The sequence below is a fragment of the Schistocerca americana genome, chromosome X (genome assembly GCF_021461395.2).
Source record: "Schistocerca americana isolate TAMUIC-IGC-003095 chromosome X, iqSchAmer2.1, whole genome shotgun sequence".
Classification (NCBI taxonomy): Eukaryota; Metazoa; Arthropoda; class Insecta; order Orthoptera; family Acrididae; genus Schistocerca; species Schistocerca americana.
This window is the reverse complement of record NC_060130.1, coordinates 308,185,333-308,473,690: the sequence shown is the minus strand read 5'-3', so window position 1 is coordinate 308,473,690 and position 288,358 is coordinate 308,185,333.

Here is a 288,358-nt window from a genome sequence, read left to right as displayed (position 1 = left end):
CCCTTAGAAAATGCGTCAGATCTACTCAAGAGACTGCTTACACTACACTTGTCCGCCGTCTTTTGGAGAAGGCCCTATTGCTATGTAATGTGGCATCCACATTAGATAAGACTGATGGAAACCATCGAAAAAGTTCAAAGAAGGACTGTGCGTTTTGTGTTATCGCGAAATAGGGGATAAAGTGTCACGGATATGCTGAGCGAATTGGGGTGGCAATCATTACAATAAAGGCGTTTTTCATTAGACAGTGTCTTCTCAATAAGTTCCAATCACCTACTTTCTCTTCAGAGCAGTGGTGGCTCGTGTGTATACATTCTGGGTGTTCAGAAATTTTTAGATTCAGATGAATATGAGAGTATGAAATTAATAGCGTCTTCTGTATAACAGTTTTGCTTATCAACATATTATACAACTACAGTCACTGCAAATAATAATAATAATAATAATAATAATAATGGGAATTTGGTTGTTTTTACATAATTAAGTACTGTTTAGGGCAAGAGCGAAATAACGTTTAATCTTTCGGTACTCTCCATTCCGCATTTTTTGTGTAAGGGGCGTTTTTGTGCTTTTTTTATTTTTTTCGGACAAATGTACAACATCCCTAACAAATATATTACTTAACGAATTGACTTTGGGGCTTAATATCAGATTTTCTTACGCTGCTTTGTTCGCTTGTAGTCACGCTTACTTCATTTTGTCACTTTTTCAGTCAACGGATCTGGTCTTGGAGGCCTTAGTTTCTTCGTGGCTAAGTTTTCCCGGTAATTTTCTTTTCTGTTAGTACTTAAAACAAATTCAACAGAGTTCATGTTGACACTTCACATGAAAGCTAATTACTGCACAGCAAATAACCAACCCCAAACACAAACTGCCATTTCTGGAAATGATCAAATTGAAGTAGTACTGTCTACCAACATGATCATTCCACTAGAATTGAAATGAGACACTTAGAATCATAAGGGCCAAAAGCACACCATTGTCGATCCAACATCAAAGCGAATATCCAAGAAATGCATGAGATTGCTTTTTGTGAATGTTCATATATACAATGTAGGCCTACATCACAGAGTTTTAAAGCAAACACCGGCAGAAGTATTTCCACCAAAAATACTAAAAGCATCAGAAACAATCACAGCAACAGCAACTAAAGCAGCAGCAGTTACATCAACAGCAGTCACCTCTGATACCAGCTGCGGCAGCAGAATCAACGGTAGCAGAACCAACTCCTGCAGCAATCTCTCCACCAAAAGTAGTAAAAACATCAAGAACAGTTACAGCAACAACAACGAATGCAGTAACAGCTCCATCAACTACAGAGCCAGCCCTAATATCAGCAGCAAGATCAACAGCAAGAGCAACAGAACTATCATTAGCAACAGCAGAACCATCCATAACAGCGGCAGAACCAACTCCCAACATTAGCAGAACCAGCACCGTCATCTAAAAAAACTAACTAAAATTAATTACTGTGGAAATCACTTCGCCGTTTCAATTCACAACTAACGAGTAACGAGATGTCTATGTTGACACTATCTGTACATCATCTCCAGACAACATATAGTTGTTTCCATTACTTTTGCTATCATACATATTCACTTACCTGGCTTAGCATCGTCCTCTTCTTCTGCAGTCTTCAGCTTATTTTTATGCGTTATTTCATCTGTGTTACATCTAATAGCCCACGTCTTGCTTTCCTATTGTTAAAATATTTTCAGAGATATAGGTTTATGTATCGTTGTTGTAAATATTTAAAAATTGTTCCACAACATATTTATAATATTTTTTGTGTGCATTAACATACTCCTGGTGTCTTGTTGTAACTGTATACTGTGTTCTCTGCCTCCGTACGCAAGATTTAAAGAGCACAGCAGGTAACGCTGGCTAGCGGCGTTTATTGCAGCCTCAAGATTATGGATTCACGACCTACGTGCTTTCTTGTGTGCATGGGACAACAACTGCAGAAGACTGCAGGTTGGTGAACACCGATTAGAGCTTACGTATTCCACTCAGGGCGATGGAAGCAAATAAGCACGTTGCGTGTACTGCAATCTTAGTACAAATGAGATCAGTGACGCGTGATCTGTGATAACACAGAGGAGGTATGAAGGAGAGAAAAATCTTCGAAGGATGATGATTATCATACACACTTATATATCTCCCGCTCTCCCCCTTTCGCTCTTTTTCGACTTGCCGTAATATGTACAGATTCCGCTCAAACTTCACTCCTCTCTGGAGTTGTGGCGGATGTTTACCGCTTTTCCAACCGGATACCGCTTCCCCTCTAGCAGACCAGCTCATAGTTCCCGTCACTGTCACGAAATGTCACTCCAAACGCCAATTAAATATGGAACAGATAGCAATACAGACATTACACATTCATCATTACTGTAATAATAAATTACACATGGTCTATCGTAATTAATGGCGTAAATGCATAATGTTGAAAGTACACGATACTGGAGGCAAAACTATCTATTAAACATGCGCTCTAAAATGCATATCTGAAGAGGTATGGGCACTTTCTCATCTTCGATACTGTGAAAGGTGGAAGGAGTATATAGAGGGTCTATACAAGGGCGATGTACTTGAGGACGGTATTATGGAAATGGAAGAGGATGTAGATGAAGATGAAATGGGAGATATGATACTGCGTGAAGAGTTTGATGGAGCACTGAAAGACTTAAGTCGAAACAAGGCCCCGGGAGTAGACAATATTCCATTAGAACTACTGATAGCCTTGGGAGGGCCAGTCCTGACAAAACTCTACCATCTGGTGAGAAAGATGTATGAGACAGGCGAAATACCCTCAGACTTCAAGAAGAATATAATAATTACAATCCAAAAGAAAGCAGGTGTTGACAGATGCGAAAATTACCGAACTGTCAGCTTAATAAGCCACGGCTGCAAAATACTAACACGAATTCTTTACAGACGAATGGAAAAACTGGTAGAAGCTTACGTTGGGGAAGATCAGTTTGGATTCGGTCGAAATGTTGAAACACGTGAGGCAATTCTGCCCCTACGACTTATCTTAGAAGATAGATAAGGAAAGGTAAACCTACGTTTCTAGCATGTAGAGACTTAGAGAGAGCTTTTGACAATGTTGACTGGAATACTCTCTTTCAAATTCTGAATGTAGCAGGGGTAAAATATAGGGAGAGAAAGGCTATTTGCAATTTGTACAGAAAGCAGATGGCAGTTATAAGAGTCGAGGGACATGAAAGGGAAGCAGTGGTTGGGAAGGGAGTGAGACAGGGTTGTAGCCTCTCCCCAATTCTATTCAATCTGTATATTGAGCAAGCAGTAAAGGAAATAAAAGAAAAATTCGGAGTAGGTATTAAAATCCATGGAGAAAAAATAAAAACTTTGAGGTTCGCCGATGACATTGTAATTCTGTCAGAGACAGCAAAGGACTTGGAAGAGCAGTTGAACGGAATGGACAGTGTCTTGAAAGGAGGGTATAAGATGAACATCAACAAAAGCAAAACGAGGATAATGGAATGTAGTCGAATTAAGTCGGGTGATACTGAGGGGATTAGATTAGGAAATGAGACACCTAAAGTAGTAATGGTGTTTTGATATTTGGGGAGCAAAATAACAGATGATGGTCCAAGTAGAGAGGATATAAAATGTAGACTAGCAATGGGAAGGAAAGCGTTTCTGAAAAAAGATAAAATTTGTTAACATCGAGTATAGATTTAAGTGTCAGGAAGTCGTTTCTGAAAGTATTTGTATGGAGTGTAGCCATGTATGGAAGTGAAACATGGACGATAAATAGTTTGGACAAGAAGAGAATAGAAGCTTTCGAAATGTGGTGCTACAGAAGAATGCTGAAGATTAGATGGGTAGATCACATAACTAATGTGGAGGTGTTGAATAGAATTGGGGAGGAGTTTGTGGCACAACTTGACTAGAAGAAGGGATCGGTTGGTAGGACACGTTCTGAGGCATCAAGGGATCACCAATTCTAAATCTGCATCTCCATTTATACTCCGCAAGCCACCCAACGGTGTGTGACGGCGGGCGCTTTACGTGCCACTGTCATTACCTCCCTTTCCTGTTCCAGTCGCGCATGGTTCGCGGGAAGAATGACTGCCGGAAAGCCTCTGTGCGCGCTCGAATCTCTCTAATTTTACATTCGTGATCTCCTCGGGAGGTATAAGTAGGGGGGAGCAATATATTCGATACCTCATCCAGAAACGCACCCTCTCGAAACCTGGACAGCAAGCTACACCGTGATGCACAGCGCCTCGCTTGCAGAGTCTGCCACTTGAGTTTTCTAAACATCTCCGTAACGCTATCACGCTTACCAAATAACCCTGTGACGAAACGCGCCGCTCTTCTTTGGATCTTCTCTATCTCCTCTGACAACCTGACCTGGTACGGATCCCACACTGATGAGCAATACTCAAGTATAGGTCGAACGAGTGTTTTGTAAGCCACCTCCCTTGTTGATGGACTACATTTTCTAAGGACTCTCCCAATGAATCTCAACCTGGCATCCGCCTTACCAACAATTAATTTTATACGATCATTCCACTTCAAATCGTTCCGTACGCATACTCTCAGATATTTTACAGAAGTAACTGCTACCAGTGTTTGTTCCGCTATCATATAATCATAAAATAAAGGGTCCTTCTTTCTATGTATTCGCAATACATTACATTTGTCTATGTTAAGGATGAGTTGCCACTCCCTGCACCAAGTGCCTATCCGCTGCAACTTCTCTGTATACTACAGCATCATCCGCGAAAAGCCTCATGGAACTTCCGACACTATCTACTAGGTCATTTATATATATTGTGTGAAGCAATAGTCCCATAACACTCCCGTGTGGCACGCCAGATGTTACTTTAACGTCTGTAGACGTCTCTCCATTGAGAACAACATGCTGTGTTCTATTAGCTAAAAACTCTTCAATCCAGCCACACAGCCGGTCTGGAGTTTCGTAGTCTCTTTCTTTGTTTATCAGGTGACAGTGCGGAACTGTATGGAACGCCTTCCGGAAGTCAAAGAAAATGGCATCTACGTGGGAGCCTGTATCTAATATTTCTTTGGTCTCATGAACAAATAAAGCGAGTTGGGTCTCACACGATCGCTGTTTTCGGAATCCATGTTGATTCCTACAGAGGAGATTCAATTTAGTATTGGAGGACAGTGTGGAGAGTAAAAATCGTAGAGGGAGACAAAGAGATAAATACACTAAGCAGATTCAGAAGGATGTAGGTTGCAGTAGGTACAGGTAGATGAAGAAGCTTGCACAGGATACAGTAGCATGGAGAGATGCAGCAAACTAGTCTCAGGACTGAAGACCACCACAATAACAACAACTGTGAAAGAAATCTTTTCTACTGCAAGCTCTTTATTTTCCGTAGTTTATGAGGAGCTAATATGGACCAAAACAAGAAAAAAATGTCTAGTAAACTTGGGCTCTAAAATGCACACGTGAAGCGCTATGTGCCCTTGTGCAGTGAATAGTTGTGTTTCACGGTAGCGAAGATGAACAAATGCTCATTGCTCTTAAGATATGCACTATAGATCTCATTTTACTTGACTTTTTTTGTTTTGGTCCATGCTAGAGCTTGCAGCAGAAGAGATTTGTTTCACAATATCGAATATGAAGAAGTACCCATAGGCCTACGGGTATGCGTTTCAGAGCTCATGTTTACTAGACTTTCTTTGCTTCGAGTACTGTATTCTTTCAACTACATGCGTTTACGCTGCTTAACTGTGACACACCCCATGTACACAGACTTTCCTCGCGAATCACTATGTCTGTTAGTGTAAACCGTATCAAACACCCTGCAGTAGTTCCTGACATTAGCGCTCACATATAGACAGAAAAAATGCGGCGAGGAGACGTTAATTTATAATTTACTAGCTGACTATCAGGCGTTGCCCGAATATGTCTTTATTCCAGTCTTATATTAGCCCATCTGCTCCTTCCCCCTCTCTCTGTCCATCTCCTCCTTTACCTCCTCTCTGTCCATGTCCTCCACCCCCTCTATCTCTGTGCACCTCCTCCCCACCCCCACTCTCTGCCAATCTTCTCCTCCACCCCTCTTTGTCAATCTCCCCCTGTCCTCTCTCAGCCCATCTCCTCTTCCACCTCTCCCTGTAGACATCCCCCTTTCCTTTTTCCCCCATCCCCTCCTCTTCCCTCTCTTTGTCCATCTCCTCCTCTCACCTTTGTCTGTCCATTTCCTCCTCCCCTTAGTCTCTTCACTTCCTCCATCCCCTTTTCTCTGTCTGTCTCTTTCTCCTCCTGTCTCTGTCCACCTCCTTCTCTTTCCTTTCTCTGTCCACCTCCTCCTCTCCCCTCTCCCTGTCCAGGCAAATGCTGCGATGGTTCCTTTGAAAGGGCATGGCCGACTTCCTTCCCCATCCTTCCCTAATCATTTGGGACTGATGATCTCGCTGTTGGCTTCCCTACCCAAACCAATCACTCAATCTCTCTGTCCATTTGCTGCTCCACTATCTCTGACCATTTCCCCCACCTCCTGTATGTTCCTATCTCCTCCTTCCCCCTCGCTTCTGTCCATCTGCTCCTCCTCCCTCCTCTCTCTTCTCTCTCCACTCTCCACTCTTATCACGCTAACCCCAATACTAGGATGGTAGTTCATACCACAAAAGGATTTTTTTTTCAGGTAATAACTAATACGTGTATCAGATTATATTGAAATTGAAACTTCCTGGCAGATTAAAACTGTGTGCCAGACTGAGACTCGAACTCGGGACCTTTGCCTTTCGCGGGCAAGAGCTGTACCAACTGAGCTACCTAAGCACGACTCACGCCCCGTCCTCACAGCTTTACTTCTGCCAGTACCTCGTCTCCTACCTTCCAAACTTTACAGAAGCTCTCCTGCGAACCTTGCAGAACTAGCACTCCTGACAGAAAGGATATTGCAGACACATGGCTTAGCCATAGCCTGGGGGATGTTTCCAGAATGAGATTTTCACTCTGCAGTGGAGTGTGCGCTGAAATGAAACTTCCTGGCAGATTAAAACTGTGTGCCGGAAAGGCAAAGGTCGCGAGTTCGAGTCTCGGTCCCGCACACAGTTTTAATCTGCCAGGAAGTTTCGTTTCAGCGCACACTCCGGTGCAGAGTGAAAATCTCAAAATTGGTTCAAATGGCTCTGAGCACTATGGGACTTAACTTCTAAGGGACATCATACACATCCATGCCCGAGGCAGGATTCGAACCTGCGACCGTAGCGGTCGCGCGGTTCCAGACTGTAGAGCCTAGAACCGCTCGGCCACTCCGGCCGGCTGAAAATCTCATTCTGGAAACATCCCCCAGGCTGTGGCTAAGCCATGTCTCCGCAATATCCTTTCTTTCAGGAGTGCTAGTTCTGCAAGGTTCGCTGGAGAGCATCTGTCAAAGTTTGGAAGGTAGGAGACGAGGTACTGGCAGAAGTAAAGCTGTGAGGACGGGGCGTGAGTCGTGCTTACGTAGCTCAGTTGGTACAGCACTTGCCCGCGAAAGGCAAAGGTTCCCGAGTTCGAGTATCGGTCCGGCACACAGTTTTAATCTGACAGGAAATTTCATTTCAGCGCACACTCCGCTGCAGAGTGAAAATCTCATTCTATATTGAAATTGTTCCAGTAGTTAAGGTCGCGCTTTTTACCAGTGACTTTGCTCGCATACTCATATGTCAAATACATTTCACATATAATTAGCATATTTCACAAGTATTTGTACACATATTTCACTTGTATGTCTAGCAAACTTCAACCTGCAGTTTCATTTTCACGCAGCTCAATGTTTATCACGCTCTATCTCCTGCGTTGCGTTGCGTTGTTTTGAGGGAAGAGACCAAACAGCGAGGTCATCGGTCTCATCGGACTAGGGAAGGACAGGAAAGGAAGTCGGCCGTGCCCTTTCAAAGGAATCATCGCAGCATTTGCCTGGAGCGATTTAGGGAAATCACGGAAAACCTAAATCAGGATGGCCGGACGCGGGATTGAACCGTCGTCCTCCCGAATGCGAGTCCAGTGTGCTAACCACTGCGCCACCTCGCTCGGTCTATCTCCTGAACTATGTGCTGTGCAGTGATGCAATTTTGCTGGTGCATCCAGTGTTATATAGAGTTAGTAGTAAAGTAGTAATAAATTAAAACGTTATGCTTTATGCGGCTGTTTTACTGCATGAACAGCGAAAATGTAGTAAGTGATAAAATTCTTTCCTTTCATAATTTTGTGCGGGTCGTCAGCGAGAGAATGTTTCATAAAGGTTTGAAATTATGTCTAAAGTTTGTTCTAAGTCTCTAAGTGCTCTCATTCTCAAATACTGGAGAGTAAATTATGGGTCGTTCGCACGTCGTGGACTACACTGCTGTTTCACCCGCCACCAACCCCCTCCCCACACCCCTTTGTTAAATAGGACGTTGTTACCCCCACAGTGATTCTTTCCAGACAGTAAGCTGTATGTTTACCAAGTTTGACTGAAATCGGTGAAGTAGTTTAGGAGGAGATGTGGAACGGCGCCGTTTGCTAGCTTAATAAAGCCGCCATTGTTCCACTGAATGCCAGGGATGTTTGCAGTCTTTACCGTTGCCCACCAGCCACTCCTGCTGCCTCTCTTCCTGGTCACGCTTGGCCGCTGGTGCGAGTGAAACCTGGTTAATAGCTCTGGTCAACCGGCGAGTAAAGCGCAGCTTCCGACTAGTGCGCTCCCTCCGATTATCTACTATGCTATCACAGGAGGTGATGAAAGGGTTGAGTAGGTCATCTGACGATACACCGCGGCCGGCCGGACATTGGCGCTGTGTGTTCTAATATACAGGGTGATCGAAGAGGTCAGTATAAATTTGAAAACTTAATAAACCAGGGAATAATGTAGATAGAGAGGTAAAAATTGACACACGTTCTTGTATTGACATAGTGTTTTATTACAACCAAAGAAAAACAAAATTCACAAAATGTCCGACAGATGGCGCTGGACAGCAAAACGTCAGTGACTGCGCATATCAATCGTGTATAAAAGGAGCTGTTATGAGAGAGAATCAGATGCGCCAGCAGTCGCAGCATGTTGACGTTACCTGAGAAAGCGCTTTTAGTGAAGCTGTGTTATCAGAATGGGGAATGTGCTAGTTCAGCGTTACGATCCTATCGCCATAGGAAGGGGATTCGACGGGTAAAGGTCCGTTAACAAATGCAGCTGTGGCGAGAATGATTTCGAAGTTCGAAGCCACGGGTTGTTTAGACGATAGACCCCGTAGTGGCCGACCGAGCACAAGGCGTAATGCTGCTGAGACAGTTCAGGAAGAAATGGAGACTGTAGCGGGTTCGTCTATGCACGGGGAAGTCGGCGCTCGTGCAGTCACACGTCGCACCGGCATTCCAAAGACTACTGTTTGGTTGGTACTTAGGCGTACCCTCCGATGCTATCCGTACAAAATCCATCGGCATCATGAACTGTTACCTTGTGATTTAGTGAAACGGAGGGCATTTGCGGTGTGGGCGTTTCAAAAGACGGCGGAAGATGACGATTGGTTGAGTAACGTGTTGTGGACCGACGAAGCTCATTTCACGCTCCGAGGGTCTGTCAACGCCCACAATTGCAGAATTTGGGCTACCGAAAATCCTAGAACTATCGTGGAAACTCCATTGCACGACGAGAAAGTCATGGTATGAGTTGGATTTACCACATCTACCGTTATCGGGCCTTTTTTCTTCGAGGAAATGTGTGATTATAGTTTTGTAACTGCTACCGTGACGGGTGAGAGGTACGCCGATATGTTACAGAATCACATCATCCCCAGCCTGGCTGATAAACACCTGCTGGAACGTACGATGTTTATGCAGGATGGCGCTCCACCCCATATTGCTAGACGCGTGAAATATCTCTTGCGCGCGTCGTTTGGTGATGATCGTGTGCCCAGCCGCCACTTTCGTGATGCTTGGCCTCCCAGGTCCCCAGACCTCAGTCCGTGCGATTATTGGCTTTGGGGTTACCTGAAGTCGCAAGTGTATCGTGATCGACCGACATCTGTGGGGATGCTGAAAGACAACATCCGACGCCAATGCCTCACCATAACTCCGGACATGCTTTACAGTGCTGTTCACAACATTATTCCTCGACTACAGCTATTGTTGGGGAATGATGGTGGACATATTGAGCATTTCCTGTAAAGAACATCATCTTTGCTTTGTCTTACTTTGTTATGCTAATTATTGCTATTCTGATCAAATGAAGCGCCATCTGTCGGACATTTTTTGAACTTTTGTATTTTTTTGGTTCTAATAAAACCCCATGTCATTTCAAGCATGTGTGTCAATTTGTACCTCTCTATCTACATTATTCCGTGATTTATTCAGTTTTCAAATTTATACTGACTTTTTGATCACCCTGTACTTTACGTATCGTACTGAGGAGCAGATAAGTTGAGGATTACGTAGATTCGCTATTTATTCTAGCAGAAGAGCTTTATCTAAGAATATTATTGCATCTGCAATCGAAAAAAAAATCATATTGTTTTTTAAAAAATATGTGTGGCTTATAAGGCGCTTGTTCGTCCGATTCTTGAGTGTTGTTCATCTATCTCGGATCCCAATCAGGTAGGAATGATAGAGGAGATAGAGAAGATCCAACGAAGAGCGGCGCGTTTCGTCAGCTGACGAGAGAGCGTTACGGAGACGCTAAACAAACTCCACTGGCAGACGTTACAAGAGGGGCGTTGTGCATCACAGGGAGATTCACTATTGAAATTTCGGGACAGCACTTTTCAGGAGGAGTCGGACAACATATTACTTCCCCCCACATACATCTCGCGTATTGACCACAAGGAGAAAATTCGAGGAATTAGAGCCAATACAGAGGCTTTGCGACAATCATTCTTCCCACGCACTATTCGCGGGTGGAACAGGGTTGGAGGAAGCAGATCGTGGTACCGAACGTACCCTCCGCGACACACCATTAGGTGGCTTGCGGAGTATGATGTAGATGGAGAAGATATTTGTAACACCTACACCACAGGGGGAAGACAGTCTAACCTCCACGATATTTAAAACGATGAAACAAAGTTAAGGTGAGTCAGCTAAATTTTTCACCATAAATTACTTTTAACCCGTTAAAGCCACCTGTAAGCCACTTTCACCTAGACGAACAGCAGGGGCTCACGTAACTAATAGAAATGCGTCCCCGCAACTTTATTAACATTCGAGATACAGGCATCAGCTACAAAGCATTTATATGTAACCGAACTTCTCTCATCGATATTCGCTATTCTGGCAGAGAAAAGTAGCATAGCTAGATTTAAAAATAATTGTTGACTGCTGTATTTCGGTTATTAATGAAGTTGGGAAAATGCATCACTGTTTATTTCATGAGCCCCTGGTCACTGTTCGACTAGGTGCAAGCAGATTACAGATAGGTTTAACGATTCAAAATGAGATAAAAAATCCTGGCATCTCACCGTGTATGTACTTACATTTATGAACCTAAACAGCCCACTGCCCGACCGAATGCTGCCTGGTCACGTTGCGGGCGCGTGACACACTAAGGAAAGTATACACTTAGGAGACGGAAGTCTTGGGATGGTGATATGCACATATAAGGAGGGCGGCAGTATCACGTGAACAAGGTATAGAAGGGCAGTGCACTGGCGGAACTGAGCGAGGTTGCGCAGTGGTAGCACACTGGACTCGCATTCGGGAGGACGACGGTTCAATCCCGCGTCCGGCCATCCCGATTTAGGTTTTCCGTGATTTCCCTAAATCGCTCCGGGCAAATTCTGGGATGGTTCCTTTGAAAGGGTACGGCCGACTTCCTTCCCCATCCTTCTCTAATCCGATGAGACCGATGACCTCGCTGTTTGGTCTCTTCCCCTAAACAATCCAATCCAATCCACTGGCGGAACTGTCGTTTTATTCAGGTGATTCGTGTGAAAAGTTTGCCGACGTGATTATGGCCGCACGAGGGAATTAACAGACTTTGAACACGGAATGGCAGTCGGAACTGAATGCATGCGACATACCATTTCAGAAATTGTTAGGGAAGTCATTATTCCGAGATCCACAGTGTCAAGAATATGCGGAGAATACCAGATTTAAAGTTTTACCTCTCACCACAGACGATGTAGTGGCCGACGGCCTTCACTTAACGACTGAGAGCGGTGGCATTTCCGTGGAGTTATCAGTACTAACAGACAAGGAACACTGCGTTAAATAACAACAGAAATCCATGTGGGACGTACGGCGAACGTATCTTTTAGGAGAGTGCGGCGAAATTTTGCGTTAATGGGCTATGACGGTAGACGACTGACGCGAGTGCCTTTCCTAACAGCACGACATCGACTGCAGCACCTCTCCTGGGCTGGTGACCGTACTGGTTGGACCCAAGACAGATGGAAAACAGTGGCCTGATCAGATGAGTCCCGATTTCAGTTAGTAAGAGCTGACGGTATAGTTCGGGTGTCACGGGGCCCCACGAAGCCGTGGACCCAAGTTGTCGACAAGGCGCTGTGCAATTTGGTAGTGCCTCCATAATGGTGTGGGCTGTGTTTACATGGGACAGACCGAGTCCTCTGGCCCAAATGAAACGATCATTGGCTGGGAACGGTTATATTCGGCTACTTGGAGGCCATTTGCTGTCATTCATGGACTTCCTGCACCCAGACAACGATGGAATTTTTATGGGTGACAATACGCCATGTCACGGGGCCACAAACGCTCACGAATGTTTTGAAGAACCTTCTGGATAATTCGCGTGAATGACTTGGCCACCCAGATAGTCCGACATGAATCCCATCGATCATTTATGGTACATAATTGAGAGGTCATTTTGTGCACAAAATCCTGCTCTGGCAACACTTTTGCAATTATGGGTTGTTATAGAGGCAGCATGGCTCAGTATGTTTGTAGGGGACTTACAGCGACCTATTGAGTCCATTCCACGTCGAGGTGCTGCACTGCGCCGGGAAAACGAGGTCTGACACGATATTAGGTGATATCCTATGGCTTTCGTCACCTCAGTGTATAATGGTAGCAGCGACGTATGAGGAATCATTGTGGCGATGGTACGGGTCGCAGATGGCGAACCTCACTGACCTAAATGACCTGATCGAAAGACAGATATCTTCGACCTGACGAATGGGAATGAGCATCTCGGAAACAGCGATGCTGGTTGCATATTCGGGAGGTATTTTTGCGCTTAAAGGACGGTAAACGATGAGTAGGTGATGAAGTGTTGGACGTCCAACTCTCATCACAGAACGTGGAGCTCGGAGGTTCGCTGCTCTGTAAACCAGGATAGGCGGCCCCATCTGGCAGAAATGACGGCAGAATACAATTCTGGTGCAGGCACAAGTGTTTTGAAGATCACTGTTCGGACCACATTGTTGATGAACATGGGGCTCTGCAACAAACGACCCCAGAGTGATCCCACATTGACCCAACAACGTTACCATTAGCTACTGCAGTGGCAAGGGATCGCCGAGACTGAACTGTGGTTCAATAGAAACGTGTCACCTGGCCGGATGAATCCCTTTTCTTGTTACGCCTGATCAGTGGTCGTGTCCCTGTATGCTGTTATCCAGGGGAACGACTGCTCGAAACTTGCATCCCGCAACGGACGCAGGCTGGTGGTGGCAATGTTGTGCTGTGTGGGACATTCACCAGGCTTCCATGGATCTGTGGTAGTAAATGAAGGCACCAAGACTGCTGTGGATCACGTGAACATTACCGCGGATTACCTCCATCCCTCCATGCTTGATGCCATCCTGACGGCGATGGCATCTTCTAGCAAGAAAAATTCCATCTCACAAAGCCAGAATTACGCAATAGTAATTTGAGGAGCATAATTGTGAACTCATATTGATGTCTTGGTTACGAAAGTACGGAGTTGGATTATCCTGGGCCGTATATTGGATCAGCTTGCACTTCCGATCCACTGCAATTTATTGCAGCTAAGTAAACTATTTTTACGTAACAGTTGATGTGTCTTTCATTTTCTGTTTTCTGACATAGACCCCACGAATCATTACAGGGTACAAAAACGTAGGTGACGCGTCTCGTTCTTCATTTGGGTGTTCTTTGGAGCATTTGTGCTGCAACGACAACATTGCAGCAACAAAGTGTTTGGTTCTTGCAGATTCGTGGCCAAAAACCGTGCCTGCATTGCTTTTGTACTGACTTTGTTTGTGTTCCCAACACTTCGAACCTGCCACTTGCTGTTTACCTTGTTTTCCGTTTACAGAGGTTGACATTTCTTTGCGTATTCTTTACTGTGACTTGTAATCGAGACTTTCTTTCAGCACCAGACGCCATATTTGTTTACAAATGTGGCAGTATACACGTGATGTGTTAACGACAGCAAAAGGAACCTGTGACCACTGGAGGCAGTGCCTCAAGTTCCTCCAAAAATCGTAACACAACACACACACAAATGCAATACTAACTAATGTAAATACACCCGATGATGGAGGTTTAAACCTTCGAAACGCGTCGTGGAAAAAATAAAACGGTCACTGGTAACAGTAAACTTGTTGTTTCATTTAATGTCCGTAACAGTCACGGTAAAGCCTAACCTAAAAATGTTCGCACTTGAAGTTAACCAGTGTTTACATTCGGTTTCTATTCAGTGTGTATTGAATCATGGTCAGTGTACCTCAAGAACTGTCTCTAAGCCAAGTTATTAAGTTGCAAGTTCAGAAAATTCAACAACTTATAGAAGGAATGATGAAATTGCTGCAGTTTCGAACAATTACACTACTGGCCATTAAAATTGCTACACCACGAAGATGACGTGCTACAGACACGAAATTTAACCGGCAGGAAGATGCTGTGATGTGCAAATGATTAGCTTTTCAGAGCATTCACACAAGGTTGGCGCAGGTGGCAACACCTACAACGTGCTGACATGAGGAAAGTTTCCAACCGATTTCTCATACACAAACAGCAGTTGACCGGCGTTGCCTGGTGAAACATTGTTGTGATGCCTCGTGTAAGGAGGAGAAATGCGTACCATCACGTTTCCGACATTGATAAAGGTCGGATTGTAGCCCATCGCGTTTGCGGTTGCGGTTTGTCGTATCGCGACATTGCTGCTCGCGTTGGTCGAGATCCAATGACTGTTAGTAAAATATGGAATCGGTGGGTTCAAGAGTGTAATACGGAACACCGTGCTGGATCCCAACGGCCTCGTATCACTAGCAGTAGCCGGCCGCGGTGGCCAAGCGGTTCTAGGCGCTTCAGTCCGGAACCGCGCGACTGCTAAAGTCGCAGGTTCGAATCCTGCCTCGGGCATGGATGTGTGTGATGTCCTTAGGTTAGTCAGGTTTAAGTAGTTCTAAGTTCTAGGGGACTGATGACCTCAGATGTTAAGTCCCATAGTGCTCAGAGCCATTTGAACCATTTGAATCACTAGCAGTCGAATGACAGGCATCTTATCCGCATGGCTGTAACGAAGCGTGAAGCCACGTCTCGATCCCTGAGTCAACAGATGGGGGCGTTTGCAAGACAACAACCATCTGCACGAACAGTTCGACGACGTTTGCAGCAGCATGGGCTATCAGCTCGGAGACCATGGCTGCGGTTACCCTTGACGCTGCATCACAGACAGGAGCGCCTGCGATGGTGTACTCAGTGACGAACCTGGGTGCACGAATGGCAAAACGTCATTTTTTTCGGATGAATCCAGGTTCTGTTTACAGCATCATGATGGTCGCATCCGCGTTTGGCGACATCGCGGTGAACGCACATTGGAAGCGCGTATTCGTCATCGCCGACCGCGGTGGCCGTGCGGTTCTAGGCGCTCCAGTCCGGAGCCGCGCTGCTGCTACGGTCGCAAGTTCGAATCCTGCCTCGGGTATGGGTGTGTGTGATGTCCTTAGTTTAGTTAGGTTTAATTAGTTCTAAGTTCTAGGGGACTGATGACCACAGCAGTTGAGTCCCATAGTGCTCAAAGCCATTTTTTGTATTCGTCATCGCCATACTGGCGTATGACCTGCCGTGATGGTATGGGGTGCCATTGGTTACACGTCTCGGTCACCTCTTGTTCGCATTGACGGCAGTTTGAACAGTGGACGTTACATTTCAGATGTGTTACGACCCGTGGCTCTAGCCTTCATTCGATCCCTGCAAAACCCTACATTTCAGCAGGATAATGCACAACCGCATGTTGCAGGTCCTGTAGGGCCTTTCTGGATACAGAAAATGTTCGAATGCTGCCCTGACCGGCACATTCTCCAGATCTCTCACCAACTGAAAACGTCTGGTCAATGGTGGCCGAGCAACTGGCTCGTCACAATACGTAAGTCACTACTTTTGATGAACTGTGGTATCGTGTTGAAGCTGCATGGGCAGCTGTACCTCTACACTCCATCCAAGCTCGGTTTGACTCAATGCCCAGGAGTATCAAGGCCGCTATTACGGCCAGAGGTGGTTGTTCTGGGTACTGATTTCTCAGGATCTATGCACCCAAATTGCGTGAGAATGTAATCACATGTCACTTTTAGTATAATATATTTGTCCAATGAATACCCGTTTATCATCTGCATTTCTTCTTGGTGTAGCAACTTTAATGGCCAGTGGTGTATATCGGCTGCACTTTCACCGCCCAAAGCAGCAACAAACAAGCAACGCCTTCGATGCACAGCAGTAAGACTAGTTCCAAAAATACCGTGCTTAGCACGGCGCCCACTTCTGTGCCCATCATATTCAAGGTATGGATAGGAAACCACATTTTTTGGAAACGGTAGGCATTGCAGTATACAGACTGACATGTAAGCTTTTTCCCCTTGGACGACCTGAAAGTGCAGACTATGACTTGATTGCAGAGTTAGACAAGTACTTTGATGCGAAAGTGAACGTAAGTTTACATGTAAAGCCTTATCAAACTAACAAATAGTGGGTAGTTGAGCTTTAGGGCCTGACCGGGCACGGAAAGTTTGAGTGTGAGTATGGTAAACATTACCGTGAAGCCATGATTCGAGACACTGTCAACCAAAATGTGTCTGCATCTAGAATCAGGTAACAAATACTAAAATATCCAGACACAAGTCTGAAGGAAGTGTTACAGTTACTTGAGTCGCAGGAATCTTATGATAGTGCTGCGATTGACTTTAACTCTCCTCACATTCCTGTGGTGCAAAAGTAGAGATGATAAAGAAACATATCGCACACCTGGTGAGTAGATGTGTAAACACTGTTGACGAGCAAAGTAAGTCACTGATGAGTTCATCGATAACGCCATGGATGGCGTCATCGATGAGTCATGGGTTTTTCCGCAACCTTTCCCCAGTCTGACAAAGGCCAATTGCCACATGTATAAAAAAGCGGGAAATTTAAATTTTAGTAGAAAATTCAAAATTCTAGAGGGACATTAAAAATAGCCCAATTGGGCTAGTGTGTTTCCTATGGGAGGAGGATTGTTGTCCTAAGTATAAATTAGTGAGGAATCCAAGATAACACATTGTCAAGCTGGCTGACTTGGAATACTGACCATAGCTCTATGAGGTCACTGCCCAAGACTTGGAATGCGAAAACCAGCCTGACTAGGTCAACAGAATCCGAGACAGGAGATTGTGGGGCATACTGACCCAGAACTGGAATACCGGCACTAGCTCAATGATGTCACAATGCGGCTCAGACACGCTGGGCTGTTTTTATAACAGTTGTAATAGGATGACCAGAGCTGGTGACGTGGTCAGGGCTGTAGGGCGTGGCTGGGTAGAAGGTGGCTGTTTTTAGCAATCATCCTCTTTATTGTTGATTCTTCAATACATTTTCCGGTAGCTCAGCCCCACCACTCGTGTCATGGTGGAGACGAGCTGATGCGCGCAGTCCAGGGAATGCGACGCTGCGCTCGGTCAGCGGCTGCACAGGTGGTAGGAGATTAGCGGCACGAGGCCCCTCCTGCAGACACGGCAGCTCGTGATGACGCCGGGAGTCGCCGGTGCAGCAGCGGGCAATGCCCTCCGCCGGCCGGTCCTCGGGGACAGCGTCACTGATGACGACGACGTGACAGGGACCGAACGCCCAATCGGTCGAACCGAATGCCGACGCCCACCTCTTATGCCCTTAAATAGTGCAGGCCGCTGCTGAATCCGCCGGTTACGCTGCGGCGTGTTTATTAGAAGGTTCTCGATGAGTAGGTTAACACAACCGCGCCACACGCGGCCCGCGCCTGCGTAATTCTGCTAATGCTGCATTCTGATGGCTGCTGCGCACGTACACACATACTGATGCTCGTTGGAAAACTGTGTCACCTGCATAACGCGCTGGCTGGCCTTCGTCTACCATTTGCCGTGAGGCTGGCGCGTTGCGCACTGAAACACATTAAATCACAATTTCGCACCGTATTTCCTAAAAATAACCCGTTGTCCTCTACACAGTGTAGAATCTGAGATACTGGTTCAGACTTGAGATATTGGCTCAGTCCTACTATAAGCTGCTATTCACTGCTTCTCCTATTTCTAATCGTAGGTAGCAAAGCAGCCTCCCCACCTGGGCTTCCACCATTGCTGGGCAACAGCCCTGACTTATTGCCCTAAATTAAAGCCCAAACTGTGCACTGTGTATTAGGAACACTTGCGTCATTATTTAAACAAATAACTTGCAAGTAACAGCTCCCTATTCCACTTACACCAAGTTCAAAGTGATGCGAAGTCAGTCAGCTGTCAAATTATAAGGCATTCATCTTAACTTTAAAATTGCATTCACCCTGTATGGCTGTCAAACACTTGTCACTGTCGTGTATAGCTGGGAGGAAAGGAATAACACAGGTATTCACTTGTATCTTTATTTGAACACTGTTGGCACCTATATTGCACTGTGCTGATTGTCGATTGACTTGCAGATTCTGGCTCGCATCAAGTCCACCGCACCTCATTGTGCAGTGCCGTGCCATGGTACGCCAGGCCAGGCCACTTTCTGTGGCGGAGACGTCCTCTAAGGTTGACAGACCACTCGTAACTAAGCACCAATGTTGCTCAGAGCGCAAAGCATGACGTCACACAGCCTCTGAATCCATTGCCACAGAGGGGCTGCTTTCAGCTGCAGTAGGCATGTATGCGAAACAGCCAGTAATAGGCTTATTGTTTGCTAAGTCAGTGTTCCACACCACAATCCACAAGCTTTCTGATGTATTCATAAGACTACATCGGACCACATAATCCCACCAACACGCTTAGGTGCAGCGCTAGACTATACTGCCCTGCAATTGCACTGAAATGCGCTGTACCATCCCATTCGAAACCATGTCCATGTGCACCGCTATACCATCCATCTGAGGCGCTGTACGAATCCGAAACTGCATTTGAATACAGCAGCATGATTTACCATCCGGCTATTGTGTTGTACTACCCATATGCAAGGGTAATGTTTGCGAGGGCAGTTTCCCTCCCTGTCACAAACAACAAACATCTTGTGTGGTCCTCTTGTTCCAGTCTTTTTGATACAGCTACAAATGATGGTTCTGCTCTAAAGTGTATAGCAGACTTGAACTTCTTGGCAGGATAATGAGTCCAGCCGACAAACAATTCGAAAGTGTGTTTGTGTGTGTGGTACATTTAACAGCTATGTGCGTGGTAAATTTCTCAAGATCATCTCTGTCTAGGCTGCAAACAATTTCTCCTACATGGGGATGACATTGTGGTAACAGGAGCGAAACTGGGTAAAATCAGGTGGAGTTGGCTGACGTTAAAATTGGTCTTCTGATGGAGTAAATTTCTGGAATATCACTGTAGTTCTCGGTTCTTCTTCGATGTGCATGACCAACTGTAGGTTAGGTGGGCTGTAACTTTATCTTACCACTTGTCAGTCCAATCATCTCACTCTTGAACTGGCATTCCAATAGTTTCTTCCACATGTTGTTTATTAGAATACTTTCCCCTATAGCCTATGTTTATTTTGCTTAGAATTTCAAACATCTATTCACTCCCTCGTCAGAAATTTACCCTCCTGACAGTCGAATGTGTAGCAGAATCTACCCACTACTGCAGCAACGTGATAGGAAGATATCAGGTAGTGGTCATATGATGAAGGAAACTGCGCCAAGCTGTACCAGAAAATCGAACTCTTAGATATTTCGTTTTATAACAATACATAGACCTTGACGGTCTCTGGTATCATTTATAAAAATACTTAAATAATTGGTTTACAAAATTACAAGGTACACAAGTGAGATCTGCCGACCTAATTTACAAGTTAAAGTGCGCTTGTCGGTGACTGGTCTATGCTGTTACTATAGTGGAAGCTATAAGACACTTGGATGGAACTGATCTCTGCATGTTAGCACCCTGCCATGTGTTTTACTATTACTTTCCAGGCAGGTGAGAAACGTGCTTATAGACTTGAAACAGTATTAGGGGTGAAGTAGGGCAACTATAAATAGTTGATGGAATATGCTTCTGGGTTAAACATGGTCATGCTGGTTATTACCTTCAGGGTCATGACCTCTGGGTAGACTAGAAATAGCATACGTCGTCAAAACACAGTCTGGAGGTCATTATGAGTGTCCTTATCCGATGTATCATGGAGCTATGTATGTTGCCGCAACACTAGATCCTAATAGTATATTGTGACGTTTAACTCCCATTTTGCCCTTGTTGAAGTCTGTCACTTCTGATACCACAGATTATTAACGGCAGCAGACACACTGACAGCTGCAGGAACAAATGTGTGCCTAACTGGTGATCTGAAATTACACTCCGGAGAAGATCTAGAGTATTAATTAAATGTTTCTCAAGTAAAGACATAGAGGGTTTACGCTAGTTCAGAATACGGGTAACTCCTTCTGTGCACTGCACACGAAGTTTTTGGGTATTTCAGACCACATCTAAAGATTTCCTTCAGCTTCGTGTAAGATTTACCGGCTTAAGACTCAATTCTCTGGCGTGTATGGCAACCGTTCTCGCGTGTGTAATGCGTTATGTTCTTCCAGAGAGAGAAGACGTCTCCATCAACAGCTTTCAGCCGTAAGTGATGACTTTGACTTCTGACACCACGCAGTACCACTCACTCTGGAGTTTTCAGTTTTATGTGTAACGTAATACACTTAAAATTTAGGTGTGGACTCACTTGAAATAGAAATATTGGCGCTTAACATGTAAACGGACATTTTGCTCCAGAGAAGAGGTCGACTGTTATCATCTGTTGGATGAAACTATTGGAAGCTGTACCAGAAAATCTATCTTCCACACATATCGATTCATGACCATGCATATACATACTGATAATAGTCAGTTTTGAGACTTCTCTACATAATGCTGTACAATAGCGCTGCAATTACCGAGGAAAAAATAACATTGCGTTAATTACGTAGAAAAATTCACTGTATGGACTATACTGTGTACGAGCATTTAATTTTAGGTTAAGTCACTCCTGCTTTTCGTGTCTTTTTCAATTCTGATATTCACATCCCTTTACCCAAAATGGTTTTACAAGAACTACATTGTCGTTCTTCCGTGGAATTCCGTTTAAATTCCCAGAGAATGTATCTCACACTGTGCTTTAGAGCCTTGTTATAGCCATTATCACTCATTTTATCCTTGGTTTTCTGCAATTTCTTAGACTCTTCCTACGACTGTAATTCTCTCCACACAGCGTCATTCTCACTGAACCCCGTGTTTTAACAAAAAAAGCAAAATTAAACCTATTAGCAACAAAAATGTAGCCGTTTCTTGTAACTGATGATGAAATATTTAACAATTTAGCCAAAAATAAATTGTCACTTCTGTTGCAATTTCCAGGGAATCCTGTAATCCATTGTACCTTTAATAACGAACATCTTGGACTGAAACTTACTAAAGGATTTTCTTTCTAAACATTAGTTGTGTTTGTCATGTGAAAAAGTACAGCAAATGGTGTACCATCTTTCTGTTTATTGTACAGAGTGAGGGGTGAAACGTCTTACTAGAAATATGTTTTAATTCATCAGTGATATTGTCTTTCACGAATAGTTAGCAAGGTTCGGCAAGTCGTCACTGAGTTCACGTCTTCAGAGTTACGAAAGAGTCAGTTCTACTTTCTAGAAGAAATGTAGCATTGATATATAGTAGAAATAACATATTTAGTATCTGTGGTTAACAAGATTACAAAAACATGGTAGTCATGACATTTTGAATTGCTTCTGTCAAAACATGTTATAAATATATGTACCCTATCTTTAATACATCAAAAGACGATTAAGGTGAAGAACGTCACTGAATGGGTACAGGAACAAAAAGATGGTATATTATTTGTTTAGAATTCTTTCCATATTTCTCAGATGAAGAACCGGGACAAAGTTCTTTGGTAACTTTTCATTCTAGTTGTTCAATACTAAAAAAATGAAGGGTTGTGGGATTCTGTTAAAATTTCACCAGAATTGGTGAGTTATTTTTGTTTGAGTTTCAAATCTTTTCTCATCTGAAGAAGCATAATCAGTTATTAGTAACAGCTACGTTTGTCTTGTTGATAGGTTTAATTTTGCTTCTTTTGCCAAAACATAGTATAATTTGGACAAACTCACCTTGCAGTAGCAATTGAAACATAATTCTGAAAGAGTGTCATATTAAACAAGCAACTAGCAACCAGACGCGTCAACAGCTAACAATAAACCTCATCTTTTCGGCATGCAGTGACATAAGAGAAGAAATATCATGTTTATTTTCATACTAGCAATTTCTCTTTTCAGTAGCTGTTGTAGGCTTAAAAATTACAGCACTGGATTGAAAAATAAAATAAAAACCAAAACTTTTGTTATGTAGCCTCAGATCTTCGACCATAAATACTGTATAATAGACTGGCCCTGACGTCATTTTCGTGGCTCCAACATCTCTGGGCTAAAGTCACGTGAATGATGTCAAAACACGGTTGTTTCGTGTTGCGCTTATGGCTGTACTCAGCGTTTTGTCGGGGGAAATGCCATTACATTTCACGTGCAAGTGTTTCTATGATAGTGCAGATGCGTTTATTGAAATCTGCTGAAGTGAGTTTGATATGTTTTTTACACTTGAAATAGAGTATCACGTAAATTAAAGTGTTGAAAGTGATGCCTGTAAAGTCAGACTCATATTACATTTTGGAAAGTATCTGTGATAATTCGGTTGCAGAAGTAAGTATAACTGTTTCTCGTTCCTACACATAGGTTCCCTAAGGATGAAAACCGAAGGCAGCTTTGGATACAGGCCCTGAAACGGAAAAACTTTAAGTCATCTACACATACGCGCCTTTTTGTATATACAAGTGAGATTATAATAAGGTAAGAGCACCTATAGTCGACACATGAAGAGAATTTTTTTCTACCTTCTAATACTATTAAATAAATCTAGGCTCCAAAATTATTTACTGAAACTTCAAAGTCTCACCTTTCATCTAAAATATCATTTTTTTTAAACTGATAGTTTAAACTTTGTAAGAATAGTAGGAACTGAACCTTTGAAGTTCGCCTAAAATTGATACTCTAAAATGGACCTGCTGCTAAAGTCGACAATTTTGGCACCTATAGTTGACATAATTCCCATATTCCATTTTTTTTTAATAAGTGACTAGAGCTCAAAACGCGGCGAATCCAGTGTTTAAAGTTTTGACATGAGCCAACTCTTACTGTATAAAAGAATTTTAACGACATTTTACTTTAATAGTTTATAGTAATTTCGTCCCGCTGCCTACCAGAGGGGCGTTCGATGTATTTGTTAGATTTTATAAATGGTGCTGTGAACGAATCCAGGTCAAATGTAGTTCTGACATAATTTTTCGCAAATAAAAAAGTAATTATTGTTGGAAGCGTTTGGCAATCAATTGAGAAACGTGGGTAAAATACGATACAAACATAGGATGGCAGACCGCTGATTTGAAATCCCGCCACGTTTTGCCAACAGTCACGTGGTTTATGTTGGAGCCACACCAGCCCTATAGCTTTTGCACAGCAAGGCCAGTCTACTAGAATCTATGGTCGAAGCCTCAGATAAGAAATTTCGGGGTACTAACCATACAGCAAAATACTTTCCTCTTTGCGTGCTATCACTTTTCATACACTTGAATCGATATCTCAAACCGTTTAGGATACATGAGGGATGTTATTAATGTATCATTTTCGCGCGTGTTGAGGCGTAGCACCTTCGCATCGCTCCTGTCACTTGTTAGGACGATATCGTTATAGGCATGAGTCATCGACAGATGCTACCAGCTGACATGGACCTGAGTTATAGGCTTCACAGGTTCAAATGGGACCGCGCAAACTGCGACGCGACGCGACCTGGACGCGACACGCGCCTGCGCCAGGTCGCGCGGCGTTGTGGATGTGGCACAGTTTCTCGCGCCGCGCGTCGCGCGTGCCTCGCTAGCACCGTGGGAAATTTGAGGCGGGGAGCGGAAAAGTAGCCCGGCCATGTGCTCACATCGGATCGGTGCATATGAGCAGTGGTAGTATTGCCCATACGATAAATTTTGCCTTACTGTGTACTAAATTTCATTGCCTTTGGGTAGTGTTTCGTTTTTCGCCATCTAAACGCTCCATCTTTCTTGTTAGTACATTATACTTTTCTGTTATTTATATCTGTATAGTTTTGTTTTGTTTCTCTTCTGTCAAGAAAAATGCATACTTCAGTAACTGATGAGCCATTGGCCACTGGAATTGTAGCATATGCCTCCGCGATGTTTTCAGATCACAAGAAGGGACAGAGGGTAGTGAATAAGAAAGCAAGGAATATTATAAAATCATGTGATTAAGAATCAAGGTAGGAAAGTAAAGCAAGGTTATCTTCTCGCTGCCTAGTATGCTGGCGTATATGTACGATCTGTTACAAAAATTTTGAAAGGGATAATCTCGACAGGTGTGATCCCTTTGTGCTCCTGGTAAAAAGCGTCCAAGATCTGAAGTATAGAAGTTTCACTGTAATTACTCTGAAAGGGATGTAATACTGTAATACGACACACTGTACTACATGCATGTGAACATCACATTTCCACTGCAAGCTAGAAACAGTCGAAAAGCAGTCACAAATAACAATGTTTTAATTGGCTCACCGTGATGAGAAAAGGCATTTCAATTGGTGCGAGCACATTATCAGCCTTAATAAACTAATTATACAACAGGCTACACAAATGAAGAAAATGGTCGGCATTATTACGAAAGTAGGAATATCCTAAAAGGGTGTTATGATTAGATATATTTAATTTGTTGAAATGTACTGCTGACAAAGGCAGATCTACTTTCATGACAATGTTTTTCGAACTCCAACTCACAAGGCACACATGGCTAGCTTGTGCATTCCTGTCGCGCGCATTATCCTCCGCTGCTGAACATATACTGACCATTGGGTTGTGCGACAGATCAGTTGTTTATTTTTCTCAATAACAACTATTTTATCCGCGATCACGCATTGTCAGTTTGGCACGCCCTAGGTGAGTAAACAGTATCTGGCATGTGCCTATCATTCCGCCTGAAGGAACGCTCGTCATTATTTTAATACTGCTCAGATCAAGAGAAGGAATAAAATCCCTTGGTAAGTTTCCATTCCAGTCGCTCAGTGCTAAAAATACGATGGGTTACGGGGATTCCACCAAAATTCCAACAGAATTGCCAATCTGTTTTTGTGTGAGTTGTTAACCTTTTCTCATTCGAAGAAGCATCACCATTTATGAGTAAGGGCCACATTTCTCTTGGTGACTGGTTTAATTGTACTTCCTTTGTCACAGTGTAATTCACCAAACTCATCTCACATCAGCTATTGAGACAGAATTCCGAAACGGAGGGCCTCATTAAACAAGTAATTGGCAATCACAGAGCTCAATAGCTTACGAAAAACCTCGTAGTATCGGTTTGTAGTAAAATAAAAGAAGAAATTTCATGTTTATATTCATACTAGGAAGCTCTTGTTTCGCTAGCTGTCGATAACTCTTAAAAAATTACAGTCACTGGAGTGAAATAAATAAAAAAGAAGTATAAGTAGTGACATATCGCCATAGATAAGAAGGTTCCGTGTGTTTAATAATTGGCAAAACACTCTCCTCCTTGTGTGCTATCATTCGCCAAACTTTCGTGCTGGAGGGAACTGACACCATGGCTCCTGCAGCGCTGTCCGTAAATCTGTAAGATTACGGAGGGGTGGATATCTCTTTTAAACAGCACGTTACGAGATATCCCAGATATGCTAAATAATGTTCATGTCTGGCAAGTTTGGTGGCCAGCGGAAGTGTTTAAACTCAAAAGCTTGAACAGTCCCCTGCTGAAATTCAGTATGCATGGATTCATGAGGCTGTCTCCATACTCGTACACGTCCATCCGCTCGATACAATTTCAAACGAGACTCGCCTGACCAGGCAACATGTTTCCAGTCATCAGTAGTCCAATGTCGGTGTCGACGGGCCCAGGAGAGACGAAAGCTTTGTGTCGCGCAGTCGTCAATGGTACACACGTGGGCCTTCGGCACCGAAAGCCCAAATCGATTATGTTTCGTTGAATGTTTTGCACGCTGACACTTGTTGATGGCCCAGCATTGAAATTTGCAGCAATTTGCGGAAGAGTTGCACTTCTGTCACTTTGTACGATTCTCTTCAGTCGTCTTTGGTCCCATTCTTGCAGGATCTTTCTCCGGCCGCAGCGATGTCAGAGATTTGATGTTTTACTGGCAGACTCGTGAAATGGTCGTACGGGGAAATCCCTACTTCATCGCTACCTCGGAGATGCTGTGTCCCATCGCTCATGTGCCGACTATAACACCACTTGCAATCTCACTTAAATCTTGATAACCTGCCAGTGTAGCAGCGGTAACCGATCTAACAACTGCGCTAGATACTTGTCTTATATTGAGGTTGCTGACCGCAGCGCCGTATTCTGCCTGCTTACATATCTCTGATTTGAATACGCATGCCTATACCAGTTTCTTTGGCGCTTCAGTGTATAAAGCTATAATTGATGCGAAAATTAATTTTTTAACAATCAGTTTGTGTAAAACTGTCCGAGAAATATTGTAGGACGTCCGCCTCGACTCTGTCAGCACAGAGCATGGCGTACGCCGTGCCGAAGCTGGAGAAAGTATGTCTGGTTCATTCCAGCACGCCGGCAGGCGCGGGGCAACGCTTGTCGGCGCCACAACCGGGCTGCCATTGTGTGATGCCTCGTTAGATAACAAGGTGATATTTTCTGTGCTAGGTCCCCTGTGCTGGTGGGCCGCTTTCTATCTGTGCGCATCGTAATGCAGGGAAACGGCCGTGTGAATAAATCATTAACCGACAGCTGTTTGTATTTTTATTCAGGTTCAATTTAACAGCAGTTTATTTTGTTTTGTCAGTGTGAAATTTGTAATGCTAACATTTAACGTTATTGTAATAGAACTTTTGGACTAGATAATAAATATTTTCATCCTTTGCGCAGACTGCTACTAGTGCTCTCAGGCACTGGCACTTGGTAACTGCTAGTGTCTTCCAGCATCAGTTCTTTTCGTACTATTCACTGTAACTTGCCTACTGTAGGTGAAACTATCAACGTTTCCATTTGAATTGTCTGTTATGGCTGTTCCAAAGATGCATACTTGACTGTGTCCAGTTACATTAATGCAACCACCTGTGAAGAGCCTGAATAGCTACCTTTTGCTGTGCGAGACGTGTAGGGAGTCAGTCAGTAAGGTTCTAAACTGTACCGTCAGGAATGTGGATCCATGCTGACTCAAGTGCTGTGACCAGCTGTGCTAAGTTTTTCTGCTGAGGATCCGTAGCGCGAACAGCTTAACGTAGGTGGTCGAACAGGTCCTTGATTGAGTTTAAATCCTGAGTGTCTGGTGGGCAGGGGAGTACGAGAAACTCATCTTGGTGTTCTTTGAACCATGCACATACCCTGCAAGCTGGGTGACATGTTGCATTGTTCTGCTGGTAGATGCCATCATACCAAGGCAAAACAAAGGGCATGTATGAGTGGGGTGGACATGGTCCCCAAGGATACTAATGTTGATCCACTTTGATTTCCAGAATGACGAGATCATCCAAGGAATGCCACGAAAACTTTCTCCAGATCATAACGCTCCTTCCTCTGGCAGTTGTTGAATGATGTTTTCTTTTACACATGTCATGCCTTGCATGCTAACAGCCATGTGCCACCCATCGCCACTCAGTGGGCATCCAGTTACGGTATAGGCGTGCAAATTCCAGCCTTCATCACCAACGAACAGCAGTCAGTATGGGCGTGTGAATGAGGCGGCCGCTGTGGAGGCCCATACGCAGCAACGTTTGCTGAATGGTCGTTGGGGAGACACTGTTGGTAGCCCTTTGGTTCATCTGGGCGGCCGGTTGCTCAAGAGTTGCACGTCTTTTCACCTGTATACATCTCCACAGCCGTCATTCACCTCTGTCATTTATGGCCCATGGTGCACCACAGTCCCTCAGGGAAGTTCATTCAAGGTATACTTTAATCACGGTAGCACGCAAACATAAGCTTAGCTGATTCTGAAATGCTTCCACCCTTGGCCCGAAAGCCAATGATAATTCAGATAAATCGCTCCGTTTTCTTATTACGACAATGACTGCACTGATATCCACTTCCCCCCAACACGTTTTATGTACCCTCCACTGCTAGCACTGCCACCTCGTGTCTGTGATTGGTTGTTGCACGTTAACGTCGAACATAGGAATTACTGCCAATATTCATGCCTCATTGGTATAATTATTATAACATCTGCTGTAACTTTGTATTTATAGGATAGTTTGAGAATGGACAAAAGGTCCGAAGCTAGTCAACGACAATAAATAAAGGATACTTCTTAATGCAACTTACGACGGAATTCGAACAGTTTATTTCACATACAGAAATAATGCCAATTAAAGCAAATGAGAAAAAACAAACCGAACCAAATGAAACAATTGAGAAACAGGTGAAATCACAAAAATCGAACGAAACTTCAGGGCCTGATGGTATCCCTGTCAGACTGAATACAAAATTTGGGTCAGAGTTAGCCCTTCTTTTACCCGTAACATAGGGAAACCTGGGACAGAAACGAAGCAGCGTTTTATGTTGGCTGCAAAGTGGTGGACTCGCAGAAACTTTTACCAAGTCATGCAATTATCCAATCGACTAACATGGCAAAAAGCTACTTTAGAAGAGTTTATCTTTGAATTTTGTGCCAGTAACGTATTCGTGCTTGTTTTTCACGAATATATAAGGGGTCAGTTAAATGAAAACCGAATGGGACAATGGAATGGTTCCATTCAGAAGCAAACATTACAGGCGTTACGACATTCATCCCACTAGGAGACGAGATGATCAATTCCTGTGTCGTAGAACGCAGTCGGTCGCTGACGGATCTACACTGAAGAGTCAAAGACACTGGTAAACCTGCCTAATATCGTGTAGGGCCCGCGCGAGCACTCAGAAGTGTGTGTGTGAAATCTTACGGGACTTAACTGCTAAGGTCATCAGTCCCTAAGCTTACACACTACTTAACCTAAATTATCCTAAGGACAAACAAACACACCCATGCCCGAGGGAGGACTCGAATCTCCGCCGGGAGCAGCTGCACAGTCCATGACTGCAGCGCCCTAGACCGCTCGGCTAATCCCGCGCGGCCACACAGAAGTGCCACAACACGACGTGGCATGGACTCAATTAATGTCTAAAGTAGTGCTGGAGAGAAGTGACACTATAAATCCTGCGGGGCTGTCCATTAATCCGTAAGAGTAGGAGGAGGTGGAGATCTCTTCTGAGCTGCGCGTTGTAAGGTATCCCAGATAGGCTCAATAATGTTCATGTCTGGGGAGTTTGGTGGCCTGTGGAAGTGTTTACCCTCAGAAGAGTGTTCCTGGAGCCACTCTATAGTAATTCTGGACGTGTCGGGTGCCGCATTGTCCTGCTGTAATTGCCCAAGTCCGTCGGAACGCACAATGGACATAATGGATGCAAGTGATCAGACAGAATTCTTACGTACGTGTCACCTGTCAGAGTCGTATCTAGACGTATCAGCGGTCCCATATCACTCCAACTGCACACTCCTCACGCCATTACAGGACCTCCATCAGCTTGAACAGTCCCCTGCTGACATACAGGGTTCATGGGTCTGTCTCTGTAACCGTAAACGTCCATCCGCTCGATACAGTTTCAAACGAGACTCGTCCGACCAGGCAGCATGTTTCCAGTCATCAACAGTCCATTTTCAGTGTTGACGGGCCCATGCTAGACGTAAAACTATGTGTTGTGCAGTCACCAAGCGTACACGAGTGGGTATTTGGCATCAAACGCCCATTCCGATAATAGTTCCTCGAATAGTTCCCACGCTGACACTTATTGATGGCCCAGCATTGAAATCTCCAGCAATTCGAGGAAGTGTTTCACTTCTGTCACGCTGAACGATTCTCTTCAGTCGTCATTGGTCCCACTCTAGCAGGATTTTTTTCCTGCCGCAGCGATGTCGGAGATTTGACGTTTTACCTGATTCCTGATGTTCTCGGTACACTCTTGAAATGGTCGTAGGGAAAAATCCCCACTTCATCGCTACCTCGGAGATGCTGTCTCCCATCGCTCGTGCGCCGAGTATAACACCACTTTCAAATTCACTTAAATCTTGATAACCGGTCACTGCTGCAGCAGTTACCGATCTAACAACTGCTCCAGACAGTTGTTGTCTTACATAGGCGTTGCTGACCGCAGCGACGTCTTCTGCATGTTTACATACCTCTGTATTTGAATATGCATGTCTACATCAGTTTCTTTGACGCTTCAGTGTACAGTTAGCCTTCTGCTGCCGAGCAGTGTGTCAGTAGTGCGCAAGTAGCAGCGTTACTGCATTTACTAGGCAGTCTTGTACTTTAATAACAGTTTAAATTTTGTGTCGAATTGTTTGTGCTCTTTGTAGATTAGTTCAGGCGTACTTGGCACAACAGTATTTAGCATGGATAGGGACTGCGACAGCTTTGTTCAGATGTGGGCTGAGGTGGCATCCCTTCGCTCCCAGCTTCGGGCAGTGCTGGCTTCGATCACACAGCTTGAGGCTGTTGCCAATGGGCATCACTGTGGGGGTCCGGACGGGGGTTTGTCGGGGATGGCCAGCTCGACCCACGCATCCCCTGATCGGACTACGGCTGTGGCTGCCCGGGATACTGACCACATTGAGGCTGACCCTTCACCTGTGGTAGAGTGGTAGGTCGTCTCGCCGGCCAGTGTGGCCGAGCGGTTCTAGGCGCTTCAGTCTGGAACCGCGCGACCGCTCCGGTCGCAGGTTCGAATCCTGCCTCGGGCATGGATGTGTGTGATGTCCTTAGGTTAGTTAGGTTTAAGCAGTTCTAAGTTCTAGGGGACTGATGACCTCAGATGTTAAGTCGCATAGTGCTCAGAGCCATTTGAACCATTTTTTGAGGTCGTCTCGAAGTGTGGCAGGGGGCGAAAGACACTCCGGAGGGCTGAACGGAATGCCTCTCCAGTTTGTCTGACGAACCGGTTTCAGGCTCTGTCTCCGGCTGATACTGATTTTCAGCCAGACATGGCTGCTTGTTCTGTTCCAGAGGTTGCCCCTCGGTCTGCAAGATCCGGGCGGTCGCAGAGGGTGGGATTACTGGTAGTTGGGAGCTCCAACGTCAGGCACGTAATGGGCCCTCTTAGGGATATGGCTGCAAGGGAGGGGAAGAAAACCAATGTGAACTCCATGTGCATACCGTGAGGAGTTATTCCAGATGCGCAAAGGGTCCTTCTGGATGCCATGAAGGGTACAAGGTGCACCCATCTGCAGGTGGTCGCTCATGTCGGCACCAATGATGTGTGTCGCTATGAATCGGAGGAAATCCTCTCTGGCTTCCGGCGGCTATCTGATTTGGTGAAGACTGCCAGTCTCGCTAGCTCACCATCTGCAGCATCGTCGACAGGACTGACTGCGGACCTTTGCTACAGAGCCGAGTGGAGGGTCTGAATCACAGGCTGAAACGGTTCTGCGACCGTGTGGGCTGCAGATTCCTCGACTTGCTCCATAGGGTGGTGGGGTTTCGGGTTCTGCTGGATAGGTCAGGAGTCCACTACACACAGCAGGCGGCTACACGGGTAGCAGGGGTTGTGTGGCGTGGACTGGGCGGTTTTTTTAGGTTAGATGGCCTTGGGCAAGTACAGAAAGGGCAACAGCCTCAAAGGGTGTGGGGCCAAATCAGGATATGCCGGGACCAAGCAGCAATCGGTATTGTAATTGTAAACTGTCGAAGCTGCGATGGTAAAGTACCGGAACTTCAAGCGCTGATTGGAAGCACCGAAGCTGAAATCGTTATAGGTACGGAAAGCTGGCTGAAGCCAGAGATAAATTCTGTCGAAATTTTTACAAAGGCACAGACGGTGTTTAGAAAGGATAGGTTGCAAGCAACCGGTGGTGGCGTGTTTGTCGCTGTTAGTAGTAGTTTATCCTGTAGTGAAGTAGAAGTGGATAGTTCCTGCGAATTATTATGGGTGGAGGTTATACTCAACAACCGAGCCAGGTTAATAATTGGCTCCTTTTACCGACCTCCCGACTCAGCAGCATTAGCGGAAGAACAACTGAGAGAAAAATCTGGAACACAGTTCACATAAATTTCCTCAGCATGTTATAGTTTTAAGTGGAGATTTCAATTTACCATATATAGACTGGGACACTCGGATGTTTAGGATGGGTTGTAGGGACACAGCATCAAATGGCTCTGAGCACTATGAGACTCAACTACTGAGGTCATTAGTCGCCTAGAACTTAGAACTAGTTAAACCTAACTAACCTAAGGACATCACAAACATCCATGCCCGAGGCAGGATTCGAACCTGCGACCGTAGCGGTCTTGCGGTTCCAGACTGCAGCGCCCTTAACCGCACGGCCACTTCGGCCGGCGACACAGCATCGAGTGACATTATACTGAGTGCACTATCCGAAAATTACCTCGAGCAACTAAACAGAGAACCACACGGGATTAGGCGAGCGGTCTAAGGCGCTGCAGTCAGGGACGGTGCGGCTAGTCCCGGTGGAGGTTCGAGTCCTCCCTCGGGCATGGGTGTGTGTGTTTGTCCGTAGGATAATTTAGGTCAAGTAGTGTGTAAGCTTAGGGACTGATAACCTTAGTAGTTAAGTCGCATAGGATTTCACACATTTTTGAACACAATTAAACAGAGACCCGACTCGTGGGGATAACATCTTGGATCTACTGATAACAAACAGATCCGAACTTTTCGACTCTGTAAGCGCAGAACAGGGAATCAGTGATCATAAGGCCGTTACAGCATCCCTGAATATGGAAGTAAATAGGAATATAAAAAAGGGAGGAAGGTTTATCTGTTTAGCAAGAGTAATAGGGAGGAAGGTTTATCTGTTTAGCAAGAGTAATAGGAGGCAGATTTCAGACTACCTGACAGATCAAAACGGAAATTTCTGTTCCGACACGGACAATGTTGAGTGTTTATGGAAAAAGTTCAAGGCAATCGTAAAATGCGTTTTAGACAGGTACGTGCCGAGTAAAACTGTGAGGGACGGGAAAAACCCACCGTGGTTCAAGAACAACGTTAGGAAACTACTGCGAAAGCAAGGAGAGCTTCACTGCAAATTTAAACGCAGTCAAAACCTCTCAGACAAACAGAAGCTAAACGATGTCAAAGCTAGCGAAAGGGGGGCTATGCGTGATGCGTTCAGTGAATTCGAAAGTAAAATTCTATGTACTGACTTGACAGAAAATCCTAGGAAGTTCTGGTCTTACGTTAAATCAGTAAGTGGCTCGAAACAGCATATCCAGACACTCTGGGATGATAATGGCATTGAAACACAGGATGACACGCGTAAAGCTGAAATACTAAACACCTTTTTCCAAAGCTGTTTCACAGAGGAAGACCGCATTGCGGTTCCTTCTCTAAATCTTCGCACGAACGAAAAAACGGCTGGCATCGAAATAAGTGTCCAAGGAATAGAAAAGCAACTGAAATCACTCAACAGAGGAAAGTCCACTGGACCTGACGGGGTACCAGTTCGATTCTACACAGAGTACGCGAAAGAACTTGCCCCTTCTAACAGCCGTGTACCGCAAGTCTCTAGAGGAACGGAAGGTTCCAAATGATTGGAGTTTTCAAGAAGGGTCGTCGAGCAGATGCGCAAAACTATAGGCCTGTATCTCTGACATCGATCTGTTGTAGGATTTCAGAACATGTTTTTTGCTCGCGTATCATGTCTTTTCTGGAAATCCAGAATCTACTCTGTAGGAATCAACATGGATTCCGGAACCAGCGATCGTGTGGGACCCATCTCGCTTTATTTGTTCATGAGACCCGGAAAATATTAGATACAGGCTCCTATGTAGATGCCATTTTCCTTGACTTCCGGAAGGCGTTCGATACAGTTCCGCACTGTCGCCAGATAAACAAAGTAAGAGCCTACGGAATATCAGACCAGCTGTGTGTTTGGATTGAAGAGTTTTTAGCAATCAGAACACATCATGTTGTTCTCAATGGAGAGACGTCTACAGACGTTAAAGTAGTCTCTGGCGTGCCACGGGGGAGTGTTATGGGACCACTGCTTTTCACAAAATATATATATATATATATATATATATATATATATATATGACCTAGTAAATAGTGTCGGAAGTTCCATGCGGCTTTTCGCGGATGATGCTGTAGTATACAGAGAAGTTGCAGCTTTAGAGTATTGCAGCGAAATGCAGGAATATCTGCAGCGGATAGGCACTTGGTGCAGGGAGTGGCAACTGACCCTTAACATCGACAAATGTAATGTATTGCGAATACATAGAAAGAATGATCCTTTATTGTATGATTATATGATAGCAGAACAAACACTGGTAGCAGTTACTTCTGTAAAATATCTGGGAGTATGCGTACGGTACAATTTGAAGTGGAATGATCATATAAAATTAATTGTTGGTAAGGCGGGTGCCAGGTTGAGATTCATTGGGAGAGTCCTTAGAAAATGTAGTCCACCAACAAAGGAGGTGGCTTACAAAACACTCGTTCGACCTATACTTGAGTATTGCTCATCAGTGTGGGATCCGTACCAGGTCGGGTTGACAGAGGAGATAGAGAAGATCCAAAGAAGAGCGGCGCGTTTCGTCACAGGGTTATTTGGTAAGCGTGATAGCGTTACGGAGATGTTTAGCAAACTCGAGTGGCAGACTCTGCAAGAGAGGCGCTCTGCGTCGCGGTATAGCTTGCTGTCCAGGTTTCGAGAGGGTGTGTTTCTGGATGAGGTATCGAATATATTGCTTCCCCCTACTTATACCTCCCGAGGAGAGCACGAATGTAAAATTAGAGAGATTCGAGCGGGCACGGAGGCTTTCCGGCAGTCGTTCTTCCCGCGTACCATACGCGACTGGAACAGGAAAGGGAGGTAATGACAGGGGCACGTAAAGTGCCTCCGCCATACACCGTTGGGTGGCTTGCGGAGTATAAATGTAGATGTAGAACCGCATCTACTCCTGCGCTTCCTCATCCGACTGAAAGCGACGTCCACGCATCTCATTCTTCAAGTCGCCAAAGATGAAAATCGCACGGTGAACGATTCGGACTGTATGGAGGATGTTGCAATGATTTCCAACTAAATCGCTGAGGCGTAGCCTTCGTGATCGACAGTGTGTGCGTGTGTGTGTGTGTGTGTGGGGGGGGGGACGTTATTATGCAACATTATGATTTAATCCGTTTGTATTCCTGGGCGTTCTGACTTTATGGCACGTCGCATTTTCTGCAAAATCTCTTCATAGCGATGCGCGTTGACTGCGGATCCACGTCCGAGAAACTCGACGAGCAGAGGACCCCTGCAATCGAAGAAGGAGGTCATCATGATCTTACCAGGACTTGTACGCAGCAAGGGAAGGTAACGACGAAGCGGGCTCACTTCATGTGGAGAAGCTGCTCACACGCTGTCCCAGGTCGCCTCAAGCTTCAGGGGCGATGTGAATCGAGCGTCTGAGTTACTGATCTTCCAGCAACGAGACGCTGGGGGCTTTATTGCTTCGTCGATCAAGTCAAAACGCTCAGCAATGCTGTCGGATAGAATCATCTTGTTGTACTATAATTTCCGACACTGCCAATCCGACGAAGGCTACACTTCAGCGATTCGATCGGGAAGAACTGCAGCATCCTCCGTACAGCCAAGATCTTTCATTGTGTGATTTTCACATCTTTGGCGACCTGAAGAAATCCGTGGACGTCGATTTCAATCGGACGAAGAAGTGGAAGAATGGTTGCGGTTGTGGACCCGTCAGCAGCAGACAGCGTTCGCCAAAACAGGAATTGATCGTTTAGTCTCCCAGTGGGATAAATGGCTTAATGCGTGTGTTGATTACTTTTGAATGGAACAATTCCATGAGCTCGTTGCAGCGTGTGTTCGGTTTTATTTGACAACCCCTCATTTTCCAGTATTAGCAACTTTTATTTATAAGGAAAGGGAAAATATTTACTTACTAGTTTTCTCTTTTTTGTAATCTGTAAATACATGCTAGGTCCCACGTTTTTGTGCATTTAGATGAGTTATTTTTCAAAGGGCTATGTGAGTTTTCAACTTTAACTTGCCTCACAGGTCCGGTGGAACATGTAGCCCTAAGTTTCCAAACTGGATGCATGGACCAACTGCCCTCCTCTCTCCAAAAATGTAAATGGTAGTGGGTAAAAATGGTAAAATGTTTTGTTGTATTCTACTTGCATCATTTTAACTTAGCCTCAGGCAGTGGCGTGAGCTGTTACGTAAACTAGTCCTCAGTACTTGTGGCTGTCTCCCACGCTATTACTCTGAGCTAGGGACGCCACCACGTTATTGCTGAGTGAGAGACGCCAACTTTCTGCCACAAATCCACCAATGGAAGGACCGGATGCCGTCACGTGAGGTACGCGAGGGGTCGGTGAGGTAGCGCTCTCTTGCCTGCCAGCTTCCTTAGCCTCTGGACCTGTCCGCCAGTCTTTCCTATTGAGGACGAAATGCTCATTCCGTACCATGTTCATTTCACTCCACGGACGTAGCCAGTTTTCATGAGCACTGTATCCCTTAGCGGTAGTTTTTGGGAATAAAACCCACTTTTTTCATGAATCCTGGCATTTATCATTTTATGAGTAGGAAAAACACCCCAGATGCCCACCTGCTACCATCCTGACATGCACAAAAACACATATTGTAAATGTGCAAATTAGTAGGATGCTGCCAAGTGAAGGAATGAATAGGTGGCGTACAGTGATTCCTTCCATGTGAAATTATTAATTTAAAAAGGCTTACCATAGGTGTACCAAAATTTATCGACCAATTTAACGTTGTTGCTGTTGTGGTCTTGAGTCCGAAGACTGGTTCGATGCAGCTCTCCATGCTACTCTATCCTGTGCAAGTCTCTTAATCTCCGAGTAACTACTGCAACCTGCATCAATCTGCTTACTTTATTCATCTCTTGGTCTCGCTCTACGATTTTTACCCCCCCCCCCCCCCTCCTACGCTTCCCTCCAGCACTAAATTAGTGATCCCCTAATGTCTCAGAATGTGTGCTACCAACCGATCCCTTCTTCTGGTCGGGTTGTGCCACAAATTCCTTTTGTCCCCAACTGTATTCAGCACTTCCTCGTTAGTTACGTGATCTACCCATCCGATCTTAAGCAGTCTTCTGTAGCATCACATTTCTAAAGCTTCTGTTCTCTTCTTGTCTAAACTATTTATCGAGCATGTTTCACTTCATACATGGCTACACTCCAGACAAATACTTTCAGAATGGATTTCCTGACACCTAAATCTATACTAGATGTTAACAAATTTTTCTTCTTCAGAAACGCTTTTCTTGACTATGCCAGTCTACATTTTATATCCTCTCTACTTCGACCGTCATCAGGAATTTTGCTGCCCAAATATCAAAACTCATCTACTACTGTACTTTAAGTGTCTCAATTCTCAATGTAAGTCCTTCAGCTTCGCCCGATTTAATTAAACTACATTTCATTCTCCTTGTTTTGTTTTTGTTGATGTTCATTTTATACCCTCCCGTTGAACTGCTGTTCCAAGTCCTTTGCCGTCTCTGACAGAAGTACAATGTCATCGGAAACCTCAGAGTTTTTATTTCTTCTCCCTGGACATTAACTCCTATTCCAGTATTTTCTTTGGTTTTCTTTACTGCCTGTTCAATGTAAATATTGAATAACATTAGGGATAGGCTACAACCCTGTCTCACTCCCTTCTCAACCACTGATTCCCTTTCATGCTCCTAGACTCTTATAACTGCCACCTGGTTTCTGTACTAGTTGTAAATAGCCTTTCGCTCCCTGTATTTTACCCTGTCACTTTTAGAATTTGAAAGAGAGTATTCCAGTCAACATCGTTGAAAGCTTTCTCCACGTCAACAAACATCATAAAGTAGGTTTGCCTTTCCTTAACCTATCTTCTAGGAGAAGTCCTTAAACGTAATAACTATAAATTGCGAGAACAGCTAGTCACCTCGCTAAACTATGATCCACGTTTACTTTCGTCCCATTAAGTGCAACATTGATGGCGTATTCGTCTGATTCGACAGTTATGTCGTAAAAATGTGCAAGAAAGCTGCTATGAAAATTTGGGCAAAGAAGGTCGCCAATAATGACAGTTATGCGTAGGGATACGAGGTTAGGTGATTGCTCAGCACCAAGGATAAAGCACATAAGGAGCCCGTGTTGGTTCCGGCACCTGCCAATTGCGGGAGGTGCTTGCCCTTGGCTTCGGCAAGGCAGCAGTCGGATGTTCTTCCTTCTGGTTAATCCCGCTTGAGTTGCTATCCTGAGCCAGTTGGCTGAATAGTCGTTGAACGGAAAAATTTGATCGGCGAAGCAGTAAAGCCCCCAGCGTCTCGTTGCTGAAAGATCAGTATCTCAGACGCTCGTAGTCTACCTCGATCGACACCGCCCCTGAAGGTATGTGATGTCTTTAGGTTAGTTAGGTTTAAGTAGTTCTATGTCTAGGGGACTGATGACCTCAGATGTTAAGTCCCAAAGTGCTTGGAGCCATTTGCATTTTTTTCGCCCCTGAAGTTTGATGCCACGTGTGAGCAGCTTCTCCACATGAAGTGAGCCCACTTCGTTATTACCATCCCTTGCTGCGTACTCCATCCTCTCAACTCTCTTTGGGCGCTTGATGTATTACTTCTTGGGGCGACTAGGTGTAGAAGTCCAGGGTGTTCTTTCTGCAAGAGTAAACAAAAAGTGTCCGTTTGAGGGGGCTGCAACGTATATGTAATGTAACGCGACCCATATGTGGGTATGTGGCATTCGTGTCTTTCAGACGTGCGTGCGGTGAATGTGGAAACGTTAACTATGACGACATTATTTCCAAATGCGTCCGAACACGACCAACATGCTCTTGTTCTTTACGTGGCTGCCGAAGGATAAACAGCGGAGAATGGAGAACGGGTAATGGGCAGCGTGTCTGTCGAAAACCACTGCTGTGTAATGGTGCGCCGAGTTTCGCCCTATAACAGAAATAAGTAAACTAACAGCTGTATTTTCATCTTTGCTTCACTCCAAGTACAACCGGTTTCGACATTGCATTAAGCTATCATCAGACCCTTCTACTCACTGAGCTTATATTGTCAGACAAAGTATCATGCAAAAACGAACCAGTATCAACATGGTATGCAACACGGCTATACACTCGTAAGAAATCTGAGCGCAACTCACGAGTGTGTAGCCGTGTTACATACGCTGGTGTGGATACTTGTTCGCTTTTGCACGATATTTTGCGAGGTGCCGGGGCTAGCAGTATATTTAACACTAAATTCTTCTAGAATCTTCATATGGAAATGATGCTCTAAGACCCCCTTTTCTAACTCCGACTTGTGCTGTTGCACATGGATTAAGAAGAAACGTTTACTGACTGTAATCGACCCTGCAAGTGTAGTAGAAAAGAGTTTGACACTTGCAATAATTTAATTTGATAGAAATTAATTTGATAAAGGAAAATTTCACTAACGCAGTGAGAAATGAAAGGGTTGCTCTACCGATCAACAGAATGAAAGTTCTGTCCAAAATAACAATTTAATTCATTATGACTGAACTCAAAATAATAAACAAAATACATGAAACATTTACAATACGTCAAATTGGATACTCAAATAAATGCTGTGAAGGTGAAGTAGTCCATAAACCAGATTGTGACATTTATGACCAAGTGGTATGTGGAGCCAATTCCTTGCAACTCAAATCTTAAGAGAAACACCCAGCCAACCCAACATTAATTGCTGCTACAGTAGTGAGAACTCAGACAATGAACACCCAAGACAGAACCACGTTAGAAAAGACGGGAACAGGCGCGCTCTGCTGAGCTCTGGTTGTCACATAGCAAAATTCCCTAATCTGCCGGTGCTGCGGACGTACATTACCAAGCTGTCTTCTTAACTGCAAGGACACGATCTGCCATACCGGAGGCGATGGCTGGTTGCTTCGACGTCCCGTCGTGGCGATGATAATGTCGCGAGTATAGCCCGAAACAAATGATCCTGGTCTGGTTGTTCCAGACTAAAGACTTCCTAGCAACACAAATACGTCTCTGAGGGAGACGAAGAAGGCTCGCACCGCAATTGATTTTAACAAGCGAAGTCACTCAGTAACTCCGATACAGTCAACTTTAGCTAAAACTGCTCAAGACGGACAACATAGGCCGCTTGTACGCAGAACGCTCAATTGCCAACTTACTCGAAAAGTTACGTTGAAGTAGAAACTTCAGCAACTTCGTCAAACAGTTACAATTAAATGAAAGTATATTAGACAGCCAACGCAAGGCAGACTGCTCAGAGCAGCGAGAGCTCAGTCTTGTAACCTACTCTGACCGAAAGGCGAGAGCCGACTCCCTCAAGAGCACCTGTACAAGCCGAACACAGAGCATACCCGCCCACACGACTGTGGCCGTGGTTAAACGTTCCAATCAGCAACTAGAAAACCGGCGGAAAATTCCACTCTATTGCCGAAGCACTACTATTCCACCAATGGAGATACTTGGCGCCAATTTCTGCGCCGCTTTTGCTACGTCACGGAGCTATCCCCTGAGCAAGCCAATCACAGTTACGGTTTTGCAGAAAACGCGGGAATTTCCCCTCCAAGACTGGCTGGGAACACAAGTCATTCCCATACCTCGCTCGCAGCCCTTCAGAAAGTGTTTTCGCCAAGTTTCTGCGAAGTAACGGAATCTCTAGCCCCAGCCGCTCCTTCAGGCCCCTGTGGGCGTGTCGCCCCCGCTCTTATGACAATGTCGGCGTCTGGACAGCATCCACTCGACTCCCTAACACCCATCGGCATAACCCTTTCAAGATCAGCAGAACCTGCCTGTCACCGGACCACCCGGGTGACGAGAGACGCTGTGTGGGAAGTCCGCGTGTGAAGCAATAGCAACTTTTCACCACATGCAATTAGAGAGGAAAATAATCATATTTTCTGAGTTCTCAATACTAACCTTGTAATGACAATACTCGGCCATACTTCCTCAAATCGAATTACTCAGAGTAAGATATAAATATGAGAGGGGGCAAGTCAGTGTGTGCATCTTAAAGGCATGCCACCTCTCAATTTTTTCTGGAAATATTAGATCAGCCACTATATAACCATAAAGGACCTGTCTCAATTAAATCAGAGATTAAAATACAGCTGTTGGTTTATTTATTACTGGTTTATAAATCGGCTGTCGTCCTATCATTCCTCCAAGCAAGGATGGATGAAGCAAAAGTTCCGTGCTGGTCGCGATTCGACACAAGACAGGAAAATACCTGAGTCCATTTTTGGAGGCAACGAAAGCTGGTGCGACAAGAGTACTGCCCCTTCATGATAACGCACCTACCCATATCGCAAATTTCGTAACGGAAAAATTACGCCAGCTCAAGTGAACTACAGTCGAGCACCCACCCTACAGTTCTGATCTTTCCCAATGCTGTTATCACACATTCGGTCCCTTATAAAAGGTCTTGAACGGCAGACGATTCCTGTCGGACTAGCACGTGCAGTTTGCAGTTACGGTATCCTTCACACAACAGGACACAGTGTTTTACCAAATGCATATCTTCAACCTGGTACGTGAGTGGGATGACTGCCTCAATGCTCATGGCGATTTTGCCTGATTGTCTTACCGATTCTGGACTGCGCGGCCATCAAACAGAAACTTTTGGATCGTCCATTGTATCTTTATATCTATGTTTTCTGTAGAATGAATAAGGGTAGGCGCATGACATGCATGTGTTTGTGTGTGTGTGTGTGTGTGTGTGTGTGTGTGTGTGTGTGTGTGTATGAGTATGATTGTGTGCCTCAAGGTACATGAACACGGTTGTGGTAGGCCAGTTTTAAATCTCTCTGCGTAAGGTATCAATAAATTACTTTTATTAGTTATACTTTTACAAATATGATTTTTTTTTGTGTTGAGTGATTGTGGAAGAAGGAGATAAGCTAGCCTTCACAAGTCATGACAAATACGTAATACACTATCACAAAAAGTACAGTACAAAAACGCTCCTGCAGGGCCAAATTAGATTCGTTGTCATTGTTTGTGGAGCTGTTTCAGCTCTTAGCTACGCCTTCCAGGAATTTAACTCATGCCCCAGTGCCACCACCGCCTCTTCTCACCCTAGCGTTGCCACAAACGGACATGGCTTGCGCTCTGCCCCATGTACCATATCATTCTTTCCTACTCTTTACTTTTTTCGTGTTTGTATCTGTTCAGACACTTCTAATATACACGGTGTTCCATTTATCTGTTGACCGCTTGCCCGGGGCATTGCAGGCCGGACGCGGAAGCCGCGCCTGCCAGTCGAATGGGTCCAGCGTGACCTTACTATGCCACCCTTTTTTTGTGGGTTTTAGCCTGAAGGCCATACAGATACACGCACCTTGTCGGCCAGTGTCATTCGAGCAGTTAAACAGACATCACGAGTGTAACAGTGAAGTTTGCTAACGCAACAATGGCTAGAGCGAATTATTCAATTCCACAATGAGTGTTTATTTACGATTCCTCGTAGTCTGTTCATACTTTTCGGAGATGGTTTGAACAGAAGCTTCCAGGTGCTCGAATTATGAGTCGCGATGCTGTTCACAAATTAGTGAATAAATTTCGTGAAACGCGAAGTGTTCAAAACAAGAAGCGTAAATGACGACGTACAGTCCTCACAGGAGCTCGTCTCGATGACATTGTATACCACCTGGAAAATTCCCCTAAAAAGTCTCTTAGACGTCTTTCGCAGCAAACACAAATATCGTGCACTTCTGAACAAAGAGGTGCTACGCTGCTTGGGCCAAGGCCCTATAAAGTATCAGTAGTACAAGAACTTCGACCTGGTGATCCTGCGCACAGCGTTAAGTTTTGGGAATGGGTTTTAAAACGTTAATGGAACCCTGCCTCATTCTGTTTTCAGACATTGGAACGCAGACAGACCTCTTGTGCTTCATGAGCAACCTCTTCATGATCAGATAATAGGGGTGTGCGGCGCAGTTAGTGGTGACAGAATAATAGGTCCATTATTTTTTATGGACACAGTTACAAGTGAAAGATATGTACAAAACATTTTGAAAGCGTTTTTTAATGAGCTGATTGAAAGAGAACGAAGCTTCGGATTTTTTCAACAGGATTCGTCAAGGGCTCATATGGGCAATGTTGCTTCTCACGCAATTCATGATGTGTTCGATGAAAGAGTGATTAGTAACATTATCTGGCCCACAAGAAGTCCTGATTTAACTCCGTGCGATTTTTGTTTGTGGGGTGCACTGGAGGACAATGTGTACACAACAAATCCTCACATGATAGAGGAGCTCAAGGATAATATCTGTGAATCAATTAATTCAGTATCTCAGTGAATTACATCGTGTGATTAATAACTGCTTGAGTAGATGTCAGAAATGCGTGGAAAATAATGGCAGGCAGTTCCAGCATCTCCTTGCATGACATGGGCGAGTACAAAATTTATTCGCTTATGTTTTAAATGTAGTCATTTCCTACAGAGCACTCGTTGCCCTGCATCCACTGCGCCGCACAGTAAGTCATCAGATAAATGGAACACCCTGTATATTATTATGTTTCAGCAAATATGAAGCCAGACATTTAACGATGAAATCAATAACCCATGCGTATTATAAAAATGGATTTATGTATGTGTGTATGAGTAGGAATACAGGAACGTATCTCACATAAGATAAGAAGGTGTCATGCTACACATCTGGTGTCAGGTTACACACCTGGTCTCTTTGCTTCCTCCCACTCCTTCTACCCTCGGGAACCGTCTAGAATTGAACAAGCTCACACAGGGAAATCACCAGACTGTCCTGTCTTCCCCCTCACCACCTCCCCACCCCATTCCTTGGGACCATTGGGGGGTCATGCACCCTCTCCACACCATTATCTTTTGTAACTGAGACCTTTGTGTGAGAGGGGTAACTCTGCAGCTAGACAGCATAGAGAGGGGATCAGGCTGTGACTATTTGTTAATAACATATTACGTTAAGGCATCACTTGAGTTCTCTTTGTTAATGCCAATATTATGTGACACCAGCAGAGACATTGCCTAGGTAGATATACAAGTACTCTTAGTTTTACGTATTTCTCCTCAGTTTTACCTATTTTTAATTCATTTTCGTATTTACCATAATTTTACATATTTTGTCCAATTACTCAAAACTGTTCCCAATGTCGTGTCAATGTCTTGATGCCCTCAGGCATCACAATGCAGAATTAGATATCACTGATACTTAGGCACCCCCCCCCCCCCCAACTCCATCTTTTATAACTGGCGGCACAATGGAGCGTAGGGAGAGGTTGTATTCTATTTGTTCTCAACGAATTACCTCACTTTAGGTGTATTCAATATCTAGAGGCACCAGCAGATGCTACACCCAGAAAGACTCTCAGTTTTAAGTACTTTCCACAATTTTGCACATTGCTCTAACATCTAACATAAGTGAGTTATGTGTCAACATCCTGTTGTGTCACGACATTATGTCACAGTGTCGTGTTGCAACACTTTATGTCACAAAGTCACATAACTTCACGCTGACGACATGACGTTGTCAGCTTTGGTCCTGATTTATGTATCATTCCTCCATTACTAGCATGTTATCTCATAGTGTTAGAGACGAACATATTGGAAGAAATTGTAATGTCATGGAGAATTCTATAAGCAAAAGGTATTGTATAAGAAATACCTCACTACAGTACTACCTTATGTGAAGTCATAGTAAAATTATGATGCTTCCAACCAAAGATACTGCATTTTTTAAAAACCTCTGGGAACAATCGTCTAGTATCTGCGAAAACCCCAGCGAAAACCATGTCACCTGCTGGAGGGTAGACCACCTTCTCTCAGATTCTTGACATGTGGGTGTGTAGCTGAGAACGCCAATGATCACCGACACAGTGCACAGCATTTGCTGAGAAAGTTGTGGCTGGCTCCAAACTTTGCTGCTATATCAGATCTGGCCGAGAAATCTCGCACTCATGGCAATAACGGGAAATAGAACCTAAGTCATAGGTGGAAATATCAAAGAGTGGTACACACGTAGAGTGCGGGGAACTCCTCACTTGTAATCACTGGATAGTGACAATAAGGTATGGAGCTCCTCATATGATCACAGCCACCAGGTCGTGAACAGGAGAGACCCACACATCTGTCTTGCACTACGCCAGACCATCTCCCAAAGCTTGGTAGAGAAATTTTCACACTGCATTGGTAATAACTTCTGACCCAGTCGCTGACAAAAACGGCTCTCAATCGTCCAAGTAGATGGCGTCCTGTGACAGTAAAACCTGTCGTAACTTCTGAATGCATTTGCAGATAAACACTGCTAAAATTTTAAGTGCCAAACACTCCTCTCTCCACCTCTCTATAATTTTTCTATTGAACACCTAGACAAACCAGTCGTAACTCGCAGACTCCTTTGCAGAGAAATGTTATTAACAGTTTAAGCGCCAAGTGCATTACTCCCCATCGCCCTTTCTCTTTGGAAAAGGAAGGACGATTGGGTTTAACGTCCCATCGAGATTGGGGTCGAGATGGAGCATAAGCTCAGATTGTGTCAAGGATGGGGAAGGAAATCAGCCGTGCCCATTCAAAGGAACCATGTCGGTATTTGACTGGCGTGACTTAGAGAAATCACAGGAAACCTAAATCTGGATGGCCGGATGTGGGTTTGAACCACCGTCATTCCAGATGAGAGTCCAGTGTGCTACCCATTTTGCCACCTCACTTTGTCCATTCTCTCTCCCTTTGGACCAATGAGAAATGTGCACCCCTCAGTGCTGGAATAAAGGCAGAGTCAGGACAGTCTGTATTGTTGCCAACTTTATTCAAGATAGCGGCTCTTCTTGCATGGTCCCCCCACCTTCTCACTGTAGGGCGGGTAGATGTGGCAGTGTTGCTTGTGTATGTCACCATCCTCACTCCTTTCCCTGCCCACTTCCTCTCCTCTCCCTCACTCCCTTTCTCCAATTCTCCACTTCCCCTCCCCTCTCCCACTTGTGAATTGGCAGGAAAAAGTTTCAGTCTGTGCTGAGCTGCTGCGGAGGAAGGATGTAACGTACTGTCTTTATTTATTTACGTTATTTATTTTTGAGGGTGTTATGCTGCTGGAAGAATTTTCTAAACTTTTGCAGGGCAACCGAACTGACAATTACCCTACAGCTTTGTTGCTTGAAATTAAAAAAAAGCTCTACTGCATAAAATTGGTGCTATGATAGAAAAAGCCTTTCGTGAGAAAACGGATCCCATGACACAAAGTGAGCAGTAAATTCGAGCAATGCGTTGCTTATTTATTTAAACATTAATGAAATTAATTAATTAAATTGTTGAGAAATATGTTTTATTGATGAGATGTTGGATAAAGATGAGAAAATAAATGTATTACCTGTAAGCATACACCTGAGGAATGGGTCCATATCCTCCTACATGAGAAAGGGAAGAATATGATACGGATAACTGTAGGGAAAATACTTTTCAGCAAATGATAGTGATTCGGTGGGATGGAGTGAGGATGCATTTCGCAACTCATAGAAACTACTGCTTGTGCTGGAGCTGTTTGTGTTTTTTGAAATGGCCATTCAAAGCACAATTAAAAAAGAGAGAACTTCGTCCTACTCCACTACCCCTGACGGAATGAACCAGAGATGCTCGCCATGGTGTATGGGACTTGACTGAGGACGCCTGAAATGGGTTTTGTCTCACTTTCGAATGGCGTGTGTGTGTATATGTTGAACTTGCTGTGTGCCCTTGTCCACAATACCACTCGAAATACCCGGGAAACTGTTCTACAGCTGCTGCCAAAAGAAATGCCTCCCACCGATATACAACGGCTCATAATGCAACATATGCACTGGTAATTGAGAAAAATCGTTCTATAACATAATTACCACAAAACCGAACCCAAAAGATCTCGCCAGGAGAGAGTGGTGGCAGCTGCATGTGTGTTCACCTTGATGTGTTGCTACAGAAAAAGCAGTTTAGAACCGGTTTTACCTCCCCTCCTCCCTTCTTCTCCTCCCCTGCCGGTATGGATACTGGTTTTCCAAGCCTTTTCTAACCTGTTGCTGATGGTACACAAGAAGATCCATCTTCTGGCAGTTATATATTGTTTCTGGTCAACAGAAATCAGTCACAGATGGGCAAAAGACTCAAGAACAGAACGCTTTCTGCAAGGCATTAAACATATTTCTCGGAAACACTGCCCCCCTGGAACAATAGAAATATACCGAAATATTCGTCACGGATGAAGAACTCAACGGTCAACAGGAGTTGCTTTCAAACGTTCACACACACACACACACATATATATATATATATATATATATATATATATATATATATATATATATATATGCGTTTTTAAAACGAATTCTGTTATGGCAACAGAGTAAATAACGGATATAGTACTAAATTCAACGAAATCTCCAGCTAAATAAGAGTAAGACCACACTACTGATATGAATTTATCCTTGCTACAATGAATATTGAACTTCGGAAAATGAATCTTGTATTGAATATACACTACTGGCCATTAAAATTGCTACACCAAGAAGAAATGCAGATAATAAACGGGTATTCATTGGACAAATATATTATGCTAGTACTAATATGTGATTACATTTTCACACACTTTGGGTGCATAGAGCCTGAGAAATCAGTACCCAGAACAACCACCTCTGGCCGTAATAACGGCCTTGATACGCCTGGGTATTGAGTCAAACAGAGCTTGGATGGCGTGTACAGGTACAGCTTCCCATGCAGCTTCAACACGATACCACAGTTCATCAAGAGTATTGTGACGAGCCAGTTGCTCGGCCACCATTGACCAGACGCTTCCAACTGGTGAGAGATCTAGAGAATGTGCTGGCCAGGGCAGCAGTCGAACATTTTCTGTATCCAGAAAGGTCCGTACAGGACCTGCAACATGCGGTCGTGCATTATCCTGCTGAAATGTAGGGTTTTGCAGGGATCGAATGAAGGGTAGAGCCATGGGTGGTAACACATGTGAAATGTAACGTCCACTGTTCAAAGTGCCATCAATGCGAACAAGAGGTGACCGAGACGTGTAACCAATGGCACCCCATGCCATCACGCCGGGTGGTACGCCAGTATGGCGATGACGAATACACGCTTCCAATGTGTGTTCATCACGATGACGCCGAACACGGATGCGACCATCATGATGCTGTAAACAGAACCTGGATTCATCCGAAAAAGTGACGTTTTGCCATTCGTGCACCCAGGTTCGGCGTTGAGTACACCATCGCAGGCGCTCCTGTCTGTGATGCAGCGTCAAGGGTAACTGCAGCCATGGTCTCCGAGCTGATCGTCCATGCTGCTGCAAACGTCGTCGATCTGTTCGTGCAGATGGTTGTTGTGTTGCAAACGTCCCCATCTGTTGACTCAGGCATTGAGACGTGGCTGCACGATCCGTTACAGCCATGCGCATAAGATGCTTGTCATCTCGACTGCTAGTGATACGAGGACTTTGGGATCCAGCACAGCATTCCGTATTACCCTCCCGAACCCACCGATTCCATATTCTGCTAACAGTCATTGGATCTCGACCAACGCGAGCAGCAATGTCGCGATACGATAAACCGCAATCGCGATAGGCTACAATCCAACCTTTATCAAAGTCGGAAACGTGGTGGTACCCATTTCTCCTCCTTACACAAGGCGTCACAACAACGTTTCACCAGGCAACACCGGTCAACTGCTGTTTGTGTATGAGAAATCGGTTGTAAACTTTCCTCATGTCAGCACGTTGTAGGTATCGCCACCTGCGCCAACCTTGTGTGAATGCTCTGGAAAGCTAATCATTTGCATATCACAGCATCTTCTTCCTGTCGCTTAAATTTCGCATCTGTAGCATGTCATCTTCGTGGTGTTGCAATTTTAATGGCCAGTAGTGTACTACAAAGTAAACACTTAACACCACCCAACAGTCCTTAAACATACATTCAGCTAGCAAGCCTTCCACACACTATAGTGAGTAGAAGTCTTCACCAATAACATAATGCTGGTAGGGCCAAACAACAGCATGATAATCAATATTGTGCAAACAGTCCAGGATAGATGAATGTGCTTTTGTTGTGAGTGGTAGCAGTGTGTCTTAGGAGGAAAGAGACGTAATCCTCTTATAAGCGAGTAACATGAAAAAATCAGTAGTAACGATTATGCTACACTACGAGTACACCCCGCCTTGGTTCTGCAGGAAGACGAAACACTGTAAGAACATCACACAAGTATCAGAAAAAAAAACTTCCACCAGAATAGTGAATGTGTCTTCACCTCCAAATGTGGATACAACCTTAAGGTGGCAAAAAATAATGTAACTGATAGAAATAGAGTGACCAACTTTTCTAAACGAAAATAAGGGAGATTCTTATATCCTTGACAAAAAATAAGGGAGATTAATAGCACGGCAAAATTTCGCCAAAAATCAAAGCAGTATTTGTAAAAGTAGACTATTTATTTACACATCGCAATTACTTATACATATTTAGCAACAGATTTTGCCTCAGCCAGTAGTTTTACATCACTTCTAGCAAATTCAAAGAATTCACTACATGAATAAGGAAAATTCATGCCAACTTGTAGTTCAGATTCGATTAAGTTTGTGCTACTTCTTTTCCTTGCATCAGTCCACTTATTATTCATAAGAGAAAATACTCTTTCAGTGTGAGCATTACTTCCTGGTATACTCATAACAAAACAAACCAGCTTACCCAAGTTTTCAAAGTTGTAAAAACCTGTATCCATTTCTGGCTAACTTTACGATCTGAAGAGACAGCACATTTAATTGCGTCATTAGGACTACAAAACTCATCACATAATTCATCTTCTTTAATACAATCCAGCTTAAGATATTCTACAACTTCATGCATGTTATTGAATGTCAATTCCCCTTTTAGACATTGTGGGATTAAACTCTTTAAACTACACTCCTGGAAATGGAAAAAAGAACACATTGACACCGGTGTGTCAGACCCACCATACTTGCTCCGGACACTGAGAGAGGGCTGTACAAGCAATGATCACACGCACGGCACAGCGGACACACCAGGAACCGCGGTGTTGGCCGTCGAATGGTGCTAGCTGCGCAGCATTTGTGCACCGCCGCCGTCAGTGTCAGCCAGTTTGCCGTGGCATACGGAGCTCCATCGCAGTCTTTAACACTGGTAGCATGCCGCGACAGCGTGGACGTGAACCGTATGTGCAGTTGACGGACTTTGAGCGAGGGCGTATAGTGGGCATGCGGGAGGCCGGGTGGACGTACCGCCGAATTGCTCAACACGTGGGGCGTGAGGTCTCCACAGTACATCGATGTTGTCACCAGTGGTCGGCGGAAGGTGCACGTGCCCGTCGACCTGGGACCGGACCGCAGCGACGCACGGATGCACGCCAAGACCGTAGGATCCTACGCAGTGCCGTAGGGGACCGCACTGCCACTTCCCAGCAAATTAGGGACACTGTTGCTCCTGGGGTATCGGTGAGGACCATTCACAACCGTCTCCATGAAGCTGGGCTACGGTCCCGCACACCGTTAGGCCGTCTTCCGCTCACGCCCCAACATTGTGCAGCCCGCCTCCAGTGGTGTCGCGACAGGCGTGAATGGAGGGACGAATGGAGACGTGTCGTCTTCAGCGATGAGAGTCGCTTCTGCCTTGGTGCCAATGATGGTCGTATGCGTGTTTGACGCCGTGCAGGTGAGCGCCACAATCAGGACTGCATACGACCGAGGCACACAGGGCCAACACCCGGCATCATGGTGTGGGGAGCGATCTCCTACACTGGCCGTACACCACTGGTGATCGTCGAGGGGACACTGAATAGTGCACGGTACATCCAAACCGTCATCGAACCCGTCGTTCTACCATTCCTAGACCGGCAAGAGAACTTGCTGTTCCAACAGGACAATGCACGTCCGCATGTATCCCGTGCCACCCAACGTGCTCTAGAAGGTGTAAGTCAACTACCCTGGCCAGCAAGATCTCCGGATCTGTCCCCCATTGAGCATGTTTGGGACTGGATGAAGCGTCGTCTCACGCGGTCTGCACGTCCAGCACGAACGCTGGTCCAACTGAGGCGCCAGGTGGAAATGGCATGGCAAGCCGTTCCACAGGACTACATCCAGCATCTCTACGATCGTCTCCATGGGAGAATAGCAGCCTGCATTGCTGCGAAAGGTGGATATACACTGTACTAGTGCCGACATTGTGCATGCTCTGTTGCCTGTGTCTATGTGCCTGTGGTTCTGTCAGTGTGATCATGTGATGTATCTGACCCCAGGAATGTGTCAATAAAGTTTCCCCTTCCTGGGACAATGAATTCACGGTGTTCTTATTTCAATTTCCAGGAGTGTATTATCAAATTTACTACTTAAGTAAGAATATAAACAATCATAGAATTCAATGAAGTTGTTCTCACTACTAGATTTCAAATTTAAATCAAGAACAGAGGCTAATAATTTATGAGTACCACTACCAAAAAACCTATCTTCCTTTCTCTATCTAATTTTACTAATTACTAAGTTTACAGCTTTATGAGATTCCATAATACTAAGGTCGGAATTCTCCAAATACTTTGCTTTTTGAATGAAAACATTTCCAATATTCACAAAAAACTAATATAAGCTTGAACAATTGTTTCTACTTCTGCGTTTTCATTGCAGAAATACTTTTTCAGAACTTTAGGACAGTTTGATTCATCTATGCTTTTAAAATAGCTTTTTATAGGCTCCAAATTTTTAAAAGCCTTTCTACAGCAGGTGTGAGAGATAACTATCTAGTATTCACATGTCTCAAGATTTCAGCCCATTCCACATCAACAAATTCAAAAAATGATTTTAATGTTTCCCTTCGTTTGGCAGAACAGGAAAAGTGACTGTATATTTTTAACACCAACACTTCAACATCTACATATTGTAAACAGTTGCAAGCACATTTCATTGCATCATGAAGTTCATGGTTAAATTAACTTGCTTTAAGGATTTTTTCATTTTTGTTAGTTAATAGTTTCATGACTGAATTATGCTTGCCATAATTCATATTGGCACCATGAGCACAGTACGACGATATATTACTGATATTCAAATTATTTGATTTCAGTGAGTTTTTTAACAACCTATGGACATCAATTGCACTTTCATCTACCTGTTGTACGAAATCCAACAATTTGTTGTGAATTCCGCTAAAGGGGGTATTACTGTTCAGTGTGTAGTAATTAGTAATCCGCAATTTTCTGAGTTAACCTCTTGTATTTGATTGTAGGTCACAAAAGCAAGGCAAATGATGTAACTACTTCATCCAAAATAACTACATTCTTCATCCCTTCTCACCTGAGCAAAGGTTTAACAAACGAAGATGTGAAAACCATTGCTGGTGAACTTTCATTAGTCTACCACACAGTGCAACACAATCTAAGCACTGAACAGTAATATATATATATATATATATATAATTTATTACCGTACCTGAAGTATTCATGTACTGTAAACAATCGTTCTTGCTACCATGCGCTGTGCTACACTCCCGTTTGCAAATTGCGCATTTTGCTTTATAAGGATTTGACCGTGCTGGTCCAATCCAGGAATATAAAGCTTCCCATTTCGTAAGATACGTACACATATACTTTGTTTTCTTTTTTGGTGGCGTTTTAGCTTCGTCTTCGCTGCCCATCATAAAATCTTGAACAAGTTAACGACGATTCACAGTAAGCACTGGCACAGAAACAGTCACATGTAACCGCCAAGCGTCGGTCGATCATTCCAAAGTCATTCGATCGACATAATGTCAACATCTGTGGTCGAAGGTCGATATAGAATCAGTTGTCTCTGCTGTCTACGAACGAATCCTGACAGTGCGTGCAAAATTTAAATGACTGAAAAATATTTTTACATATCGGTACGTGATAAGAAAAATAAACTTCAAAACAGGAGATAAACGGCCATGTTTTCATATGTTATTAACATGCTGTAGCTGGAGAAATCGAGCAGTTTTCCAAATCTCACATAAAACTTGGATTAGCGTACTCACACTTTCCCCAATAGGACTATCTTGTACAGGACAGGAGTAAACGAATCAGGCACATTACGTATATTTTTTGTTCTATTACAAGGTTGTACACTTATTCTATTAAGTGAGCAGCACAAGAAATTAAGCTTCGAATTTAACCTACAGTACATCTACATCTACATCCATACTCCGCAAGCCACCTGACGGTGTGTGGCGGAGGGTACTTTGAGTACCTTTATCGGTTCTCCCTTCTATTTCAGTCTCGTATTGTTCGTGGAAAGAAAGATTGCCGGTATGCCTCTGTGTGGGCTGTAATATCTCTGATTTTATCCTCATGGTCTCTTCGCGAGATATACGTAGGAGGGAGCAATATACTGTTTGACTCCTCGGTGAAGGTATGTTCTCGAAACTTCAACAAAAGCCCGTACCGAGCTACTGAGCGTCTCTCCTGCAAAGTCTTCCACTGGAGTTTGTCTGTCATCACCGTAACGCTTTCGCGATTACTAAATGGTCCTGTAACGAAGCGCGCTGCTCTCCGTTGGATCTTCTCTATCTCTTCTGTCAACCCTATCTGGTACGGATCCCACACTGGTGAGCAATATTCAAGCAGTGGACGAACAAGTGTACTGTAACCTACTTCCTTTGTTTTCAGATTGCATTTCCTTAGGATTCTTCCAACGAATCTCAGTCTGGCATATGCTTTACCAACGATCAACTTTATGTGATCATTCCATTTTACATCCCTCCTAATGCCTACTCCCAGATAATTTATGGATTGAATTGCTTCCAGTTGCTGACCTGCTATATTGTAGCTAAATGATAAAGGATCTTTCTTTCTATGTATTCGCAGCACATTACACTTGTCTACATTGAGATTCAATTGCCATTCCATTCACCATGCGTCAATTCGTTGCAGATCCTCCTGCATTTCAGTACAATTTTCCATTGTTACAGCCTCTCGATATACCACAGCATCATCCGCAAAAAGCCTCAGTGAACTTCCGATGTTATCCACAAGGTCATTTATGTATATTGTGAATAGCAACGGTCCTACGACACTCCCCTGCGGCACACCTGAAATCACTCTTACTTTGGAAGACTTCTCACCATTGAGAATGACATGCTGCGTTCTGTTATCTAGGAACTCTTCAATCCAATCACACAATTGGTCTGATAGTCCATATGCTCTCACTTTGTTCATTAAACGACTGTGGGGAACTGTATCGAACGCCTTGCGGAAGTCAAGAAACACGGCATCTACCTGGGAACGCGTGTATATGGCCCTCTGAGTCTCGTGGACGAATAGCGCGAGCTGGGTTTCACACGATCGTCTTTTTCGAAACCCATGATGGTTCCTACAGAGTAGATTTCTAGTCTCCAGAAAAGTCATTGTACTCAAACATAATACGTGTTTCACAATTCTACAACTTATCGACGTTAGAGATATACGTCTATAGTTCTGCACATCTGCTCGACGTCCATTCTTGGAAACGGGGATGACCTGTGCCCTTTTCCAATCCTTTGGAACGCTACGCTCTTCTAGAGACCTACGGTACACCGCTGCAAGAAGGGGGGTAAGTTCCTTCGCGTACTCTGTGTAAAATCGAACTGGTATCCCATCAGGTCCAGCGGCCTTTCCACTTTTGAGCGATTTTAATTGTTTCTCTATCCCTCTGTCGTCTATTTCGATATCTACCATTTTGTCATCTGTGCGACAATCTAGAGAGGGAATTACAGTGCAGTCTTCCTCTGTGAAACTGCTTTGGAAAAAGACATTTAGTATTTCGGCCTTTAGTCTGTCATCCTCTGTTTCAGTACCATTTTGGTCACAGAGTGTCTCGACGTTTTGTTTTGATCCACCTACCGCTTTGACATAAGACCAAAATTTCTTAGGATTTTCTGCCAAGTCAGCTTTACTTTCGAATTCATTGAACGCCTCTCTCATAGCCCTCCTCACACTAGATTTCGCTTCGCGTAATTTTTGTTTGTCTGCAAGGCTTTGGCTATGTTTATGTTTGCTGTAAATTTCCCTTTGCTTCCGCAGCAGTTTTCTAACTCGGTTGTTGTACCACTGTGGCTCTTTTCCATCTCTTACGATCTTGCTTGGCACATACTCATCTAACGCGTATTGTAAGATTGTTTTGAACTTTGTCCACTGATCCTCAACACTATCTGTACTTGAGACAAAACTTTTGTGTTGAGCCGTCAAGTACTCTGAAATCTGCTTTTTGTCACTTTTGCTAAACAGAAAAATCTTCCTACCTCTTTTAATATTTCTATTTACGGCTGAAATCATCGATGCAGTAACCGCTTTATGATCGCTGATTCCCTGTTCTGCGTTAACTGTTTCAAATAGTTTGGGTCTGTTTGTCACCAGAAGGTCTAATATGTTATTGCCACGAGTCGGTTCTCTGTTTAACTGCTCAAGGTAATTTTCAGATAATGCACTTAAAAAAAATTCACAGGAGTCTTTGTCTCTGCCACCGGTTATAAACGTTTGAGTCTCCCAGTCTATATCCGGCAATTTAAAATCTCCACCCAGAACTATAATATGGTCGGGAAATCTACTTGCAATATTTTCCAAATTATCCTTCAGGTGCTCTGCCACAACAGCTGCTGTGTCCAGGGGGCCTATAGAGACGTCCAATTATCATGTTTGAGCCTGCTTTAACCGTGACCTTCACCCAAATTATTTCACATTTCGGATCTCCGTCAATTTCCTTCGATACTATTGCACTTTTTATCGCTATAAACACGCCTCCTCCTTCACTGTCCAGCCTGTCTCTGCGGTATACATTCCGGTCTGACTTTAGAATTTCATTACTGTTTGCATATGGTTTCAGCCAGCTTTCTGTCCCTAGTAATATGTGGGCATTGTGACCGTTTATTAATGAGAGCAGTTCTAGGACCTTTCTATAGACGCTCCTGCAGTTTACTATTAGCACATTAATATTGTTATTCCCTGTTGCGTTTTGCCTACTACTACCTTGTCGCGTCTCAAGAGGCGTCTTGTCGGGCCTAGGGAGGGAATTCTTTAACCTAAAAACCCACATGTGCACTCCACATGTACTCCGCTACCCTTGTAGCCGCTTCCTGCGTGTAGTGCACGCCTGACCTATTCAGGGGGGCCGTACATTTATCCACCCAATAGCGGAGGTCGAAAAATTTGCACCCCAGATCTCCGCAGAATCGTCTGAGCCTCTGGTTTAAGCCTTCCACTCGGCTCCAAACCAGAGGACCGCGATCGGTTCTGGGACGATACTACAAATAGTCAGCTCAGATTCCACCCCGCGAGCGAGGCTTTCCGCCTTCACCAACTCCGCCAACCGCCTGTACGAACTGAGGATGACCTCTGAACTCAGACGGCAGGAGTCATTGGTGCCGACATGAGAAACAATATGCAGTCGGTTGCACCCAGTGCTCTCTATCGCCGCCGGCAGGGCCTCCTCCACATCTCAGATGAGACTCCCCGGCAAGCAGACAGAGTGAACACTGGCCTTCTTTCCCGACCTTTCCGCTATCTCCCTAAGGGGCTCCATCACCCGCCTAACGTTGGAGCTCCCAATCACTAATAAACCCCTCCCCCCGTGTGCCTGCTCGGACCTTGCTGAAGGAGCAGCCACAAGTCCACTAACAGGCAGAGCAGGCGATGCCACACGGCCAGCCTCCACATTGACCCTCCACCTCGTGCGCCGCGAACGCCGCTGAACCCGTCATTCCCCTTGGGGAGAGGGTGGCCCAACCGCGCCCGGTACCCGCGAAGATGTATCGACAGCAGGGACCGTGGGCGAAGCGTGTAACACCTGGGGTGTACCATGCGACGCACTAGACTCCCCACTGCTGCTACACAACGAGGCAGCAGCCTGAAGACGGCTGACCGCTGCCATCAACACGTTCAGCTGTTCGCGAGCAGTGGCCAGCTCCTCCTGCGTCCGTACACAGCAGTCACACATCCTGTCCATCCTAAGAAATAAATTTATTGTAGAGAGTTAATCAAGTAGACTGCTAATTCACCAAAGGCGGCTGATAGCTGACTAAACTGTAGTTACTAGACACTTCTTGTTGAAAACAATTCAGTTTACATGTTACTTCATACTTAAAAACGCACGTTGTTAATATTTTACTTAAACAGTGCTGTGGCGAAGTTCCGCGTACTTTCTGTTGGAGCTGCGAAGATAATACTTCTAATAGCGACCGATAACCTAAATACATATAATGTGAAACACTAATAATCGTTCTAACATCAACTAAAATATACCCAGAGTTAATTAGCTAAGGTTATGACACGATTCATACGACATTCCTGCCATTTCACACTACTCGCAGTTACACTGATAACTAAACTGATGGATTCCAACTATGTCGTTATTTAACTGTAACCCCGTCGGAGTATTCGGTAGCGAAAAATAACTTGGTAGTTATTGTTGTTGTTGTTGTTGTGGTCTTCAGTCCTGAGACTGCTTTGATGCAGCTCTCCATGCTATTCTATCTTGTGCAAGTTTCTTCATCTCCCAGTACCTACTGCAACCTACATCCTTCGGAATCTGCTTAGTGTATTCACCTCTTGGTCTCCCTCTACGATTTTTACCCTCCACGCTGTCGTCCAATACTGAATTGGTAATCCCTTGATGCCTCAGAACATGTCCTACCAACTGATCCCTATTTCTAGTCAAATTGTGCCACAAACTCCTCTTCTCCCCAATTCTATTCAACACCTCCTCATTAGTTATATGATCTACCCATCTAATCTTCAGCATTCTTCTGTAGCACCACATTTCGAAAGATTCTATTCTCTTCTTATCCAAACTATTTATCGTCCATGTTTCACTTCCATACATGGCTACACTCCATACAAATACTTTCAGAAACGACTTCCTGACATTTAAATCAATACTCGATGTTAACAAATTTTATCTTTTTCAGAAACGCTTTCCCTCCCATTGCTAGTCTACATTTTATATCCTCTCTACTTGGACCATCATCTGTTATTTTGCTCCCCAAATATCAAAACACCATTACTACTTTAGGTGTCTCATTTCCTAATCTAATCCCCTCAGTATCACCCGACTTAATTCGACTACATTCCATTATCCTCATTTTGCTTTTGTTGATGTTCATCTTATACCCTCCTTTCAAGACACTGACCATTCCGTTCAACTGCTCTTCCAAGTCCTTTGCTGTCTCTGACAGAATTACAATGTCATCGGCGAACCTCAAAGTTTTTATTTTTTCTCCATGGATTTTAATACCTACTCCGAATTTTCCTTTTATTTCCTTTACTGCTTGCTCAATATACAGATTGAATAGCATCGAGGAGAGGCTACAACCCTGTCTCACTCCTTTCCAATCCACTGCTTCACTTTCATGTCCCTCGACTCTTATAACTGCCATCTGGTTTCTGTACAAATTGTAAATAGCCTTTCGCTCCCTGTATTTTACCCCTGCCACCTTCAGAATTCCAGTTAACATCGTCAAAAGCTTTCTCTAAGTCTACAAATGCTAGAAACGTAGGTTTGCCTTTCCTTAATCTTTCTTCTAAGGTAAGTCGTAGGGTCAGTATTGCCTCACGTGTTCCAACATTTCTATAGAATCCAAACTGATCTCCCCCGAGGTCAGCTTCTACCAGTTTTTCCATTCGTCTGTAAAGAATTCGCGTTAGTATTTTGCATCTGTGACTTATTAAACTGATAGTTCGCTAATTTTCACATCTGTCAACACCTGCTTTCTTTGGGATTGGAATTATTATATTCTTCTTGAAGTCTGAGAGAATTTCGCCTGTCTCATACATCTTGATCACCAGATGGTAGAGTTTTGTCAGGACTGGCTCTCCCACGGCTGTCAGTAGTTCTAATGGAATGTTGTCTACTCCCGGGGCCTTGTTTCGACTGTCCTGCTTTGGTCTGGGCTGGGCTGACAATGATATACTGTTTTTCAGGTCTGCAGAAATTAAACGCATTTCTAGGAAATGCCGACCCCTGGAACAATAGCGAAATATTTGACTATTCGTCACGGAACGGTCAACAGCATGCTATGGCCATCGGCTACTTCTCGCAGTGGAAAGAGCAGCTTCAGCGGCAGCACATCACCAGAGGTGTGGACGCCTTTACCGGGCGAGCCCCGTGGCCGTCGAGATTGCTGCGGGCACGCTATTCAATACGCTGGCGCCGGCCAACCTCAAGCTGCCGCCTGCCGATTCCACCAGCAGCCTTCCGTAGCGCGCGCGCTCCAAGTTAGTGTGTGTGGAGTTTGTAAATAAACTGCCATACATGTGGATATTCCATACGTTTCAGACGCACAAATATCGATACAGAACATCGGCTTTGACGCTGTCTGTTCACATGTCAGAGACAAAACATTGTCATTTACACACCCAACAGAAAGTTACGATTCACATCGTATCCTCCTCGTTATTTGGTAACATCCAGCTGAGTAAAACTACGAACACGGTCTACGACACTGATGTCGATGACCTATGAGTAAACAGCCAAGTGTCGTATTTTCAAAAAATGGTTCAAATGGCTCTGGGCACTATGCGACTTAACTTCTGAGGTCATCAGTCGCCTAGAACTTAGAACTAATTAAATATAACTAACCTAAGGACATTACACACATCCATGCCCGAGGCAGGATTCGAACCTGCGACCGTAGCAGTCGCTCGGCTACAGACTGCAGCGCCTACAACCGCACGGCCACACCGGCCGGCTGTCGTATTTTCATCAATTTAATGTACACTACTGGCCATTAAAATTGCTACGCCAAGAAGAAATGCAAATGATAAACGGGTATTCATTGGACAGATATTTTATACTAGAACTGACATGTGATTACATTTTCACGCAATTTGGGTGTATAGATCCTGAGAAATCAGTACCCAGAACAACCACCTCTGGGCGTAATAACGGCCTTGATACGCCTGGGCATTGAGTCAAAAAAAGCTTGGATGGCGTGTACAGGTACAGCTTCCCATGCAGATTCAACACGATACCACATTCATCAAGAGTTGTGACTGGCGTATTGTGACGAATCAGTTGCTCGGCTACCATTGACCAGACGTTTTCAATTGGTGAGAGATCTGTAGAATGTGCTGGCCAGGGCAGCAGTCGAACATTTTCTGTATCCAGAAAGGCCCGTACAGGACCTGCAACATGCGGTCGTGCATTATCCTGCTGAAATGTAGGGTTTTGCAGGGATCGAATGAAGGCTAGAGCCACGGGTCGTAACACATGTGAAATGTAACGTCCACTGTTCAAAGTGCCGTCAATGCGAACAAGAGGTGGCCGAGCGTGTAACCAATGGCACCCCATACCATCACGCCGGGTGATACGCCAGCATGGCGATGACGAATACACACTTCCAATGTGCGTTCACCGCGATGTCGCCAGACCCGGGTGCGATCATCATGATGCTGTAAACATAAGCTGGATTCAACCGAAACATGACGTTTTGCCATTCGTCCACCCAGGTTCGTCGTTGAGTACGGTATCGCAGGCGCCCCTGTCTGTGATGCAGCGTCAAGGGTAACCACAGCCACGGTCTCCGAGCTGATAGTTCATGCTGCTGCAAACGTCGTCGATCTGTTCGTGCATGTGGTTTTTGTCCTACAAACGTCCCCATCTGGTGACTCAGGGATCGAAACGTGGCTGCACGACCCCTTACAGCCATTCGGATAAGATGCTTGTCATCTCGACTGCTAGTGATACGAGGCCGTTGGGATCCAGCACGGCGTTCCGTATTACCCTCCTGAACCCACCGATTCCATATTCTGCTAACAGTCATTGGATCTCGACCAACTCGAGCAGCAATGTCGCGATACGATAAACAGCAATCGTGATAGGCTACAATCCGACCTTTATCAAAGTCGAAAACGTGATGGTACGCATTTCTCGTCATTACACGTGGCATCACAACAACGTTTCACCAGGCAACGCCGGTCAACTGCTGTTTGTGTATGAGAAATCGGTTGTAAACTTTCCTCATGTCAGCACGTTGTAGGTGTCGCCACCGGCACCAACCTCGTGTGAATGCTCTGAAAAGCTAATCATTTGCATATTACAGCATCTTCTTCCTGTCGGTTAAATTTCGCGTCTGTAGCACGTCATCTTCGTGGTGTAGCAATTTTAATGGCCAGTAGTGTACATTGCAGCATGGTTCCCTGTTCCTGTATGATTGCTAAGCCACCCTCTCCATTACTTTGCGAGTGCTGTGTACATGTGGACATATCGTGAACCCCGTTACACTGCCTACATCACATGACACAAATACTGTTTTTTAGTGTGGGAAATAGCCAGCAGTAGAGAAGAGATGCGAAATTTTCGTTCCTTAGCCGAAACACTTTATATATTTTGTATGATTTTACTACGACTAGCCATCTCTCCCTCTGTGGTTGAGAGTCACAACTATTCTCCAATTCGTAGGATAAAGTTGGACATTGAAAGATCTCACGAACACCTTTGATGACCACCACCCCAACAAACGAATCATATTCGTAGTAACAGCCCTGCCCCTTCGTTGAACCTGTCAGCTATGGATACTGGGAAAAACTCTAGATGGTTTCTTTCTAATAACTCTTCCTCTATCTTTAACCAACACTTTTTGTTTCAAATGAGTGATTCATATTTAGGCAATACATTACATGCTACTTGGCAGGAGTGCCAATGAATGATTACATCGATTATTGATATATCAGTTTTGTAGAAGGGCAAAAGAAAGGAAAGGAACCCGATATTGAATTCAAAGGGAGAATTAATGTTAGGGAAGTGGTACGACTGAATAAGCTATGTTGTTTATCTGATTTGCAATTAGCAACACAGAATAACGGAAAGGGAGACTGGGAAACATTACGTAAGAAGCATTGCAGCTTGGAAGGTAAGGCAGACACAGGAGATCTTGCCATTGCGGTTGAGCAGAATTTCAAGTACCTACCTAGTACGGCGAAACTGGGCGGTAATGGAAGATCTGTTCGAGATCCAGAGAAGGTATGAGCAGATTTTCTCGTTCGAGCCAGGGGTGATAAAAATGGCAGAATGTAAGCTACAGGTGAGAGAACATAGACAATTTTTTGTGCAGCCATACGCTATTCGCTGTCCCACAATCAAAACGTGTGACAGTGGAGGAGGAAATTCGGAAGATGCAAAGGATGAGAACTATCGAATGGTCGATCACACAGTGTAATAACCCATTATTTGTGGTAGAAAAACGAAGTGGCGTAATAATAGTTCCTCAAAGGTAAAAAGCCAAAAATGTAGAGGAATTACTCCGGAAGTTGCGTGGGGAAAAAGTATTTAGTAGCATCAATCTGAGTCCAGGATACTGGCAGGTTCCCTTGCACAATAATCCCAGGCAGTACACAGCATTCTCGTATTAAGGAAGGAGCCACCAATACTGTGTACTATCGTTCGATTTGAATATTTATACATTAGTTTCCGTAAGACAATTGGACAAAGTTCCCAGTGACCATTTAATTGAAAGGGTGAGCATGTATGTAGACGATATTTTAATTGTAACTCAGACTTGGGAAAAACATGTGAACATAAGGTGGGTGTAAAGGTAAATTTAGAAAAAGAATCAAGTTAAATTTCTGGGACATTTTTTTAATTCACAGGGAATTAGACCTGATGACGCAAAATTAAAATAAGTTATGGATTTCCGCACCTCATTGTAAAGGAGCATCTTAGAGGATTTCTCAGGCTATGTGGAGGGTATAGTAAGTTTATTAATGGCCAGTCACTTAAAAATCTGCATCTGTTGAAGTGACTAAAAAACAAGGTGTGGCAATGGACTGAGGAATGCCAACAAGTATTTGAAGAGATTAAGCGACAGCTGTGGAATCCGCAATTACTTTCACATCCCGACTTGAATAATGAATTTTACTTGGCCTGTAACAGTCCTGATATTGTATTGGGCGTGCATGTGTACCAAGTGGATGAGGCTTATCCCGGCATCATAAAAATCATCACATTCGCGAGCAGGGTGTAACTAAACGGCAGTTTCAGAATGCCGTAACAGAGATAGAAGCGGTTGCAGTCCTATGGGGATTAACAAAGTTTAGATCTTATTTAGCAGGCAGAATCACTAAAGATGTAACGGACGATAAGGCATCGTTCTATCTGGTCGAAAGCAAATTTCAACACTGCCGGTACACTAGATAGACACTCGCCTTGCAAGAATACCGGGTAAGTGTTATTTAGCGACCTGGAAGACAAACCATCATACGTCATGCACTTTCGAGGATGCCACTGGGTATAGAAGATGTCAATGTAAATACTCCACAGGAAAAGGACTTGAGCACTAATTTGATAAAAGGAATACAATTCGAATCATGTGTGACGAAGTTACAAAAGAAAATTCTAAGGGAACAAAACGACGCTCCGACGTTGAAGAGTGTTAAGTTGAAGTATGGTTCTGAAGGGGAAGAGAGACTCAGAAAGCACTATTTGATTCATCAGAACATTGTTTATTAGTGTGTCAATGAGTGATCACAAGACTGGATTCTGTTTATTCAGGAACACACAAATGAAGGCTGGTATGGTATAAGCGCCTAAGTAGTGCCGATTTTGGTACAGACAAATGTTTATAGAAGCTCAAGGAGTGTATATTCTTTGGAATGAATAGGAAAATTCGCAAGATACTGTACAAATGTGACTTATGTCAGGTGGCGAAGATACAGTAACTACTGTTAGACACTAAGGACCTATGCATCCTATTATACAAAAAGGCATCAACGACATCGTGATGTTCTCTTAGAACATCCTGTGGTAATTCACCTTATTCATAGTGGTACTAGAAGTGTGTTCGAAGCACGTGAAGTTCTACTCACTGTGAAGAACAAACAGCAAGGTTGCGTCAGCAAAACAAGAGAACCACTATTTCATAAGCGTATACAAGCCTAAACAGTTTCTGAAAATGTTGCACAATTTATTTCTAGAGAGTGGAAAGAACTGTTGTGGGGAACAGCCTGAACATATCTTAATAGCTAAATATCGACCCGCCTCTAATCCATCAGGGAGAATTATGAAGGAAGTGATTCACATGTGGTGATCGTATTGCTGCAACAAAAACAATAGATGGAGGGAACTTATTGAGGGCTTTGAAGGAGTAATCAACGGCTTGCCACATGCTACAACAGGATACTCACCATGCGAAATTCTGCTTAACCAGGCGCCTGAAAGCATGTTTTCAGAGAGTTTGAGTAATTTTCCAGCCATAGATGGAATGTGCGATGAAAAGGTAGAGTTGGCCATGGAACGGTTAAGTGAGAAGTCTCAGCAGAGAAAGGAATGTCATAATAGGATAGTGGAGCCACGTAAGTATGAAATAGGGGTCCTCGTTTTAATTAAGACACATGTACGTCCAAGCAAGATGAACCAAAGGATACAATAACTCCATCATGAGTAAAAGGGTCCATATTGTATCATAGACATCGAGTGTTAAAATAATGTCGAATTGGAAGCCGTAAGAACTAGTAAACATGAGGGCAAACACCATGTGGAGAACATCAAACAGTCTTAGAGACTAGTCTATTCGTGGTTCCTAGCCACTACATAAAGTGCAATGTGTATGTCTTAGAGGATAACCAATAGTGTATATTGCAATTTCTGAATAGCATGTAAGAGTACATTAAAATTTTGTGTGAACAGTTTAGTAAGAATTTCCTTTGCGTGTTTAGAGCTGTGGAATGAGGACGCTCAGAGTGATACTTAATGTTGTATTGAGAAGTCTTGTCATTCAAAGTAAACTGATATAATGTACATACTTGGTATATATGTACTAAGGTTTGTTTGAGGTATGTGAAGGAGCCATATCGCTGGAGTTTCACTTCGCAAACATGATTCATTTGTTGGTACCTTGGGTAGTTTTCCCTAACAAGGAGGCTAATTACTACTCTGTTTAGGCATAATAATGCATGTTAACGATGAGCACAAAATCTGCGATGGGTACGTCTCATTGAAAGATTTTCAGATTCATTTTAAGTTCGTTTGTTCTCGTTTAGCATTAGTTGAGTACATTGTAGGGTATACGACTTCTAGACGTAAGCTAAGTGTGTGATGAGTATTGTAGGAGGAGGTCAGCACTGATAAGGCGCAGTTACGCTTCTTTCATGTATGCCATGGACGGATTACCTCGAGGCAGAGGTGCGGATCTTATGAGTGGGAGTTGTGACTTCCGTGTGCTGCATTGGCGGTCGTTTAAACTGCATCTGCGGACGGGTGGGCCATAACGGACATTTTTCAGCTGTCCCCATCGAGGTATATCAACAACACCTGTCGGCAGCTGAGGGTTTCAATTAATTATTATTTATTCTAGAGAAGCTGCACGGTCATCAATGGTATCTGTTCTTTCGAGAACAGTTACTATCTTCATTTTTTTAGCTATTGATGGCGATATATAAAATGAATTCATCTTTTGTAGTGATAATGCATCTGTACCTTCTTTTTCAGGGACTTAAATGATACTACATTGGTTGTATTTCCTTTCTTTGTCTGGTCATGTAAACAACTGAGTAATATTATATTATTTTCCTTGTAATGGGCTGCACAGTAGGTAGATTTGTATATGTATCTGATCTCTGCACATGGATTGAAATCCTACGTTTGATTGATCCTAGCTTCATGGTATGATGACCACTTACGTGTGGTCATCATTTGTATCAATGGGGCGGAATACACTCCCCTTCATCCCCCCCCCTCCCCCCCTTCTTCCCGCACCGCCACGTCACCACTACCGGAAGGACATTATTTCTAATTTTTCGTAATTCTCTTCCAGTATTCGGAAAGATTTCTGAGTGGGAATGTAATCATATTGTAATACATATTGTAATGTTGCTACCTATTCCGCATGTGGATATCGATAGTTGCCTCTCTGGTGAGCGCGGGCCGGTATTGTGGAAAGTCGTGCCTTAGCTTCCGTGACGCGTGTGCCATGCCGTGACGGTGCTGTCGTTGCAGAAAGCAATTTACGCTATGTGTGTAAGATTCATGCTTACCTATGAATTTCATACCAGTGTTGATGGTTCAGTAATGATGATTTAATTGAGAAAGGAAGCTACAAAATTATGTGTCGTGTCAGGAGAACAACGTGCAGCCGCGTCGGATGGTTAACGGACAAATAACGTGTACTGGAAGATCATCAATGTGAGCATTAAAAGTGAAAGAGAGACATATAATTGGCCTCACTAAATATCACGATCGTAGATTCTTTTCGTCTGCATATCGTACGGCCAAGTCATGAAATAGTCACATTGCGATCGGCCAAGCGTATGATTTTGAACATAGCTAGGAAGACGATTAAAACGAATTGTTGGTGATTACAAGAACTGTGGTACCTGTCTAAATTCATGGCAGCGTAACTGAACAGTGGATTTTATGTGGTTGCACTCCAAGTGTTTGAAATGAGTGATACTTATTTCGACAATATAATACATTCCGTTTGACTACTTGCCTGAAATGCCATTGAATGATTACATCTATTATTGATATATTAGTTGTGAACAATGCAGCCTACAATTTAAGGTGTCTGACTATCGGAATATATTTCGGTCTTGTCAGTTAAACTTTAATTTTATTGTGAGTTTTTTCCCAACCTGCCACAACTAATTAACTTAACAGGACCAGATGTTGAGCTGGCAGTGAAAGAAGCAAGAAGAGAGCCGCAGTGAAACCAGGTACGTAAGGTTCACGCAGGCAGTCGTTAACTAACATCCCTCGACCCTGTGTTTATGTGGTTTGTGCAGTGCGCGAAGAGAGCAAGGCCGGTTATATTACAATGTTTTATATCCAGGCGTCTTACAAACCTTTCCAACTAGATGGCTGAATCTGTTTTTCAGGGTCTCCCAGCCATTCTTACCATTTGCTTAACTAATTTAAACTGTTTGTATGAATCACAGTTGTGAAATGGTTCAAGTTTTCACTATCTTTTTCAACTGCTAGACGTCATATTCACATCTGCACCAGTTGACCTCAATGAAATCAGCCACATTTGTCACAAAGATGGCTGCCATAAGATTACGTACCAAAGGACAATATATCTGCCATTACAAAGAAAAAGTAACTGCAAAACCATCTTACCCAAACATCAGGAAGCAATAATATACTGCACAATTCTGGTATGTGCAGTCAGGTGTCATATACAGGTAGCATTTCAGGATCCTCTATGTGATGTGAAACATCATGGTGGAAGTGAAAGTATAAGGAAAATCGATATAGGAATCATTAGATATCACATAGTAATCGAAATGTGTATTCACAATGAAAACGTACCTGTTCTGATGCAGATACAAACGCTACTCAGTGTGTTCATTGCTTCCATAACGTTTATCTCGGGGATGATTCCATGAATGAGGAAAAAACGCAAATCACTGCCACTAATGATCCGTTCAGATCTTTTCAGAGCCTGTCTTGTGAAGGAACGGACACTTCTGGCTACTCCTACAAGGTACTGAGTCGATGTCGCTCTGGCCGTTAGCAGATCGAATAAAGAAAACTGGAAAAAACTTACAAACCGCAGCTTTTCTCCAGCGAGATTCAAACCGGTATTTAAGTCAGCGAGCGATTTTGAAGGGAACTGCATTTACCGGTAAGCCAGTAATACATTGTTACAGTACTCCTTCTCTCCTTACTCCCATGTTGCCCAGGGTAGATTGCTAGGAACGTGAAAGAAGAGAACCGTCGTAGCTGAGGCGTCCATTCTGGGTTCAAACAATGAATTTTACTTACTCAGTGTCACACCTTAAAGGGAACCATTCAGAGTAGTTCATTGTGATGACAACAAAGTATCAATTGAATACAGCCGGATAGTTCAGCGCACACCCGGAAGTAAGTTGAAGATCACAGGGTTGTCATACCTTTCCTGCGATGTTGTCAATTCCCGTCTACACTAGTTTCATTATTTAAACCATTCGAATGGCTCCTAAAGCTCAGCGTACTGCAGAGAAGAGCACGTCAGCCATTAATTAAATGGTTCAAATGGCTCTGAGCACTATGGGGCTTAACATCTGTGGTCATAAGACCCATAGAACTTAGAACTACTTAAACCTAACTAACCTAAGGACACCACACACATCAATGCCCGAGGCAGGATTCGAACCTGCGACCGTAGCGGTCACGCGGTTCCAGACTGAAGCGCCTAGAACCGCCATTAATTAATTTGATGGAGTGCCTAGAGAGTGCAAAACAGCTGTGCGAGTCTCCCATTGAAATTTATTCCCATTTCTGTAACTATTGTCCATTTCATAATGATTGACCCCTGACATTTAGCTCATATTTTGGTCACGTCGCATGACGAACATCGATACGTTATACCTTGCCGGAATTGTGGAAATCACCGTTTTTATTTGGAGTATGACTATTACATTTTGGTTGAAAAGGGGGCGGCAAACGCGGTAATATTTAAGAGAAAGCGTGGTTTTTCAACTATTTTTTGGCTAGTGTCCAATTCAGGAGTCATAAAAGTCAGACCGCAATTAGGAGAAGAATTTTCTTTGCACAGTTTAAAGATACAACCATACTCATCTTCCTGACGAATGGTCGTTGCTTTCCAATTAGTCATTTTGGCCTAATAATAGTGGCCACAGATTGCTGCAGTTCGCCTAGTGGCCATACATATCAATAAGACGAAAAGTGTAAATGGAAGCTCTGTTGTTGCCTTTCACAGTTGTTATGTACTTATGCACGTAAAGCTACATAAAGCGCTAATATCACATCTTTCGTCCATTTTCTTTTGCGTTTCTACGCGCCGTGTGCTTACGTGTGCTATGTTGCCGGACCAGATAGGAAACAATCGTGCTCCAATTCGTTGTCGTGTATTCGTGTGAGGCAGTGCTCGTAACATAATTAGTTGCCTTGTACTTGTGTGAAACCACGCATCATTTACGGGGTAATGAAAAGTCTATGGTGTTCAGTGCGCGTGCTTAGTCTGAGGCCGAAAAAGAACAGGGCGCGAGCAGCTCCGTATCTCAACCACAAAAGAGAACTTCTGAATGTCTCGATATTAGTTCAAATAGTTAACTTAACATCTGAGGTCATCAGTCCCCTAGCACTTAGAACTACTTAAATCTAACTAACCTAAGGACATCACACACATCCATGCCCGAGGCAGGATTCGAACCTGCGACCGTAGCGGTCGCGCGGTTCCAGACTGAGGCGCCTAGAACCGCTCGGCCACACCGGCCGGCTTCGGTATTAGCGAAAGTACAGTGAAGCGATTTCTAGAGAGTACAGAGAAACTTCATGTCTTGTATCACCAAATAAGAGATCTGGCAGGAAACAGCAGATTGTACTGGACAAGTTTACACAGGGAGTGATAAGAAGAAAAATCCAAGAAAGCAGTTTGAAACAGTAGCAGCTGTGTTCGAAAATGAAACGGAATATTTTCCTGATATGAATGAAACAACCGTTTGGCGTGCTATTCGAAAATAGGGCTTCAGATACAAACAGTTCAATAAAAATCCTGTGCTGATGGAAAATAACCAAGTAGCAGGGAAAAGAGACGAGTTCTTACAGGGAATAGTGTTCAAGAGTGGTATGACTGGAAAGGAGGAGTTGAAACAGAGTCCGGTTCTGGAAAAAGGGTTATAAAGTGCCACACTGAGAACGAAGATTGGTTTTTGCAAAATGCTGGCTTATGCTTAAATGGGCAAAACGGAGATGCAGATTATCATTCTGAAATGAATACCAGAACCCACGAGGAGTGGTTTAGGAGCCTTCTCTAAAAATTACCAAACAGATCTGTGATAGTCTTGCAACAGTCTCCACATCAGACGATGATAAATCCAGTATCACGAAATCCATCTACGAAATGGAGAAAGGATTATATTATTGAATGGATGGAAAGTAATAATGTAGAGCTTCCACATAATGCCACTTCATATGAAGAATTTACTTGAACTTGACTACCGGAACACTAACGACTGCAGTTCAGGGCGTAGGTGTACCTTTCGGAAAGTATATTGGTATCTGTGGACAAGGAAATTAAACTTCTGTGGTTGCCTGTAGCGCACTGCGATTTGAACGCCATTGAACTTATTTCGGCATTTCTCAAGGACAAGGTAGCAAAGGAGAACAAGAATTTTACAATAAATGATACTTTACAGTTGGGTCGCTCCTCTTCAGAAAGTGTTCGCCAAAGTGTCTGGAGGAATTCAGTGAGTCATGTACACAGACTTGAAAACAGTAATGCACAAAGAGCCCACTCTCTTGACATGGCTATAGAACCGTCGCTGATCCAAGTAGACGACTGCAATAGCAGCAGCGAGACCTCAGCCACAAGTGAAAGCGATTAAGATAGGTTTTGTTTCAGTCATCATAATGTCGTGCAAAATTTATTCGAGCTAATCGACTGCTTCATTTACTGTTGACATGTGCTATACAAATGTTCATCTATCGTGAGTACGCATTAAAACAGTGGTGGCGCGCTGGTGTGACGACTACGCTCCACCACAGCCTCGCACATGTTGCAAACATTAACACAAGTGTCTTACAAGCTCTTAACTAACAAACATGAGGAATATTCACTAGTAAAGAAATATGATCCAACCAACAGAAGTTATACATCTACATCTACATAAATACTCTGCAAATCACATTTAAGTGCCTGGCAGAGGGTTCATCGAACCACCTTCACAATTCTCTATTATTCCAATCTCGTATAGCGCGCGTAAAGAATGAACACCTATATCTTTCCGTACGAGCTCTGATTTCCCTTATTTTATTGTGGTGATCGTTCCTCCCTATGTAGGTCGGTGTCAACAAAATATTTTCGCATTCGGAGGAGAAAGTTGGAGATTGGAATTTCGTGAGAAGATTCCGTCGCAACGAAAAACGCCTTTCTTTTAACGATTTCCAGCCCAAATCCTGTATCATTTCTGTGACACTCTCTCCCATATTTTGCGATAATACAAAACGTGCTGCCTTTCTTTTAACTTAATCGATGTACTCAGTCAGTCCTATCTGGTAAGGATCCCACTCCGCGCAGCAGTATTCTGAAAGCGGACGGACAAGCGTAGTGTAGGCAGTCTCCTTAGTAAGTCTAAGTGTCCTGCCAATAAAACGCAGTCTTTGGTTAGCCTTCCCCACAACATTTTCTATCTGTTTCTTCCAATTTAAGTTGTTCGTAATTATAATACCTAGGTATTTAGTTGAATTTACGGCTTTTAGATTAGACTGATTTATCGTGTAACCGAAGTTTAACGAGTTCCTTTTAGCACTCATGTGGATGACCTTACACTTTTCGTTATTCAGGGTTAACTGCCACTTTTCGCACCATTTAGATATTTTTTCTAAATCGTTTTGCAGTTTGTTTTGATCTTCTGATGACTTTATTAGTCGATAAACGACAGCGTCATCTACACACAACCGAAGACGGCTGCTCAGATTGTCTCCCAAATCGTTTATATAGATAAGAAGCAGCAAAGGGCCTATAGCACTACCTTGAGGAACGCAAGAAATCACTTCTGTTTTACTCGAGGACTTTCCGTCAGTTACTATGAACTGTGACCTCTCTGACAGGAAATCACAAATCCAGTCACATAACTGAGACGATATTCCATAAGCACGCAATTCAACTACGAGCTGCTTGTGTGGTACAGTGTGAAAAGCCTTCCGGAAATCCAGAAATACGGAATCGATCTGAAATCCCTTGTCAATAGCACTCAATACTTCATGTGAATAAAGAGCTAGTTGTGTTTCACAGGAACTATGTTTTCTAAACCCATGTTGACTGTGTGTCAATAGACCATTTTCTTCGAGGTAATTCATAATGTTCGAACACAATATATGTTCTAAAATCCTGCTACATATCGACGTTAACGATATCAGCCTGTAATTTAGTGGATTACTCATACTACCTTTCTTGAATATTGGTGTGACCTGTGCAACTTTCCAGTCTTTGGGTACGGATCTTTCGTCGAGTATAGGATTGTTAGGTATGGAGCTAATGCATCAGCGTACTCCGAAAATAACTTAATTGGTATACTGTCTGGACCAGAAGACTTGCTTTTATTAAGTGATTTAAGTTGTTTCACTACTCCGAGGATATTTACTTCTACGTTACTCATGTCGGCAGCTGTTCTTGTTTCGAATTCTGGAATATTTACTTCGTCTTTTTTGTGAAGGCATTTCGGAAGACTATGTTTAGTAACTCTGCTTTGGCAGCACTGTCTTCGATAGTATCTCCATTGCTATCGCGCAGAGAAGGCTTTGATTGTTTCTTTCCGCTAACATACTTCACATACGACCAGAATCTCTTTGGATTTTCTGCCAGGTTTCGAGACAACGTTTCGTTGTGGAAACTGTTATAGGCTTCTCGCATTGAAGCTCGTGCCAAATTTCGAGCTTATGTAAAAGATCGCCAATCTTGGGGATTTTGCGTCTGTTAAAATTTGTCATGTTTATTTCGTTGTTTTTGCAACAGTGTTCTAACCTGTTTTGTGTTCCAAGGAGGATCAGCTCCGTCGTTTGTTAATTTATTTGGTATAAATCTCTCAACTGGTGCCGATACTATTTCTTTGAATTCTGGTCTACACATATATTATTAATTTGGAATGAGTGGAGATTGTCTCTCAGGAAGGCGTCAAGTGAATTTTTATCTGATTTTTTGAATAGGTATATTTTTCGGTTATTTTTCGGGGATTTGGGAATTACAATATTCAGTCTCACTACGACAACCCTGTGTTCACTAATCCCTGAATCGGGTTTTGATGCTCGTTATTAACTCAGGATTATTTGTTGCTAAGAGGTCATGTGTGTTTTCACAACCGTTTACTATTCACGTGGGCTCATGAACTAACGGCTCGAAATAATTTTCAGAGAATGCTTACAGAGAAAGCTTACACCGCCGTAGTAGCTATTACAGTAAGCTCAATCGCGGCGTCTTGCGTTTGACATTTATAGCGATGAAACGAGTAATCAGAAAATAATGAAAATCCTCCTGTGAATAGAACAAGGTTATATCTGTGAACTGTTCAGGGGAAATTTATCTCCTAATTACGCTCTGATTTTAATGCGTTCATAAACTTGACACTAGCCAAAAAAACCTATAGAAAGCACGGTTTCTCTTAAAAATTACCGCGCATGTCGCCCCCATTTCTGCTAATACGTAATATTCATATACTAAATAAAACTAGATGATTCCGGAAAGGTACAACATATCGATGTTCGCAACGCAGTGTGACCAGAATATGACCTCAAAGTCAGGGGTCAATCACGAAATGCATAATAAGTTAAGAGGCTGAATTGCAGACAGGAATATCGTTCTCGACCACTATGGCAATCAACTAAACGACTGAAGAACTGGAGAGTTTTTTAGGTAGGCCTCCTATATAGCAGTGATTACAATTGTTATCTTCCGGCTTAAGAGTACTAAAAATTGAAATGCTCATTCAGCAGCCATCTTTCGACTTTTCGACTAATGACCCTCAGTTGTTATGCCTAAAAGCCGTCGTTAGCGTGAATCTATCAGAATATTCATACGGGAATAATGGAGGTGCAGTTATTAGCCTGGTATGTAAAGAAGTGCTTAGTCGGAGATGCTAATGTTGATTTGTCTATCTGCCGAAGACACACTGAATTAATTGCGAACTATTCTCACTGCTGTCTGCAACAATGGATTTCACGAAGTGTTGTGTCGCCCGATATCCGTAACTGTATACAGACATACTCAAGGCTCTTTACTCTTCTAATCATGAGGACCGACTCGTTTTAGCTACATGTTAGCTGCTTCAGTAAGCATTAGTTAAATAAATAAGGCTCATTCAGTGCGTGACCGACACCATGTATTCAGTGAAGAGATGATAGATGTGTCTCGGACGAGATACGTATCAGTGTCTTCTTCATTTATCATGGTTAGAGGCAAAAGCCGGTTTTTGCAAGAAACTTGAGAAGTATATCGAAAGGCAATTAATTTTACCTTCGGAGAACTGCTTTATGCAGTGTTCGTTTGACTACCCATAGGATGATCGATGACACGTGTTTAGCCGAAATGTGTGTGAGCTGTGTCTAACTCGACTCATCTTTATTTTGTCGTTTAGGGCAAGACATTCTGTCAGTATGCAGGACCTGTGACACAATAAATGTGGTCGTCAATGGAGAAGTTTATCGTAATATGTTGGAGTCGACAATGAAACCGAGTGTTGAGATGCTGTTCGCTGCAGAGTGGCTTCTTTTCTGCAGGTATCAATAGCAAAATGCATTAATCGATTAATTTCAATTTTCAGATGTTCATTCAACTATTTGCCAAAGCCTGTCCTTTCTCTAAGAACCAGTCTTCTGTATGATTCGTTCGTACGCCCTCTCCCACCTCCCGCCACCTGCCCCCATTCATCTCCACGTAATTGTTTCATCTTGATCTGTTATTGTTGTTGTTATGGTCGTCACACCGAAGCGTGGTTCGACGTAGCTGTCCACGATAGTCCATCCTTCGAAAGCCTCTTTATCTCTGCATAACAGCCGCAACCTTCATCCATTTAAATCTGCTTAACGTACTCAAACGCTGGTCTCCTTCTACAATTCTCATCACTCCTTCCTTTACCAAATGGGCCATCCGTTGATGCTTAGGTTGTCCTGTCAACCGATCCCTTCTTTTAGTCTAATTAAGCCACCAATTTTTCCCCCAAATCGATTCAGTACCTCGTCGTTAGTTATTCGATATACTCATCTAATTTTTAATATTCTTCTATAACACCACATTTCAAAAGCATTCGTTCTCTTCTTGTCTGAAGTGCTTATCATTCATGTTTTACTTCCATACAAGGTTACACATTAGACAAATACATTCAGAAAATATTTATTAACACTTAAATTTATATTCGGTGTTAACCTTTCGTTTTCAGAAACGCTTTCCTTGATACTATCTGTCTGCATTTTATGGCCTCTCTACCTCAGTCATCGTCACTTATGTTGCCGATCAAATAGGAGAAGTCATCTACAACTTTTAGTGCCTCATATCCTACTCTACTTGGAAATTTGTGGTAAGTTCTATGGGACCAAACTGCTGAGGTCATCGTCCCTAGACTTACACACTACTTAATCTGACTTAAACTAACTTACACTAAGGACAACACGCGCACCCATGCCCAAGGGAGGACTCGAACCTCCGACGGGGGGAGCCGCGCGAACCGTGGCGAGGCGCCCCAGACCGAACGGTTACCCCGCGCGGCTATCCTACTCTAATTCCCTCAATATCATATGATTTAATTCGACTACATTTCGTTACCATTATCTTACTTTTATTGGTCATCATCTTTTAGTCTCGTTTCAAGACACTATCTATTCCGTTCAACTAATGTTCGAATTCCTTTGCCATCTCTGACAGAATTACAATGTCATGGGGAAACCGCAAAGTTTTCACTTCTTCTCGCTGAGCTTTAATTCCCTTTCCAAACGTCTCCTTGGTTTTCTTTACTGCCTGTTCAATATACAGGTTGAATAACATCGGGGACAGTCTACCCCCTGTCTCTCTCCCTTCTCAGTTACTGCTCCTGTTTCATACTTGTCTCCGGTTAACTTCAGAATTTTAAAGAGTGGGTTCCGCTCAACATCTTAAAAAGCGTTCTCTAAGTCTGCATATGATATAATCGTTGATTTGATTCTTTAGTCTTTTTCTGGTATAAATTGCGGAGTTAATAGAGACTCGCGTGCTCCGACTTTTCTCCGTTACCCAAACTGATATTTCCAAAGATCCACCTATACACATGTTTCAGTTCTTCTGTAAACAATTTGTGCCAGCATTTTGTGACCATAACTTCTTGAAGTCTGAGAGTATGTAACCTGTCAGATAAATCTTGTATACAAGGTGGAATAGTTTTGTCCTAGTGCCGTAATGTTTTCTCAGTACAGAGTTCTCTGGCTTCAGATTTGTATCTTGCCTAATACAAGGTCTTCAAATATATTTCTGCGAAAAACGATGTGTCCAAGGTTTTGTCCAGTAAATTTTATTTTCCTTCTTTCTATTTATATTTTCTGCTATGAGGCTTCTGGCCTCTTTTATATCTAGCAGGAGTTGAAGATATTTTTTCTTCCATCCAGCTGGTACTGGAGAGATTTTCATTACATCAAAATTTACATGGAATTCAGCCGATCTTCACTTGGGTTCGTAGAAGTCATCTTTTATAACAATTTATTCGCTAAAACCGTTCCTCATCTCGCATCTGTTGGGTATTACCGTCCGTAATTGTATTGCAGAGATAGTCAGCTACTTATTTTTTTTAAATTTAGCACTATCAGTATCTATTTTGGAGGTCAATAGTTAATTTACTTCTTTTATATAGCAAGATTCTGCTCTATCAATCACAATCAAGACTTTAATAAAAATGCCAAAGGTAATGTTAATCAGAACACTGGGAGGAGTTGTGGAGTAAATAACAATGTATTTATTCATTCTTAACAGGCACACAAATATTTGTTATTGGACAGATGCTTTCAATGATTTGCGATCTATGGTGAACAAAGTAATCAGCTGGGGATCAGCACACAACACTAACCAGAACTAATTTCTTTACTTGACTTCATACATGTGGATCCGTGGTATGGCCCAAAACCTACGCTACTGTCAAGCATCTATGCTCTACTATGCCATAAAGCCATAAAGAAAAATATGGTCCCAAAGAACAGGGGCGGGGGCTGAGAAGCATAAATTGGAACCCTACGCCGTAGCAGCGAATATTTTACCCTCCTACTGGTCAGGGTGGCACACCACGATGTGTTTGCCAACTGGCGTCTTGGACGGCAGCAATCTGTTATTAATGTCGCACGCCTGAAAAAATGCAAGTACGCGGTCTAGTGTTCGGCTAATTCGGAATGCAGGTACTTCCCTATGAGCCTCTGAAACCCCGGTGGATTCCAGTGTGCAGGTGGACCCATTTGCTCGTCTGCCAAACCAATTTGACTCCATGTCACGACTATGCGTGACGGAATATGTCAAATGTTTAGAAGGCCGACGCAAAACAAATAAGTACACCCACGCATCACTCGTGTGAGTGATGCTAGAAGCAGTACCTCTGACAGTTCAGATGGTGACTGGCACAGGCTCTAAGTGGCACACTAGCAAAGGACACAAGTCTCACCGTTTAGGTAAATACCTGCAGTTCTGTACTAGTGAAGTGCCAGTACAAGAGTGTCTTCTTCTCTTTCTCTTAGCTTTCCTCGCCAGCTCGGTAGCATAGCACATTTACATCTTAGAATACTCCCACCTTAGCACAAGCCAATCACGGGCTGGAACACCGCATTCGAAGCTGGGAGACCGCCCGTTACTTTGCATACACAGATTTTACTAACCAGCGACTTTAAAAATTAATTGGGAGAAAAGGAAAACAGATTCAGCTTCGTGGCCTCTTTACCACATGTGTCTTTTGCTAAAAGCATGACCTGATTGGAACGACAGCCCTCCATAAAAAAGATCGTTATGTCCCCTGCTGTGTCCAGTTCGAACTTTCCAAAGAATGGCCATAAACTCGCTAAAAGCCTCGTGCCTTCACAAATATATTTTTGTAGCAGAGCCGGCCGAAGTGGCCGTGCGGTTAAAGGCGCTGCAGTCTGGAACCGCAAGATCGCTACGGTCGCAGGTTCGAATCCTGCCTCGGGCATGGATGTTTGTGATGTCCTTAGGTTAGTTAGGTTTAACTAGTTCTAAGTTCTAGGGGACTAATGACCTCAGCAGTTGAGTCCCATAGTGCTCAGAGCCATTTGAACCATTTTTTTTTTTTTGTAGCAGAGTCTGGACACCTGGGCGCCACTGATCTGTCCCACGGAAATTCGTAGAAACTCACTGTTGTCATATCGGCTTTCTGCCTAACAAGGGCCCATCCTCTGCTTTATTGCCAGTCATCAGTGCTCTGTCCAGAGCAGCAGCAACTCCTCGGCGCTAGTCACCCTACCAGGACGCGACCGCCGACCGACTGGCGCCATCCAACGTGTCTGCACAATGAGACCGAGGAACTGGGCAGTCTGCAAACATTTTCACCCAGGTTCTTCAGAAAAAACGCTCTCCTCGACTCTCAGCTGATTTACGCTTTTACTGCAGTTGTTTAATCGGTACCCTTTTCCTTTGAACGCAGGTAAAGCTTACCGCTATTCATTCACTACAGCACACAAGCAGAGTGTTAACTACTGCCAACCATTTCACCATATGAATGATGTCAGATAGTATCCAGTATAGCAACCAAGTAATAAAGATCATCTTCCCTAAGAACATTAAGCGGCATGACACCGTATCAGAAATGAGAGTGCCCTGCAATCTGTCAATATTTCTGAATTCCTCCTTTAATGCATCAGGTAAACACCTACAGTTCATTAGTTTCCCTTTTCTGAAATTTCATCAGTAAATACACTATGTGACCAAAAGTACCCAGACACCCCCAAAACATACTTTTAGGTGCATTGTGCTGCCACCTACTGCCAGATACTCCATATAGCGACCTCAGTACTCATTAGACATCGTGAGAGAGCAGAATGTGGCGCTCCACAGAACTTACGGACTTCTAACATGGTCACTTGTGTCATATGTCTGTACGTGAGATTTCCATACTCCTAAGCATCCCTATGTCCACTGTTTATGATATGATAGTGAAGTGGAAACGTGAAGGACAGTACAGCACAAAAACGTACAGGCCGACCTCATCTGTTGACTGACAGAGACCGCCAACAGTTGAAGAGGGTCGTAATGTGTCATAGGCAGACATCTATCCAGACCATCACACAGGAATTCCAAACTGCATCAGGATCCACTGCAAGCACTACGATAGTTTGGCGGGAGGTGAGAAAACTTGGATTTCATGGTCGAGCGGCTGCTCGTAAGCCACACATCGCCCCAGTAAATGCCAGACGACGCCTCGCTTGGTGTCACATTGGACGACTGAACAGTGGAAAAACGTTGTGTGGAGTGGCGACTCACGGTACACAATGTGGCGATCCGATGGCAGGGTGTGAGTAAAGCGAATGCCCGGTGAACATCATCTGCCAGCGTGTATAGTGCCAATAGCAGAATTTGAAGGCGGAGGTATTATGGTGTGGTCGTGTTTTTTTTTGGAGGATGCATGCACCCCTTGTTGTTTTGCGTGGCACTATCACATCACAGGCCTACACTGATGATTTAAGCACCTTCTTGCATCCCACTGTTGAAGAGCAATTCGGGGATTGTGAATGCATCTTTCACACGATCGAGTACCTGTTCATAATGCACGGACTGTGGCGGAGTGGTTACACGACAATAACATCCCTGTAATGGACTGGCCTGCACAGAGTCCTGGCCTGAATCCTATAGAACATCTTTGGGATGTTTTTGAACGCCGACTTCGTGCCTCACCGACCGACATCGATACCTCTCCTCAGTGCTGCACTGCGTGAAGATGGGCTGCAATTCCCCAAAAAACCTTCAAGCACCTGATTAAACAGCCGGCCGAAGTGGCCGTGCGGTTCTGGGCGCTACAGTCTGGAACCGAGCGACCGCTACGGTCGCAGGTTCGAATCCTGCCTCGGGCATGGATGTGTGTGACGTCCTTAGGTTAGTTAGGTTTAATTAGTTCTACGTTCTCGGCGACTGATGACCTAAGAAGTTAAGTCGCATAGTGCTCAGAGCCATTTGAACCATTTGAACCTGATTAAACATATGGCTGCGAGAGTGGAAGCAGTCATCAAGGCTAAGGATGGGCCAACACCATACTGAATTCCAGCATTACCGATGGAGGTTGCCATGAACTTGTAATTATCATCCAGGTGTCCGGACATGGAAGAACCCTGGAGATACTAAAAGGTTCTAAGCAAAGAAGGGAAATCAGAAAGGTGGAAGGAGTATATAGAGGGTCTATACAAGGGCGATGTACTTGAGGGCAATATGATGGAAAGGGAAGAGGATGTAGATGAAGATGAAATGGGAGATATGATACTGCGTGAAGAGTTTGACAGAGCACTGAAAGACCCAAGTCGAAACAAGGCCCCCGGTGTAGACAACATTCCATTAGAACTACTGACAGTCTGTGGAGAGCCAGTGCTGAAAAAACTCTACCATCTGGTGAGCAGGATGTATGAGACAGGCGAAATACCCTCAGACTTCAGGAAGAATATAATAATTCCAATCCCAAAGAAGGCGGGTGTTGACAGATGTGAAAATTACCGAACTATCAGTTTAATAAGTCACAGCTGCAAAATACTAACGCGACTTCTTTACAGAGGAATGGAAAAACTGATAGAAGCCGACCTCGGGGAAGATCAGTTTGCATTCCGTAGAAATGTTGGAACACGTGAGGCAATACTGACCCTACGACTTATCTTAGAAGAAAGATTAAAGAAAGGTAAACCTACGTTCCTAGCATTTGTAGACTTAGAGAAAGCTTTTGACAATGTTGATTAGAATACTCTCTTTCAAATTCTGAAGTTGGCAGGGGTAAAATATAGGGAGCGAAAGGCTATTTACAATTTGTACAGAAAGCAGATAGCAGTTATAAGAGTCGAGGGGTATGAAAGGGAAGCAGTGGTTGGGAAAGGAGTGAGACAGGGTTGTAGCCTATCCCCGATGTTATTCAATCTGTATATTGAGCAAGCAATGAAGGCAACAAAAGAAAAGTTCGGGGTAGGTATTAAAATCCATGGAGAAGAAATAAAAACTTTGAGGTTCACCGATGACGTTGTAATTCTGTCAGAGACAGTAAATGACTTGGAAGAGCAGCTGAACGGATGGACAGCGTCTTGAAAGGAGGGTATAAGATGAACATCGACAAAAGCAAAACGAGGATAATGGAATGTAGTCGAATTAAGTCGGGTGATGCTGAGGGAATTAGATTAGGAAGTGAAACACTTAAAGTAGTAAAGGAGTTTTGCTATTTGGGGAGCAAAATAACTGATGATGGTCGAAGTAGAGAGGATATAAAATGTAGAATGGAAATGGCAAGGAGAGCGTTTCTGAAGGAGTATAATTTGTTAACGTCGAGTATAGATTTAAATGTCAGGAAGTCGTTTCTGAAAATATTTGTATGGAGTGTAGCCACGTATGGAAGTGAAACGTGGACGATAAATAGTTTAGACAAGAAGAGAATAGAAGCTTCCGAAATGTGGTGCTACAGAAGAATGCTGAAGATTAGATGGGTAGATCACATAACTAATGAGGATGTATTGAATAGAATTGGGGAGAAGAGGAGCTTGTGGCACAACTTGACTAGGAGTAGGGATCGGTTGGTAGGACATGTTCTGAGACATCGAGGGATCACCAATTTAGTATTGGAGAGCAGCGTGGAGGGTAAAAATCGTAGAGGGAGACCAAGAGATGAATACACTAAGCAGATTCAGAAGGATGTAGGCTGCAGTAGGTACTGGGAGATGAAGAAGCTTGCACAAGATAGAATAGCATGGAGAGCTGCATCAAACCAGTCTCAGGACTGAAGGCCACAACAACAACACGTCCGGATACTTTTGATCACATAGTGTATGACCCAGTTATCTCTTTACCAACGTTTAATTTCTCTTGTTTGCGTCTCTCAGGATTTGCTCGGCTTCTGCAGTGTATTTATTCAACAATTACGGGGCAAAGAACATCCTTGCGTACCTCCTTTCCTGTTCTCTTATATTTACAGTATTTCTCGTGGTCTGATTTTTGTGTAATTCATAAGTTTCCGACACAGGGGAAGCGTTTTCCAGTTATTAAATACACGTATCTCATAGTGCTAATTCATTGATGGGAACTGAAAACATCACAGGAAAAGTATGGCAATCCTATGATCTTCCACTTACTTCCATATTTTGCACTGAACTATCTGTCTACATTCACTTGATACTTTGTTGTCACCTCAATGAAATATTCTGAACGGTTACCTTTTAAGGTATGACAATGTGTAAGTGAAGTTCATTGTTTGAACCGAGAATGAATGTTCGGCGCCTAAGCTACGACAGCTCTCTTCTTTCACATTCCGAGCTATCTGCCTTCGGCAACATGGGAGTGAGAAGAGAAAAGGGTGCTGTAACATTGTTTAATGACTTACCGGTAACGCGGTCGACTTCTGATACACAGCCTGCCTTAGACACCTGTTCAGATCTCGCTGGAGGAACTCTGCGGTTTATAAGTTTTTTTTCAGGTTTCTTTATTCGATATGAAAACTGCCAGAACGAAATTTAGTAACGAAATCTTAAGAGAAGCTCGGAATCTTAAGCCATCTTACGGCCTCAGTTTAATACCTTCTAGGAGTATCCAGAAGTGGCGGGTTCGGGAATGCCGAGTTCCTTCACAAGACATGCTCTGAAGAGACTAGAAGGGATCATTAATCACAGTGATTTGTTCCCCAGACAAGAGTTACAGATACAATGAACACACTGATTAGCATTTGTATCTGCATTAAGTCAAAAACATTTTCTTGTGTACACACTTTTTGAGTTCTGCGCGATTTCGGAGGATCTATCAATTGACTTTTCCTTATGTTTATACTTCCACCACCATGTTTTCGCCGGCCGGAGTGGCCGAGCGGTTCTAGGCGCTACAGTCTGGAACCGCGCGACCGCTACGGTCTCAGGTTCGAATCCTGCCTCGGGCATGGATGTGTGTGATGTCCTTAGGTTAGTTAGGTTTAAGTAGTTCTAAGCTCTAGGGGACTTATGACCTCAGAAGTTAAGTCCCATAGTGCTCAGAGCCATTTGAACCATTTGAACCACCACGTTTTCACATTATGGCGGAGCCCTGAAATGCTGCCTGGGTATGACACTTGTCTGTACACATCAAAATTGCGCAGTACAATATCACTTCCTGCTGTTGGGGTAAGTTGGTTTTGCAGTTACTTTCCCTTTCTAATGGCAGATATATTGCACTTTCGTATTTTAAAATTGTGGCAGCCATCTCGGTGACAAATGTAACTGATTCCATTGAAACCAATTACCTACAAGTACAGATGTGACTATGGTCTCAAGCAGCCGAAAACGATCGTGACCCTATGAAGCTTTTCACATCTGTGACTAAAACAAACAGCTTATCTTCTTTCTCTCTGACAAAAACAATTTTTTCGTTGTAATATAGATATGATAAGCGTATAATTCCATTGCATTTTTGGATACATTTTAATCATGGTGGTAGATTACGTGCTTCAAAGATTCCCACGCCATTTGTTGCACGAGCAACTGCCACATGAGTAACTTTGCTATCCCTGTGTCGAAATTTTATGACACTTACGTTAGCAGCCATTAAGTTCTCACACCATCCCAAACTCGACATTTCCAGACCAAACAGTTCTGATGAAATCTAGTAGAATACCTATTGTGTCAGTCCGCTTACCTTTTTCATAACTCCGTTCGTGGAATTGAAAGTCAGACGCCCTGTCTGCGTTTCCATCGAAGACACACTGCGTCGCTTTCACGGGGTATATCATAGTCTTTTTCCGTGGAAACTGACACAGCAACTACGAATAGTATTATACTAGTAAAAACGAGAGCAGCAGCACACGTCATAGATAACAAGCATTTACTGCGACACACAGGGAACACCTAGGTAGCTTGGGAACTAGCACCCATAGCCAGCACTCGTGCCCGCTGCCTTGGGGGCGGACCCTGGAGCACGAAAGCGCTCAGAAGTGGACAACCAACATAGGATTCTGTCATGAAAATGTTTTTCACTAGACTGCCTCAGTAGCGTGTCCATATACACTGCTGGAAAAAAATGCAACATCCTCCAAGCCTGTGGTCAGTGGCACCTGGCTTATGTGCTCACTGAGGGGCTGTAGTGTTTGTGATTCATTTATCAAGATCATCGGCGATTAGATGGTGATGGCGCTCATGAGTCTTGTCTATGTGCCTTTTGTTTTGACTCGGCAGACAGTAACTGCTGAATTTAGTGGTGAACGATGATTGCAACTCTTAATCTAGGGTACAACCATATTCTTCTGATTGTGGACCAGTATGAAGCTAGTTTGATGATCGATAAACTGCTGCACATTTTGGGCACAATGTGGCAGTGGTGTGTTACTGATTTCAGCAGTGGTCTGTAGAAAAATCTCACACCTGTAGAACAGGTTATGGACGCCCGCGTGATACAGATACATGTCAAGATTGATGCATAGTGTGAACAGCAGTATCGGACCACATGTCGTGCAGGGAAGAAATCCGGGCTCATGTTGTACTTGCTGTGTCACCGAGGGCCGTTGGGAACCATCTTCTTGCAGCAGTACTAAGCTCACGTGTGCCTGTGGTCAGGCTATGACTGTCACAGTGGCACTTCCAAGCACAGCTACTATGGTGTCGTGATAGAGTGTGGAAGGGCGCTCTGTTGTCTTCAGCGATGAGAGCAGGTTGTGTCTGTATATGGGTGATGGACGTACACGTGTACAGAGTGGACATGGTGAGTGGCCTATTCCGGAGGGCATTCTCCCACGACACACAGGTCGCACCCCAGATTCTATGGCTTCGGTGCCATCAGTTACAACTCACGGTCGTATCTGGAGTTTCTGTAGGGTACAGTAACCATTGCCTACTACATTGCACATGTTGTTATTCCCGCGCTACTGGCATTTCTTCGACAGGAAGGTGATGCGGTTTTTCAGCATAATAATCCATCTCCGCAGAAGTGTGCTCTATGTTGGTTGCAATAAATGTCCTGGTCAGAAAGAACACCCGACCTCTCGCCAACTGAACATGTGTGGGACCTTGGGACTTATTCGTTCTCCAGAGCCTGCAAGTACCATTGCTGAATTGCAATAAAAAGTGCAAGATGCTTGGGAGAATCTAAGACAGGATTCAATGTGGCACCTAGATGATCGTTTTCATGCTAGAATACACGCCTGCGTTGATGCCAGACACAGTAATATTGTGTACAAGGGAGTACCAAAACGCCGGCCTTGGTGGCCGAGCGGTTCTAGGCGCTAGTCTGGAACCACGCGACCGCTACGGTCGCAGGTTCGAATCCTGCCTCGGGCATGGATGTGTGTGATGTCCTTAGGTTAGTTAGGCTTAAGTAGTTCTAAGTTCTAGGGGACTGATGACCTCAGAAGTTAAGTCCCATAGTGCTCAGAGCCATTTGAACCAGTGCCAAAAAAAAAACAGAAATTATTTTTAAGAGCTATATATTTTCAAACTGTTTACTAAACAATCTTTTCCCCTTCAAAATACTCTCCATTATAACTAACACATTTGTCCCACCAGTGCTTCCACTGTTCGAAACATTTTTTGCAGCCATATTTAGAAATGCCTGACACCTCCTCCTGTGTTTTTTATTGACTTCTACAATGTTGTCAAATCGATGTCCTTTCATACCGGTCTTCGTGTGTAGAAATCAGAAAAAGTCGCTTGGGGCAGGTCAGGAGTGGGACAGCGGAACAATGCCATTTTTAGCCAAAATCTGTGTAACAGAGATGGCTGTGAGTGCAGGTGCGTCGTCGTGAGGAAGAACCAGTGTCCTGTCTGCCACAAATCTTCCGTTAAAATTCGCTGAACCGAGATCCAAAATAACTCACTAATCTCTGACAGTTGATCAACTGTCCGTCGATGGTCTGTGAGCACAAGCTCTCGAATTTTTTCAATATTTTCGTCGATTCGGGTACTTGATGGACGTCTAGAACGAGGTTTGTCATCAATCGACATGTCGCCATTTTTAAATCCAGCAAACCACCCTTACGCTTGGGTTTTTCCCATAGTGTCATCTTGGTAAGCTGTTTTCAACATTAAAACACTTCAGCAGCATTTTTACCAAATAGAAAACAAAATTTCACAGCTGCACGTTGTTCACTTAAACTTACCATCATATAAAACGAAAAAAAGAACAAAAAGCGCTAGCAAAAACAGTCACTGCAGATGAGCAGGTCGACAACACAGAGGGCACTAAGCTGGCAACAAGTTGCGTTATACACGCCTAGCGGCAGAAATGAGTACTACACAAGCTCCGCCCACGGCAATGTTATTCCATTTTTTTTTTTTTTTTTTGTATTGATGCGACTGTTTGGGCATCGTTTACTATGACATACGTGTTTCGTTTGCCCTGTGTTTGTTATCATACAGATTGTAAATAATATTTTGAACTGAAACCCATGTCCAGTGTACTAAAGCCATTTGAAAACATGCTTGCTAGCTAGGTATGCAACAGGGTCGTCACGGTGTGCGAGGGGAGGGGGGGGGGGGGAATGATATCCGATCGGCTGATGTCATTTAACGTCTATCTTACCTTTCTGACCTGGTTCGATCCTCACTCAAGTGTCTGTGAGTATTAGAGCAACATCGTTGAGTGCATGTTTGCAGAATACACTAACACGATCCTCCTGAATGGCGAAGCTCACTATAATGGAAGATCTGCTTGTCGCCTTTATCAAGATCGTTTTCTACAACGTCCGACTCCATCGCATATCCTTTTCGCCACAGTTACGCAACGGATTCGAGAAATGGCGCCTTCACCGTCAGCAGGCATGGTTGTGGTGCTCCAAGAAGATGCTGCACTCCCGAATTGAAATAGGTCATACTGCATCACGTGGAATAGAACCCGTCAACGAGTACACGAGAAATTTCTTTGGTTATTAGTGAGTGGAACTGTAAAATAAGTGAATTACTGGGTCCAGCCTAATCAATTAGTTGTAAATATGGTCGCGTTACCAACAAATTTTTAAACGGTTGCAGCACGGAAACGGTACCTTTCCGGACGTGGGTCCCATTTAAGATGTTATCTACTTACTCGCCTCTACAGGTTCTAGAAGTTCGTAACGGGAATTTCCGAGCACCCTGTATACTCTTACAGTGATGATTATAATGAAGAACTACCTGACACATTAGTTGTCCATAAAATGACCTCGTTCTTGAGGGTGTTGCATTTTTTTCTGGCAGTGTATGAAATTATGATTCTGCTTCCACAAGACATATAATGCTAGTATACAATCGAAGTGCAATCTAACGAGTAGAATTCAACGCGCTTCTAAGTGCCGTTTACCGCCAAACCACTAGCAGATGCGGCATGGGAACGCTCTATGAGATGATAACATTTCATCTACCAACTTCCTCACATTACGCTATGGCCAGTTTGTGCAGACTACCAGATATAGAGCTCCAAGGACTGTCATGTTTATTGCCACCTAATGAATCAATCTTTGTTAGCCGCTGCGGTGGCTGGTGGCGACCTTGTGATTTATCAAAGACTGTACTTTTTCAAATGCTTTCAAAGTGGCATCTTTAGAAGTGAAATTCAGATTCACGTAATGATTGATCCAATGTTTCTCTTGCCATCCAGTGTTTAAGCAAAGGTGTGATCTCACATACCATATCTTACCGTCTGCGAGTAATGTGGACTGGTGGAATGGCGTTGTGTTTAAGTAGGTAAATTTCTGATCTACAGGTAGTGGATCCGAAACCTGTCATTTCCTTAAAACATAATTCTACATCTACATCTACATCTACATTTATACTCCGCAAGCCACCCAACGGTGTGTGGCGGAGGGCACTTCACGTGCCACTGTCATTACCTCCCTTTCCTGTTCCAGTCGCGTATGGTTCGCGGGAAGAACGACTGTCTGAAAGCCTCCGTGCGCGCTCTAATCTCTCTAATTTTACATTCGTGATCTCCTCGGGAGGTATAAGTAGGGGGAAGCAATATATTCGATACCTCATCCAAAAACGCACCCTCTCGAAACCTGGCGAGCAAGCTACACCGCGATGCAGAGCGCCTCTCTTGCAGAGTCTGCCACTTGAGTATATTAAACATCTCCGTAACGCTATCACGGTTACCAAATAACCCTGTGACGAAACGCGCCGCTCTAGGCAAGATTTAGTACTTTAGGAGGGCAAAGACAACTGTAGCGTTTAAACCACTCAGAATAACGGACTGAGGAAGTAGTAGACTCAAAAGTTCGGCTTTGCGTCCACACCGCAGGACTTTCACCACATTTTCTCTCATTTATTATACTTTCTGCTCGGCATTAAAAGTAAACGACCTCTCTTTTATGCTTTCTTCGGTTTTGACATCCTGCCTACATCTAAATAAAGAGTACACAAATGAATATGATGCATTATTCTTGACGTAAAAAAACTAATTAGTTTCTCTTTGCTGGCTTCATCGGCACTGGCGGCATACACTATCTGAAGAAAATATATTTTCAGGTTGGGTACAAATGGCTCTGAGTACTATGTGACTCAACATCTGAGGTCATCAGTCCCCTAGAACTTAGAACTACTTAAACATAACTAACCTAAGGACACCACACACATCCATGCTCGAGGCAGGATTCGAAATTGCGACCGTAGCGACCGCGCGGTTCCAGACTGAAGTGCCTAAAACCGCTCGGCCTCAGAGGCCGGCTTTTCAGGTTGGTCTTGGTCTTCTTGATCTATAGTCGTGAAATAATCTCAAGTGCACAGACAAGTGAACGACTGAAAAAGGTGAAATAGAGTGACTCTGATTGATGTGCATACCCTAAAAAAGAAAAAAAAGAAAAAAACGAAGCCCCACAACGAAACAATTATCCGAATGGAATGGAAATCAGTGTAAATCGGTAGGTGTTATGTACATGTACAGACAAACAAATAATTACAGTGTTAGAAAAATTGGATGTTTTATTCAAGAGAAACAGCTTTACAAACTGAGCAAGTCAATAACGATTTGGTGAACACCTGGCACTTATACATGCAATTATTCGGCATAGTAATGACTTACAGGGTTGTTGGGTGTCCTCTTGAGAGATACCGTCCAAATTATGTCCAATTGGAGCTTTAGATCGTCAAAATCCTGAGCTGGTTGGAGGGCTCTGCCCATAGCTCTCCAAACGTTCTCATTTGGAGAGAGATCCGACGACCTTGCTGGCCAAGTTAGGGGATCTCAAGTACGAAGACGAGCAGTCGAAACATTCGCCCTGAGTGGGTGGACTTAATCTTGCTGAAATGTAAGCCCAGGATGGCTTGCAGTGGAGGGCAACAAAACGGACGTAGAATTTCGAAAGAAATGGAAACCCAGATCATCACTCCCTGTTCTCGGGCCGTACGGTGGGCGACAGTCACGTTGGTATCCCACTGGTTTCCGAGGTAGATCCACACCCGTCTTCGCTTGTAATCGGGGCTTAGTTCGAAGCGGAACTCATTACTGAGGACAATTCTACTCCAGTCAATGAGATTTGTGCCTGGAGACACCCCGGACAGTAGTGGGATACCAACCTGACTGTCCGCAGACGTCAGGAGCGATAGTCTTCGGCGTCATTTCTTTTCGTAGCAGGACCCCATTGGTTGTCATCTGCGGCACCCTAACAGCTCCCTGGGCTTACAGTTCAACAAAATAATACCCGCCCACACACGACAAGAGTTCCTTGACTAGCAAGGTCGTCGGATCTCTCCCCAATTGAGAACGTTTGGAGCATTATATGCATGACCCTCCAACCAGCTCGGGATTTTGACAATCTAATGTGCCAAATTGAAATAATTTGGTTCAGTATCTCTCAAGAGGACATCCAACAACTCTATGAGTCAAGGCCATGCCGGATAATTGCTTGCATAAGCGCCAGAGGTGGACCAACGCGTTATTGACTTTGCTCAATTTGTGAAGCTCTTTCTCTTGAATAAATCATCTAATTTTTCTGAAATTTGTTCAAAATGGTTCAAATGGCTCTGAGCACTACGAGACTTAACATCTGAGGTCATCAGTACCCTAGAACTTGGAACTGCTTAAACCTAACTAGCTCAAGGACATCACTCACATCCATGCCCGAGGCAGGATTCGAACCTGCGACCGTAGCGGTCGCACGGTTCCAGACTGAAGCGCCTAGAACCGCTCGACCACATCGGCCGGCTGGAAATTTGTAGTCATTTGTTTGTCTGAACACTTACATCACGTCTGTCGATTTCCGTGCCATTCGGATAATCTTTCGTGGTGCAGCTTTTTTTGTCTTAGCGTGTATATTCTGCTCCTCTTTTCTAAAATAAATTTCTTAACCATTGTTGCATAACCATTTGTGATTTTGTTACACTATACCTTTATTAAAAAGATTAAGACAAAAGAATATTCTTTTGGTTCGTAGTAACGTAAATCTTCAAGAAATGTAATCGAAGGAAAACAACACATTCGTTTGTTTTAACAAAGTTTTCTGCATAATAGCACAATAGATTCAGTATCGTTTCTAGTTGCCCCCCCCCCCTCCTCTACAACTGCTCTTAGGCGCCGAAGAACAGCGGTAACAAGTTTCCGGATGAAACTGTTATTCTGTGTCACTTCTTAAGCATCATGAACTGCTTCTGGCGGTGCTGGCTTGGTTGTTGGCTCAGGTCTTCTACTCCTAGTACTTTTTCTCCGTCTCTGTCCGTACATGGTCTATAGGATTGAGGTCAGCATCTTTCGGTGGCCAGTCCAACAGATCAACGTATCCGTTCATTTCAAACCAGTGTTTCACACAATTCACGGGGAACGATAATGCTGGAAGATGGTTCAGCCTCCAGAAAATCTGTGACGAATAGAAGGAAGCATTATGTTCTCCATTATTTGGCAGTTGTAGTCACAAGAAAGCGGCCGGTTCAGTGCCACAAAACGCCTCAACGTTTGCTGAATCCGTCCCCAAACTGTGACAGAAGCTCGACCACATATTTGCCTCTGCTGGCTGTATTTGCTGTCGAACCTCTCTCCATTTGGACGATATTCATGGGTCGAACTATTTGATGCAGAAGATAAAAATTTTCTTGTCGGTAAATATAACTTGGTCTCTATGAGACGATAAAGCATGGTCGACCTGCTCACTCTTAGCTGAGGGATGTTCCTAATATCTGTGCTGGTCCTGAAAGGGCCTTCATCACTACGGTGGAGTATACTATTGTCTTGATCCTCAGTGGTAGGCCATGGACGTCCAGAGGTACGACAACGGTGGACGTTGCCTTCATCCGCCTTTCTCTTCGCCAAGAGACGAATCGTACATTTGTTGTATCGTAGGGAGCGGGAAACGGTGCTGATACAGCAGGACAAGAGGAAACGAAGTGCTATGCTAGGTGGAGAGCATTTCCTTTCCCGCTAAAGTAAATTCATTGCCGACTAAATGCCTTCATAAGTTTTTCATAAATATGTTCCTCTTAAGTATTATTTCGAGCCGGCCGAAGTGGCCGTGCGGTTAAAGGCGCTGCAGTCTGGAACCGCAAGACCGCTACGGTCGCAGGTTCGAATCCTGCCTCGGGCATGGATGTTTGTGATGTCCTTAGGTTAGTTAGGTTTAACTAGTTCTAAGTTCTAGGGGACTAATGACCTCAGCAGTTGAGTCCCATACTGCTCAGAGCCATTTGAACCATTTTATTATTTCGAATGTCGTGGAAATGTATTTTGTCTCCTAACATCATATCTAGTAATAATAACAGCGGTTTCAGAAATTAAAAGTAAAATTTAGATTGACGAAGCGATTCAGGTCATGTTGCTACGCCTTTCGTATGTTTTTTGTCAAATCTGTTACCCCAAGCGTCACACTACATATCTCAGTAACACACAAGTGGAAGGCGAGCGTAGTCATGAACACTGTAAGCTTGTAATGTGTAGCTGTTGGATTCGAAATTTGTCACTTCCACAAATTTTAATTTGTTGTGAAAAAAGAATTATCAGTATAGGAGGAAGACGTAATGGTAGCGTTAAAAGTATTCATAGTGTTGCATGCATTTGAGTATACGATTTCTAATGCTCGCTGGAGGAAGGCAAAGACATATTGCTTCGATTGGCTGCGTTACTGTAAATACGCATCAAGTTGAGAATGAACTCAGCCTTCGGTTGATAATCGTTTCGTAATTTTAGCATTATCGTAGCCTTTGACGCTAATCATGGTTTCAATTAATGATTTCCATAGCTACATGAACACAACTAGTGATACTTCTTAGGGAAAAAGAACTTACGTTGTGCTATCAGACTAAAAGACGACCTCCCTCAGAGTGTACGAACTTTGTTTTTAAACATCTTGCTACCTGGACAATGAGCTTTTCTTATTCGGGACAGGCCGGCCGGTGTGGCCGTGCGGTTCTAGGCGCTTCAGTCTGGAACCGCGTGACCGCTACGGTCGCAGGTTCGAATCCTGCCTCGGGCATGGATGTGTGTGATGTCCTTAGGTTAGTTAGGTTTAAGTAGTTCTAAGTTCTAGGGGACTGATGACCTCAGATATTAAGTCCCATAGTACTCAGAGCCATTTGAACCATTTTTTTATTAGGGACATGTGTGAACTTAGTTACTTAAGACGTTTTTAGAGGAAAGTAAATTCCTTCAGCGCTGAAGAAATCTTCCTAACACTACTAAACACCGGTTTGTGAATCTATTACTAGCACATCTTGTCACATTTCGCTGGTTGAAAGAGAAAAGCTGACTGACAGAAGGAAAGGCTTTACGAAATGAAACCTCTCATATTGGGAGGTTATATTATTTTGTTTCAGTGATTACAGTATCAAGTGAAACGAACAATGAAGTTGGCAGTACGAGCGCACAGCTAGTGTTAGTACAATATTGGGCTACCTGGCACGTGAAACGATGCAGGACCAGTGTAAGTGGGGCACTTAGAGGACTGAAGGCGAGGGCACTTTTAAATTCTGCAATCCATAAGCTCTGCTTCCGCACGAAATTACTGGTGCAGGGTAGTTATGGAGCCCAATAAGTCAAATGAGAATGTTCCGGTGAGAAATAGCACTGGCAAACAGTCTTCGCTACATCAGATCACTGAAACTGGTGTTCGACAGAGTTAGAATTTCTGGTTGGCGTTTAGGTGTAAGGCCACTGAGTCGGATGTGAGGTTTCCAAATACGCAATATTTTTCTAAATTGTTGAAGTGGATAGCTAAATGTAAACTAATTCCGCCAAATGTGAACTTGTACCACGTAGAAGGCTAGCATTTGAATTTATAGCAACTAAAACAGTTGAGCTTCTGCAGTATCGTATTCCTTGTATTACTTGAGATAGGGTTGTTGACCAAGTCATCTGGAAAGAATGACCGTGACATTTAACAGAAGACGTTAACATTGCCTGGCATTTACCGCCAGCTTTTTAAAGCGCCGTTGCTAAGTGCACGTAAATTAAGCAATGCAATACGATTTCAGTTATCAAGTAAACTCTTTCTCAATTAATTTAGTTTTTGTGTAAGCAATGAATAATTGGAGATGTCCAATATTAACTTGAAAAGTATTCTCTAGATATGGAAAGAACTAAATTACTGCTTGTTTTTGGACAACTCTTTTAAAAATGACCAAAAAGAATTAAAGGATTCCTTCAACCACACCTCTAGCAGCAGCTAAATGACGTAAACAATAGCAATAATGATAGTAATAATCGAATTATCTGGCAACGTCATTCTCTGCAGTGATATTTCTCGAACTAAGAACTCTGTTGAAATAGTGGAAATTTTCAAATGGCTATGACACTAGCATAATTCTACGTCTGAAGCTTGCTGATAATTACCCAATTAGTAGAGATCCAGTTTTTCTTCACCGTGTCTAATTTGGATCTCCTTTTTTATATTAGTGTCAGAACTAAACCGTAACCGATTAGCTGTTAAAACAGCGTGTAAACTGGTTTTGATGGTATTTCAATCAATGATATGCGATTTTTGAGAACGTATTGAGCATATTGAATGTACACATTTAGTAGCCGAACAAAGGTACAACAGAGCCAGGAAATGAATGTGTTGAACAGTCTGGAATTCACTTCGAGGGAGTCAGAGGGTCAGACCTATCATACTATATATCGTATCTTCCGTTGCATAATCATGAGCCTGTCAAATGTGGGCTACAGTGTCATGGTGGATATTGGAAATTTATGGTAAGTGCTATGGGACCAAATTGCTAAAGGTCATCGGTCCCTAGGATTCCACACTACTTAATCAAACTTAAACTAACGTACGATAAGGACAACACACACACCCATGCCCAAGGGAGGACTCGAACCTCCTACTGGGATAGCCGCGCGAACCGTGGCAAGGCGCCTCAGACCGTACGGCTACCCCACGCGGCCATGGTGGATAATTTACGTTTGATATGTGCACAGTATGAGTTCGAGGCCCATTTTAGGCGTCAATTTCTAACAGACAAGATCAGATCTACTTCACCTCCGGTAACACCAAGTAATAAACGTCAGGTTGCGCCGTAGTTCAGAATACGCATTGAATATGATATCCCTTCGCTATCATCTGGGGCAGAGTCGGTTTAGTTCGTATCATGATAGAGGGGGAAGTCACGGCAAACGGCAAACAGAATCTCTGTCAGCAGTAAGTTTTCTTACATTAAAAATTTTATTTTACAATAAACCAGTGGCCATCTAAGCTCTCAGGGCTCTTATTTTATTTCAGCTTGAGACGTAGAAAATTTTGTACTGGTCTGGGATTCGAATTCCGATCTCATTTTTCACGGTATCTGACACTCTCGGAAGGATAAAGTTCGATCATTTCGTTGTTTTCCTCAAGATAGTAAACTCCTCTTGGTCTCCTCGAAAGGTACATATCTGGGTTCGAATACCGGTCAAACACAAAATATTCATGATTTCATTTCAAGCCGTAGCATATGCACACAGTACTAATGACTAATTATAATTTTCATTTTTAATGCCCCATCGTGTGTTGCCAACAATAACGATAGACGCTGTTATTTTTATCAACATGCGCAGATCTCACTACTTGTGAACAAACAATCGATACTTAACGTCTATTCCTGAATAGAAAACAAGGGCGGTAAGTGTCGGGTTCGAATCTCCGACAGAAAAAGAACTGTGTCATTCCAGGTTCAAACATCTCACTACTTGTGAAAAAAATCGATAACTAACACCTGTTTTACTTAGTTAAAAGTCCGATTTTGAGCTGGATTCGAATCCCTCTCACAAAACTTTACATCAAGACATTTCCATTTTAAACACGCGCACCACACTTTGTCACCTGTGGATGAAACTGTATTAAACGTCTTTCGTAGTTAGTTAACAGGGAAATAAGGGTCTTAATAGGATTCCCGTTTCAGTAGCAAAATTTGCGTCATTTATTTTCAGGTTCATGTATCCTAACTGACACATGTGAAAACTTAGATATTTCACGTCCCTTTACGATTAGTCAGCAATGACGAACGTTGCCGTGATCGAGTCTTGGTTAGGTACGAGAATTTTGCTTTGTTAGTAATGGATATTGGTGCTGGGTTTGAATTCAGATTCAGAACAAAAAAAGTTCGTCATATTCTTTAAAATTTAAACATGAGCACAAGTAACTATTCTTGAATCATAAGACAGTAGAATTACTGGTTATACGCTATCAATGCTGAGGTTTCCATAGAGCGCATGTCGCTGTTAATCGCGTTTTTTTAACTGGTTACTTCAACAACTAGTTTATATAAAACAATTCGCCACTGGAGCGACGCTTAGTTCGTGTGGGTAAACTTTTTAGAGACCAAAAATACTACGAATTGTCATAGAACTGTCTCAAAATCTTGTTTTCTAGTATTTACAATATCGTCGTATTAATTTACATTTGGACTGAATGCCGTAAATAACAGTGTTTTCTTGTGATATTCATTTTGCATGGTCAAACGAATTTACTACAAAGAGATTACAGGACCTGCAAGACAGATATTTTAAGCGTTCTGCATGCAGATCAGGTGGAATGCAATTCGGTTCATTCGGATACTTTTGAGCATCACAGTACAAGAACGGATTAACATGGTACTATTTGAGCACCTATAGAGAAAAGATTTCTCGTCATCTATACATTTTGCGAAATTCGTGAGTTTCGACTATCTTGCAGAACAATCATGTCATTGCAGATGAGAGGCTAAAACAAACGAATGAATGTGCTACAAACCACATGAATTAGTAGGCTAATTAGATAAAGAAACACAATTATAACAAGATAAAATCATCGTAGTCAATCACGGATTAAGTCAAAGACCTGTTTTGCCCTACGTAGCACCGCTCTTTCCCCTTTGCATTTCCTGTGATGTCTACAGTTCAGTATATGAAATGGTAATCTGTTAGTTTACACCTGTCGCATACGTGAGAACGATTTTTCTCTGTAATCCACTATTACAATGACGGAAATGGAAAGTGGTTCAACATGATCTCCATAACCGAACGCTGCCACACTAGTAATCCAGTTTTTCTGTGACTGTGGGATACGTTAATTGAAATTTCAGCCTTCTGCAAACTTATTTTCAATATTACCAGTGCACACTAACGGCTTTCCTTCCGCTAAAGAAGTGCGTAACTACACGATGGATAGCGAGTATGGCTAATGCAACCAGATGTTCTCAGGTGGAGATCCTAGCATAGCATGCCCAGAGGTGGTGCAAGTGCGGCTGATCACCATCTTGCGGACTTTGAGAAAGTGCCAGTCATTGGCATGACGAACATGGGAGTATCACATTTACTGATCAAAAAGCCATTGGGTAGAGTGCAATGTCTGCGGAAGAAAGGTGACGAGATGCAGTCAGGACAACACTGTGGCAAGAAGCAAAGGCATCGTGCTTCCTGAAGGACTACACCACGAGCAGATCGTAGAATTTCTAAACTGGCTCTGACGAATATACAGGTGAACTCTACAGATGAACTCCAGGGGAGGTTACAAGCAGAGTTTCACTGCGACCCGTCGGGAACGGATGACTCGAAGCTGGTTTGAGATCCATAGTTGCCATGCATCGTTTATCGCTGATATCATATCAGAGACAACAAAGACTTGCGTGATGTAGAGACAGAGTAAACTGGTGCTTTGAATGTGTAACACCCCAAGAAACGCGAAAACCCAAATAAAAATGTCATGATAATTTAAAGTAGGGAACAGTGTTATACTGACAGGTACGACAACTTTGGCAATAATATAACACCTTAATGTTTTGATGAACACCAATTTCAATAATTACTATGTCATGATATAAAGGTACAAAGAAAGAAAGGTTATTTTTAATTAGCTATCAAACATCTCAGTAATAACTGCAAATCAGTACGACGAAAGTTAAGTCCATAGTAATATGTCGGTCATAGATAACATTTATTGTGAAAGAGAGTTGTAAACGCGGCGAAAAGGAAATTCAACAATGCTCGATCATGGAAATGTTAGTCGTTTGCTAGCTTTCTTGCTATCAAGTCGTGAGAGATGGTGGTTCAAATGGCTCTGAGCACTATGGGACTTAACATCTTAGGTCATCAGTCCCCTAGAACTTAGAACTACTTAAACCTAACTAACCTAAGGACATCACACACATCCATGCCCGAGGCAGGATTCGAACCTGCGACCGTAGCAGTCCCGCGGTTCCGGGCTAGTCGTGAGAGAGCACCGTTTGTTATAGTACTACAAACGGAACGCTACGAGATTGTTTCTATTCAAAAAAGTACTATTGCGTGATAGAGATGCGCGGACTTTGTTCTCAGTTATTCTGACTTGAGAACTTGAACTGACGTGATATTCTGACAGTGTACGACGAGTTAATAAATTTTAATTATTGTAAATATTATTGTTGGACTCAACCGTCATCAAAGAGAACAGTTACAACGAAGAATGGACATAGTATCGAAGACTGCAATACCTGATTATCCTTGAGTAGGAAACATTAATACGACCACACGAAGATAATGCAAATACGCCGATTGTAAAAGTTGTCGTAATTGTCACGATCACCGAACTGAAAAGAATCGTAATTGATGTGTTCCATCGGTGTGCTTGTGGTGTGATGATTATAAACTAACTGCTAAGAAGGAACAATAAAATTTTTTCTTCAGTAATGGAAATCTCACGTGTTGGCTCCATCATTAATTGAACTGTGTGATAGTTGATGATCAAAATTAATTAACTGTGAACATTTTAATTGAAAGAGTGATCTGATGAACATTGATCATTGAAAGGAGTGTTTTTCAGAAATAATATTACGACGCACGAAAGCAAGATAGCATTATAGATTATCTCTGGATTTGCGTCGTGCCGTAGCGAACAATTCTGCCTAGCAACGTAACAACAACTACTGATACTGAACCGCGGATGGATTTTTCCTCGCTTCAGTGGTGTGAAACGACGCCGGTGATGAATGATTCACTCAATACTGCAATAACTAAATGAACCGGGCATAGCAAATCATCATAAAACCATAACAGACAATTAAAATCAGCAGTTCGCATCGCTGAGAAGCCTGTGCGGACTCGCAAACGGACTTTCATACATTACGCAAGGAGCAATTTTCTTTAGAGATTTTCAGGTGCTGTTCCACGTTATCCGACGGGGACAACCATCACTGCGCGTCGCGTCTCCATTCCACCGACCGAGCTGTAGTAGCAGCGGCTCAACATCAACAGCGACAACAAAACGGGGAGAGGGGACGTCACAAATGGTATTCTGTACTGCTCATCGATGATTCTCGCTTCTGCATGTAGCGGTATTATCGACGCCAACGGGACCGAAGAAGATCAGGTGAATGGTCGCAGAAATCAACGAGTTTCGAGACCTAGATCTCTGCAAATCTTGAAATTATGGGTTGTGGAGATATTGGATCGGACAACAGGGCTTATTTGGTAATTGTCAAAGGGAACCGAATGCACATCAGTACGTGGCAAGAACAGTAAGCCCCGCTGACATATCGTTCATGACAAGGGTATTAGATGGCACATTTCATCAGGATGCTGCAAATCCCTATACTGCAGTTCACACCCCCGACACCCCGAGGGATGTACGAGTCCTCGACGGGCCTGCCCGGTCTTCCGATTCGTCATTCATAGAGCGATAGGAACACGTATACTTTGATACCAACGTCCAACCAACAGTCTCCATGAACTGACGAGACATGTGTTTCAAGCATAGCAATAAATGCCTCAAGGCGACATTTAAAGGCTGTTTGCTTCCACGCCACAACGAATCAACGTGTGTGTTCGTGCCCAAAAGGTTCTCACCTCATACTGATGTAGATGATGGGTATCATTTTGGAACTGAATGAAAATTTAATGATCTAATACTTGTTACACGCTGAAAATATTCATAAATCTCCCACGTTTTTTCGGCGCAGTTGATTAATGGTGTGCTTCCGATGGTCTGCCGAGTTGTTGTTTCCATTTTAAGCACAGTAACTTGACGACGGACCCATCAGTCTTCTTCAGGTGCAGCAAGTTTTGCTGAGACATATTGAGACTCAACCCGAGGAAGAGTGACAAAAAATAACTTATCTACCTTGTACTGGGCCGGTATCGGGGAAGATCGGTATATTCCTACAGGAATATGGCAACCAGTATATTTCGTTCCCTTCAACTAAGATAAAAGGTATTCTTAGCATTGTTAAAGAAAATCTAGGTCTCTGGAAGGTGGTGTGTATCGCATTCCGTGCCACTGTGGCATGTCTGACGTGAGGCAGACTATCGGAACAGTCGTGGAGAGACGCAAGGAACATCAGCGACACAACTGACTAGAACAACCACGTAAAGCAGCTGTAGTCGAGCACTGCCACGAAAATAATCATGAAATGAAATACGATGAGACCAGTATCGCGCTGCAAACGCCTAGTATCTGGGACAGTATAATTAAGGAGTCTATCAAAATAAAGATGTCAGAAAACCTATTAAGCAGGGACGGATGTTACAAATTAAACAAGGCTTGGAGCCGAGCCCTGAATTTATTAAAATCTCTCCGGTCACCGAATCCGCCACAACTGGAAAACGCTGGGAGGATTTGCATTTCACGGAATATCGGTGCGACCTCTGAATAATGAAATACACACATCAAAAAAAGTTCTGCATCACCCCGGTTCCCAGAACTTCTGAAGATAGATGTTGACTGTGGATATTGTATCACAGACACAGTCCTTTTGACTGTTCAGAGGTGTCACTAAACCCACCCAAAGATGTAAATAACCATGCACGGGCAGCGCCTATTAGACGGAGGGAATCCGACAGCCGATCAGTTCCAGTCATTCCACTAGGAAGGAGGTACACGGCTCGTGTTGTCTGTAGTTCAACCATGCCTAGACGGTCAATACCGCGGTTCGATCGCGTCCGCATTGTTGCTTTGTGCCAGGAAGCGCTCTCAACAAGGGAAGTGTCCAGGCGTCTCAGAGTGAACCAAAGCGATGTTGTTCGGACGTGGAGGACATACAGAGAGTCAGGAACTGTCGATGACATGCCTCGCTCAGGCCTCCCAAGGGCTACCACTGCAGTGGATGACTGCGATCTACGGATTATGGCTCGGAGAAACCCTGAGAGCAACGCCACCATGTTGAATAATGCTTTTTGTGCAGCCACAGGGAATCGTGTTACGACTCAAACTGTGCACAATAGTCTGCGTGATGGCAATTTCGCTCCCGAGGTCCATGACGAGGTCCATCTTTGCAACCACGACACCGTGCAGTGCGGTACAGATGGGCCCAACAACATGCTGAATGGACCGCTCAGGATTGGCATCATGTTCTCTTCAACGATGAGTGTCGCATATACCTTCAACCAGAGGCGGCCGCTGTGGCCGAGCGGTTCTAGGCGCGTCAGTCTGGAACCGCGCTGCTGCTGCGGTCGCAGGTTCGAATCCTGCCTCGGGCATGGATATGTGTGATGTCCTTAGGTTAGTTAGGTTTAAGTAGTTCTAAGTCTAGGGGACTGATGACCTGAGATGTTAAGCCCCATAGTTCTTAGAGCCATTTGAACCTTCAACCAGACAATCGTCGGAAACGTGTTTGGAGGCAACCTGGTCAGGCCGAACGCCTTAGACACACTGTCTACATCTACATCTACATCCATATTCCGCAAGGCACCTGACGGTGTCCAGCGCGTCCAGCGTGTGCAGCAAGGCGGAGGTTGGCTGCTGTTTTGGAGTGGCATTATGTGGGGCCGACGTTCGCCGCTGGTGGTCCTGGAAGGCGCTGTAACGGTTGTACGATACGTGAATACTATCCTCTGACCGATAGTGCAACCATATCGGCAGCATATTGGCGAGGCATTCGTCTTCATGGACGACAATTCGTAGCCGCATCGTGCACATCTTGTGAATGACTTCCTTCAGGATAACGGCATCGCTCGACTAGAGTGGCCAGCATGTTCTCCAGCCATGAACCCTATGGAACATGCCTGGGATAGATTGAAAAGGGCTGTATATGGACGACGTGACCCACCAACCACTCTGAGGGATCTACGCCGAATCGCCGTTGAGGATTGGGACAATCTGGACTAAGAGTGCCTTGATGAACTTGGGATTAGTATGCCACGACGAATACAGGTATGCATCAATGCAAGAGGACGTGCTACTGGGTACTAGAGGTGTCGGTGTGTACAGAAATCTGGACCCCCACCTCTGAAGGTCGCGCTGTATGGTGGTACAACATGCAGTGTTTGGTTTTCATGAGGAATAAAAATGGCGGAAACGATGTTTATGTTTTATCTCTGACAAAGATTATCTCTGCATATCACGTGTAACTCTGGCCACGCCCACTTTCTACGATATATAAGTCGCTCTCAGACGTCCGACCCGTCAGTCGGCTAGACTCACCGGAGGAGAAACACCCCTCTGAAGATGCCCAGCGCAGCTCTGGACGAAACGTTAGGAGCTGAAGAGTTTCATGGACCACGACCTTACATCCCGGAAGGTTTACGAGAAGAGATGTACAGGTTCCGGAACTCTCGTAGCCGAGGTGATGCAAAACATTTTTGATGTGTGTATTATCAAAGGGTGTAGTGCGCGTCGGGAGTCAAACTCGGCTATAAGTAGCGACACGAGACCAACAATATTTCGCAGTTTGGTTGGATTCCAGGCAACGAGCACGCGTAACAGCAAAACTGGCAACACGTGCTGGGTCGGTAGTCGAAATATTGAAATATTGGAAGCAACAACTGTGCACAACATCCAGAAGCACACCAATGACCCCTTTTACTGCTAGCAACGTATGCAGGGTGAAAACTTTCAGAGATGAAGGGGAGAAACGAAAGTGTATGAATTTGAGGTAATGGATCCCGATCCGGAAACGACCGAGACTGAAGTTATACCCGAAAATCGTTCTGATACCTTTGACAGTGGAATACACATATCGGCACTGTTGTTGCTAATATTTTAGGATAGGAAACTTTCAGATGTGTTAGTATGGACCGAAACGAAAAATGTGTAGTAATTGTGGGATTTAATTTGCATACCTTAAGAGCTATGAGCGCTTGTTCATTTTCGATTGTATGGGACATATCTCTTTTACTGCAAGCTCTTTGATTTAGATGTTTTCGGAGGACCGAAACAAGAGAAAAGTCCAATAAAAATCCGCTCTGAAATGCATACCTTAAGACAGGGATGGCCAAGATTTCGGCTCGCGGGCGCTGCCAGGGCCCAAGTGCCAAACCACTGAGCCTCGCTTCACATATCCCCTGCCGCCACACCGCTCTGTCTGAGCGCGAGAAGGGGGTAGATGGGAAAACAGCGAACGCTCCGCTTTTAAATGGCAGAACAGCCGTACTGCATATGACTTTGTTTTATATTTCAAATTTCTCAACAACACAGATTACAAGCAAAACAAGTTTACCATATTAACTAATTATTTTCGGCGCGTGAAGACAATATAATTTTTATATGGTACAAACCGTCGGCATACGGACATATACAGACATTTCACAGAGTTTAGCACTCAAGTTGCCACATAATCGTGATTTATTTAGTTTCATAATCGAAAAAAATATTTCACACAAATATGTCGATCGAAATACTGTAGCACTTTTGCGATCCTCATTATGGATACCTGGAGAATGTGCCTGAGAAAAGCAATGTAGACGTCCTGGAGAGTTTTAACGCAAAAAGATTTGTAATTAAACCTGGAATTGCGTTTCACGTCAATCAGTTACATCTCCACACGCATAGGGGCGCTTTCAAAAAAATTGTTCAAATGGCTCTGAGCACTATGAGACTTAACTACTGTGGTCATCAGTCCCCTAGAACTTAGAACTACTTAAACCTAACTAACCTAAGGACATCACACACATCCATGCTCGAGGCAGGATTCGAACCTGCGACCGTAGCGGTCACGCGGTTCCAGAATGTAGCGCCTATAACCGCACGGTCACGCCGGCCGGCGGGGCGCTTTCAACTGAGACGGCAAACGGTCTCGAAAACGGATGTAAGATTGACAGTGTCCTCAAAACCTTTATAAAACTTCTTTGGTAATTCTTACAAGGTCCCAATGAATGCTTCAAACTTCGCCCTTTCTTTAGCGCCAGTGAGCTTAGCGCACTGGACTGTCTTTGTCAGAAGGTGTCCCTTCTACAGTGCGATTTTCTTTTTAAATGCATCTCTGTAAAATCAGAAAGAAGTTACGTCGCAATGTGTTTCTGTGGGCAGTGTGCAGTCGAGTCAACTTAAATGCGAAGTCTGCAATCCATTCCAGATGTTCTAATTTTCGTGCCGGCCGGTGTGGCCGAGCGGTTTTAGGTGCTTCAGTGTGGAACCGCGCGACCGCTACGGTCGCAGGTTCGAATCCTGCCTCGGGCATGGATGTGCGTGATGTCCTTAGGTTAGTTAGGTTTAAGTAGTTCTAAGTTCTAGGGGATATGGCTCTGAGCACTATGCGACTTAACTTCTGAGGTCATCAGTCGCCTAGAACTTAGAACTGATTAAACCTAACTAACCTAAGGACACCACACACATCCATGCCCGAGGCAGGATTCGAACTTGCGACCGTAGCGGTCGCTCGGATCCAGACTGTAGCGCCTAGAACCGCATGGTCACTCCGGTCGGCGTTCTAGGGGACTGACGACCTCCGATATTAAGTCCCATAGTGCTCAGAGTCATTTGAACCATTTCTAATTTTCGTTCCTGTTCTCCTTTGTCCTTCATAAATTCAAAAATAGCTAGATTTAAATCGAAATATTGTTTTAGACATGATCCTTGAGTTAACCAACGCACTTTGCAGTAATGTGTGAAATCTCTGCCCACTGAAAACCGTTGCAACCGATAATGGAATAATGGGTGCGACTTCACAAGTTTTACAATTCGTACCATCAATATCTTCCAGTGCTCCATGCCTGTAAGTTTAACACGAAGTACTTCTTGGCGTGCGGAATAATGAATCCCGTCTGTTGATCGTTGTAATTTTTGGTCTTACATTGTCATCTAAAAGTTTAAATTCTTTTTGCGTGGTACTATAATGTCGTTTCGGTCGCTTAAGCGAACTGAAAATTCTCATCCCTCTCTTCTGTCTTTAAAGGACTGTGACGACAGATCGCTAGACTACCTCTTTTTGTGCAGTCACTGGACCTGTAACGTCCTTCGTACCACGAACAAACAGCGAATGGTAAACAGCGCTGACACCACGGTTCTGCCGATTCAGAGTGTTGTGCCGACCGCAGAATGCCGCACCGCAGTGCTAAACGAAATGTCGCGCTGTTCTGACTACTTCCGAGAAGGACCGAAAGAACCCGAGTGACAGACCGGGCCTCGGTCTACTCGTGGCCCGCACACGACGCACACAGCAAGTTTGGCTTGCCTTGCGGGCCCTGCCGTAAGGACTGTGGGCATTTGTTCAACAGAAAAGATGTGTTTCACAGTAGCGAAGATGAACGAGTCCTCTTGCCTCTTAACCCGGCGGTGCAACCACCTGGAAACAAGACGCCAGTACACGTAGCTGGTCGCACAGACCCTTGCAGTTTCTATCTTTCTGAATTTGCATTTAGATGTATATTATGGAGGGAAGCGTTGTTAAATGAAGTAATATCATTAAAAATCAGTTAAGTAAATATATTTAAGGGATAAATTTAATATTTTGGTGAAAAATATTTACACAAATGGAGATACATAAAATTTAGCTGTTATCAAAATAATGCATGTATTCAACCAGATATTTTGTCTATACAGTCTTGGCACACAGTAACAGAATGTTCAAGGCAAATATATTTCTTGCAGTTCTTACAAATACATCTTGTTTTTCTGTTTTTGTTCTGCAGTCCACACACCGTCCTTCACTTCAGAAATTTTCACATTGCAAATCTATCCAATTCTCTCAGTTATCTTCCTTGGCAATATTTTTGCTGAAGATGATCATGCAGAAGCGCAAAAGAAAGCTGCCTCAAAAACTTTTTTCTTCTCAGTTGTTCTTTCTGATCTGAGTTGAAAATAATAGCAGCATTTTTCGCAGCTGTGTTTATGATGCTATAAAAAACAACCATTGGCCATCTTATTGTGTTTCTAACTACATAATATGTTGCACTCATTCCGTCTACAATATCAACTCCACCCTTAGTAAGGTTATAGGAAGTGATAATTTCTGGTTTTTTATCATTCCCTGTATTTTCGTCAATATTTCCATTGTGGTGCATCGTTGACAGTAGTAATACCACACTATTTCGTTTCTGCACATAAGAGACTAAGGTGCAATTTTTCTGAAACCGAAACGTAGATGACTTTCCTTGTCGGTTTTTAGTGTTAATAAATCCCCTTGGGACTTGTCTCTTGTTCTTCCTCAGGGTACCAACGATGGTCGTCTTCTTCGTAATCAACGTGTTTTCAAGCTCGTAACTTGTAAAATAATTGTCGCAAGTTATGTTGCGGCCTGTATTCAGGATAGGTTGGCAAAGTCTCTGAACAACTTCAACTGCTCTGTTTTCCTGTCTGTGAAGGCCTTCAGGCTGTTGCCCAACATACACCTCCATGTCGAATGTGTAAAACATTCTGGCATCCACTGCTGCAAAAATCTTTACTCCATACTTGTTTGGCTTATTTGGCACGTACAGTCCGAATCTGCATCTTCCACAGGATGCTTCTAGTTTTTCATCAGCTGTCACCTATTCAGAAACTGTATAAGCCTTCTGAAAGTTTTCAACAGTTAGACTGAGCACCTGTCTTATCCCAGCCATGTGATCTGTTTTCTCCCTTTCCATTCTCGTTTGTTTATCGTCGAATCTGAGGCATCGAAGGAGAAAACGAAATCTGTTTATGCGAATTTTGAGATAAAATATTTCAATTCCTGTGCCATCTGTCCGCCATAAATCTTGCCACAAATCTTGAATTACACCAGCGTAGTATAATAATCCCAATAAGGCCTTTATTTCAGCTTTATTAGCTTGTTGTGCATCTCTTTCGCTTGAAAAGTTTCCCTGGATACTTTGAATGTACCTATTAGTGCAGTGAACGAGTATGTGTATAATGTTTTCATCAAAAAACAGTTCCCAGCACTGAAGAGGATTTGTAGCACTTTTCGCAGCACCTTTCACACCTGATAAATGAGTTATGATGTTATGACAACGTGGGCGGGAGTTCTTTGGCGGAGCACGTGAGTTCCATACTGTTCCGTCTCTGCCGACAAACACATCACTGTCAGCACCACAATCACTGTCTTCTGATTCATCAGTCGACGTTTTTTGTTCGGTGCCGGAATCACTTTTCCACTCTGGATCCTGGATTTGTTCAAAGTCGATTTCTCCATCTTCAGAATCACCAGCGTCACTTTCAGCCATTACTTCTTCAATCAAGTTCCTAATTATCTCCTCCTGTGCCTCTTAAGAATAAGCCACGATGCAGTTATAACACTTAAAACACACTAAAATAAAGTACAAAGCACGAAAAAATCTGTTCTTCCATTAAACTAAGCAGATACCGCAAATATGCGCGCGCGTGAATAACTTCGGCGGAGCTAACAATAAACTGACACCAGTGCACGCGGCTGGCCTGTGAGACCCTAGACCTCTTTGTTGTGAGCTAACCGGAAGTGCTGTTGTTGAAATACCAGATACACCATACCAAACGACTCCTATTACACTCACTTAAAGGTACTGTGAAGATAGCTTCTTGGAAACAACTTTCAGACATTGCATTAATGTGAAGATATTCTCCTTGGTCTGACAGACCACCTGCGTGTACTGACGGGTTAAGGTATGCATTTCAGAGGCCATATTTACTGGACCTTGTTAATGTTTGGGTCCTACTACCTTCTCCAAAAATATGGAAACCAAAAAGCTTCCAGAAGAAGAGATGTGCTACACAGTACCAAAGATGAACAAGTGCTCATAGTGTGAAGGGGATGTCAATTAATTACGGGAGGGCTTTTCTTTAACATCTGGATACATTCTCCCCTTGGTGAGATATGGACGGTGCCCCTCTCCCCCACACGTGAAGTTTACCCAGTAGATGGGTGAAAATACGTATAAATGAATTTTTTATTTGTTTTAAACATTTATTAAAACACTTTAATAAAACCATGTATTACTTAGAAAGTGTATTAAACATTGTTTCAATACCTGATTGAAAACACCATTTTAAACATGCCAAAGTTGGATTGTAATCGGACAGACAGACAGACAGACAAACGAAGCAGGCGGACAGAGTTTTCACAAAAATATTACTAAACGTTTTGACAGATGCTTAAAAAACTCATCTTTCATTGGTATGCGAGGTGCGACAATAAAGTAATGAGACTGAATTTCTTTGCAAGATGTGGCAACCCTGCAGGATTGTGTAGGCACAATGTCTTTGACCTTGGTCTATAAGCTGCTTCTAGTCCAAGCGGCACATTGATGCAATTGCTCGGTCGTGAGTTGTGCTGTAATAAGTGTGCACGTGTTTGTGTCTCTTGTTACGGAAATGGAACTGAATTATAATGAGCAACAGTATGCCATTTCTTTTTGCGTCAAATGGGGTGAAAACGCGACGACTACTTATGGTAAGCTTCAGGAAGCTTTTGGAGAGGAGTTATGTCAAGAGCTCAAGTTTTTCGTTGGCATAAAATGTTCGGTGAAGGCAGAACGAATGCTGAAAATAGAGACCGTAGTGGACGACCATCAACGTCACGGACGGATGTCAGCTTGGCCAGGGTGTGTGAACTCGTACGATCTGATCGAAGATTATCCGTGAAAATGATTGCAGGAGAACTGAACATCAGTTGAGAATCGGTTTGTCTAATAATAATTGAAGATCTTGGTATGAGAAAGATTTGTGCGAAAATGGTCCCCAAAAATCTCGCACCACAACAGCGGGAAACACGGAAAAATGTGGCAGCCGATCTGTTAGAGCAAACGGAAATCAATCCAGAATTGTTGTGCCGTGTTATCACTGGTGATAAAAGTTTTTTTTTCCAGTACGATCCAGAGACAGAACGCCGAAGTTCACAATGGTACTCAAAGGGATCACCCAGACCAAAAAAAGCTCGCATGTCAAAGTCAAAAGTGAAATGCATGCTTGTGTGCTTCTTTGATTCCAAGGGAATTGTTCATAAAGAGTGGGTGCCTCCGGGACAAGCAGTTAACCAATATTACTACAAAGAAATTTTAGAAAGACTCCATAAAATAGTTCTTCATGTCTATGCCAACATTGCTGATAATTGGATTCTTCATCACGATAATGCGCCATCCCATACTGCTCTATCAGTTCAGCAATTTTTAACCTCAGAACAAATTTCAGTACTACCACAGCTACCTTATTCACCAGATATCGCTCCCTGCGACTTTTTTCTATTTCCAAGAGTCGAAACGATGGTCAAGGGACACCATTTTCAAACAACACAAGATATCCAAAAAGCTGTGAGGAGGGTCTTGGAGAGTATTACAGAAGATGAGTTCCAGAAATGTTACCATCAATGACAGAAGCGCTGGAAAAAGTGTGTGCAATCGGAAGGGAACTACTTTGAAGGAGACAACCCTAAACTTGAGTAAAACGGTAAGCAACATTTTTTTTTCACATCAGTCTCATTACTTTATTGTCGCTCCTCGTTTTATGTACATCAAATATCACTACACGTTAATTAACTTTGCAAATGAAAGGTAACATTGATTGTAACTTCTTTTGAAGCGTTTGACTACATAGTTTTTCAGTCTCTTAATTTATATGATTGCTAAGAGAGCTCTTGTCGGTTAACTTCATTAGCTTCCTTCCACAAATGATTAACTTCTTGCTCACATTTGTGTTTAGACATTTTTCATGCTGCTTAACATACGCATAATAAAAGTTTTGATATAAATTCATGGTGAACACAATAACGTCGTCTTTATATGCGTTGCAAAATATAGGACTGATACACTGAATGACACGCAGTGATTTCGATCGGTGTGGCAGACAATACCCCGAATGAAATTTGATATTGTGCAGCACTTGTTTCAAATCAGGAAATCCCGGGCATGAACATGTGCAAAGCATTCAGTTCAGTTCAGAGAAGCCATAAAGATTTGTGGGAAGTTAAATTTTGTCCGTTATAAAAATGTATATTCTCCAAATTAAAAAATGGACGTAAGATTTTCATTGCTCCCCTTTAAATTAGATATGGTGAGATTTTGTTGGTGAGATTTTGCGGGACTCTTTCGACCTCTTGCCCCCCCCCCCCCCCCCCCCTCTGCCTTCCATTTTGAGCATACTCTAAGATATGCATTTTAAGGCCTATGTTTAGTAGACATTTTTTCTTATTTTAGTCTATATGACCACCTCTGAAAATTGCCTGCTACGAGAAGAGGTATTGTACTTACGACTCAGCTGGCCGCTGTGGCCGAGCGGTTCTAGGCGCTTCAGTCCAGAACCGCGCTGCTGCCACGGTCGCAGGTTCGAATCCTGCCTCGGGCATGGATGTGTGTGATGTCCTTAGGTTAGTTAGGTTTAAGTAGTTCTAAGTCTACAGGACTGATGACCTCAGATGTTAAGTCCCATAGTGCTTAGAGCCATTTGAACCATTTTGAACGTACGACTCAGTCATTACCGAACAGGGCCACTTCTTTCAAATCGATACATTTACCCTTCTCCATCATCCGCGAAAGTTTCCATGTAACATCATCACGAAATCAACCTGTATATCTGTGCATTGTCGTCGTGCCTCCAGAGCTATACATGGTGTATCATGTAAGACGTAACACTGATTTTATTTCATGAACGGTTGCACATATCGAAACGTGGTTTTCTCCAAATGAGAGAGCGTCGAAGGGCACTTATGTTTTTCAGAATGAGATTTTCACTCTGCAGTGGAGTGTGAGCTGATATGAAACTTCCTGGCAGATTAAAACTGTGTGCCGGACCGAGACTCGAACTGGGGACCTTTGCCTTTAGCGGGCAAGTGCTCTACCAACTGAGGTACCCAAGCACGACTCACGCTCCGTCCTCACAGCTTTACTTCTGCCAGTACCTCGTCTCCTACCTTCCAAACTTAACAGAAGCTCTCCTGCGAACCTTGCAGAACTAGCACTACTGAAAGAAAGGATATTGCGGAGATATGGCTTAGTTACAGCCTGAGGGATATTTCCAGAATGAGATTTTCACTCTGCAGCGGAGTGTGCGCTGATATGAAACTTCATGGTAGATTAAAACTGTGTGCCGGACCGAGACTCGAACTCGGGACCTTTGCCTTTCGCGGGCAAGTGCTCTACCAACTGAGCTACCCAAGCACGACTCACGCCCCGTCCTCACAGCTTATGTTTTTGCTTGGTTAATGTTTTTAGCACTGGTATAAACTGAGATATTGAAGTAAATCCTTTTTTAATGTAACCGTATGCTTTTTATAGCTACATTCGATAGCTCTTGAGAAGACGGTTACAGTGATATAGAATTTGTTAATGTTGACGTTGAAACCTGTCGTAAGAAAATTCGAGAAATGTCCTAGAATGTGAGAGCACGATGCCCGGAAACGGCATTTGCGATGCAAACACTGCCAAGCAGGCGTCTCGGACCAGGCTGCGTAGTTTTATACCGTAAGGTAGGCCTGCACTACGAGAAGAATGCTTTACTTACCCTAGAACCAACTTACGAGCTAGTTGCCGGTTTACCTACGAATGTTGCATATGGAAATACGTTGTAGACTAGAATCCAGCGTATCACAGAAGGCTTAGGAAAACTACTTCACATTTGTGTATCATCCTAGATTTTCGTGAGCTGAAGCAGAGAAATCATATGTTCATTCTTTAAAAATAAAAAGTTCTTACACACTGCAAAAAGAAACTACTGTATTAAATATCTAAATGCTAGAAGGAAGATTTGACCTATATTCTCCTGTACGTGGCTGTGTGCTTCTTAGAGGTAAAATACATAGAGCCAGACAACTGTCTTTACCTGTAGTACTCTAAATTATATCATATGGGATACATTCGTTGAACTAAACATTTGATAAAAAATACTTTGGTGACCAACTGTACACCGAAAAATAAATATTCTTCTTAACACAACGTCATTTTATGCTGAACTAAGCGCATTATGACAGTGTTACCAGCTACGTGCAATACACGCTGTCGACTTATTTGACATTGGAATACAATTTCATACACACGTAAATGAAATAAACAATTTACTGACATGATTTGATAACCACCCAAGGCACATATCATAAATTTTGTCTTCCAAAAAACCAACATTATCCTTCATTTAAGCATGTGTTCAAATAGCTGACCATGGAGTGAAAGGCAAATTTGCAATCGTCGTTCGATAGAACGATGAACAAATGTAAGTACAGTGGGTGATATGGTAGAGCGCGCATGCGCGATTCGACGTCACATATCGTCTGGCGTAGTTGGGACTTCGTCATAGACTGCATCTTTGAGTGCTCCCCAAAGAAAGAGATCAAGAGGAGTCAAATCGGGGCATCTCGCAGACCATTTGGCAACAGAATTTCGTCCAATCCAATGTCCAGGAAAGTTCTCATTCAGTATTTGCATCCCCACACGGGACGAGTGAGCTGGACGACAGTCGCCTTGCAACCACGTAAACTGTCGAATATCCAGTGGTAACTCTTCTAGAAGAACCGGCAGAATGTTCGTCAGAAAAAGTGCGTACGAATGTCCATTTATAACGCCTGTCGTCTCTCAGTTGCTGAAGGGCAAACCGACAAAATTCTGTGCGACGTTCGATGTAGTGACAGATGACGGGGATGGAAATTCTGTCAATGCAGGATGCGAGTGACACTCGCCTGGCTGATTCCATATTCCTTGGCAATATGTCTCGACCACCGTGCGGATTCTGTAGCTTCGTAGCCAGAACAGGTTCTTTGTACTCTCTGACAGGTTTGGTCTATTTTATTTTCCTACTTTTGACGTTCAAGCAGCCTGTCCGCAGTAGCTTCTTAATAATTCGTGCAAACTGCCTGGCACGTCGGACATTGGCGATCCGGGTAGATAGCCTTATACCAATTTACTGTTTTTACGGCACCTCTTTCACATTCACCATATAAAGGCAATACATCCTACTTCTTCTCATTGTTACATATGTCTGCATGCAACGAATGTTCAAGCAGAAATGAGCAGACTGCAGTGCAGACAAGTGAACAGGCAAATGTGTTGACATTCTGACACAGTGTAGCACGGGAGCTCTGCTTGGCGGTGTTTGCACCGCTAATGCCGATTCTGGCCACCGTGCTTTCAAATTCTAGGACATTTCTCGAATTTTTTGCGATAGGTGTCAGCGTCAACATTAACTAACGTTGTATCACTGCAACTGTCTTCTCAAGATCTATCGAATTCAGTTATAAAAGGTATACAGTTCCATTTAGAAAAACCTACTTGCTTCAATATCTCCATTGATACCAGCTCCAAAAACATTATCCAAGTAAAAAAATGGCTCTGAGTACTATGGGACTCAACATCTTAGGTCATAAGTCCCCTAGAACTTAGAACTAGTTAAACCTAACAAACCTAAGGACATCACACACATCCATGCCCGAGGCAGGATTCGAACATGCGACCGTAGCGGTCTCGCGGTTCCAGACTGCAGCGTCTAGAACCGCACGGCCACTTCGGCCGGCGTTCGTGGAAAGAAGGATTGTCGGTATGCTACTGTGTGGGCTCTGATCTCTCTGATTTTATCCTCATGGTCTCTTCGCGAGATATACGTAGGAGAGAGCAATATACTGCTTGACTCTTCGGTGAAGGTAAGTTCTCGAAACTGTAACAAAAGCCCGTACCGAGCTACTGAGCGTCTCTCCAGCAGAGTCTTCCACTGGAGTTTATCTATCATCTCCGTAACGCTTTCGCGATTACTAAATGATCCTGTAACGAAGCGCGATGCTCTCCGTTGGATCTTCTCTATCTCTTCTATCAACCCTATATGGTACGGATCCCACACTGCTGAGCAGTATTCAAGCAGTGGGCGAACAAGCGTACTGTAACCTACTTCCTTTGTTGTCGGATTGTATTTCCTTAGAATTCTTCCAATGAATCTCAGTCTGGCATCTGCTTTACCGACGATCAGCTTTATATGATCATTCCATTTTAAATCACTCCTAATGCCTACTCCCAGATAATTGATGGAATTAACTGCTTCTAGTTGCTGACCTGCTATTTTGTAGCTAAATGATAAGGGATCTATCTTTCTATGTATTCGCAGCACATTACACTTGTCTACATTAAGATTCAATTGCCATTCCCTGCACCATGCGTCAATTCGCTGCAGATCCTCCTGCATTACAGTACAATTTTCCATTGTTACAACCTCTCGATACACCACAGCATCATCTGGAAAAATCCTCAGTGAACTTCCGATGTCATCCACAAGGTCATTTATGTATATTGTGAATAGCAACGGTCCTATGACACTCCCTTGCGGCACACCTGAAATCACTCTTACTTCGGAAGACTTCTCTCCATTGAGAATGGCATGCTGCGTTCTGTTATCTAGGAACTCTTCAATCCAATCGCCCAATTGGTCTGAGAGTCCATATGCTCTTACTTTGTTCATTAAACGACTGTGGGGAACTGTATCGAACGCCTTGCGGAAGTCAAGAAACACGGCATCTACCTGTGAACCCGTGTCTATGGCCCTCTGAGTCTCGTGGACGAATAGCGCGAGCTGGGTTTCACACGACCGTCTTTTTCGAAACCCATGCTGATTCCTACAGAGTAGATTTCTAGTCTCCAGAAGAGTCATTGCACTCGAACATAATACGTGTTCCAAAATTCTACAACTGATCGACGTTAGAGATATAGGTATATAGTTCTGCACATCTGTTCGACGTCCCTCCTTGAAAACGCATGGCGTTCCAGGATTTGAAGGGACTTGTAGAAGGTAGGAGGGGTGGAGACCCAGGCAGGATGGGCATAACAGAGGATGGGGCGGATGAGGGATTTATAAGTGTGGAGGATGGTGGAGAGGTTCAGACCCCATGTGCGGCCAGAGAGGAGTTTGAGGAGGCGGAGTCGAGAGCTTTCCTTGGCTTGGATCGTCCGTTCACGAAATAAAAGAAGTGTTACGTCTTACGTGACTCACTATATATATGCGACATGAACTAAGAGTGCCAAGAGTGCTAACATCGGATATGGGTACATACTTTCAGAGATTTTTTAGTAAATGAAATCTATAAAACACATGCTATATGTAGACAACTGATACATAAGTCCACTACTTGCATGAAAGAAGAGCAGATACAGTAGGTACAGCTTGCGTAAACAGGAATGGTACACCGAAACTTGAAGTCAGGTTGCAGAGACGAGAGATGGAACTGTGGTCAACAGATACTATGATGGCTCTGAAGTGGCATGATAAAAGGTAGGTATTTATAATAACAACATGCCATACAGCTGCAATAAAACCAGATGCGCAAATGGATCGCCAATACCAAAAAGTAGAAACCAAAATGTGTGTTGGATTAGAAGTACTCTATGGGGGCAGTGGACAATTAGCTCAGCGGAATGTGTTCGCAAAACATTGAAATTGTACAAAAAAACTCTTTTTTTCACTGTTGACAGAATCTTCAATGGGTTCTTGGCAAAACAACATTATAATAAATGAAAAGCAGCGGTTTGCTTTTGTTCTACAATGTTGTAGAACAAAAGCAAGCTGGTGCTTTTCATTTATTACTCTTTTTTCACTCCCTATACGTGTGTGTGCTTCATGTACGATTTCGATATCGGAAAAAACGCCTCAGTCACCGAATTCCAAGTCAGCCTCACTCGTGAGATTTTAGAGACATATCACCAAGAAAGGGCAGCATGAGGAGATCGTCGATCAAATGAGAAAATTTCATTGTAGATTCAAGTAAGGCACTTAGCACCGTTGAGTCATGGGTGAAATAACACATTTTAAGTAGCTGCATCATATGCAGCAAGAACAAAAACTCAAAGGAGGCATGTTACTGCTCGAAAAAATATGATGTGGGACTGTGTGTTGCGCCTTGTTTCGAAATACATCATACAAAAAGCTTTTTGAAATGTGTTTCTTTGTAATGTTTGTAACAAAAAAGAATATTGTATCTACACTTTATTTTTACAGCTTAGTAGTGAGAATAAATATGGAGGAGCCTTCGGTGGCAACAACTCAGCCTAGCAGGCGCTGTAGTGCTTACACCCAAACATTCAGATGTCAGATCATTAGCAAACATTGTACGTGTATATTGTCAGAGTGTCAATTAAAACTCCAATATAATTTGTGCTATGTGCTGTCGTGCAGAAGAACGTGCGTAAACGGTAAGTAATAAATAACACCTGACCTAAAGGAGCACAGGAAAAGCATAACTGTGAGAGCAAAGCTCCAATGAGTGAGACAGTAGAGCGTTAATTTGTCTTAACAAGGGCCGAGGTTAGAGCCTTGGTTATGCCTGTTTTTGTACTGAAGTACATGGGAAACTACTATATGGGAAGCCGGCCGGAGTGGCTGTGCGGTTCTAGGCGCTACAGTCTGGAACCGCGTGACCACTACGGTCGCACGTTCGAATCCTGCCTCGGGCATGAATGTGCGTGATGCCTTTAGGTTAGTTAGGTTTAAGTAGTTCTACGTTCTAGGGGACTGATGACCTCAGAAGTTAAGTCCCATACTGCTCAGAGCCATTTGAACCATTTGAACTGTATGGGAAACGTTCCTGACATAGGAAAGGACTGTTCGGAGTTTATAGCAATGTTCTGCTGGCAGTCCGCTTTCGATTATTTTATTCGAAAGCAGTAAACCTATAGAGAACATTTGTACTTTCACAGAATAAACATTAGCAATAGGAACAAAAGAATAAAGAAACAATTGCATCACACGTGTGCAAGTATTAACAGTAATAATAATAAGAATATTTTTGTTACTATTAATGCTTCCATACTTGTGATGCGGTTGTTTCTTTATTCTTCTGTTCCCTTCGTTTACTTTTAATCAGTTAAATTACAAATGTACTCTGTAGGTTTCCTACTTTCAAACAAACGAAAGGAAGGGAGTCCTTTTACATGTCAGGAACACGTTGTTCCACATAACAGTTTCACATATTCTACAGTACAAAAACTGGTATGATCAGGGGTCGAACCCAGGATCATTTTTCTGTCACTCTTTTTCAGGAAGGAGGATATAGAGGGGAGGACGGGGAGGGTAGAGTGGGCAGGGGTCGTAACCAGAGGCTTGGCCACGGTGTCCCTTTTGCCGTCAAGGTATTAGGAGTAGTGAGTTGAAAACAATAACTGGAACATTTTTCATTTTTTATATTTTTAGATATATTTTTTTAAATTTTTATTTTCTTTATACCTCATGTAAGTAGCACTGCATCGTGCACTAAGTAAACAAAACAAATGATGATCTCGAGACTTTACTACGCCGAGGTAATAAATACGGGGAAACGGAAAAACGATGCAGAAGGGTACGCCGCTGCTCTCCGTACGCTTCATCACCCAGGTATGTCTTCACGCATGTCGTAGGTTATTCCATCGATAATAGGTCGTGTTCTCGTCATCTCAGTCAATGAGTATCTTCCCCTACCTGCTGCTGATCCAGCTGCGTGGAGGATCGCGTAAGGCACTCCCTAAGTAATTAGAAAAATATTTCCTATACTTTGGGTCCCGTATAATCTTCCAATGACGTTCTTGTAGGTAGTTCCGAAAGTCCAATACGGCTTTAGGTCCATCGTCAAATAAACATTTCACCGCGTTCCAGCGGATCCAAGTGACTGCGTTGGTTTTGGACCGCGGGAAATACAGTTCATCCGGAGAAAGTAGGAGCCGAGGTGCCATGTGTTCCGGGGTCACCAGTAAAACGACAAAATTTGTAGCACCAAGCACCATATGTCTTTTGCCGCGCCACATCTCAGACGATGCTCGTTCGTTTCTTGTGCAGGTGTGATCGGGTGATCTGTTTACCGTTGACTGTGATGTACCATGTTGATCGGACATCTGTATCGAGTGGAACCGCGTGTTTCGTCTGCCACACCACCTTCCAACTAACATCAGGCTTCTTGGCCTCCACGACGTTTGGTGGTTCAAATGGTTCAAATGGCTCTGAGCACTATGGGACTTAACATCGGAGGTCATTAGTCCCCTAGAACTTAGAACTACTTAAACCTAACTAACCTAAGGACATCACACACATCCATGCCCGAGGCGGGATTCGAACCTGCGACCGTAGCGGTCGCGCGGTTCCAGACTGTAGCGTCTAGAACCGCTCGGCCACACTGGCCGGCGACGTTTGGTGGACCTCTCTGTTGTAGGGCGCAATATATACCCCGTACTGTCGCCTGTTTCGTCGTAGGTACTGCGTTACGGACATAATTGTGTTCAGTGTAAAAGTGACCAAAGTAGTAAAAAGGTGGGGGTGTGTTTTGCAGCATCAGTGGGGGCACAAGGGAGGTAGGAGCTATGGACTAGAGTAGAAAACTCGTCAAACTTTCGGGGCGGTGGCGCCACAGCTTGATGTGCGTGCTGACAAGCAGGGCCACCGCTTTGTCGTGGACGTCGACTAGGCTCCTTGGTAAGACAAACTAACGCCCTATCGATTTACGCACAAGAGCTCTGCACGACAGACCCTCACAGTTATGCGTTTCCTGCGATCCGTGTCACTTAAAACTTATGATTCACGCACAGTCTAGTCATCGTCATTTCGTGCCAAGCGCGGCGGACACGACCGTGTGGAACGTCACGACCGCACACGGATGTGCGCACCGGTATGGCGCACTTAGCAGTGAAACGGTTAATCTACATAAAGTATGATAAACATCCGACTGGTGATTCATGATGTAACGTTTTCCATTTCCCTCAGTGTACGTCGATAACTGCAGTTGTATGGAGCTCGTGAGATCCGTGCCGTCCCAACAGAGGCAAAACTCACGCAGAGGATCAAAAATGATTTTTTTTTTAAATTGAGGATCTTCAAACTACGGAATTACCAGGCACGAATTTTGTTTCGTATTTATCGATCCTGCACACTATTAGAAATGCTGACATTACTCGTATCATGTACCACGTCCACTGCTGAACTATTACTAAACCGATACAACAAAATTTACAAGAAAATTCAATGTTTTCTGCAGAGAAAATATGCGACAGGTCATCGTTGCGCTCGCTGAGAATACTTAGCGGTTTGCACAGCTGCGGTATGTTTACTGTCGTTTTCGACTATTTCAAGCTTCATGTACTGCACCTACTTTATTATTTTATGCGAAGAGGTGACTATATTACACTCGTAAGCTGTCTCCTCATATTTTCATTTTACTGTCCGTGATGTCATGTTGTACCTTTCACTACTCGAATGAATTTCATTTCAGATGTCTGTATACACATACGAAAACGGTTAGGTTGAATTAATCACCAACATTGTTATTTTTAAAAGATTTAAAAATGTTTCTTGTGTTTCAGATACAATGAGCCTTTGCAAATACCGGCGAAACTCATTCCCATTGTTAATTAAATCATTAGTAATGCAGTATCCCAACGTCGAACTTGGACCTCAAGATGTCTAGCGATTACGTTGAACCAAAATTTCAGCGGGAGCGTACGTACCGTGGAGGATGTGAGACAAACAGCAGGATGGTGGTTGGAGGATACGCGAGTGTCACTATTTCCAATTATATACCCAATTACTCTAACCCCTCCTTACACAACCGTCATCTTCACAAGAAATTCCTTGTCGTGTCGAGCAACGTTTTGGCCTGGGCCAGACAAACTTCACTTAGTACTTCGCATTTCAGGAACTTTCGCTTCCAAGAAGAGGAGTGTTTGTATTCCATTTAGTTCGCATTCAAAGTCGCACCTCCAGAAGACAGGTATTGTCCACCAGCATGCTATGTATTGTATGAATATACTCCAATATGCAGGGTGGTCCATTGTTCGTGACCGGGCCAAATATCTCACGAAATAAGCGTCAAACGAAAAAACTACAAAGAACGAAACTCGTCTAGCTTGAAGGGGGAAACCAGATGGCGCTATGGTTGGCCCGCTAGATGGCGCTGCCATAGGTCAAACGGTTATCAACTGCATTTTTTTTAAAAAATAGGAACCTCCATTTTTACTACGTATCCGTGCAGTACGTAAACATATATGAATGTTTTACTTGGACCACTTTTTTCGCTTTGTGATAGATGGCGCTGCAATGGTCACAAACATATGACTCACAATTTTAGACGAACAGTTGGTAACAGGTAGGTTTTTTAAATTATAATACAGAACGTAGGTACGTTTGAACATTTTATTTCTGTTGTTCCAATGTGATACATGCACCTTTGTGAACATGTCATTTCTGAGAACGCATGCTGTTACAGCGTGATTACCTGTAAATACCACATTAATGCAATAAATGCTGAAAATGATGTCCGTCAACCTCATTTGGCAATACGTGTAACGACATTCCTCTTAACAGCGAGTAGTTCCCCTTCTGTAATGTTCGCACATGCATTGACCATGCTCTGACGCATTTTGTCAACCACAGAACGAAATTCGGTGACGTCAGATCCGGTGAACGTGGGGGCCATGGTATGGTGCTTCGACAACCAACCCACTTGTCATGAAATATGCTATTCAATACTGCTTCAACCGCACGCGAGCTGTATGCCGGACATCCATCATGTTGGAAGTACAACGCCATTCTGTCATACAGTGAAACATCGGTAGAACTTTACGTAGGAAATCAACATACATTGCATCATTTAGATTGCCATCGATAAAATGGGGGCCAATTATCCTTCCTCCCATAATGCCGCACCATTAAGCCGCCAAGGTCGCTGATGTTCCACTTGTCGCAGCCGTCGTGGGTTTTCCGTTGCCCAATAGTGCATATTATGCCGTTTTACGTTACCGCTGTTGGTGAATGACGCTTCGTCGCTAAATAGAACGCGTGCAAGAAATCTGTCATCGTCCCGTAATTTGTCTTGTGCCCAGTGGCAGAACTGTACACGACGTTCAAAGTCGTCACCATGCAATTTCGGGTGCATAGAAATATGGTACGGGTGCAATCGATGTTGATGCAGCATTCCCAACACCGACGTTTTTGAGATTCCCGATTCTCGCGCAATTTGTCTGCTGCTGATGTGCGGATTAGCTGCGACAGCAGCTAAAACACTTACTTTGGTATCATCATTTGTTGCAGGTCATGGTTGACGTTTCACATGTGGCTGAACATTTCCTGTTTCCTTAAATAACGTAACTATCCGGCGAACGGTCCGGACATTTGGATGATGTCGTCCAGGATACCGAGCAGTATACATAGCACACGCGTGTTGGGCATTTTGATCACAATAGCAATAGCAATACATAAACACGATATCGACCTTTTCCGCAATTGGTAAACGGTTCATTTTAATACGGGTAACGTATCACGAAGCAAATACTGTCCGCACTGGCGGAATGTTACGTATTACCACGTACTTATACATTTGTGACTATTACAGCGCCATCTATCACAAAGCGAAAAAAGTGGTCCAACCAAAACATTCATATTTCTTTACGTACTACACAAATATGTAATAAAAAATGGGGGTTCCTATTTAAAAAACGCAGTTGATATCCGTTTGACCTATGGCAGCGCCATCTAGCGGGCCAACCATAGCGCCATCTGGTTTCCCCATTCAAGCTAGACAAGTTTCGTTTTTTGTAGTTTTTTCGTTTGACCCTTATTTCCTGAGATATTTGGCCCAGTCTCTATCAATGGACCACCCTGTTTACTGCACTTTGCTGATATCCCCAATTTTATCGTGCCACAGATGGATTCGATTTTAATAATAATTTTAGTAAGAACAGTAACAAATAATATTCGATTACGCTAATATACAGCAAACTGCCTGGTAAACACATGAAGCACCCAGAAGATATAAGCACTCAGAAGATATGGTCAAATGTGAATGTAACTTCATACACGTACGAAATATGGGTGGGTATGTACAACGATTAGAGTTGCTATTCTCACTGACAGGCAGAATGGCCACCAGAACACATTAATATTGTTCGTATTCTGTGTTGTTAGCAGGCCTGCAGGGTATATAAGGGGCGTGGACAACGTCAGGTGTTGGGTCATCAATGTGAAGGACACTCAGATGCCGCATACTCTTGTGAGACAGCGATAGGAGCATCTGAAAGATTTTGAAAGGGGCTTCATTGTAGGTCTCCGTTTGGTTGGCTGGTCGAATCATGCAGTATGCAGATTTGAGGCACATTCAGATGTGCCAGTGGCCCGTTGTTGCATTATACAGGGTGATGTTTTCCACCTTGTACAAATTCTAGGGATTAGTAGATGAGAAGATATAGAACAAAAAAGGTCTAATGGGCTTATGTCTGGAAACGCGTGGCTTTCATGCTAGAGACCATTTATTCAATCACACATTGTCACAGAGACTGCGGTCTAATACGCGCTGTACCATGCAGCCACAGTTACGGTATGTGTTGAATATGGTTTCCATGTTCCCCAACGAATGCATGTACGCGACGTAGCATGTTCTGTACGAAGCCGCGTCCACACTTGCGCGCCACGAACACCGAGTGGTGTGCGAGCCGCACGCGCGCCATTCGCCTTTCGTTCATTGGAATTGTGGGTTGCAACGAACCTCCGGCGATCCACAGGAAACCCACGAACATATAATTATTCAGTTTGCAGCCAAGCTGTAAACATGACTACGCGAATGGAAAATTTCGCGATTATGAAGGATGTAGGTTGCAGTAAGTACTGGGAGATGAAGAAGCTTGCACAGGATAGAGTAGCATGGAGAGCTCCATCAAACCAGTCTCAGGACCGAAGACCACAACAATAACAACATGGTGATGAGTGGCGATGAGTGGTGCGGCGTTATTAATGGCAAGTTTGTCGAAAAACAAAACGAAACGTCGACGATGGTGGCACACTGAACTTTATTAAAAAGAAATAATGCAGAACTTATGATGTATTTGATGTCACAACAAATAAGTGGTCAATATAAAAATTTCTGTCGAATGTCACCTTGTGACTTTGAAAATCTGCTGCAGAAGATTGGACTGCATATTTCGAAAGAGGACACTAATTTCCGCACGGCAAATTCCACTCAAGACAGGTGAGCATTAATATTTGTTATACATAATTTGTTTGCTTTTTGTTTATAATTCGCTGTGTATTTGTCGTAAGATCCTGACCAAATAAGCAATGGTGGGCGTGGATATAAAAAAAATTGACTGATCTACTATATTTTCCATGAAATAAAGGCAGATAAAATCAATATGATTAATTCTTCCAGGTTAGCAGTAACACTTTGATTTCTTGCCACTGTCGATTCATTTACTAGCACGCTGTATACTTTGAGGATTTCTAAGCAATCTATTGCACTAATAGTACCACAAGTCTGTGCTACACTCATCCATGAGTTTCAAGGATATATCAAGGTAACGTATTATCACCGCTGTTTAACTCTTTTAATTTTGAAAGTTGTTTTTTTTTTAAATATTTTTTATAAGTACAAAATTAAACGCATTTTACACAAAATCATCAAAATCCATTAAACTAAAGTTATGTTACACAAAATCCGAAAACTGTTCTGAAGTTATTGATGCAGCAGGAGATGGTTGAGAAGAGATAGGTGTCAAGGAATCAGATGTTGATTGTACGGGAGCAGCTACTGGTTGCAAAGTGTGCAAAACTTATTGTCGAGAATGTGTGGGGTGATAAACACTTTCTGGAGGGATTTACCAGTTGTTGAAGTGCTGAGCATTTGGAGCAGCCAAATAAAGAAAACCCTTTTCACAAGTACGTCAAACACGGCACGCTGTACCGATTTCTGCGTTTCAGACTAATATTTCTTCACTTTTTGAAGCGATGTACGTAAAAAAGGCATCGATTTCGTCGGACTTATTACACGGCTCTTTCTCCAGTTTCTCTGCGGCAGTTTGTAAAATGTCAAACGCACTCCTCATCATTCAGTCGATAGCATCAGTTCGCTTACGCTTAGTAGGTCTGGCAGTAGATGTTGACCCTGTTGGCTGTCTTTAGAAATGTTGAGTCCTGACTCGATGTCATCTTCAATTCTAATAATCTCATACATCACCTGTAAATTGCAAGTAATAATCAATAGTAACCAATATTAATTATGTATTACTGGTATTACGTGACCAACATAAAAACAGGAGCCTATTAAAAGACATTAAGTTGTGTCGTTCGCCTCAGACCAATAACGTAGCAGTTTTCCAGTCCCCAAAACAATTGTCAGTTCTATTTTACAAATATAATATATAAACTCAACCCCCCCCCCCCATGGTTAAAGTAAGTTTACATATGATTTCTGTTTCAGCTACCTGCAACACCTGCAGCTTGGAAGGAGGTAAGCAATATATTTGAAACACGTTGGAACCTGCCTCACAGTGTTGGTGCTCTATGGTAGACAGAAAACATGTTGTTTTGCAAGCTCCAATGAACGCCGGTACAGAGTACGTCGATTATAGATCCAGCTTCAGTATTACGCTTTTTGCATTAGTGGAATTGTTACTTTATGTTTGCTGATGTGGAATATCAAGGAAGAATTTCGGATGAAAGAATTTTTCAATGGAGCAAGCTACATAGTATGATACTTTCTGGCAGATTAAAAGTGTGTGCCGGACCGAGACTCGAACTCGGGACCTTTGCCTTTCACGGGCAAGTGCTCAGTGCTAAGATGGTAGAGCACTTGCCCGTGAAAGGCAAAGGTCCCGAGTTCGAGTCTCGGTCTGGCTCACAATTTGGATCTGCCAGGAAGTTTCATATCAGCGCACACTCCACTGCAGAATGAAAATCTCATTCTGGAAACATCCCCCAGGCTGCAGCTGTGGCTGAGCCATGTCTCTGCAATATCCTTTCGTCCAGGAGTGCTAGTTCTGCAAGGACGCGGAAAAGCTTCTTTGAAGTTTGTAAGGTAGGAGACGAGGTACTGGCCTAATTGAAGCTGTGAGGAGGGGTCTTGAGTCATGCTTGGGTAGCTCAGCTGCCGGCACGGTAGCTCAGTGTGTTTGGTCAGAGAGTTGGTTGGCCTCTGTAATAAAAAAAAAAAACTGAGTAGAAGGATCAACAAAACGAACTTGAGCGGATGTCATGTGACGTCCGCAACGACTAAACACAACGAAAAACATTGAACAAAATGCAAGGAAAAAAAATTTTGGTAGAGCACTTGCCTACGAAAGCCAAAGGTCCTGAGTTCGAGACCAGGTCTGACACATAGTTTTAATCGGCCAGAAAGTTTCATAACAGCTCACACTCCGCTGCAGATTGAAAATATCATTTTGGATACATAATATGATGACTGGGAGCACATTGGGACTTCCGGTAGCAGAACCAATGCCAGGGCGTTCTATGTAAATACCTTATTTCTTTGCAAGTGATGGTGTATTTGCTCTAAGTGAAAACCTCATGAAGCCATACTCTGGAGACTTTGCCAAAGGAACTCCTCACAGAATTTTTAGTTATTGCTTGAGTAGGGCCCAACGGACAGTCGAGAACGCCTTCGATATATCAAGCTCAGTGTTTCGGGTTATAAGAAACCAATGCTTTTGGCACCTGAAAAAGCCGAGGTGATAGTGATGGCAGTCATTTTGTTACACAGTTATCTAAGCACCCATTCGCCAAATTTGTACGCTCCTGATTTACATTGACCATGAAGAGAATGGTGTTTTAATTGAAGGGTAATGGAGGGTGCAGGGAGAAGGTAATATGGCGTCTTTGTTACCACTGAGACATGTCCCCCAACGATCCACAAATTATTGTCAAAAAATTAGGGACGAAATAGCAGATTATTGTATGAAATGGCAACACAAATATGCTTGAGTACATCAACATTTTCTTACTGTCGTAAGTCCTTTTCTTGGTACGTCCCTGTCCTCCAGAAACTTGAATGCTTCATAAGCAGACCTCCTGCTGAAATAAACATCGTCTCTTCCTGAAACAATAAAATATAGAATGCAATAAAACTTTGTTTAAAAAAATACAGAACTGTACAGTACTTGTGATTGTTATTATAAAAGTCTGTATGATGTTTGTAAATAAATCACTTAAAATGAAAATGAAGGTTATTATTTTATAACACTATTCATTTTCTTAATATTTTTTTTCCGAATACAAAATTCTTCGAATACTAATAGATGACAGTTGTGATCAGCCACGTCGCTAAACTTGTCAACTAATTTAATTATCACAATTAAGAGATTTAGGTACATAATATCTTATTAGATTCACAACTTACCTTCTCCTGTTCCGATGCCGTTTTTCAATTTCCCCTTCTCCTGTCAGTATGAAGACAGCAAAGATATTATTTTTTTCTGCACTGGTCCGCAGATACATCCATCTCCGCAGATATTTCTCGCCAAGCATCTGTTTTCATGTGCTTCCTGTAATGATCCTTATGCAGAGGATCCCAAAGGACGGATTGTTTTCTATATTCATCAATTAGTTAACTAAAGTCACTTCTGACCACTCCATATTTAATCGCTGGAAAATCAATCACAAAATCTCTTTATTGAAGCCTGGCAATAATCTAAAGATATTAATTAAAATGTAATATTTTAGTTCAACTTAAAAATCCCTCTTTTCTCATTAATATCTTGCAAAACAATACTCACATGCGCACTAAAAACGACAAACCTTTCGCTCTCCCGTCGAAATCTGAACTGCGAATATTCGAAGTGTTCGTTGCAAAAACCGACAGGAGATGCATCGCGGTGCGTCGCGCATGCGCAGCGCGCTCGCCCAGTCCAAATATGACGAATTCAATGTGCACGAGCGGCGCGCGAGGCGTGCAGCGCACTAGTGTGGACGCACCTGAAACCGCGTCCACACTTCCGCGCCACGAACCCCGAGTGGTGGGCGAGCCGCACGCGCACCGCTCACCTATCGTTCGTTGAAATTGTGGGTTGTAACGAACCTCCGGCGATCCACAGGAAACCCACGAACATATAAGTATTCAGTTTGCAGCCAAGCTGTAAACATGTCTACACGACAGGAAAATCTCGGGATTATGGTAATGAGTGGTGCGGCATTATTAATGGCAAGTTTATCGAAAAACAAAACGGAATGTCGACGTTGATGGCACACTCAACATTTAAAAAATGTAGTGTAGGACTTATGATGGATTTGAAGTCACAACAAATAAGTGGTCAATATAAAAATTTCTGTCACCTTCTGACTGAAAATCTGCTTGAGAAGATTGGACCGCACATTTCGAAAGAGGACACTGATTTCCGCACGGCAATTTCCGCTCAAGACAGGTGAGCATTAATATTTGTTGTACATAATTTGTTTACTTCTTGTTTATAAATTGATGTGTATTTGTCGAAAGATCCTGACCAAATAAGCAATGGTGGGCATGGATATAAAAAAAAGGCTGATCTTCTGTTTCTGTTAGTGCGGACGCACCTTTACATGTTCACATTGGCCAGGCTGCATCCGAAAGGTGTCAAAGGCAGCATGAATACGCTGCTCCGGTGTCTCAAGATCTGGAATGAGCTCTGCATATACGATATTTTTGAGGTGGCCCCATGACCACAAGTCGCACAGGTTGAGATCCGGTGAACGAGCAGACCATGCAACTGGACTCCCCGTCCGATCCATCGACCAGGGACGACAAGATTGAGATGCGACCGGACGTGCTGGCCGGGGTGGCCGAGCGGTTCTAAGCGCTACAGTCTGGAACCGTCTGGAACCGCGCTACCGCTACGGTCGCAGGTTCGAATCCTGCCTCGGGCATGGATGTGTGTGATGTCTTTAGGTTAGTTAAGTTTAAGTAGTTTCAAAGTTCTAGGGGACTGATGACCTTAGAAGTAAGTCCCATAGTGCTCAGAGCCATTTGAACCATTCGTCCGGACGTTAACGCTGAAGTGGGCTGGAGAACCATCATGTAGCATCCACATAACCTTTCGAATCATCAATGGCGCTTCTCCAGCAGGGGAGGCAAAGTCACCCGCAAGAAACACCGATAGTTCCGGCCTGCTAAGCAACGTGGAAGGAAAACTGGTCGCAAAATACGATTGGCAGTTATCCCGGCCCACAAATTCCGGCTGCACCGATGTTGATGTTTCTCTGTCACCATACCATGCGGGTTCTGCATACTATCCCACAGATAACTGTTACGAAAGTTGAACATATTACTCCGCATAAAGGTGGCCTCATCTGTGAATATGATGGATGACAAAAATCCCGGAATGAATCGTGGTTGTCTGTTAAGAAACGAATGGCAAAACTGCTCCCGATGTGGAAAGTCTGTCGCTAGTGAGCCCTGCACACGCTGAAAGTCATAAAGGTAATAACAATTGTCGTGGAGAATTTTCCACACAGTCGTCTGGCTTACCCTGTACTGCCGGGCCAACTGCCTGGTATTGGCACGGCGATCGCTTCCACAGTGTAAACCACATTTTCCTCCCCGTCTGGTGTCCGAACACTTCTGATACGTCCTTCATGATTTCCTGCTTCCTTAAACAACCCCATCTCAGACAAACGGCGAAACACGGTTGCAAACATTGAGTGCTGTGGTTATTGTCGGCGGGCATAGGTCTCCTGATACAACCTTGCTTCCGACCGCCTGTTGCCATTTGCCTTTCCGTAAGTAAACATTATGTGTTCAAACTCCCGATTTGAATAAAGAACCATTGTGTACAACGCTGTATCACATCCATACAAGGTGAATCAGCAAGAGAAGTGAATCGGACTCAACATTACCAATTACTACGGCAGGAGAGGGCGCTAGAGCATGATGTATGAGGAACAGTATCACCCCATAGGAGGAAACCACGCATACCTTTGACACTGTTCGGATGCAGCTTGGCCAATGTAAACGTGTGAGCACAACAAGCAACGGAGCGTACACGCATGCGTTGAGGCATATGGAAAACCATTTTCAGTACATGCTATATCTGTAGCTGCATGGTACACCGCGTGTTAGACCGCAGTCTCTCTAACAAAGTATCACTGAATAAATGGTCTCTAGCACAGTAATTATGCATTTCCGCAAATAAGTTCAATAGACTTTTTTTGTTCCGTATCCTGTTATTGATCAATCCCTGGAGTTTGCACATGGCAGGAAAAATAACTCAGTATGGGAACGCGAGGGCAGCCATACTTGCCGCCAAGATTCCAGTCCACCACGCCTGACCATTACAAGGGAGGACAGCCGTATTGTTCACCAAGTAAAAGCGTTTCAGAAACGCACTTGTTAACCCATCCGAGAACAGGAAATGGACTCCCTACAACTTTCTGTGCCATCCCGCACCATTGGTTAGAGAATAGCTGCAGCCAGACTAACAAATCAACATCCCACGCGTACGCTGCCGCTAACTCCACAAGACTAACAGCTACGTTTGGAATGATACAGTACGGGGAACCTGGGACTGCTTTCGGCACTACTCCAGATTACCATCAATGGCGTGTATGGTGGTAGCTGGGTAGAGGGGGAGGAGGAGGAGATTGGTGTTTAACGTCCTTTCGACAAAGAGGTCATCAGAGAAGGAGCACAAGCTCGCATTAGGGAAGGATGGGAATGGAAATCGGTCGTGCCCATTCAAAGGAACCATCCCGGCATTTTCCTGAAGGGATTTAGGGAAATCATGGGAAACCTATATCAGCATGACAGGACGCTGGTTTGAACAGTCGCCATCTCCAATGCGAGTCCAGTGTGCTAACCACTGCGCCACTTCACTTGGTAGCTGGGGAGAGGCCACATTCTTCCAATGCTATGCACAGACACTGCAGTGTTACTCCTGGCGTTATAATGTGGGGAGCCATCGTATATGGTTTAAGGTCACATGTGGTACTGACAGAGGGCACTCTGATGGCTAACGGTACGCCATGGACATCTTGCATCGTCGTGGGCTACCCCGCATGTGACAGTACCGGTATCGTGGTGCCATTTTTCGATTATCTCTGTGAACATTCTGCGTGATAGTGAGACACTCCCATGTCCTGCAAGATCCCCATATCTCTCAAATGGTTCAAATGGCCCTGAGCACTATGTGACTTAACATCTGTGTCATCAGTCCCCTAGAACTTAGAACTACTTAAACCTAACTAACCTAAGGACATCACACACATCCATGCCCGAGGCAGGATTCGAACCTGCGACCGTAGTAGTCGCGCGGTGCCGGACTGAGCGCCTGAACCGCTAGACCACCGCGGCCGGCCATATCTCTCCCCGACAGAACATACGTGGGACTACATCGGACGTTAAAGTAGGATTACTATGGCGATTCTGTTACAAATCTATATTACTAACATCCTATACGACATCATCTTTATCAGTGGGAAGTCATACCAATCATAAAGCATTAAAAAAAAAAAAGACTCAGTGAAAAACGCAAGATAGCGGGTATAGTCCAATTATGTTAGTGGAAAATTAAAAACCCTCCACCCCTATTTCCTCACACAAAGTAGTAATCCCTATCTCCAGCCAATCGTGGCACAATATGAAAAAATCTTGAGATGCTGGAAATAGTGCAGCTGTGGCACTGGAAAATTAAAAACCTTTTCCCCTTCCTCTTCTCCTTATCTCCCGCCAATTATAGTGCAGCATTAAAAATCCAAGATGGTGGAAATAGACAAACTGAGTGCTTTATACGCCTTCCTCCTCCTTCTCCTCTTTCCAACCAATCATAGTGTAGTATTAGAAAATAGCAGAATTGTGTTAATGGGAAACGAAAATCCTCTCTCCATACGCCTACGCCCCTATCTCCAGCCAATCACAGTGTGGTATCAAATATCCAAGACTGGGGAAATAGCCCAATTGTGTTAGCGGAAAATTTAAAAAAATCCAACCAGTCAGTGCTTAGAATCAAAATGAAATCTAAAACTGGTGTCAAATTACATCATTTCAGACACAGATCAGTTGTGTGCTTTATACCCCACCCTCTCCTCTTTCCAACCAATCGGAGCGTAATATTATAAAATGGAGCCGGACATGCAGTAAAATATTTACGTAGGCTGAACTTGATAGTTAAAGATATACTATTGTTGAAGAATCAAGTTTGCCAAGATCCCTAGTAATTCTTTTTATTACTATTAACGTTTCCAGCAGATCTACACTGTCATCGTCGGATCTTGTAACATTATTAGATGTACATGTTTTTTACAACAATGAAACGGAAATGAGCGTTTGGCGTTATTGGCCGCGAGGCCTCTTGCTGGGCAGGTCCGGCCGCCTTGGTGCAGGTCTTATTACAGTCGACGCCACCTGCGCGCCGGATGGCGATGAAATGATGACAAAGACAACACAACACCCAGTCCCAGAGCGGAGAAAATCCCCGACCCAGCCGGGAATCGAACCCGGGCCCGTAGGACGGCGATCCGTCAGGCTGACCACTCAGCTATCGGGGCGGAATTTACAACACTGAAAGTCACTTAGTGATGTAGCGTCAAATTGTAATAAAAAGTGGTAGGGAACACCAGTATGCCACAAATAAAATACCACACAGTTAAAACATACAACACGTTGTGCTGCTGTCTCAACATACACTAATCATTTGACACCACAATTTCGACTTGGCTAAGTAATTGCCAGAAGATGCCACTTCCTCCCCCGCTTCAGGAACGCAGTTCCAATGCGCGTAAGCAGTAATTGGTAGGTTTCGTGGCCTGTTCTCTGACAGTGTTCGCGCTACCTCCGCCCATATATTTCCCATTGGGTTTATATCAGCAGCCCGTGGCTGCCAGTCCATGACGCTAGTGCGCATATTGGGCAGTTGCTGCAGAACGAATGCGGACTTATGCACAGGTGAATGGCCTTCCTGTAGTGTGAATTCTCTTTCACCATATAGCATTCACACTGAAGGCAACATCACGTTCCTCAATATGTGGGCGTACTGCCCGCTATCAAGGGTTCCCTCAGTTCTATAAAGCATTCCTCCTCCTCTCACAGAAATCCAACCTGAGCAGGAAACCGATAACCAGTCACTTCTTGTCGTCGTTACATATTCTTCGCGATGTCTTGTGCTTCGCGGCTGGTAAACTATTCTTAGGCCGTCGTTACTTGTGGAAAACATGTTCTCAGCTGTGAAAATTACGTTTTATTACGACATGTTCAGGTGGACCTCTGTGTATGCCAACCGATATAACAAATTTTCCTCGCCGAGTTCCTGTCTTACAATGGGTCTTCGTTCGTGCAGTCCAGCTCCCCTCAGCCGTCGGCGGACTGTGTCACCGGGGTTGGGGAAGTGAGTCTCTCGCCGCAGACACTTCACATTTAGGGTGGGAAGCTGTCAGGCCTTACGCACAGACTGTGTCCTCCTGCTGTGTTCTCTGTCTCTTCCTGCCTGAGCCAGGAATTCTCTTGGTAGTGCCTCTTTAAACACAATCCTTCCACCCTTTCTTTGCGGTAGAGGGCGGCACGATATACCTCCTGCCAGCATATCTAATCGAAAACGTGCCTTCTTTAATCAGAACGACAATTCTGTCTAGAAGTAAACGGTCCCAGTGAGTCATTGCAGCTGACTGCCTGCGATGTCATTTCTGCTTTCCGCTCTTACGCTGACGCCTGAGGAGGAAGTAGACATGTTGCCGTCAACTGGAGCAGCAGTGCTGATAGACAGACTCGTCGCTTTAAGTCTGGCAATAAACCTGTGTGACTCTAGTCTGTGGAGACCACGTAGGCCAAAACAGAGACGCTTTTACAGGTGTCGTGGGTGCGAATCCCACCCATGACGTTATGTTCATCTATGCGTGCCTGTGTTTGGCGCACAATAAAAGTTTTTGAAGTAGTTCTTAACAAACTAGCTTCAATTTGAGCGAGTAATTGATGACTATACTGTAAATTTGTTAAATGCCAGTAGTTGACGGCTGTAGCAGCCACGTGTCCGAGTCTGACTTCTTTAAAACTAAAGGGACAAAGTCTGTCTGGCCGACCTCCTGTTGGAGATGTAACTAAGGCGGAACTGCAGAGGTCGCTTGTTCGAATTTGCTCCAAGACTGAACCACAGCCGGCCGGAGTGGCCAAGCGGTTCTAGGCGCTACAGTCTGGAACCGCGTGACCGCTACGGTCGCAGGTTCGAATCCTGCCTCGGGCATGGGTGTGTGTGATGTTCTTAGGTTAGTTTAGTTTAAGTAGTTCTAAGTTCTAGGGGACTGATGACCTCAGAAGTTAAGTCCCATAGTGCTCAGAACCATTTGAACTGAACCATTGCAACACGCATGTGTCCAATATCGAATTCTTACGCAGACGGAAGAAGAATCAGGTGTACAGGAAATATGTACAGCAGACAAATATGTAATGTAAGTCGGGCTGTTGTTGGTTTGTCCTGAATACCATGCATTTATTGGTTCTAGAGATCGAGCATAGAGATAGACTTTAGACATTCCGAGGTTCCATCCATCACATGGTTCGATATTTAATCTACAGTTCCCAATACACAGGCAACTTCCATTCCCACTGTCATCGTTGATGTGAATTTGTACAATTTTAATAATACATGTTACTGTCGATTGATAGTTGTCGTGTGAATGCAGAATACCTAAAAACTCATGATGTGGCAGACATGTGACACGTTGGATAATAAGTCATTACAGCTGCATGCAGCAGATTTTTTGCTGAATACTGTGCAACTGCAGTTAGGCTTACACTGACGACAGGCCGTGTGTTCGAAAAAAATCTCTTTAAACGCCTTTGACATCATTAGCCTGACAAGACAGATACATCAACATCGGATCAATTTGCTATGTCTGACTGAAGTCGTAAACACCTTTGGCAATCTCTCAGTTACTCATCCATCCACAATCAGCACCGCGAGCATATTGGCAGTCAAGCAGAAGTCAACGGTTCGGGTTGAAATCAGGACATGAGTAACGACATCTAGTGATCTATTCGTTTCTGTATCTATGTTTATTTGTTATGTTTGTTAGCAGCAGTTAGAGTTCCGCTATTGTTCAAAGGCCTCCCACGACTTCTTCCACTGCTCTTTGTCCCGTACTATTGTTGCCATGCCGGCCGATGTGGCCGAGCGGTTCTAGGCGCTTCAGTCTGGAACCGCGCGACCGCTACGGTCGCAGGTTCGAATCCTGCCTCTGGCATGGATGTTTGTGATGTCCTTAGGTTAGTTAGGTTTAAGTAGTTCTAAGTTCTAGGGGACTGATGACCTCAGATGTTAAGTCCCATAGTGCTCAGAGCCATTTGAACCATACTGTTGCCATGATGGTTCATCACAAGACTGTAGCTCACCTCCCCATCGTCTTCCTCTTCTCGGTGTTCCTATTTGGGACTGTTGGTCTATTGTCATTTTGTTTGTACATCATCACAGACCTCTCCACACGATATGCAGTGTCCCAGAATTCGCGTTCAAGTCATAAATCATGTACGACGATAACCTGAATAATATTGTAAACCCTGTGAAGAAATTGGAGACCCTTTTGCGAGAAAAGTTTGTGGGACTACGATTCACAGCCTTGACATTGTTCTGGTTTGTACATAAGCATGGTAATGAAAAGTGAAATAATGGTTCGGCACATGTTACGGTTGAGATTTGTTGGTATATACCGTACTTTTTGCTTAATTGGGCCAGCGACTGGAAGATACAGCGAATCACAGCTTTGACTGTTTTCGTTCTTTACCACGATGTTTGATTTGTCTTCAACGAACTATACCGAGCTTAAAACCCATTAATTGCACTTCTGTCACTACTCGAGATGCGAACGTCTGAGTTCAAACTTCCCTGAAAGATTTTGATTGTGGGCATACTTTCTTTCAGTCTTAATAGATTACAGTTAATACTTTCTGACAATTAGGTGATCCAGTAGCGTTCTGATACTAGTTTGATAATCCTGTCCATTCAAGAGAGTTTCAGTGGCTGTATGTGGGCACAAAAGGACTCGTTACATCCTTGCACGTTCGCTCATGGTTGAAGTATTCTGTCGATAATTCTTTGGGAAATTGCTTTAAAACGGTTAGAGATAGTAAGTATTAGGTGTATCTGTACTAATTTATAACATTTCTTACTCAAACTTGGTAATGGTTTCATGTTGCGTTCTATCTTTTAAGAATAGGTCTCGATATGTTGTTTTGTGGTTGGATAGTTTCTCTGGCATAAGACATCACATCTTTCGCAATCTTAGCTACTTGAAGAAAATTATTTGAGTTATACCAAAGCCGATATGCAGTAAGAGCAGCTATTTCATTCCTCTCAAACTCGATTTCATAACTTTGGTAAAAAGTGTTCGAAATATCGTCGTTTTTTTCAGTCTAGTGATTTCATACAAACGATAAAAAATGAAATCATGTAGGTTTGAACTCTGTACCTGAAGATTACTATTCCGTTCTTCTGTCCATTATTCCACAAGGAACAGATGTGAGAGCGATTTATTTGAACACATGACTCCATACGCTTGCAGAAAGTAATTTTGTGTCTTCAATCTTCGTTCCAAAATGTGCGAAGCTATAATTTCAAGTTACAAAAGCCGAATTGAGCGGCTTTAGAAAGTAAAAACTTGTCGATGAAGTAGGTTTTACATTCTTACTTAGCATGAATGGTAGATACTGAGTCCTTCTAAGCACATTCTCAGACTTTTATAGTCTCTGTGCTGCACATTTATGGCATTCCGATGTTGTTGCTGCTATTTGAACATTCAGTCAGGCCCATAATCTGTGTCGTAAAGTAAGCAATCCTTAGCACAAGGGGCTTTGGCATAGGATACCTCTCGTTTACTGAATCAGTGACCCGCTTCGTCTATCTGACGTCACGCCCTAGTCCGGTTTTTATGCTGTTTCTTCCAACTCGTCTCATTTATCTGCCATTTTGTCTGCAGTGGCCTTTTTTTTAAGTACCATATGTAAACGAAGCAAAGTTTCTGCAGTATTTCTCGGAAAACGGTTTACTTAAAGCATAAAAAATAAAACAGCACATATTTTGGATTCGAATGTTTTTCGCTAGGCAGCTGTTATCAAACGGTTGCACGGATATTGTTGGGAACAAATATTGGATCATTTCAGATTGTAAGTCTCACATAATGTAGTGCTTATCTTTCTGTTGTTGGTCATGTTTATGACAACACGTCCAAGTTGAGTAATTCAATGCCCACTATTCGAAGAATCTGCAGTGTTTTAAGATTGCGAATTGCGACTGGTAATCTGAGAGAAGAAGAAATTGACTGTCTGAAACTGTCTTCATATTTAGATATACATCCCCCAATGATCTGAAGAAATATTTCGAAATCATATGTAATCATTCGCAAGAAATTTCTGAATTCCATTCAAGAAGATCGCGGCCACGTCTTTATGATTTCCAAAATGCGTAAGTGTCTTACTCGCCAGTGGGGATTCGTTTACCAATTTTCTGTATAATTTGAAAGTGTCCAAACAAATCATAACTTAGCCCCACCACGCAGCAAACCGAGTTCGTATCTGTGTTTCACGGAAGGAAAGCAGAAACCTGCAAGCTCAGTCACAGGCTGCACCCGTAAAACTTTCTTTATGTAAAGAAGCAATTTATGTAAAACGAAGCAAAGTTCGATCCCATGCCGTGTTTTACTTTATGCATAAAGAATTAAAAACCACAGGAATAGGATTCACGTAGTTTTATTTTCACTTGGCAGTTGTTCTGAAACGACTACAGTAAACTGGACATGACTTACGCCATTTGCAAGTCCCTAACAAATTATCCAATCGCGAAAAGGGGAGCTGCAGTGTAACGTGAAATGAAAGCCACGTTTCGTTTCTGGTGAATCTCCACATCTTTCAGAGGCGAATGGTAGGTTAAAGGGCAGAGTGGTAAAAAGTTACCCAGCAGGGATTCCATCTTTCGAACTCTAGCCAGATGTTGTACCGCCTTTTATTAATATTTTCATATGATGCCACCTTTCGCTTCCAGCCACACACTTTACTACTTTCTTTCTTTCTTTCTTTTTTTGCTGAAAATGAACTTTATTTACAAAAACCTATGACATTATACTCCTTGAAGATCTAGAGCTCTTGTTTCACAAACATATACAGTACACACCACGTCAATTAATATTACATCAGTACGTCACACTGGGTACACATAGTTTCTGAGAATCCACGTCACAGCACTGGTTTCAATGCTGACTAAAGGATCGCAGTCTCATTGCATCTCTATTTGAGATTCAGCCTGGGATTCTTTTCGGCGAGTAGCAATGCTGATGTCTTTGGAGTTTTTGTTTTTTTTCCGTACTGAATTGGCATTTGCCTGTATTCTGTTCCTACGCCGTCCGCTACTCATGAGTATCTCGGCAGATGGAGAAGTCTGAGGGTCTCGACCGACATCGGAGTCCACCTGCTCTTGAGTCGCTTCTTGTGTCCACGTCGCAGACTTATTTTTCTCTAGAAGCAGTATGCTTGCTGCTTCCCTTTCCTTTCCTGGTTGTTTCATGTCGCCAAGTCTTCCGTCGTGTTTGCTTTGGATTTCAGACAGATAGTTTGTTTAGATGTCTCTAAGCACTATGGGACTTAACATCTATGGTCATCAGTCCCCTAGAACTTAGAACTACTTAAACCTAACTAACCTAAGGACATCACACAACACCCAGTCATCACGAGGCAGGGAAAATCCCTGACCCCGCCGGGAATCAGACAGATAGTCTTCTGTTTTTACACGAGCACTGTTTTCCTTGTTTTGCTTATCGAGAGTTCGTTCTTGCAGTTCAACTCTTTTTGTTACGGCAACTTCCTGCTGAACGTGTGGCGTCGAGTTGTCCTCTGCCTGTTGTGCTTCAAGAGTTGCTTGTGCGTGGGTCGGTGCGGCGTCCTGCGCTGCTAGGCCACAACACCAGATGCGAATCTAGTGCCTCAGGGCATTGCTGCTTTCTCGAATTATGATGGCTATTCACTAGGCATTGAATGGCATCGTTTTCACAACTCAGCTTTAATTCTTCATAAATCAGTCAATTTGTAACAAAATATTTGTAAATTAAACACAAAAACCTTCCTCGTGAATCAGTTTATCTATTTGTCAAAACCGCAGCATAACGTCTGTAGCAGTTCCTGAGATTAGCTTGCATGTACAGACGGTGGCAAGGAGACGCTTTTAATTTATATGTACAGAGAAGAGAAGATGCAAGCAAACATATAAATCTGGTACGCATCATACACTATTGGCCATTAAAATTGCTACACCAGGAGGATGACGTGCTACAGACGCGAAATTTAACCAACGGGGAGAAGATGCTGTGATATGCAAATGATTAGCTTTTCAGAGCATTCACACAAGGCTGGCGCCGGTGGTGATACCTACAACGTGCTGACATGAGGAAAGTTTCTAACCGATTTCTCATACTCAAACAGCAGTTGACCGGCGTTGCCTGGTGAAACGTTGTTCTGATGCCTCGTGCAAGGAGGAGAAATGCGTACCATCACGTTTCCGACGTTGAAGAAGTTCGGATTGTAGCCTATCGCGATTGCGTTTTATCGTATCGCGACATTGCTGCTCCCGTTCGTTCTGTACGGCCCTTTCTGGATACAGAAAATCTTCGACTGCTGCCCTGGCCAGCACATTCTCCAGATCTCTCACCAACTGAAAACGTCTGGTCAATGGTGGCCGAGCAACTGGCTCGTCACAATACGCCAGTCACTACTCTTGATGAACTGTGGTATCATCGAGCGAGGTGGCGCAGTGGTTAGACACTGGACTCGCATTCGGGAGGACGACGGTTCAATCCCGCGTCCGGCCATCCTCATTTAGGTTTTCCGTGATTTCCCTAAATCACTCCAGGCAAATGCCGGGATGGTTCCTCTGAAAGGGCACGGCCGACTTCCTTCCCCATCCTTCCCTAATCCGATGAGACCGATGACCACGCTGTCTGGTCTCCTTCCCCAAAACCAACCAACCAACCAACTGTGGTATCGTGTTGAAGTTGCATGGACAGCTGTACCTGCACACGCCATCCAAGCTCTGTTTGACTCAACGCCCAGGGGTATCAAGGCCGTCATTACGGCCAAAGGTGGTTATTCTGGGTACTGATTTTTCAGGATCTATGTACCCAAATTGCGTGGAAATGTAATCACATGTCAGTTCTAGTATAATACATTTGTCCAATGAATACTCGTTTATCATCTGCATTAGCAATTTTAATGGCCAGTTGTGTATGTTTCTGATCACGACTGTCACACCAAGTGCTCAAAATATTGGCATTGAGCATTTCTGCACCTTATAAAGTGATTCTAGAGATACAATACTGCACGTTGAATTTCATCTGAAATTAACGGCAGCGCAAGCCCGTGTTGTAAGGCATTTCATGCCCTCAGGGGTCGTCGGTGTTTCCTAATAGACATGTTGTTTTAATTTTCGCCACAGATAAAAGAACAGAAGTGTTAAGTTTGATGAGTGTGTACGCCATTTTGCGTGTCCTGAACGACCGTTCCTATGTTCTGAGAAAGTTCTTTTAAGAGGGTCTGTCATTATACGTGCGGAGTGGGAGGGACATCCGTCGTGATAGTACCACACCAATTGCCTTATGTCCAGTGAGATGTCTTCCAATAACTGCGGCAGGAATACATCTTAGGAACTCGAAATACTTGAGAGTATTTACGAAGGGCTATCTGTAAGAAACGAAAAACACTTTTTTTTCTGAAAGCAAGTTGGTTTTATTCAGACTTCCAGTATACTTAGCAATCATATACAACCGTTCTCTCGACGAAAGATCCGTACTAAAAGACTGAAAAGTTGCACAGGTCACACCAATATTCAAGAAAGGTAGTAGGAGTCATCCGCTAAACTACAGGCCCACATCGTTTTTTTTTTTTTTTTTTTTTAAATGGACTTGTAGTCCGGGGTGATATGTTACAATACAGCATCACCGGCCTATTGCGGTCTAACTGTGTTGGTGAGGCAGTAAATTTCCACAGGGCAGTGACTGCGTCACTGCAATTCACTTTGGAGGTGTGGCGGTGGGACTCGTAGTCCCGTACCACACTGTGACGGTGATAGTACTACGTAAGTCAGGCAGGAAAATTTTGCCTAACATGGGTAGGTGAAGGTGTGGCGGTGGGACTTGTAGTCCCGTACCGTATCGTTAACGTCGATATGCTACAGGATTTTTAACGTACATTGTGTTCGAACATTATGAATTACCTCGAAGAAGACGGTCCGTTGACACACTGTCAACATGGGTTTTGAAAACATCGTTCCTGTGGAACAAAACTAGTTCTTTATTCGCATGAGGTGCTGAGTGCTATTGACAAGAGATTTCAGATCGATTCCGTATTCCTGGATTTCCGGAAGGCTTTTTACACTGTACCACACGAGAGGCTCGTAGTGAAATTGCGTGCATATGGAATATCGTCTCAGTTATGTGACTGGATTTGCGATTTTCTCTCAGAGGGGTCACAGTTCGTAGTAACTGACGGAAAGTCATCGAGTGAAACAGAAGTGATTTCAGGCGTTCCCCAAGGTAGTGTCATAGGCCCTTTCCTGTTCCTTATCTAGATAAACGATTTTGGGGACAATCTGAGCGGCCGTCTTGTGTTGTTTGCAGATGACTCTGTCGTTTATCGACTAATAAAGTCACCAGAAGATAAAAAAAAAACTGCAAACCGATTTAGAAAAGATATTTGAATGGTGCGACAAGTGACAATTGACCCTAAATAACGAAAGGTTTGAGGTCATCCACATGAGTGCTAAAAGGAATTCGTTAAACTTCGGTTACACGATAAATCAGTCTAATCTAAATGCCGTAAATTCAACTAAATACCTAGGTATTACAATTACGAACAACTTAAATTGCAAGAAACACATAGAAAATGATGTGGGGAAGGCTAACCAACGGCTGTGTTTTGTTGGCAGGACACTTAGAAAATGTAACAGATCTACTAAGGAGACTGCATACACTACGCTTGTCCGTCCTCTTTTAGAATATGCTGCGCGGTGTGGGATCCTTACCAGACAGGACTGACGGGTTACAGCGAAAAAGTTCAAAGAAAGGCAGCACGTTTTGTATTATCGCGGAATATGGGAGAGAGTGTCACAGAAATGATACAGGATTTGGGCTGGAAATCATTTTAAAGAAAGGCGTTTTTCGTTGCGACGGAATGTTCTCACGAAATTCCAATCACCAACTTTCTCCTCCGAATGCGAAAATATTTTGTTGACACCAACCTACATAGGGTGGAACGATCACCACCATAAAATAAAGGAAATCAGAGATCGTACGGAAAGGGATAGGTGTTCATTCTTTCCGCGCGCTATACGAGATTGGAATAATAGAGAATTGTGAAGGTGGTTCGATGAGCGCTCTGTCAGGCACTTAAATGTGATTTGCAGAGTATCCATGTAGATGTAGACATCATATTATTCCCCACTCTTTTGGCAACAAAACTCTGTTTTTCAATATACTCTCCGTTCAACGCGACGGTCATACGTCATCTTCGTCGGAGGACCCGTATGCTCGCATGGTACCTCCCTACTGGTCGATGTCGGAGCCAACGTCTTGCTGCATCAATAACTTCCCCACCATCCACGTACTGCTTCCCGCAAAGTGAATTCTTTGTTGCTTGGTTCGTTGAAAAGGGGTGGATCGGGGGGGGGGGGGGGGGGGGGGAGGGACCAAACTGCTTGGTCATCGGTCCTCTTCGTTGGGCCAAACAGAATGTTAGTCGGAAAGAGCGAGATCCAGCCTGTAGGTTGGATGAGGAAGAACAGTCCAGTGAAGTTTTGTGAGCTCCTTTCGGGTGGGCAGATTTGTGTCAGACCTTCCGTTGTCATGGGGAAGGAGAAGTTTGCTTGCATTTTTGTGGCGACGAACACGCTGAAGTGACAGACGCCTCACCCAACGAATCACCGTGCCTTTGTCCACCGCCATGTCACCGCAGACATTCTGCAAGCATCAATGAATATCTGCGACGCTATGGTTTTTCGCCAAAAGAAATTCAGTGAAAGCTCACTGTTTGGGACTAACCTCCGCTACAGACGCCATTTTGGAGGCTACGTATAGCGCCGCCACCTTTTGGAACTTCATGAAACTATAGGGGCTGAAGCGGGGATATTCCACGATGTCCCATGACAAATTTTGCATTTTTTCAACCGAAATTGGCCAATAAAGATTTGTGTTGCATTACTTATTAAACGCCCCTCGCAGATTCCCATCAATGAAACTGAGAACTATCACACAGGTCTTGAAATATTCGCACCAAACGGTGATAGACCAAGAACGTTGTTTTCATCCGCATCGTTGAGTCAGTGTCGATTTTCAACAGACTATTAGTGCATATTACGAACACTGACTTGCTAATGCTTGTTTCTTAAACAAAATTTTGCATAGACATGCCTTATCACTTTGCACTTTTCGTAGATAATAGTCGGAGAACTACAAGCAATTTAGGAAGTCATTGGCGTGAAGCTACAGATGCAGTTAAATGGGAAGAGGACGAAATGCGATGGAACATAGTGTTTGCAGACACTCGTTTGGTTGATCCCTGTCGTACTTCAGAGATGCCTTAGTACCATTTGAATTGTATGTTGCTGCTACTAATGGGTTAGTTACATTTCTTTCATTTCAGTACTACTCAGTGACTGGTTGGGATTTTTTAAATTTTCCACTAACAGAGTGGGGCTATTTCCCCTATCTTGGAGTTCTAATACTGCACTGTGATTGGCTGCAGATAGGAGGAGGAATGGGGAGGGAGAGAGGGTATTTAATTTCCAGTTAATGCAGCTGGGCTATTTTCTAATACTACACTCCGATTGGCTGCCTCACCGTCACACCAATCTCTCCTGGCCTCCAATTATAGCCTAGTATTAATATAAAAGAGCAGTTTCAATGTAGCCCCATCTTGGATGATGTATGGCTCGCAAAAAGAGAAGCCTGTAATCAGCTACACCAACATCTAATAAAAGTACCACCCTACGCACAACACGATTTTTGGTGAGTAAAGGAAGGCGTTCTATTTTAGGAAGGAGTAAGATGATTTATTGTGATGTATATCACTTAAATGCAGAACGACATCCATTGTTTACACACACACTCACTAGAGACGACCAAAGACACTGCCAGTGAGAGATGTGACATCTCCAAAGACAATTCAGAGTTTATATTTCGAAAATACATAAAATTGTTTATCATTTGTGGTATTATATGTAAGATTTCTCACACTTTGCAAGCACAATGAAGCTTAAAATTAAATATTTCCTCATCTAAATCGTCTGTATTACTTACTAGAATACACCCAAAATACATGCATATTGGCAGTACTATAAAAACATTTTAGGTTAAGCAGCAGTATGAAGAGTTACGCAGGTGCGTTGTGCCTAAGTCTGCTAATTTAAAAAAAATAATGACACTCTTTTAACAATATTGATTTATTTTTCACAGCCAACAAAGCACAACCATGTATATTAACAATCCATTTTACATGTAAAAACTGCTGATACTGAATTTATTACGATAATATTCTGTACCTGTAGATGAAAAATTATAGTGACGCACAGTACGTAAGGAATGGGAAAGTGCACATTTAACGCAAACAGTGACGTGTCTGCACGGAAAAAAGAGCACTGTCATGTCTTTTTTTTTTTTTTTTAAAGAAATTTTACACAGGCGAGCGTTGTCAAAAGCCCTCCGTGTGGTATCGTGCACTATCGATATCGCGCCGCCCCTGGCCACGCTTAGAAATTGGCTAAATGACCAAGTGAATATGACTAACCACTCACTATTTACAATGATTGGTTATATAATAGGCAGAAATCTAAATAGAAGATCACAAATCCGATTTCTCTCCTAGGCATATAAAGGAAAAATGAAAAAGAAGGGGAAAAAATAATAATTATAAAAATAAATAGAAAAGTGAAATAAAAATAATAAATAAATAATAATATAAAAAAATAAATAGGGCACACACACACACACACACACACGTTCAACTTACACCAACACACATACAGGCAAACAAAAAACAAATGAAAGTAAAACCTGAGAATGTTGGCAACATTTACAGAACCGAACGAAACTTTAGAGACAGAAAATTGGAGTTACAGTATTATATTTCGGGGACAGTGACTGCAAGGAAAATTGCAAGCTTTCAACTAATTTGCCAAATGACAGAAAGCTGTTTAGTTTAAAAACAAAACTTAAGATTACGAAACCTTCAATGAAATGTTTTGAATCTATAGCCCATATGTACAAACGATAACCTGTGTGTAGAAACAAAAAAATGTGTAATATATCAGGACACCCTCTGAAGATGCCTTGTAAGGTAAGCCGAAGCGCGTCCGGGCGCACAAGTTAAACAAAAAAGAAAAGGTATTTTTGTTTTAAACTATTGCGGTTTACATACAGCTGGTGCGAAAATGTCGAGCACAAGAAACTTGTTAAATGTAATTTTTTCCAAGCACAGTAGTGATTCAGTGGCGATCAGTGAAAGTCAAGTGCAACAGCGAAGAATGCACAGACTTCTTCCCTTCAGCGTCAGGCGAATAAATTGTTTGTCACTCTGCAGGTTACCAAACACAAAATATGCATGCCTTTAGATACCGATGCGTCAGTGTCTCTCTTGAAGAGAAGCACTTACGAACTGTTACACAAGCCCAAGCTGCAGAAGTCACAGGCAACTCTTTCTGTTTATGGTGGACGTTAACATTCCTGTGCTAGGTATTTGAAGCCTACTTACCACATTTCTTAACGTTACTAAAACAGTTTGGTACACCAGTATTGTGCTCACGTTAAAGAGAAAATCTTTTTGGTATGGATTCTTTTGATCCGTTTGGTTTTACATTCAAGACATTGTTCTCTTCTGTGCCTACGGATGGGGTAATTGAACTTTGTGTTAATTCAGTGACATTTTCAAAGAGGGCCTAGGCAAAGCTAATAACGTTGTGGCTCACATTCTGATGAATGACAATTCGCAGCCACGGTCTTGCTGAACGCGGTCCATCCCTTTCGAGATCAGATGCCACTGAAACTCTTAGCTTCGCAGGACAATGGTGTGATTTCCCCTGTAGCAGCCAATCAGTGGGCATCCTCTTTGGTAACTGTAAAGAATCCTTCAGGCAAATTACGCTTATGTGTTGATTTCAAGGTTCAACAATGGTTCAAATGGCTCTGAGCACTATGGGACTGTGGTCATCAGTCCCCTAGAACTTAGAACTACTTAAACCTAACTAACCTAATGACATCACACACATCCATGTCCGAGGCAGGATTCGAACCTGTGACCGTAGCGGTCACGTGGTTCCAGAGATTTCAAGACAACGATAAATCCACAGACTGTGATTGACTCATTTCTTTTGTCACAGCCTGAGGAACTCATGGACGAGCTTAGTGCAGGTCACATGTTTTCCAAGATCGATCTTCACAATGCTTATTTGCAGCTTCCTTCGGATCAACAGCCCCAACGGTATTTTGTGATCAATACCAATGTGGGATTATTTAGGTTTTTGCCGTTGTCCTTTGGCAGCATATCTGCACCTACAATTTTTCAACGCTACCTATCACAGTTGACTGCTACAAAATGGCTCTGAGCACTATGGGACTTAACTTCTGTGGTCATCAGTCCCCTAGAACTTAGAACTACTTAAACCTAACTAACCTAAAGACATCACACACATCCATGCCCGAGGCAGGATTCGAACCTGCGACCGTAGCAGTCCCGCGGTTCCGGACTGCGCGCCTAGAACCACTAGACCACCGCGGCCGGCTGACTGCTACAGTTCCTTCTTGTTCGAACTGTTTGCATTACACCAACACTGGTGAGGCAGAAAATTTTACTTGGTGGCGGACCACAAACCCCTCACTTATTGCTTAGTTCTTCAAAGCCAATCCCTCCGCACACAGGACAAAAGCTACAGCGTTGGTCTCTGCTACTTTCCAAATAACAGTATGAAACACTGTACAGGCCAAAGGTAAGCATTCGAATGCAGACACTTTTTCTTGCCTATCATTCAGCACTCATTCGGCGTTCGACACCTTAGAAGATCTTTGCTTTCACATTGATGTCCAAGACAATGAAACACTTGATGGTTTTCCCATCGAGCACCAACGGATTGCTCAGGCAATGGTTGCTAACCCAAGTCTAAAGATTCTGTTGCACTACCTCTGCACCAGTTGGCCACATTCGATTAAGCTGATTAGTGATCTGGTTGTATACCGTTGTTTTGCACTTCAGCACATCTTATCAGTCCAGCAGGGTGCCATTATCCTGCAGACATACAATGAACAGTCCTATGTGGTTGTGTCATGTTTACTTCAGAAGGATATTCTTCGCCTTCTCCATCAAGGCTAATGGGTCATGGTAAATACTAAGTGGCTTGCTGGCGCCATTGCACATGGGTCAGCATAGACACGCAAATGGAACAATTGACTTCGAAATGTCCGGTATGTGCAGAACGCCATGCTGCTACGCCATAGAAAATTTTTATTGGCCCAAGCCCAGTGCCCCTTGGCAACGTCTGCATACTTACGTCGTAGGTCCCTACTGGAATTTACATTGGTTGATTGTGGAAGACGCCATTAGCAAGTTATTGTTCGAGGTGCCGATGCACTCCACTACAGCAGCCAGCACTGTCGATATTCTAACGTCAATCTTTGCATCAGAGGCTTACCTGAAGTGTTGGTTTTGGACAATGGACCCCAGCTCACTATTTCTGCAGTTTTGTGACGCCAACAGCATGAAGCATGTGACGGCCACACCGTTCCACTCTCAGTTCAGTGGTGAGGTGTAACGCTTCGTCAGAACTTTCGAACAACAGGTGGACATGTTACTCACTTCCCATACACGGGAGCCATGTCGAGTGTTCTTTCTCTCGTCCTATCGTTCCTGGCCACGCGACGTAAAATCAACAGTAGAGCTCTTGCATGGACGCTGACATAAGATACTGCTTCAGCTGCTGCATCCTCGACAGCAGTAGGCCCTTCCTCCGCGGTGCTCTAAGTATAATATGCATTATTTAGTCTTTTTCCGAGGTTTTGGCAGACACAGGCGCTGTGAACTAGGAGTTATCACCAAAGTCTTGGGTCCCTCTTTGTATGTTGTACAGTGTTCCACCGGGCTGCAGAAGCGCCATCAAAACCAGCTTCGTTTCTGTGCGCTGTTTGAACCTGCCATGGGTTTTTCATTTGTAGATGTGGTGTCCTAAAGACCCTAAATCCTCCCTCCGGTCTCGCCACACCAGCACCGGATTTTGACCTGGAGGACAACGACACAGCGCCTTCGCCGTTACCACAGTGGTAGCAACCACATCTGCAGGAGGTGAAGCCCCTTTGCCTTGCTGCCTTTTGATGGGCCGCCATTGATCCTCCAGTCGCCGCTGCTCCTCTGCCGATAGAAGCTGTTCGATTCCTGGGCGTGGGTGCGCACCCCGTTCCTCGTTTTTCACTCGATATTCTACATCTGACCGCATCCCGTGGTCGTGCGGTAGCGCTCTCGCTTCCCACGCCCGGGTTCCCGGGTTCGATTCCCGGCGGGGTCAGGGATTTTCTCTGCCTCGTGATGGCTGGGTGTTGTGTGATGTCCTTAGGTTAGTTAGGTTTAAGTAGTTCTAAGTTCTAGGGGACTAATGACCATAGATGTTAAGTCCCATAGTGTTCAGAGCCATTTGAACCATATTCTACATCTAGTTAATTACTCTACTATTCACAATTAAGTGCCTGGCAGAGGGTTCAATGAACCACCTTCAAGCTATCTCCCTACCGTTCCACTCTCGAACGGCGCGCGGGAAAAACGAGCACTTAAATTTTTCTATGCGAGCCCTGATTTCTCTTATTTTATCGTGATGATCATTTCTCCCTATGTAGGTGGGTGCCAACAGAATGTTTGCGCAATCGGGGGAGAAATCTGGTGATTGAAATTTCATGAGAAGATCCCGTCGTATCGAGAAACGCTTTTGTTTTAATGATTGCCACTCCAATTCACGTATCATGTCTGTGGCACTATCTCCCCTATTTCGCGATAGTACAAAACGAGCCACCCTTCTTTGAACTTTTTCTCATCCGTCAGTCCCACCTGATACGGATCCCACACCGCACAGCAATACTCCAGAATAGGGCGGACAAGTGTAGTGTAAGCAGTCTCTTTAGTAGAGCTGTTGCACCTTCTAAGTGTTCTGCCAATGAATCGCAATCTTTGGTTTGCTCTAGGCACAACATTATCTATGTGATCGTTCCAGTTTAGGTTACTTGTAAGTGTAATCCCTAAGTATTTAGTTCAACTTACAGCCTTCAGATTTGTGTGACTTATCGCGTAATGGAAATTTAGCGGATTTCTTTTGATACTCATGTGAATAACTTCACACTTTTCTTTATTTGGGGTCAGTTGCCACTTTTCACACCACACAGATATGTTATCTACATCTTTTTGCAATTCATTTTGGTCATCTGATGACTTTACAAGACGGTAAATGACAGCATCATCTGAAAATAATCTAAGAGGGCTACTCAGATTGTCTCCTATGTCGTTAACATTGATTGGGAACAATAGAGGGCTTATAAGACTTCCTTGGGGAACGCCGGATATTATTGCTGTTTTACTCGATGACTTTCCGTCTATTGCTACGAACTGTGACCTTTCTAACAGCCTTGTAAAAATCTAAAAATGTGGAGTCAATCTGACAACCCCTGTCGATAGCACTCATTACATCAGGAGTATAAAGGGCTAGTTGTGTTCCGCAAGAACGATGTTTTCTGAATCCGTGCTGACTATGTGTCAGTAAATCGTTTTCTTCGAGGTACATCATAATGTTCGAATACAGTGTATGTTCTAAAACCCTACTGCAAATCGACGTTAGTGAAATGGGCCTGTAATTCAGCGGATTACTTCTATTTCGCTTTTTGGGTATTGGTGTGACTTGAGCAACTTTCCAGTCTTTAGGTACGGAACTTTCTGTGAGCGAGCGGTTGGATATAATTGCTAAATATGGAGCTATTGCATCTGCATACTCTGAAAGGAACCTGACTAGTATGCCATCTGGACCGGAAACCTTGCCTTTATTAAGTGATTTAAGCTGCTTTGATACACTGAGGATATCTACTTCTATGTTTCTCATCTTCACAGTTGTTCTTGAATGGAATTCAGGAATATTTACTTCGGCTTCTTTGATGAACGAGTTTCGGAAAACGGTGTTTAATAACTCTGCTTTGGCGGCACTGTCATCAGTGACTTCATCGTTGTTATCGCACAGTGAAGGTACTGATTGAATCACGCCACTGATGCGCTTTATATATGACCAGAATCTCTTAGGGTTTTCTGCCAGATTCCGAGACAGAGTTTCGTTGCGGAAATTATTAAAAGCAACTCGCATTGAAGCACGCGCTACATTTCGAACTTCTGCAAAACTTCCAATCTTCGGGATTTTGCGTTGTTTTAAATTTGGCATGCTTTCTTCGTTGCTTCTGCAACAGCGATCTGACCCGTTTTTTGTACCTTGGGGGATCAGTACTATTACTTATTAATTTATGTGGTATATATCTCTCAATTGCCGTCGATACTATCTCTTTGAAATCATTCCGCATCTTTTCTATGCTCACATAATCAGATCGGAAGGAGTGGAGATTGTCTCTTAAAAAGGCGTTAAGAGCATTTTTATCAGTTTTTTTAAATAGATGTACTTCGTGATTCTTTTTGATGGTTGTGGATGTTACGGTATTCAGCCTAGGAGCAACTGTCTTGTAGTCACTGATCCCTGTATTCGTCATGATACTCCCTATTTGTCCAGGGTCATTTGTTGCTAAGAGGTCAAGTATGCTTTCGCAACCATTTACGCTTCGAGTAGGCTCATGAACTAATTGTTCAAAATAATTGTCTGAGAAAGCATTCAGTACAATTTCGGATGACGTTTTATGCCTGCCGCCGGCTTTAAACGTATATTTTTTCCAGCATATCGAGGATAGATTGAAGTCGCCACCGACTATGATTGTATGATTGGGGTACCTATTTGAAATGAGACTCAAGTTTTCTTTGAACTGTTCAGCAACTATATCTTCTGAGTCGGGGGGTCGATAAAACGATACAGTTAATAGTTTAGTCCGATTGCCAAGTATAACCTCTACCCATACTATTTCGCAGGAACTATCTACTTCAATTTCACTACAAGGCAAACTACTTCTGACAGCATTAAATACTCCACCACCAACTGTATTTAATCTATCATTTCTGAACAGTGTTAGATCGTTTGAAAGAATGTCTGCTGAACATATTTCCGGTTTTGTCAGCTTTCTGTACCTATAACTATTTGATCTTCAGTGCTTTCTATTAGGGCTTGGAGCTCTGGTTCTTTCCCAACACAGCTACGACAATTTACAACTACAATACCGATCGTTTCTACAGCTATCTTACTGTGTTACACCTGTCCCCTTTTAGACGGACGCCCTTTCTGTACTTTCCTGAGACCCTCTAACCTAAAAAACCGCCCAGTCCCTTCCACACAGCCCCCGCTACCCGCGTAGCCGCTTTCTGTGTGTATTGGACTTCTGAGTCCTGACGCACTAAGCGGAACCCGGAAAACCACCACCCGATGGTGCAAGTCAAGGAATCTGCAGCCTACACGATCACAGAACCGCCTGAGCCTCTGATTCTGGCCCCATCACTCGGCCCTGCACCAAAGGATCATAGTCGGTTCTGTCGACGATGCTGCAGGTGGTGAGCTCCGCCTTAATCTCGGAAGCAGTACTGGCAGTCTTTACCATTTCCGCCAGCCGCCCGAAACCAGAGAGAATCTCCACCGATTCAAAGCGACACACCCATTGGTACCGACATGGGCTACCACCTGCAGTTGGCTACACCCTGTACTCTTCAAGGCATTCGGAAGCACCCTTTCCACATCCGGAATGACTCCCCCGGTATGCACAGTGTGCACAATGCACACTGGCTTCCTTCCTCTCCTTGGCAGCCATGTTCCTAAGGGGCTCCGATACGCGCCTAACGTTGGAGCTCCCAGCTACCGGCAAACCCTCCCTCTGTTAATGCCCAGACCTTGTGGGCCGATAAGCTTTCTTTGCAACAGGGTGGACGACTGCATCTGGCTCAGAGACTTTGTCAGCCACAGATAACGCACGAAACCTGTTCGTCAAACGAACTGGGGAGGCCCTACGACCGGTCCCATGGAAAGTCTTTCGCTGCCTGCCAGACTTTGGAATGATCTTCCACTCGACCACAGGTGAGAGGTCAACCTCGGTGCAGGCAGTACCCGGGGTGGCCACAGCAGTGGATCGATCGGAGGACACGTGGGTCGTGCTCGACATCCCTTGCATCCCCGCGTCCCACCCCCTCCAGTGATGCCCTTAGGCAGCAGCCTCAAGCTGTGTGTCGAAAGCCAACACAGCATGGAGTTGTGAATGAAGGATCAACAACTCAGCTCTCATCTGTACACAGCAATCACAGTGCGTATCCATTTCTGAACTCGCTCCTGTCTGAAACTTATAAAGATATGTCATAAACAAACGGTGTACTCGCCTTATTAGCAGCAGGAACTCGCAGGTCTAACTGACACTGAGCTGTTCTAAGCAAAACAAATGAAAGCCTGTACGATACGAGGGTCGATACATCGGTAGATAGCAACGGTGGTACTGTATGCTACACTGTTTTTAAAATGAAAGGTTGCTCCTAGTAAGCACTCAGACACTCGTTTCCAGCCATTCGCCAGACGAATGTTGGGATGCAAGCAGGAGCTTGTCATCAACTGATGTTTCAGCTCATGATTCCTCAGTAGCACCTACATCCAGACCTCCCTCTCGTCTTTGTTTCCGGCAGTATCAGGACGCAATGACAGCGAGGAGTATTAGTAGGGAAGAACATGGTATTGTGTGCTATCGATACAACGTCGTGCCATTTCACGCTTAGAAGTTGCAGTAACCAATATTACTACACCACCAATCTGTGGCTGGCTCCAAAACACACCTTCCTCAGCATGTATTGACAGCACCACCACGGAGGTAACTTAAAAAAATACGCTGCGCTGGTCTTCAGTCTAGTATATCTGTTAGTTCAGTTTTGCCTGTGTAGTCGAAGCATTGTCATTCAGCCTATGTCTTTATTATGGGTATTGAACCGGCCTATTTGAAGGGGTCTTCACAGGAATATCACTTGGAATTGCCGTTACTCACGCTAAATAAAGGAAGTTTAACAAACACTGTGTGTGCACCTTATTATTTTACTTTCTGTCACGGAACCCCTCCAATCAATGGCATCCACACCTGGGATGACCAAACACGGCATTTTATGGTAAGAGCTACATGTGTTTATCATCATGACGCCCAGGCTGGGAAACACTTATGTTCTCATATGCAACTTCACTTTATTTTGTGTGTGTGTAGTAATGTTGTCTATTTTCAACAATGGCCTCGTTGGCAGAAAGCTCATTTCTTGACAAAGGCCCTATTAGCCGAAAGCTCATTTTTGACAAAGGCCTTGTTGGCTGAAAGCTCATTTTCTGATAGACTTTTTGTTGTGAATATCTGCAACTCGGCATCTCCGCTATATGGTGAGTAGCAACTTCACTTCATTTTTCATTGATGCTTCCCGAAGTTCCTCTTCAATAGATGGTATTTCATTACCATGTGTAAGTAGTGTACCAAAGCCGCTATCAGCGCATTTTGTTAGTGCAGATGGCCTACATCAGGGGCAGGCATACGCTATAAAGATATGGTGACGTCGCTTCAATTATTCAATCAAACGGATACCATCATCTATGAGGCAGAGACAGAGAGTGTCTGCAGAGTATTAGTATGACCCTTTTATCATAGTGTAAGTAATTTTGTGTGTGGTGTGTGTGTGTTGTGTAACTTTTTTTGTGTACTATGTATACGTATAAACACAAACATAGAAAGAAGGTGTGGGAAAAAAGGATAAAAAAGAACAAAATTTATATATATATATATATATATATATATATATATACATATGCACACAATGTGTGTGAAAGAAAGAAAAATTTAAAAAGAAGCATAAACAAAAAATATTAAAAAAGCATAAACAAAAAAAATTGTATATTGATTTATTTGTTCATACACAACATATGTGTAGCCTGTAAATATATATACACACACACACACACCAAGAAAAGTTTTGCATTACCCCGTTTCCCAGAATTCCTGAAGATAGACATTGACTGTGGATATTGTATCACAGATACAGTCCCTTTGACTGTTCAGAGATGTCACTAAACCCGCCCAAAGATGTAAACAACCATGCATGAGCAGTGTCTATTAGACGGAGGGGGTCTGACAGCGGATCAGTTCCAGTCATTCGACTAGGAAGAAGGCACATGGCTTCTGTTGTCTGTAGTTCAGCCATGCCTAGATGGTCAATACTGCGGTTCGATCGCATCCACATTGTTACTTTGTGTCAGGAAGGGCTCTCAACAAGGGAAGTGTCCAGGTATTTCAGAGTGAACCAAAGCGATGTTGTTTGGATGTGGAGGAGATACAGGGAGACAGGAACTGTTGATGACATGCCTCGCTCAAGCTGCCCAAGGGCCACTACTGCAGTGGATGACTGCTACCTATAGATTATGTCTCAGAAGAACCCCGACAGCAACGCCACCATGTTGTGTAAAACTTTTAGTGCAGCCACAGGAGATCGTGTTATGACTCAAACTGTGTGCAATAGGTTGCATGCTGCGCAACTTCACTCCCGATGTTCACGGCGAGGTCCATCTTTGCAACCACGACATCATGCAGCACGGTACAGATGGGCCCAACAACATGCTGAACGGACCGCTCAGGATTGGCATCATGTGCTCTTCAATGATGAGTATAGCATATGCCTTCAACCAGACAATCGTCAGAGACGTGTTTGGAGGCAACCTGGTCAGGCTGAACGCCTTACAGACACTGTCCAGCGAGTGCAGCATGGTGGAGGTTCCCTGCTGTTTTGGGGTGGCATTACGCGGGGCCGATGTACACTGCTGGTGGTCATGGAAGGTGCCATAATGGTTACATGATACATGAATATCATTCCCCAACTGATGGTGCAACCATATTGGCAGCAGATTGTCGAGGCATTCGTCTTCATGGACGACAATTTGTTCCCCCATCGTGCACATCTTCTGAATGACTTCCTTCAGGATAACAACATCGCTCGACTAGAGTGGCCAGTACGTTTCTGGACATGAACCCTATACATGCCTGGGATAGATCGAAAAGGGCTGTTTATGGACGACGTGAGCCACCAACCACTCTGAGGAATCTATGCGGATCGCAGTTGAGGAGTGGGACAATCTGGACCAACAGTGCCTTGATGAACTTGTGAAAAGCATGCCACGATGAATACAGGCATGCATCAATGCAACAGGATGTGCTACAGAGTACTAGAGGTATCAGTGTGTACAGCAATGTGGACCACCACCTCTGATGGTCTCGCTGTATGGTGGTACAACATGCAATGTGTGCTTTTCATGAGCAATAAAAAGGGTGGAAATGATGTTTATGTTGATCTCTAGTCCAGTTTTCTGTACAGGTTCCGGAACTCTCGTAACTGAAGCGATGCAAAGCTTTTTTTGATGTTTATATATCTACGCTCCATTTGCGTCTTGGAAATGGAATAGCTTTTAAGTTTTTGACCTGCCGCTAGCCATCCAAGTCAGAATAGTTTTTAGCTCACAGTCCATCAGAATTGTTATTGTAAAAACCTTTGCTACTGGAGACTGTTGAAATTAGATTCTAAACGAGCACAGTCCATAAGGATTATTGTAAAAGCTATGCTACTGGGGCTGTGGAATTTAGTTGTAGTGAAGAAAGTATCTCTGCATTGGTTTCTAGCGTAGATTTACGAGTATAAAAAAAAATTCCCGACCAGTGTTACTGTTGTCTCGAATAAGTTAAAAGTATTTCTGCTTTGGAATATCAGAGTCAGTTTATACCTCAAGAATACTATATTGCAACTCAAAAACTACATTGTACCTCAAGAATTGTATTGTACCTCTAGAACTATATTGTATTTGTGTAAACTGAATAAACGAAGAAAAAATTAGTCACCATACGTCTTTGTTGTTGTTATCTACAAAAACCGTATCCCCTATTGCATTATGTATGTGTGTGTGTATATAAAGGCTGTGCAGGCCACAAATGACATTAGTTTTGTTGAAGATGAGTGGTATTAAGAAGGTGAAGTTTAAGATGGAAGACAGCAAAATATATGGAATGTTTGCATGGAATTACGCCTATCGGGCAGCACGAACTGGGTTATGGGAGCACGGGGCACATGACCGTATCCACGTCCAAAGATATATAGCAGACATGTCCAAAATTATATCTCCTGTGCTTGAAGAAAACCACAGACATAGCATAGGGTTAATACTGTACACTGTCAAAGCGGTAACAGGGATGAAGAAAAAGAACACACAGGTTGTGAGGTAAAAATTCATTTACTTCTCATCCAACTTAAAAGTAATTTTACATTTCCATAAGCAGACACAACAACACTATTCTTCTTCTTCTTCTCGAGTCGATGGAGAGAAGGACACCTGTAGAAATCCAGGTCTTGAATAGTAGCAAATTTAAAGATTTGACACATCCGTGAGATCTTCTTCTTCCCCTTCACATAGATTATGGTATCTGTGTTGTCGAATAATTGAAGCGACGTCACCAGATCTTTATAGCGCATGCCGGGATCATCCCAGTGAATTCCATGGTACAAATGTGTTAACCACTTTACAAACTTCCGTGTCTTAGCATACTTCAAATACTTGAAAGACCTCTGTGATGCAATGTTTGCTTAGAATGTCTCTATCATTCCTGCATCTTCTGTGTACGCCATATCTTTAAATATTATCTGTCTACGCTCATCATCATAGAAATCATGAAGTAATGAAATAGGTCATTAAAAAGTACTAGCATCTTACGTGGTTTCTGAACAGACATTATTATTATTATTACTATTATTATTATTATTGATCTTTTCAGCTGTAAATCCAATACAATACATCTTAATTGATGGTGGCTCATCATAGTGGCATCGCGCATTCGAGTCATAGTGTTTAAAGCGTGGCTCATACTTTGGAAATACGTCAGATGGCAAATAAAATATATGTCACATAGTAATGATACAAGTTGTGTATGTAACATGTAATAATCAAAAGCGTTCACGTGGCGACAACTCTTTATCAGTTTCATATAAATATCCAAGAGCACAGTAAACGCATTTCTTGATTTCAACAGCTCAAACACGCTTTAAACAGCAACATTCTCTTTTCCCTTGAATCCGTTGTTCTCAAGGTTAATTGTCGCAACATATTAAGGAAGTAAGAGCTATGGAATATTTTTTCTAATATGTGGCTACAGCTCTGTTGTTGAAAAAGCATAGTCGCGCAGACACTATCCCCCTTTAATAGCGATAACTAAAGCATGACCATACTTTGCACGCTACACTCACTACCGCTCCTCATAACTACGGCATTACCTTATTCACAGACATCCAAGCACACATTTGAAGTTGAATAACTGAGTGACGACGGATTCATAGTGATTATTCAGTTATATAAAACTAGTGCGCTGAAAGAGACAAACAAAAGTCTATTGCACACTTGTAATAAAGCATTCCTTGCATTCAGGCCTATAGGACGTTTCTACATAACATGATGTTCCTTTTTGAAAATTCAGCTCCCGCACACACGTTATACGATCGAAATAGGGCTGTATCACTAAGTCACCGTTTCTCGCACATGTAACTAACAAAATCTTTGTATGACGCTCTGACAGGCTCTTTTGCTTTTTTGTAACAAACTCAGTTTCGCCAGTTGAAGCAACAGATCCGTCTCACGGTGATCCTCCTCCTGCTCCAAAGTGTTAAACAGGTACGGTACTAAGCAACATGAACTTAAAAATATGCTTAGACTACTACAGTTTTCGTTTTGTCCACCCACCTGCTACGCCGATGGAAATTAACTCCGAATGAACGTAGTCTAGTATATTTTGCACTCACAGTGATTTCTTAGTCAGGGGAAAGTTGTGTGATCTGGGTGGTGGAAGCTATGCATGGAACGCACTGACAGAAACCCCAACTTGGCGGTCTGAATATATTAAAGACGCCACTGTGTGTCGGCTGGATTTACAAGAATCGAAAATACCAAAAGGTTTCGTGGAAGTGGTGACATCAATAAACCGAAAAGACTCTAGGGCTTTTTTAAAAAATTGTAGTTACATCCTTTATTCATCGACAGGTATGTGATGGGAGGAGGTTTTTTTGGAGTGCGAAAACGATACCCAGCTGGTGCAAGTGCGGATGTATCATAATTTCTTTATACACCTATAAATGACAGTCAGAAATGTTATACTGCTGCTTGAACGTAAAGGGATTGTGACTTACGTTCCGACATATCACTAGACGTTTGTGGGAGGTAATCAAACTACTATTCACATAAAAAAAGAAAATTACGTATGTTTAGTCGTAAGGGAATGATTCATTTGACGTGGTGAATTGTGATTTCAACGCATCGAGGAATATATCTGAACGTAAGGGGTGATAGAGTCATTACATAAACCGCTGCACAATATAGCAATGCAGGGGCTTAACTGGACCTGCTGTAGTGTACAAACAGGACGGGCAATACGGCTGTAAAAAGAAATCCCCTCATCGGCACCCCCTAAGCGTATCCTAGCGTTTTCCTTGTCGCATGATCGACAATGATGTTGATTACAGTACACCAACCCGTATTGGTGATATCCTTACAACCCTTTCGACCGCGGGGGCGTTGTTGATTATCACATAGTGCTGGACGCCTGTGTTTTATAACACTTGTTTGAGAGAGTCTTGACAGGATGCAGCACCTTCCAGGAGCGCTGACTGGAGAACTTAAACGTCAGATATTTTCCTGGGACTGAAGAGAATCGAGACACGTAGCTGGTGTGAATGTGGGCATGCCATAACTTTTTCGGGTACTGTACACATATAAAACAATAACCGCACAGTTTGTCTGAAATGCGTATATGTTGCAGTGTGAAGTTACTGTGGCTTATGTTCCAGCATGTCTAGGGAAAATGACTGTGTGTCCTATCGTGAGGGAGGTATAGATTCAGCACATCGATAGCTATAAGGGGAATGAAATATTTGTTTTTACATGGAAAATTATGAGCGCTATAGATATTGAGATTCGTTCCAGAACGACGGTCGTCAAGAGGAGACATTTCCAGTACACTGCTCGATGTCAGACTGCAGCAGCAATCCCATTTAATTGTAGTTACACTGTTAAATATGTACCTGGTTCCCAGTATTCTTGTGAGTCTGGAGATGGCCGTAGAAAGTGTAGCAGTAAGCGGGCAGATCGGGGCCGGAAACAGCATCTCAGCGGACGCCTTTGTTCCAAGATGGGGCTTGTCCATACTTTGTAAACCAGTTCAGAGGGTCCGAGAAAGCTCCAGGCTTATGTCGATCTGGCTCGCAGCTACCCGTGGGCGGATGAATAGTGAACTAATAGCCAGTTGCCTTCGGGACCTCGTGTGTCACGTGTATACCCTGCGAAAATTTGAGAAGATTCAGTACGACGAGTGTTTGCGTTGGGAGTATTGATAGCGTTCGAACTCCTACCACTTAGGTCCTCGCGCTAGTTCACGGCCGGCTGGCCTTTCTCTGGCTGACACGCGCTTCTGCGACTGCGGTCATAGGCCGTGTTTAAGGCTGCTCTCCCCTCCGTCAGTGCTGCACTGCGGCACGGTGAGTACGTAGGATGTATTTGGCGATCTGTAGACCACTTTTTACAGGGTTTAATTGTCAGTGCAGTATGGCCATCTGTACAAAATAGCTTTTTCCTGCTGAAAGTCTCGTCTGCAGAAAAAAAAGGCGGACAGTGCTCCCACACTGGCAGCAGCAGCAGTTTGACAGGTAAATTCAGTAAGAGTCGGGCTGTCCCATTAGGATCATCGGTGTTATTTGGGGTATTTTCGTAAACATGTCCTGATGGGACAAGAATTTCCATGCAGGCAACCTTAGACATCACGAAAGCTCCCAAAAAAGCTATAGTTTACAATTTCCAAGAGGTCGACTGGGCTCTTATTTACATATCCGTGTAACGTCAGTACAACAATGAGAACCTTTTAGATGCGCCTATGATGGTGAGTCACTACGCTAAGATTTCGTGGCGATGCATCAGCCATGCTGGGCAGGTAAACAGTGTGCACGGCTAGACGTAGCTAGCATGTCCCGTTAGGATCGCTAGGAACAATGCACCCTGACCTCTTTTGGGAAGCATTAGAAACGATTTCTATTGCGCTGGACCTACAACTCTGCGTCATTGCGCCAGCAACGGTGCCTAGCTAAACACGTATTTCTCAGGTGCAACTGACACCTGCACGTGGTTCGCCAGTTGACGTCCACGTCGTCACTTTGTTGGGGCGCCTGTGTATCCCGACTCTTTGGAATATGTGAGGTAGCGTCCTGTGAGGTCCAGTGGACATGGCACGGCTGGTGGTGAGTGCTTCGCGATCAAAAGATTTTTAAGTGTGTGTAATTACGTGTGATGTGTGTTTCATGGCGGTATTCCTTGCGCAATCGGAATAGAAATAGAAATGCGATCGATGTAATTACTTCTCACAAGAGAGAATGATGGGAAAGTGAAATCTAAGTCCCGCAAACTGATTTTTTTAATTAAAAAAATATACCCTTCAATTTTGCTTCATGAAATCCTACCGCACTACTGAAGAGCCGTCAATTTCCAGGTAGAGGAGGGGGGGGGGGGGGGGAGAGGCGAGGGGGCGAGGGGGGTGGGGATGGGGTGTCGGTGGTGATGATAGATTTCCTGAAAAGTTCCAAACACTGCCTTGAATCCCCTAAATTGTATAAATAAATAATATTCCACACATTGTCTAGATTCTTTAAACAATATTCCATAAACAGCAATTGATTTCTGGACAAAATCTTTACCTAAATACTTTACCTAAATAAATAAACTATATTCCATACACTGCCACAAATAACTAAACAATAGTCCATACATGGTCTAAATTGTTTAAACAATATTCTATACACAAATGACCGATCAACTGTATTTTTTTCCAGCCAATTTCTAGGAGGGAGAGTGGGATAGGAGGGGGTTTACCAGAGGGGAAGAGGTTAATTAACTGATCAATTTAATTAAGTAGTCAATCAAACTGGTAAGAGTGAGAGGGGTTATTCCAATAACTCAGACCTGAAAGTGTACCTGTAGCAGTGAGGGGGAGGGGGTGGGTTGGAGGTATCCTGAGGGGTGGGGGGAGTGGGAGGGGGTGGGGGAACAATAGGTTAAGGACCTGTTAATCAAAAGGAAGGATGCTTTTAGCAGAACAATAGGTTAAGGACCTGTCAATCAAAGGAGAACAATAGATTAAGTACCTGTCAATCAAAGGAGAGCAATAGGTTAAGTACCAGCCAGTCAAAGGAGAACAATAAGTTTGTCCCTGAGTGCATCCCTGCCCCTGATGTAGGCAACCCGCACTAACAAAATGTGCTGATGGTGGCTTTGTTCCACTGCTTGTGTATTATTGCCCATTGCTTTCAAAGCCAGCAAGAATACTAATCGCTCTACCAGTTCATTCACATTGATATCTGCTAGCGATGTGTTAGAGGCCATCTTCCAGTTGTGAACATCATTCTCTTCATCATCATCTTCTTCTTCTTTTTCTTCATTGTAATCATCCTAGTTATCATCATTTTTCTCATCATAATCATCCTGTTCTTCTTATCCATCTTCTACATTCATAAAAGAAAATGGTTTTAAGGTCTATGTCTCTCTTATTTCGGAATAACTGTAGCAATCTTTAGAAGAACGTCCAATGGGAAATGGAAGTACACGCTTTTCAAACCACATCTTCCTCTCCTGTGGCAAAACCTCAGGAGATTTTTTTATATCCGACATCAAGCACAGCTGGATTACAGTTGGGTTTGAAATGTAGAATAACATCTCAGTTATGTAGTGGTAAGATTCAGTAAACTCTCTGTAGCTTCAGGTGTTGTAACATTATGTGCACATTTTCCTCCTAATCGATGATTCATTTAATTTCGTCTCTTTAATCTGATTTTCAGTGTGCTAAAAGCTATTTCAAATTTTTCAGCAGCCTTTCTAATCAATAAACTGTCAACTACTTGTTTTCCTATTTTCATTTCTTTTGCAGTTTACGTTTTACCGATCTGAAAAATAAATATGGATAAGATTAGGTTACTGGATGATCACCATGTGGTTTTATTCAGCAACTATGTGATACAAAGTAGGACTGACCTTCTGACCCGATCCATTCTCACTCCTTAATCTGTTTTGTAGTGTGCTGAGAAGTATTTTAAAATTTTCAGCAGCCTTTCTAATCGGGGAATTTTCAAATCTTTTTCAGTCCATTTTATACCCATCTGAAACATAAAAATGGATATTGGGCAATGGATAATGATGGTCAGTGATCAATGATGGTCACTGATCAATGATGTTCAGTGATAAACAATGGTCAGTGATAAACTATGGTCGATCATCATTGGTTGTCAGTGGGCAACTACGATCAGTGATCGATGATGGTCAGTGATCAGTGATCGTCAGTTTACAGGGTGACTACTGTTACCCTTTGTGTTTAAAATCCTTAATAAATAACTACATGATACAAATTAAGACTTGCTTTGATGCTGTATAATCAATAGTTGAGACAATAACGTCCAAACAACAACTCACAAGATGGCTCACACTACACATCTTACATGCAGAAGACAGTCGTGATTACCAACGTGAATAACAGGGTGGGCAACGTTATTTCCTGGAAACGCTAGTAGTATATCTTTCCTGATGCAACAACATGTATCTCTGTACGGTTTTGTACAATAAATGTAAATATTTCGATATGGTTGGCTACAATTAATTCTTAATGCAGCACGCCTCCTCTAAGAGCTTGCTGAAGTTGCGATAGTGTGAGGGCATATGCTTACTTGGAAGCTGGTGGAGATAAAGAATTCAAGAGGGGAATCCCTTCCAACTAACTCAGCTGCCGAATACTATTACGTACAATATTTCTTTCATTATAATTATATTTCTGATTTATACAGAACAGAAAATTTCCGGGTAACGACACATTACATAGGGAATGTAGTTTTCCCTCCACGTATTAACTTGATAAGTGTCAACTTGCTTTTGCATGTTGAAATAACTCAACTTTCTTAGTCGACATTATGTGAAGATTTGCTGATGTCTATGCATGGGTACTGATGCAATCTCCAGACATGCTATATTTCTTTGGGTATGAGGAGATTCTTATCTGTAACTGAACATAAAATGCTGTATTTATCCCCTATTGTGCGGTTCACCACACGTTGTGGGAGACAACCTCACCGAGGATGGAAATACACCGCATTCATCGCCTGACCCAACACTGTCATGTAGTTCATTCATTATATGCAAAACATAAGGTTAGCTCATCGTAAATACAAGACACACACTGTGCACCAGCTCGACATGGCACGGGCTCAACAACTCATTCGAAGTCTCGTGCAGAAATATTAAGTCATGCTGCCTCTGTAGCTGTCTGTAATTACGAAAGTGTTCCCTGTGCAGAATTTTGTGAATGAACTGATGCCTCGATAATGTCCCATAAATGTTCGCTCGGATTCATGTCGGGCGATCTGGGTGGTCAAATCATTCCCTTGAACTATCCAGAATGTTCTTCAAACCAATAGCGAATGGCTGTGACCGAGTGATAAGGCGCATTGTCATTCAGTGGTTGTTTGAGAACATGAAGTCAATGAATGGCTGCAAACGGTGTCCAGGTAGCCGAACATAACCAGGGTCCCAATCCAAACCATGTAAACACAGACCACGCCATTATGGAGACACCACCAGCTCGCACAGTGCCTTGTAGACAACTTGGCTTTAAGGCTTCGTGGAGTTTGCGCCAAACTCGTACCCTACTTTCAGCTCTTCCCAACTGGATTCTCGGCTCATCTTACCCGACCACTATTTTCCATTCGTCTAGGGTCCAACCGATGTGGTCACGAGCCCAGGAGAACATTACAGGCGATGTCGTGCTGTTACCAAAGCCATTCGAATCGGCCGTCTGCTGCCATACCCCATTTTGCCACAAATAGTGATGGATAAGTCAGACGTACCTTCCACACTGATTTCTGTGGTTATTTCACGCCGTGTCGCTTGTCTGTTAGCACTGACAACTTTATGCAAACGCCGCTGCTCTTGGTCATTAAGTGAAGGCCGTCGGCCACCGCATTGCTCATGGTGAGAGGTAATGCCTGAAATGTGATATTCTCGACACACTCTTGACACTCTGGATCTTGGGATACCGCATCCCCTATCGATTTCCGAAATGGGATGTCCCATGAGTCTAGCTCCAACTACCATTCCACGTTCAAAGTCTGTTAATTACCGTCGTTCGACCATAATCACGTCGGAAAGATTTTAACATGAACCACCTGAGTACAAATGACAGCTCTGTCAGTACAATGCCCTCTTATAATCGTGCAGTCGATACTACCGCCATCCATAAATGTGCGTATCGCTATCCCATAACTTTTGTAACCTCAGTGTAATTCATACATATTTTGATAAGTAATGCAAACAATTTAGTTGCGGAACTATTTAATTTGAAGCTTTATTTTGCTTTTAAAATGTGAGAACTCTCACATATAGTACTGTAGATGATAAATAATTTTGTTTATTGTGTTTATTGTCGAGATATCGTCTCTGACATTGTCTTCGGAGATGTCACATCTCTCATGGTTACTGTTTGGCAGTCTCTCATGAGGGTATGTATAAAGAATGGATGTCGTTCTGCAGTTAATTATATAGTTGTTGGTCATTAAAAAGGAGAGGATTGATACCTCTATAAATGGGGTATGAACCCATTAGCTTGATTAGCTTACCTTTCTACATTAAGGTGTATGATGCACATTAGTTTTTGATACTAAAGGAGGTAGTTAAATTCTATCTTATGTAATTTTTTTAATGAAGGTAATTTTTATTTACTTAATTTACCCTATCAAGCTAACCCTTTAATCAGGCACTTCATGTATTTTATATATAAATTGAAAGTTATTTTTTATAAATTAGGTTGTGTATTGTTTTGGTTACTTTGAATTAATTTGTTTCGATTCAGGTATTTTTTTATCATTTAATATATAAATAATTTATATTACTATATTACATTTAATTAAATATAAATACCTATAAGTTTATTTTATTATTATTAAGTAATTATTTTAATACATTTATTTACCAAGGATTATAGCTGCTTATGTTTTTAGTTTAAAATAAATTATTTTATTATAAATTATATAATAATACGTAAATTAATATTAAATATTATTATAATTGGATATAGTAAATAAGATTAATAATATTAAATATAATATAGTTATATAAATAATTATATTAATTATAATAATATAATTAAATAATTATCTGTAGTTAGATTGTTTAACTAATTAATATTTAAGTTAACTTAATATAAAGTTAATTTTGTATTAATAACATATTTCATAAATTTACATATTTGTATCAGATATATTTATTATATAATTTAATCTTTCTTTATTATTAGTAAAAAGAAAGATTAAATAAGAAAGAATACAATACATTTATTGGTATACTTGTTCCATATCTATCTTTATTTATATATAATAGAGAACTTGTTGCGGTCTGTTTCTTTTTTTGCTATTGTTTGTAATTTTTTTCTCTCTTTTTCTTTAAATATTTGTATTTTTTCTTTTCTCCTAATTTGTTAATTTATAAGTTTCTCATTTTTTGTTCCTAAAAGTTATATTCTTGCTTGTTTATTCACTTTTTCTTTGTATTATATGTAAGTTTTGTTAGACTAAATGTTCTTTTTGCAGTAATTTGATTCAATTATCAAGTGATTTTAGATTTAGCAATCAATTTAGTATAGGCATAATTCGTGCTAGCAGCCACAGTTATACGATTGATACAAGTGAATATTATTGGTTAAAACAGTTGTTTATATTATTAGGGTTAGAATATAAATTTTTAACGTGAAATGTTAAGTTTTATTTGTAGCTCTTTTTATGAATCTGTGAAATTTAAGTAATAAACTAGGATTACATACGCTATTATTTTAAATTTTAATTATATTTACCAGACTACTATTAGTTAAGGTTTTTAAACCCAAAGAATTTGGCGGTATCTAAATCCATTCAGAGGAACCTACCCCGTGACTGATAATACATGATATACTCTACTTAAGATATTTGTATGTATATCTCTGTTATCAGAGAATCTTTTTAGAGTTATAATTCTCAAGATTTATAAGTATAAAATATTTCAGCTCAAGGTGCAGCTTATAGTTAAGAGGAGGTGGGTTGCAAATATTTTTTGTTTATAATGGATTTGATGGTGAAATACTATTGATGAAGGTGGATTTGATAGTAATTTGATTTATTTAATTTAACTGATATTGACTCTGAGGTGTGTACACATTGCCCATCACTCGCATTATTGATTATTCTATTTGGATTATTTTAAGGTAGCTTCAATTTAGATGAGATAAGTCATAACATAGTAGATGTACTGGACAGTGTATCTATGAAGAGGTTCAAGATAACTTATTAGTGAAGTGTTTCACTTACACAGAAAATTTTTCTGTGCAAATCAGGATGTCTTGAGTATTTATCTTATTATATTGATTTTTTGTTTATTTAATTATTTAATGTAAATAATTTTGTTGGTTTTTCTTAGTATATTTTATAGAACTTATTTTTAAAATTATGGTATAATGCTAATGTAAATGTGTTAAGAAATGTTATTTTAAATTTTTTAAAGTAGATTTTCTGTATTGTACCTTTTTAAATCTTTGTAATAATGATAGAATTAGTGTATTTGTTTGCATAAAATTTTTATCTTGTAAATTTATTATAAGGAACCAGGAAAAATTGATTTCCGTCTGTTTAACAGAAAAATGTCCTCTTGAAAATATTTTGAGGTCTGGCCTGCACACTGAGCTGATTTTTAAAGAACCGTGGTATTTTGACTGTGCAAAGGTAGCATAATCATTAGTCTCTTAATTAGTGGCTGGAATGAATGGCTTGATGAGAAATCAACTGTCTCTTAATAAATTTTTGAATTTAGCTTTTCAGTCAAAAAGCTTAAAATCTTCTTTAGGACGAGAAGACCCTATAGAGCTTAACATTTTACTTTAATAGTTTTTTGTTTGTCTTTCTATATTTAATGATGATGTTTGGTTGGGGTGACATGAAGAATAAATAAAGTCTTCATTATTATATCACTGATTAAGGTTTGTTGTTTTGATCCATAATTTATGTTCATAAGATTAAGTTACCTTAGGGATAACAGTGTAATTGTTTTTGAGAGCTCATATTGACAAAGCAGATTGCGACCTCGATGTTGGATTAAGATAGATTTTGGGTGCAGGAGCCCAGTGATTAGGTCTGTTCGACCTTTAAATTCATACATGATCTGAGTTCAGACTGAAGTGAGCCAGGTCAGTTTCTGAGTTCAGACCAAAGTGAGCCAGGTCAGTTTCTATCCTAAGATTATTAACACATATTAGTAGGAAAGGTTCATATGGTGAAAATTATTTTTACTATATTGATTAATATTAATTACTTTACTACTTTGACAGATTAATGTGTTGAATTTAGAATTCATTTATATAGATTTTTTCTGCAAATAGTATTGATACTTTATGATTTACTTATGTTTATTTTAAATTTTCTTTTATTAGTTATTTGTGTTTTAATTAGTGTTGTTTTTTAACTTTGTTGCAGCGAAAGGCTTTAGGTTATATTCAGATTCGTAAGGGTCCAAATAAAGTAGGATTTGTAGGGATCCCACAGCCTTTTAGTGATGCTATTAAGTTGATTTGTAAGGAGCAGCCTATTTCTATTATATATAATTATTTACTTTTTAATTTTCTCCTGTATTTAATTTAATGATTTCTTTGGCTGTTTGAGTTATTGTCCCTTACTTGACTTATATGTGTTCTTTCTCTTATGGGTTTTTGTTTTTTACGTTGTACTAGATTAGGTGTTTGTACTGTTATAATTGCTGGTTGATCTTCTAATTCAAATTATTCTTTATTAGGCTCCCTCCGTTCTGTCACTCAAACAATTTCATATGAAGTTAGTTTAGCTTTGATTTTATTATCTTAAATTATTTTAATTGGTAGTTTTAGCATGTTTGATTTTATAAATTATCAGCTTTATTGCTGATTTATTATCATTTCTTTTCCCTTAGCTTTAGCTTGTTTTGCTTCTTGTTTTGCTGAGACTAATCATACCCCTTTTGATTTTGTTGAAGGTGAGTCTGAGTTAGTTTCATGGTTTAATATTGAATATGGCGCATGTGGTTTTACTTTTACTTTTTTATCTGAGTATACTAGAATTGTTTTTATAAGAATGATGTTAGCTTTAATTTTTTTAGGAGGTGATTTTTATTCATTTATATTTTTTATTAAGCTTGCTATTATTTATTTTGGTTTTATTTGGGTTTGAGGTACTTTACCACGATTCCGTTATGATAAGTTGATATATTTAGCTTGAAAAAGTTTTCTACCTTTATCTTTAAATTTTTTATTTTCTTTTTGGTTTAAAGATTTTATTTATCTCATTTATTTAGTGAATTTTTTAAGAAAAGTTAATAGAAGAGTTAAACTTCTAGTTTTATGTTTTCAAAACATATGCTTTTCCTAAGCTAATTAACTTATTTATTCCTTAATTAACTTATCTCATGCATTTGCAATGTGGAGATTAATTAATAAGTATGAAAAGCAGATAATTTGCAAAAACAGACATAATGTCCGATGGGATAGCAGCAATCAGTGATTGTATAATGTTACTTATAATCCGTCTTGATTGCAAAATTTTTTATTCATATGACCGGTTGCGGTTCATTCAGAACCATCTTCAGATCTGAATATATATATATGGTGGCCCATTATTGATCGTGACTGGGCCAAATATCTGAAATGAAAAAACTACAAAGAACGAAACTTGTCTAAGTTGAAGGGGGAAACCAGATGGCGCTATGGTTGGCCCACTAGATGGCGCTGCCATAGGTCAAATGGATATCAGCTGCGTTTTTTAAATAGAAACCCCCACTTTTTATTACATGTTTGTGTAGTACGTAAAGAAATACGAATGTTTTAGTTGGACTACTTTTTTCGCTTTGTGATAGATGACGCTGTAATAATCACAATTATATGGCTCACAATTTTAGACGAATAGTTGGCAGCAGGTAGGAGTCTTAAATTTAAATACAGAACGTGGGTATGGTTGAACATTTTATTTCGGTTGTTGCAAATGTGATACATGTACCTTTGTGAACTTATCATTTCTGAGAACGCATGCTGTTGCAGCGTGATTACCCGTAAATACCACAGTAATGCAATAAATGCTCAAAATGATGTCCGCCAACCTCAATGCATTTGGCAATACGTGTAATGACATTCCTCTCAACAGCGAGTAGTTCGCCTTCCATAATGTTCGCACATGCATTGACAATGCGCTGACGCATGTTGTCAGGCGTTGTCGGTGGATCACGATAGCAAATATCTTTCAACTTTCCCCACAGAAAGAAATCCTGGGACGTCAGATCCGGTGAACGTGCGGGCCGTGGTATGGTGCTTCGACGACCAATCTACCTGTCATGAAACATGCTATTCAATACCACTCCAATCGCACGCGAGCTATGTGCCGGACATCCATCATGTTGGGAGTAAATCGCCATTCTGTCATGCAGTGAAATATCTTGTAGTAAGATCGGTAGAACATTACGTAGGAAATCAGCATACATTGCACCATTTAAATTGCCATCGATAAAATGGGGGCCAATTATCCTTCCTCCCATAATGCCGCACCATACATTAACCCGCCAAGGTCGCTGATGTTCCACTTGTCGCAGCCATCGTGGATTTTCCGTTGCACAATAGTGCATATCATGCCGGTTTACGTTACCGCTGTTTGTGAATGACGCTTCGTCGCTAAATAGAACGCGTGCAAAAAATCTGTCATCGTCCCGTAATTCCTCTTGTTCCCAGTGGCAGAACTGTACACGACGTTCAAAGTCGTCGCCATGCAATTCCTGGTGCATATAAATATGGGAAGTGTGCAATCAATGTTGATGTAGCATTCTCAACACCAACGTTTTTGAGATTCCCGATTCTCGCGCAATTTGTCTGCTACTGACGTGCGGATTAGCCGCGACAGCAGCTAAAACAGCTACCTGGTCATCATCATCTGTCGCAGGTCGTGGTTGACGTTTCACATGTGGCTGAACACTCCCTGTTTCCTTAAATAACGTAGCTATTGGGCGAACGGTCCGAACACTTGGATGATATCGTCCTGGATACCGAGCACCATACATAGCACACACCCGTTGGGAATTTTGATCACAATAGCAATAGAAATACATCAACACGATATCAGACCTTTTCCGCAATTGGTAAACGGTCCATTTTAACACGGGTAATGTATCACGAAGCAAATACAGTCCGCACTGGTGGAATGTTACGTGATACTACGTACTTATACGTTTGTGACTATTACAGCGCCATCTGCCACAGAGCGAAAAAAGTGGTCCAACTAAAACATTCACATTTCTTTACGTACTACACGAATATGTAATAAAATGGGGGTTCCTACTTTTAAAAAACGCGGTTGATATCCGTTTGACCTATGGCAGCGCCATCTAGTTGGTCAACCATAGCGCTATCTGGTTTCCCCCTTCAAGTTAGACGAGTTTCGTTCTTCGTAGTTTTTTCGTTTGATGCTTATTTCGTGAGATATTTGGCCCGATCACTATCAATGGACCACCCTTTATATAGTTCTAAAACACTTTATTTCTTCCTAAAATCGAACACCTTTTCTTCGTTCACTAAAAATCGTGTTGTGAGATGCTGGTGTATTTGATTACAGATTTTTCTTTAGCGAGTCGTAGTTCCAAATGCAGTTTGTGTAATAATTGTCATCAGTAGTATATACAATTTACCTATTTAGATATTGCTGCAAGGTAAACATAATATTCTGTTTCATTGCTTCCGCATTTTATAATATTGTGGCATTTCACAAGCATCATAGATGAGGTAAATTTATTAATTTCAACCTTTTAATGCTTTTTGTACTTAACCGCAAATAGCCAGTTCATGATTTGCAATAACTGCTATCGAGTACATTTTTGTAACGATATATTCTCGTCATTCTCTCCTCTTCTGACGCATATTTTAGAGTTCACAGTCATGATTTGTAGACGGACACGTGTGGAGAATAACTTGATGTAAACACTGTGATGATCGACATTAACATCTCACTTTTTGCGTTGCCGACGTAGTTGACAGACGTTTTATAAAATTCTGACATTTGACAGGTATCATAGCTCTGGGAAATAATTAGTATAAGGGTATGTTGCATCTTAAATGAAATATGATCCATAGATCGAATTTTGAAAGTTTTTACCAATGCGGACATCTGACAGAGAGGACACAGATCAAACAGCTGTTAATTTTATTTCGCGTTATCAGGGTTAACAGAACAGCATTTAAGGTAAAACTCATGTTGAACAACTAAGTATTCCTGATTCGTTATTTATATTTACAAGCAAATGTTGGTTTCTAATTATTTGTAAAGAATATGTTATACACTCATTCCAATATGCCATAGCGAATGATGTACAGCTTCGAACTGCATTAATTGATGTGACTGTTGCGCTAGTCCATAACATATTTTTTGGAAGTCACTAATGCTAACATAGATGACAATATTTTAGGCAATTCAGATATTCTGAAGTATTTGTTGACAAATTCTTCGGATATGTTTTATCACAGCCAAGGAAGGGCTAACTTTAATTGGTTCTTTCATTTTAATACTATTTTATGACTGGAGGAGAGGAGAGAGGGGTGGAACACCATGCAGCTTGTGTGAGCCATTTTACGTAAATAATGTATATCTTTGACTTTCAAGTTAATGTTACATTTTATCCCACCATGTTTGGCGTCATTTTCTGATATTACGTTCTAATTGGTCTGGAAGAGGAGAGGCTGGGGTACAAGGCACACAACTTGCCTGTGTTAGAAATAATGTAATTTCACACCGTTTTACTCATCATTTTCATACTAGGCACTGACTGATTCGGTTCTTTTTATATTTTCCAGTAACACAGTTGGGCTGTTTCGTCAATGTTGCATTTTTAATACTGCATTCTGATTGGCTGGATACAAGTGAAAGGAAGCGGAAGGAGAGAGGGCTTTTAATTTTCCATTAACACAGTTGGGCTATTTTCTAACACTACACTCTGATTAGCACAAGATTTGATACGTAGGACATCCGAAACTGAGAGCCATGATAATTAATTTAGAGAGATCCACTTCAGTCGTACTAATATTTATTAAAACCTCTACCATTCCTGAGATTTTAAATTCCCATCTTAAGGTGAATGAAATTACAGTGTTTGGTAATAAGTAACATGTGGTCTTCCGCCATCTTAGACTCTTTACACCGTACTATGATTGGCTAGAGGTAAGGAGATGGTGTGGCTTCCTATAGATAAGGATGATGAGTTCGTGAGTTCAAGGTCAACGAAGACGTTACCGATGACGTCAGTGATAAGGTTGATACGTCACTGATTACATCATTCGCCCTCTCGGGTGCTAGTTGCGTGGATTCGTCCCAGAATCGTCACAGTAATCGTACCTGTCAATTCCATCCCAGTGGCAGTATTAAGGATATCAAGGACCTGCTCCAACAGTTCTGGGTCAGCTTGCTTCAGGAGAGCGTACAACAGCTTTATGAAACTCTTTGCAACTGAATCAGTGTGTGGATTCAAGCCAGATGGGGTGCTACCTCATAGCGATTAGTGAGCTCATACTGCCTAGTTCTTTGTAAATCGCTGAACTGACATCACATGTTCTCTCAACCTGTGAAGTTTCATTTCTTTTCCTCCTCTCTTTCGGAGTACTTCACATTTTTGTCAGGCAATGTATATAATAATAATCTTACTTACTTGCTTACACTTACTCTCCTGGTCCCACAAACTGCAGTCAGTTTCTGGCCTTGTCAAATAGACTTCTCCACAGCGTTATGTTTTTGACATTTTCTTCCCTTGCTCCAAGTATCTGCAGACCCTTGGCCACCTGGTCTCTCCATCTTATTTCCGGTCTGCCTAAATGTTTTCGCTGTTCAGGTTTCTTTCCCGACACTTCTCTCAATCCTGATCCCCCCTCTCTTGTACAGACGTGCCCAGCCCATCTCAGCCTCCTTATCTTGACTTTCCCAACAATATCTGATTTATTACATACTCCCTTGTGCTCTTTGTTTTTGATTCTTCGCCATTCTCCTCCCTCACCAACTGACCCAAATACCTTCCCCTTGATTGTATTTTCGAAAACTTTTATCTTTCTCTCTCTATACATATCTAATCTCCATATTTCTGCCTCATATAGTAATCATGGTCTGTGTATAGTTTCATATATCCTTATTTTGGTTCTGCTTGTTAAAATTTTGGATGACAGTAGTTTGCTGTGTGAATGCCGGTTTCATCCTCATTTGTAGTTCTTTTTTTCATAATATCGGTTATTTACTCCAACTTCCAGATATTTAAACTCTTCAGTATCTTCAAAGACGTGGTCATCAATCTGTACAGTTTCCCGTCTTTTTGTCTTGTAATTTCTTTCTTCCCTCATGAAGTTTGTTTTCTCATCATTTACCTTTAATCTAACTTTCGTTGCTTTTTGAAATAGCTTTCTTGCCGGTTTTTTCAGGTCGTCTAGAAATTTAGCAATTGATGCTACATCATCCGAAAAGACCAGTAGATTCATTTTTAGTCCTATACAAATTCCCTCATCTGCTTCGCTTGTTGCATGCAGTGCTTCCTGTATTATATACACAGGGTCTTAGTGGTATAAGTAGATACTGCGATCATTGGTACCTTAGTATATACCCACGTCAGTGCGTTAGCTGTTTTTTTCTTTGAGTCTAACAATTTTCCTCCAAAGATTTCATATAATTTAATAACTTATGTTTTCTGCACAATCGTAAATGCACCACAAAGTGGACTACGCCTGTCAATACAGGCTAACCATTTTGCTTCTATGCCTCCACGCTTCAGGTACTAGTTGTACGACAGTATGATACCCACGCTGTCATTTGACAAGTCATAACGTGAGTAAACGATATGGCTATCGAGAAGAGAGACCATGCATGTGTGAAACTGTTTTATGTGAATCGCTGCAATTCCAGTGCTGCATTGAGAGAGTATCGCCGACTGCAAGGCATGAGGAGAGGCTTGATGTCATTAAATGGTTTAAAGATGACAGTGAAATTCGAAAGCACCTGGGAGAGGCGCCTTATTACGGTGGAAGTTATTTACGAGGTTGCTGTTACTGTTGCTGTAACTGACCATGCAGCATGTGCCACAGGTAGTGGTGGTGCTCGTGTAGAGTCACGAGAATCGTCCATCCCATAGCCAACAGTACGGAAAGTTTTGCGGTCTATTTTACACTAGTTCCCGTACAAGATCAGATGGTGCAGCAACGTTCTGAATTTGCTCTTCCGTTTCTGGCACCGATCGAAGCTGATGATATATGGCCGGGCAATATTCTGTGGAGTGACGAGGCACATTTTACACTGCACTGGGCAGTGAATACACAGATTTGCCAAATCTGGGGTATTGTTAAGGGGGGACATTGATGAAATTGACCAAAAATGTCCATTTTCGATTTATTTTTGTTAGTACAACTCATGGATAATAAGTTCCCAAAGCTTAAATGTTGAAATCGAATCCGAAGTGCTTGAAAGTTAATTAAAAGTGTGACACGGCCTCCCTGCCACGCCCATGTTTCGAAGCAGCACTTCAATACCAGCTCAGTGAACAACGATTCTGCGTATTACTTTCAATCAAACGTGTGCGGGATACATCTAGAAGGCCGTGATACATACTCTTTGGTTTTATAGCTCGTCTTTGACTCGAAACAATAACAAACTAGCAGCATCGTTTATGACTTACCAATTCTTTATTTTTGCCTTGTGATACTGACGGAGATTTATGCAAGTGTTCGATTCTGTCTTCATTCAGTTACGCCACGATCACAAAGAGTGTATAAAAAACTGGATAAACTGCGTGTGAGTAAGTTAGTGAATGGAAGACGTGAGAAACAACGACAAACCGGCAATGAGGCTACGTCTGAAGCAGGAACATCTGCTGAAAATGTGAACTCGTCTCCTAGCAGCTCCTAGCGAAAAATCGGTGTTGTGAATGTTGCATACTACAGTGATGAATCTTGGTACACTGGATTCAGATTAATTGACCTTGAATTATTGACTGCAGCAGTGAAATTTTCTTGTGTTTGTAAGACGTGTGGTAATGATAACATTCAGATTATAGATGATGGTTAGGGAGTAGGCTTGGCAGCCAGTCTGCATATGGTGTGCAAAAAATGATATGCTGATAACTTATTCAAAACTTCTAAATGTAAACACTGGTACTATGATGCTAATATGAGGTTTACCTATGGATTGAGTTGCAGTGGAGTTGAAAGAGAAGGGGGAAATTTATTGTGTGGAATAATGAATATGCCTGCGCCATGTCTGAGATTTACACAAATGAACTGTGTACTGGTAAACATCATTTCTGACGTGTATGAGGACAGTACAATAGCAGCTACAGTAAAAGCTATTGCAGACAATGACCCGTTAGATGAGAACTATTCTGGTCATGTTAGAACAGATCTTATTGTGTCATGTGATGGTAAATTCATGAAAAGAGGGCATACGTCTTTATATGGTATGACAAGTGTCATAAGTATTGACACAGGGAAGATACTAGATGTTCAAGTTATGAGAAAATTCTGCCATAACTGTGCACTTAGTGGAGAATGTGAAGAAGATGTAAAAGGTCATAACTGCAGCAAAACATTTTCTGGTTCTAGTGGTGGAATGGAAGGAGCTGGTATGCAAATTATTTTTAAGGCATCTGACAAGGAACGTGGTGTCAGATAAGTGAAATATCCTGAGGTGGTGACTCCAGTGCATTCAAATCTGTGAATGAGAGCAAACCTTATGGAGAACTTTCAATTGAGAAACCTGAATGCGTAGATCACATCCAGAAGAGAGTGGGTTCAAGATTGAGGAAAGTTGTCAGTGACATGAATGGCAAAAAGTTGGAAGACGGAAAGGGCATTGATGGACACAACAGACCCACAAAGAACATGATAGACTCTCTTCAAGTGTACTACGGCAAGGCTATCAGACAGAACCTAATCAGTGCAAATGATATGAAAAGTGCAGTATGGGCTACATATTTCCACATATTGTCAACAGATGAACACCCTATTTATAATCTGTGCCACATTAGCTGGCGTAAATATCTACAAGCTCATGGGGAGAGCAACCCCTAAATTCACAAGGAGAGGCTTCCAAATTGTATCCTGGATCTTGTCAAGCACACTTACAGGTTTCTGGTCGATCCTGGACTTCTCAAAAAGTGTGTTCATGGCAAAACCCAAAATCCAAATGAGTCTCTAAATTCACTCATATCGAAACGATGCCCTAAAAACACATTTTCATCTGCTACAGTTGTCAGAATTGCAACTTATGATGCAGTTATTATATTTAATGATGGGAACGTTGGGAGGATGAAGATATTAGAAAGAATGGGCTTCAAGATAGGAAGTTTTACTCAAAACATCCTGAGAAAAATACATTTACAGATCGTCCCTGCAGCTGAAAAGTCAGTTGAAGACCTGGTAAAGGGAAGAAGACAGACAACAAGAAACCAAAAGAGAAGCCTTGAAGGGAAAGACGACCCAGAGTACAAATGTGGTGCCTTCTGAAGGGGTGACATAAGGAAAAAAGTTTGGTTGAACTTTAAATTGTTTCCTGAAAATTTTGTTTCTTAAAGTTTATGTGCCTTTTCCTCAGATTCTATGAAATTTTGTACACATATATCTGTAAACCTAGTAAAAGTGGTCTAAGAGCAAATTTTGAAATTCTGGCTGTAAGCTGAGATATGGGGCAAAGTGCTTGGAATTTTGCATGAATTTAAAATTTTACGTGTGGAATTATAATTAAAAAAATTATGAAAATTCTCCTGTTTGACCTATTCAAAAAACCTCATGAGAGAGGCTTAAAATATATAAAGAGATGAAACAGAAATTTTTGTAGAAATCTCTTGAATACTTTCTGAGAAAAAGGAACATACATTATTTTTTGAAAATAAAACTTTAAATTTCATTCAAAGAAAAAGTTGAATATATATCATCAAAAGGATTTTATATGTAGTTGTGCTACTTTCATGTAAAGTGTGGTACAAAATTTCATTGCCACATCTCCAAAACTGTGGATTTGGTGAATTTTTGAAATAGTGTGTGTTTTAATCAACGTCCCTCCTTAAGCTGCGTGCTGTGCACCAAGGGCCATTGCATTCACTGTAAGTGACTGTGTGGTGTGGATTCACAAGCACATTTATCCTCTGACAGTTCTTCTTTGAATAGAATACATCAAAAGAGCTGTAAGGTGTACCATGGTGTGTGCATGTTATCGCGACCTCCTAGTACAGCATGTGACTCCTGCCTTGAAAGAGCGCTGCTGTGCAAAAACCACTGTTTTCATGCAAGATGTGCAACACCTCATGTCGCTTGCCGAGTGAAGGTAAGCTTTCACGAGCGTGTTATCTCCAGGGGTTTTTACAGATGCATGACCTGCGAGATCACTTGATCTGAATCCATGCGACTTTTGGCTCTGAGGATATCTAAAAGAACGTGTTTACCAGGGACACGTTCGGTCTCTACATGATCTGATGTCAGGATACAGGAATACGTTGCTCAGATTCCACTGGAACTGCTGCGACCAACTGTTGATCACTTCGTTTCGCGAATGCGGCTTCTCGTCGACGTCTCCGATGCTCGTTTTGAACCTACTGTGTAGGCAGCGGTTAATAAGAAAATCAACATTATACCTTTCTCACGTGTTTGACCTTTTTAGCCCATGTTCCGCTACTAATCCAATACATATGGCTACATTTATATACGTGTTTCTTGCATTCACAGTGCCACATTTGCACCTGGTGGCCCAAATTGGAACTATTGTTTTTCTAGCGTAAATAGGTTCCGCATTAACACATTAGAATATCTACCTAATTTTTTCTGCCGTACGATAATTAGAGCGCACAATGGCCCCTCTGTCAGTAGCTGCACTTTAATTGCAACCATCTGGTACTGAACAACCTGAAAACACACTACTCCTAATAGCTGTAATTATTACTCTGCAAATGAAGCAAATACTGATTTAATATTGTTCGGTGTACTGTCCTCAGTCACCAATAGAAATATTTGCACTTATACTTCCCGTTGCAACCTGTATATATTTTTGCATGTGTGTGAACGTAGAACCTGAACGAGCGGCTTTACAAGGGTGGAATGTTCCTTGTGGGCAGTCAGTCGGCATTCCCATCTGCATGGGAAGTTTCTCACGCAAGCAACTGAAAAGTATCCTGAGTTAAATATAGCTTGTAATTTGTAGAATTCCCTGTCATTTTAGAGGTTCTTCGTTTTCTCTGCTATATACACTGAAAGATTGTTGACAAATTTGCAAGGTGACATACGTAAAAATATAAACGCTTTCCCGAAAACGTTTTTTGTAGGGAGATGAAATGTTGTCCTCAGGATGTTCCTCAACACGCCCGCTGGTAACCTTCAAAACCTGCTATTATCGCTTTGTTACACACTGTACACCGTCCGTCCAAATCGTTTCGAGACCGATTTAATTCCTGGCGTATCAGCGACATCAATGTGGTAACTACGATGGCAGCTTGAAACAGCAGAGCCGGCCGGCGTGGTCCAGCGGTTCTAGGCGCTTCAGTCTGGACCCGCGCGTCCGCTACGGTCGCAGGTTCGAATCCTGCCTCGGACATGGATGTGTGTGATGTCCTTAGGTTAGTTAGGTTTAAGTAGTTCGAAGTTCTAGGGGACTGATGACGTCAGATGTTAAGTCCCATAGTGCTCAGAGCCATTTGAACCATTTGAAACAGCAGATGTACATTCGACAGGTCAGTTGTGATCACGCAGTGCTAAATAGTGGACGAGTGGACGTGCGACCGTAGTATGTCAGTATTGTCGTGTCACAAATCGCAATGGAGGAACATCTCTGAATTAAGTGTTCAGGACATTCTCCAGAATTATTTGAAGAAAGGAAAAGTGCTTGCTAAGTTTGTCCCGCATACCTTGACCCCAAAGCAAAATTACCGATGCGTGGACGCCTGCCGCGACCTAATTGAAATGCAAAACGTGGATAATTTTTTCCTGAAAAAAAAAATCATCACGGGTGACGCGGCTTGGTGTTATAGATACGAACCTACTACTAAACGAAGAAGTGCAGAAATTCACGCGAAAAGCTAACACTTCGGTGACATAACCGGTATTCAAGCCAATGTGATGAGAGAGTTGAACGACATCCCAAAGAGGGAAAGCATTATAACCACCACATTCACGTTTCTCTGTTTTTTATTGATCCAGTCTCGAAACTTTTTGACGGACAAGGTTTTAGTGAACAGTAACGACCTATAACACTCATTAGTGGACTTTGGGGTACTTCAAATCACCGAGCGGGGTGGCGCAGTGGTTAAACACTGGACTCGCATTCGGAAGGACGACGGTTCAATCCCGCGTCCGGCCATCCTGATTTAGGTTTTTGCTGATTTCCCTAAATCACTCCAGGCAAATGCCGGGATGGTTCCTCTGAAAGGGCACGGCCGACGTCCTTCCCAATCCTTCCCTAATCCGATGAGACCGATGACCACGCTGTCTGGTCTCCTTCCCCAAACCAACCAACCAACCAACTTCAAATCAATTTACCGTATTCATGATCGTATCTTCAAGTTAGCGGCTGAAGCTTTCCTTTTTACGATAAGCTAATTTCTAAGGTCTTCGATTTTCATTTTCGTAGAATAATGAAACAAAAAACTCGAAACTTTTATCATTTCACAACGATATCTCTATGCGGCCTTACACACTTTTCTTAACGTTGACATCGTTTTTCCATGACCGATGACCTCCGACACCGATGCAATGCTGGCATGACTGAAGAATGTGCGACCACGGAGTTATAAGAAGGCAGAAATCTCTAGGAGCCAGAAGACTTCAGAGTTGTTTTCACGAAGAAATTCCTACGTTACGCCTGATGCGCTGGTGCACTGTCTTGGTGAAAGAGCACACATGCAGCATTTTCCAGCCGTTTGTGCCGTAGTGCTGAAAAGAACTTTTACGTCAAAACCTCTTCGTAAATCGCCGCTGTCACCGTAGTGCCCTCTGGTGATCCTTCGAGACGATTGTCTCTAGTCGTGTGATCATATTGCTAGACAAGCAGGAAAAAAATGGCTCTAAGCACTATGGGACTTAACATCTGAGGTCATCAGTCCCCTAGACTTAGAACTGCTTAAACCTAACAAACCTAAGGACATGCCACACATCCATGCCCGAGTCAGGATTCGAACCTGCGACCGTAGCAGCCACGTGGTTCCGGACTGAAGCGCCTAGAACCGCTCGACTACAGCGGCCGGCAGACAAGCAGGAGTAAGGACGAGATTGTTTTGGTTTAGTATCACACGGACCTGCTTTGGCCTGTCATACCCGCGAACGCATCTTCTTTACAGCTATGGCGCCATCAGCACACTTTTCACTCAACCGTCGACGAATTTCAGTGGGTCTCACCACACGTTAGCGGAGAAATCGAATGATTACTCGCAAGTCTTCTAACGATGACATCACCATTTCTAGGCTCAAAAAGATTCCGCGGGACGCTTGTTTGATGTGAAGTGCATCCATGCATGTCACTTACACAGAAAGAGTACTCGTGTAAATTGTTATCTGAGAAAAAATCGAAGATCTTTGAACTTGCTTGCACTTCATGTTGTCCCACTTGGGGGAATGCTTCATTAGCTTACAGTGTAATCTGAGGCACACTGTATTGTCAGAGCGTCCAACGCGCGGTATGAGATTGCTACTTTACTTTTTAGTCTCGTAGAAATTTGGTGTTCAGGTACTCCTTGTACTAGCTACCACCGAGGAACTTAATACTATTTGATATATGAGGCGTACAAGTATGAAACCGGAATTTGGCTGCAATAATTACACATTTCGTGTTTGAAATTGATAAACAATATTTTATTCAAAATAATCTCCATTGCTATTTATACATTTCTCCTACCTCTCCGGCAGGCTATGAATGCCACGCCAAAGAAAACAGTTCTTCTTTTGAAGCGAACCAGTCAGCGAGCCATTTTCTTACATTTTCATACGAAATGAGAGTGTATCTCATGATGCAAATAGATGATAATCGGACGGAGCCAAGTCTGGAGAATAAGCCGCATGCCCTAGTATTTCCCAACTGAACGTCTCGATTGTTTCCCTGACCCGTTTTGCTGTGTGTGATGGGACGTTATCATGGAGTAATATGACTTTGCGTTGTCTTTTTCCATATTCCGGTCGTTTTATTCACGTAACGCTCGATTTAAAGCAAGCATTTGCTGTTGGTAGCGATCAGTGTTAACGGTTTCACCAGGTTTTAGCAGCTCATAATAGATGACACCCTTCTGATCCCACCAAACACAGAGCATTGTCTTCCTTCCAAAGCAATTTGGTCTTGCAGTGGATGTTGATGATTTGCCTGGATTCACCCATGATTTACGACGCTTAGTATTCTCAAAATATGTCCATTTTTCATCACCAGTCACTCTTCGATGGAGAAACGACTTTCTTTTGTATCTAGCGAGCACCATTCCAGAAGTGGTATTTCGATTTGCTTGCTGTCTTTCATTCAGTTCATGCGGAACCCATTTCCCACTTCCTGCATCTTTTCCAGATCTTTCAACCCAAGAGAAACGACTTTCTCCGTCACATTCAATAGTTCCGCGAGTTACTGTTGAGTTGGAGGATCATCTTCATCCAGTAAGGCCTACAATTCATTATCTTCGGACTTTTTCGGTGGTTTCCCGCGCTCCTAGTTTCTCACGTCAAAATCACCACTTTTGAATATTTTGAACCACTCGAAACACTGTTTCCCCAAGTACTTCGACAAACATTCGATGCGATTCTGTAACAGTTCTCTTCAAATGAAAACAGAAAACCAATGCGGTCGGCAAATCGTAGTTTGTAGGCTAAAACTCGACATGTTCACGGGTTTGAAACAGATACCAATGTCTGGAACTTAGGTTACTATATGTTGACATTCGTCGTCAGCCGTTACAGGAAGCAGATGGTGCTGCAGACGCGTTTTCACGGGCCCTACACTGACGGCTAACACCATCTATAGGGAAATTCCGGTTTCATACTTCTACACCAGGTATTTTAACGGTGTGCCCGACAGCAAACCCGATTTCCTATTTGCTGTAGCCAGCGAATCGGAGAACGAGACTATGTACTCGCTCCCACAACCGTCAACTAGCAGTAAGCAACCGCCAGAGCCAGATAATCCCAGTAAGCTGCGACCATACATGAACGGGCTGTAGACACGTACTCCTCCACGTTACGTTACGTTACATGATTGCGTGGTTTCCGGAGCAGAGGAAAGCTGCCCGCACAGCGACAAGTCAGTGTGGTAGTCATCCCTGCATGCTTACCTGATACACGCCGGCTATTAATCTGTTGACGTACGCTGCGAAGTCAGATCATGTTTCGATTTTGTCTCTGGATCCATTTCTCATAACATTACGACGCACTTCAGCTTTACACAAGTATGTCACAGGGTTCACCTTTCCTGTAGCTGGAACCAGCCAAAAGCTTTTGCCACATAACACTTTTAAATAGTGCTTGTATTAATATAAAGGAATGGATTACCGTTCAAACACACTTACGGATTGAAATCGATTCAAGGAACTGGATTTTCACTCTTTTGTCCCACTATGGAAACTGGAGCTATGCACAAGCTTCCCTCAGAAACCAGCAACTTTAAGTCCGAGGTTCTAGCAATGAGAGTGTGTGGGGCGGCGGTTAGAAAATTTACTGTTGTATAAATGTTTGAATGTAGAAAAGATGCACTTCCCGGCCGATGCACCATATGTGGGGCGGCAGGTGGAATTAATTGTTATATAAGTGTTCCTATTATTTATGCTGTTGTTTTGCTGTTCTCAACACTGGCTCTCTAACTACAATATTGGCAACCAGAAAGTGATTAGCAAAACGTGAAGCCTGTAATTAGAATTCCTAGTGCCCACTTCATCTGAGAAAACACTTATAGCGGCAGCTTATAGCTCTGAGGAATTAGGAGATTGTCTGGGATTCATAAACAAAAACGATTTTCTAAAATAGTTGAGTATATTCTGAAAGTCACAGATGAAAAAAAAAAAAAAATCCACACAATCTGACTAACAGAGCAGTTCAGAGTCTAATGCGCTGATGCAACTATAACTGTCCAAATTAAATATTTAAATGAATGCTCGCCATAATTTGATGATAATGTTCATCAAACGCCACGCTAAATAATGGTAGAATGTCTGTCCCGCGACGGCACGTGAAAATACGACATACGCAAACCGAAGATCGATAATTAAAGTCATCCCAGAATTAACACTTCACTCAAAGATGATTTCATGGTTACGCGTATCCCGAGTAACTTAATACGGCATCCGAAGCTGTTTATAGCAATGATACCGACGCGACGCGACTCCCGACACAGGTGGTGTGCTATTCAGCGTCTGGAGAGAACTGGGGCCTTGCTTCCTCGCGCAGCGTTCTTATATATAAAACCGCGGTGCGGACGGCTAAGGGAACGCCTGATCAAATCGGCTCTCCCGAATAGCCGCTGGGCTAGTAATGCACCACATTAAGTTATTGAATAAATCATAGCTTCTTTTGCTGATGGCGAATGAAGCTCTCAATTTAAATATGCATTCAGCACACAGGTAAGTAATCACATTAAAAGTTTGACGTGGCTAAGTTAAATATTTTGGGCGAGAGAATTAATTTAATTACACTACACGCAGTAGACAAGCTCTGAACTTGCCCTTTGGAGATACGCAATCGCTATAGTTTTATAGTTATTCAAATGAAACTTATCACATCTTTATGGTTATAGCGGATCTCCATTCTACTTAAATATAAACATCCTAACCTTATTTATTAATCTACTTAATCTATCTTGCTTCCTTAATTTTTAAGATAAAAACCAGAAAATCATGAATTTCCACTAAAATTTTAATTTGTGAAATCCAAAGTACTGTTTCTATTAAATAATTATGAAAAAGGAATCTAAATATAAATTTTTAAGTCTCTAGCTCTTTTCTGTTAACTTGTGCTCCAGCTTCGCATCTTCCATTTGGAAGTCTTTGCAAACCTCAGCAACTTCGGATTTTACTGTTTTATACATTTCAGAAAATTGTTGAGCAACCTTTTTCTTAATATCCTCATGATTGTAATCAATTTAATAATTCAAACTGTCCAGATCCTCTTTCAACTTATTGCAACCAGCCTTGAAGGTATTGTCCATTACCTCCAATCGTTTATTAAAATTAGTTTGGCTGGCCACAATCTCATATTTTAATTCAGCATTACTGCTTTTGACCTGTTCACTTATTTCAGACTTTAATTCAGCTGTCATTCTAGCATTACTGGCAGCTATTGCTTGTATTATTACATTTAAATCCATAGCCTCAGTATCTTTGGGTTGGTCATTAGCTGGTTTCTTATCACACTCAGGTGACGAAAAACTAGCTCCAACACCAGAATCATCAAAACTAAATGAAACTTCTGATTGATCAGTCATATCTAACTTCTCCTGTTTAAACTCTACCACCTCTGATGACTGTTTCGTTTTTGACTCATCAGACAAACTATCATCCAATAAATTAACAATTTCTAATTTCTGTTTTACTACAGGGGTCTCTATTATTGAATCATTGCCCCTTGCCACACTACTGTCAGGAGACAATACTTCATATTCCACTTTAACATTACTACTTTCATGCATATTTACACTTGAACCGTTGTCTGGATTTACAGTTCCTTCAACAGACGTAGGTTCTGATTTAAATTTAACCTCGGTTTCTTCTGGCAGTTCCATCTCCGACAGTCTTTTAGTGCAGGTTAGTAAAATTTTTAACAGCTTTTCTCTTAACTTAGTTCCTTCTGCACGACGTATGGCGTTGCCGGCGCGGCGTACCAGGATTACTGATGCGACACAGCGCGCTGAACTGCAGACGGCACTCCGACAGCTGTTGTGTGTATGCGTGGCCCGCAACTGCAGGCGCGGCTCCGGCTGCTCCAGCGGATGACTGCGGTGCGGCGAAACTGGCTTCTCGCGATGCCGGCAGCGCCGCTAGACTCAGTGCCAGCTCCGTCAATCCAGATGTGTTGTTAATCCACTTGCGTCGTCCAGATGCACACGTAACACTTTCACTGTTCTATTACTCAGTTGCGCGTCGCATTTCACTCCCGAATCCGAATATTTAAAAATCACTTTCACTTTACTCAGTTTTTTCCCGGCAGATGCACCATATGTGGGGCGGCTCGTTGAATTTCTATGGTGGTATAAAATTTTGTTGAAATTCATAATTATCTGGTAAAAAAAAAGGCCCCAGTTCTCCCCAGACGCTGTATAGCACACCATCTGTGTCGGGAGTCGCGTCGCGTCGGTATTATTGCTATAAACAGCCTCGGATGCCATATTAAGTTACTTGGGATACGCGTAACCATGAAATCATTTTCGAGTGAAGTGTTAATTCTGGGATGACTTTAATTATCGATCTTCGGTTTGCGTATGTCGTATTTTCACGTGCCGTCGCGGGACGGACATTCTACCATTATTTAGCGTGGCGTTTGATGAACATTATCATCAAATTATGGCGAGCTTTCATTTAAACATTTAATTTGGACAGTTATAATTGCATCAGCGCATTAGACTCTGAACTGCTCTGTTAGTCAGATTGTGTGGATTCTCTTTTTTTTATCTGTGACTTTCAGAATACAGAGAACGTTTTTTCACGATCGTTTTTGATTATGAATCCCAGACAATCTCCTAATTCCTCAGAGCTATAAGCTGTAGCTATAAGTGTATTTCTCAGATGAAGTGGGCACTAGGAATTCTAATTACAGGCTTCACGTTTTGCTAATCACTTTCTGGTTGCCAAAATCGTGGTTAGAGAGCCAGTGTTGAGAACGGCGAAAGACAGCATAAATAATAGGAACACTTATGTAACAATTAATTCAACCAGCCACCCCACATATGGTGCATCGTCCGTGAAGTGTTTCTACATTCTACAAAATTTTATACCACCATAAAAATTCAACCAGCCGTTCCACAAGTGGCACTCAGATAAGCACTGTACAATGTCAGCGGTATTATGATAACAACACATTTGTGGAGGACCCTCGAAACAGTAGAACATAAATCATGGAGGTTGAAATCGAACTAATATCTCTTAGAGGTGCAGGAAGTAATCTATCACTGTACGGAACAATACAAAAGAGTGCAACTTTTGTAGATCAAAGGGCATTCCAGAATAATTAACAACGAAAAAGTTCACCATGTGGCGAAAAGTAGCACCATTGAAGAGATTTTTTTATACACCATCTGATTAAAAGTATCAAGACACCCATTGGTGGGCATTAAAATGGGGTGCGTCCAGTCTTCGCCTTTATGATGTCTTGTTGACTGGCATACTTTCAATGACACATCTGAATATCTGTAGAGGCTCCTCAAGAGCCAAAATCAGAGGAGGTGGTGATGTTGGATACTGGGACCTGGAGCGAAACCGACGTACCAACTGAGGGTCGGTCACGGCGTGCCAAACTGCGCGCGAGCACGAACTGCCGGCAGCGTGCGGGCCAAGACTTGGTCTGTGTCTCTTCTGCTCGGTCCTTCTCGGAAGTACTCGGCATAGTGCGACATTTCATTTAGTACTGCGGAGCGCCGTTTTTCAGTCTGCTCGACTTTATTCAGTTCGGCAGAATCGTGGTGTAATCGCTGTTTACTCTTCGCTGTTGCTATGTGGTATAAAGGAAATTCACAGATCCAGTGCCTAACTGCACCAAAAGAGGTAGTCTAGCAGTCTATCGTCTCGAGCCTACAAAAATGAGTGGGAATGACAGAATAGAATGTTTAGAATGCTCGATATCAATTATGCAGTCGCATAATCAACGGAAACAGTAAATTTCATATGGAACAACATTACAACACCACGCAGAAAGAATTTAGAGATTTATTTGACAATGAAAGAGCAAAAAATTACAACTATCGACAGACGTAATTCATTGCCCTTTACATCAAGAAGTTTTCTGTGCTAAATTTGCAGGCATGGAGTACGCGATGAAATTGGTGGTGCGAGTGGTATATTTTCTGAAGTTGCACTTGTTATTCGAATGTAAGTTGCAAAATTTTTCGATGGAACTGAAGGAAGAGTATGGATAGTTTATGTATTACTGCAAAGTACATTGATTAAGTCAAGGGGCATGTCTGGAACGGTTTTTCAATTTAAAACCCGCTATTGTTGAATTTGTGAAAGAAAAAGGAAAATAGGAACGAAAATTAGAACATTCGATCTGGATTTCAGACCTCTCATTTTGTGGACTCGATTTGCATACTGCCCATAATGAAACATTGCAAGGTGAGAAGCAACTAACTTCTGATTGGCTGGGGATGCATCTAAAATGAAAATCGCTTTGTTGAAGGAAAAAATTCTTACAAAAAAACACCGTCCATTTCCGTACGGTCACTGTCGTAAAAGATAACGTAAGTTTTGAAGAATTCATTGTGGCTTTAAAGGATTTACAAGGATATTTTTTTGTACATTTCGAGGACACTGCCAATCGTACACCTGTTTTCGAAGTGTTTTCGAGACAGTTTGCCGTTTCGGTTGAAAGCGCCCCTGTGCATATACAAATGGAACGGATTGATGTAGAGTGTAATTCCCATTTAAAACCCCTATTCTTTTACATTAAAACTGTGCAGGAGGGCTACACTGTTTTCCTCGCTAAGAGTTTCCATGTCTTCATAATGAGGTTGCAAGCGTGATAAAATATTTCGATCAACATCTGTATGTGAAAGACCTTTTTTCGAATATGAAACTAAATAAGTCACAATTACGTGGCAACCTGAGCTCGAAAATCTCTGAAATTGTCTGCATCTGTCCGTATGCGACAATTTGTTCCAGATAAAACTTATAATATAGCTTCTGAGCACCAAAAGTAATGAGACAATACTGAAAGGAAGGGGAAACTACAACCGCAAAAATGAATGGGAATGACAGAATGATGGTGGTATCCTTTTGGATAAAATATTCCGAAAGTAAAATAGTCCCTCATTCGGATCTCAAGGTGGCTACTACTCAGGAAGATCTTGTCACTAGCACAAACAAAACTGGCGTTCTATGGACTGGAATATGGAACGTTAAATTCCTTAATCGGTCAGGTAGGCTAGAAAATTTAGAAAGGGAAAAGAGGAGATTGAAGTTAGATGTAGGGGGATTAGCGAAGTCCGGTGGCAGAAGGAACAGGTTTTCTGGTCCGGTGAGTACATGGTTATAAATACAAACTCAAATAAGGGTAATGTAGCTGTAGGTCTAATAATATTACCGCTTCTCTACTTACAACACGGTACTCTCCGCACATTTTTATACCGACGGGGATTTCACGCGTGACATCTAGTGCTCAATTCCGATCTACATAGCGGCTGGCCAGACACTTTTGATAAGATATTGTACGTCTACGTACACAGACGTGTAACTACTTTAACGAAAGGGGCATTTTATGAATGGTATCGATTCTGGGGAATGCCTGAAGACGAGAGTATAGAACGTTGCAGGGGTTCAACTACAAATCCCTAAAAGAACATCGTGTTCAGAGTTAAGACTTTCACGACATCATACGACATCAATAACAGGAATGCAAAATGCACAAAGCTTTAACTTGTCCGTATCGCTAAGATTATCCACCAAAACTGTCGAATGTAAAGCACTCATCGCTCGGCCGTTACCACTACGCCACTGAGCAGGCCAAATTCAATAAGCGAATCGTCAGACTGGGAATTCCCCTGCCAACAAGTGTCACGAACCTAGCTCGACAGCCAAAAAATCTATGTTCACATCGCAAAACATTTTCAAGAGGTGAACATTCATCTCTAAATTGCAAGATGTGGGGGCATCTTGCCATGTCAGCCGTATTACTTGATTGACTCCATGGGTGCACATCAGCTGCGAATGCCTGAAGAAGAAACCATTTTTGTTCCTGGTTATTTGTGCACAGTTTTATCCCTAAATATTAATTATTTCGCTCCACTGAAGAATCACATATCACTTAATACCAGGAAAATGTTGTTATCAAACTCAAAGATCCTCAGAATATCACACTAAAACTTAAAAGTAATAAAAATGAGGCAGTTTACATTTTAATGTTATTTGGAGAGACAGTAATTAATTAAGAAAGAGTGAAATCAGAAGTATCGGACACCCGCTATGTAATGCGGATATGGGCACTAGATGTCACGAGAGGTGCACCAGCCAGTATAAAAGCAGGCGAATGGTGTTCTGTTGTCAGTAGTGAATCAGTAACAGCAGAAGAGGTTGGTCAATAGAGGTGTGTCATTTCGAATGTGGACTACCACCTGAGAAACAAATCTACTAGGGACATTTCAACCCTACTAAAGCTGCCCATGTCGACAGTTGGTGACTTTAAGCTTGAAGTGGAAATTTGAAGGAACAACCACAGCGAAACCAAGGCCAATAAGGTCTCATGCTGACAGAGAGGGACCGTCAGGCATAGCGGAGGATAGTTGCAAAAAATTGCATGACATCAGCAGAAGAAACCACTCGTGAGTTCCAAAGTGGTACCAGCACTTCAGCTCACATAATGACTGTGCGCTGGGAATCAAAAATAATCAGTTACAATGGTCAAGCCAGCTCCTCATACCCCACACATTTCTGTAGTCAATACTAAGAGCAGGCGACGCTTGAGGTTGTGTACAGAGCGACATCACTGTACTGCAGACGTCTGGAAACGAGTGATTTGGAATGGTGAATTACGACATGTGGCAATTTGATGGAAGGATTTTAGTTTGCTGGATGCCTGGAGAACCTCAACTGCCATTGTGTGTAGCGCCAAAAGTGAAGCACGGAGGGAGTGGTATCACGGAGTGGGGTGGTTGCTTGTGATTATAGTGATGCCCCTTTAGTGCACTTAAGAAAATGCGAAATACGAAAGGATATGAACACACCACTGTTCAGTGGACGTCTGGAAACGAGTGATTTGGAATGGTGAATTACGAGATGTGGCAATTCGATGAAAGGATTTTGGTTTGCTGAATGCCTGGGGAACCTCAACTGCCATTGTGTGTAGCGCCAAAAGTGAAGTACGGAGGGAGTGGTGTCGCGGAGTGGGGGTGTTGTTTGTGATTATAGTGATGCCCCTTTAGTGCACTTAAGAAAATTCGAAATACGAATGGATTTGAACACATATTACAACGCTGTGTGCTGCGTACAGTAGAGGAACAGTTCGGAGACGATGACTTTTTGTATGAGCATAACAATGCACCTTACCATAAAGCTGCAGCTGTGAGCCAATGGTTTGTGGACAATAACACTCATGAAAAGTTCTGGTCTGCCCGGAGTCCTGACCTGGAACCAAGGGACCATCTTTTGGATGATTTAGAATGCCGGATCCTTTTGATACAATACTGTACTTCTCTGCAAGAATTTCAAATGAGTATTTATTATGTAAACGTATTAAACAAGAAAGAAATGGGCTAAATAGCTGAGCAGCTAGAGGTCACACAAATACAGTAAATAAAAAAGATTAAAAGAAACAAAATGTCATACCCACTACGAAATTGTAGTTTCGCCGTGGGTCAATGAACGGCAATTCCCCCTTTAACCTCCCCTACGCGCCCCACTAGTTTTCCCTGGAGGCTTCATTAGGATACGTAGATATCAGCTGCTCTGCAACACTAATAACACTCTGTATCAGAGATTCGATGGGTGTAGGTGCAGCGTTAAGCCGTTTCTCCGATACCAATATCGCTGCGTCATTCCAGTTTCATCACAGAGATATCATACGGTACAACGACTGGATACCTTATTTTCTGTCAGTTGACACGTGAGGCGGTGCAGCTTTGCAGTCGGATTGCAAGTGACATATTCTCTCTGCAGCCAGAATTTTACCGACAGAAGCAACATCGCCCTGATGAACACGTGGCTGTGAATTAAACTCGAGTGCCGTAACACTTAGTCGCGGCTGCTGCTTACACCTCAGGGGCACACTGTTTGTTTCCGCTTAAATCAAACCACATCGTAAATGAAGTTAGTAATGGACTTAATAAAGCTATATAGCTAAATGCAACCAGCTTCAGTAATCCATCTCTCTCAATAAAAGACATAGAAAAATGTACAGAAAACATCGATTGACAAAAGTAATAGATGCGATGTGATTTTTGACTACACATGATGTGATTATTTACAGTGATAAAAACAACTGATTTTCGTTATCTCAAGGATCTTACGTCTTCCTTCTGGAGACGGAATTAAGCACCACATGAATTACATCTACACTATGTGGTCAAAAGTATCCGGACACCGCCAAAAACGTACGTTTTTCATATTAGCTGCATTGTGCTGCCACCTACTGCCAGGTACTCCATATCAGCGACCTCAGTAGTCATTTGACATCGTGAGAGAGCAGGAATGGGGCGCTCCGCGGAACTCACAGACTTCGAACGTGGTCAGATGATACGGTGTCACTTGTGTCATACATCTGTACGCGAGATTTCCACTCTCCTAAACATCCCTAGGTCCACTGTTTCCGATGTGATAGCGAAGTGGAAAAGTGAAGGGACATGCGCAGCACAAAAGTGTACCGGCCAACCTTATCTGTTGACTGACAGAGACCGCCGACAGTTGAAGAGTGTTGTAGTGTGTAATAGGCAGACATCTATCCAGACCATCCCACAGGAATTCCAAACTGAATCACGATCCACTGCAAGTACTATGACAGTTAGGGGAAAGGTGGAAAAGCGTCCATTTTATGGTCGAGCGGCTGCCCATAAGCCACACGTCACGCCGGTAAATGCCAAACGACGCCTCGCTTAGTGTAAGGAGCGTAAACAATGGACGATTGAACAGTGGAAAAATTCTGTGTGGAGTGACGAATCATGGTACACAATGAGGCTATCGGATGTTAGGGCGTGGGTATGGCGAATGCCCGGTGAGCGTCATCTGCCAGCGTGTGTAGTGCCAACAGTAAAATTCAGAGGCGGTGGTGTTATGGTGTGGTTGTGTTTTTCATGGAGGGGGCTTGCACCCCTTGTTGTTTTGCGTGGCATTATGACAGAATAGGTCCACATTGATGTTTTAAGCACCTTCTTGCTTCCCACTGTTGAAGAGCGAGTCGGGGATGGCGACTGCATCATTCAACACGATCGAGCACATCTTCGTAATACACGGCCTGTAGCGGAGTGGTTACACGACAGTAACACCCATGTAATGGACTGACCTGCACAGAGTCTTGACCTGAATCCTATAGAACTCCTTTGGGATGTTTTGGAACGCCGACATCGTGCTAGGCCTCATCGACCGACATCGATACCTCTGCTCAGTGCAGTACTCCGTGAAGAATGGGCTGCCATTCCCCAAGAAACCTTCCAGCACTTCATTGAACTTATGCCTGCTGGAGTGGAAGCTGCCATCGAGGCTAAGGGTGGGCCAACCCCGTACTGAATTCCAGCATTACCGATGGAGGGCGCCTCGCACTTGTAAGTAATTTTCAGCCAGGTGTCCGGATACTTTTGATCAAATAGTGTATATATCTTAATCTGAGATTTATTTTCGTTGAGCTTCATTTGGTTTTACTTGTGTTGATTTCCCTTCTTTCCTCATTAGTTCCTAGAATTTCACCAATAATGGATGATACAGTTGAAATTTATACTCGGCAAGTGGTCTTGAACCAGTTCTCTTCTTAGTCCTGGAAGGAAATGTCTACGTTTATTTATATAGTTTCCGAAATATATAGCTATTTATTCCTGCGACTTTCAATGTTCGAGTGTTCTTAAATACAACTATTGAATTTTATTCGTAGCTGTTATTTTTTCAGCAAATGTGGCATATTTTTTCAGAATAAAATTCAATCGTTAGTTGCAAAATTGGAATATTTATTTAACTTAACCGCTTCTGACAGATTAATTTGTCGTCTTCCTCATTGTGCAAAATTTAGGTAAAATTACACTATTAGCAAATGGCCATGCATATATGTAAAGTTCAAGAAGCGTATTACAAAAAATTAATATTGGGTTAGGAGAAGTGAATACCTCCGTCAATGTAACATAATGCCATGATATATCGAAATTGTACATAGTGTGTGAAATAGTTATAACCCCAGATTGACAAATAAGAGTGAATTACACTTCTCTAGAGAGTCAAGTTGGCGCGCTAGCACCAAGTAACATATATAAAAGTAAATGAAAAGTATAATTAAGTTGTACAAAAAGGAATTTATGCATGAGATCAGAGGCTCAACCGCCAATCAAATGTAAATATAAATTTTATGTTAAAAGGTCTCAAAAAGACAGGAATAGAATTTAAACAATTGAAAGTTGATAGTGACGCTCGGGGATGATGTAGTGGCAGTTCGTTGTCATTCCAGTATCTTGCAGACGACGCTGGCAGCTGTACCCGACTTTGCAGAAACGCCCAATACAGGGGTTCGACAAAGATATGAAAACGCTGAAAACGCAACAGATTACGATGCCTATTACTGCGTTGTAGCAAAACCATTGGCCTGTAAAACAGCTTCTAGCCGTCTCCGAATGGATAAATAGAGATCCCGTATGATTTTCAACGGAATCTTGTACAATCATATCTGTAAAATACAAGTAAGGTCAGGTAATGCTGGTGGAAGTGAACAGCGATCACGCAACCGTCTCTCTTGAGTAGACCACAAAGACTCAATAATATGGATATTTGGTAAATATGGTGGCCAGGGGAAATGTAACCGTTCATTCTCGTGCTCAAAAGACCAGTCCTGGACAATGCGAGTTGTGTGAACAGGGGCACTGTTATGTTGAACCCAGCATCACCACTGGGAAACAAATATTGTACTGTGGAATGGACCTGATCAACCAAAGTGGTTACATAACCTTTGGCAGTAATGCGACAGTTCTGAATAACCATGTGGCCAATGGTACATCATGATATGGCTGGCCAAGTTATCACCGAACACCCGCCATGTTTTAGTCGTGGGACGTAAAATTGGCCGGAATTTGGAAGTCAAGTGAAAAACACTCATCCGACAAAACGACATTCTTCCATTGCGCCGTAGACCATGTTTTAGTACTTCGGTGCTACGTTTCCCCGTTACAGCCATTTGCACAATTAATGAGAGGTTTTGGAATTCAAGCTCGCCCTGCAATTCCATATTATTATTTATTTATGGATTTGAGCAGAAAAGACCATACAGCCAACAGTAGTTAAAAAGTGCCATAGTAACATGATAGCAATTTCCACAGTAGAACAATAAAAAGAATTCGATGTACAAAAATAAGATCTCAATGTAAAATAAAAACACTGAAAGACGTACACCAGACAGCCAGCAAAAGTTACACTGTGACATGTTAACATTAGTACAATTGCCGGCCGCGGTGGCTGAGCGGTTCTAGGCGCTTCAGTCCGGAACCGCGCTGCTGATGCGGTCTCAGGTTCTAATCCTGCCTCGGGCATGGATGTGTGTGATGTCCTTAGGTTAGTTAGGTTTAAGTAGTTCTAAGTTCTAGGGGACTGATGACCTCAGCAGTTAAGTCCCATAGTGCTCAGAGCCATGTGAACCATTTTTCTGAGATTTCGGCGAAAGCTGATATCGTCCGCCACCAGATATGATACACAGCGATATGCACAGACGGCGGCAAACAACATGGCCAGCCTCCAGAATGGCTCCACGTATTTGCGGGCCACTATTCAGAAACAGTGTCATTTTCTCCCATTGCGATGCAAAATTCAAAATGTGGTTCCAAGGTGCCTACAACATTCCAGTATAATGGTACAGAAGCGTGGCGCTCTGCCCATCACCCTCGGGCTCGGCGACGTTTCAAACAGCAAGGTGTCGACACATATGGAAAAAATGCCAGAGCTCAGAAGTTCATGTGAGGGGTAATCTGCGTTAATGATGTCACACTCGCACCAAGTTTCACCTCAGTTCTGCCCAGTGCCACCGTGGACACGTCACACGATGGGATGGTCGTCACCCTCCTCAGCCCCCCCCCCTTACCCACCCACATCTAACTCCTTCTCTTGACACCTTTGCGATTGAGGTCAGAACCGCGACGCAATATTTTCATGGGTGTCCAAGGAAAGTATTTCAGACACCCCGACGTTGGGGACCTACACGAAAAAGACTCAGGAAGTGCCACAGATGACGCCAATGAAACCACCATTTCCCTTGGGCATAGATTCCTACACATTTAGTGATGGAAAATGACCGTTTGCAGTGCGATGAGCAACAGGAACACGTTGTTGACAATCTTAGCCACTGCTGACATCCCTTGGACGAATCAGCCCTTCAGTAAGGACATTGTTGGCCTGCAACCCTATTGAATGTGATGTGGCCCACTTGGACTGGAGAGCAACCGCTGTTATTTTGTGGTATCAAGGGCGGAGCCACTAGAGGACGTTCAAAACCGTTTGACGCAATTTGAACGTGATCCAAAGAAACAGAGGGTGTTTATTCTTCTTCAGCCCTCCTGTTTCGCACTCTGCTGTAGCTGTCAGAAACATCGTTCTCCTGTACATGGCACTACAAACTGTTGTTTCTCACCGCGAAATTTTTGTAAAAAGACGCCCCAAAGGGAGGGGTAATGGGTAATGTCATTGACTCCCTCTATGACATCTTCTGCTGCTTTTCCGTATCGATTCTGAACGGGTGTGTATCTCAATTGTTTTCCTCGGATACCCATAAGGAAACCGCGTGATCTCCACGCTGGGTGTCGCGGTTTTGACCTCCATCGTAGAGGCGTCAAGAGAAGGAGTTCGATGTGGGTAAGTGAGGCGGCGTGTGATGTCCTTCTAATAGTCTGACTCGTTTGCCGTGGCGTTGGTGAGAATTGTGGTGAAATTTTGTGCCAATGTGACATCATTAACCCACATTAAACCTTGTATGAACTTCTGAGCTCTGGTATTTTTACCTCAGCTGTCGACAGTTTGCTGTTTGAAGCGTCGGTGAAACCGAGGGTGACGTCGCAGGGTACTACGGTTTTGCACCATTACTGACAAAGGTTGTAGGCACCTTTGAGCCAATTTTCGAACATCTGTGTCGCAGTGGACGACAATGGCGGGATTTCTAAAAAGTGACACTCTCGTTGTGTTGCTCAGTGTAGATGGCGTACATCTACATCGACATCTACATCCATACTCTGCAAGCCACCTGACGGTGTGTGGCGGAGGGTGCCTTGAGTACCTCTATCGGTTCTCCCTTCATAACACGGACCACGTTATGCTGCCGACATAAATTACACAGAGAGTCCGATCCATGCGCTATAGTTAGGCTCTGACGCCAAACAGGGCACCGATAACAGGGAGTACATCCTATTTCCGACTGATGTCAAACAAATAGTTCCCAAACAAACGTTCATCTGCCGATGCCGAATAAAAGAGGACGCACGGCTTCCCTCGGCCAGTTATCATCACAAAGACGTCGCAGTTGCCATTAGTTATCCAGCAGTCATTGGACAGTTGCCACAGTCATCGCACAGTGTCGAAGTACAGGGCGTTTATAATTAAACTTTCCCTACTGGAGCCAGTGTAGTCGGAAAAATATTTACGTAATGGTTCAAATGGCTCTGAGCACTATGGGACTTAACATCTGGGGTCATCAGTCCCCTAGAACTTAGAACTACTTAAACCTAACTAACCTAAGGACATCACACACATCCATGCCCGAGGCAGGATTCGAACATGCAACCGTAGCAGTTGCGCGGTTCCGGACTGAAGCGCCTAGAACCGCTCGACCACAGCGGCCGGCTTTTACTTAATGGGTGTCCAACTTTATAGAAATGATGTTCAGTCTGTGCGCTGCAGGGTTTTCATTGTTAGTAGTGTTAGTGCCAAGGCTTGCCGCTACGCGCCGGTAGGGTTGAAACACAAGTATCAGTGTGCATTACGTTACAGACGGTGTACATGAGTCTGGGCAAGTTGAGCAGGACTTTACTCGTGAAGCTGTTTCATCAAAACAACAGCAATAGTGATATTGCTCTTCGCGAGTATCGACGCACTGAAAGCAGACGGTGAGGTTCTCTTTCGCATCAGGGCTTGAAGAGCACGATTCCGAATTTCCAATTAACTGGTGATTAGGGAATTGCTAGTCGGAGTGGCCGACGGCCAATTGCGTCAAAAATTATTGAAGAATATATTGTTGCCATGGCTGAGAATGCTGGACGCAATGTGCGATCTTCAGGCAGTGCACAAGCCGTGTCACGCCAGCTGAACATTGCATGGTCGACCGATTGAAAGGTACTGCGAACAATTTTGAAATGGTATCTCTAGCGCGGTTGCAGGCTGCCGTGGATGCAGATGGTTGTCACATTGAGTAACGTTTGTAACTATCTATCTATCTATCTATCTATCGCTTGAGCCTTGTCCCGCAGGGTCAGCCATCGTTAATCTGATTTGGCATGTTAATGTTTAAGGGGTGACCGGATGCCCTTCCTGCCGCCACTCCATACCCCCCAGGACGGAATTAGTGTACCCCAACTGTCTGGTTTGTTGAGCAATTGCTCTCGAAAGCGGGTCGTGAATGCCCTCCCTGTTGAGCCAATACTGAGTTAGTTTTTGTAATGCACTTCTTGATCTGTACATGTATTTATGGCCATGTTCTAATGATTTATATTTTCCTAAATTTTGTAGACGTCCGAAGATGACAGATTAACTGTCGAAACTTGTGTAGAGAAATAAATATTCCAACTGTGCATCTGACAACTGCATTTTATTCTATATACCATTGGCCCTGTTTATGAATTTCGAGAGGCGCTATAGGTTGATTACATCTTATCTACAATATCAACACAGTATTTTTTTATTGTACAATGTGATAATTTCTAGTTTAATTTCAGTTTCCTTCGTCAGCGGTCCCATCAAAATCGTCATTTGCCCCATCAAAATATAAGGTGGAAGTGAAAGTGACATTCTTCTTCGCCTTAGGTATGTTGGAGACCCTGATCCCCTCTTTGCAGTATGTGAAAACATTTGAAAGTAAACAGGATTTTTCATGTTCAGCAGTTCGTCCGGGATTTGCCATTTATTCTTCTAGAATTTTCCATTTTTGTGGCCTCATTGTGGGTAGTGGCTTTATAATTATTGAAGGTATTTCAAATACGTCTTTGCAACTACAAGAAAATGTGCGTTATTGTCACCAAAAGCGTTTCGTTTTATAGAAATAAAACATCATTTGTGGTCTGTAATGAAAGAGATTTACAATTTTGCTTGGTTTATAAGTCTAAAAACAGTTCGTTACAGAAGATGTAGATTTTACTTACAGTATTTTAGGCCCAGTTTTCGCTCACATCAGGAAACGGCATCTGCTTCCACGTCTGTGAGGTATTCCTTCGTTGGCCACTGTTGATTCTGACCTAATCTCGCACTGCTTTTCAGAAGTACGCATTTCTTGATGTAAAACACAACACGATTTAACACTACCAGTCTTTGCGTCTTTCTGGCTCAATACACGGTAGTCAGAAAAAGCCTGAAAGGTTAAGAAACAAATTCGATACGTTGCCTCGTGTCCGAGTTAATTAGCACTGCAGTCAGTAAATCAGGTACTTGTGCCCGCAAAATTGCAGCGGTTCGCCATGAGACGGTATCGCTAAGCGTGTGCTTCGTTTGGTTTCCCAAAACCGAACAAGACAGTGATACAAAAATTGAACATGGGACGGTACTAAGGATCGAACCCGAGTCAAAGGCTGAGCAGTCTCGTGTGCTATTGGTTTCACAGTGCGAACAAGTGACACTCATTTTATCTGGCAGCCCGATTGAATTTGTGCTCGCGACGGCCTGATTGGCTAACTTCAATGCTAATTAACTCGGAAACGGCACACAGTACCGAATAATTTTGTTAACAATTATTTCTCTGCGCAAACCATCCTGCAACAGTCTCGCAAGCTTTTCAGGCTGTTTCTGAGCATCCTGTATGTCTCGTGTGTTCATTGTAGTGTTACCAACTTTAGCCTAGGTTTCCTTTGATCTAAAAATGTTCTCTTTCTCTGGGATGTTATGCTGCGTTGTCTGAATATGTTACTATATGTTTATTTAAAATGTAAGAGAAATGTAGGAGTAGTAATGGAGTTGAAGATCTAAATGATGAGTAGATGGTAGAAAGGGGGAAAGTGGGAGGGGGGGTTGCAATGATAACTTAAAAGTAAATGCAAAGTAGTGGAAAGGAAGGTGACTTGGAGGAAAACGTGCGAGGAGCAAGAGGTGAAATAAAAGCAGTGAGAGAGAATGGGGCAAGGGGAAAGAAAAAGATCTTTCTGCCATGTCTCGATTTTTCAATTATTTTATATAATGTCTGGTTTGCAATACTTCCTGATCATTGAGTAACTGTTTATTGTGTGTTAACGCTTTGTGTATATGGACGTTTTCTTGGAAAGGGAGAAGGTGTCCGTCTGCACTGCTTTCCATGTTGTTCATATCTTTTTCTATTGTGCTTGGCCTATGGTATTCCTGTTGAAGGTTATCTGCAAATGTAGAGTGATTTATACTGTATTTCGATGCCCTGATGTGCTTTTTAGATTTTGTGTCAAATATCCTGTTAGGCATCCCAGTGTAGTTTTCTTTCACAGTCCCTGCAGTTAGCTGGTAGATACGAGATTGTTTGCATCTGTCTGGATTTGGTTTTAATTTAGGGACCTGTTTCTGTATTGAGTTAGCTGCTTTGTAATCAGTGTTTATGCTCCCTTTCTTGAATATATTACCTATTTTGTATGTGGATTTATTGTCGTAGGTCACTGTATGCCATTTTCTTGTGATTGTGCTGGTTGTATACGTTGGCGCGATTTGGTTTTTTTCATCATCTGTATCTTTATTTATCTGCTGAGTTTATGTATCGGTGTTTCTTTCTATGTATTTTTATTGGTATCTATTTTACATTGGCTACCATTTTTGGTAATAAGAAATGTTTAGGGGAGAGTTAGTCAGTCGGTTTAGCATATATCTGATTGCAGCTTGTTTATGATTACGTGTGTGGTTTAAGATTGCATTGTTGTGGAATCTCTGTAAATGTCAAATGATGGCTGTTGTAACCCATAGGTTTTTCATGGTCACCGACACTTCGAAACCAACACCAGGAAACAAAGAGACACAGGGAATTTTACACAGAAAATCTGACTACAGACTTCTAAGGCTGGCGATATGATAAGTTTATTGGTACCTGGCACGGACCTCTTAATTGTACAATTAAGAACTCACTAATTCGATCAATTTGCGTATCAAAACTAGTTCTCTCCGTCCAACCAACACCACCGATGTCATGCCTGCTTAGCGAGCTGTTGGCTGAAAGAGTCAAAAGATCTTTTCTAGTCCATCTCAGTAGCCGAAGCCAACGGTCTTGCCGCAGTTACATCACAGGTTCCGTTAGATCGTCGAAGCTAAGTGCCTTCGGGCTTGGCTAGAACTTGGATGGTTGACCGTCCGAGTCTGCCGAGCACTGTTGGCGTGTTGGCGACCGGGGTGCACTCAGCCCTTGTGAGGCCAATTGGGGAGCTACTTGACTGAGAAGTAGCGGCTCCAGTCTCGAAAACTGACAACGACCGGGATAGCGTTGCACTGATCACATGTCCCTCCATATCCGCATCCAGTGACGCATGTCGCCTGAGGATGACACTACGGTCGGTCGGTAGCACTGGGCCTTCCGAGGTCTCTTCAGCCGGAGAGAGAGTACTCGATAGCTACGGTATCAGCGCGGCCGATGTCAAACCGAAGGGTCCCGGGTTCGATACCCTATCAGGGCGGAGATTTTTCTCTGCGTGGTGAGTGGGTGCTCAATCGTTTTAATCTTCATACCGGCTTGCCTGACACGTAAATCTCCTGGATGGTGAGATATGAAAAGTCTAAGCCTATGTAACTTCTTACCAGGGTATGGCTCGACCTTAATGAATATACCGAATTGTCGAACTACACTGCCGTATTTACTTTCCACTTTGGGAAGTTCGTAATTAAAAAAAAAAAGTCCGTTCACCATTGAGGTATACAAAAATCGGTACTCACAATATTGCAGACGTTACTTTCTGTGCATGCTGGCAGCCAGTCAAGGAATATTTTAGGGAATTGGTTTAAAAATTTATTTCATAGGCCCAGTCAAATCTGTACAAGTTTACTCCTAGAGCAACTTAAGCTGTGCCTACGTGACACAAGTTACCTGTCTTTCAAAACCGAGGCAGTTCCGTCCAGTTAAAGCTGCTGACAAGAGACGCCCTGAGACCTCTGCTGAAACTGCTAGCGAATTCACGCCATTGGTTTTAGCCAATCGCGTGCGTGGTATACAGGTCACGTGTGTGGACGCTGGAGTGTTCTGCGGTGCGGAACACAGTTGCCTCTCTCTCTTGTCATCCAGACCTCGAGTAGAACAGACGTCTTTTCGGAAGGCAGAGCCTCTGGCTCTGCTTTTCACGACCCGCCACCAACATAAGTTAACATGAACCGCTTCCCCTTCCGTTGCCCATTTCAATTAATTGTTCGGCCTCCTAGACTGGCCAAAACCTGGTAACTTCCGAACCTAGGCGCTCCCCTTGTATGCCATACACTGAAATATATTCTCTTTATTGTACTTAATTTCTTGTGCTGTCATTTAACGGCAGCCCTGGACGCCCACTCTCAAATCCTGACCGCTCGACCTCCTGCACACAGTCGTCACGAGGCATATGTAACAACCTTCTGCCCCTTCCCTGCCTATATGCAGTACATTGGTGTCAGAATCGCGATTCGTTCCCACCGTTCGGTCCATAGTGTGACCGTTTACTTTTGGTTCATGTTTGACATTATGTGGTCCTTCAGCACTCGGTATTGTTATTCCACTACAAGCCGAGCCTGAATGAGTTGCCGTGGATGTCATTCCCCTGTGGAGCCAGCCCGGTTCCAACCTTGGGTCATAATTTAGGGTTTTTTAATTTATATTACGAACTTATCTTTGTACTTCACACTCTTATCATTGTTCAGTTGTGAAAACTGCACTAATTCAAAATGGCTCTAAGCATTATGGGACTTAACATCTCAAAGTCAAGAAAAAGGCTCCTCCTTCGCCATCTTTACTTAACATGGAAATTTTGCATATAGTTGACGAGAGCTACAATATGAACATATTATAAACATTCCTTCATATATTCTAAATATATGCTGAACGAACCGCTCGCTTTGAAAAAGATACTATTTCGATTGTGAAGCGTGTTTTATCACATGATGAAAATCAATGTTTTCTATGTAGACGTTAGCGTTAGCAATAGCTTATGCGGAATTATGTGCATGCTTTTCCGTATTACGTAGAAAATGAGGCGTTTGAACGTAATTAGCGTTTTATGACGCTCTCTGCATAGCAAGACAACTCGAAAACATACGCTGTCCTCTCACGCTTCCGCCTCGCCGCTCATCACCATGTTGTTATTGTTGTGGTCTTCAGTCCTGAGACTGGTTTGATGGAGCTCTCCATGCTACTCTATCCTGTGCTAGCTTCTTCATCTCCCAGTACTTACTGCAACCTACATCCTTCATAATCGCGAAATTTTCCAGTCGCGTAGACATGTTTACAGCTTGGCTGCAAACTGAATACTTATATGTTCGTGGGTTTCCTGTGGATCGCCGGAGGTTCGTTGCAACCCACAATTCCAATGAACGAAAGGCGAATGGCGCGCGTGCGGCTCGCACACCACTCGGTGTTCAAATGGTTCAAATGGCTCTGAGCACTATGGGACTTAACATCTGTGGTCATCAGTCCCCTAGAACTTAGAACTACTTAAACCTAACTAACCTAAGGACATCACACACATCCATGCCCGAAGCAGGATTCGAACCTGCGACCGTAGCGGTCACGCGGTTCCAGACTGAAGCGCCTAGAACCGCACGGCTACACAGGCCGGCAGCCGACTTCCAGTGGGCGGACAAAAATATGGAAACACAGCGAGAAGTGTATGCTTGAACGTAAGCCTGCTGCCAACCAATCCTGCAGGCTGTGCTGTTGGATTTGACCGCAACGGCACCTGTGCGATGTCCTCAATACTTTGCAAGTAGCAGTCGTGGTCGGAACAGTGTTCTTGTAGTCGGGAGTACATTATGCTGTAGCTAACGAGGGGACCTTCTGGGGGGTGCATCGAGTTATGAGCTTCCACTTCGTCTGCTTATAGTGTGGGTAGGTACCTATCACACCCTAAAATTGTAGGGGCCAATGCGACCACGTTATTGAAATATTGCCTGTTAAAGTTTGGGCAGCTCTATATAGAGAAAAGTTTCACTATTCTGGAAAGTGAGCAAGTAGCCGAGTTGCAAGCGAGATAGACTCCCGTCCAGGCTACTTTTGTTTCCTTTTTTTTTCAAATTCCTGTTTTAATTTATAATTAATCATGAACATTCCGCAATGAACTGATTAAAAAGAATTACAAGCCTCTACAAAGCAAAATTAGAAATTGAATGTCACATTTTGTTTCAATATTTGGCGTTTTTTTGTTTTAACAGGAAATTAACAGTAATGTACTGCCGGATATCAGCGTCGTACTTGCACGATATTTCGGTTACGTAGCTCCTGGCCTTCATCAGGTGCGACCTGAGTAGTCTCAGGTCGCACCTGATGAAGGCCACGAGTTACGTGACCGAAATATCGTGCAAGTACGACGCTGATATCCGGCAGAACACCCGACAACCCAAGATGTCATTAGATCGCCGGGAAAGCCTCAAGAGTTACAACAGTAACGTAATTACCTGAAATATTTTATTATTGTTCAATTTGTTTTCAATTTTGTTCCGTTGAGGTAGGGAATATTTAAAAAAAAAAACCCAACGAATGATGGATTGAAAATATGTTTCATTTAATGGAAAGTTACTCGATATTTCCTATATTTTGACAAGTACATTCCGACGGATGGTACTTGTTATAAAAACAATCAAAACATTTGTACTTTCGACACCAGTAACATAGTACGAATGCACATTCATTTTCGTCGCAATCGCATCTGTATTTTCTCATGTCCGCAGGAAACGCCACTGCATTGACGTTATGGAATACTACTTTTTGCGATGGATCTAGCGTCGCGAAAACAAAAGTAGCATAGACGAGTCTCGAACCAGGGTCGCCTGGACGGGAGTCTCCCTCGCTTGCCACTGACTTTTTTTTTCATTTTGTTCGATATACTTCGTTGTGTTTGGTCTGGGCGGCCGTCACAAGACATCCGGTCAAGTTGATCGTTGATTCCATTACTCAGTTTTTTTTATTACAGAGAGCACTCAGCCTTCTGACTGAACACGCTGAGGTACTATGCCGGCCACTCGGCTACTCGCTCATTTGCCACGATAGTGAAAGTTTTCTGTATATAAAGAGCTGCCCAAACTTTAACAGGCAATATTTCAAAAACGAGGCCGCATTGGCACCTACAATTTTAGGATGTGATAGGTGGCTACCCACACTATAAGCAGGCGAAGTAAGATCTCATAACTCGATGCACTCCCCAGAACGTCCCCTCGTAAGTGAATTTGAACGTAAGCAAATTGATGGTACTCATGCTTCCGTAACCAAGGTAGCAGCAGTGATTGGTTTTTCAAGAAACACGTATAAGGTATACAGGGTAAGTGGAGAAGCATCAGCGGATACATCGGAACGCGGACGAAATTGTACCTTGTGTGGTCTTGACAGATTGTCATTGACGAGGATTATGACGAAAAATAAGAGGACGCCAGCTGCAGCAGTCACAGCAGAACTGAATGCCACACTCACGAACCCTTTCAGCACCAGAACAATAGGAAAGGAGCTCCATTAAGATGGAATTACTTCCTCGCGAACTACGAGGGGCGCTCAGTAATTAATACAATACTTTTTTTCTGAAAGCAGGTTGGTTTTATTCAGGATTACAATACATCATACTATTCCCCACTCTTTTGGCTACGAAATTCTATTTTTCAATATGATCTCCTTCGACGCAACAGCCTTATATCATCTTCGTGGGTGCGCCTGTATGCTCACATGATACCACTCTACTGGTCGACGACGGAACCAATGTAGTGCTGCACCAGTAACCTCTCCATCATTCACGTACTGCTTCCCGTGGAGTGTACTCCATTGGGCCAAAAAGATGTAAGTCGGAAAGTGCGAGATCCTGCCTATAGGGTAAATGAGGAAGAACTCTCCAGTGAAGTTTTGTGAGCTCCTCTCGGGTGCGCAGACTTATTTGAGGCCATGCTTTGTCATGGAGAAGTTTGTTTACATTTTAGTGGCGACGAACACACTGAAGTCGTTTCTTAAACTTCCTGAGAGTAGTGCAGTACTCTTCAGAGTACGTGGCACCACGACATCAAACAGAATAAGCCCTTCAGAGTTCCAGAAGACCGCCGTCACGATTTTACCGGATGAGGGTGCGGCCTTGAACTTTTTCTTCGGAGGAGAGAGGGTTTGGCACCACTCGATGGATTGGAGTTTTGTTTCCGGTTCGAAGCGATGACCCATATTTCATCGCCTGTGATAATGTTCGACAAAACATTGTCACGATCAGCCTCGTAATACGCATGCAATTCCCCACACATGGTGCTTTGTTGCTCTTTATTGTCTGCTATTTTGTCTAAAACTGACATGGTGAGACCGTGGCTGTGTACAGTTAATGTAGGTTAATTCTTACAAAGAAGAAAACAGCAACCAGCCGCTATTAATACTGCTATTTATTTAGGTAAATAGCGCCGTTACCGGTTTCGAACTGGCAAGTTTATCATCAGACGGCTGTTCACATGATTTTCAAGATACGCTTTACATTATCGTCCGTTTTCCATTTTTATTATTCCACTGTGACGAAGTTTTTTTGGTATATTGTTGCCCTGCGGTAGAAAAACAGTGTTAGAAGCGCCCTATGTGAAAATAACTAACCTCCAAACGATGAATTACAGCGTAAATAAATATGTGAGGTTAAGTGGTTATGGTGCCATAACCTCACATATTTCAAATGTTCAAATGTGTGTGAGTTCTTAAGGGACCAAACTGCAAAGGTCATCGGTCCCTAGGCTTACACACTACTTAAACTAACTTAAACTAACCTATGCTAAGAACAATACACAACCCCATGCGCGAGGGAGGACTCGAACCTCCGGCGGGAGGGGCCGGGCAGCCAGTGACACGGCGCCTCTAACCGCTCGGCCACTCCGCGCGGCCCTCACATATTTATTTACGCTGTATTTCATCGTTTGGAGGTTATTTATTTTCACATAGGGCGCTTCTAATACTGTTTTTCTACCGTAGGGCAACAACACACCAAAAATACTTCGCCACAGTGGAATAATAAAAATCTAAAACGGACGATAATGTAAAGTGTATCTTGAAAATCATGTGAACAGCCGTCTGATGATGAACTTGCCAGTTAGAAACCGGTAAAGGCGCTATTTACCTAAATAAATAGCAGTATTAATAGTGGCTGGTTGCTGTTTTCTTCTTTGTAAGAATTAACCTACATTCTTTATGGTCTTCTGATAGGCCGCGAGGTACCCATCGCGCACATACTCTTGAGTACTCCAACCGGTCAAGGAGTGTGTCAACACTACCGACAGAGACGTCCAGTTGAGCAACGAGGTGCTTGATTATGGTACGTCGATCACTTCGAATGAGAGTGTCCGCCCGTTCCAACATTGCAGGAGTCACAGCTGTGTGCGGTCGGCTGGCTCAGGGGACATCGGACAGGTTTGTGTAACCTTGTTGCGATGATGACGGACGCCTCGACCAACGACTCACCCTGCTTTTGTTAACTGACAGATCTCCGTAGGCATACTGCAAGTGCCTATGAGTATCTGCGATGCTGTTGTTTTCCTCCAAAAGAAACTCAGTGTTAGCTGTCTGCTTGGAACGCTTCCGTTACAGACGCAAGCACGTATCGGAACTTCATGAAACTACAGGTGCTGAAGCGTGAATATTGCACGATATTTCACAAAAAAATTTCGCAATTTTTCAACCGCAATTGGCCGAGAAAAAAATGTTTTGCATTACGTATTGAACGGCCCTCGTAGCGGATGTGATAAACGTTTCAAAGGCGCAATTTCGAAGATTTACTAGTATATTGCATACAGGGCAACGAGGACGAAAGTGTGCGTTGAGTGGTCGTGACAGACTGTCATTGAAGAGGACTGTGACGAAAAATACGACGACAGCTGCAGAAGTCACTGTAGATGTGAATGTCACCCTCACGAACACTTTCAACACCAGAACAATACGAAAAGAGCTCCATTAGTATGGAATTATTTGCTCGTGAACTATTGTGGATCCCATAAAACCATCGCGGTTCGGTAACTCGACGTCTGTTTGTGTTTTTACTTTGCACTAAGAAAGTATCTTTGTACAGGACGATGTTTTCTAGGTGAGTACAGCGAGCTGCGCCTCACAACCCACGTACTTAGTTTGTGCGCTTCGGCCTCAGTTGACGGTCCAACCGGCCCAGCTTCTCGGTCACCGCCAGCTAACTGGCGGTGGTGGTTAGTGTTTAACGTCCCGTCGACAACGAAGTCATTAGAGACGGAGCGCAAGCTCGGGTTAGGGAAGGATTGGGAAGGAAATAGGCCGTGCCCTTTCAAAGGAACCATCCCGGCATTTGCCTGAAACGATTTAGGGAAATCACGGAAAACCTAAATCAGGATGGCCGGAGACGGGATTGAACCGTCATCCTCCCGAATGCGAGTCCAGTGTGCTAACCACTGCGCCACCTCGCTCGGTCCGCCAACTAACTCTGAGCTGGGCGCGGAAGCACGAAAGGAAAACGCGCGATGCCTCCTCGCCGGTGCCGTGGCTCGCTGAGCGCACGGGGGCGCTGTTTACGGTCGGCGCGGATTCCCTGCCGCTGCCGCCGCCCACCTGCCGCCCCACGTTGGCCGTCGGTCAGCTCCCCGCTGCCATCTGCTTTTGGGTTCTGGCGCGTACTTTCAGCGCCGTGCAGACAACCGCCCCGCCACCCACCCCGCTGATATAGGGTACCTCGAGCGTACGGCCCTTATGCCATCGGCACACGGACCGTGCATCCGAACGTTGAGCGTGCCGAGTTTCTGACGTCGTAGCGTGGAACAGCACGTTCGGGAGTCATTCCGAACGTGCAGAGCAATATCTAGCATGTCAGATATTCTGAGCGTACGTCTGAGCGTTGACCAATGAAATGGCCCAACGCCACCTACGTCACATGCACGCCATCTCCCTTCAGCACGAAGTTGTGAGGCGCCATATTGGCATTCATTTCAAGCATACACGTAGATATGCCGTTTCTGAGCACCAGCAAATTGAGAATCACTGAAAACCCGTTGTTAACTGTGTGATTCGTTGCAATAAAATAATGAGAAATAACATATTCGTGGCAAAAGAATTATTGGCTTGATCTACAGGACACCTTGCGCTAATTGTGAAAAGCTATCTTGCTCCTTTTTCTTTCATGCTTCGTAATTCACGTGTTGCAAAGATTCTGCTACTGGGTAGGAACAGTGATCAAGTAAGACTGACCTTAGAGTTTTACTAAAATGTGGGATTAATGAAATAATGTTTATCTTATGTGAAGAAGTATTGCAAATTTGTATCGCACTGTTTGTAATGGAACTTTTATAGGCCTGTGTCCTTACTGATTGGACATGGTACTTTCCTTTTATTGGACAATGGAGGAAATGTGCGTTTTAATAGAGCTAACGTGGGAATTTTACGCGCGCCCGTTTACTAAACAGTGTGATTTACGAACTAGAAACTTCCCGCAACTGCCGCCGGAGTACGTTGCGATCGCGTGTACCACGTTGGGGCCCACGTACCGTAGGCACAAGTCGTTTCTGAGCGTCCAGCAGCACGTTGAACTTAGCACGCTCAACGTTGACGTTGACACGGTCCGTGTGCCGACGGCTTTAGCCGCTGCCCCACCGGCGCCACCGCTTCTGCACGTTGCGACGCAACGACTGTACTGTGAGTGTTGACATGTAGTGAGGCACTTGCAGCCACTTGTTGAGAGAAGAGATCGGTAAATTATAGTTAACAGCTAAATTTTACATCTTATGCAGTTATTGCCTGTTTTTTTGAACTTTGAATTTTTGTGAGTCTGATTACTATGAGGTGTGTTGAATGTGTATTTGTTCACAGATAAGCACTTCACCTATTTGTTGGTTGGATAGTTAAAAAGTTTTTAAGATATTTTTTGAGAGCTTTCGATTAATCTCCAGGGATGTGCAGCTTGCACAATGTGTTTGGCAACCAGAGTCTCCCAGCCGTTCATGGCATTTTCTTCCGTTTCGTTTTCGTGTCATGATTAACTCTTTTTTCTTTCATCTTTCCTATAAGCATCATTTCTCCGCCCTGTGGTGAAAGTAGGTTCCTTCTCCTTGCTCCACAGACTTGAGTGCTTCAAGGGCCCTGTGCCGTCATACAGCGTCTGCAAGGTTTCCGAAATGTTGTCACACTAAATCTTGTTACCTTGATGGGAGTTCGTTTTCCTTGCAAGACCAGGCCCAGACGCCAAATCGGCATTTAGGCCTCGTATGAAAAGCGACAAGCCATTGGATTCTGACTGACCGGTTGATGTCCGTTGTTTACTACTGGTACTAGACGACTTTAGGCCCCAAGCGCATACACAGTCGTAATTACATGATTAGTACGTGTTGCCGAAACCGATAGGACGTTGTGTGACATGCCGGATTGCGTAACGAAAGGAATTAACTTTTTCTCCCTTCTCTTTCCTCTCTTTCTGGTCTCTCTGCATCCTCTTCCTGGACCATTTATTCTTTTTCTGTCCATGCCTTCTGTTTTTCTTAAGTGGTAGTTTCTTGATTGGTTAACTCAATGCACGAAGCTACGATGTATTACGAGATGTACCGCAATGAGAGTTAGAATTGATGAAAGAGAATTGATATGTTTTACCCCTGTAAGTTGATAAGAGAGGATACATGACTTCCGGCTATTATCCCCCAGAGGGCAGCGAAGTTTTGTTGATATGAAGGTACATAATACGTTGTTTTATTGAGGTTATTTGAGAGCAGGCACGAGGTCCTGTGGTCATGTGGTTGAAGATAATTACGTGCAGCCAAGAATTCCTGTGTGTACTGTAGGTGATGTTAAATGGTCTGTTTTATGCTGCCACCCCAGAGGTCAGAGCAGAAACGTTAGCCTTGATTCATTTTACCATCCAGCGAGTTTCCAGTTGATACAAATTTTTGGAGTCGTTTAAATTGCATATTATGTTACCACTGAACGCTTACTATAAGCAGAGCATGGTGCAGACACGTGGACTGGCACAGCTGTCGCCTTGCGATAAGCCAGTCACGCTCCTAAGCGCTACCACTTCTCTCCCTGTTCTTCGTCTTGTCTGCCGTAATTAAGTCTAATTTTCATATGATTTATAAGTCATTTATTGTATAAGTTTTGAGTGACAATGTACGGAGAGTATTATATAGAGTATAAATATTAAGTGGTTGTAAGTAACAACTACTGTTTTGTATGAGAGGGATGACCCAGGTGCAGGTTGGTTTTGGGGAAGGAGACCAGACAGCAAGGTCATCGGTCTCATCGGATTAGGGAAGGACTGGGAAGGAAGTCGGCCGTGCCCTTTGAAAGGAACCATCCCGGCATTTGCCTGGAGCGATTTAGGGAAATCACGGAAAACCTAAATCAGGATGGCCGGACGCGGGATTGAACCGTCGTCCTCCCGAATGCGAGTCCAGTGTCTAACCACTGCGCCACCTCGCTCGGTTCAGGGGCACACCTAGAGTATTTGTATTATGTGGGAAGTTTAGGTATTTTGAAGAATTTGAGGTGTTTAAAGGTACCCTCTCTCAACTACTGTATAGGTCTTTGTGATGTTGTGAATTAAGCTACTTGCATGATTCAACTTCGTTGCAGAATTTTGATGTTGTACTGTATTTCACTTGTAGATCTCTTTTATTGACAAGGATTTTGTTTTGCCTTTCGAAAGAATGCATCCAGTTTACCTTACTAAAGTGTTTCTACAATGCTACATTTTACAAGCGTACGTCGATGATCGTTTCGTTTTGTTGTCAAACCTAGAATGTTGAGCTCCTCCTTGCGGAGTCCATTCTATGTTGTCTTTTATTGTTCAATGGATTGTGATACTTCGAAGTTTCATGTAACTTTTGGAACTAATGTTCCATTGCTTTGTACATGAACTAAGTCCGTTTTCGGTTAAGAAGCGTTTATTTCCCTGTTTTCTTTCAAGCTCTCGCTAAGAGTTAAAAATTATTACGCGAGTTTAACTCTCATGTCTGCTGAATTGACTGTTTCCCTTCAGTTTCTCTTTACAAAAGTTTCCTGGCCTGTGTCCAATGAAATTGACATTAACTTTTTCTTACCTACGTCTTGTGCACGGTACATTAAGTCCTTCAGTACTCTGTCATACGCGCCGACCGTTACGTGACAGAATTTTCGTCATCTTCAGGCGACTCTGTTGTAGTCTTTATGCAGACAACAAATTCCTAAAAAAGGATGGCCAGCGTTTTATGAATTTTCTGTTTGCTGAAAATCATCTCAGAGCTACATTCTGTCGTCCAGTATCTGTTTAAGATTTAATGCAAGTATTGTACTAACGATTTTAACTGAGTCTTCTTAAATGTCGTTTACGGTGCCGCCATGCATTTGGTTTTGCCCTATAACAGTTAGGATCTCTTCAGGTACAAATTTGGTGTCGCTCGATGCGGATCATTACCGGTGTTCGACCGTCTGTTAGCCAGTATTGTCTTTGTTTTTACGCATAATTTGCATTATACCGCCGGTACACGTCGCCAGCTGAGCTTCAAAGCACGTTTGCTTCAAGATTGCCTTAGCATGCACACTTGTGCTGTGCCGAATGCTGAAAGTGCCACTGCCACTTCCCCTTCGCCCTTTCCCCTCCCGCTAGACGTGCGTTTCGCCACAGATAATACCCCCCCCCCCTCCCCCTACTAGTGAGAAGCGCCATTAAAGTTTGTCGACGTCACACAAGCATACCCCTCCTTCCCCGCCGGACAAGCCACGTGCTCTTCCCCCGTCAGTCAAAGTTTGTTTACCAACAGTGCGTGCGCTTCTGTTGCACAGAACCACATTCTAGATGTGAATCTTTTCGTATTTAATGGTTCAAATGGCTCTGAGAACTATGGGACTTAACTTCTGAGGTCATCAGTCCCCTAGAACTTAGAACTACTTAAACCTAACTAACCTAAGGACATCACACACATCCATGCCCGAGGCAGGATTCGAGCCTGCGACCGTAGCAGTCGCGCGGTTCCAGATTGTAGCGCCTAGAACCGCTCGGCCACCCCGGCCGGCCGTATTTAATGAACTGATTATAAACTCACTGCATTCTTTTCCATTTTTATGTAAAGTTTATGAATAGGACGAGGATATTGTTAGCTGTTTTGTCACCGTGGACACACATTTTTATTTTCTTTTCTAGAGTGTTGCCTGTGTCTTTCTCCATGCCTATAACTGTGTTTCACAGGCTTACATTATGTCATATGACAGTTCCCTGATAACCTGAAAACTTTGAACTCGAAGAACAGTTGACAGGACATATATTTTTCTTGAACTTTGCCGTTTTGGAGCAAAAAATAAGGTTGTAACCAATCCTCACTTCTAATTGACAATCAAACAAGGGCTGTTCTGGTCTTGTTCTTTAGTTTCTCTGGTTGTGATTTAACTATAGAGAACAGTTTGTTAATAATTCCTGTAACAGGTTTGTAAAACATTGTGGTTCAGTGGTACTACTAGGAAAAACATTGAAACTGTGTGACGACTGAGAAGTTCTCAACCATTCAAACCACAACTTGGTCACATTTCAACCTTGTTAATTTTCATTTGCCCCACTTTTAACTAATTAATTTACACGACAAATTAAGTGATATGCATAAGGAATATTACCCCGTGAGGCAATTTAAATAGCCTTTGCTATCCCCTGATTTCATCCTTAATTCCAGTGTTTTGTCAGTATATGAAAAGGCTTTGTACTCTGTATTTTAACATGGGTTAATACAGATAAGGTTTGTATTATATGTGTTTTATGGTACCCCATCTCTTGGACGTAAATCCTCCATTTTACTGAAATGTGTTAATATTTAATAGCCTGAGCAACTTTGCGCAACTACTACCCTCAAAAATAGTCAGATGACATAGCAAGATTTTACTAAGGTTATTACTCTTTTTCAAATGTACTTATTCCAATTCTAATCAAGCCAGGTGTTAATGCTTTGCAGTAAGTCGATTTATTATATTTCTTACTCAAATACTTCGATTACCATAGAATTAAATAATTTGTTATAATCGTGGATTTTATTTTGTATTTTGTTGTAGTAATGATTTCAGTTATTATAGAAAACATTGTATTTCTGCACAAAATTTGAACAGTTAATATTTCATTATTTTATTAACTCATGAAATTTGATAATCTTGACTGCATGTAAGTCCCCTCCCACTTACATATACTAAATGAAATATTGTAACAGATCCCTCCCATAGTATTAAGGCCCCAACTAGTGCAAACCATCTTCCTGGGGAGTGACTGACGCCATTTTGTAAACAATGTTCGTCACCATTTCTCTGGAAGGCGGAAGCAATGTACAGGGTGGCAGCCAGTCAAGGAATATTTTAGGGAATTGGTTTAACATATTTATTTCAAAGGCGCAGTCAAATCCTTACAAGTTTACTCCTACAACAATTTACGCTGTGCCTATGTGACACAAGTTGCCTATCTTTCAAAACCGAGGCAGTTCTGTCCAGTTAAAGCTGCTAACAAGAGACGCCCTGAGATCTCTGCTGAAACGGCAAGCGAATTCACGCCATTGGTTTTAGCCAATAGCATGCGTGGTATACAGGTCACGTGTGTGGACGCTGGAGTGTTCTGCGGTGCGGAATACAGTTGACTCTCTCTCTTGTAATCCAGACCTCGAGCAGAACAGACGTCTTTTCGGAAGGCAGAGCCTCTGGCTCTGTTTTTCACGACCCGCCACCAACATAAGTTAACATGAACCACTTCCCCTTCCGTTGTCCATTTAAATTAATTGTTTGACCTCCTAGACTGGCCTAAACCTGGTAACTTCCGACCCTAGGCGCTCCCATTGTATGCGATACACTCAAATATATTCTCTTTACTGTACCTAATTTCCTGTTCTGTCATTGTATACAGGGTGTTACAAAAAGGTACGGCCAAACTTTCAGGAAACATTTCTCACACACAAAGAAAGAAAATATGTTATGTGGACATGTGTCCGGAAACGCTTACTTTCCATGTGCATATCGGTACATAGGGACACCAGTTGTTTGCGAGTTCGAAGAATTGGTTCCCAAACATGCTCAGTAACCTTCACTTCAAACGACCGAGCCGCTCCGGGGCCACAGGAACCGTCAGTGCCACTTCCCCAGGTAATCGGGCACCGCTTTGAATCCTATTGGAGTATGCTGTGGGGTGGCACCCTACGTAACAAACGCATGGAGAACGAATCTCCGGCTGTCACTTGTATGCAGTCGTTGGAGATGTGGGACGCGTCTCTCTAAGTATCCGCAACGTCTAAGTTACCGCCATTTTAGAAAACGGTTGTCTCTCTGTAACGTTAGAAGCAGTAAGTTGTATACAATATATAGCAGTCACGTAATATGATAAGAGGTTGGGTTTGGTAGCAATTACCTCAGCCTCTGTCGTGCAGTCACACCGAGTGCGCCGCTCGCATAGGACACTGCGCGTCCATCAGCTTTAATGTGCCGCCTCGGTTTCTACTAGCGTATCTAAATGCCCGTGGCTTGCATTTCTCGTTTTCGAGGTTCAGCTATCCACATTATTTCTCGCTCCCTCTCCAGGTGCTGATTTCCGGTTTCATCCGTTTAGTGAACTTTTTGATGTTTTTGTCATATGTAGTATCTGGCCTACAGCGGGAAGTCAGCTCTCCAAATCGTTTGTAACTGCCCGAGGGCAAGTGTAACTGTGTGAGAGGGCTACCTCAATTTGCGTTTCATTCGGTTTGCAATACAGTTCCAAATTTTATTTCTGAGAAGGTTAATTTCTTCCGGGTGAGCTTCAGAGTGTCAGTAAGTATAAGAAGGATATAATTCCACCAGGCTGTATTCTACATTATTTTATTTGCACTACTATTGTCGGGCACCGCCCATTCTCAAGCGCGTCTATAGTAACAATTGTAGGCACATCGTCCTCGTTTCTTCAAACAGTCACGTGCCACACACATTTGTGCACGGCACGGACATCGATGGTCATCATCTTGTAATGTTACCTAGAAATCACACTATGTACGCTTGTTCATGTAACTGACACTAGACTGTTACCGACCGTGCTGTGCGCAAATATGTATGAGTAACCTCCTATCACAACATCAGGCGTAAACACAAATCAACATGCACCGGAACAACAGCTTGGCGGCGTGAGGTAGCCTAGAGTCAGAAAATGCAAACCACTGATCCAGATGTCGAGACAGTGTCATCAATATCAGTATCTGAAATAGTGCAAAACAAATACCTTCATATTACAGACTACATTTATGACCCATGTATACAAGGTGCCAATGGCTAATATTTATCTAGGCAGCTTAAACATGACGTCTTTCAGTGGGAGTCCATCCAGACTGCTATTCTACATCTACATCTACATACACACTCCGCAATCCACCATACAGTGTGTGGCGGAGGGTACCTCGTACCACAACTAGCATCTTCTCTCCCTGTTCCACTCCCAAACAGAACGAGGCAAAAATGACTGCCTATATGCCTCTGTACGAGCCCTGATCTCTCTTATCTTATCTTTGTGGTCTTTCCGCGAAATGTAAGTTGGCAGCAGTAAAATTGTACTGCAGTCAGCCTCAAATGCTGGTTCTCTAAATTTCCTCAGTAGCGATTCACGAAAAGAACGCCTCCTTTCCTCTAGAGACTCCCACCCGAATTCCTGAATCATTTCCGTAACACTCGCGTGATGATCAAACCTACCAGTAACAAATCTAGCAGCTCGCCTCTGAATTGTTTCTGTGTCCTTCCTCAATCCTACCTGATAGCGATCCCAAACTCTCGATCAGTACTAGAGAATAGGTCGTATTAGTGTTTTATAAGCCGTCTCCTTTACAGATGAACCACATCTTCCCAAAATTCTACCAATGAACCGAAGACGACTATCCGTCTTCCCCACAACTGCCTTTACATGCTTGTCCCACTTCATATCGCTCTGCAATGTTACGCCCAAATATTTAATCGACGCGACTGTGTCAAGCGCTACACTACTAATGGAGTATTCAGACATTACAGGATTCTTTTTCCTATTCATCTGCATTAATTTACATTTATCTATATTTAGAGTTAGTTGACATTCTTTACACCAATCACAAATCCTGTCCAAGTCATCTCGCATCCTCCTACAGTCACTCAACGACGCCACCTTCCCGTACACCACAGCATCATCAGCAAACAGCCGCACATTGCTATCCACTCTATCCAAAAGATCATTTATGTAGATAGAAAACAACAACGGACCTACCACACTTCCCTCCGGCACTCCAGATGATACCCTCACCTCCGATGAACACTCACCATCGAGGGCAACGTACTGAGTTCTACTATTTAAGAAGTCTTCGAGCCACTCACATACTTGGGAACCAATCCCATATGCTCGTACCTTAGTTAGGAGTCTGCAGTGAGGCACCGAGTCAAAAGCTTTCCGGAAGCCAAGGAATATGGCATCCGTCTGATACCCTTCATCCATGGTTCGCAAGGTATCATGTGAAAAAAGGGCGAGTTGCGTTTCGAAGGAGCGATGCTTTCTAAAGCCGTGCTGATGCATGGACAGCAACTTCTCAGTCTCAAGGAAATTCATTATATTCGAACTGAGAATATGTTCGAGAATCCTGCAACAAACCGATGTTAAGGATATTGGTCTGTAATTTTGAGGATCCGTCCTTCTACCCTTCTCATATACAGGCGTCACCTGCGCTTTTTTCCAGTCGCTCGGGACTTTACGTTGGGCAAGAGATTCGCGATAAATGCAAGCTAAGTAAGGAGCCAATGCAGTAGAGTACTCTCTGTAAAACCGAATTGGAATCCCATCAGGACCTGGCGATTCATTTATTTTCAACCCATTCAGCTGCTTCACAACCCCAGGGATGTCTATCACTATGTCCTCCATACGGGAATCTGCACGAGACTCAAACGGCGGTATGTTTGTACGATCCTCCTGCGTGAAAGATTTCTCAAATGCTAAATTTAAAATTTCAGCTTTCGTTTTGCTGTCTTCCGTTGCCAGGCCAGCCTGATAAGTGAGTGACTGGATGGAAGCCTTCGACCCGCTTACCGATTTTACGTAAGACCAGAATTTCATTGGGTTTTCAGCAAGATCTTTTGCTAAGGTATGACGGTGGTAGTGGTTGAATGCTTCGCGCATCGCTCTTTTTACAGCAGCACGAATCTCTACTAACTTTTGCCTGTCCTCATTCTCCCGATCTTTCTTGTGCCGCGAGTGCAACTGCCTTTGCTTCCTGAGCATTCTCCGAATTGCGCTGTTAAACCACGGTGGGTCTTTTCCGTCCGTAACCCACTTTTTCGCCACATACGTGTCCAATGCGTGATTTACAATGTGTTTAAAATTTGCCCATAATTCTTCCACGTCCATCGTACCGGAAGTAAATGAAGTCGATTCATTTACTAAGTTGGATGCTAACAACTGCATATCTGCTCTTTCTAGTAAGAATACTCTCCTAGCCTTCTTGACCGACTTTTTAACTTTCGTAAACGTAGTCGTAATGACAACATCATGATCACTAATCCCTGTCTCAACACTGACAGCGTCGATGAGGTCTGGTCTGTTCGTGGGTACCAGATCTAAAATATTTCCATTACGCGTTGGTTGTCGATTTAGCTGCTCAAGACAGTTTTCGGATAATGTGTTCAAAAGTAATTCACACGACTGCTTGTCTGTACCACCTGTAATGAATCCATAGACATCCCAGTCTATACTAGGTAGGTTGAAGTCGCCTCCGACTAATATAGCATGATCCGGGTACTTACTGCGATGCAGAATGTAGACTCCCTTTGAATGATTCTAGAACTATCACGGTGGAACCTGGTGGCCGGTAATAACACCCCACAATTAACTTTATTTCCCCTAGCCCTGTTAAACGTGTCCAGATAACTTCACAATCGCACTCTACTTCGATCTCAGTAGACACAATATTTTTGTCAACTACAATGAAGACACCACCTCCTACTGTGTCTAATCTGTCTTTCCGATACACGTTCCAACCCTCACTAAATATTTCAGAACTTCCTATCTCAGGGTTGAACCAGGTCTCAGTCCCAAGAATAATTTGCGCGCCACGCGTTTCCTGGAGGGCAGTAAATTCAGGAACTTTATTCTGAACACTCTGAAAATGTACTGCTAATATCTTTATAGCTGTAGTGTCTTTACACTGAGCGCTTCCTGATTTCCCTGCCTGCACATCGACTGGTGAGTGTTCATCAGGACACCTCGCACTACTGCCTAGCCTAAAAAAAACCCATGTGCACGCCACAAGTACTCTGCTACCCGAGTAGCCGCTTCCTTTGGGTGGTGCACCCCTGACCTATCTAGGGGCGTCCTACAATCCCCCACCCAATAGCGCAAGTCTAGAAATCTGTAGCCAAGACCGTCACCGAGTCGACGAAGCCTCTGGTTGAGACCCTCCACTCGGCTCCAAACCAAAGGACCACGATCCACTCTGGGAACGATGCTGCAAATAGAGAGCTCTACTTGCACCCCACGTGCGAAGCCAGTTGTCTTCACCAAATCCGCCAGCCGCCAGCCATTCTTCTAAGAATGGAGGAGCTGGAAGGCGAAGCAGTCTGCAGGGAAAACGAAAAATCAGTGAAATTACGTAAAATAATTAGAGAATCATGTGACTACATCAAGGCATCTGAGAGATATTCATACACATTTACAGAATGACTATGAAACACACCAGTCGCCAGAACAACAAGTAGCGCAAGACGATTAGAAAACAACTACAGTTAAGCCAAGCATACAAAACAACACAATATCACCAACAATTAAACACGGATAAAACACCACAAAGTGCAAATTGTACGTGAAACCAGTATTCTTTGTTCATGGTGGAAGTACCCATGACGCAGACAGACAAGAACCTGAGACTAAAACAACACGAACAGGAATATGACGACACAAAGCCAGAAACTACAAAGACAAACAACATACCGAAACCATAAACATATGGGATAAACCAAGAACTCATGCACAGCATACCCATTAACAAGCAACAAAGATTGCCGGCCTCGGTGACCGAGCGGTTCTAGGCGCTCAGTCCGGAACTGCGCGACTGCTACGGTCGCAGGTTCGAATCCTGCCTCGGGCATGGATGTGTGTGATGTCCTTAGGTTAGTTAGGTTTAAGTAGTTCTAAGTTCTAGGGGATTGATGACCTCAGAAGTTAAGTCCCATAGTGCTCAGAGCCATTTGAACCAAGCAACAAAGATAAACAAAACTGCTACAGATGCACAGCAAACACAGACAATAAAGGGTTCAAATGGCTCTGAGCACTATGGGACTTAACATCTGTGGTCATCAGTCCCCTAGAACTTAGAACTACTTAAACCTAACTAACCTAAGAACATCACACACATCCATGCCCGAGGCAGGATTCGAACCTGCGACCGTAGCAGTCGCCACAGACAATAAACGCGACCTGTTACAAGGCGCAAACAACAGAGAACAAATAACAAAGGCAAACACGACTTATACAGAAGCATTAATGATTAACACAAATGAGCCAACCAACACATTACAAGATTCGAACAATAAACTGGATCTCGATATAGGAACAACAATTGACTGCAGGGACCTGGAGATCTACCCTTAAACAGGCTCGAAAACAGAGATTATTTCAAACTGCCCTACTGTTAGTAACTCAACTTAATCACCCAGAAGGAAATAAAATATGTCACCCAAATACGGAACAGACTGATTGCATGGTCCTACGAACAGAAATCCATCCAACTGACAAACGTGAGCTCCGTAGATTCCTGGGGTTAGTATGCACAAGAAGGGAAGTGGGTTTGGCCCTAAATAAAATCTATTAAGACTTCGTGAGAGTACACGGACGAGTTTACTTAAGATTAAAAAAAAAAAAAAAAAAAACTGAACCCAAGAGCAATTCATACACAAGATATCCCCCGTCGTGAAGATCGTACAACTGAGTTGTATGAAGAGGAGAATGGTTGGTACAGAAGTAAGCAACTTGAGGGACGAAGTACAGGCGGATGCCGCTTGTTTACAGCAATCATGCATGCGTGACGGCAAAATATCTGGTCTTCCAACACAATATATGACAGTAACAGCTTTAAAAGACGCCAAAGCAGCAATCGTGGCAACAAACACATGAATTACAGTGACAAAATAACACAACAATGTGCCAAACACTTTGTAACAGCAGAAATTACACTGTGAAGGGAATCATGGATAGTCACATCATTATACGCACAGTACTCATATGACATTGAACCTTTTGCAAACTCAGTTAGGGAAATAGCAGTTTTCTCCGTCCTCTCGGCGCGCTCAGCACTGTGGCTTGCTGCAGAACAGATGCCAACGCACAAGCAAAGACAGACATCATGAATGAGAGCTGCCTTTCAATGTTCAATAAGGCAGGGCAAGTCCGGACACACCGTCGAAATGCCGGAAGTATCAGTAACGTATATGTTTCGTTAACAAACGGAACATCTGCAACTCATATCAGTGACCGGAAGTATATGACAGAACAACACACAGGGATCACAATGCAATAATTATACACAAACAAATTCACTCAACAACACCCACGATTGCTGCTGAACGGGGAAAACTGGCAGTACACTGAAAGATACTATAGATAAATTCTCGTTGCACATCACCCGAGGAAGTATTGATTGCAGAACTCACATATTAACTGACCTACTACAGAGAGCTCAAATCTCTGCAATTCTACACATCAACGACATTCGTAAACAACGTAAACCATAGTCGACATTATTAAGAAAACTAAGAAAGGATTCACGAGACAAAAGACGTCACTACCAAAGAGCAAAGACAACACAAGAAAAAGGAGTCAGACTGCTACAATACCTTGAAGCCTTGCGACGATATAAAGACGAATTGAAAAAAACAAGGCAGGACCGTTAGGAGAGTTTTTTTAGGACCAACTTACAGAACAATACAGAGTAAATATGGAGAGAACCCTTCAAAATACAGAGTGAATAAAAACACTAACGGTAATATCAACATTAACGCGACAAAATGGTACAATGACGCAGTGCTGGAGATTCGCGGCGGAGTACCTTCTACGCAAGCTACTACCAGACGATGACCCTACACACGACCAACACCACCACACAGACCTACACAGACAAATAAGCATTAACTACGTAACTGGTGGGATCACTACTCCTTTCGCTCGTGAGGAGGTTGCGTTGGAAATAACGAAACTTGAAGACAGAAAAGCTCCGGGGCCAGATGGGGTTCACTCAGAAACCATTAAGAGTCCTACACCACTGATTGTCCCTTACCTGACGGACTTACTTAATGATTCTTTACTGCAAGGCAGAATACCCGCCTGTTGGAAGACGGCCGATACAGTGGTTATCAAAAAATTAGAGAACAAGGACTCGACAGACCCAAAATCGCATAGACCGATCTGTCTACTGAACGTACTAAGCAAGGTCCAGGAAAGGCTACTGTATGACAAACTACAGTCACACAGACAGCTTCTAGGGCTCAGTCCATATCAGTATGGGTTCAGGCCGCACAAGCCTATCGACGATAGAGTGAACAGAGCTTTACACACATCTCAGAGCACACAGGCCAAATATTTGGTGACGGTATTAATTGATATATCTGGCGCTTTTGACAACCTCTGATGGCCTGCGCTATTCGCACAGTTAAGATAAATGCAAATTCCAAAAGCTTTACATAGCAGCTTAATCGACTATTGCAAAGACAGTGTTGTAGAATGGCAAGCGGCCACCGAAGAGTTGTCAAGAAAATCAACAAATGGTTCCCACAGGGGACCATATGTGTATCCATACTCTAGGACACTGCTATTGAGTCGCTGATGGACAATCTAGACAGAGATGATAGAGCAAAGAGGATAGCAGCGTACGCCTATGGGACTTAACATCTGTGGTCATCAGCCCCCTAGAACTTAGAACTACTTAAACCTAACTATCCTAAGGACATCACACACATCCATGCCCGAGGAAGGATTCGAACCTACGACCGTAGCGGTCACACGGTTCCAGACTGAAGCGCCTAGAACCGCACGGCCACACCTGCCGTCATGGGACTTAACTTCTGACGCCATCAGTCCACTAGAATTTAGAACTACTTAAACCCAACTAACCTAAGGACATCACACACATCCATGCCCGAGGCAGGATTCGAACCTGCGACCGTAGCAGTCACGCGGTTCCAGACTGCAGCGCCCAGAACCGCTCGGCCACCCCGACCGGCCTACCGTAAGTAAAATTCTTTGTTAGTCGTGTTTGAATGAGCGAGTAATCGTGACGGAAGTACAATCCATTTCCCTCTAGCTACATTGTAGGTGGTGCCCGTATTTTCTGAGTAACCTTGGGTCCTAGGGAGAGTTATGTTTTATGTAGTTACTATCCGCAAACACCCAGCCATGATGACCTAGCGAGGTGGCGCAGTGGCTAGCACAATGGACTCGCATTCGGGAGGACCACGGTTCAATCCCGTGTCCGGTCATCCTGATTTAGGTTTTCCGTGATTTCCCTAAATCGCTCCAGGCAAATGTCGGGATGGTTCCTTCGAAAGGGCACGGCCGACTTCCTTTCCTAATCCGATGAGGCCGAAGACCTCGCTGTCTGGTCTCCTCCCCCAAAACAACCCAACCAGCCATGATGGAGAGGTTGTAAAGTAGGGCAGAAAGTGTGTGTTTCAATGGACGTCGTCCGGTAATCCCACGTGGCGGGTTGTCTAATCTTTCCTCCCTCCCCCAACACCCTCCCAGCCTATACAGACGACGACACTATCGTGGAGGTCGATATGCTACCTGTGAAAAGTTAATGGTCTGTGTGGAGGAGCGGAGCTGGACATCGCCGAGGTCCCAGGTGGCCAGGACGCTGTTCCTGCTATCTCTGTGGGCGACACCGAGCACCGACGGTGCCCCAGGACCACCGACGTTATCGACAACACCCCCGCTGCAGCAAGCTTTGTTGGGTCAGTTGCTGGCTGCCATGGCAGCACAAAATGCTGAGTTACAGACATCGTTAGATTCAAAGTAGGTTCGCGGAGTGCAAAATTAAGATCAAAGCAAAGTAAGAAATCAAGTTCGGAACAAAATACCAATTTCGATCACCAGTCATGAGCTATTGAAGCTGTTAAAACTCATTCTTTAAAGCCCATCGGGCTCAGTGATGAGTGTAATTGCTGTCTACACTGAAGAGCCAAAGAAACTGGTACACTTGCCTAATACCGTGGAGGTCCCCTGCGAGCACGCAGATGTGCTGCAACACTATGTGGCATGGACTCGACTAATGTCTGAAGTAGTGCTGGAGGGAACTGAAACCATGAATTCTACAACGCTCTCCATAAATCCGCAATAGTAGGGGCTGTAGAGATCTCTTCTGAACAGAGCGTTGCAAGGTATCCCAGATATCGTCAATAATGTTCATCTTTGGGGAGTTTTGTGGCCATCAGAAGTGTTCAAACACAGAAGAGTGTTGCTGGAGCCACTCTATAGCAATTCTGGACGTGTGGGGTGTCATATTGTCTTGCTGGAATTGACCAATTCCGTCCGAATGCACAATAGAGATGAATGGATGCAGGTGATTAGACAAGATGCTTACGTACATGTCACGTGTCAGAGTCGTATCTAGACGTATCAGGGGCCCCATATCACTCCAACTGCACACGTCTCACACCATTACAGAACCTCCACGAGCTTGAACAGTCCCCTGCTGACATGCAGGTTGTCTCCATACCCGTACACGTCCATCCGCTTGACACAATTTAAAACGATACTCCGACCAGGCAACATGTTTCCATTCGTCAACAGTTCAATGTCAATGTTGACGGGCCAAAGTGAGGCTTGAAGCTTTGTGTCGTGCAGTCATCAAGGGTACACGAGTGGGCCTTCGGCTCTGAAAACCCATATCGATGGCGTTTCATTGAATGGTTCGCACGCCGATACTTGTTGATGGCCCAGCATTGAAATCTGCAGCAATTTGCAGAAGTGTTGCACTTCTGTCACGATGACCAGATGTCTTCAGTCGTCGTTGGTACCGTTCTTGCAGGATCTTTTTCCGATCTCAGCGATGTCGGAGGTTTGATGTTTTACCGGATTCCTGATATTCACGGTTCACTCATGAAATGGTGGTACGTTAAAATCCTCACTTCATTACTACCTCGGTGATGCAGTGTCCCACCACTCGTGCGCCGACTATAACACCACGTTCAAACTCACCAAAATCTTGATAACCTGCCATTGTAGCAGCAGTAACCGATCTAACAACTGCTCCAGGCACTTTTTGTCTTATACAGGAGTTGCCGACCGCAGCACCGTCTTCTGGCTGTTTACATATCTCTGTATTTGAAAACGCACGCCTCTACTAGTTTCTTTGGAGCTTCAGTGTAGACGCTCAGGTTCTTGAGATTGAGAAACAGGGGGAGGTCCTGCACAAGGTGCTTTCGGAAAATGAGGAAGCATGGGAAAGTTTTGAGTCAAAATGAAGTTCAGTAGACGAGAAATTTCAGGGAAGCGATGAACAGTTGAATGCCATTGGTAACGAAATAGATGAGAGGAAAACTACACCCGAGTCGCTGAGCGAAAAAGGCGGGGGATGAGGAATGTCCTGAACACGCTGAACTGTCTTCAATTATGGAGCCAAGGATGGAGTTAACAGAGGGAGGACACGAGCAATTTTCATCAGAAGTTGCCAAATATGACAGCACAGTAAGCAGAACTATAAATACAGGGCTACTACAAATGATTGAAGCGATTTCATAAATTCGCTGTAGCTCCATTCATTGATATATGGTCACGACACACTACAGATACGTAGAAAAACTTATAAAGTTTTGTTCGGCTGAAGCCGCACTTCAGGTTTCTGCCGCCAGAGCGCTCGAGAGCGCAGTGAGACAAAATGGCGACAGGAACCGAGAAAGCGTATGTCGTGCTTGAAATGCACTCACACCAGTCAGTCGTAACAGTGCAACGACACTTCAGGACGAAGTTCGACAAAGATCCACCAACTGCTAACTCCATTCGGCGATGGTATGCGCAGTTTAAAGCTTCTGGATGCCTCTGTAAGGGGAAATCAACGGGTCGGCCTGCAGTGAGCGAAGAAACGGTTGAACGCGTGCGGGCAAGTTTCACGCGTAGTCCGCGGAAGTCGACGAATAAAGCAAGCAGGGAGCTAAACGTACCACAGCCGACGGTTTGGAAAATCTTACGGAAAAGGCTAAAGCAGAAGCCTTACCGTTTACAATTGCTACAAGCCCTGACACCTGATGACAAAGTCAAACGCTTTGAATTTTCGGCGCAGTTGCAACAGCTCATGGAAGAGGATGCGTTCAGTGCGAAACTTGTTTTCAGTGTTGAAGCAACATTTTTTCTTAATGGTGAAGTGAACAGACACAATGTGCGAATCTGGGCGGTAGAGAATCCTCACCCATTCGTGCAGCAAATTCTTAATTCACCAAACGTTAACGTGTTTTGTGCAATCTCACGGTTTAAAGGTTACGGCCCCTTTTTCTTCTGCGAAAAAAACGTTACAGGACACGTGTATCTGGACATGCTGGAAAATTGGCTCATGCCACAACTGGAGACCGACAGCGCCGACTTCATCTTTCAACAGGATGGTGCTCCACCGCACTTCCATCATGATGTTCGGCATTTCTTAAACAGGAGATTGGAAAACCGATGGATCGGTCGTGGTGGAGATAATGATCAGCAATTCATGTCATGGCCTCCACGATCTCCCGACTTAACTCCATGCGATTTCTTTCTGTGGGGTTATGTGAAAGATTCAGCGTTTAAACCTCCTCTACGAAGAAACGTGCCAGAGCTGTGAGCTCGCATCAACTATGCTTTCGAACTCATTGATGGGGACATGCTGCGCCGAGTGTGGGAGGAACTTGATTATCAGCGTGATGTCTGCCGAATCACTAAAGGGGCACATATCGAACATTTGTGAATGGCTAAAAAAACTTTTTGAGTTTTTGTATGTGTGTGCAAAGCATTGTGAAAATATCTCAAATAATAAAGTTATTGTAGAGCTGTGAAATCGCTTCAATCATTTGTAATAACCCTGTAAGGCTAGAAGATAAGATTTGTGGTGAGTTTACATTGCAGAAGGGCTGACCAGCTAAATTCTGTTTCTGGTGCTGAAACAACTTTGTTGACAAATGATCAGGTGGTGTTCCCCTCCCTACAGGTCACCTGAGGCGGCAACATCACAAGGAGAGGCGGTGTACTGGAACCAACGGCACCGCAAGCCGTTTCTTCGACAGACGCTGGTAAGTGTGCAGGTCAGCTTCGGCCCAACACACATTTGTGGTACGCCTCACAGGTGTGGACTTAGATAGCTTCATCTAAGGGGAAAGCCTGCAGAACAGGACTTGCTCACTGCTTTACTCGCACGGTACTGCCGTGCCGTACCTCCTGACATTTACACGCCTGCGCTTACGGCACGGTACCGTGGCGACTAATGCTGTAGGACGAAGGACTTCTGAACTGAATTTGTTAACATATGAGGTGCATTCAAGTTCTAAGGCCTCCGATTTTTTTTCTCCGGACTGGAAAGAGATAGAAACATGCGCATTGTTTTAAAATGAGGCTGCGTTAATTGTCAATACGTACCAGAGATGGCAGCACCGTACGGCAGATGGAATTTTACCGCCAGCAGCGAGAATGAGAACTGTTTTAAATACTTAAAATGGCGACGTTTTCCTTACTTGAACAGCGTGCAATCATTCATTTTCTGAATTTGCGTGGTGTGAAACCAACTGAAATTCATCGACAGTTGAAGGAGACCGGTGGTGAAGGAGTTATGGATGTGTCGAAGGTGCGTTCATGGGTGCGACAGTTTAATGAAGGCAGAACATCGTGTGACAACAAACCGAAACAACCTCGGGCTCGCACAAGCCGGTCTGACGACACGATCGAGAAAGTGGAGAGAATTGTTTTGGGGGATCGCCGAATGACTGTTGAACAGATCGCCTCCAGAGTTGGCATTTCTGTGGGTTCTGTACACACAATCCTGCATGACGACCTGAAAATGCGAAAAGTGTCATCCAGGTGGGTGCCACGAATGCTGATGGACGACCACACGGCTGCCTGTGTGGCATGTTGCCGAGCAATGTTGACGTGCAACGACAGCATGAATGGGACTTTCTTTTCGTCGGTTGTGACAATGGATGAGACGTGGATGCCATTTTTCAATCCAGAAACAAAGCGCCAGTCAGCTCAATGGAAGCACACAGATTCACCGCCACCATAAAAATTTCGGGTAACTGCCAGTGCTGAAAAAACGATGGTGTCCATGTTCTGGGACAGCGAGGGCGTAATCCTTACCCATTGCGTTCCAAAGGGCAGTACGGTAACAGGTGCATCCTACGAAAATTTTTTGAAGAACAAATTCCTTCCTGCACTGCAACAAAAACGTCCGGGAAGGGCTGCGCGTGTGCTGTTTCACCAAGACAACGCACCCGCACATCGAGCTAACGTTACGCAACAGTTTCTTCGTGATAACAACTTTGAAGTGATTCCTCATGCTCCCTACTCACCTGACCTGGCTCCTAGTGACTTTTGGCTTTTTCCAAGAATGAAAGACACTTTCCGTGGCCGCACATTCACCAGCCGTGCTGCTATTGCCTCAGCGATTTTCCAGTGGTCAAAACAGACTCCTAAAGAAGCCTTCCCCGCTGCCATGGAGTCATGGCGTCAGAGTTTTGAAAAATGTGTACGTCTGCAGGGCGATTACGTCGAGAAGTAACGCCAGTTTCATCGATTTCGGGTGAGTAGTTAATTAGAAAAAAAATCGGAGGCCTTAGAACTTGAATGCGCCGCGTAAACCAGCAACACCCTTATTTGTGGCGCATCCAGAGTAGGGAGTACACGAACGAGAAAGTAAAAAACGAAGGGCAGGATAAACTAGTGAAGCTCTGCCAACAAATTTTTCATAATGTAGATAGATTTCGTGACCAAAAAGTTTCAGAATTTGCGTGGTCCGTTATGAAAGTAAATGAAAAGGGTTTTCGTCAGCAAACGATCTGGTGGTAATAGTGATGAAATTTATGTACCCAACTTGTGGTATTATGACCTTCCGACACTTATTAGGGACCAGGAGTGTCTGTCGTCAGGCCTACCAAATATGAATGGACAAGACTGAAATAAAAAAAAGTTGGTGAGACTGATGGCCGGCAGATGTGGCCGAGCGGTTCTAGGCGCTTCAGTCCGTTACGGTCGCAGGTTCGAATCCTGCCTTGGGTATGGATGTGTGTGATGTCCTTAGGTTAGTTAGGTTTAAGTAGTTCTAAGTTCTAGCGGACTGATGACCTCAGACGTTAAGTCCTATAGTGCTCAGAGCAATTTGATTTGACACTGATGAGTGTGCTGTAAAGGAAGAGCATCACGATAACGACAGTACTACATCTACATCCATACTCCGCAAGTCACCTGACGGTGTGTGGTGGAGGGTACCTTGAGTACCTCTATCGATTCTCCCTTCTACTCCAGTCTTGTATTGTTCGTGGAAAGAAATATTGTCGTATGCCTCTGTGTGGGCTCTAATCTATCTGATTTTATCCTCAATAATCAGGAGGGAGCAATATACTGCTTGCCTCCTCGGTGAAGGTATGTTCTCGAAACTTCAACAAAAGCCCGTACCGAGCTACTGAGCGTCTCTTTTGCAAGTGTCTTCCACTGGAGTTTATCTATTATCTCCGTAACGCTTTCGCGATTACTAAATGATCCTGTAACGAAGCGAGCTGCTCTCCGTTGGATCTTCTCTATCTCTTATATCAACCCTATCTGGTACGGCGGGGTCAGGGATTTTCTCTGCCTCGTGATGACTGGGTGTTGTGTGATGTCCTTAGGTTAGTTAGGTTTAAGTAGTTCTAAGTTCTAGGGAACTGATGACCACATATGTTAAGTCCCATAGTGCTCAGAGTCATTTGAACCATTTTTTATCTGGTATGGAGCCCACACTGGTGAGCAGTATTCAAGCAGTGGGCGAATAAGTGTACTGTAACCTACTTCCTTTGTTTTCGTGTTGCATTTCTTTAGGATTCTTCCAATGAATTTCAGTCTGGCATCTGCTTTACCGACGATCAACTTTATATGATCATTCCATTTTAAATCACTCCTAATGTGTACTCACAGATAATTTATGGAATTAACTGCTTCCAGTTGCTGACCTGCTATATTGTAGCTAAATGGTACAGGATCTTTCTTTCTATGTATTCGCAGCACATTACACTTGTCTGAATTGAGATTCAATTGCCATTCCCTGCACCATGCGTCAATTCGTTGCAGATCCTCGTGCATTTCAGTACAATTTTCCATTGTTACAACCTCTCGATATACCACAGCATCATCCGCAAAAAGCCTCGGTGAACTCCCGATGTTATCCAGAAGTTCATTTATGTATATTGTGAATAGCAACGGTCCTACGACAGTCCCCTGCGGCACACCTGAAACCACTCTTACTTCGGAAGACTTCTCTCCATTGAGAATGACATGGTGCATTCTGTTATCTAGGAACTCTTCAGTCCAATCACACAATTGGTCTGATAGTCCATATGCTCTTACTTTGTTCGTTAAACGACTGTGGGGAACTGTATCGAACGCCTTGCGGAAGCCAAGAAACACGGCATCTACCTGGGAACCCGTATCTATGGCCCTCTGAGTCTCGTGGACGAATAGCGCGAGCTGGGTTTCAGACGATCGTCATTTTCGAAACCCATGCTGATTCCTACAGAGTGGATTTCTAGTCTTCAGAAAGTCATTATATTCGAACATAATACGTGTTCCAAAATTCTACAACTGATCGACGTTAGAGAGATAGGTCTATAGTTCGGCACATCTGTTCGACATCCCTTCTTGAAAACGGGGATGACCTGTGTCCTTTTCCAATCTTTTGGAACGCTACACTCTTCTAGAGACCTACGGTACTCTGCTGCAAGAAAGGGGGGGGGGCAAGTTTCTTCACGTACTCTGTGTAAAATCGAACTGGTATCCCATCAGATGAAGCGGCCTTTCCCCTTTTGAGCCGAGAAGAGGTTTCTGCAGTTGATGAGCAGCAACATATAGAAGGAAATGAGCACGTTACTTTTAAGCGTTTTATTTTTCACGAGATGTAACGCAAGAGAATTAAAAGTAGTTGTTACTAAGTTAACAAAAGAAAGCAAAACATTACATTCTGAGATTATAGTCCTTAATTAACCAACATTTAAGTAGAAAGTTTTAGGCTCTTCCTTATCTCGACATTTCCCTCTGTCAACGCACTCTCCCTTCTAAAAGTATTTTTTGTTCGACTCTCTATTCTCTTTAGTTCTTTTGTTTGCTTTTGTAAATAACATATATTAAAAACTATTTAATTCTATATTTTGTCACCAGTCTACTTTGCACACTGAGAAGCTTTCGGTGTCTTATATATCCACAGCTGATGTTGATAGATGGCCACGGTTGTTTCTCCGTAGAAAATTGTGCAAAGCACAGATAGCAAAACGAGTAACATATTATCTGTGATTTTATATTAATGGCTGTATTAACATTCGAAAGCGTGAAAAAGTAATGCCAAATGCATCTTTACTCCATTTCGAGCATGAGACAACCTGTAGTTAAAAATTATTTTGTCATGAGCGAGTTCCCGTTGAGAGTACGAATTTTTCAGTCAACGGAAAAGCTTCATCTGCAACGAGAACAAGATTCAAATTTTTTACTGTCTATGAGTTTCGGGGCAAATACAGCTGACTTTTTCACAATTTGCTATAAAAATCTGTGGACTGAATTAGAAATTCGTCCATTTTCTCCTGCATCAACCAATGCAAACTCGTAATTCGAATTTACAATAGACATTAAAAAAATGATAGAAGCTGAAGTGATTGTGTTTCGAAAGTGAAACAACTGCTCATACCCAATTCCTACCATGATTATCCTCGCCGAAGACGAAGATATCAAAAACTTAACGAAGACCTGCTGAAGCATAATACCTAAATATGAAGCTTAGTATTTGATCAACATGAACCCAGTAGCGCCTCGATGCTGTGGACTTCCTACTCTACACAAGGAAGGCCAAACTTTACCACCTCTTGTGCCAACCCACGCCGCATCAGACTACCAAATTAGCAAAGAATTACATTTCTGTATCAAAATTAAGAAGAAAATTATATCTAAGTTGGAATTTTAAATTCAGCGGACCTCGTTAACGAAATTAAAGACCTCCCAATTCTAAACGGTGCTAAACTAGTGTCTTTTGATATTAGCAGCTTATTTTTCAGAATACCAGTCAAAGAATGCCTCGACGTTTTGACAGAACTACTACACAGAGCAGGTGTCAACCATATACGAGTAGAAGACATAAAACTGGATACCCAGGCATATTTGCAATAAAATTACTCTCCGTTTGAAGGTACTGTATAGAAACAGTTATATGGCTTGGCAGTGGTGTCTCCCCTTAGTCCTCTTTTAGCAAAAATCTTCATGGACCATTTCGATAAACATTTCCTTCACAAAGAACCTCTGACTAATAATATCACGTGTTGGTACAGATACGTAGATGATTTATTTTGTCTGAGGACTGCTACCAAAAGACAATTGAACGCATTCCTTGAACATCTAAACTTACGACTCAAAAACATGGAGATTGGTGAAAAATCCATTAACTTCTTAGACTTGAAAATAGATATATATCACTATCAATAAATGTGGTTCCAAAATTTTCAGAAAACCCACAACAGACACGGTAGTACCCTCACATTCACAACACCCAATCACACTCAAAAATGCTGCCTTTCATTCCATGGTGCATCATTTTACATACATACCAATGTCAAAACAGAATTTTCAAACGGAATTAGATACCATTAGATGTATTGCATCTAACAGTAACCCTGAGTTAATTTCTACAAGGAAACAAAGTACAAAAATGTTGCCTTGTGTATGTGCCTCCTGTGCAGCATGAGTCATATCTAAAACCAACGGATGTACTATCTCATATTTAGGAAAGCTATCCGACAAATTCGCGAAAACTGTCATATCCTGCAATTACAGAAATTATTTTTGTGTAAGAGGCACTATAGCTCATATCTTATTGAACAACAAGGACAAAACAGGTTTATTAAGTAACAGTTGTGTTTATAAAATCACTTGCAGTGACTTACAAAAATTGCATATTGGTCAAACAGAAAGGGCCTTAGCAACTAGGCTGATAGGACACGAACGCAGCTGGAGATCACGTAAGGCAGTCTCCACCTTTGCCGAACAGCTGCTGATACCAAGTCAACACAAAAGTGCTACATATAGCCAACAGAGGAATAATACTAAGTCTGTTAGATGCACTTGAGGTAAACAGACATTTAGCTAGCCGGCCATTGTGACCGAGAGGTTCTAGGCGCTTCAGACCGGAACCGCGCTGCTGCTACGGTCGCAGGTTCGAATCCTGCCACAGGCATCGATGTGTGTGATGTCCTTAGGTTAGTTAGGTTTAAGTAGTTCTGAGTCTAGGGGACTGATGACCTCCCATGTTAACTCGCATAGTGGTTAGAGCCATTTGAACCATTTTTGAGACATTTAACTCAAAATCCCGAGCTGGTTCTAAATGATCAGTTACAGCTGAGCACATCCCCGCTTTTAACCTTCACGTGATGCAATCAACCCGCCACATACACACAGTCTGTCATAATTACACATACTGATACACGAAATTAAAACACAATATAATTTCACATTCCTTACCTTGCTTACGTCACAAACTTAAATCACATTATAACAACATAACTTGTAAACAAGTTATATTGCAATATAGAATTATAAATTTTAATCATCTACTGTGCTTAATGTTGGCTACTGCTTAAACTGTAATTTACAATGTAAAACATGTTTGCTATATAGCATCAGTGACTAGTGCTGAGTTAGACAGTTCTCAACCAATGACCTATGTCACAAACTATGGCATTATAATCATATAACCGTAATATTGTAACATTGCGTATTCTGATGATTGTGTTTAATATTGTCCATTGCATAAAGTGTAATTTACTGTGTTAAATAATATGTTTGGTGCCGAACATAAAACAAGAGTGCTAAGTTCAACAGTTTCTCAGTCAATATCAAGACCCTACAAACTTAATAATAATAAATATGTAACCTGAAATATTGTAATATTGCGTTTCTCAATTATTTATTGCACTTAGTATTGTCCACTGCGTAAAATGTAATTTCAACGTTAAAAAACAAGTTTAGTGCAAAACACTCTGTTCAAGTGGTTTTATCTCTGCTCATAATATTTGTTGGAAACTTGTCAGAGATCAGCGAAATTCAGTAGAACAAAAACAGTGTACTTGTTATCATCATCATCATCATTTAAGACTGATTATGCCTTTTAGCCTTCAGTATGGAGCATAGTCCCCCTTATAAAATTCCTCCACGATCCCCTATTCAGTGCTAACATTGGTGCCTCTTCTGATGTTAAGCCTCTTACTTCAAAATCATTCTTAACCGAATCCAGGTACCTTCTCCTTGGTCTACCCCGAGTCCTCCTACCCTCTACTGCTGAACCCATGAGTCTCTTGGGTAACCTTGCTTCTCCCATGCGTGTAACATGACCCCACCACCTAAGCCTGTTCGCCCTGACTGCTACATCTATAGAGTTCATTCCCAGTTTTTATTTGATTTCCTCATTGTGGACACCCTCCTGCCATTGTTCCCATCTACTAGTATCTGCAATCATCCTAGCTACTTTCATATCCGTAACCTCAACCTTATTGATAAGGTACCCTGAATCAACCCAGCTTTCGCTCCCATACAACAAAGTTGGTCGAAAGATTGAACGGTGCACAGATAACTTAGTCTTGGTACTGACTTGCTTCTTGCAGAAGAGAGTAGTTCGTAGCTGAGCGCTCACTGCATTACCTTTGCTACACCTCGCTTCCAGTTCTTTCACTATGTTGCCATCCTGTGAGAATATGCATCCTAAGTACTTGAAACCGTCTACCTGTTCTAACTTTGTTCCTCCTATTTGGCACTCAATCAGTTTATATCTCTTTCCCACTGACATTACTTTCGTTTTGGAGATGCTAATCGTCATACCATAGTCCTTACATTTCTGATCTAGCTCTGAAATATTACTTTGCAAACTTTCAATCGAATCTGCCATCGCAACTAAGTAATCCGCATATGCGAGACTGCTTATTTTGTGTTCACGTATCTTAATCTCACACAGCCAGTCTATTGTTTTCAACATATGATCCATAAATAATATGAACAACAGTGGAGACAGGTTGCAGCCTTGTCTTCCGCCTGAAACTACTCTGAACCATGAACTCAATTTACCGTCAACTCTAACTGCTGCCTGACTATCTATGTAAAGACCTTTAATTGCTTGCAAAAGTTTGCCTCTTATTCCATAATCTCGTAGAACAGACAATAACTTCCTCCTAGTAACCCGGTCATATGCCTTTTCTAGATCTTTAAAGCATAGATACAATTCCCTGTTCCACTCATAACACTCCTCCATTATTTGCCGTAAGCTAAAGATCTGCTCCTGACAACCTGTAAGAGGCCTAAACCCACACTGATTTTCATCCAATTTGTCCTCAACTAATACTCGCACTTCCCTTTCAACAATACCTGAGAAGATTTTACCCACAACGCTGATTAAAGAGATACCACTGTAGTTGTTACAATCTTTTCTGTTTCCATGTTTAAAGACTGGTGTGACTACTGCTTTCGTCCAGTCTGATGGAATCTGTCCCGACTCCTACGCCATTTCAATTATCCTGTGTAGCCATTTAAGACCTGACATTCCACTGTATTTAGTGAGTTCCGACTTAATTTCATCCACCCCAGCCGCTTTATTGCACTGCAATCTATTGACCATTTTCTCCACTTCCTCAAGTGTGATCCTATTTCCATCATCATTCCTATCCCATTGTACATCGAAATCTGAAACATTACTGGTCGTATTTTCAGCTTCATTGAGCAACTCTTCAAAATATTCCCTCCATCTGCCCAAGGCAACAACAGGATTCACCAACAGTTTTCCTGACCTGTCCAAAATACTTGTCATTTCCTTCTTACCTCCCTTTCGAAGACTGCTAATTACACTCCAGAATGGTTTTCCAGCAGCTTGACCCAAAGTCTCCAACCTGTTTCCAAAGTCTTCCCAAGATTTCTTCTTGGATGCTGCAATTATCTGTTTGGCTTTGTTTCTTTCTTCAACATAACTTTCTCTGTCTACTTGAGTTCTAGTATGTAGCCATTTTTGGTACGCCTTCTTTTTCCTTTTACAGGCTGCCTTGACTGTGTCATTCCACCAAGCTGTTTGCTTCATCCTACAGCTTGTTATTCCTCTAAATAATGTTCAAGTTTTTGTAGTTGTTGTATCGGGCTCCTGGAGGAGGTGAAGGTACAATACGCATATGTTTTCCATCCACTGCTCCGCTGCAGTTTACACTCCGTAATCTGTCCTGAAATCGCTTTGCCATTTTCGTCCAATTGCTCCTCGTTGTACACACTGAAAAACAAAAAAAAATACAACAGAGTTTTGTTTTTCAGCTGGAATCATAACACCAAAGTCAGAAACGAGAATATCTGTAATCATGCTTTAATAGCGTCCAATTTCAAAGACACAAGGGATGAATATGATGCAACTAGAATAAGCTTTATTTTTTTAAAAAAAAGAGCTGAGAAAATGGGCCAACAAAGCAATTTATGAGGAGAAATTAATGACTGCAATATTGGATCGAGGACTGCTCACCAAACTGCGGTCGTTTGAAGATGCAGGACGTTTCTCTGTGAGCAACCAAAGTGGAATTTGTAATTTCAACGCGAATATTTTGTGTCGCCAGTGTATGGGGCAGTGTTCGAGACTTATCAATTAACGAAAGTTTTTTCAAAAATTACTTTTGACTGAAAAAATACTTATTATTGTATTGTGAATTGTTATTACATTGTGAAATAACAACAATACGTTTTATTATTTTATAAACAGTTTTCTACAATAAATAACCACATAACAAAAGGTAATACCACTAAAAGAGTGCATTAGATTTGTATTGTCTGTGGAATTCTTCCTCTTTATGTTCTTCTTCTCTATGTTGTATGAAGCGGATGAGATCGAAGATAAGCTGAGGTCTGTTCCTTTAAATATAGTAAAAGATAGTCATAAGTGGTCAAAGGAAAAATATAGCGTAAAATTTACAAAATGGAATTCTAGTGTACGGACTTTTATTTGTAACTAAATAACCAACTATGAATGAGTTAAGTTTTGTGTCCGCAGCATTCCAGACTGTGCTTTGTTTGCCGCCATTACGTGAGCGTATGGAGCGGCAATTTTAAACTGCAGAAATAATCAGACACTAGTTCTTTCGATCGATGTTACAATATTTGAACTCCGAGGACAAGAACCCACAGGAATTTATTATTTTTCAATTGTAAAAGTGGAAATAACATTCAGTAGAAGCATCTTGGACTTTACGTAATGAAATAATTTTATGGCTGGTGCGTAAGATTAATTTTTCCAAACTGATTCATCAGTGACTTTAAATAGAAATATTTACGACACCAGTGTTGTTATGGGTAGAGGCGGTGGTGTGATATATTAGTTATTTGGTGCATACATTTTAATGTCAAGTATGGAATTATTGAAACTCGTTATGGTCGGGATCAGCAGCACATAAATAAGAATTATCAGAGTTTATTTATTTTCGTCAAATAATACTGTTATTTTTGCTGCTACATTTTCATATGTTTTACAATAACACTTACACACCACAACAACAACAACAACATTAAATAGAACTCCAAATTACCCATTGCTAATTTACCGCCATCTTAGAACACGGTAGGGTCTCCATCATCTTGAAAGCAGCTACATGTATGCAACAGATAGCGGTGGAGTAATATTGTTGGCAACAGAAACCTGTACGACTACCGTAGCTGCTATCGTCCAGTTACACCGAATGCGGCGCTCGCATTCGGCACTGCGAGTCTGCCAACAGTAATAAAGAGACATCTTTGTCTCTGCTAGCGTATGTCGATTCCCGTGGCTTGCATTTCTCATTTCTGAGGTACAGCATCTAGAAATTATTTCTCGCCCTCTCTCTACGTGCTGTGTTTCAAAAAATGTTCAAATGTGTGTGAAATCTTAGGGAACTTAACTGCTAAGGTCATCAGTCCCTAAGCTTACACACTACTTAGCCTAAATTATCGTAAGGACAAACACAAACACCCATGCCCGAGGGAGGACTCGAACCTCCGCCGGGATCAGCAGCAGAGTCCATGACTGCAGCGCCTTAGGCCTCTCGTCTAATCCCGCTCTGCTGCTGGGTTTCGATTTAATTGTTTTATGGAACATTCTGATGTCTTTTTTATGTGTAAGAACTGGGCCACAGCAGGAAGGCAGCTCGCCAAATCGTTTGTAATTGCAAGAATGCAAGTGTAATAGTATGACAGCGCTACCTCAATTTATGTTTCATTTGGTTTTCAATATACTTTCATATATAACTTCTTTCAATGCCTTCACTTACTGCAGCATTAATTATGACGTATTCTAGACGACCAGCGCCTGCAAGTAGGTACTGAAAACGTAAGCCTATGATGTCGGGGGCTGGAGATCAGTAGGTGAGTTATCCATTCGCCGTCTGACAGGCGCAAGGTGTCGTACCATACTTATTTTTTCAAATCTCAGTTGTCACTGACGTGGTAACATTTACAATGACTGAAACACCTTACATTGAGGTGACAAATGTCATGGGATACCTCCTAATACCGTGTAGATAATCTTTTTTCCCGGCGCAGTGCAGCAACCCGACGTGGCATGGACTCAACAACTCGTTGGAAGCCCTCTGAAGGAATATTAAGCCATGCTGCCTCCATAGCCGCCCAAAACTGAGAAAGTGTTGCCGGTGCAGGATTTTATGCACAAACTCAACTCTCGATTATGTCCCATGAATACTCCATGAGATTCATGTTGGGCGATCTGGTTGGCCAAAGTATTCGCTCGTATTGTACAGAATGTTCTTTAAACCAATCGCGAACAAAGAACTGTAGCCGGGTTACGTGACGCGTTATCATCCTTAAAAATTCCATCGTTGTGTGAAGTCCATGAATGGCTGCAAATGGTTCCCAAGTAGCCGTAAACAATCAGAGGAACCAGTCCATTCCACTTAAACACAACCCACACCATTATGAAGCCACGACCAGCTTGAACAGTGCCTTGTTGTCAACTTGAGTCCATAGCTTCGTGAGGTCTGCACCACATTTTAACCCTAAAAATGGTTCAAATGGCTCTGAGCACTATGGGACTTAACTGCTGAGGTCATCAGTCCCCTAGAACTACTTAAACCTAACTAACCTGAGGACATCACACACATCCATGCCCGAGGCAGGATTTGAACCTGCGACCGTAGCGGTCGCGCGGCTCCAGACTGTAGCGCCTAGAACCGCTCAGCCACACCGGCCGGCTTTTAACCCTACCATTAACTGAAATCGGGAGTCGTCTAACTACGCCACGGTTGTTCTCTCGTCTAGGGTCCAATCGATATGGTCACGAGCCCAGGAGAGGCGCTGCAGGCCATGTCGTGCTGTTAGCAAAGCCACTCGTGTCGTGTCTCTTGGACAGAGAGTAATCTGTTAACACTGACAATTCTACGCGAACGCCGCTCCTCTCGTTCGTTATGCCAATATAGTCGGCCACTGCGTTGTCCGTGGTGAGACGTAATGCCAGAAATTTAGTATTCTAGGCGTACTCTCGACCCTGTGGTTCTCGGAATATTGAATTCACTAACGATTTCCAAAATGGAATGTCCTATGCGTCTAGCTCCAACTGACATTCCGCGTTGGAAGCCTGTTAATCCTCGTCGTTTGGCCGTCATTACATTTTCACATGAATCACTTGAGTTCCGGCCGCAGCGATGTCGGAGATTTGACGTTTTATCGGATTCATAATACTCACAGTACACTCGTCAAATGGACGTACGGGAAAATCCCCACTTCATCGCTACCTCGGAGGTGCTGTGTCCCATCGCTCGTGCGCCGACTATAACATCACGTTCAAACTCACTTAAATCTTGGTAATCTGCCATTGCAGCAGTAGTAACCGATCTAACAGCGCCAGATGCTTGTTGTCTTACACAGGCGTTGTCGATCGCCGCGCGTATTCTGCCTGTTTACATATCTCTGCATTTGAATACGCATGCCTACACCAGTTTCTTTGGCGCTTCATTGTACGTCTTTGGATAATTGCGTTTGGTTTGGAGGTTCATCTACCTTACATATTATCTCATGCATGTAGCTGAGCCAGCAGATGATATTGTAGCTTTTCTTTGTTATTACACCTTCAAATATTAATTTTTCTATATGATGCATGGAGATGTTGGTTAGTGTTCATGAAATGGGTGAACCCATAGTAAACCTTCTACACGTATGTAGCGCTCCTGACTGAATTCAAAATAGTTTTGTCGTGTTATTAACTGGAACAATTTTGTTGTATTATCTATACGTTCATAAGGTAGATGGTTCAAGCAGTTTTATAGTTTCATTTACGGGGATGCAATTGTACATGATTTCTGCATCAGAGGAGAGCACTGTTACTGTACATGGGGCTTTTATAACTCTTAAGTTTTCTGTTATCTATGTGGTATTTGTTATTGCTCTATAATTTTCAAGTTTCTTGTGTTCGGTGAGTTGTGACTGCATTTATTTTGCTGGCAGGTATATGGATGCTGCTCTGCAATTACGAAGGGAGGACAGAAATGTTTGTCTTACGGATTTTTGGCTGGCGTCTCATGTTGGGTGTCTGAGGATGTTTCTTTTTTTGCCCCAGTCTCTTTTTCTCTCCGTCTGAAAATACGTATATGCTCTATGTTTTTGTATGCGTTCTTAAAATGTGTTTGTTTTTGCTCCTCACCTCTTTTTCCTTTAACTCATCCTCCATTTCATACTTTGCATTCACTGTTCAGTTACCTTCGCAACCCCCCCCCCCCCCCCCCCCCCCCACATGTTCTCTCCATCACTCACTACCACCTACTCACTATTCAATTCTGCAACTACGCCACTATTCCTTTATTTCTCTTAAATATTAAATAAATATTTAGTAACATAATGAAACGACATAACATGCATGTGATGGACGGCAGAGGAAGATAAAATTTGCAGATGAAAGGAAACCTATTGGTAAAGTTGGTAGTAATACACAAAACACAGGCGACATGTTCAGCCAGAAAAACACAACCAGTCGTGGTGCTACATCCCGTTGTGTTGCACATAAAAATGCATAGTTGTGCAAAGTAACGTGAGATTAGGCCAGAATCAACGGAACCAAACAAAGGAATAACACAAAAACGTGGAAGTAGACGCCGTTTCGTGATGTGAGTGAAAATCAGGCATAAAATACTGGACGTAAAATCTACATCTTTTGTTACGACTTGCTTTTAAATCTAGAAAGGAAGCCAAATCTTTCATTACTGACCACTGATGATGTTTTATTTCAAAAAACGTAACGCATTTTCTTGTAATTCCAGCGACGTTCTTAAAATACTGTAAATAATTTTTTGTCTTAAGCACTGCTCTCTGGTTTCCCGAGGAAGTTAATGGGACTGTAGCTGTCAAAACTCAGTAACTAACGGAGTGTTTCAGACGCCATTGCCAATATCCTATTAGGAGAGTTATTCGAAGAGCGCCATTTTTTAAGACACCCGCTAATTGGACAGCAGATTCTAAACAGGCTGAATATAAAAAGCCTCCCTCTCTACAGACGTAACACCTGAAATCGTTAAATTTGAACAAAACTTCAGGACCCCACGGTATCCCTATCAGATTCTATGCTAAGGTCGCGGATGAGTTAGCCACTTTTTTGACCATGACATACCGTAGAGTCCTCGACCAAAAATCCATACCCAGTACTTGGAAGAAAGCACGCTTCACATCCGTCAACAAGAAGGGTGGTAAAAGTGATTCACAGAGCCACCATCCAATATCCTTGATAACTATTTGATGTAGAAACTTGGAATATACGCCGAGTTCAGAATTAATGAGGTGTCTGAAACAGAATGTCAAGCAGCATAGATTCCGGAAACACTGATCATGTGAAACCCATCTTGCACTTTTTCTCACATGACGTACTGAGTCAAGGCAGTCAGGTAGATGCAGTATTTCTCGATTTCCGAGTAGCATTTGACTCAGTAAAATATATACGCTTTTTTCCAACTTACGATCGTATGGGCGTATCAAGCGAAATTTGCGCTTCGATTGAGAATTTTTTGGTAGGGAAGACACAGTAAATTCTCTGGGACGGAGTAATCGAGAGATGTACAATTAGCTTTCGGTGTGCCCCACAGGAGTGTTCTGGGAACTTTACTGTTCATTCTGTATGTAAAGGACCTTGCGGACAATATTAAGAGTAACCTCAGAATTTTCGCTTATGATACAGTAATCTATAATGAAGTACTGTCCGAAAGAAGCTGCACAGATATTCAGTTAGATCTTGATAAGATTTCAAAGTGGTGCGAAACTTGTCAGCTTGCTTTAAATACTCAGGAATGCAAAATTGTCCACTTCACAAAACGAAAAAAAAAAATTACGTAGCTATCACTATAACATCAATAAGTCACAACTGGAATCGTTCAACTCAGACAAGTACCAGGGTGTAACAGTTTGTGTGGACATGAAACAGAATGATAGCTTAGGCTCAGTCTTTGGTAAAATAAATGGAAAACTACGGTTCGCCGGTAGAATACAAAGGAAATACAATCAGTCTACAGATGAGACTGCATGCAAAACAATCGTGCAACCATCGTAAAGTATTTGGGACCATTAGCAAACAGGTGTTGAAAGTGTACTAAGAAGGGTAGCACCAATGGGCCCATGTTTGCTTGACCTATGAGAGGGTGTCACAGAGTTGTTGAAAGAACTGAACCGGCAGGCGCCTGTAGATACACACAAACCGTCCCGTGAGAACCTGCTCAGAAAGTGTGTAGAACGAACTTTAGGTGAAGAATCGGGGAATATAGTACAACCCCCTACAAATCACTCTTATAGGGATCACGAGGACAAGATTAGACTAAATACAACGAGCACAGAGACATTTGAGCAGTAATTCTTAACGCTCTCGAAAAGAGAATTGAATGGGAAAAGGAGCTACAACCGGTATAATAGGACGTACCTTGTGGTACGCACTTCACAATGGTTTGTGAGAGTATACATGTAAATGTACACGTAGAAACGCCATACTTACATGAGAAAAAGACGTTGCAATGGGATTACGTTTTTATTTTATTGTTTTAGTAGCTTGTTATACAGGATGAAACAAAGGTACGGTGGAAGTTGCAGGACACATTCCTCATACACAGTAGAAAAAATGACCTTCATTTCTTTGCTAAAACCTACCAACATAACACAAGAATCTATTTATTACATGAAATGCTTGGCTACGTCTGTCAAGTTTGCGGCTGACAGTGGCGACTTTTTATATAAAAATAGTGTCTTATGTTATACCTCCCAAGTCCAGTGGATGAAATCACCCTGCCGTTGTTGAGCTTACCACACCAGTTCCGCTAAAAATGTGCCTCTATCAGTGCGACGAAGCACGGATTCCGCAAACAGAGATCTTGTGAAACACAATCCACTCTGTCCGCCCATGAGATCCAGAATGCAATAGACAACAGACAACGGCGCCCAGGTTGGTGCCGTCTTCCTTAATTTTCGGAAGGCACTTGATGGACTTTCACACTGTCGTTTGGTGCAAAAATACATGCTTACCAAATATCTGACGACCGCACAACCTCGTCTCTGCTTCCACCACATCGTCACTATCAAAGTGAAGTTCTCGAAGGTGTTCTTTAAGCTATGGGAACAGATGAAAGTCGGATGGGGCCATGTCGTGACTGTATGGACGTGATTAATGACACTGAAAGAATCCAAGTGGTTGGATTGTTGCAGATGTTGCAGCGCTAGCGCGTGGTCTGGCATAGTCATGCTGAAGGAAAGAGAGCTCCATGTGTGCAAAAACTCCTCGAATTCGAAATTCTACTACAGTACGCTGTTTCTCACCCACTGACATAGACATTTCACACACCGTCATGTTAAACGCTGTAATTCGAAGTCCTCTAATGGCAGAGGGCTGCAAATATGTAGTAGACACGAAGAAGAAAGATTTATAATGTTAATAAAGTTTGTCTTACTTAAAACGTTTTAAGAGTTTTCACATAAAAAATTTGTAGGCAATACTTTTCAGCAAGCCCTCGTAATTTCAGGAGTACGATGAGAAAGTTTGATAGTGGGGTGACAGTTTACAATATGATAATTATCCAGTGGATATCGCTGGACGCTCATTGACGCTGTTCTCAGACGATTCAGTTGTCTGTGACTCATCTGAACTATCTTCTTGCTCTTCTCATCCACTCCCGTTTCTATTTTTTCGTTTTCTTTTATTTTTCTCAGCATTCACATTTCTGAATGAGATTTCACCCCTTTTATCAAAGTTCAGTATCTCTGTCTTTATGTTTCCTTTGGGAGGACTGGTAGAAGATTTTTCTTCACTAGGTCTAGCAGATTTCTGTAACATTTCTTCGTAAGGAAGGCTAGTTATCAGAGGAGGTCCTACGGCTTTATTGCCTTTGCTTTTTTGCGCTATGTTTGCCGTAGGAGCAGGCGCAAATTCGTAAGGATCAACAGCCGATGATGCAGACCTGCTTGACTGAGACTGCTGACACGTGTGATGTTCCCGGCGTAGGACGATCAGAAGTGGATGCGAGTTCTTGAGAAGATTGTTCTCGGTCGTTTTCCTGTGGTGTTGACAACGAGCTACAGCTTTTCGCTGCTTCATTCGTGGGCTTCAAATAGTCAACTTTAGTAAATATATTTTTGTTTAGATGATATATACGTGTTACTGTGACACCATTGACTGCAATTTCTCCTGTTTGAACTTTCAGATAAGCTTTTCCAAAAATTCCATGATTTCGTAAATGATTAGTGTTATACTTTAATGGCGACGATATTACTTTACCTCTTCACTATAGTAAACTTTGAAAGGTCACTGAAATTTTTGCCTAGGGGTTGCAGTTTGTGTGTGCAATGTGGGGAAAGTGATACAATAATCATGTGATTACTCCTTGCACTATCAATGAGAACAACATTACGCACATGAGTGAAATGCCCATCTAGGATGAGTAAAACTGGAAATTTCTTTGAGGGCTTCACTTTTTCTACAAAATGGTTGAACCATTTACAGAAGATGTTTATCTGCACCCAGCCTGACGGATGTGCAACACCGATTGTCCTTGGAGGAGCCCCTCTCATTAGTTGGTTGTTCATGTTCTTGCGAAGGAACAAAGCCAAAAAACGGGCGTAATATCCAGAAGAATTCATACAGGCAATCGCTGTAATTGTTGTACCTCGCTCAGAAGAGGTAAGGGCAGCGACTTGTCGCTTTTCCTTCCGTCCAATAATATAATACTGTAGATCCTGTCAGCCGGAAAATTGTGTTTCACATAAGCCTCTTACAATAAATTAAAGAAAATTTCAACATTTTCTCTATTAAATCTTACAGCACATAAAAAAGAACTTCCACAGGGATTACGTAATGACACAGTCTTCTTATGACGTTGCAGAAATTGAACCACCCAAGCTCTTCCTGCCTCTCCATTCTTAACCGAATGTTGTACACCATTCTCTGTCACTAACTGGTAAGCTATTCGATGTAGATCATCAAATGCGAAGCCATAAAATATCTCTTGTATGCGAAGTAGACAAGACACTATCTCTCTTCCCAATTCTATGGCTAATACAGGTTTTCTTCCAGTTTTCCGTGAAATTAATTTTGAAGGAGAAACTTCAGCCTTCCAAAATGCTTGTAACACAACGAATGTGCCGGGGCTCCTTTGTTGATTGATTTAAATGCTTTACATTATACGACCACATTTTTTGACGAACGTGTGTTTCCCACAACATTTTTAAATTTAACTGCAACAGAACTGAAGTTATATCTTAAAAAGTAAATGGTAGCCCATATTTAGATCACTTGATCTAATATGGCAATTTTTAGACAGCAAGTATACAAATAAAACTAAGTCAATAATGCCACGTTAATAGAGGGCACTAATGTCAATAATGCACAAGGCCGTCAAGTGGGTGGAGTAGGCAGGAACCATGAACTCAGGATGCATGTGTGAACGTAGCAACTGGTTAGCTAAAAAGAGATGTGTTGTTTCTTCCTTCGTGTTGGATTAATACCTTTACAGACTTTCCAAAAATGGTTCAAATGGCTCTGATCACTATGGGACTCAACTTCTGAGGTCATCAGTCCCCTAGAACTTAGAACTACTTAAACCTGACTAACCTTAGCACATCACACACATCCATTCCCGAGGCAGGATTCGAACCTGCGACCGTAGCGGTCACGCGGTTTCGGACTGTAGCACCTAGAACCGCTCGGCCACTCTAGCCGGCTCAGACTTTCCAGGACAGCTAGATGGGAAGTTAGAATCCTGTTGTTGTTGTGGTCTTCAGTCCGAAAACTAGTTTGATCCAGCTCTCCACGTGTGTCTATTACTGCAGCCTACATACATTCTAATCTGCTTACTGTTGTAAAACCTTGGTCTCCCTCTACAATTTTCATCCCCCACACTTTCCTCCATTAACAAATTGACTATGCTTTGATACCTCAGGATCTGTTCTACCAACCGCCGAGTCATTCATGTAGTCACATTGTTCCATGAATTTCTTATTTATCCAATTCGAATCAGCACCTTTGCATAAGTTATCCAATCTAGTCATCTAATCTTCAACATTCTCTTGTAGTGTCACATTTCAAAGGAATATATTCTCTTCTCGACTACTTACCGTCCACGTTTCTATTTTTTACTGGGAGTTACAGTCCAGATATATGCCTTCAGAAAAATTTCCTAACATTTAAATTTATATTCAGTGTCAACAAATTTATCCTTTGCAGCAATACACGTTACTTCAAGGACAGCTCTGAGTCAGACGCCCTGTAGCGTGCATTCCTCTAAACCGAAACCACCGCCATTTGGGACTTCAGTAGTGTCAGGCGAGAGCTCATTGGAGGGCAGCATGGAGGTCTATTTTCTGATGGAAGCTGTGTCTGTTTAGGTGCCAGTGATGGCCGTGTGTTGGTTAGAAGGAGGCCAGTTGAGGGCCTGCAACCAACCTGTCCGCATGCTGTACACACTGGACCTACACCCGGAGTTATCGTCTGGAACGCGATTTCATTTGACAGCAGGAGCACTGTCGTGCTTGTCGCACGCACCCTGACAGCAAATTTGTATGTCAGTCTGGTGATTCGACCAGTTGTTTTGCCATTCATGAAGAGCATTCCAGGCGGTGTTTTCGAACAGGATAACGCTCGCCCACATGCGCTATGGATTGTTAACATGTTAACTTGGCCTGCTCGATCACCCGATCTGTCTCCAATCGAGCACATATCAAACATCATCGGATGACAACTCTAACGATATCCAGAAACAGCATTAATCGCCCCTGTATTGACCGAACAAGTGCAACAGGCATGGAACTCTATCCCACAAACTAAAATTCGCACCTGTACACACAATGTATTCACGTTTCTATGCTTACATTCTACATTCTGGCGGTTACACTGATTACTAATGTACCACCGTTTAAAATTTGGAATGGCTTATCTCGCGCTTACATGAGCCTATGATCTAGCAGTGTTAATCACTTAAATACACTCCTGGAAATTGAAATAAGAACACCGTGAATTCATTGTCCCAGGAAGGGGAAACTTTATTGACACATTCCTGGGGTCAGATACATCACATGATCACACTGACAGAACCACAGGCACATAGACACAGGCAACAGAGCATGCACAATGTCGGCACTAGTACAGTGTATATCCACCTTTCGCAGCAATGCAGGCTGCTATTCTCCCATGGAGACGATCGTAGAGATGCTGGATGTAGTCCTGTGGAACGGCTTGCCATGCCATTTCCACCTGGCGCCTCAGTTGGACCAGCGTTCGTGCTGGACGTGCAGACCGCGTGAGACGACGCTTCATCCAGTCCCAAACATGCTCAATGGGGGACAGATCCCGAGATCTTGCTGGCCAGGGTAGTTGACTTACACCTTCTAGAGCACGTTGGGTGGCACGGGATACATGCGGACGTGCATTGTCCTGTTGGAACAGCAAGTTCCCTTGCCGGTCTAGGAATGGTAGAACGATGGGTTAGATGACGGTTTGGATGTACCGTGCACTATTCTGTGTCCCCTCGACGATCACCAGTGGTGTACGGCCAGTGTAGGAGATCGCTCCCCACACCATGATGCCGGGTGTTGGCCCTGTGTGCCTCGGTCGTATGCAGTCCTGATTGTCGCGCTCACCTACACGGCACCAAACACGCGTACGACCATCATTGGCACCAAGGCAGAAGCGACTCTCATCGCTGAAGACGACACGTCTCCATTCGTCCCTCCATTCACGCCTGTCGCGACACCACTGGAGGCGGGCTGCACGATGTTGGGGCGTGAGCGGAAGACGGCCTAACGGTGTGCGGGACCGTAGCCCAGCTTCATGGAGACGGTTGCGAATGGTCCTCGCCGATACCCCAGGAGCAACAGTGTCCCTAATTTGCTGGGAAGTGGCGGTGCGGTCCCCTACGGCACTGCGTAGGATCCTACGGTCTTGGCGTGCATCCGTGCGTCGCTGCGGTCCGGTCCCAGGTCGACGGGCACGTGCACCTTCCGCCGACCACTGGCGACAACATCGATGTGCTGTGGAGACCTCACGCCCCATGTGTTGAGCAATTCGGCGGTACGTCCACCAGGCCTCCCGCATGCCCACTATACGCCCTCGCTCAAAGTCCGTCAACTGCACATACGGTTCACGTCCACGCTGTCGCGGCATGCTACCAGTGTTAAAGACTGCGATGGAGCTCCGTATGCCACGGCAAACTGGCTGACACTGACGGCGGCGGTGCACAAATGCTGCGCAGCTAGCGCCATTCGACGGCCAACACCGCGGTTCCTGGTGTGTCCGCTGTGCCGTGCGTGTGATCATTGCTTGTACAGCCCTCTCGCAGTGTCCGGAGCAAGTATGGTGGGTCTGACACACCGGTGTCAATGTGTTCTTTTTTCCATTTCCAGGAGTGTATGTCAACTATACTCATGTTCATAAATTAAGGATAATTGCAGAATGTGGCGCTAATAGCATAGCCACGAATGAAACACACACGATACATATCTGTAAGTCCACGGTATTGGTTATAAGTTGAGAAAAACGTTCCGAAACACATGTGCTACAAAACGCCACTGTTTCCAGCGCATGTACCCCGACATCAACATGGGATATGATCACCATGCACACGTACACGGGCCGCGCAACGGGTTGGCATACTCTGGATCAGGTGCTCGAGCAGCTGCTGGGTATAGCCTCCCATTCTTGCACCAGTGCTTGTCGGAGCTCCCGAAGTGCCCTAGGAGTTTGAAGACGTGCAGCGATACTTCGACCGAGAGCATCCCAGACGTGCTCGATGGGGTTTAGGTCTGGAGAACAGGCAGGCCACTTCATTCTCCTGATATCTTCTGTTTCGAGGTACTCGTCCATGATGGCAGCTCGGTGGGGCCGAGTGTTATCATCCATCAGGTGGAAGGTGGGACCCACTGCACGCCTGAAAAGGCGGACATACTGGTGCAAAATGACGTCCCATTACATCTGACCAGTTACAGTTCTTCTGTCAAAGACATGTGGGGGTGTACGTGCATCAATCATAATCCCACTCCACACCATCAAACCACGACCTCCATACAGGTCCCTTTCAAGGACATTGAGGGGTTGGTACCTGGTTCACGCCAGATGAAAACCTGGCCAGAATCACTGTTCATAATGTACTTGGACTCGTCCGAGAACATAACCTGGGACTACTGTTCCAGTGACCATGTACTGTGTTCTTAACACCAGGCTTTACGGGGTCTCCTGTGACCAGGGGTCAGTGGAATGCACCTTACAGGTCTCGAGGCGAGTAAACCATGTCTGTTCAGTCGTATGTAGACTATGTGTCGGGAGACAACTGTTCCAGTGACTGCGGTAAGGTCCCGAGCATGGCTACCTGCAGTACTCCATGGCCGTCTGCGGGCACTGATGGTGAGATATCGGCCTTCTTGTGGTGTTGTACACTGTGGACGTCCCGTACTGTAGCGCCTGGACACGTTTCCTGTCTGCTGGAATCGTTGCCATAATCTTGAGATCACACTTGTGGCACACGGTGGGCCCGTGCTACGACCTGCTGTGTTTGACCAGCCTCCAGTCGCCCTGCTATTGTACCCCTCATAACGTCATCAATATGTGTTCTTTGAGCTATTTTCAACACACAGTCACCATTAGCACGTCCGAAAACGTCTGCACACTTACTCGCTGCACCGTACTCTGACATGCACCAACACACCTCTACGTATGTGGACTGCTGCCAGCGCCACCATGCGACGACCGCAGGTCAAATGCACCGCATGGTCATACCCCGGGGTGATTTAAACCTTCAAACCGCCCACCAGAGCTTTGTTTCACCATGTATCAGAATTATGCTTAATTTATGAATATGAGTGTAGAAAAATATATTCCAGAAATTTCATTACTCTATATTAATTATATTTTGGTGTTGTTATTCTTTTCTGTCAATTGGAAGGAGTTTGAAAAGGAGACCGAATGTCATATATGGTCATAGGCTTCCTGCAGGCCGAGGAGACAAAAATGGCGGATTTTTGGTGTTGATTTGATGGGATAAGAGATGAGAGGTACAGGAGTTCATCATCAGAGGAGAATTTGAGACAGAAACCACACTGGTCAAAAGGAAAGAGGTGGTGTTGGTTGTAACCTCCCTGCATGAAATGTACTGACTATGTCAATTAAATGTTTGACTCGCAATCTGACTCAACGTGCAAGCTCCCACAAAAATAATGAAAGATAATTCAATGACAATGAAATTTCAGCGATAATGATAACTCAATTAAACCGAAATATCGGTCTTTGGCCCTGTGCAAAAAATCAGAATTAATTTCTTACCTGATTGAAACTGCATGTCAAAGTTCTGCTCTTATTGTTGGCCGCGGCTTGGAGGAAATGCATTGCAAGTATTATTATTTTTTTTTTTTGAAATTTAACTGAAACTTTTCTTTAAAGGAAATGGAAGGAAATCATTCGTTCAATTAAATAGTTCTTTTGCTAAAAAAATTGCTTTGAAATCAAAATTATTATTGGGACAGTTGTTGAAAATTAATTACAATGAATAAACTTTACATTATCTGATGTGCGCAATGCAGCTTGGTTACCTTAATTAACAATATACCTCATTCAGCATCTTGACCAGAGAGAGCCATGTCGACGCCTGCGACTGCGTCCCGCTCGTGACCGTACTCGACTACTAGTGCTAACAGACTGCCATTCGCAACTGAACTCGACTACTGCTACCGACAGAGTGCAACAGGCAACTGCACTGGGCTGCTACGACCGACAGACTACCCACAGACTACTGCTCGCAACACTCGCGCGGTCAAGCGCAGACTAGGAATGACAATTAGCTCTCTGGTCAGAGACTCTGCAATGCCTCGCCATCGCCGCCACACAACATACGTGTTTCATAACCCTCCACTGGGGGGGGGGGCAAAAATTTGGCAGCGATGGTGAGTCATTTGGACTTGCCAAGCGCGGCAAAATTTTTTCTTTAATTAATCAACTTCTACAATTTACAGAACATTTAGATGTAGTACATGAATTAAATGTTGTGCACATGCACCGAGTACAAAACATTTCAGACAAAGACAAAATGTGAGTACAAAACATAGTAGCAAATCAGAAAACTGTATATACAAATTATTTGACAGATAACAAAGTGCACACGCACTGAAAAAATTCTTTAGCATTTTCAGAACAAATAAACAGAATGGCAAAAAATCATGTTGACAAGTGACATGAGTGCACATGCACTGCAGTTGAGAACATATCAGCAAATGACGAAATGTATATACAATGAGTAACAAATGACATAAGTGCATACGCACTGAAGTAATGAACATATCAGGAAATCATAAAAGGTATACAGAATGAGTACAAATCATATTGAAAAATGAGAAAGTGCACATGCACTGCAGTTCAGTAGAAAACATTAACATATAACATAAGTGCACATGCACTGAAAAACTTTTGAACATTTTCATAACAAATAAACGCAAAGGTAAAAAATCATTTTGACAACTGACATGAGTGTACATGAAGTGAAGTTGAGAATATATTAGCAAATCACAAAATGTATTAATAAACGGCAAAAAAATACACACGCACTGTATATGACTTTTTCATTTTACAAGAATTAGGGAAGGAATAGGAAGGATTGCATCATGGTTGTTGCACGAAGCTGCACTAAAAGTCCATATCTTTCCACAGAAGTACAACACCAAGTGAGACAATTTGCAGTTCTTTTCCCAGAAGTATTTATCAGCGTATCCAAGACAATGAAATGTCGTAGTAATATTTCCTGTTATCATTTTGGCAGTACATCAGGTACACCAAACAGTGGGACCGTAATAACGTCTTCATCGCTCACGGTGGTGGTCAGCATGTCGTGTCAACACCACGCTCTTACAAGGCACACCAACGTAGAATTAGTGCAAAAACCAAATATAGTGCTCCATGATCATGAGGATGGACAGGACAAATGGATATTGCAGTAATTCAGGGTAGTTAGCTCGTAAGGTGAAGGACATTAAGTCACAGACTAGTCTTGATTAGTAATTACATTAGCAGTTTGCGGCATTCATAGCCCAGTTATTGAACATTTCTGTACCATGTATTTAGTATTACAGAATAATGTTCATAAAATTAAATTATTGGCATCATGGGTAATCGTATTACAATAAACAGCGGCAGTCTTTGGCCAGTTACAAAGCATATTTAGTATGACAGAATAATGTTCATCAGAAGTCTTCATTGAAAAAAAAAAGAGTCAATTATTGGCCTAGTATTAACATAATACATTGAGTTATACAAATTATTGGCACTCATTGGCCAGTTATAGAACATGAAAAATCATCATTGAAAACAGGAGCTAATTAATGGCATAATTAATAACATAATTCATTTAGTGACATTAGTTATTGGCACTCAGTGGCCAGTTATAGAACATGAAAAAATCATCATTGAAAACAGGAGCTAATTAATGGCATAATTAATAACATAATTCATTTAGTGACATTAATTATTGGCACTCAGTGGCCAGCGAGTATTGAATAGTATAAAACATTGTTCATCATTCAGTATTATTCAGATAATTAAGAAGTCATTATTAAAAATCAGTTTATTACAGTCATAGCATTAATAATCATGGGCATTATAGGTAGTCTCATTACAATAAACAGTGGCAGTTATTAGCCAGTTACAAAGCATTATTTTTTTTGTATCATTAAGAAGTCATTACTGAAGTGACATACTATTCAGAGCTGATCAGCATTATTCAGAATTCTCTTAAACTAGTAACATTATTTGGGACTGGTAATAATTTTTTTTTTTTGTGCCAGATAGTTAGCAATGCATTGCTTTGGGTAATTATAAGTGAAAGCAAGAAGAAAAAAGAAAAAAAAATTGCTTCTGGGTTGTTCCTGTAAATGAAAAATGTGTAACGTCATTCGTCATGAGTCAGCTGTGGCAAGATTATGAAACAAGCAGAGTATATGTAATCACCTTCATAGATTTAATGAACAACTGCTTATAGCACATTAATCTCATAAATAATTTCTCCTGCAAAAAATGTATAAAAATGGATTATTAAGCTGAAAAGAGAAATGCATTTTATGCTGAAAAGTAGTGAACTTCGAATTAACAGGTAGTGAAATGTGTATAAAAAATGTGTTCCATAGCTGTCCTTTCCAAAACCTTCAGTCATTACACTATGCAATATAACACCTGCTGTCAAAACGAACTGCAGCAAATACTTAAATAACTACATAGCATAAATATAACTTCAACATTATCCTCATCTGCAAAGAAAACTTCATTATCCGTATCATCATAACTCCATTATCATTATCACCTGTAAAGAAAAACTTCATTACTCATAGTAGCATATTCTTCATCAGTATTCACCAGCATTCATTATCATCTGGAAAAAGAAATCACTTCATTACTCATTATACAACTATTCCTTATTTCTAGCATATTTCATCACTAAAACTAAGATGTGTAGTTCTGTCTGACAGCTTGCATCAATCACCTTGTATTCTGAAAGAAAAAATTAGTTAAGACTGCTATTCTACGATGTGTATAGTATATTCTTGTTGATGCTTGTTAATCCTGATCCATTTACTCTTCCTCATAAAGTTATTGCATCTTCTTTCGATCATTCCGTAGGTGAAGTTCCCATTTCTGTGTAATTTATTTCCTTTACACGTTATTTGTTTCTGAAAATTGATGAACAAAGATTAATGCCTTGCATTTAAATCATATACCCACTAAGTAATGACTGGTTTATAGTGACATAATTAAGCATACAGCATAACATGACAGAAAACGTAATATGTCAATAGCATAGACAGTGTTCAAAGGCAAAAATGTACAGAGAATATCACAATGCAACAGCAAAAAATGTAAAACAGTCACGATGTTGAGATATCATAGGGCAAAATGTCAAAGTCAACTGGTGTGTGTTATACCTTAACTATTTCACAGTGCATACAAACAAAACATGAAAACAATCGTACATACATAAGAAAGACAAAATGTGACGTTCGTTGTGTTCAGCTTGTATGTAGTGTAGTTAATAGAGGCGATAATTAAAGCCTTTAATCGAGAACAAATGTAATGAAATTAACATGTCATTAGATAACATTGCATAATTAGTTATAAAATACGTAAGTGTCTCTGGAGAAAAATGTGCACAGTCTGATGTGTAACGACAAGAAAAGCGACCTGCTAACCATACCTTGCCGGGCACTTGCCAAGAAAAAAATACGATAATCATCAATAATTGTTCACATAAATATCTGGAAAATGTATTACAGTGTGATAAATCCTAAAGTATGTTCATTCAATAAACGGTTTAACATTGGAGATATGGTGATTGCCTTTCGATTTTTTGGTTCTCAAAGTTTCGACGTGTACAACATTGGGGTGAGGGATGCTGCGAATCCGATATGGACCTGCGTATAGAAGTTCAAATTTACTGCACTTACCTTTTATTCTGCTGGATAAATAGTGTGTTCGTACTAATATCTTCTGTCGAACGTGAAAGTCTCGGCGTGTACAAACCTGTTTTTGCTGTCTTCTCCGGCGCTCTGCGGCACGTTTGATGTTGTTCAGTGCAATGTTAATTATTTCATGGTGTCGTAGGCGACGGCTTGTAGGGAAGTTTACTAATTCTGTGATTTTGTTAGGTGGTTCAACATTTTTCAGTATAACAGACGGACATAGCATAGTGGACTCATTTGGAATCGAATTAATTACATCTTGGAATGAGAATATGTGTGTGTCCCAATCAATATGTCTTTTGTGGCAGTATATTCTACACAGCTTACCAATTTCTTTCATTAATCTTTCACAGGGGTTCGAAGAAGCATGGTACTTGGATATATAAATCGGAGAAATTTTTCTAGCTCGTAACATACGTGTCCATGTAGCAGAACGAAATTGTGATCCATTGTCAGAAATTACTTTCATCACATGCCCTACATGAAATAGAAAATGTTTTACAAATGCTTTCGAAACAGTTTTAGCTGTAGCTTTGCGTAACGGAGTGAAAGTAACAAATTTTGAAGTGAGCTCAACAGCGATAAATATGTAGCAAAAACCTCTGTTACTTCTCGGAATCGGACCAAAAATGTCTACAGCGGCCGTATGTTTTAATTTAACAGGTACAATGGGATATAAAGGAGGAATATGTGAAGTGGTGTCTGACTTAGCTTTCTGGCAAATTTTACATGACGCTAAAACTCGTCGTATACGTTTCTCCATGTTGGTAAAATAACAGTTCTGTCTCAGTATAAGAAAACATTTTCTTGCTCCGTAATGTGCGTAACTTAAATGAGTATACCATATTAATTTGTTAACCAGTTCATCAGGAATGCATAATAACCAATCGTTGCTGTCAGGATGAGAGCGGCGAAACAGAATGTCATTGCGTACTGTGTAATGGTTTCTAATCGTAACATTATTCCTATCTTGCCAAAGGTGTTTAATTTCTTTCCACACGTTGTCTTTATTTTGCTCTTGTGCTATGTCCTGTAATGACGACGAAATAAAATTTTCAAATGCAACTTGCTGAATGTACATGACACTGAAATTTGCTTTGCAGAAGTTGGTTGCTACGTCTTGCTGATTGTTGCTGAGAGAATGCGATAGTGCGTCTGCTATAACATTTTGTGTGCCGTGAATGTGAACAATCGTAAAATTAAATTCCTGTAAATATAGCTTCCATCTACTTAATCTACCGTGTGTGAATTTAGCCGAAAGTAAAAATTGTATCGCTCTGTGATCTGTGTAAACTGTAGTGTGTCTCCCATAAAGAAAGTGCCGAAATCTCGTGAAAGCCCATACAACACATAATGTTTCCAATTCTGTAACGGAATAATTTCGTTCAGCAGGTGACAGAATGCGACTTGCAAATGCGATGTTTTTAATTACTGTAGAGCCATCTTCTTCAATTTCCTGAAAAATGTGTACGCCTAAAGCGGTGTTGGAACTGTCGGTGGCAATGGAAAAATTTCTAGTAAGATCTGGGTGTGACAAAAGTGGAGCATTCAACAGAGCATGTTTCAGGTTCATGAATTCAGAGTGCGCTTGCTTATCCCAAGACCAAATACTGTTTTTACCTGTTAATTGGCATAATCTAGGCGTGTCTAAAGCGGAGTGATGAATAAATTTACGAAAAAAGTTAATTAAGCCCAAAAAACTGCGTAATTGCTTCTTCGTTGTAGGAATAGTAATGTCACGTAGAGCTTGAAGTTTTTCCGGGTCAGGCGCAATGCCTTCTGCTGAAATTACGTGTCCAAGAAATTTTATAGAAGTTTTGCCAAAGTGCGATTTACTGAGGTTAACTGTGAGTCCTTGTGCATGAAAAGTTTGTAACACTCGTTCTAGAATCAGATTGTGATCAGACCAGTTAGTTTCTGCAATAAGAATATCGTCTACGTACGTCGTAATTCTGTCTTTAAGTTCTGTCGGAAGTATTGTGTTCAAACCGCGAATAAAAGCTGCTGAAGAAATAGTTAAGCCGAATGGTAATTTGCAAAATTGATAACAGTCGCCAAAACAAAGAAAAGCTGTGTATTTTCTGCAGTTCGGATGAAGTTGAATTTGCCAAAATCCCGATTTCAAATCTAGTGTAGAATAAATAGCCGTACCATGAAATTTCTGTAGAAGTTCCTCTAATGTCTGTGGTCGATCAGTTTCATTAATAATAATGTCATTAATGTGACGTGAATCAAGTACAAGGCGAAGTGAGCCATCTTTTTTCTTAACAATATGTAGCGGGTTTATGTACGAACTAACTGCCGGTTCTATAATTCCTTGATCAAGCATATCCTGCAACTCTTTTTTAACTTGTTCTCTGTGGATATATGGAATGGGATAATGCTTTGCTTTAAATGTGTCGTGCTGTTTCACCTGAAATTCATACATAAAACCGGACATAGTACCAGGAATGTTGTCGAAAACTGGAGCTTGCTGTAAAAGAATTTCGTGTAGCTGCGTGCGTTCGTCGTCTGTATTTGCACTGCTCTCTTTAACCTTATCAGAAATCATCTGTATTACGTCGTAGTCAGCTTCGTCTGGAGTGTTATAGTTGTGTACATACGTATCCGTGAACAATGTGGGATTACAGTCTATGTTACGTGACACGGAAATGACCTCTGTGCGATTAATTGTTTGCTCTTCCGCAGATAGTGAGTGCTGAAATTCTATAGCAAATTGTATATTTTCATCCTTCAACATTAAATAAGAATTCTGAAAATCAATAACTGCGTCGTGTTGTACCAGAAAATTCGTACCTAAAATAACGTCTGTTGTCAATAAAGGAACAATCCAAAAATTCGAGTGGAAAGTATGACCTCCAATACAAAATGATAAATGCGTCTGTAATTTAACGTCTACTCCTTTACTCGATACTGCTCCCTTCACTTTTGTTTTGCCTAAAGGTAATGTCGGATAGTCATTCTCTTTGTTACACTCGTTAAAAGTTTCTTCATTTATTACTGATATAGGTGATCCGGAATCGATTACTGCTGAAAATTTCGATGAACCAATTTTAATTTCGATAACAGGATGTGAAATAGTTTTCTGAACAAATGGTCTTTCCTGCAAGAGAGTGTCTCTGATATCGTCAAAAGTAATTACATTTTCGTGAACAACATTTTGCGCGTCTAAGGTAGTGCTTGTGTTACTGGAAGATGCGATCTGTACAGTATCTAGTCAGATTCTATCTGACGTGTTATTATTATCAGGAGGATGCTGTGGCATTTCTACTATTTGAACAGTTCTATTACTTCTTCCAGACGTGTTACGCTCTGGATGATATCTACTGTTCGGTTCATTCATGAGAATATGTTCTTATGGATAATCTTGCTGTTGGTATGACCGACTGTTGTTAGATGTACGCTGAAAATTGTCCTCATTATTTTTACGTCTGTCGTAATAGTCATTCCTATACGGTGTATTGCGATAGGAATTGAAATACTGTGTTTTCTGTACGTAGTGGTTCCTTTGCTGCCGTGCGTTACTATTGGTTGTACCATGGACTATACGTTCACGCGGCCGAACATTAAAGTTAGGTTGACCTTGTGCATTACATTGTTGTTTAGGTATGCTAACCGGCTGGTTTTGTTGCTGTTGTTGTGGAAAACCTCTGTTGTTGCTAAAATGTGGTTCCTGTTGCTGAAAATTTTGACGATATTGATAATCAAAATTTTGTCTGCTATTAAAGTTCTGGTGATTGTCATTCCTAAAGCGCCTGTTACCTTTCCTATTAAAATTACGTGTCTGATCATAATTACTGTGCGTCTGTTGGCCTTGGTTGTAATATGAAAAATTTTTGTTTACGAAAGAATAATCAGATTGCTGCACTTCTAAAAGCTGTAACAGATCTCTGAATGCTGAAATATTTTCTTTTTGTTGACCCGTTAGAAGTGAAACTCTCAATGACCGTGGTAATTTAGAGATACATAATTGAATGAGTGCAGATTCACTGTACGGTTCACTTAGGTACTGGTTTTGTTGGACCATGTGCTCAAAAAATTGCGTCACATTGGGAAAATTTGTGTTTTCATAATTTGGTAAACTAATTAATTGATCTTTAATTCCGCGCTGTGTCGTCTTCGACCAGTACGCTGACAGAAAGGCATTCTGAAATTCTTCTACCGAGTAACATTGCCTCGCGATCGGTCTCATACGAGTTGCCGGTTCGCCTTCCAAAAAGCTGCAAATAAATTCAAGTTTGTGTGGTACGGGCCAAGTCGGTGGAAAAGCAAAGCTAAACTGTTGTATCCAATCCAGTGGGTGAATCTGTGTTCTGTCGTTTTTAAACACTTTAAACTTTCTCACTGACAGAAAATGTTTGTAATCAAAATTATCGTCTCTGTGTGATGGAACAGGTTCAGGATTGTAAGAGAATCTATTGAACTGTGGTTGTTCGGAATCTAAGTCCTGTACTCTCTGTAGATTATCCAAATTACACGCGTTGCGCGAGTCTGACAGATGTTCGCAAAGTGGCGTCTGCTGTGATGTGCTATTAACTGAAATACTTTTTATCTCTGCTACCTCTTGCTGTAAACTTGACAATTTTCTATGCAAGGTGTTATTAGACGAATCGATCTCATTAATTGTCTGCTGTAGATTTTGAAATTCAGGTGTTTGATTAAATGAAACCGGTGAAGTATCGTCTGATTTATTGTCATTAGTACTTTCGATAACATCAATACGACTGGCCAATTCATCACATTTTTCCGTCAGTATTTTAACCTGATCATCGGTTTTAGAATCAGACGCATTAATCTGTTTTTGCAACTTACGTGTAGTTTCGTTCAGTTTTTTAACGTCAGCTTGAATTACATCGGAATCCTGTGTTAGTTCTAATTGTTTGAGTCTATCTGTCACTGTCTGAAAATCTGTCGTGTATGTGTCTGTTTTCGATTTAAGATCGCAAATTTCGTCACGTAATTCTGTGTTCGACTGTTCGATAGTATTAATTTTGTCCGACACTGTAGCAATATTGTTGTCTACATATGTTTTTGCCTTTGCAAACATTTTACGTTTGTCTTCTTGTCTCTGTGCAGTGATTGTTTCCATGACTTGACGTTTGACTTTATTTTGATCCTGAATAAATTTGCGGAAAAGCGTATCACTGTTTTGTATGTGAAGACTAAGACGTTCGTTAATTTGAGAGTTCTGTTGCTCGAATTTCGCGTCTATCTTTTCATCCATTGTGCGCGAAAGTTCTGCTGTCATTGTTTTAAACTCGTCGCGTAACTGTGTAGCTTTTTCAGAGCATTGTTTAGCGACTGTACTAATTTCCGCTCTAAGTGTTTCTGTTGCGGCTGTTTGCATTTCCCTTAATTCTTGCGCAACAGACCTAATTTCTTCGCTACTTTTCTTTGAACAAGCCTCAATTTCCTCGCGTAACTGTTCCTTAGTGTCATGACACTGCGCGGCAACGGCTCTAATTTGTTCACTAAGCTTCCTGGAATTGTTGTCTAATTTTTCATTAAGCTGTTTGTTCTGTTCACTAAGTTGTTTGAGATCTTCACTCTGTTGTTTGTTACCCTCACTAAGGTTGTCTTGTTTTTCAATAATTTGGTTAACTCGTTGCAGCAATATGCCATAATTTGATCCGAGCCAAAATAAGCATTTCTATTCTCAGTGCTGTTTAGTGGTGTACCTGCAATTGTCGCGCTTTGTGTGACCATTTGGTCATTCTGCAATTTACAAAAAGGATTATCAGTCGGATGTACACTGTCAGACACTATTTCGGAATTAAATAAATCCGTCGTACTTTGTGTATCCTGTTCATTTTCATTAGACAAATTTGTGTGTTCATCACGTAAATTTAGTAAACCGGTTGTGTTAGGCTGGGCAGCGCTCATTACAATAGAGCGTCCCGCGTCATCGATTGTCGTCAAATCAACAGAGGACATAACCGAGTTCGTTTGTTCATCATTAAGACAAAAGTCATCATTAGTGGTTGGAACGCATTGATTGTCAGTGAACGCAGGATTGTCATCATTACACTGCGTGTCACTAGTACTATTGGTGAAGTTATTTAATTCGCTTATTTCGTTCATAATACCTCGCGATACACTATTCACAGTCTTTCGCGGCATTTTTACAACAGTCTCAATTATTCACAAAAGAAATAAGCACAAATACAAAAGCAACACACAAATACAACAGAGCAACGAATTGCCGATGATCTGAGGAAAGAAAGTCACAAAATTAGTAAAAGCGTTGCGCCAAATCCTAATTATATCTAAGCAAATAAGAGCAGATATCTGACTGTTTTTCAAAAGATTCTCAACGAAATAAGATCCTGGACTGGGTGTCGCCAAGTGTAACCTCCCTGCATGAAATGAAATGTACTGACTATGACAATTAAATGTTTGACGCGCAATCTGACTCAACGTGCAAGCTCCCACAAAAATAATGAAAGATAATTCAATGACAATGAAATTTCAGCGATAATGATAACTCAATTAAACCGAAATATCGGTCTTTGGCCCTGTGCAAAAAATCAGAATTAATTTCTTACCTCATTGAAACTGCATGTCAAAGTTCTGCTCTTATTGTTGGCCGCGGCTTGGAGGAAATGCATTGCAAGTATTTTTTTTTTTTTTTTTTTTGAAATTTAACTGAAACTTTTCTTTAAAGGAAATGGAAGGAAATCATTCGTTCAATTAAATAGTTCTTTTGTTAAAAAAATTGCTTTGAAATCAAAATTATTATTGGGACAGTTGTTGAAAATTAATTACAATGAATAAACTTTACATTATCTGATGTGCGCAATGCAGCTTGGTTACCTTAATTAACAATATACCTCATTCAGCATCTTGACCAGAGAGAGCCATGTCGACGCCTGCGTCCCGCTCGCGACCGTACTCGACTACTAGTGCTAACTGACTGCCATTCGCAACTGAACTCGACTACTGCTACCGACAGAGTGCAACAGGCAACTGCACTGGGCTGCTACTACCGACAGACTACCCACAGACTACTGCTCGCAACACTCGCGCGGTCAAGCGCAGACTAGGAATGACAAATAGCTCTCTGGTCAGAGACTCTGCAATGCCTCGCCATCGCCGCCACACAACATACGTGTTTCATGGTTCAGGTGTTGATGGATGCGTCAGGAAAGGCTGGATTCAAAGACATTTCTGAACAATGAATTGAGGCTGATGGTGGTAAGAGAAAGTATCAGTACGGGTTTCATGAGGTTTGAGAAAAAGTACGATTTTTGTGATTTTCCACAGTTCAGGATAGTAACCTGAGGAGAGGATCTTGTTAAAAAGTGTTGGAAGAGTGTCAAGAAGAAAGAGACGTCGTTTGCTAAGATAGGTGTATTTAGTTCCGTTTGCGGGGTACTGTCTAAGTAGCGGAAGCTGGGATCAGGAGTGAGTGTGTGGTATTTGTGCGTTCATGGATTTTAGGGAACAGAGAGGATGGAGAAGTTCTTGGAGCGATATGATGTGGTCATCTTTGCCCGCGTTGTAAGCTAGATGATGGTTGTTGTGGAGTAGCGGGTAGTAAGAAATGGAATTATTGCCAGTGAGTCGAGGAAATACTTTCCAGTACATGGAGGAGTTAATGAGGAGCATAGCATTGAGTCTGGTACATGTCTGGCGGCAGTACCGGCGTTTTTCTGCATTTAATAATTTCGTAATATGTCTCTGTATTTACCGATGTAGGAAGGCTCTGTATAAGATGACACTCTGGAAGGAGGAGTAGGGCTTGTGGTGGAGTCTGGGGTGATGAAGATGTTTGGTCTTGGTAGGAATGGGGATAGATGTAGAGTCTTTTGTGTGACAGGCTACAGTCGCACAGGGAGTTCCTTGGCCTCAGCCAGTGTGTGTTTGGTTTCCGAAAAGTAAGATCAGTTGAAGAAACCATCAGTCAAGCTCTTAGAACAGTGGACTCGACGCTTCACAAGTAAGTGACCGCGGTATTAAAAGATATAGCTGTTTTTTCCTATTTTTTTATAACTTGTGGTGGTCTGCAATCTTTCAAAGAATGAGCGATCCAAACCACTAAATGACTCTTCGACAGTCTTTTTGACTATTGTAGGGGCCGTATAGTACAGTGGCCTGCAAGGAAGACGAAACTACAGAAGAAAATCTCCGAAGACTGGCCACAGGCTATAGTTAGCGGCCTCATATTTTGAGGTTTAACTACTGAGCCACATCTATAAGTACTCAAACATGATGACGAGCTAGAAGACGAGGTGGCGTACGCTGGTGATGGTAGTATCTGTAGGTTCTGGGACCAAACAGGCGAAGAAAGCAAATCGTATAGTCTCTGAGATGCAGGCGTGGTGCGCTAACAAACTTGCTATGGTTGCCCATAAGACAGATATATAGTATTAAAGGGAAATTCGTCATTTACTAGAAATCCCAGTTATCGCAGTAACAGAATCCGATATCTCGAAGAGCTTTTGGATGGAAGGAGAAATTTTATGGACCATGTGATAACGGTCACACAAAGAACACATCAGATTAGGTACAAATTAGCATGTATGGGACAGCTCAGTACAAACTTTCATCATATGCTGTGAAAACCTACCATAGCCCAATTTTCTCTGCAATAGTGGGCTTCGCCGCAAGTGCGTGGGCGACCCAGCTCTGTTACCAGCGTTACAGAAACATCCTGAGGCGGGTCAAAGGGGGTGTATTTCTTTGGCTGACTGGTGTCTTTAGTACGACTCCTGCTGAAACGCTGGTGATTACAATTGGAACTGAACCTGTGGACGTAACTGACTGATGTCACATAGCCAGATACTGAAACTTCCTGGTGGATTAAAACTGTGTGCCGGGCCCTTTGCCTATCGCCGGCAAGTGCTCTACCATCTGAGCTAACCAAGCACGACTTACGCCCCGTCCTCACAGCTTCACTTCTGCCAGTACCTCCTCTCCTACCTTCTAAACTTCACAGAAACTCTCCGCCGAACCTTGCAGAACTAGTAGATGGCAGAGCACTTGCCCGCGGAAGGCAAAGGTCCCGAGTTCGAGTCTCGGTTCGGTATACAGTTTTAATCTCCCAGGAAGTTTCATATCAGCGCAAACTCCGCTACAGAGTGAAAATCTCATTCTAGCCAGATACTGGTCGAAGGTGGGAAACCAGGAAAAGACTTTTTGTATCACCGTAACTAGAGTGGATAACAGGCTAGGCCTGCGGAACTACAAGATGCAAGCGTGGCAGCGTGATTGGCACTCATTGGTTACGGGGCGCGAAGTTCATACTATATTTTCGAATATCAATGATAGACCTCAACTGAAGCACATCCATCCCTGTAGGGGAATGGTACACTTTTGAACAGGGTACGACCTGTATGCCGTTTGAAATGCGCTGCACAACCCTTCGTGGCTGGGGTCATGAGGGGACCTCCCAACGTTGTGCTGCAGTGCCCGAACAATTATGTTGCTAGAACGACAGTAACACCTAATACTACCATGAGAAAAAGGGACGAGAACACAAAACTATGGAATGCAGTTGACAGAATATAAAATAAAATATCTTCAACTGAAATTAATAGTTACCACCAATATTCTGGAAGCTTAGGAGTAGATTTAAGTCATCCATACAATGTTAGAATAAGACCTGCCACTAGGGACGAACATTTTCCACAGCCTCCTGCAGCTTTGAGACCCGACGTGCCGACGGTCCGAACGGCAGACGCTTCCTCTGGGTCTCACTCAGGAGAAGATCGCGTTTTACAGCCGCATGTTACTCCAGGATGCTGATCCAATCCTGGGATTGTAATAGACAACCAGTCACTTCGACATTCAAAAAGCCCAAGGTAATCCACAAACCATATTGTGAAAGTTTCCATTTTTACTGTTGTAGAAAGTGGTTGTAGTAATATAGATTCACCTGAAACACCCTGTGGTGGCTTGACTCCTGCCAGGACTCAAAATCGAGAGGGGTCCATAGTAATACACGTACTGGTAGAGCAGTGTAGAGAGGAACTATGGAAATGCCAAGACTCGGCGCACATCCCAGGGCTGCCACTGGTTTCATAGGATTCCAAATTGACATAGAAAAGTTGTAGATTTTAGTTTTTTTATGCTGTTATATTTTTATTTGTTTCTTTATTTTCTAAATTCATCCTAGTATATATTATCTTATACAATAGGTACAATATGTGTAACTGATTTCTATTGTAAAGTGGCAAAATTAATGTTATGCACAGTTACGGTCTGCTATAGGTTCCTAGTGAACCGGTCATTGTAGTACAGCAGGTATAAATAAAAAATAAATAATAAATTACTAACTGAATAGCTGGTGTCTCTATTAAAGCTGTTCTTACATAGTCTAATTTCAGTTGCTTCCCTGATTACAGAGTCCCACGTGAGTAAGTATTTTCATTGATTCAAATATGTGTTTATTTAACAGGCAGTCCTTAGCCACCGGAAATTTTTCTAAATTCCTGTATTTAAGGTGACGTTGATTCTCAGCACAACGATCGGCAACAGTCCGTATACGCAGGCCCAAATAATTTTTACCATACGCGCAAGAAATGTTATAGATCTCTGGTACTCTTAGGCCGAGATCTCTCGTACTCTCTGGCCGAGATTATCTTTAACTGGTCGCAACATTTCTTTAATTTTCATAGGTGTCCACAAGACTGGTCTGATTGCTTGCCTGTTTAGGACTCTACCTATCTTACTAATTGTTGTATTGCAGAATGGAAGCTGCGCTCTGTGTTGGTCCTTCTGGCTTGGTAAAACAGCATTGCGTCTTAGTTTCTTCGGCAGTGTTGAGCTAATACAACGCACAGAGTACCCGCTCCTTCAAAACACCGTCGTCAAATGGTTAAACTAGGAGCCGAGGTGGTCCTTGTTCGAAATGGTCGTGGTTCTGTGAATTAAGGTGTTAAGAACAGTTCACTCCTGAGCTGGATGGTGAAAGCTACTTCACGTCCTTCTCCAACTCCACTGCAAATCCAATGTTGTGATGTAGACCATCACATGGTCGATGAACTGCTTTAGCGCCTCACTGCCATGCTGCCAGCTCAAAAATCTATCGCCAACACATCTGAAAAAGCGGTATTGATGGAAGGAAGCACTGTTAAACACTCGCTCCCAATATCCCAATATCCTACATTTAAAAAAATCAGCTATAACTGGTGATAACAGCTTTCTCATCACTGTTCCATCAGTCATTTCATAATAATTATCACTGTACAAAAAATTAGTGCTCATTAAGATGTGCTTTTGACAATGTTGACTGGAATACTCACTTTCAAATTCTGAAGGTGGCAGGGGTAAAATACAGGGAGCGAAAGGCTATTTACAATTTGTACAGAAACCAGGTGGCAATTACAAGAGTCGAGGGACATGAAAGGGAAGCAATGGTTGGGAAGGGAGTGAGGCAGGGTTGTAACCTCTCCCCGATGTTATTCGATCTGTGTATGGAGCAAGCAGTGATGGAAACAAAAGACAAATTCAGATTAGGTATTAAAATCCATGGAGAAGAAATAAAAACTTTGAGGTTTGTCGATGACATTGTAATTCTGTCAGAGACAGCAAAGGAATTGGAAGAGCAGTTGAACGGAATGGACGGTGTCTTGAAAGGAGGATATAAGATGAACATCAACAATGGTAAAACGAGGATAATGGAATGTAGTCGAATTAAGTTGGGTGATGCTGAGGGAATTAGATTAGGAAATGAGACACTTAAGTAGTAAAGGAGTTTTGCTATTTGGGGAGCAAAATAACTGATGATGGTCGAAGTAGAGAGGATATAAAATGTAGACTGGCAATGGCAAGGAAAGCGTTTCTGAAGAAGAGAAATTTGTTAACATCGAGTATAGATTTAAGTGTCAGGAAGTCTTTTCTGAAAGTATTTGTATGGAGTGTAGCCATGTATGGAAGTGAACATGGACGATAAATAGTTTGGACAAGAAGAGAATAGAAGCTTTCTAAATGTGGTGCTGCAGAAGAATGCTGAAGATTAGATGGGTAGATCACTTAACTAATGAGGAGGTGTTGAATAGGATTGGAGAGAAGAGAAGTTTGTGGCACAACTTGACTACAAGAAGGGATCGGTTGGTAGGACATGTTCTGAGGCATCAAGGGATCACCAATTTAGTATTGGAGCGCAGCGTGGATGGTAAAAATCATAGAGGGAGACGAAGAGATGAATACACTAAGCAGATTCAGAAGGATGTAGGTTGCAGTAGGTACTGGAAGATGAAGAAGCTTGCACAGGATAGAGTAGCATGGAGAGCTGCATCAAACCAGTCTCAGGACTTAAGACCACAACAACAACAACAAGATGTGTTAAAATAATTTCAAAATTTCAGGGTAGAAACGAGCAGCCAATACTTTTGAGGTATCTTCCATTGGTACTTTCGTAAAAAGGGAGATCATGCTGAGGCTGATCATGACATCAGATGGACCAATCTTCATTATTTATGATGTCAACAAAAATATGTTCGTTCTTAATGCGATGTCTACAGTGGTGAACTATAGGTATAATTAATTTAGCTAAGTACTTCGCGGGCCTATATGTAGGAGATGTTACGCCATCTACACTCCTGGAAATTGAAATAAGAACACCGTGAATTCATTGTCCCAGGAAGGGGAAACTTTATTGACACATTCCTGGGGTCAGATACATCACATGATCACACTGACAGAACCACAGGCACATAGACACAGGCAACAGAGCATGCACAATGTCGGCACTAGTACAGTGTATATCCACCTTTCGCAGCAATGCAGGCTGCTATTCTCCCATGGACACGATCGTAGAGATGCTGGATGTAGTCCCGTGGAACGGCTTGCCATGCCATTTCCACCTGGCGCCTCAGTTGGACCAGCGTTCGTGCTGGACGTGCAGACCACGTGAGACGACGCTTCATCCAGTCCCAAACATGCTCAATGGGGGACAGATCCGGAGATCTTGCTGGCCAGGGTAGTTGACTTACACCTTCTAGAGCACGTTGGGTGGCACGGGATACATGCGGACGTGCATTGTCCTGTTGGAACAGCAAGTTCCCTTGCCGGTCTAGGAATGGTAGAACGATGGGTTCGATGACGGTTTGGATGTACCGTGCACTATTCAGTGTCCCCTCGACGATCACCAGTGGTGTACGGCCAGTGTAGGAGATCGCTCCCCACACCATGATGCCGGGTGTTGGCCCTGTGTGCCTCGGTCGTATGCAGTCCTGATTGTGGCGCTCACCTGCACGGCGCCAAACACGCATACGACCATCGTTGGCAGCAAGGCAGAAGCGACTCTCATCGCTGAAGACGACACGTCTCCATTCGTCCCTCCATTCACGCCTGTCGCGACACCACTGGAGGCGGGCTGCACGATGTTGGGGCGTGAGCGGAAGACGGCCTAACGGTGTGCGGGACCGTAGCCCAGCTTCATGGAGACGGTTGCGAATGGTCCTCGCCGATACCCCAGGAGCAACAGTGTCCCTAATTTGCTGGGAAGTGGCGGTGCGGTCCCCTACGGCACTGCGTAGGATCCTACGGTCTTGGCGTGCATCCGTGCGTCGCTGCGGTCCGGTCCCAGGTCGACGGGCACGTGCACCTTCCGCCGACCACTGGCGACAACATCGATGTACTGTGGAGACCTCACGCCCCACGTGTTGAGCAATTCGGCGGTACGTCCACCCGGCCTCCCGCATGCCCACTATACGCCCTCGCTCAAAGTCCGTCAACTGCACATACGGTTCACGTCCACGCTGTCGCGGCATGCTACCAGTGTTAAAGACTGCGATGGAGCTCCGTATGCCACGGCAAACTGGCTGACACTGACGGCGGCGGTGCACAAATGCTGCGCAGCTAGCGCCATTCGACGGCCAACACCGCGGTTCCTGGTGTGTCCGCTGCGCCGTGCGTGTGATCATTGCTTGTACAGCCCTCTCGCAGTGTCCTGAGCAAGTATGGTGGGTCTGACACACCGGTGTCAATGTGTTCTTTTTTCCATTTCCAGGAGTGTATGTCTGTTTTGGGCACATCATACAACCTAGCTGGCCTAGATGCTTTTAGCCTTAAATTCTTCAAACATTCCTGAGAAAGGTCAGAGTTCTCTAGTAACTCCTCTGTCTTCCTGCTATGATGCGGGATTTCATTTGAGAATCTGGTATGTTATGTCTTCGAGTAACAGACCTACTTTCTTATTATAGTTGCCCCGGGGGATGGAGGGGTGATCACGATGTCAGGATGGCAGATGGCGGAGGGTAGTAGGACGATGAAGTCCCAGAGAAAAGCGGCTGTCAAAATTAATACCTTATTTTCCACTCGTACATCAGAACTTTGTCAATGCGGAGTACTGACCACGTCCCAAGTACAGGGAAAAAGGTTTGATGGCCAGCAATACTTCAGGCAGCGTCCTGGCCAGCTGGTTGCAACAGTCGCGTGTCTAGCTTTGCTGACGTCTGCACTCAGTGCGTGGCACACGACCCTGTTGCGCAAGTTGCGCCACGAACACCGAGCGTTAGCGCTACACGAAGACAAATGATGCTGTGGTGGCAATCTCTGTAGTGAATGATCACATCCATGCAGCCTCTGGTGTGTTGCTCAGAGGAACACCCATCACTTAGGGGTGAAAGTAGCTGACGTGCAGGGAATGCGGCCCACTGCCCCTGAGCAAGTCAGGCTGCAGCTGGACTGAGCCTGGAAGACCCGCTGCATTGTGATACTAAATCTGGAGTCCTGACTTAGTACGGGGAACTGGAACTGCGATGGGGATTCGTACCCATGACTGCTGATTGCTGTTCCGTGTTACCCCCTCACCTGGCATAGCCCCCACCTCCTGGTAGAACTGCTAGGCTGTGAATGAAACTGGTACAAAAATTATAGTTATTATACAAGGTAGTGATGCATCTGATGTGACTTCTAGTCGCATACTCGGCAGTACGACCGGAACCGGCCAATTGAGGCATCCTATTGCCTATACTGCTATAACTGTGCATTAAGGCTGTGCTGGCAGGTTCCATCCAGCAATAATTGACCAGTTCGTTTACTATAACCAAAATGACAACATCTTGCACCCGCCAGCTACCAGTGGCTACTGCATTACTCCTCCACATCGTCTGACTGACCTGACCCTTAGGATAAATAGATGGAATACTACAGACTGGAAAGATGGCCATATTCTGCGTAGCTATTGCCAGTAGCCCAAACTGGCACACCATTTACCAAATACGATTCATTCTTATTTTGAAGATCCGGACTGAATCCTTCAAAAAGGCCGACAGTCCTACAAAATGTTACAAATGCCAAAGATTTAAACATTGATCGCGGAATTTCAGTGCAATGCAAATCATCATTGTGTCAGATATGGAAATGAGCAATTTAGCAATCTCTCCAGAAAGCCACGCGACGCTAAGGTAGGTAGGTGGTTAGTGTTTAACGTCCCGTCGACAACGAGGTCATTAGAGGCGGAGCGCAGGCTCGGGGTAGGGAAGGATCGGGAAGGAAATCGGCCGTGCCCTTTCAAAGGAACCATCCCGGCATTTGCCTGAAACGATTTAGGCAAATCACGGAAAACCTAAATCAGGATGGTTGGAGACGGGATTGAACCGTCGTCCTCCCGAAAGCGAGTCCAGTGTGCTAAGCGACGCTAAGAAAAATGTGTCCACTACGATGGAGCACATCCTACTACCTATCGAAAACACCCTGCCTGTGTAGCAGCGACCCAACAGATGAAGGCGAAAGCAAAGCTAAAAGGGGAAGCTGCGGAACAAAAACCAGTCGTTGCTCTCAACAGCCAGAACTAGCCTGCGTTGAGACTGAATCAACGTACTACACAATGCAAGCAGGTGCAAACCGCGCTACTCCCTCAGCCACTACCCCCACGAGTTCTAAATCAACTAATGGATACCACCGCCAGACAGATTCCAAAGGAACTTTGCATCGTAATTCGGAATAACACAGGCACTACAATATCGTATTTAATGCACATAATGACTGTACGAGTACAGGTTGTGGACTCATGGTTGTCGACGTGTGAAAGCTTGGGTCTGACCGTTGTGTGTGCACAGATGGCCAAATGGTAAGGCAACAGCTGGCGATTAGCAGATTATCCGGGTTTGAGCCCCAATCCAGCACTAACTTTCTACAGCTGATGGTTGTTCATATTCGCAATTTCGGATACATTTAATGTACTTCATAACGTCTGCAGTCACGGCATTGCCTGCATGTCCAAAGGAACTTCGCATCGTAATTCAGAACGACACAGGCATTGCAATATCGTATTTATCCTCGATACTGGGCAAGCGACTTTCATGTAAATTGGCTCTCCTCTACGGGAATGTACATAATGAATATACGAGTACGGGTTGTAAACGCATGGTTGACGGCATATGGAAGTTTGGGTCTGACCGTGACTCGTGCACGGATAGCCAAATAGTAAGGCGACCGCTCTTTATACGAGGGAAATTTGCCCGGCACAAATTTTCATTGCCGTCATTCCAATTAGGGTTGGTGGTTGTCCATTTTCGCAATTTCGAATCTCTCTTTGGTCATCAGTCTACTGACTGGTTTGATGCGGCCCGCCACGAATTCCTTTCCTGTGCTAACCTCTTCATCTCAGAGTAGCACTTGCAACCTACGTCCTCAATTATTTGCTTGACGTATTCCAATCTCTGTCTTTCTCTACAGTTTTCGCCCTCTACAGCTCCCTCTAGTACCATGGAAGTCATTCCCTCATGTCTTAGCAGATGTCCTATCATCCTGTCCCTTCTCCTTATCAGTGTTTTTCACATATTCCTTTCCTCTCCGATTCTGCGTAGAACCACCTCATTCCTTACCTTATCAGTCCACCTAATTTTCAACATTCGTCTATAGCACCACATCTCAAATGCTTCGATTCTCTTCTGTTCCGGTTTTCCCACAGTCCATGTTTCACTACCATGCAATGCTGTACTCCAGACGTACATCCTCAGAAATTTCTTCCTCAAATTAAGGCCGGTATTTGATATTAGTAGACTTCTCTTGGCCAGAAATGCCTTTTTTGCCATAGCGAGTCTGCTTTTGATGTCCTCTTTGCTCCGTCCGTCATTGGTTATTTTACTGCCTAGGTAGCAGAATTCCTTAACTTCATTGCCTTCGTAACCATCAATCCTGATGTTAAGTTTCTCGCTGTTCTCATTTCTACTACTTCTCATTACCTTCGTCTTTCTCCTATTTATTCTCAAACCATACTGTGTACTCATTAGACTGTTCATTCCGTTCAGCAGATCATTTAATTCTTCTTCACTTTCACTCAGGATAGCAATGTCATCAGCGAATCGTATCATTGATATCCTTTCACCTTGTATTTTAATTCCACTCCTGAACCTTTCTTTTATTTCCATCATTGCTTCCTCGATGTACAGATTGAAGAGTAGGGGCGAAAGGCTACAGCCTTGTCTTACACCCTTCTTAATACGAGCACTTCGTTCTTGATCGTCCACTCTTATTATTCCCTCTTGGTTGTTGTACACATTGTATATGGCCCGTCTCTCCCTATAGCTTACCCCTACTTTTTTCATAATCTCGAACATCGTGCACCATTTTATATTGTCGAACGCTTTTTCCAGATCGACAAATCCTATGAAAGTGTCGTGATTTTTCTTTAGCCTTGCTTCCATTATTAGCCGTAACGTCAGAATTGCCTCTCTCGTCCCTTTACTTTTCCTAAAGCCAAACTGATCGTCACCTAGCGCATTCTCAATTTTCTTTTCCATTCTTCTGTATATTATTCTTGTAAGCAGCTTCGATGCATGAGCTGTTAAGCTGATTGTGCGATAATTCTCGCACTTGACAGCTCTTGCCGTCTTCGGAATTGTGTAGATGATGCTTTTCCGAAAGTCAGATGGTATATCGCCAGACTCATATATTCTACACACCAACGTGAATAGTCGTTTTGTTGCCACTTCCCCCAATGATTTTAGAAATTCTGTTATCTATCCCTTCTGCCTTATTTGACCCTAAGTCCTCCAAAGCTCTTTTACATTCCGATTCTAATACTGGATCCCCTATCTCTTCTAAATCGACTCCTGTTTCTTCTTCTATCACATCAGACAAATCTTCACCCTCATAGAGGCTTTCAATGTATTCTTTCCATCTATCTGCTGTCTCCTCTGCATTTAACAGTGGAATTCCCGTTGCACTCTTAATGTTACCACCGTTGCTTTTAATGTCACCAAACGTTGTTTTGACTTTCCTATATGCTGAGTCTGTCCTTCCGACAATCATATCTTTCTCGATGTCTTCACATTTTCGTCTTAGCTTCCCTGCACTTCCTATTTATTTCATTCCTCAGCGACTTGTATTTCTGTATTCCTGATTTTCCCGGAATATGTTTGTACTTCCTCCTTTCATCAATCAACTGAAGTATTTCTTCTGTTACCCATGGTTTCTTCGCAGCTACCTTCTTAGTACCTATGTTTTCCTTCCCAACTTCTGTGATGGCCCTTTTTAGAGATGTCCATTCCTCTTCAACTGTACTGCCTACTGCGCTATTCCTTATTGCTGTATCTATAGCGTTAGAGAACTTCAAACGTATCTCGTCATTCCTTAGTACTTCCGTATCCCACTTCTTTGCGTATTGATTCTTCCTGACTAATGTCTTGAACTCCAGCCTACTCTTCATCACTACTACACTCCTGGAAATTGAAATAAGAACACCGTGAATTCATTGTCCCAGGAAGGGGAAACTTTATTGACACATTCCTGGGGTCAGATACATCACATGATCACACTGACAGAACCACAGGCACATAGACACAGGCAACAGAGCATGCACAATGTCGGCACTAGTACAGTGTATATCCACCTTTCGCAGCAATGCAGGCTGCTATTCTCCCATGGAGACGATCGTACAGATGCTGGATGTAGTCCTGAGGAACGGCTTGCCATGCCATTTCCACCTGGCGCCTCGGTTGGACCAGCGTTCGTGCTTGACGTGCAGACCGCGTGAGACGACGCTTCATCTAGTCCCAAACATGCTCAATGGGGGACAGATCCGGAGATCTTGCTGGCCAGGGTAGTTGACTTACACCTTCTAGAGCACGTTGGGTGGCACGGGATACATGCGGACGTGCATTGTCCTGTTGGAACAGCAAGTTCCCTTGCCGGTCTAGGAATGGTAGAACGATGGGTTCGATGACGGTTTGGATGTACCGTGCACTATTCAGTGTCCCCTCGACGATCACCAGTGGTGTACGGCCAGTGTAGGAGATCGCTCCCCACACCATGATGCCGGGTGTTGGCCCTGTGTGCCTCGGTCGTATGCAGTCCTGATTGTGGCGCTGACCTGCACGGCGCCAAACACGCATACGACCATCATTGGCAGCAAGGCAGAAGCGGCTCTCATCGCTGAAGACGACACGTCTCCATTCGTCCCTCCATTCACGCCTGTCGCGACACCACTGGAGGCGGGCTGCACGATGTTGGGGCGTGAGTGGAAGACGGCCTAACGATGTGCGGGACCGTAGCCCAGCTTCAGGGAGACGGTTGCGAATGGTCCTCGCCGATACCCCAGGAGCAACAGTGTCCCTAATTTGCTGGGAAGTGGCGGTGCGGTCCCCTACGGCACTGCGTAGGATCCTACGGTCTTGGCGTGCATCCGTGCGTCGCTGCGGTCCGGTCCCAGGTCGACGGGCACGTGCACCTTCCGCCGACCACTGGCAACAACATCGATGTACTGTGGCGACCTCACGCCCCACGTGTTGAGCAATTCGGCGGTACGTCCACCAGGCCTCCCGCATGCCCACTATACGCCCTCGCTCAAAGTCCGTCAACTGCACATACGGTTCACGTCCACGCTGTCGCGGCATGCTACCAGTGTTAAAGACTGCGATGGAGCTCCGTATGCCACGGCAAACTGGCTGACACTGACGGCGGCGGTGCACAAATGCTGCGCAGCTAGCGCCATTCGACGGTCAACACCGCGGTTCCTGGTGTGTCCGCTGTGCCGTGCGTGTGATCATCGCTTGTACAGCCCTCTCGCAGTGTCCGGAGCAAGTATGGTGGGTCTGACACACCGGTGTCAATGTGTTCTTTTTTCCATTTACAGGAGTGTATATTGTGATCTGAGTCTATATCTGCTCCTGGGTACGCCTTACAATCCAGTATCTGATTTCGAAATCTCTGTCTGACCATGATGTAATCTAATTGAAATCTTCCCGTATCTCCCGGTCTTTTCCAAGTATACCTCCTCCTCTTGTGATTCTTGAACAGGGTATTCGCTATTACTAGCTGAAACTTGTTACAGAACTCAATTAGTCTTTCCCCTCTTTCATTCCTTGTCCCAAGCCCATATTCTCCTGTAACCTTTTCTTCTACTCCTTCCCCTACAACTGCATTCCAGTCGCCCATGACTACTAGATTTTCGTCCCACTTTACATACTGCATTACCCTTTCAATATCCTCATACACTTTCTCTATCTGTTCATCTTCAGCTTGCGACGTCGGCATAACTATCGTTGTCGGTGTTGGTCTGCTGTCGATTCTGATTAGAACAACCCGGTCACTGAACTGTTCCCAGTAACACACCCTCTGCCCTACTTTCCTATTCATAACGAATCCTACACCTGTTATACCATTTTCTGCTGCCGTTGATATTACCTGATACTCATCTGACCAGAAATCCTTGTCTTCCTTCCACTTCACTTCACTGACCCCTACTATATCTAAAGTGAGCCTTTGCATTTCCCTTTTCAGATTTTCTAGTTTCCCTACCACGTTCAAGCTTCTGACATTCCACGCCCCGACTCGTAGAACGCTATCCTTTCGTAGGTTGTTCAATCTTTTTCTCATGGTAACCTCCCCCTTGGCAGTCCCCTCCCGGAGATCCGAATGGGGGACTATTCCGGAATCTTTTGCCAATGGAGAGATCATCATGACACTTCTTCAGATACAGGCCACATGTCCTGTGGATACACGTTACGTGTCTTTAATGCAGTGGTTTCCATTGCCTTCTGCATCCTCATGTCGTTGATCATTGCTGATTCCTCCGCCTTTAGGGGCAATTTCCCACCCCTAAAACAAGAGAGTTCCCTGAACCTCTATCCGCTCCTCCGCCCTCTTTGACAAGGCCGTTGGCAGAATGAGGCTGACTTCTTATCCCGGAAGTCTTCGGCCGCCAATGCTGATTATTTATCAAAATTTAGGCAGCGGCGGGGATCGAACCCGGGACCGAAGACGTTTTGATTGAAGACGTTTTGATGATGAATCAAAGACGCTACCCCTAGACCACGGGTATAGACTACATTTAACGTATTTCATAACGGCTGTAGTAACCGAAGTGCCTGTTCCTCTGGAAATGCATCCATGTCCAAAGGAACTTTGCATCGTGATTCAGAATAACACAGGCACTGCAATATCGTAAATATTGAACATACCAATGCGGTGATGTTCACTCCCTGTCGACCTATTCTCCAGAAAGATTCTTCATCTATGAAACTACCATAAACTGAACTGAATAGGTCCATTTTATGGCGGTAGCCCTTCATCGAAAACTCATCTTTCGGACATACTTGGAGAAGAAGAAGGTCTACATCTACATCTACATCCATACTCCGCAAGCCACCTGACGGTGTGTGGCGGAGGGTACCTTGAGTATCTCTATCGGTTCTCCCTTCTATTCCAGTCTCGTATTGTTCGTGGAAAGAAGGATGGTCGGTATGCCTCTGTGTGGGCTCTAATCTCTCTGATTTTATCCTCATGGTCTCTTCGCGAGATATATGTAGGAGGAAGCAATATACTGCTTGACTCCTCGGTGAAGGTATGTTCTCGAAACTTCAACAAAAGCCCGTACCGAGCTACTGAGCGTCTCTCCTGCAGAGTCTTCCACTGGAGTTTACCTATCATCTCCGTAACGCTTTCGCCATTACTAAATAATCCTGTAACGAAGCGCGCTGCTCTCCGTTGGATCTTCTCTATCTCTTCTATCAACCCTATCTGGTACGGATCCCACACTGCTGAGCAGTATTCAAGCAGTGGGCGAACAAGCGTACTGTAACCTACTTCCTTTGTTTTCGGATTGCATTTCCTTAGGATTCTTCCAACGAATCTCAGTCTGGCATCTGCTTTACCGACGATCAACGTTATATGATCATTCCATTTTAAATCACTCCTAATGCGTACTCCCAGATAATTTATGGGATTAACTGCTTCCAGTTGGTGACCTGTTATATTCTAGCTAAATGATAAGGGATCTTTCTTTCTATGTATTCGCAGCACACTACACTTGTCTACATTAAGATTCAATTGCCATTCCCTGCACTATGCATCAATTCGCTGCAGATCCTCCTGCATTTCAGTACAATTTTCCATTGTTACACTCTCTCGATATACCACAGCATCATCCGCAAAAACCTCAGTGAATTTCCGATGTCATCCACAAGGTCATTTATGTATATTGTGAATAGCAACGGTCCTACGACACTCCCATGCGGCACACCTGAAATCACTCTTACTTCGGAAGACTTCTCTCCATTGAGAATGACATGCTGCGTTCTGTTATCTAGGAACTCTTCAATCCAATCACACAATTGGTCTGATAGTCCATATGCTCTTACGTTGTTCATTAAACGACTGTGGGGAACTGTATAGAACGCATTGCGGAAGTCAAGAAACACGGCATCTACCTGGGAACCCGTGTAGGGTGAGGGTCTTCTAGCTTTTGCATGAACTGTACTGCTCTATAAATTAGCACAAAGCTGAGTGGCAACAACAAGGCAATGGTCCACCTTAGCGATGGTATACGGTTGTTCAACATGGGGAACAAGTGCAACAAACGTCAAGATGTTGCAAGTGCTTCAAAACAGATCCTTCAGAATCATCTTAAATGCATTCAGATGGGCAAAGATCAGCGACTTCTATCAAGAGTTGAACATGCCATATATTCGGGATCACATAGCAACAGCATCCTGCAAGAAATTAGCAAAAGTTTAAACTCTGTGCCCCAAAACAAGACATCTGCAACACACACACACACACACACACACACACACACAAAGGCTTCCGCAGCTAATGCACCGACAGCACCAGTACCAGTCGGCCTGGAAACTCCCTGCAGCCAAGATGCTGGCAAAAAATTACTCAACAGCCATTTTCGCTCATCTGGAAGAAATTATGCGTCTTGTCAGTCACAGCGAGGCGAGCAGTCTATTCCATACTGTTAAAATAACAATGGGCCAACTCACTAATGGCCTAGATAATCTTAGCAAATTAACGACAACTGCTCCGAGTATTACGCCAATTCTGAATGAACCTTAGAGATAAGGACAGTCTTCTTATAATAATCTGGAATGCCAGTGGCATCTCCAACCGGAAACACACTCAATAACCATTTTTAGATGATTATGAGGTCGATGTGGCTCTCATTATCGCGACTCACATCAAAATTTAGCTATTAGGTATTATGTAATGTACAGAAATCCTAGAGTAAACTGCCTTGGTGGCGGAACAATAATTCTAGTTAAAAATATCCTAGTAGATAGGAAACTCATCCTGTTCCCTCTAGAAAGAGTGGAAGCGGCTGGTACAGAACTAAGAATAGGTCGAGCCACTGGAGTTTCAGTTGTAGCCTACTACCTACTTCGTAGGATCATCTCTACAGGAGACTTAGATGTTATTTTGGTATATGTCAAAGGCTCGTTATTGGTGGAGAGGTTGTAGAGAAGGCAACGTCAGCGGAAGAGTTCTTCATAACTACCTTCAGTTTCAGTGTTGTCGCTCCGGATGAATCGACTCATTTTCACAATACAGCCAAAGTTGTTCGCGCATTGGCTAGATTTGTGATTAAGAGATTTCCCTGCAAATTTAACCCCAAGATAGTAAACCAGCTAGATTCAGACCACAGCCCTGTAGATCTGTAATTAGCTGGTGTTGAACACAACGGAGCTTGCAGAACATTCTTCAGCTACGAGACTAAGTGGGAAAGGTACACACAACTAGTGGATCTGCACACTGAGGAAGTACCACAGCTGAATAACAGACGGCAGTTAGTTGAGGCAGTAACGCAGTTCACTGACATCATGAACGAGTGCTGTAAAGAGACGACGACAGCAACTCTCCACGAAAAGGGATGGCAGGAACTGCCAGTCGAACTCCCTGTACTTACTACTACAATGAGGAGCGCCGGAAGAACAGGCAGACGTATCACGACCCGTTGGAGACGGAAGTAGTTTAGCGCAGGAAATCCGACGCCACCTAACTGACAGAGGAAGAGTCCCACTTGTAAATAAACGATCTTTATAAAACTCAGCGGGTACATTTACAGCTACATCTTCATGTACATGGCAACTCTGCAACTCACACTTAAGTGCCTGGTACAGGGTTCCTCGACCCACCTTCACACTAATTCTCTGTTATTCCACTCTCGAACAAGCGGAAGCAACTAACACCTATATCCTTCTGTGCGAGCGCTGATTTCCCTTATTTTATTATGATCGTTTCTCCTTATATAGGTCAGCCTCAACAAAATATTTTCTCATTCGGGGGAGGAAATTGATGACTGAAATTTCGTGAGAAGATCCCGACGCAACGAAAAACGTCTTTGTTGTAATGATTTCCTAAGTCCTGTATCATGTCTGTGCCACGATCTCTCCTATTTCTCGACAGGATAAAACGTGCTGCCCTTCTTTGAACCTCCTCGATATACTCCATTAATCCTCTCTGGTTAGGATCTCACACTGCGCATCAGTACCCTAAAGAGGACGGGCAAGCATAGTGTAGACAGTCTCGTTAGTACATCTGTTGCTTCTTCAAAGTGTTCTGCCAATAAAACACTGTCTTTGGTGTCTTCCCCACAACAATTCCCAAGCGTTCTTTTCGATTTAAGTTATTCGTTACTGTAATTTCTAGGTATTTAGTTGAATTTACGGCCTTTAAACATGATTGATTTATCGTGTAACCGAAGTTTAACGGATTTCTTTTAGCGCTCATGTGGATGACCTTGCACTTTTCATTATTTAGGGTCAACTGCAAATTTTCGCACCATGCAAATATCTTACCTAAATTATTCTGCAAGTGGTAAAAATTGGAAACTTGTGGGAAGTACTACGGGACCAAACTGCTGAGGTCATCGGCCCCTAAGCACACACCGCAGTACTAAATCTAACTTAAACTAACTTACGCTAAGGACAACACATACACCCATGCCGGAGGGAGGATTCGAACCTCCGACGGGGGAGAGGGGGGGGGGGGGGTGACGGGGGACGGGGGGTAGCCGCGCGAACTGTGACATGCCGCCCTAGATCGCACGGCTACCCCGCGCGGCTCTCCAATTGCTTTTTATCTTCTGCTGACATTACTAGGCGATAAACGACAGTATCATCTGCAAACATCCTAAGACGGCTGCTCAGATTGTCTCCTAAATCGTTTATATTACAAGGAACAGCAGAGGACCTATAAGACTACGTCGGGGAACGCCAGAAATCACTTCCGTTTTACTCCATGACTTTCCGTCGAATACAACGAACTGTGACCTCTCTGACAGGAAATGACGGTTTCAGCCGCATAACTGAGGCGATATTTCGTAAGTACGCAATTTGATTACAAGCCGCTTATGAGATACGGTGTCAAAAGCCTTCTGGAAATCTAGAAATACAGAATCAATTTGAAATCCCTTGTCGATAGCACTCAACTCTTCGCGTGAGTAAGGAGCTAGCTGTGTTTCACAAAAACGATGTTTTCCGAATCAGTGTTGACCAATTGCGAATAGACAGTTCTCTTCGAAGTAATTCATAATATTCGAACACAATATATGATCCAAAATCTCGCTGCATACCGACTTTAATGATATGGGTGGGCAATTTAGTGGATTACTCCTACTTTCTTTCTTCAATATTGGTGCGACCTGTACAACATCGTAATATTTGGTTACCGATATTTCGTCGAGCGAGCTGTTGTATATTATTGTTAAGTATCGAGCTAGAGCATCAGCATACTCTGAAAGGAACCTAACTGGTATACAACCTTTATTAAGTGATTTAACTTGCTTCACTACGCCGAAGATATCTACTTCTAAGTTACTCAAGTTAGCAGCTGTTCCTTATTAGAATTCTGGAATATTTACTTCGTCTTCTTTGGAGAAGGAATTTTGGAAGGCTGTGTTTAGTGCCTTAGCACCACTGTCATCAATAGTATTTCCATTGGTATCGTGCAGAGAAAACAATGACTGTGCCTTGTAGCTATAACATACTTTACATACGACTGCAATCTCTCTTCGGATTTTCTGCCAGGTTTCGAGAGAAAGTTTCGTTGTGGAAATTTAAATTGCGCACCATGTTTCAAGCTTTTGTAAACGATCACCAATCTCGGTGATTTTGCGTTCGTTTAATATTGGCATACTTTTTTCGTTGTTTCTGCTACAGTGTTCTGACCTGTTTTCTGTACCATGGGGGATGAGCTCCGTCGTTTGTTAAATTATTTGATATAAATTTCTCAATGAGCGTCGTTATTATTTCATTGAACTAAAAACCACATCACTTAACTGCTAATTAGGAACGAGTGGAGACTCTCAGGAAGGCGTCAAGCAAATTTTTATTTTTTGAACAGATATATTTTTCATATATTTTTGATGAATTTGAGAGTTATTTGTTGTTAAGAGGTCAAGTGTGTTTTCACAACCAATTACTATTCGAGTGGGCTCATAGACTAAATGCTCGAACTAATTTTCGGAGAATGCTCATAGCACAATTTCGGATATTATTTTATGCTTATCTCTGGATTTAAACATGTATTTTCGCCAACATATCGAGGGTAAAGTGCAGTCACCAACAACTATAACTGTATGAATAGGATACGTGTTTGAAGTTAGATTCAAGTTTTCATTGAGCCTTTCAGTAATTGTATCATCTTAGTTGGGTTGTCGGTAAATGAATCCAATTATTATTTTATTCCGGTTACTAAGAATGACATCTACACACACTGACAGGAACTATCAACTACAATGTAGCTACAAGATAAACTACTTCTAACAGCAAAAAACACGCCACTTCCAAATGTATTTAGCCTACTCTTTCTGAACACCGTTAGGTTCTTTCAAAGATTTCGTCTGAATTTATCTCCGGCTTTAGCCAGCTTTCAGCGCATGTAAAGATTTGAGCATCAGTGCTTTCTTTTAGTACCTGGAGCTCTGATGCTTTCCCAACACAACTACGACAATTTACAACAGATATACCGATGGTTCCTAGAGCTACGTTCTTTCTGTGTTCGACCTGCACCCTTTGAGACTGAAGAAGTGTCAAAATAATTCAATACGTATTTTTAGGTTTTGCCGAATTTCGCATTTAAGAAGTAAAACACACCCAGAGAGATAATTTGGCATGTCAGGCGTAGAGGAAAGGTCTTCGAAACCATGAAATAAAAGATACAATGTAGTGAACGTTCTTGAAAAGTACATAACCAAATTTTGTAATAATTTGAAATTTTGTGAAACACCACACCGCAGTTAAATTTTGCAAGATGAGTACTTTTGTTACAACACAAAGTAAAGAAGCTTTCAGGCCACACCATCCATGTTTAATAACTGTGGTTCTGGAAATCCCAGTTATGGGAAATTAGTTGTTCACAATGCGCTTTCGGAATATTTTCTGCATATTTAATTAAAATATCTACAGTTCATTATTATTCTAATTATTTATTTTACTTATTTTTGTTTTATGTTGTAAATTATTATTCTACGTTTTAAATTCGTGTTTTTTTGTATTTTAGTTTACTGTTTCACATATGTCTGTTTTGTTAACTGAAAATAATAAGTAACTCATTCTTATGATACGAAATCATTACAATAATGATAATCTGTGAAGAATTACTTAAATCGTAATCTTTTTAACACTATGCAGATAAAATGAACGAAATTTCTTCAAATAATACACACGACGGACAACACAATATAAAACAAAATTCAGCAGGATTCTCAAATTGTGGAGAGCGATCCCCTAAATATCTGATCATCCCGGGGATATTTCAATATACTGGAAAACGTCTGCGAAGAGAACTGATCACGTACTTGTGCTTGCAGCTTCATTACACTGTTCCTCAAGTGGAGATTGACATCATAATCATTCAAGAGAACTAGATCTGAAAATCTTCTCACAAAGTTCTTCCATCATCGAGAGCCACATACGTCCAACGGCTGTGCCTATCCCGTCGAACCGTTTGGGATCACCAGATGCACAAGTTCCATATCCTCATGTACAGCGCTCAAAATGGTTTTTCCATACTGACCAACCTAAGAATCTAACAATACACAGGTTTTTCTTGCGTACTGGAAGAGAAACTTCTCTCAAAAATCTTATGACATGGTCAGACATTAGCTTACCAGATTTCGATGCCGTCTAAAGAACATGTGCGGAGAAACTGGCCAACCCTCAAATGTAAAAGCTAAGAGATAAGTGTTGCCATCTGTTGATAGGTACGGGGAATATCAAAATTGGCATTGGTCTCATTCCTAAGTGCTATTTAGGGGTGATACCAATGTCAATTTTGATAGTTCCCGTACTCAGCAACAGATACCAACACTTACACTATGTGATCAAAAGTATCTCGACACCTGGCTGAAAATGACTTAGAAGTTCATCGTGCCCTGGTGTTGACCCGCCCTTAGCCTTGATGACAGCTTCCACTCTCGCAGTCATACGTTGAATCAGGTGCTCGAAGATTTCTTGGGGACTGGCAGCCCATTCTTCACGGAGTGCTGCACTGAGGAGAGGTATCGATGTCGGTCGGTGAGCCCTGGCACGATGTCGGTATTCCAAAACATCCCAAAGGTGTTGTATATGTTTCAGGCCAGGACTGTGTGCAGGCCAGTCCATTTCAGGGGTATTATTGCCTTGTAACCACTCCGCCACCGGTCGTGCATTATGAACAGGAGCTTGATCATGTTGAAAGATGCAATCGCCATCCCCGAATTGCTATTCAACAGTGGGAAGCAAAAAGGTGCTTAAAACATCAATGTAGTCCTCTGCTGTGCCACGCAAAACAACAAGGGGTGCAAGCCCCCTCCATGAAAAACACGACCTCACCATAACACTACCTCCTCCGAATTTTACTGTTGGCACTACACACGCTGGCAGATGACATTCACCGGGCATTCGCGATACCCACACTCTGCCATCGGATCGCAACATTATGTACAGTGATTTGTCACTCCACACAACGTTTTTCCACTGTTCATTCGTCCAACGTTTACGCTGCTTACACCAAGCGAGGTGTCGTTTGGCATTTAACGGTATGTAAGGCTTGGAAATTTGGAAATTTGTGGTAAGGTCTTACGGGACCAAACTGCTGAGGTCATCGGTCCCTAAGCCTACACACTACTTAAACTAACTTACGCTATAGACAACACACACACCCATGCCCGCGGGAGGGCTCGAACCTCCGACGGGGGGAGCCGCACGGACCGTTACGAGGCACCCCAAACCGATCGGACATCCCGCGCGGCGATGTGTAGCTTATGAGCAGCCACTCGACCAAGAAATAAAAGTTTTCTCATCTTCCGTCTAACTGTCGTAGCACTTGCAGTGGATCCTGATGCAGGTTGGAATTCCTGTGTGATGGTCTGGACGGATGTCTGCCTATTACACATTACGACCCTCTTCAACTGTCGGCGATCTCTGTCACTCAATAGACGAGGTCGGCCTGTACACTTTTGTGCTGTACGTATCTTTTCACATTCCGACTTCATTATCTCATCGGAAACAGTGGACCTAGGGATGTTTAGGAGTGTGGAAATCTCGCGTACAGACGTACGTCACAAGTGACACACAATCACCTGACCACGTTGGAAGTCCCTGAGTTCCGCGGAGCGCCCCATATAGCTCTCTCACCATGTCTAATGACTACTGAGGTCGCTGATATGGAGTACGTGGCAGCAGGTGGCAGCAAAATGCACTTACTATGAATTACGTATGTTTTTGGGGGTGTCCGGATAGTTTTGATCACATAGTATATTTCTAAGATTTTACATTTGAGGTTTAGCCCGTTTTTCCGTGCATGTCTTCATTTTGGACTTCAAAGATTCTCGAACTCATCGGTCTATACCCTCCATTAGTTCGTTTAATTTATGAAAACGTGATTAATCAATGGATGAAACTGTCTGAAACTGATGCACTTCCGATCATCCTGTAAAATAGATAAACCAATTACCCTTCCCAGACATAACAAAAATCGCCTCTTCCCACAAAAATGTTGTCCTGTCTCACTCCTAAGCTTGCAAGGAAAGAACGCTTTACCTTCAAGCTACTCCAAACCTCCCTTACCGAAAAGAACGTCATCGTTCCCGAACAGTTTGGCCTTTGTCCTGCGCATGGCACTATATCCCAGGGCCATCAGCGTGGTTGTGCAGATCGTTAAGACAAGGGTAAATGTGCACAGCACGGGTGAGGTATGCCTGGACATGATGGCTTTCGATCGTGTCTGGCAGGACGGCCCCATTTACAAGCTCCACCAATATAAATCGTCTGTGCATTTCATAAAACTCTTGGCTTCTTTTTCAGGTAGAAGGAAATTATTTGTTAGTCTAGGTATATGAAAAAGTAATTTTAATGAAATTGAAGCATGCGTCCCTCCAAGCTCGGTCTTGGGGCCGATCCTGTGTAGCATAGATACTAACGACATTTCTAAGCATAATAAACATGCAACCAGCACTATTTTCAGAAGATCGTGCAATTTATTCTAGCCATCCGAACCTCATTTACATCACGCTAGACCTTCAGAGGCACCTAGAGGAAAAAAAATCAATAATGCAACATGTGAGTTATTAAAATAAACTCTGACAAATGCAATGCCGTAATGTTTATTGTTAGAAGGACACCAACCAATCGCCTAATCTCCATCGAAGGGTGGTATCTCTCCTGGTGTGACACTGTGAAATACTTGGGATTAAATTTTGATTCAATATTGTCATGGAACTATCACATAACTTACGCCTGTAAACGAGATTCGGGAAATATTTATGATCTACACCCATTCCTTAACGATAATGTTCTGACCGTCCGGGCAAAGCTACTCACATGGAAGATGATGGACCTTCCTTCTGTATTATATGGTTGTAAGGTTTGAGGAACGGCTGCAGATGTTCACATGAAAAAGCTTCAAATAGTTCAAAACAAGGATCTAGAATCATCACAAACGCGCCCTGGTTCGTCTCAAACATACTCATTTGTCACGACATCAATATGCCCACCATCACTTCACTCATTCTACAGTAATTTTTACTACTATTCTGGAAAAACTGCCTTCCAACTCCTCCCATCACTTCATTCTGACTCATTTCATGTAAATTACAAACACTCCAACAACACAAAATACGCCACTTTAGAGTATAAAACATTTTTACATAATATCAAGAGCTCATATGGGAAACCAGTTCTAAGCAAAGACGGGAAAGCTGAAAGATGGAGGGAGTATATAGATGGTCTATACAAGGGAGATGTACTTGAGGGCAATATTATAGAAATGGAAGAGGACGCAGATGAAGAGGAGATGGGAGATATGATACTGCGTTAAGAATTTGACAGAGCACTGAAAAGCCTTATTCCAAAGAAAGCAGGTCCTGACGGGTATGGAAATTACCGAACTGTCAGTTTAATAAGTCATGATTGCAAAATACTAACACGAATTCTTTACAGAAGAATGGAAAAACTGGTAGGAGCCGACCTCGGGGAAGATCAGTTTGAATTTCGGAGAAATATGGGATCACGTGAGCCAATACTGACCCTACGACTTCTGATAGAAAATAGGTTAAGAAAAGGCAAACTTACATTTACAACATTTGTAGTCTTAGATAAAGCTTTTGACAATGCTGACTAGGATAATCTCTTTGAAATTTTGACGGTAGCTGGAGTAAAGTACAGGGAGACAAAGGCTATTTATAACTTGTACAGAAACCAGACGGCGGTAGTAAGAGTCGAGGGGCATGACAGGGTGGCAGTGGCCGAGAAGAGGGAGAGACAGGGTTTTAGTCTATCGCCGATGTTATTCAATCTGTACACCGAACAAGCAGCAAAGGAAACCAAAGAAAAATTTAGCGTACGAATTAAAGTTCTCGTAGAAGAAAGAAAAACTTTGAGGTTTACCAATGATATTGTAATTGTTTCAGAGATAGCAAAGGACTTGGAGGAGCAGCTGAAGCAAATGGACATGTTCTTGAAAGTAGGATACAACATAAAGATTAACAAAAGCAATTCGAAGATAAGGGAGTGTATTGGAATTAAATCAGGTGATGCTGAGAGAATTAGATTAGGAAATGAGACACTTAAAGTAGTAGGTGAGTTTTGATATTTGGACAGCAAAATAACCGATGATGGCCGAAGTAGAGAGGATATAAAATGTAGACTGACAATGGCAAGAAAAGCATTTCCGAAGATGAAAAATTTGTTAGCTTCGAGTATAGATTAACTTGTCAGAAAGTCTTTTCTGGAAGTATTTGTGTGGAGTGGAGAGTATGGAAGTGAAACATGGACGATAAACATTTTAGAAAAGAAGAGAATAGAAGCTTTTGAAATGTGGTGCTACAGAGAAATGCTGAATATTAGATTAAGGAGGCCAAGAGATGAATTCAGTAAGCAGATTCAGAAGGATACAGGTTGCAGTAGTTACTCAGAGATGAAGGGGCTTACACACGATAGAGTATCAGAAGGCATTATGACGAAGTCCATCGATCCTTCAGATTATATGCTCAAATGGCTCTGAGCACTATGGGACTCAACTTCTGAGGTCATCGGTCCCCTAGAACTTAGAACTACTTAAACCTAACTAACCTAAGGATATCACACACATCTATGCCCAAGGCATGATTCGAACGTGCGACCGTAGTGGTCGCCCGGTTCCAGACTGTAGTGCCTAGAACCGCTCGCCCACTCCGGCCGGCTATGCTCAGATGTCCAGTGTTGTCAGTAGAGAAGCATTAACAACAGAATGGGTCGGTCAGGGGAGCTGAGACACTTCAAACGTGGGCCTCTCATTGGATGTCACCTAAACAACAAATCAATTAGGGACATTTTAACCCTTCTACAGCTGCTACTATCGACTCTTGGTGGTAGGATTGTGAAACGGAAACGCGAAGGAACAACCATAGCTCAGCCAAAACCAGACAGGCCTCACGTACTGAGGCACAGGGACCGTCGAGCATTGAGGAGTCTGGTTGTAAAAAGTAATATTAAATCAGCGGAAGGAATCACTCGTGCATTCCAGGGTGGAACGAGAAGTCCAGATAGCACAATGACTGTGCGTAGGGAGTTAAACACGCTGAGGTACAGGGGTCCGGCAGCTCCTCATAAACCACACATTTCTGCAGTCACTGCTGAGCGACGTTTGAAATGGTGTAAAGAACGACGACACTGGACAGGGGATGACTAGGAGTGTTGAATCACGCAATATTCTGTGGCAGTTTGATGAACAGTTATGGGTTTAGCGAATGCCTGGAGAACATTGTCATCGTAGGGTTTGCCGACAGTGAAGTATTGAGGAGGTAGTGTTGGGGTATGGGATTGTTTCTCGCGTTTTGGGTGTGGTCCCCTAATTGCTCTTATAAAAATGCTAAATACGGAAAGATTTGAACGCAGTGTATTCAGATACCTCCTTGAAAATGTCCCCAGTAGAGTTCAAGCCATCATAAAAGAAAACGGTGGACACACCCCATTTTGACATCGACTAAAAGGTGTACGGATACTTTTGATCAGATAGCTTATCTGTACTAAACTGAAAATACATGCACACCAGCGCAAAAATCGACAGTACGCACTGTATATCTCGTGTTGAAACAAACGTGTTTCTCTCAGTCATGGCATTTTCTTTTGGCAACAGTAATGCCCACTTTACTCTTCACCCTCACGTTTCTTTCAGTATTACTCGATTCCGTTTTAGGCTTGTTTTTCTGGCATGCACACTCATGCTCAGAAATTAAGGTTAATGCTGATACATGGTGAAACAACGCTCTGGTGGGCGCTTTGCGGTTTTAAATCACCTCGGGGTATGACCATGCGTTGCATTTGACATGCGGTCGTCACACGGTAGCGATGGCATTAGTTCACATACGCAGAGGTGTGTTGGTGCATGTCAAAGGTATGGTGCAGCGAGTATGTGTGCAGACGTTTTCAGACGTGCTGATGGGGACTGTGTGCTGAAAATGGCTCAAGGAATACATATTGATGACGTTCTGAGGGGTAGAATACTAGGGCGACTGGAGGCTTGTCAAACACCGCAGGTCGTAGCATGGGCCCTCTGTGTGCCACAAAGTGTGATCTCAAGATTATGGCAACGATTCCAGCAGACAGGAAACGTGTCCAGGCGCTACAGTACGGGACGTCCACAGTGTACAACACCACAAGAAGACCTATCTCACCATCAGTGCCCGCAGACGGCCACGGAGTACTGCAGGTAGCCTTGCTCGGGACCTTACCGCAGCCACTGGAACAGTTGTCTCCCGACACATAGTCTACAGACGACTGAACAGACATGGTTTATTCGCCCGGAGACCTGTAAGGTCACAGGAGAGCCCGTAAAGCCTGGTGTTAAGAACACAGTACATGGTCACTGGAACAGTGGTCCCAGGTTATGTTCTCGGACGAGTCCAAGTACAGTACGAACAGTGATTCTGGCCAGGTTTTCATCTGGCGTGAACCAGGTACCAACCCCTTAATGTCCTTGAAAGGGACCTGTATGGAGGTCGTGGTTTGATGGTGCGGAGTGGGATTATGATTGATGCACGTACACCCCCACATGTCTTTGACAGAAGAACTGTAACTGGTCAGATGTAATGGGACGTCATTTTGCACCAGTATGTCCGCCTTTTCAGGGGTGCAGTGGGTCCCACCTTCTTGCTGATGGATGATAACGCACGGCCCCACCGAACTGCCATCGTTAAGGAATACCTTGAAAGAGAAGATATCAGGCGAATGGAGTGGCCTGCCTGTTCTCCAGACCTAAACCCCATCGAGAACGTCTGGGATGCTCTCGGTCGAAGTATCGCTGCACGTCATCAAACCCCTACGACACTTCAGGAGCTCCGACAGGTACTCGTGCAAGAATGGGAGGCAGTACCCCAGCATCTGCTCGACCACCTGATCCAGAGTATGCCAACCCGTTGTACGGCCTGTGTACGTGTTCATGGTGATCATAATGGCTCTGAGCACTATGGGACTTAACATCTATGGTCATCAGTCCCCTAGAACTTAGAACTACTTAAACCTAACTAACCTAAGGACAGCACACAACACCCAGCCATCACGAGGCAGAGAAAATCCCTGACCCCGCCGGGAATCGAACCCGGGAACCCGGGCGTGGGAAGCGAGAACGCTACCGCACGACCACGACATGCGGGCAATGGTGATCATATCCCATACTGATGTCGTGGTACATGCGCAGGAAGCAGCGGCGTTTCGGAGCACATGTGCAACTTATCACCAATACCGTGGACTTACAGATCTGTGTCGTGTGTGTTTCCTATGTGCCTATGCTATTAGCGCCAGTTTTGTGTAGTGCCATGTTGTGTGGCACCACATTCTGCAATTATCCTTAATTTATGAGCATGAGTGTAGTTGTCCGTTAGCAGTGATGCACAGCAATATGAATAAATGTACTGATGATGAAGAGTTAGCGGATACGTACGTCGTGTATAGATTCACTGAATGCAATAAAAGGGCGGCGCGACGACACTGTACCGAGCTGTAGCTGGCGCCACATCGTAGTAGCTTTGCTTCTGTACATAGCTGTCTACGAGAAACTGTATTCTACGTTGTTAGAATAGAAGATGCTGGCCATGAGAGTTGTGTCAGAACCCTTGATCTGGAAGAGAATGTTTTACAGTACTGCCATAGCTGGCGCGTTGCACGGTT